Source organism: Colossoma macropomum, unplaced genomic scaffold, assembly GCF_904425465.1.
Source record: "Colossoma macropomum unplaced genomic scaffold, Colossoma_macropomum, whole genome shotgun sequence".
Classification (NCBI taxonomy): Eukaryota; Metazoa; Chordata; class Actinopteri; order Characiformes; family Serrasalmidae; genus Colossoma; species Colossoma macropomum.
In genome coordinates, this window is record NW_023494786.1 from 8,091,580 (window position 1) to 8,376,819 (window position 285,240).

General features: G+C 39.6%; 10 protein-coding genes and 1 non-coding gene across 17 annotated transcripts; 4 read left to right on the forward strand and 7 right to left on the reverse strand.

Moving 5' to 3' along the window:
* Window positions 1-10,666: 10,666 nt before the first annotated feature.
* tyw1 (tRNA-yW synthesizing protein 1 homolog (S. cerevisiae)) lies at window positions 10,667-107,534 on the reverse strand. 2 transcript variants are annotated; one of them, XM_036559614.1, is made up of 16 exons: window positions 107,334-107,534; window positions 105,828-105,958; window positions 103,818-103,949; window positions 102,664-102,765; window positions 99,159-99,353; window positions 98,501-98,779; window positions 95,457-95,573; window positions 80,592-80,721; window positions 64,621-64,673; window positions 64,397-64,515; window positions 57,177-57,286; window positions 46,797-46,974; window positions 43,647-43,782; window positions 33,090-33,200; window positions 20,806-20,973; window positions 10,667-12,271 (listed from the first exon to the last, which is right to left on the reverse strand). In XM_036559614.1, the coding sequence occupies exons 1-16, from the start codon at window positions 107,338-107,340 to the stop codon at window positions 12,050-12,052; spliced, it is 2,190 nt and encodes a 729-aa protein (XP_036415507.1). In that variant the 5' UTR covers window positions 107,341-107,534; the 3' UTR covers window positions 10,667-12,049. The 2 variants fall into 2 exon arrangements, with proteins under 2 accessions (XP_036415507.1, XP_036415498.1); XM_036559605.1 differs by having other exon boundaries at window positions 103,818-103,952; window positions 107,334-107,533.
* A 1,414-nt stretch (window positions 107,535-108,948) lies between these two features.
* zgc:103681 (uncharacterized protein LOC449773 homolog) lies at window positions 108,949-120,737 on the reverse strand. The gene is made up of 12 exons (XM_036559625.1): window positions 120,473-120,737; window positions 118,908-119,026; window positions 117,862-117,978; window positions 117,719-117,778; window positions 115,047-115,142; window positions 114,856-114,945; window positions 113,102-113,167; window positions 111,570-111,631; window positions 111,382-111,474; window positions 110,155-110,219; window positions 109,546-109,614; window positions 108,949-109,295 (listed from the first exon to the last, which is right to left on the reverse strand). The coding sequence occupies exons 1-12, from the start codon at window positions 120,539-120,541 to the stop codon at window positions 109,179-109,181; spliced, it is 1,023 nt and encodes a 340-aa protein (XP_036415518.1). The 5' UTR covers window positions 120,542-120,737; the 3' UTR covers window positions 108,949-109,178.
* Window positions 120,031-129,307, forward strand: gdpd1 (glycerophosphodiester phosphodiesterase domain containing 1). 2 transcript variants are annotated; one of them, XM_036559645.1, is made up of 10 exons: window positions 120,031-120,354; window positions 124,803-124,845; window positions 125,026-125,161; window positions 125,375-125,420; window positions 126,681-126,802; window positions 126,891-126,980; window positions 127,118-127,251; window positions 128,342-128,401; window positions 128,577-128,628; window positions 128,775-129,307. In XM_036559645.1, the coding sequence occupies exons 2-10, from the start codon at window positions 124,829-124,831 to the stop codon at window positions 128,907-128,909; spliced, it is 792 nt and encodes a 263-aa protein (XP_036415538.1). In that variant the 5' UTR covers window positions 120,031-120,354; window positions 124,803-124,828; the 3' UTR covers window positions 128,910-129,307. The 2 variants fall into 2 exon arrangements, with proteins under 2 accessions (XP_036415538.1, XP_036415530.1); XM_036559637.1 differs by lacking the exon at window positions 120,031-120,354 and adding an exon at window positions 122,739-123,234.
* Window positions 129,308-143,052: 13,745 nt separating this feature from the next.
* Window positions 143,053-148,363, forward strand: ypel2b (yippee-like 2b). The gene is made up of 4 exons (XM_036559656.1): window positions 143,053-143,236; window positions 143,823-143,866; window positions 143,961-144,069; window positions 146,212-148,363. The coding sequence occupies exons 1-4, from the start codon at window positions 143,120-143,122 to the stop codon at window positions 146,299-146,301; spliced, it is 360 nt and encodes a 119-aa protein (XP_036415549.1). The 5' UTR covers window positions 143,053-143,119; the 3' UTR covers window positions 146,302-148,363.
* An 8,165-nt stretch (window positions 148,364-156,528) lies between these two features.
* hip1 (huntingtin interacting protein 1) lies at window positions 156,529-203,543 on the reverse strand. Of its 2 annotated transcripts, none has more exons than XM_036559668.1 (31): window positions 203,175-203,543; window positions 183,882-183,945; window positions 183,197-183,339; window positions 181,073-181,129; window positions 179,949-180,029; window positions 179,659-179,735; window positions 179,410-179,471; window positions 177,544-177,684; window positions 176,068-176,125; window positions 175,759-175,834; window positions 175,440-175,583; window positions 174,296-174,393; window positions 173,794-173,866; window positions 173,438-173,621; window positions 171,090-171,178; window positions 170,613-170,729; window positions 170,108-170,209; window positions 168,438-168,632; window positions 168,175-168,322; window positions 167,111-167,197; window positions 165,308-165,415; window positions 164,481-164,617; window positions 163,748-163,858; window positions 163,423-163,481; window positions 163,053-163,146; window positions 162,337-162,437; window positions 162,139-162,244; window positions 161,891-162,014; window positions 160,803-160,864; window positions 160,569-160,686; window positions 156,529-159,058 (listed from the first exon to the last, which is right to left on the reverse strand). In XM_036559668.1, the coding sequence occupies exons 1-31, from the start codon at window positions 203,292-203,294 to the stop codon at window positions 159,048-159,050; spliced, it is 3,147 nt and encodes a 1,048-aa protein (XP_036415561.1). In that variant the 5' UTR covers window positions 203,295-203,543; the 3' UTR covers window positions 156,529-159,047. The 2 variants fall into 2 exon arrangements, with proteins under 2 accessions (XP_036415561.1, XP_036415567.1); XM_036559674.1 differs by lacking the exon at window positions 203,175-203,543 and adding an exon at window positions 191,800-192,218.
* Window positions 203,544-210,539: 6,996 nt separating this feature from the next.
* Window positions 210,540-223,629, forward strand: clptm1 (CLPTM1 regulator of GABA type A receptor forward trafficking). The gene is made up of 14 exons (XM_036559686.1): window positions 210,540-210,629; window positions 214,619-214,758; window positions 215,543-215,666; window positions 216,022-216,180; window positions 216,351-216,468; window positions 216,577-216,662; window positions 218,041-218,161; window positions 218,323-218,567; window positions 218,832-218,925; window positions 219,653-219,843; window positions 219,950-220,045; window positions 220,138-220,273; window positions 221,067-221,234; window positions 222,065-223,629. Exons 1-14 carry the CDS (start codon window positions 210,576-210,578, stop codon window positions 222,253-222,255), a joined length of 1,923 nt encoding a protein of 640 aa, XP_036415579.1. The 5' UTR covers window positions 210,540-210,575; the 3' UTR covers window positions 222,256-223,629.
* Window positions 223,630-228,197: 4,568 nt separating this feature from the next.
* On the reverse strand, window positions 228,198-229,434 carry mos (v-mos Moloney murine sarcoma viral oncogene homolog). Its single transcript, XM_036559698.1, has one exon. It carries the CDS (start codon window positions 229,361-229,363, stop codon window positions 228,338-228,340), a length of 1,026 nt encoding a protein of 341 aa, XP_036415591.1. The 5' UTR covers window positions 229,364-229,434; the 3' UTR covers window positions 228,198-228,337.
* An 8,487-nt stretch (window positions 229,435-237,921) lies between these two features.
* relb (v-rel avian reticuloendotheliosis viral oncogene homolog B) lies at window positions 237,922-251,777 on the forward strand. 3 transcript variants are annotated; one of them, XM_036559712.1, is made up of 11 exons: window positions 237,922-238,293; window positions 238,987-238,998; window positions 239,823-239,968; window positions 243,109-243,411; window positions 245,623-245,783; window positions 246,009-246,100; window positions 246,217-246,348; window positions 246,467-246,571; window positions 247,661-247,876; window positions 248,886-248,960; window positions 249,906-251,777. In XM_036559712.1, the coding sequence occupies exons 1-11, from the start codon at window positions 238,254-238,256 to the stop codon at window positions 250,391-250,393; spliced, it is 1,770 nt and encodes a 589-aa protein (XP_036415605.1). In that variant the 5' UTR covers window positions 237,922-238,253; the 3' UTR covers window positions 250,394-251,777. The 3 variants fall into 3 exon arrangements, with proteins under 3 accessions (XP_036415605.1, XP_036415624.1, XP_036415614.1); XM_036559731.1 differs by lacking the exons at window positions 237,922-238,293; window positions 238,987-238,998; window positions 239,823-239,968 and adding an exon at window positions 242,414-242,494; XM_036559721.1 differs by lacking the exons at window positions 237,922-238,293; window positions 238,987-238,998; window positions 239,823-239,968 and adding an exon at window positions 242,577-242,709.
* Window positions 251,778-258,035: 6,258 nt separating this feature from the next.
* Window positions 258,036-263,475, reverse strand: mrpl28 (mitochondrial ribosomal protein L28). 2 transcript variants are annotated; one of them, XM_036559749.1, is made up of 7 exons: window positions 263,328-263,475; window positions 262,098-262,411; window positions 261,598-261,750; window positions 261,332-261,466; window positions 261,093-261,179; window positions 258,805-258,919; window positions 258,036-258,629 (listed from the first exon to the last, which is right to left on the reverse strand). In XM_036559749.1, exons 2-6 carry the CDS (start codon window positions 262,383-262,385, stop codon window positions 258,821-258,823), a joined length of 762 nt encoding a protein of 253 aa, XP_036415642.1. In that variant the 5' UTR covers window positions 262,386-262,411; window positions 263,328-263,475; the 3' UTR covers window positions 258,036-258,629; window positions 258,805-258,820. The 2 variants fall into 2 exon arrangements, with proteins under 2 accessions (XP_036415642.1, XP_036415635.1); XM_036559742.1 differs by having other exon boundaries at window positions 258,789-258,919.
* Window positions 263,476-264,045: 570 nt separating this feature from the next.
* trnastop-uca lies at window positions 264,046-264,132 on the reverse strand. The gene has a single exon. It is a non-coding gene; the product is annotated as a tRNA-Sec (tRNA).
* Window positions 264,133-269,535: 5,403 nt separating this feature from the next.
* cul5a (cullin 5a) lies at window positions 269,536-281,856 on the reverse strand. The gene is made up of 19 exons (XM_036559758.1): window positions 281,733-281,856; window positions 280,106-280,215; window positions 279,897-279,996; window positions 279,543-279,719; window positions 279,278-279,419; window positions 278,889-279,034; window positions 278,235-278,315; window positions 277,944-278,037; window positions 277,713-277,843; window positions 277,312-277,419; window positions 277,011-277,075; window positions 275,789-275,921; window positions 275,567-275,698; window positions 275,279-275,402; window positions 275,007-275,182; window positions 274,729-274,890; window positions 274,027-274,145; window positions 273,769-273,892; window positions 269,536-273,667 (listed from the first exon to the last, which is right to left on the reverse strand). Exons 1-19 carry the CDS (start codon window positions 281,754-281,756, stop codon window positions 273,473-273,475), a joined length of 2,343 nt encoding a protein of 780 aa, XP_036415651.1. The 5' UTR covers window positions 281,757-281,856; the 3' UTR covers window positions 269,536-273,472.
* Window positions 281,857-285,240: the final 3,384 nt, after the last annotated feature.

The following is a 285,240-nucleotide window of genomic DNA, read 5'->3' on the forward strand; positions in this document are numbered from 1 at the left end:
ATTTTGACTTCATTCTTTTGGACTTTTTTTGGGGGGCCTGAAAAGGTTTCCAAAAGGTATCAGGGCCTCAGAGATATCAGCTTGGGTAAAAGACAAAAATAGAAAAAAACAAATGAGAAAAAACCTTAAAGCTGCATTATGTAAGATTCTTTGTTTAAACTGAAAGAGAAAAAACACACTAAACTGATGAGCATGTGCTGCTGCAAGTTAATAATTTAAACGTCAGAGGTGTTGGGTCAGATTACAGAGTTTTTTGGATCATGTCATACGTCTTCATGTATTAACATCACACACAGAGACTCAAAAGAAGACCCAGCTCAATGTTTAGCTCTCAATTGCAAAATCAACATCGTATTGATGAAAATATGATGAAGAAAACACATCCTTCACCAAGTTTTGAGTTCTCTTCAAATACTCGTTCAAAGTGCTTGCAATCATCAGATTCATCCACTCAGGGGGGTTTGAAGCACAACTGATGTTACAACATGTTCCTCTATGAATTGCATGTGGTTACACCAGAGGTCTCCAAATCTTACATAGTGTAACTTTTAGTTTACTTCTAAAAAGTACAAATGTGAGTGCAGGCACTTCATGATGTGTTTCTGTATCATTCACTGGCATGCTGGTCTTTCAGGCAGAGTTGCCAGGTTCATGGTTTTCCTGCCAAATTGGGCCAGTCTTAAAATGCAGTCGTGAGTGAAAATGATAAAATCACAGGCTGCGTTTTTGGGCTATTTTCAAAATTTACCAAGACCACCAAAAAGATTTGATTGCAGACAGCAGAAATAACTGCAAAGCTGTAAAGCTAAGGACAGATACCTTAGGCCCACGGTTTCCGACACACTCCAGCTCATAAGCTAATTATCAAGCTCTTTATGATCTAGTACACTTGTGCTGGAACAGGGTATAGTTGAAACTATGCAGGGCAGTGGGTCACCAGGACTGGAGCTGAAAACGTCCGCTGCAGGCAACATATGAGAGAGAGGAGAGCGGGTGCATGGCGCATTTGATATCATGTTACTGGTATATCCACATCCAGACAATTATAAGTTTAAATGTAGATGAATGTTTATATAATGTCACAAAAAAAGATTTCATTATTGCAGCATTTGTTGTGGCCTAGAATTCTTCTAAAACCAACTTGAGGAGAAGTGCTAATGCAGCAGCTCAAAAACCTACTTAAAGCAGCACTAGATTTTTTTTTTGTTAAATGAGAAAGTAGTAGCATTACTGAGTCAGGAGAAAAAAGAACATGCTAAAATATGGTGCGTGTGTACGCTGCTGCGAGTCGCCCTGTAAAGCCTGAAATAATAGTTCATACATCAGAATAGTTGGTCGGATTTTTGGGGTCCTTTTCTGGACCACCTTATATGTCTTTATGTATTACCGTCACACGCACAGACTGAATAAGAAGGTCAATTATAGTGATGAAGATATGATGAAAATATTAGATAATTCACTCTCATCATCAGAAGACACGTTCTTCTCCAAGTTTTGACTAAGTTCTCTTTGAATACTCTTCCAACTAACTCGCAATCATCAGATTCATCTAGTTGGGGAAGGCGTCTCAAGCACAACTCCCATTACAAAACATTCTTCTGCATGTTGCCTGCAATTACACATTTCCAAATCCCCAAAAGTTACATAGTGCAGCTTGAAGTATGGAGTAACTTAGGCCTTGTCCAGACAGGCCTCTCTCTCTCTCACACACACAACACACACACACACACACACACACACACATTTCCTAAGCCACTTATCCTTCTGGGTCCTGGGGGGCAGACAAGCCTAATTTTTTGTTATATCTGATTTGAGCAGGACAGATTTTCTGCGGTCTGAATGGTGAAAAAAGACACGAAATCAAACTTTTCGGATTTCTAGGTATGTGACCATGTTTGACCATTTAGATCTGATTTTTATGTGTTTTTGTCATCATATGGGGTGCAGCAATTCATGACTTCAGAATGTGTGACAAAAAAGTCAGTAGTGCAAATTCATATGTTACAGCTTAAACATGGAGAGCAGAAGGATTTAACCAACACTCAGCTAACAAATCTTTACTTTATAGGTTGTAGTTTGCAGTGACTGCTTTATTAAAAGATCTAAACTTAAACCTGGCTCTGAATATCACTGCTACAGCCTATAGCTTGTTAGGAGTCTGTTGAGCAGGTAGCCTACATTGTCATTTTCTCATGATATAATTAATAAAAAAGTGAAACACTCTGGTGAAATACAATGTGACAATTCTATTAGCTTACATTAGCTTATTCTCATCATTAGGTTTGCTAGTTTTATTCCTCACCTGGTCAGCATATGTGGACGTGTTTTCTTACTATGGCAACCAGTGTGCAAGCATATGTGAATACAGTCTGAACACATAAAGCAGATTTGGTCACCTGTAATTTGAAATCTGAACAGTCAAGTTAAAAGTTAGTTACAATGAACAAATCCGATTTGCCCTGCAGTGCGAACAAAGCCTCATAGAACTGCAGTGACATTTCTCAGTACATCCAGCATCTATCAGTATAGGAACTCAAGTTTGTTATGCTCTATCCTTTTCTTCTCTTCTCTAAAATAAATGAAAAATAACATGAAAATAAAGCTTAAAAAAGAACACTGAAGCCGTACAGATACTGTCAATGAAATAATGAATTGACCAGAGAAAAGGACCAGTTACTAAATGATATCAGCTACGATATAACTGAGTAAAAGGGGAGTTTAAATAGTAAAATATTCAATCAGAAAATACTGACTGGCCTGGCACTCTAATCAGCAACTGATTGAGAACTAAGGCTTTTTGAGCTAGCAGACATTTAGCAAAAGAGCCCAGGGCTTCCTCCATTTTAGCATTTCCTGTTTTGTTTGTGGGTATTAAAACGGATTATCTACCATTTGCAGGGCTTATTGTGATTCATAGCGAGTCATTAGTGTTTGAAGTTCATTATTTCATTAAAAATGTAAATCTCCTGCAAAAAAAAAAGAAACAAATATCATATGCCGGGGCTAGCTCGTTTTCTGATAATTGACTCATGTCATGGCTGCCACCAACTTAGACTGTTGACACAGCAGCGAAACATTTGGGCACTAAATTATTACAAAAATTACCTGCTTTTTTCCTTGAGTCACAGCGCCTCCGAGTTACATTTATGACATTCAGTCCTAAAATGTGCAATGCTAAGATGTCTTTGAGAAAAAAAAACCATAAAAACATTAATTCTTTCCTTGCCTTAACAATACAGACTAGGGCTATGTGCATATCACAGTCTTGGAGTACCACAAATCCAATTTTTGGGCTAAAATGTCCTGATGTCTTTCAGAGCTGTGTGAACACAAAATCTTTTTATTTTAGATTTATAACACTTTAATATGTGCTCTTAAAACTGTTGTAGACTGGATCTAATTTCATGTACAATGCAACCATCATCCACCGTATCAGCTTATTTAATGTGCACATGTGCATCCTTTAAGTTAGTAGTCCTCAAACTGGTCAAACATGTGTAAACATGAACTCTGACCTGACCAGTACAAATGCAGTGTAAAGATGAACTCTGATTTGGGAAACCAGCTCAAATGCAACGTACAGGTGAACTCTTGACTAGGAGGCCAGTGTAAAGATGAACTCTGAATTGGGAGACCAGTACAAATGCAGTGCAAAGATGAACTCTGAACTGGGAGACCAGTACAAATGCAGTGCAAAGATGAACTCTGAACTGGGAGACCAGTACAAATGTAGTGCAAAGATGAACTCTGATTTGGGAGACCAGTACAAATGCAAGGTAAAGATTAATTATCTTGGGAGACAAGTACAAATGCAGTGTATTGATGAAATCTGACTTGGGAGACCAGTACAAATGCAGTATAATGATGAACTATGACCTGGAGCTCCCATGCCCCTAGCCTCTGTAGGATGAAAGCAAAAGCTAGCACAGTCTGTTATGATCTGCACTGCTGTGGCTGTTCAGACTTGCATCAAGCAGGGCTTTCTGGGACTGCTACTGTCATTTGCAGCGATTTCCTATTTGGCAGCCGGCTGCTATCACTTTGGCACCACTTGCGTTGAAATCTGTTGGTTTGACAAAAAGCCCAGTTCCCTCTCTCCCTTTCTTCCCCGCTCTCACAAACAGAACCACCACAGGCTCCTGCCTGTCTCATGTGTTCACACAGCTGAGCGGTGAAAATGGCTGGAGATGGGCGAAAGCCTCTACCCTTGGCCTGTAACCTTAACAGTGGAATTAATGCGCAACCATGCTGAAGTGCTGAGCAGATGGAGAGCACCAGCTGAAGACTCTGGAGACTGGAATGCTGTCTGAACATGCCCTTCCTGAATGCCCAGAAACAGATTTGCCCAGTTTTTAACACTCTTTTTAAGCATCATTAGACATGACGCCCAGGGAAACATCTTCACACACTTATCAGCTTGTGTGAGGTGCATGGTTATTGCCAAAGCAAGCTGGTACCATGGAGGTATTACAGAACCTGGAGAGAGTCATTAGAATTAGGGCTAACTTGTTTCAACGGGATTTGCTCATGAACTGTTGTACCCTTAAAGGTATGGTTGTGAGTTAACATCTGTCTGGCCCATGGGTCGGTTGTGCCACATAGGTTTTGGTTTCCACTCCATTTATAAGTGGCACATGATCTGGCATATGCCTCTTTTGCGAGCCGGCAGCTCTTGCTCAGTTGGTGAAGTTGTGTCATATCATAATAAATGCCACACAGAAGATAATGGGAGAATTAAAATGTACTTTCTGAATCCACATGATGCCTACAACCGTCTCTAGTGACATTTTTATTTTCATTTTGGATGGGCTACGCAACAATTTAGGTAAGAGCTGGTGCTACTTTGCCTAAATGTCCTATAAATAGCTCCATACATAAAAATTTAGGAAGGATATTTTAATAGTCTGAATTACCTTTTTAGAAGGTCAATGTTAACAATATTAGTAACAATATTAAACTGTTGCTGTATAATACACTTGAAGTAAGGCTGAATTTCCTTCCAAAAAAACTGTTGTTCTAGTGCTGGTTTAGCATCCAAAACATCCAAAACGCAACATATGCTGGTTTTGCTGGTGGTTAGCATATCAGCGTCCATTGCTGCTGACCTGCACAACACAATCTAAAACACAACATGTGCTGCTTTTGCTGGTGACAAGCTATGTTGGACTATGCTGGTTTTTCAAGCAAGGTTATTATTAAATACAAAATAAAACCTTGCGAAGTAGAACTGCTCAGTGGGTAGGACAAATTGTCAACACTATTTAAATGAGTTTCTCTGCCCTTGTTGCTACAAAAAAGTGGCAAGCCAGCACAGGTAAATGGAGCACACCTATTGTGTCCTGTAGTATACAAAACATAAAACTGATGGTAGAGTCTTCGGTTAGAGAAAGCCTGATGAATTCCAACCAGACTGCACTAAGGGGACTGTAAAACACAGGGGTAGAAAGGTCAATGCCTGGGGCCATTTTTTAAGAGTGCCGTCAGTGAGCTTACATTCTCTGATCACGATCATGAACGCGGAAGCGTACAAAGACATTTTGGATGCAAACTTCAACAAATCTGCAACGAAACTGCCTAAAACACACCAACAGCATTTTAAATGGTCTTAGCAAAGTCTATTTAAAAGATGCCTCTTGGTTTGTTTTTTTGTTTTCTAACATCATGTGCATATGGCACAACTGTCCAAATACGTTTTAGGACCACTGTATATCGTTTGGCCACTAGGACTAATGGTCATGCTCAACCACTCAAAACCTGCTCCTCTGGTTTGTATTTAACTGATTCTTCTTTGTAGCTACAATGTAAACAGACCTCTTCATGAGCAAAGTGGGCCTGAAGATGGATGAAAATGGTTGAAATTGCCAACAAGTAATCGGAATGAGTTGGTTATTTTTCTGAAGGACGCCAGTCAAAAAAAATAAATTAAAAAAAAAAAAAGAAAAAAAAGTGATCTTAATTTTTTTCCCCTGTACATTTGGAACCAGAAAGCCATGGAACAGTTGGTCCAGACCTCCTTCCTATTTCTGTTTGCGCTCAATCTGAAGAGACACTACCATCCATCCATATGTTTTGAGGCTTCTCCTTGAGCGGCGAGGCTTAGATGTGGATTTCTCTGTTGTTCAGCAGGCACAGAGTGGATCAGGATCAGAACTGGAACTCAGACAAAAGCTAATGAGACTGGAGGCTCTTGCTGTCCCAGTGCAGTCTGCCTCCTGTCACCAGCGCTGACTGAAGCCTGGGCAAGGCGCTGAACTCTGTCAGGATACAGCCATTGGGGCACTCAGAAGACTGTGTTCTTTTGGACTAAAACAGTATTACAGTACCTCAGCCACAGACACGCATTTTCAACAAAACATCATTCTAAATACGACTGCTGGTTTTTACTGTTTGGACTAAATAAATGAACACAAGAGCACATATGTAATTACAAACATGCACTATACATATTCATTGCTAGCCAGAGGAACCATCGCTAGCTATGTTCCACCTAAAACTATATATTTTATTAGACTATTTATATATATATATATATATATATATATATATATATATATATATATATATATATATTTCATTGTGCAAGTCAAACACTGCCCTTTCATTTACTTAATTTTCAGTCATTATAGCCAATAAGTGCAAGTTATTTCTTTTTGAGTGTCATAAAAATTGAATATACCTGTAGTATTTAATTTGTCCTACTCTCAATTCAACGCTTCAGTTCTTCCAGTCTCAGAACCAATGGGTTACAGCTGTGTCCTCCCACCAAAAAATGTCCCCAATGGTGTCACTGACATGTTACACTTCAGAGACACCAACATTCACACAAGCAGATGCCTTGCGAATTTCTCTCACGTTTGTCTAAAATGGCTAAAGAAAAAAATTCTGAGGAGATTAGATACAAGATAATCCACTTGCGAAAGGAAGACAAAGGAAAATCCATTAATAAATACAGCAAAAATGAGAATCCAGACAACTGTGCAAGACCTGATACACCACCAAAACTTTCCCCATCAGATAAACAGTACGAAAAATTTTAATCTTTGAGAGAGAGGAGAAAATCAAGCTCCACTCTTGCCTCAGATCTGAAAAATCCACAGGTGCTTCTGTCCTTCCTTCCACTGTGAGAAGACAACTCAACACTATGAGGATGTGTAGCTGAGATGTGGAGTAAGGTTTTATGCACTGATGAGTCTAAATTCTTAATTGTGATTGGATCGAGAGAAGCAGAACAGTGTTTATGTTAACCACTGGTGAACTTTAATGAAGTTAAATTTTAAGACAGAACTTTGGAGGTATGAAAAAATATCTCTGCAGATTTCTTTGATTTCTCTGACTTTTGTGCAGTAATACATTTAATTAAACCTATTACATTTTTATATTATAGCTAACTGTATTTTCTGCCTTTCCAAAAGCACTTCCTTGTATGATAATGCACTTGCCTAAAAAAACGATTCTGATAAAATGATTCACAACATGCTAGCAATGTCAAGTTAAAACCATTTACTCCAGTGCAATTCCCTTTTCTACTTATACGCCAATCAGCCATAACATTAAAACTACCTCTTTGTTTCTACACTTTGTCCATTCTATCAGCTCCACTTACTATATAGGTGCACTCTGTAGTTATACAAATACAGTCTGTAGTCAATCTGTTTCTCTGCATACTGTTATCCCCCTTGTACCCTGTTCTCCAATGGTCAGGACCCCCGTAGAGCAGGCAATATTTGGGTGGTGGATCTTTCTCAGTACGGCAGTGACACCGATGTGGTGGTGGGTTCTGTTAATGCAGGTATATCAAACTGGGGACTTCCCAAAGAGAATTTTTTAATGGCCCCAAAATGTTTATAATGCACTTTTAGAGTAGCAGCAGCCAGAAAATGTCAAGTATATCAGCCTTATTAAGTATAAGCATTTGGTCAAATTGGACACAGTAGATCTGTGTCTTTATGGTTTATGTTAGGCACAGAGCGAGTATAGCAAACACTATATCCATCCACTTACAACTGGCACAGATCAAGCAAAGGTACGGAAGTCAGCTACACTAGCAAAGCTATCTCCTCTCTCTTTTAGTTCAGCTGCAAGGTCCTAAATATATTATTCAAACACAGAGATTATAGATAATTTCAGTCTCAGTTGGTGCAATCAGAAAAAGTGATTTTGCTCTGTAGGCATGTTTAATAAACTGGTGACATAATTTCATAGTCATTGTGACAAATATTACATTTTCTCATTTAAGTTAAATTAAACTCATTATTAATTTTAAACTAAAGCTTATACAACTCTCCCTCGCTTACTTCATCACTAACCTCCATCAGGTCTGCTCCTTCAGCCCCGTCAGTCTCCTTCACCTTCTTTCTCTCCCTCTCCTCCTGTGTTTAGTAATACATTATTTTATTAAACTCAGATTTACAAGAACTCAAGCAAATAATGAGATTAATTTGTTTTGTTTTAACTGGTAAATATTAACCTGCTGTCAACAGTGTATGGAAAAGGCTGGTGTCATTGTTTTTAAATGCTTTAGAAAAAATAAAAAAAATAAACAACAAAAACAATATAAAGGGCTGTCAATAACGTTATTTTTATCCCTCTTGGTCGTTCACACTCTCACACTCACTATGAAGTGAGGTTAAACTAGTTGTCTCGTCAGCTAGTTAGTTAGCTAATGTCAGTGTTAGCCTAACCGCTTTTCTTTACCTCACTTAAACCCAAAGTTAACTAAAGCCTAGCTAGAGTTAAGCAACAAAGTAAAACAGACATCCAGCTATACTGACCATAATTTGCCACAAATCCATATTTTAAGTCGATATATTCACACTAACACTATTTCACTCTGTATATTATATATTTTCAATAAGGTCAAATGTTTACTTTACTGAGCTTTTAGCCAAAATCCCGCCTTCAGCTCGGTTACCGATGACTCTGACGGTTATTAACAGCCCCTCCCCTAGGTCTGATATGATTGGCTTACGACGTATGAGCTCTGATATGATTGGCTGAACGGTACGTTAGTCAATCTCTGGCAGTGCAGCAGAGGCAGCGCTGCATTAGAGCCCCCCTCAGTCGTGTCCTGCTATTACATTGAGAATGAAAATAAATATAGCTGATTTGGACTAGTAATGTACACTGACTTAGGAAGGGAGGGCTAAATAACTTTTGGTGGGTCTAGCAACGCCCATGCTGATCGGTGCACACTAAAATGATTTTTACTGCTCATCGTTAAATGCGTTTTAAAGTTTTACACAGAAAAAAGGGTGATTGTAAGGGAGGTAGGTCATCACGCTTAAACTGTGAAACAATAAAAATTACAATAAAAGAATATGGGCCTCTGTTGTACATGAGACGTGTAAATTCAGAGGAATGGACTTGCCTATGCAGCGCCCAGCAAGAGCTGAGAGGGCAAAAGAGGACTGGAAGTATTAGTCTAACGTGAGCCTATAACCTCTTCCCTCAGGCCCAGCCATGTAAGACGAATGTGCAGAGCTTCTACCGCTAGACGTGCCTCAGCCGGCTCTCTCATACCGCAGAGCCATCAGGAGCCGAAACCAACACAACAGATTTGCCTATCTGCCGTTTCAATGGCGGTTTTGATGAAGCAATATACAGTCTGAGAGGAAATAACCCAATCAGAGTGAAAAGCCTTTACGGGGAGTATGAGGACAGCGTATTTTGGGCGGAGAGCTCCCTGCGGTGCCGGAATCGACCGCAAAACAGAGAGGCGCATTAGCCCAGATGCGTTCAGAGAACCCGAGCAGATAGGCACCTTTTCACCCAGGCGAGAGCGCCATGTCAAATCAATAGCTTTTCTGTCAGTTGTCGTGGAGCATGATGTTATTCTGCTTTCTGTCACTTGATAAACAAGCCTATCTGTCCCCTGTGTGTCGTTGTGTGTCCCAAGGACTCGGGAAGACTGAAGAGGATCAGAAAAGTGAGAGCACAAAGGAGCTCCATCAATAGGTGCGAGAGGCTTTGAAGAGGAAGCAGCTGTATTTTCCGCTGGCTGGAATATAACTCATGTGTGGGTAAATATCAGTTTTAAGTCTGCAGCCTCTCTCGTTAAGTGTGAGTCATAAAAGACAATAGCCCGGCTCTGTTGTCAAAGCGTATGAATCAGGGCCTGAGGTGTGGAGAGCATTACACCAAACAGATTTCGATACAAAGAGAATGAATGTGCTGCTTGAAAACTAGCAATACTAGGTATACATAATACAGTGGAGTCTGAAACCACATTAAAATCTGGTATTTTTTTATTTTAAACCTGGAAATAAACAGTTTTCAAATCTTGAAACATTTAAAACTTAAGTTAAAAAAGTTATGACAATTGAAATGAAGAAACTACTGTCCCTACTCAAAGCAAATTTGCGAAATTGATCATTGAACATTTGTACAAAAAGGTCAATTTTTAGTCATATTCCTTCCAGTGAAGGTCATGTTCTGAAATTAAAAGTATTTCAGGGACTCTACTTTTCACTCAAACTGTTGACTTTTGGACTCCACCGTACCTACAGAAGGCACATATTAGAATATTCTAGAGGTGACCCCAGTCTGACTCCAGGTATCAGTATAAGGTCAATAACAGACATTCTGGATAGAATGTCAGAGAGGAAAAAATGAATTATTACTTTTAATGATTCAATAAGCTAAAATTAATGCGATCTCAAGAGAACCATCAGTGGAACTTGCTGTTTATTTGAACGAGAGGGCCACAGACACTGACCTTTAGATGTTCATCCTAACTGAAATGCTTCAATTAAAGCACATTTTAAAGCTTAGTAGATTTCAAAGAAAAGCAGGTAGAACTGTCCAAGATTCAAAGTTTCAATATTGACATTGGAAAAGAAAAAGTGGTATTGTCCTATTTCTAGAATATGCATAAATAACAGAATAGCAGAGTTACTATGAGGTAGACAGTGCATTAATGACTTCTAACCTTTGTATGCTATATGTCCACTTAGCTAGTTTAACCTTGTTGCTCTATAGAGGAAAACACATTTAGCCCCATTCAGCAGCAGCCTCAGACAAACAGTAGTGACAAAATTTATTCAGCATCCAAAGAGGCACTACGTTCACTCCGAAGACCTTCTTTTACAAATAGTTAAAATGTGGTTTCCATTTCACACAATTTCAGTAATCTAAAAACAGAGCCTTATGGAATTGCAGCAGTAGTAATCTCAAACCGAAGTGTTTATGTCCTGCACAAATGATGAAACCAAAGCAACCTTCTAATTAGAGCAAAAAACAAAAAACAAAAATAAAAACACTAAAAAACATGAAGCTGCTCTTGCTTTCACAGTAGTAATTCAGCAATGTGGACTGTGCTAAAACCACATCAGAACTCACTCTGATCTGCAGGGAGCAAGATTTCTTAATGTACTTTATCTAGAACATTCCTAAAGCCATATGACACGCTTACCCTTAATTTTACACAGAAGAAATAGCCAGTGTTTGAAGCTACATTCTAATTAAATATGAGATATGATTTTTTTTTTCTTCGAAGCTCCCACCAGACTAAAGCTAGACCTTCTGTGTGTGTGTGTGTGTGTGCGTGTGCGCGTGCGTGAATGAAGCTGTAGGCCGACTGCTCTGAGGGTCTGCGGGTGACTGCTGAGTATAATAAGGATCCGGATCAGCAGTATAAGGGCAGAGGTGGGAGTGAGAGATGGTGAAGTTGAATTGGTGCGGGTTACTGCAGAGCATGTCCACTCCTCGGTGCATTCAGCCGGCACAGCTGTGAGTGTACCGTGACCAGGTTTAAAAATCAAACAGCTGACATTTCTGAGAAGAGCGTAAATAGGAAATCTTGAGCAGCTGTGCGGGCCATGTGTACAGAGGACATGCCTGGAGAAGAATTTATGATATGCCAGACTGATTGATCCCCTGAGGTGGACTTAGAGAGGAAACAATTGAACCAACAAAACAAACAAAACCAACAAAAATAAAACAAAGATCTATTCAGACATGCCTTTAAATCCAGAGATTTTATAAAGTCTATATAAAGTAGACTTCTAATACAGATGCTAAAAACAGTGGGACAATGCATGAGTGTTGTCCCTCAGCACCCTGAGATATCTTTGGTCTTGTTTTTCCTTTGGAAGCGTGTGTCTGAAGGGTCGAACCCTCTCTCTCTTGCTCCAAACACAGCCCAGTCTGGCGTCTTGGCCACATAGTCTAGAGCCGAGAAGGTCATGGTGCCGCCGCTCTCCTCGTACTGTTGGATGAGCTCCTGGAAGCGCTCGTAGTCGATCCACGTCCACCACTCTCCATCCACCTTGAACTGCACAGGGACGAGCCAAAGAAAGAGAGAGAAAAAGTCAGTGATAAATTGCACACACTAACAAACATGCAGGTGAGCCCTGCTGGAGTCTCGCTGCTTGACAGAAGTCATCTTTGACTAATGAGGCCTGATGTTTCTCCAAACCCTGCCAGCTTGCCTGAGCTGCCTCTGCAATCAAGTGGTGCACAGAGGCATTTATGGGAAGAGGAGCTTTCTAGAAGGGCTCTCAGACCTGGTAAACCTTTAACACGATGACATGGCTTGAAGAAAAAAAGCTTAAACCAATAGCAAAAAATCAAATATTACAAAATTTACCCCTTACCCCAAATGCAATCACATTCTCAAAGTGTTAAATTATTAATCTCAAATGGACTTGCCCATGGGTCTGAAAATGTATGACACGCTGTCAAAATGGATAAATATACTCCATAGTAGGGGTGGGAATCTCTAGGCACCTCACGATTCGATTACGATTCGGAGGGCTGTGATGTAATTATAAAACGATTATCGATGCATCTCGATGCATCTTTTTTTTCTATATAGCATTTATATTTTCTCACTGTGTTTCGAGTTCAAGTTTCAAGTTTATTTGTCATTTGCACAACATGTCAGGACATTTATGCATTGAAATGCTTGTGGTGAGGCTCAGCTAATCACTCTACAGAAAGTAAATAAATAAAATACAAGAAAAACCCACAGAAATATATTAAATATACACAAAATATACACAAAACATACACAGAATATAGAGACAATATACATTTTAAAGTGACTAAGTAACTCAGTGTTATTTAAAGTGACTTGGTACTTTTAAAGCAAAGTATTTGTAATGACCCATCATGAATTTACTTCCAATATCTTTTTTAATAAATCAAATGGAAGTGATGTGGTAAGTGAACTAGAAGGCTCTCATTCAGTGCTCTTGTTTGGAGCACGAGAAGCTGCTGCCACTCATCTGCGATAAAATGCGCAGTTACGGTGAAATAAGATCCAGTGGTGATGGATGTCCACGCAGCACATGTTACAGCTATTCTACCCGTTTTCTTCAGTGATTTTATAACTTCGGTTTTGGTCTCGTTGTAGAGACAGGGGGGGTTGCTGTGTCAGTAAAATGTCTTCGAGACGGGTCGTGTGCAACATAGCGCGAAAGCCCTGTTTCGCAACGACTGAGAACCGGCGTGCAGACTGCAGGTCACCCAACAACGATGCGTTATTCGCATTTGTAAGCAGCGCAGTTGGTTTCCTGGTACGTTAAATCTTCAACGAGAGACTGTCAAACACTAAAAAGTGGCGAAGATGAAGTCGCTTCTCTTTCGAATTCTCCCATTCCACCTTAAATGGTGCCGCATTTACAGTCGGCGCCTCAGTTAGAATTTAAGGTGGAACGGGTAAATTCGAACAAGAAGCTGGAGAATAAGAAGCGACTTCAGCCTCGTAAAACAGTCAAACGTTGAGAGACACTGAACTGATCTACTTCTGAGGAAAAGTTTTCTGGCGGAAATGGGAGGAAAGCGGCTGTAGCTAAAGCTTAAAGCAGAGTAAAGTAAATCTGCGCTCTCGTTTATATTGTTCAGTCTATACTAGGACATTATCACATACTGAGACATACTGGACATTAAATGTTGTGGCTCCCGAGGTGGTTTGATTTTTGTTGAAAGGTCACAATGTTAACATTTGTGTTGTGATTCTTGATCTAACCTGGCTTTTAATGCAGAGGTTGCCGGTCGGATTTCTCACTCTTCCACTTGTGTTTTTGCTATGTGCCGCCACAGACTGTCCGGGCGCTGCACTTCCATACTTCCAAGTTCCGCCTTTTGCGTTCCGTCAACATTACGTTATAAATTAAATATTTAGAAAATCGATTTCTGACATTTGTGAATCGATTCAGAATCGTTCACGTCCGCATCGCGATGCTTCTAAGAATCGATTTTTCCCCCGCACCCCTACTCCATAGCTATAACTAGTAAAAGCAGCCATTTGAATTAGTCTATTTTGTCCTTTATCTTTTTTATTCATTGTTACCCAAAGCCTGAAGGATGAGAGTTAGCAGGGCTTCATCCAAAACACATGAAGCCAGCCAATGCATCTTTTCGAACTGCCTATAATGCAATGTCATTGGGCAGCTCAACATGCTTGGAGAAAAATGCTAATTGCTAGTTCTGTTACATCAGCCAACAGTTGGCTAGAATTACACCGAGTGATGAGGGGAGACAGAGGACCATCCTTACCCACAGAGAGTGAGGCCAATTATGCTCTACTGGACTTGCGGCCCAGGTGGCTGTGGCATCGCAGGAGATTGATCTCCTGATGATAGAGCCAGTGCTTAGACGTTTATGCCACACAGGAGCCCCAATTTTAATAGATGGATGTAAAATTACAGAAGCAAACTTGTCTTGGCTGACACCAAACATATCCTGGGGAATAGACTATACTGTAGACTAAGGAAAAACCTTTGTACATTTGTTTTTTCATGAAACTGATTTTCTAGTCATACATCAATACACAGCAGTGTCTTTCCCTGTTTTGAAATAAGACGTGTACAATTCATGTCACTACTTCATAAATGAATTGAGGAGAAAAAATGAGCTGAAGATGAACATGGAATTGTTTCAAGGATCGAACAGTGCTTGGCAAGGCATCTTTTAAGATGAGCCTCCAATGTATATGATGATCCAGAACAAGAAATTTACACTCAATCCTCAAATGCTTGAACAAATTTAAGTCATTTGTATTTGGTATTTGTGAGTAAAGAGGTCCTGAAGGGTGTAAAGGGTTGAGCACAGCTTGGTTTGCTATTCTGACACATCTAAATCAAGTTGCACTCATGCATCAGAGCAGCTCCCCTGAGCTTTGCTATGCAGCTGAACTGATTGCATTTCACACCAAAGAGAAGCAAATCAGTAACCCATTCCAAGCATTATGAGCTGATTTGTAGCTCTGATTCTGTGGCAGCAACAATGGTGCACGCAGCTTAAATTCCGCAAAAAATACGGAACTCATGGCAGTCAAGACTACCTACACCATGTTGTTTCTGAGACTGCTGTACTTCCTTACCACGGTGGTTTCTTGTACAAGTTGTGTGGCAGGTGGCCGAGAGGCACGCTCAACTGGGTGCTTAAGCTCCAAGAGAGTTGCTTAGGCGACTGCTTGAGGGTACAGCGGACTGCTTTGGTTCCACACTTGAAAAGAAGTTTTGCTTCTCTGTGCACTGAGAGAGAACAATATTTCAGTGATCTTTTCCACAGACAAAGGATCCCCACGGACAACTAGTGAGGCTGATGCCAAAAACATCCTTTACTGGTGCACAGGGGGGACTTGTACCCTTAAGAGTAAACAAACAATGCAACTGCTCGCCTAATTAACGACATCCAAGTACAGTCAGGAGCAGAAGTCTTAATCCACAGGGCTAAGGACAGCCTGGAACCATTCCATTACTGAGATACTTACTCCACATTAGCCAACCCTGTCGCTGTTAGTACCGAAGGGACAGCCACAGTGCAGCTAATGAAGCCTTTAAAAGGGAAAGCAAGCAGCCCAGCTTGGCTTTTACTGTCTGCATAAAGACAAGTGCTGTCTGAGTTTCTGAAAGCAGCCTCCTGTCTCACACTGACAGCCTGGAACAGAGCAGACGGCACAGCGTCAAATCCCATTGTGTTCATTCTCCGTTCCGCAGGCCACCTCTCCCCCGTTAGCGGCACGCTAAGCCCCAGAGGTTTGTCTTGCTGCCAACGTTATCTCTTCCTCCACGTTCACCTGCAGCTTGCAGGAGAGAGTCGTGAACGCTATCTCCGCAGTCAGTCAGCGAAAGCCTCAAGATATAAGGTCTCTGGGGACCGGGGCCTCCTAAGCCCTGTGTTTTCATTACAGAGTAATTTGCTAGAGTGAAGCGCTTGGGTGAGCTCCCTAGGGTTCAGTGAACCCCCTCCCTCAGATAAACAGCAGTCAGTAGATGAGCGCTCCCGTGAGGCCGGATTCCTCTCTGCTGGAGGGTCCTGAATCCATCTCAAATCCAAAGGAAGTCCCTCCTGTGATCTCACCATCTCCTCTGCTTTCCTCAACACTATCGCAGCAAGCTGAGAGCTACTTACACTTACTTAACTGCTGATTTGGATGCTTTTGTGGTGTAGATGAGGAGAGAGGCAAAACAGAGGCCCTATTTGAATAGGAAAAAGCCCAGCCTTTACTTTCTGGGATGTTGCAGCATCCTTGTTATCCCAACAGATGGCCATGCCAGAGTAGTCAAGCCCCTCCTCCCCACACCTTTAAATGTACAACTGGCTCGGTTACAGGAACGGTAAAGGGAATAGTGATTCTAACAGAGGTTTTGATGAACTATAAAAATGATGGAAGAGAATAATTTTTGTAGCTTATTTCATGTAAGTGACAAAAGCATGATGGCTAATCATACAGTACAATCCTCAAAGCCCCTGTGTACCTTGGCAATACAGCTATGTTGCTGCAACTTGTAATTTCTTCTTAAAATGGTACTAACTGGGAAGAACAGTTCTGGCAAGAAATAACTACTATAAGGATAGAAGCAAACTAACTATGGCCCAGCAGAAGACAGCATTTATCAAATATTTAAATGAATCTTAAGAAAAAGCAAATGTAGGTAATAATGAAAGGAACCTAGTTAGGAACATGTAAACGAATAAATAAATCCCATTAACTTTCAGTCATTGTTGCAGGGAAAAGCAGTATGCAAATGCCATTACAGAGGCAATCATCTACCATATGAATGTCTTGAATGACTTGAAACCCAAGCGCATGCAAAATAAAAAGCCATTATTTCAATATGGATGATTAGGAAGTTGGGAATCACAGGAGGTCCTCTATTAGTAAAAACATGGGCAGCCAGGCTAGACTTGCTAACTAGCCATCAGCAAAGGCTGTAGTGAAAGTATATCCTTATCTGCAGAGTCTGCAGGGCTGGTGAAGAGCTCTTTTTTATGAATAATTGAGTAATCAAAAGCACATGGTGGGGCATCATTGGATATATCGTGCTTCATCAGTAAATCATTTATTTCATTACAGAGGTGTTAAAACAGCAGCGTCCTCTTAGAATTAATTACTTGTTTGCTCCGGCTTTCAAGGGCCTGGCAGCCCTGCAGTAAAAGGAACTGCTGAATGTGACCAAGCCACATCAGTCTCCTGGAAACTGTAACAGTATCAGCTTGACTGTGCATCTGTGGAAAGCAGAGGAGAACAAAACCTGATAACAGTACAAGTCCCTCCAGACTGTACAAACCGAAGTGTAAATTGAAGAATCATATCTGGCACCACGCACACCATGTTTTAAGTTATTGGATGGGAGTGGAGAGAAAAAATACAGCAAAAATAAAATCAAGGCTTTGAGTTACTGACCGTGGCCTTGTGGAGCTTGATGTGAAAAATTGCTCCATATTAAAGGAACAATGGCTTTTCAAGCACCCACATGAGTCACAGCTGTGGTAGGTAGAGGCGTGAAGTAATGCAGTTGGACCCGATTTTCAGACCGAATTCAATGCCACCTTTTTCGGTCTTCTGTCATGTACTTTTGACATGCATGAGGCAGGAACAAAACTACTAGTGCTGGTGCAGCCCTCCTCTGCCTGAGTAACATTCGGCTGCGGAGGCAGTTCGCTTTGTCAGGGGTTAATTTGAATTGTCGCAGAAACAGGTCAGTCTGGACCGGTGTGAAGGCGTGAATATGTGTGAGCTACATGCAGACAATACTGATTCAAACACTCAAAGTGACAGTCTGTCACCGCTTTTTGTCAGACAGAGAGCGAAATTTCAAATGTATAAACACAAGCAGAAGCATGCTGTTGTACTATAAACCCACAGCCACACGTCCACTCACAGATGACAGATGGGTATAATGTATCTAGCAGCATGCATGCATATAGAGTTTGTGAAATTACTACAATGTACCTCCTCAAAAGATGTTAAATGTGTACTTGGAATCACTAAGACATTGCTTTGTATATACTGTATTTAAGGCTATATAAGATACAGCTTTCTAAAGGGAATGGTTTAGCAAAAAACCTAATTTTCATCATTTTGCACTTAACCCAGTTGTAGCCGATCAGCCAAAAACTGTTTGGGGTCCAAATTGTACTTCTTTAGCTTAAAACTGGAGTTTTGAGGCTAACATAACAAAACTAAAAGTCAATAATCAGTACATCAACAATCAATAATTTGGTTTTAGACAGTAACTACAATTAATACTGGGACTACCATGAAAAAAGGTCTGGAAATGGTTAAATGAACACAGCATGTAAAATCGCTGCTTATTGTATTAAGATTACTTATTACGATTCAGCTTTTTTTTTTTAAATATAACTTCTTCAGGTGCCTGAATTAGAGCTTACATCTTGCATGAGGTGAGCGTATATCTTACATGACTTGGTGGTTTCAGCAGTGAAGCAAATGAATGAGTAAATATATAAATCAGCAACCATACTTTTTACCCTTGTTCTATTTTTCTTAACCTAACACAGGGGGTTCTGCAGCAGGTCATGACCACAGCTTCTTTTAGCCTGTGTATATTTTGTATGTAGCAGTCAGAGATGTGGCCTAGTGCAATTTTTCTCAACTTCAGTCCTGAGGACATACTCAGCTTTAAAATACACCCAAACTAAATCAGAAAGAGCTTGTTTCCTTTAGCCAAGTCAGGGGTTTGGTGTTGGTAAATAGAATACTTGTAGAGTGCAAAGGCACCAGTGGAGTTGAACGGAAGTGTGAAATGGAATGGCGAGGGAGTGGTCAGACAGAATGGCCATATATTAAAAGGTTGATTCTGCACAACTGTTTCTCATTCTCTTGTTACCTATTCAATTTCCCAACCTGCAGTAGGTTTTTGGAGACCATCCTGAACTAGTCTGTTTTGACTACGAAGACAAAGACATGCAACTGACTATAATGAGCTTGGCCCATATTCAAAAAGTGCTGATCTATGACTTGTTCCTGTCAGTAAAGTTATGGTAAATATAAGACTAGATCAGCACACCTACTCTGAGAAGCTTTGTGAATATGGATTCTAGACTTCATGAATTTGTTTCTGCTTTTCTCTCATGTCCAAAGTGGGCAAAAATAACAGTATTTCAGTTTCCCTCATCCCTCTTTCTAACTGTGTCTTTCTTGATTCCCAACCTTGTCACTCTGTCCTTCTTTAAAATGAAGAATAAATAACACATTTTCACGCTCTTGGATTTTCTGGAGTTTTGTTCTGTTCTAGAGTTAAGAAAGGGCTTTTCCTCTTAGAATCCTCAGGCCTGCTGAGAGATTTATTAGAGTTTTCTTTCTCTCTCACTTACAATTTAATTGGCTCTAAATATGGCACCCATGTCACCAACCTGTCTTGCCACTGCCCCCTGTAGGACACACAAACCTCAGGTTCCCTACACTCTTCCCACATACATTCAAGAGCCCTGCTACCATGCTTCCAAGTGGCAGTCTCACAGACCAGGAGCACTCAGATTCTCTGTGTGGGTTGGATTAGCGATTGGTCTGGGCTAGCACATCGACTCTCATTGACTCGCGGTCTAATTTGGAGTTACTATCTTTGTAGCTTCGAATACAGTACGAGAGGTAAGGGAAATGAAAGTGCTGTAATTACACTTTTGACTGGCTCTGTAGAAAGAAAACTCCAAGAGCTGAGGCTGAGAAATGAGGTTGAATAAACAAGCTGAGTAGAGATGATTAATATGAAGGGCACATCAAACACAAGAGTAAAATGCCCCCCAAAAAGAGGAAACTCTCAAAATGGCCTGCCATTCCCAGACTCTTTTTGCAAGATTTAAAAGCTGCATCTTTTACAGTAATACAGCACAAAACACCTTGAGAAATAAGAACTTGAGTGGTGGAATTTGAAGATGTAATCTAGGATGAAATCAGTCATCATTTTTATATATTTGGCAGAGATCTATTTTCACAATGTTAAAGTAAATAAGCTGGAAGCAGGGGCAATAGTTCAGAGGTGCTTTCAGTGCTTGTATAACAATGGAAAAATGCAGAAAAACAACACTAATGGCAGGAGACTATAATGAGGCCTGAAGTTCTGCATTCTCTGCCTTGAAAACACTGTTAAAAAGACTCAACAGAATCACAAAGATGGGTATTACTGTGTAAATAGCAAAATAAAAGAGTATAAAAATGTGCATGGAAATGCCCACAAACAACAGCACATAAATGTGTGTTTATTTGTTAGATACAACTTCAGAAAAAAGGCTTTCAGCCCACACAAACGATTAGAAAAGTGATCAGAAGAAAAGACTAAGGAATAGAACAGATTTAGAGGGGATCTGTAACGATAACAGATTTCTGTTTCAGAAAGCAAACAAGAGTAGCCTGGCGCCAAGAGGCTGCAGAAAACATGAGCAAGGAGATTTGTCCCTCCTCCTTGCATTTGAGCTAATGTTAGAGCTGAAGAACACCTTGACATTTACAGAAATGCTAGAAGCATCTTAACAACTGCAGCAATTTACATGCAGAAGGGGTTTGTTATTTTCCAAGAGCACCAAATGAAGAGCGCAGGAGGTGTGGAGCATTACCTTGTGGTGGGCGAGTAACAGGCAGTTGGAGTGCTCGTGTTCACAGGCAATCTCATAGTCTGGCAGCAGGTTGGCCAGCTGCTGCACAAAGTGGACGACCTCCTCGTGCCAGGGCACATTGGCCATGGTCAGACTGCTGGCTGAACTTTCACCACAGTAGGTCACTCCCTAAGAGAGGTGAGAAAAGACGTTGAAATATTGAAGAAATGAATTCTACAGAAGTGTTATATGGCTGGTTGGCCAAGCCTAGCATTAAACTGTGCTCAAGCTGGATTACCTTTACCTGTTGATGTAGTGATTTCTGTGGTTATTGACAAGATCTGTGCTTTTAAACCAGTACAAAATAACAACGCCTGTAGTTTTTTGAAGCCTGAGAGTAATAATTCAGGTGTGAAAGGCCTTCTGTGACCTAGATATCCTTAAGTAAACTGACTTCAGAGTAATTCAATAAAATCTATTGACAATCATGTTTATGCACTGTGTTTTTAATGCTATTGCTAAACAATGTGATGCCTTTTTTACGCTGATGTGAATATCTGGGCTATGATGTTTCTGAGTAATCTGTGGTGAAATTACATAGGTATGTTATCCTACATGTGCTGATCAATCATATTTTTTACAAATCACATTACAGGAGCTCTTCCGGTAAAAGTAATCAACTCTGAACGGTTCTTTGGAGTAATGGGAATATTTAAAAGGCCTTAATGCCAACATCTTTATATGCTTTTATATGTAATGTTGATGACGGCACAGTAAAAGCAAGCAAGACTGCATTTCCAAGTTTAATTTCAGCAAATCGTTACTGTAAATGTACAATAATAATATTCAAAGCACAGTAATGTGGACAAAAAATACTGCAAGAAAACACTCCAAATTTTAAGAGTTTAAATTAAGCTGTGAACTGTGGTTCCCTAGAAAATTCCTTATTTTTAGTGGTGAGGTTTTGCTGTGAAGGCTGCTTCACTCAGAAAGTTACGAACACGCTGTGAATCATATCAGCGCACACACACAGCCCAAGGACAGCGGCGCGTGGAGGCTGATTTGGTTTTGTATAGATGATGGAGCCTGAGAGAGCCAGATCATTTCATCCAACTCCCACGCGCACATACACACTCAAATGCACAAGACGGGACAGCATTCAGTTCACACCTCACAGACGTTGCTGCGATCAGGAAAAATGGGCTGTGGAGCCCTGCGAGGAACAGACCACATGCAGCGACAGCATATTCAGTTTATTCAGCAGTCATAGGAACCACATTTAATACCTATTAGCCTATGGCGATGCTACACGCTTACAAATTTGTGACTGATACATTCTTCATCAATCCGGTATGCATCAAGTCTCTATATTAGGTCCTGTGCAACTGTGTCTATGTTCCACAAATGAGCAACAGAGTATTTGTCGAAAGTAAGCCTTGTAGGTGGTGTGTGTGGCTGTCCTTCACAATCATTCCACTGACACCGTGCGGGTGTGGCTTTATGTGGGAGTCACAATAACATTACTCATGCTGCACCATGACAAACGCAGATATTCAGTGGGGTACCACCCAGTTTCATGTCTATCACTCACAGCCATTTAGGTGCCGTTAGGCAGGAAAATCAATAGGATTTTATACAAGCCGTGAGCCGTCGAATCGTCACTGAAGAGCGAAACAAATTATGATGGAAGTTTTATTAAAGCTTTTGAAACTTCAGGGCTGAAGCCTGTCCCACACTCAACAGCTGTAAACAAAGTCATGTGGGCTCAAACAGAGTGGAAATGAACAACAGACATAGCACAGTCTCTGAAGGTTAAAAAAAAGCCAGATAAACAACAGTGAGGTAGGGGAACAATCAATGTCTAGTTTAGGTCTTTGGAAACTCATTTAATTCAGGATCACTCCATTTAAAATGTTACTGACTACAGGACAAAGGTAAATATTCCTGAAATGCCTTGCCAACATCAAAAGATCACAATCATATCTATATAGTTATGTTAAGGTGCATTCATGCAGAGCACACCAGTGTGCAGTAGTCAAATCCACGCAAAAAGACAGACTTCTATTCGAAAGGGGAAGTGCTTCAAGATAAGAGAAACTTTATTCAATCCCAAAGGAAAACTCAATTGCTCTAGAGTAGCAGTGCATAGAGTACAGTGCACACGCAGAACAATAAAATAAAAAGCCTAGAGACAAGACGGGGTGTGTGGAGTCAATACAACTTAGAAAATATAATTTCAATGGATTATAGCACAGTTATGTACCCTGACTAAAGGAACTGAGGGATACTTTTCAGGGTACCACTCCAGAGAGGTACTGCCCCAGTAACAGTTTCATACTTTTTTCCTGAGGAAAAAAAACATGACTTGTGTATTGTGAAATTTCTTTAAGTATCGCAATATTATATTTTTGCCATATCACCCACCTCTATTATTTAGTTATAAACTTAGAAAGGTCAATTATTGCACTTAAGATATAACAGTAATATTACACTTGCAAGCATGACATAAAGCAGTGTCCGAAAGATCACTGTCAATAGTAACTTCTTACATCATGTCCACCTTTCATGTTGAGGAAATACCTTACCTTGATCCAGCTCCTAAAACTGTGTGAAGAACCACTATGTAAATATCTGCCTTTAAGTCTTATTACAGTTTCCAGTGACTGCTGAAATAATTGCTTCAGTGCTGAGCTTGCTTTTTCTTGGTCTTTGTTCAGAAGTGAATTAACAACAGTTGTTCACTGTCTGGTATATCTTTGTCAGTCAACATCACAGATCAATTTCTTTTTCCGTGCCAAAAATGTTTTTGCTGTCTCTGAGGACACCACCACTTAAACAATAATCAGGGGAAGAGGCTTCACACCTTTCCAATCTCCGTCTTCTGGGCCGAGGCTGATTTCCAAGGCCGATATTGCAGGCGTGGGGCAAGATTGACGAGCCCCAGTTCTTATCACTCTGCGCCGAATAATGATCACATCCAAAGCAGCACAGATAAATCAAACAGGGAGAGAGTGAAGGCTGCTCTGTGAATGTGCCCTTGCCAACTCAAAATATTACAGCTCCACTACCCCTGTAATGGAATTTATCAACTCTGCTTCAAGGCCCAGCAGAGACTCCTGCTATTCATCTCTGTGAATAAAACGTCTGCTGAGGTTCAGCTACATTTCAGTAGAGCCTGCGTCACCAGCAATGCCTTCTAATCACTAGTTAATTAAAGCTCAAAACACTGTAATGAGCTAACTTGAGGCACATGGTGGAAATCAGAGTATGATGATGGATGGAAGGAGGTAGCCATAAAAGTGCAGGCCTAATCCATTCAGCTGCACTGTGAACATGAATCTGTGCTCAAGAAACTGTTGACTAGTGACAGTTTGAGAGCACACAAAACATTCCCATGACGAGAATGACTAACTTTCTAAAGAGACTGATGCTTCAAGAGGCATGTCTAGAATAAGACAGGCTTTGTTTACACTTGGCATTAACGTCTGATTACCCTGATCTGATCACGTTGTTCACCACCATATACACACCACCAATTCCGTAAAACGTTTTTATGTTTTAACAGGACTAAAAATATGAAAGTTTTACTGAAATATTGAAAGCTGTGGTTGGAGCTCACATAATTGTAGACAAGCTGCCCAAACTGTGAACAACCAGATCCAAACACATTCTGATCACAAACACAGTCTCACTTGTCTTTTAAACATTTAGAAAGACAATATCCAGAAAAGAGAAACATTTAAATATGGCACTCTGAGCCCTAACTTCAGATTGTGAAACAAGCTTTCACTCACCTACGGAGCTTAAAGCCACAGTCACATTGGACATTTGCAGAATCTGTTGCCTTGTGAAATGAGCATGAGCAAGGCTGGTCCAGAAGACTGGCATTAAAAAATAAAAAATAAAAAATCTTCCTTTTCTGTGCAGTTACAAAGCTAGCTAAACTGCTAATCATAAAGTTGTATGCAAACATTTGAACACCCTCTGTGGAATTTGCATTGCATGTTCTGTTGATTTTAATAAAATGAAGTCTTGAACTTTGTGACTGGAAGCTGCAGAATCTTCCTGCCAGCAGAGAGAGAGAAATGAGTATGTGCTTCACCGATCATTTAAAGAATCAAACCATTACTCTTCTCCTTCTACTTGGAACCAGCAAATTAAACATTCACCTTGAGCTACAGGCTCTAAGAACGTCATTATAAATGACTACTATTCCCCTCACAGGACTAGGTACACATAAATTTTTCTACTGTCATTAAGCTGGAACTATACTTCAAACCATGTTTTCCAGCAAAAGAACATCTTTTTGGCCTAAAACGTCAGTCGTTTGCGTTTAATTTGTGTATTGTGTGCCCCACAAAACTGCTAATCACATAGATGTTTGTTCTGAGACCTCCCAAAAAAATGGAGATGGGTCATTCTACAGAAACGTCCGCTTTTTTATCTATCCATAGGAGTCACTGGTGTAACGGACAGTAACACCAGTGACATTTCTAATGAAAAATGTATTTTACAAAATGGCCGCTACAGAACATCAAACTACATGTTGTCAATCATGGAATATCCACTAAAAAATGTAATTTAATCCATTTGTGTTCTATTTTTTCCACGATTACCTAACAATAAAGTGGGTCACACCAGTGACTTCAACTAAAAGCTTCATATGAAATCATGAGCTAAATGAGAAAATTTCTGATAACTGAAAAGACACAGTGGAGGCACCATGTGCCTTTCTTCATACATCTTCAGAAAATAGGTAAAAGAAGGTCAAGTGATGTCATCAGCGTGATTTTTATTTCAAAATAAGAGATTTTTTGTTATGCAGTAATACAAGTGACATAACTCCTGAGGACCACAACATTCATTATATATTTTATAATATTTATTTGTCATTTGTTTTCTTTATGTCATGTATAAATTACAGATTATTGCAGTTAAAATTACAGAAAAACATGTTTTTTTTTGTTTTTTTTTACCTCAAAATATGACACTCGACCTTTACACATGGCTGTGAGGACAAGCGCTTCTGTGGTGCTTGGAATTCTATATAATCAATTCAAAAACCAATATTGCTAAATTAATGGCTCAAGAAGGTGTAATTGTTAAAATAACATTGTTTTATTTTGAAATATAAATAAATTGTAACCCTAACATGTTTTTCAAGTGTAATATATCTGTAAACACTAGGGACAGAAAAAAGGACATTTCCATAGAATGACTCCGATACGAGGTTTTGTTCCGACAGCAGTGATATAAATTTAATAATGTACATGTATTAGCAGTGGTATATATGTACATGAAAAGCTTAAGATATTGCCATCAGCCAACAGTTACTACACCCTTACCAATCAGCTGTGAAGGGAAAAAGGAAGAGAAACAATCAAAAGTGTAAGAGCTGGATGTGACATTTGCACATAAATTCAGAGACGATGGCCTATTAAAAAGAAAGCCCAGTAACAGCGAAACGCTCAAACGGCCAGCCGGCACGCAGCTATATTCAGCAGAATTTCTCGCATTCTTTCATGGCCTTTATTTTCTCTCGGAGAAGCGGGCACACAAATCCTCGCCTCCCGCGGCCCTTCAAAGAGGCTCAATTATTGTTGCTAGGTAACAGTGTGTCACAGTTGAAGTCTGCTTGGCTTTGGAGAGCTTTCACTTTGAATGTGGAAAGCGCTGAGCTGGCTGCCTGATTGGCCGCTGGCCGGTAAACAAGATTACAAGCGGTGTCACTTCCGTCCTGGGTGACGTCTCCCTCATCTCATTAATAGCCAATAAACGGCGCAGGATAAGAGAAGTGCAGGGCAGGGACCAAAGCACCTGGAGGAATTAATGTAGGCACCAATTACAGGCAGCTGAATAGAGAGACAGAAAGGAGAAAGGCTGGGATGAATCAGAGCGCAAGCAGATGCAGGAGATCGTTCCACCTCCACGGGGCTCGAAGAGGAATGTTTTTCACGACCAAACCTTTAATTACAGACTAAGCTTAGACTCCATTTTATAACTGCTATAGCTGCTGAAGCAAATGAATGCTTGTATCTGTTCGATCACTCAACTGCTTCATGATGTATTCACTGGGAGTGGGTCGTAGGAGTTCAACTCTTAACTGTAATCAGAGTATCGATATACAATGCAATGATGCAATAATCATCTTCAAACTGTCAGAGAAATTGCAGAGCTGTCGACTAAGTCTACTCTACCCGTTACTCAGCACTCATACATACAAACTCATCTATTTTACGCAAGAAATGTTTTTGGTTAAATGAGAAACACGACACTTTTTGATTTAATGTTTCTAGGAAATATGTCAGTATGTATCAAGGCACGATACCTCCTCAGTAAGGATGCCTGTGTTTATCAGAATGTATGGACATCTGAACACATCTTAGCATCTGTTTATTTAATCAGGTATTCCAGTAAGGTAAGGTGTAGTTTGGAAATTATAAACTGAATTAAATCACATAAGTCTCATGCATCGTTATTTTCACGACATGTTTTTGACTGCATATGAAACACAGAACTACAGAGAAAACCGGAACACAAGCAGCTGATATTACAGCTAACATTAAAGGAGCACTCTGGTCAAAATGAAAAATGTAAACGTCGCATCATCTGCTGTAAACATGCCTACTTGCCTCCTACAGTGGTGTCACAATCCTGGGAGAGAAATTTTTGGGTTAAAAACTAGGAAACGCCTCCATTAGATGTATCTTAAAGGTATGAGGAATCTTTAAAAAACTGCAAGTTGGCAAATGTGGTACGACGCCAGACAGCTGGTATTATTGCTAAGAAGCTGAATATCACATCTGTCTTTATTAGCCTCTATAACAGGGCATTTCTTTATCGTTTCCAAAGGCTGTATAATGTATTCACTCAACACACGCTGGGTATTGTAGTGAGAGAGTGAGAGTTAATACCATAAAGTATTAGACTAAGGGTTGAACGATACTCACATTTTCAGGTTTAATATGATTTTAGATTCTGAGATCAAGATTCACTTTGATTATTAATATTTAATGTCTTAATAATGCTTTGGTCCTACAAAGATGTAATTATTTACTATATAGTCTGATTGTGCTGTGCCAGCTTTTTTTAAAAAAAAAACAAAACAAAAAAAAAACCAAAAAAACAAAAAGCATCTCTTAGAACTTCTAAGCGATTTTAGAAACAAAAGCCCAGTCATTTGTGCATGGGTTTGTGTCCCTCCCCCTTCCCACTCACTTTTCTTTGATAGGATGCACCCAGACGTCTAGTGTGGAGCACTGATTATTCCCACAAAAGAAAGTAAACGAGAGATGCTTGGAAGAGACTAAATGAAATGTCTATTATAGTTTTATGATACACTGTTTCCATGTTCACTTTTTGTGTCATTTTTCAATACTGTAATGCAATCTTTCACCTTGAACCATAAGTTGATGCCCCAGCTGGATATTGAACCTGAAAATGTATCGTTACACCCCTAGTCTAGTACTTTTTGGTATTAACTCTTTTCTGCGCTGCTATTTTTTATCTTAACGCCTCAGATCAAATGTCCACTAAAGTAATATGTTTAGTAACTGGGGAGGATGAGAGGAGATTGGGGGACTCATTGCTGGGACAGAGTGATTGAGTGTGAAGTTCTGTGTCAGTTCTGCCACTGGCTGATTCTAGGGTGTAATTAAAAAGCCATTCATGTCACTCACTCAGCATATTTCAAAGCCACGGTCTCAATATTTCACAAGAGATTAGAACTTTCATCTCAGACTTCAGCTTAGAGAAAAAGGGGGTTGATAGCGAAAGTGTTTATTCTTTTTGGTGTGTAATACATAATTCACCACTAAAGGGGCTTAATCACTATGTATTTGGAAAGAATCAACTTACATGCCTAACATACGCTGGTATAAGATCATATTACAGACCATAAGTGACTATGTACTTGTAACAGAGACACCACAGATACAATGAAGTTTCTGGTCCAACCTTCAGGAAGTAAGTAAGGAGGGTTTTGTGGTGAATCTTCATAGCTAATCATGGTGCCTGCTGGTGTAATCACTCATACCTTTTTAACAGTGTTAAAAACAATGGTGCATCACAAAAATGACTCACAGAGCCTGTACTAAGAATGCTTCATGCCAAGAAGAGACTGAGGTGCTTGTAAGCAAGGTGCCAAAAAGCATAACAAAATTACATAGACACCTGTTACAATGTTGTATGTTTAAATACACTAAAAGTCTGTTATGGGACCAGCGAGCGGAAATACTGGACGAGGGGTTTAATAAAACAAAAAACAAAAGCAAATTTGAAAACAAGAAGGCCTTGATGTGATCTATCAAAGTATCAAAACAACATAAACTAGAAGCTTAAAGCTTTGTTGATGACCAGTAAGCTATAAAACTATAGCCAGCTGTGGTGACAAGAATGAAGCTCTAAATGTTCTCTAGATGTTCCTCAATCTAAAGAGAGACAAACTGTAGAACATTGACAATGGAGTAATAATATAATAAACATTTAGATTACATTCAGAATATCTTATATTTGAAAAGTGAAATTCTTGAGGCAGATTATCAAGTAAATTACAGTAAGTGGATCACTTAGTGGCTTAAAACCTACTGTTCTTCATTTTCTCTTTATTATTCTGCAGTCTAAAATTTGCAGTGCTCCTCTTATAATCCTTGAGTTAGTACCATGAAAAAAATCGAATCAACCACCAAGGATACCCCAGTAACGGCCTAGCAACACTTCTGCAACCTGCTGCGATAGCACAGCAACCTTGTAGTAACACCATAGCAGCCACCTGAAATGATTATACATACCCAATTAAGTAATCAAAAACAACAGTGTTCTGCAACTGCCCTTACTTTGGAAGCATTACAAGCTGGCTTTGTCAAGCCAACTCAAAAGTTCATTCAAACATTCCCTTTCTAGTTTCAGGATATTATTTGTGATTTAATACCTTCCTGATGTTCCCAAAGCTTGAAACACTGAACAAAGTGCCCTCTGGTGTCTAGCTTCTAGTATTTTAAGCCACACTGATGAGTTATTATTGAATAAAATAACAACAATAATTAGTATGAAAAGAGATTCCAAAGTTTTAAACAATAGTGTTTTCTCTATAAACACCAAATTGCAAATGATCCTCAGGGTTCTTATGACAGTGATTTCATTTTGACAAAAATAACACTGAATTTGTCTTGTGCTGCCTCATTTACATGGAGCTTCAATTTTGTTGCTTGAACCCCCCCCAAACCTTTGCAGAATGCAAAGTGTGCAGAGCATGAAATTCATAATATGAAGTCTTTTAGATTTTGGGTGCACTGTGAGTCGCTATATCACTCTAAAATAAACCTAACAAACACACTGTGCATGTTGGAGAGCTTGTTGTTTATAGCCACTAGGTATAAAGATTCTCATATGAAGAAATAATCTTATAAAGTGAACCATTGCCCCATAGTTCTAGATGCCTATACATCGTAGCAGTGCAATCGACAGTCTTTGAACACAGCAATGAAACATTATGCTACTATGCAAAAGTCTAAGGCACCCCAGCAAATTGTTTAAAAATCTATCTAGAGAATACGTGTGCCTTTAAAACACTACATAATATCAGGATACACACAAAAAAGAATGTAGTAACAAGTAACAAGAATTTCCTCTTTTTTAAAAAGGAGCTGATACCTTTTGAGCTGGTCAGGATTGGTTCCAGAAATCTCCTTAATATGCCCATCTGTTGCATTTTGTTCAAATTCACCACCAGCACATCTGATATAATGTACCGAAGCATCTCCAAACCAAGTATTGGATGATGACTACAAATAATACTGGGCTTCCACAAGTTGGGTTTCCATGGTTAAGTAAACACACTAACATATTTAAAATCTACTACTCAAATACTGTTAATGTCATTTGTATTAATTAAATGTTAATTGTATTTGCATTTATTCTAATATTTTTTTCCTGAGCGAATACACAATTACTGCCCTTTTTATATAACTTTTTACACCTAATTTTCTCAGGTGTGTTAAACTTTTGCACAGTACTGTATACGTTTTTGGGTCTGCTCAGATACTCATTAGGGTAGTATGATTCTTCAAGTTCATCATAATCATAATAGCTATGACTTCTCCATTGATCCGCTCAGTGCTAATAGATTTTAGAATGGCCTCTGTTCTTCTGGAATTGATTTTGGTCTTGATTTTCTTCCTTCCCCTGGAAGACCTATTTTAGTGATGTGCATAAAATGAATTAGTTCTTATAACTACAAAAGTCACAATACGATACAATCACCCAACTAAGTCTGACAAGGACTCGCATGCTTAACAGATGTTCTTAAAATATTTATGTCTTAAAGAATCCTCAGAAACATTAATTACAGTGCCATGTTTACAAGGTCAATGCAAAATGCTTTGAGCTAAAGCATCAACTTCTCGATCGTTCCCAAAACTCACTTAATTAATCTTACAAGAGATTAAATCAATTTACTGAAGTTCTCGCTTCATTTGTTTTCCATTTTACCATGTAGAGAAAATTTAATGAGGCCAGTCATTATCTGGTTCTCCCGCTAATAAACTGGAGGGCAAAGTGTGAGACTCTGATGTAACCTTGAGCCCTGTCTCTGAGTGAAAAGAAAGGCGTACGAACACAAATGAGAACCAGATACACTAGTTAGAATAACAGAGCGAGGAGCACTGATGGGAAGTTCAATTAAAAACCAACAAGACTGTTGCATATATTTGTATATGCCACTCATTTTTTTTAAAATACTGGACTACATAAAGAGCAAATAAGACTGTGTAGACCAAGAAAAATGTATAGTACTGAATACAGCAAGCACAGGTTCTGTTTGTGCTGAAAAGCGATTGTGTGATTCTACTTAAAAGCTAAACAACGACTAATCCTAAAAATACATCCTTGCATGTCAACAGGTAATATTTAACTGGTCCTTATGCCATCTTATTGTAACTGGAGATTCTTAACAAGATAACGGGCTGCCCAGATAACTTACCTAACAGGCTACTAGAACAATAATCACAAGCAAGTATTGAGCTCAATTCTTTACTGAAGGAGTAAACTGCACTGTAAAACTGCAGGAGTAAAAATGTAGTTAATCGAACATCTATTACAGACTTTAAATTTACATGGCTCAGCTCGAACTGCCCAAAAAATATTATTGTGCACGGAAATTAGTGTTAGCATAGTAGTGGTAATCAGACAAACCAATGCTACTTACAGTCATTTGGATGTCCCTGGTCAAATTACATGTTTTGTAGATTTTTTAAGTGAAAATTTGTGAGCACAACCTCTACAGAGAACACACTTCTGCACAATTGTGCAGAAATGAACAACCAAAAAAAATAAACAATTACTACTTGCTGAATTCAACACATTGGGAAAAAATTAAGCATAAAGTGTGGCCTGAGCCAAAGTTTATATTGTATTTTTTTACAGTGTGTTACAGTCAGCAAATAAACAGAAAATGTGCACTTTTTTCAGAAACGCCATACTAACATTTGTTGGATGTGTTAATTTCTTTTCACTTAAAATCAACAAAACATGTATATATTTAAACTTTTGCATATGACTGTAAAAAGCAAATAAAAAAACATTATGCAGTAAACACCGCAATGTTAACACATTTATGACTTGACCATACCTAGTTTTGTTACTAGTTTTAAGCTTTCACTGTTAATAAAATATAAAAATTTATGAAACAGTTGATATACCCCATGTTTTATTTTGTTTTATATATTATAATTCTTTTATACAGCTATTTAAGTCCGTTCTCTAAGCTAGGTTTTACAGACTTGAGCCTTTAACAAGGCACTTCCAGGAGTGAATATAGGCATGAGAAACATAATGTGTAAGTCTACGTGTTGAATTAAGCTGAACCTAATCATATTTGACCAGACCTAAATCGAACCACTGCACAGCTGTAGAGAATCATATTGGATCAACAGTGAATCAAAGTACAATGAATTATAACTTTTTGTCTGAAAGAGGAAGACACAGACCACTATTCACTAATGGAATCAGGCCCATCTCTCTGCACTGGCCCAGCATGCTCAAAGCATATACACAAATAAACAAAGTGGTTCTTTTTTATTTTACAGCGTGGTATTCTATGTTGCGATTCTACACTGGAAGATTAAATTGCGAGATTATTATCTGAATTTTATAAATGAGGGTATAACACAGGATGCAAATACTGTACAAATGCTACAAAAATGTTCAATTCAGTTGGACCTGTCCATCAGTTGAAAAGATTTCCTAAAAAAAAGTTGAAAAGAACAGTTCGTTCATGAGTCAGCCATCTCCACCGAGAAGTAGCTTACCTTGATCTCTATGAAGTCAGGCTGGCCCAAGGCTATAAGCTCGGCATAGGCCTTCAGTTCATCTACATTCCACGCCTTCACCAGGGTCAGCCGATACACTGTGCGCTGTTGCTGTAAGACACAAGTACAGGTAATGCAATCAAAACACCAGTCGTCAAACAAATTAATTAATTAATTGCGATAAATTGTGATTTTTCAGTAAAACAAAAAAAAAGAAAGACCTGAAACATTTACACATACATATATTATTCCCAAATGGAGTAATCGTTATTCTAAAGATGGAAAGGGTGTATTCAGAGTAAAATTAAGGCACGATGTGACCTTAGAATTATGAGCACCTTCTCCAGAGTGTCAAGTAAGTCGCTGAATTCACCAATTAGAAGCAGTGTCTGGATACTGAAGGACAGTGTTTCAATGCCTTGAAAACACTTCAATGAACCCTTGATGTGAAGTGGTCAAAGATTTTGGTGGAGATATTTTGATTTATCCAAGTATCCAAACAACAACTGTGACTGACCAGGAGGCTCACAGAACACCAGGCATTCAGTGAGGCTCATCTGCATATCGCAGCCTTCCGCAGTACTTCCTGTCAGTACTGTACAGGCCGAAAACACAACAACAATTAAGAAACAATACACAACCCTCAGTAAAATATCATGTTTTGTTGATTTTCTGAGTGAAAATAAGTTAACACATCCTCTATAAGGAACACACTATATATTTGCTGCGTTTACCAAAAAAAAATTATACATAATATAAAATTTGCTATCAATTTTGCACAGACCAAAGTTTGTTTCATTTTTTTCAAATTTGTTAAATTCAGCAAATAAGTACAGTAATTGTGTATTAAAATGTGCAGAAAAGTGTTCTCTGAAGAGGATGTGTTCACTTCTTTTCATTAATAAAATCAACAAAACAAAACATGTCATTTGCATATAAGCGTATTGTGCAGCCCTAACGTTTATCAACAGCATAATGAAATTCTGCCATACTGTTAAGCAATTCTCCAGAAGACACTCGATTAAGGCCAAAAAAGAAGCCCATCAAGAGGCCAGGTAAACAGTTCATCAGCTCTTTTTACTACCTCCAACTTCTCTGACACAATGCTCTGATCTCTGCACTACGCTCAATAACTGTAAGCAAAAAGAAAAGGTAACAAGACAGACAGAAACATTTTCCAGATGAATATATGGAGCTCTGCAAATTTTTAAAATCAACGCTAGTACAATCCCGCTGACGACTTTTGATTTTAACAGCGACTAGACAGGCTGTCAATTAAATTCAATGGAGAAAGGCAAGAACTTTTTAATAGGAGAGTCGTTCCTTGTCTCAGACTGCCTAGAGTGATGTCGGTCAAGCGATCAGAGAAGATTTAAAATTCAGTTCTACTCATGTCGTTACCCAGACTGCAATAGCTGAGCGGCCCTAGGGGGAAGACTTCACCAATGCATTTGGGCGATAATGGCTACTCATCGCTTGGATGGCTATTATTTCACCCTGTCAATCATGTCCTCTTGAGAATTTCTGCCACTCTCTGGTGTTTCTAAGAATAACCGACCTACTCTGAGCTCTTTCACTGTCTCTGTCCACGAGTTCACATCTCAGCACAGTCAGCATTGTGCTACACTCCTGTTCAAACAGAGAGAGAGAGAGAGAGAGAGGAGAGAGAGAGAGAGAGAGAGAGAGAGAGAGACACTAAAGAAAGATAAAATATAGAGCAATAAACAAAAAGCAAAAAAGAAAAACAGGAAGGGCAAGAAAGCAAGCAAGGAAGGAACAAAGAAAAGTCAAAATACATCATTTGTCGAAAACGGAAAAATGCTGCTATACTCAGACCCTTCAAATTTGTACTTTGTAGAACCACTTTGCCACAGCTTTTAGTCTGTTTGGGAGCCATTTTTCACTCATTCTTCCTGACAGATTTACTCCAAATCGTTCAGGTTGGTAGGATGATGATATTGGATCGCAATTTTCAAACAGTGCCACAGATTCTCAATTGGATTGCTCTAGCCTTGTGCTTGGGATCTGGACTTAGACTTGGCCATTCATCTTTTAGTTCTTCAACCACTCCTGTGTTGCTTTGGCCTTGGGATCATAGTCCCACTGAAAGGTGAAGTTTCTCCCAAGCTTTAATTTTTTAAGCAGACGGAACCAGACTGTCTTGAAGTATCTCCCTGTATTTTGCACCATCCATCCATCTTTCAGTTTTAACAAGATGCCCAGTCCCCGCTGAAGAAAAGCATCCCCACAACATAATGCTCCCACTGCAATACCTCACTGTTTGGATATATGGGGGTGGGAGTATTTTGAATTTTGGCCAAAAAAGCTCAATTATGTCTCATCTGACCACAACACCTTATCCCACATTTTACCTGGTCTACTCTGATGCTTCCTGGCAAACTCCAGACATGCTTTGATGATCTGTGTTTTCGTCAGTAATGGCTTCTTTCTAGCCACCCTCCCATACAGTCCAGTATGCAGAGCTCTTGATATTGCTGACTGGTGCACCTTCATTCAAGTCTCAGTGTCTGAACTCCAGATCCTTCAAAGTGATTGTTGGCCTCTTTGCGGCTTCCCTCACAAGCCCCACTTCTTGCTCTGACACTGAGTTTTGAGGGATGGCCTTGTCTAGGCAGTGCCTTGATGGTATGAAAGCAGCTCCCATTTCTTTACATTTAATTTAACAGTGCTCAATGGGACATCCAAACATTTGGGTATTATTTTGTAGCCTTTTCCCATCTAGTGCATGTCTATAACTTCATCTCTAATTTCCTTGTAACACAGGCTCCTAACCCTGGTTCAAGAGTACACACTTGCCTGCAAAGGGAGCTTCCACAGCACAGAGGCCGAACACTTACGCAAAACAGTATTTTCTTAGCGAGAACTTATGGCCACAGAATATGTTCTTACATAAAACAATGTTGCTTTAAATGAATTATTTTAGGGTCAGTCTTTTAAAGCAGACTATGACAACACAAAATATCAAAGTGTCACATGTAATACAGATGAATGTGATGACTTTTAAGGGGGTTGAATACTTTTGCAAGACACTGTACATAAAGAAAAAGCAACAAGAAATAGTAGACAAGAAAAAACAAAGAAAAAGCAAGCAAACAAGAAAGCCAGAAAGCCAGAAAGCCAGAAAGAAAGAAAGAAAAGAGAGACTGAATAAGAACTGGAACTGCAGCAGAACACCACACATTCAGCTCTGAACACCAGAGAACCACGCAGCTCTAAACCACATCAGAAGAATCTTACTTGCATTGATTTCACAATAAGCCAGTTAAATACAATGCATACTTCAGTGCTCTGTAACTGTGGTACAGACTGCAGATCACAACGCAAGAATTTCCTTTTGAAGATGAAGAAGGAGGCGGCAAAAAAGGATCTGAAGTCATATATCTGGCGGGACTCATTCCCCAGCTCAATGAACATGGCTCATTCAAGCAGAAAACAAGATAAGCCAAGGACACACTTAGTATGGAAGTAAAGCTCCCACGTATGTGAACTTAACCCAAACAGCCCCACCACACGCACACACGCACAAACGCACACACACACACACAATAAACACTCATGCCACTCAAGCATGCAAGACAAAGCAGAGCGGTAGGAACATCGATCACCTGGACTGAATGTCAATGGCTTTTTTTCTAAGATGCCTTTAATTTTGTAACAGAGCATTGCTTATTTAGTTTCTAACACTAGGCTGGAGGAAGCAGAGCTCTTTCTCCTGCCAAAACACTGCAGATTAGTAGGGGGTGGTATGACCAAAAACATCTATATACACCTTTTTAAAATATTATATTTACATAATTTTTACATGTGTATATTTTATATACTATATTTGTATTTATAATTGTATATACATTACATTTTAGATGCCTCAGTAAATCTTTTTTTTTAGGTTAATTTTTCTAGGACATCCCTTCATTTTTAAGAAGAACAATTAACAACTGAAGTAAATTTTATATTTTTATTGTGCAAAACAGTATAAACAAAGCTGAACAATATCTAAATAAACCTATGGTGTGCACACATAAGCAAACAGCGAGTTCCCTGGTGATAAACCCTTTTTTATGTCAGAATTTCTCAGAATTTTTACTAAATTTGGTAAATATTAGTCATTCACAGCATTAAAAGCAGTTGTTAAGCCGCATATGCATGGCTTAACCAGGCCCCAAGAGAGCATCGCTGTCTGATGTAGCTGACCGATGGAGGTGATGCTGAAGTAGGTGCAAGAAGAAATAGAAGCACAGGAACTGGGCTAAAGGCTAAGGTTTTTTTTTGTTTTTTTTTTTAACTAAAAATTCCTGTTCCCATTTAAACGAAATGGGCCATTAACCACTCACCTAAAAGTACTAACCTTAGCAAGTGTTGCTGTGTAATCTTGTTTGTGGTACATACGTTACCAGCATAAACATCATGACATAACCTCTAAAGGAATTTCTATCAATATATCACCCACTACTACTGCAGACATGTTTAAGAATGTCTTACAATGTACAACTGTGCAAACTGCATGCCTAAATCACACACTTGCCTGAAAATATACTGAGTAATCTCAAACAGACTTCTGTGCTTTCTGACACTGTATGGCATAAAATGGACAAAAGTTAATTGCCTAGCTAAAAACAGTACTAGGGACCATCTTGAAGCTTGATCTGTACTAGTTTTGTGTTGGCTGATTGTTTGGGATAATCGTGTAATTTTGTGTAATTTGATTTTTGGCTAATACTATTGCTTTACCTATTTTTCTGGATGGTCTGTGAATTTGCAGTGGGTGTAGCTTGAGACCAACTGCCGTGGCTAATCTGCCCACAAACCGAACTCAGCGGCCTGTGCCCTATCCTCTTAGAGCTACCTCTCTCCGCTGCCCACCCCCCACTCCCTGCTGCACAGGACTTCATTAATCTATAGTGCAAAAGCTGGGAATTATTAGCTGGATTTCATTAGCAAAGCAGTGCATGTTGACGCGTCTCTGTTTTATGACCCATTCATTTTAAGCAATTAGGCCTGTTCATAAACGCCTGATATGGTAGATTACATTTGCACTTTGTTGTACTGCTGCTTTGGTTTTCAGTGTCATGCCCATTTCGGAAACAGCAGCATCACAAACAGATGCTCGGAGACGGAAGCTGAAGGGAGTTTATTTGGTCATTACCCACAGGCATCTCCTGTCAAAGTTGCTGTCACTTTGTGTTCAAACAGTGTTCAAAAACAGCCAGGCAAAATAAGGACACCGTCAAGCCGCCTGCTGTCACCACTTTCTATGGAGCATCGGTTACTTACATAATCTTAAAAGATAAAAATGTAATTTAAACAATTTTTTGCTTTCTCTTAAATGTATTTGGTCAGTCAAGATGTTTCTTGTTACTAACGTTTTCTATCTGAAACGTGCTTCTTTAGTTTTGCAAGTGAAGCTTATGTAAGCAATTGTGAGCAAATGAACCAATAAGCAATAGTTAACATTACTTTTTAGCTACACCAGCCTCATAGTAAACATGAAAACCAAACACATGGGCTGATACAGGGTAAGTAAACTGGATTTTTACTGCTTTAATGTAGGTGGCGTGAGCCCCAGGATGTGGTTGGTACTACTGGTTGAAAGGAGGATGGATGGATACTGGTATTCATGTTTTACAATTTGCTAAAAAAAGCAACAAGGAAGGTGCAGTGTTTCAGAGTTGAGCTGGGAGAGCACCTCCAAATGCAACGTGTATCTGGGTTACTTTCTGTTTTTCTGCTTTTCTATACAGTGAACTGTGCAAAAGTCCATCATTCAGTTGCTCATTTTTTTAGAAGATTTCTGAGGAAGGGGAAAGTCACAGAAAAAACAGAAGTTTCCAAACTGCAATTCAAAAAATTACTAGACGTTACACAGAACATGGGATTGCTAACAACTGTGCAAAACTGTCACCATCAGATAAACACTAGTCAAAGCTTTCATCTTTGAGAGAGAGAGAGGAGAAAATCAAGCTCCACTCTTACTTCAGATCTGAAAAATCCACAGGTGTTTCTGTCCATCCTTCCACTGTGAAAAGACAACCCAACACTGAGTCTGAAAGGATGTATAGCTGTCAAGAAGTCATTACTGACCAAAAAATAGACAAAAAAGAAGAAAACCTGCAAATTAAAGAAGCTGCTGAAATTCTCATAACAATAGATTGTCCACTCCAGAGTCCAGACCTCAAAATCACTGAATGCGTTTGGTATCAGTTGGATTTTGAGAAGCAGAAAATACAACCAACTTCTAAGACTGAAGTTTGGAGGTGTGGAAAAATATCCCTGCAGATTTTTCAGAAAAACTGAAAGCAGGTCTACTGAAAAGAATGAAAGCTACAATAAAGGCAAAGGGGACACACACACACAACAAAAACTCATTCAGCTTTTGACGTGTCTGTGGAATCTTCTGTTTGATATATGTTTTCTGGTCTTTTTTCCTGAGGCTGCAAAATTAATTAATTAATTATTAATTATTATTTTGATTAAAATTGAAATAAATGAATGGTGGTCTGGCTGGATGTCTGACTTTTGCACAGTACTTTATACTCTGTATGTGCGTGTGTCTGAGAACACACTCACTCACTGCTAAAAAGCAGCAATGAGCTCTCATCCAAGAGACAAATAATGCACCAAATACTCTAATGGGCAATACAAAACTCTCAGCAACATATCACATCAAAAGAAAAACATGAGGCAATCTTTACTACTGTGTACAAATTACAAATAAGACAAAACAATCCTCCACGTGTGTCTCCATACATCTTCTGACAAGTTGCAGCACTTTCTTTCGCTCAAATATATTAAAGGTTTCAGAGCCCAAGAGAGAAAAGTATGGAAAAGAATAGAAAAATGTAAACATTTCTGAGACTAGACCAATACATCTTTGAGGGCTCAGCAGGGTATCCAAATGAGATGAGCCATCCCAGAAGAGTACAAGAATAAAGACATATCTCTGTCATATATCCACTGGGAACACTATGCCCACATCACTTCAGTCTATGCTCTAACCATATGCGTATTTAAGAATCCTGTACCTACACAGAGAACAGTCAAGAAACTGATAAAGATAAGCTCAGCACTGGCCATTCTAGTGATACACATAAATACAACAGTAATATTAGTTAATATTCTGAGCACAGACGTGAGGTAACTGGTCTAACACACATCCTGTTGTCGCATTGGAGGCGCAGATTATTGGTGTTAAGAGTTCCCTCCCACTGGTTTTACAGCCAGGCTCTTTTTCAAGGCCATTAAGCCTGATGAGGAAAGTGGTTCGCGCTGGCTGGACGCTTTCGAGGAACGTGCTAATAAAGGTAATTGAATTAGCCAACGAGAGATAAGGCTGGCCGCATTATTCCAATAGAGAAGCTTTGAGGTGCGGCCAGGCAAAACCGCAGACTGCCTCATCCCAGTGCTTCAGAAACCTGGATGTGGGTCACTCCCACTCTCTCACAGTGAAGATTCCTCAGACAGAAACATGAGCTGAGGCCTCGATCACAGCAAGCTTGGACTCAGTTCTGCAGTCAATTACATTCTAGCAAAAGATAAGAGCTATCTAAAGCACAACACAAGAGCAATATAATTGTGCGGTGAGGACTAGTGCGCTTTGTTTGTGAACCATTCTTTATTTAATTTCCAGTCAAAAGAGCCATTAAGTACAACTTAATCATTCTTCAAGAGATATTTCTGAGGATATATAAGACAATTCAATTGCATAACGAAGGGCAAAGTCAAAGGAAAACTTAGGAACTCCTAACAACCAAAGGGACTCCTAACAACCATGCAAGACCTGGTAGACCACCAAAACTGTCACCATTAGATAAACAGTACTTAAAGCTTTCATCTTTGAGAGAGAGGAGAAAATCTACACGTGTTTCTGTTTATTGTTCCACTGTGACAAATCAGCGTTACGGCTTTAAAAGGATGTGCAGCTGACAAGCTGTTACTAAAACAAGGAAATTTGCTAATGAAATAAAGAAGCTGCAGGTGTTCTCAGAACAATGGAACAATCACTGAACATGCTTAGGATTAATTGGATTGTGAGAAGAAGAAAATGCAACCAACTTCTAAGACTGAACTTTTGTATAAGTCTGAAATTATTGTTTTTTTCTGCTGTTTTTTCTCTAAAATAGGTTTAAAAAAGCCTTTCTAGCTATCAGAAATAGGCAGGCATGGCTGGTCCAGTTTAAGGATCTTGAAAGGTGATGAGTAAAATTGAACAGGGGCAAATTCACTGAAATGAAAGTAAGTAATGTACAGACTGATTGGTTGCCTGCTGAGGCTACACCAGTCCCTCCTAATATCACCTGAGCTTTCTATGCCCCGAGTGACCTTCTGCTGTTGTAGATGGGCTTTAGGCAGCACCAAGCCCTTAGTCACTAATAATAGCTGCTACTTGAACTTCCTCCCAGCAGAGAACCACGGTTACTGTGATTTCAACCCAAGCCTTCAGAAGAGGACCGGTGGAAGTCATTTTCCGGACTGCGGGAGGAGATCTGCTGTTCCTACAGCTTCACTCTCTTTGTGGTTTTTTCACAGGCACTTACATACACACTCCTGCTCAATTGCATCTTCAGATGAGCCATTATAAGCCACAGAAACCATATGGCAGATTGCAAGCAGGAAGAAACCATTCAGAATCACAGTCTTTATTAAAAAAAATTCCACAGGCTTGTCAAGGCCCTCAGAGAACAAAACACTTCTAAGAATTCTTCTCACTGAACACTGAGCCTTAGTAAGAGCAGACAACAGTCAGCCTGCTTTCAGAATGGAGGCAGGTACAGCTCCCTCTCAACTCTACAGTATAAAAGTGAAGTACGGCTGAACGATATTGGAGAAAACTCAAATTGCAATATTTTATGGTTTTGTAATAAAGGCTGCAATATTTAGAAAACAAAAATCGAGCCAAAATCTACCCAGATGAACCATTATCTATTGTCTACATTGACTATTTTTGGGACAAAAAGGCCAATAAATTTTGATATTTTCTTTAACATTAACATTTCACTTAAACCATGAGTATTCTACAGTAACATCAGTATACAGCCATATGCAAAAGTTTGGGCACCTGTGGTCAAATTACCTGTTCTGTTAATTTTCTAAATGAAACTAAATTAACACATCCTCTACAAAGAACAAACATCCGCACATTTTAATGCACAATTAGTGTTTATTTGTTGAATTTAACATATTAGCGAAATAAATATTAAATGGGCCCTGTGCAATGTTATGGCACATTTTATACTTTTATTTATTTTCCAATATGCTAAACTGCACTAAAATTTGCAGGAAAAATGTCTAAGTTTATTGCCTGTAGAGGACATTTTAATTATTTTTACTGTGAAACTTTGAAAGGGGGATACAAATCCAAATCCTTTCCACACAGAGTCTGAGATTTACAGAAAAAAGTGAAAACATACACATTAACACTAGTGCTGCCTTTCACATCATAGTTCATAAATTCTTGTGTGGTTTGTACCAGCGAAGAAGAGAACCATCAGTCATTTCACAGTTTGGTAACAACTTAAATCAAGACCAGGGCTACAATTCCCTCTTTACAGTCACTTTCCCATGGCCTGATGTGAATTATAGGAAAAAGTACTGAGTTTCAGTGCAGCAGGGGAAATACCTGACCATATTCTGAGGTCCAGTCATTGAGAGCTGAGCCTCTGACCTTATGAAAAACTTTATAAAAGAACACTGCGATGTAGAGCATAAAAAATAAAATGTGAGAAAATGGCACTGATGCAGATGCTTTACACATTTGAAACAGTCTGCACTTAGAGTCCTCATCTATTATTTATAACGCATGTCCAGTCTTGAACAAATCCCAAATAATATCAATAACCTTACAAAAGGTTTGCGCTTGGCTGTTTTTCATACTGAGAGTTAGCCTCTAGAAAGGCAATAAGATGTGAAATGTGAAAATACTGTCTATTACACTTACTTCAGGCTACTTAACCAAATGCCATCACAGAAGTTGGCCTTATATTTTTTTCCTCACCATCCACATTGACTTTGGCTGCATATAATGAAACCACTAACTTTTAATTTCACAAACAGAGAAATGATAGTTTCTGCAGGAGATAATAGATATTAATAGAGAACCGTACAACAGTCAGAGACCAGATTTCCAGTCAAAATAAATGAAGGGTGGTCTCTGACTTTTGTACAGTATGTTTATTAACACAGAATAAAAAGGTTTCAATGTCTGCAGCCATTAAAACACAACTGGTTCTTAATTTGTTTTTCTCCTGGTGATTATCCTGCACAGCTATAAACATATCCATTTAATTCTTACATTCAGATGCTCCTGCAGTCTTGGTGAATTAAATCAGGTGCGTTAAATTAGCTTTGTCCTATGCAAGGACCTGTTATCAACAAAGGTAGTGAAGTCTTCTCTCATAGAATACGCTAGGGTAAGACTACATGACTACAAACAAATGGAATACTTTCTTAAAACTTCCAGGGTTAAACTTGATGTCAATAAAAACATTATGTTGTCTGTTGGCAAATTGACCTCTCAGTGTTGGTGAACCACTGGGTGCTCACCTTTTCTCCGAGGGCTCTAAGGCTGTCCAGGAAGCGCTGCCAGAAATCTTTGAAGAGGGGACGGTCGATCCGCTTCAGACTGTCTTTAGTGCTGGCATCTACACTGACGTACAGCTGGGTAACTGGCACCAGGCTCCTGTGGAGAGATGGGAAAAAAAAAAACACAAAAGTTAGGGTAAAAGAGATATTACACTTGAGAACTGACTGAGTCAGTTCTTGCTCATCTGAAAAAAGCGTCTGGGTGTCTGCCAACAGCTTTTCTCTGAAACCTTTTAACAAGAATTTTCTGAAGGGCTGAAAGCGTGTCCATATTAGCCAGTAACTGCACATGATCAAATCAGACAAAATTGTGACCCATCATTTTACAAAAGCACTTTAAAAAGAAGCAACATCTTCCACTGAGCTAGCCTCCAAATTCCAAAGAGACTTTTTTGCTGCTTGTTTTGTCATATTTGCTCCGAATAATGTGGCAAGAGTCAAAGAGGTGCATGACATCTATTAACCAAACAAAAACTGGGATCTGACAAAGACTGAAAAGAACATTTAACTCTCTTTGCAAAATCACAACAAATGAGCTTGTGCACTTATGTTAAATTTAAAAACTAAACATTAATTGCGCATTAAAAAGTGATCTATGAAGAGGAAGTGTTAACTTGGAACAAGTTTACACCTTGCATTTACATGTGTCTGGATCATATCTGGATAAACTTTGCCCAGATTCCCCTTAATTTTTACTAAAAATGTCTTCACTTAAAAAAACAAAATCTGAACATGATCTGATCATGCGCCCAAACTGTATCTAAATTAAATAAAAATAAAAACTTCAGGCCACAAAAAGCACACTCGGAAATTTGCTATGCTCAAAATATTATTATTATTATTATTATTATTATTATTATTATGTCCTCTTGTTTTTTTTCATTATTGTTTTTAGCAGAAATCTGGGGGTGCCGCAGTCCTCTCAGCACCACTGCTTCCCACGTCCCTGATGAACAGGTTTGAAAATAACAGCACTGTCCTTAATTCGTGGGCTGAAATGTGCAGCCTGTTTTAGAGAAAGCCACGGTGCTTATTAAAATACAAATCGCAACTCGTATCCTTTCCGTGAATAGATGAAATGCTTGTGTGACGGTTTATCCCTAAATGGCAACATAAGTAAAATATGAGGGCTGCATTATTGAAATGAATAATGCAGTCCGACTTGTCTCTCGTCATCATGCTCAATGGAACAGCAGCTTCCCTTTTTTCCACCTACCAGCTCCAGGGATGTTAAGACACTCTGGAAACAGGAGTGCCTCTGTCCTGAGATGCTGAATTAACATTGTTCTGTTTCTTCTACTAGATCCTGTTCTGACTAAGCCACAACAGAAACCTGTCCCAGTATGTCGCATACAGGAGCAGCTACCCAAAATGCCCACAATCAGCATGAATGGATAGGAGTTTGCTCGTCACTGACTGAGCTTTCACACGGAGTGAGAGGTGATGTCTTGGCTGACGTGTGAACTGAGGAGAGGATGTATTTTTCATTAAGCTGCAGGAGGAGAGAGCACACCGATAGACTGGGGAAAGTGTGCACACAAACATGAGCTGGAGGAGGAACAGGCTAGAGGCGGGGCAGTGATTTGCAATTCTGTGGCCGATTACTGCTTATCAGTGGCGTCCCAGGCCGAGTGAAGCTTCAAAAGAGCGAGTGAGGCTGCACTGGGATGTAAAGTGGGAAGACTTGATGTAGCTCCAGTAAACTCCGATACACAAAGTACTAACAGAGCTGCAGACTGCGGGAGGTGTTCTGTAGGCACCGTGTCAAAATGACTAGTACAGCCTGAGAGAGCACAGATAGAGAAGTCAGACCCAGCAGTGACAGGGCTGTCAGTCACATATAATAATGAGACTGTCTGGATTTCAAACAGGAATAGCTCCTAACATATGATCCATGCTATATCCAAACCATAATAATAAAGAGCCAGGAGAATTTTCTGAATGCTAATGATATTGTTTTTTTTAATAATAAAAAAAATAATAATGATGATGTCTCTCACTTTGAATACATTCTTTTCAACCATTATATCTCCTGCTTGGTGTATATTCAAGTGGGTGACTGTGGATGCAACACAGCTCGTTACCACACCACGAATCAACACTTTGATTGGACGTCACTCAGAAGGGTGTGCATCAACGTTTTGATGTGTCAGTTATATGTGTATATCGTCATCTACGCCACATCATGACACGGTCTGTTTGATGTAAATTATCAAAAAATTCAAATAATAAAAAAGGCAAATCATTTTGTATGATGTCACCGTTCATGTCACACATATACAGCTTAAAATATCAGCACCCCCAGCTGCATCCCTGATTGTGTCCAATAGACAGTGTTTTAGGCTTGAGTCTTCATTAGTTTCTGAGGTACAAAACCTTTAAAAAGTGGGCCTTTGCCTTACAATGAACTACGGAAAAAGGCACACACTTTGTAATTATTTGTGAAAAAATGATTCTGTATATGAAAGTTTGATTTAAAAGGCCCACAGGAAAAAAAAAGGTTTAAAAGGCCAAAGGGAATTTTTTTTTTTACATATATCAGTCTTGAAGGCACAGTAACAAAAATAGCCTGTTTACCTGTAAGGGATAAAGAGATGATGGAAAAAGGTACATGCAAAAATGAATGATGGCTGCTTTTAGTACACAAATCACAGACTTTGTGATGAGAAATAAAATTCGAGAAGATTTTAGGCCCATTAAGATGTGTTTAATTATCTAAACAGAGCATACAAAGATGTGTGTTTGCCATTTTATGACTAACTGAAAGCCTAGGAAAAGAAATGTGGCCAACTTCGGCATATTCCAGTACTCTAGTTACACTTGGGTACGATATATAGGGTTGGCAAATTAACGCAACGCAACTACAATACCAACATAAACTGTGGGGGCAGTATATCACAATGTGACATGATGTCAGCTGCAGACTGAATTAACGACGACAACCCGTTTCTGCTGTTTTCACACAATAAATAATAGTATAGTTTCCTCTGTGGTTGTCATGCTCATTGTTGACCTTAATCAGAAGAAGTAATCATGGAAGGCTTTCTTGTACTGGCAGGGGATGTTTCGGCACTGATTTGAGCCAAGTATACCCAGTGTACTCAAACCCACCTGATCTCCTCAGGAAACTGGGCGTTGGTGACGAGGAAACTGGAGATGTGGCGCTGGTGGAGAAGGCGCAGAAAGGAGTTGATCTCTGGGTACATGATGGGCTCACCCACCAGAGACAGAGCACAGTGCTTCACGGTTAAGCCCTCCTCAAAACGTTCAGGCCGTACACCAGGGACACCTGCCACAGTCCAAAACACAACTCGTCAAAAATAACAGCAAGACAAATATTTGACAAGAATGCTTCTGACAGCCAGCAAAAAAGCAATAACATGAAATTGGTATAAAATTGAACCACCCTCAACAGAACAGTGGGTGGAAAGTGTAAAAAATAAATAAATAAATAAATAAATAAATAAATAACAGCAAGACAGGCAATTTTATTTGCATAGCACATCTTACAACAGACACTTTGAGACTCAAATGTAGAAGTCGTCTATCTCAGCACAGGAAGGTGAAGTTACAAGCGAGGGAGATCTGGACAAAAATTACAAAAACACTGGCTAAGGACATGAAGCGGCTGACGTGGTAGACAGAGTGCAGCAGCCCGCACAGACATCAGAAAAGAAGACAACAGAGAATTCTAAAGTGAAATCAAAATCGACATGGCATTTGTCTTGAAAAGCGGTATGAATTTTTTATGCGGAGCTGGTACATTCTCCTCCTGCTCTTTTGCTTTCTTTCGCTCTCACCCTGTCTCCAGACTCAGGAGGGACCTGGCACTAATACGGGGGCAACGTACCATCAGCACAGTGGGCTTCTTGGCCTGTTAGTATGTTTGCGTACAAGGCCCTGTGTCATCACTAGGTATGAGGGCATTTTAGCCATTTTTGCTAATAGAATACCCTCACTTTAAAAACAAACAAAAAAAAACAGTATTTGAAGACTTTTTTACATTTATTAATAAGATACATAAATATGAATGGGTTAACAGTTGTTTATGGCATGCAGCTAGAATAATAGGTAATCTGTAAGCAGACTTGGGTAATAATGGAATACTTGTTATGGTGTTATGTAATCAGCATCCAAAAACACTTCTTCATATAGTTGTATGCAAAAGTCTGCATACCCCTGATCAAAATACGTTTGGCTTTAAATAAACTCTTAGGGGAAGAAGGAGAAAGAGGAACAAGAATTGGATCCATCGAGCAGAAACGATGACAAAGTTATCGTTTTTCTTTTAGCCAGCGCAACTTAAAGATGCAGACACTGGGTTACGATTATCACTGACTTACAGAGGAGCTGAAGCTCTGCAGTAGTGCTGTGTATGTGATAGAGTTTGAGGAGCTGCTTCAGCTCAGGAGTGAACAAACCACAGGAGAAATTATTAACAGTGATGTGAGAGACAGCACTAGTGTTAATGTGTACTTTTTTCCCAGTAAAACTCTATTTCGACCCTTTATGTAAAGGCCTCGGGTTAGGCACCCCCTCTGGTATAACTGGAAACTGCTGTATGCAAATGTTTGAACAGCCCTGCCCAAATGACATGTTTTGTTGATTTTCTAATAATGTAAAAATAAAACATATTAAACCTGCCATAACTTTTGCACAGCCCACATTTTATACCCCTCCCAACACACACACTGTTTCATCCAGCAAATAAGCAGTAATTGTGCATTAAAGTGTGCAGAAGTGTGTATAATGCACATTTACTAGGCTCCGGTTTGAGTCAGTCCTCATCTAGGAGCTTATACTTTCCCTGCCTCAGTTACACTGAAACTGGTTTCTCAGCAAAAAAGATTGATTGCTTTGCCATTGTTTACCAGCAATGGCCTTTCAATACAGGCCTTGTCATTATAGCACTAAAGCCTGGATCTCAAATCAAGAAGAAGTGTGACTACCAGCAGAGCAGAGAAAATGCAGCATAAACTAGCAGCTTTGATGGGTATTTACTGTTCAACTGCAGTGGCCTTGTCATGCTGTGAAATAATACATGGGGCTTAATTAGTTCAAAGCTCAATAAAACCACTTGGATGGACCTACTACAGTGAACACTGAGTAATTAAAGTGATTCTCAAACCACAATAATATTTACATTTAATAATTAAACATATTTAGGTGTATTCATTACTTCGGCTCAAAATATATTAAGTAGGCAGAAATAATGTTTTAATAATATATACTAGTGCAATTTAAATGGAATTAACCATCCAGTTCATCAAGAACAAAAACCTGCTGCATTATTACATCAAATAATTAATGTGCATTCAGTTCGATATCTGAGTATCTGTCCATGAACAGATATCTGGTTAACTGCAAGGAAGGGGAAAAAAAATTATACATAAATAAAGTGGTGCTGTAGGCTTACCTTTTTAGGTGACAGCGCTAGTGTTGCACAAAACCATAGCAGCATGGAGAGGAATATGTTTTATTATTCTAAAACATCCAGAGGTTTCTGTGTTGGATGAGTAACGGAGGCTGCCTCTTTAGATGAGCTAATGAGTTAACAGAGCTAACAAGTCTCACACTGGATGCTGATAAGGACTCTGTTGTGTTCTACACAAGGCGTTTATCCTCAGTGGATGATGCGCCAACATGTTATTTGTCAGAGAAATAGATTTTCAATGTTTCTGAACCTGGCTAACATCAGCTAGATTAGCTGTGCTATCTCTGCTTTCTCAGCCAAACGCTCAACAACGTTTCCGTGTCCGTGTGACAACAGATTCATATTTAGGCACTGATGTTTCAGAGTAGTAAAGTGTAACTTAGATGCAAATACAAGCAAAGCTATCACATTTCACTGAATTGCTGCCTGTATATTTTCTTTTTCCTGTAATGAAACGAACACTCAAACAGTTCTCAACATTCAAACACTGGGACTTACCAAGTACTCTAGTACCTGGACACTTTTAGTGTGTACATTAAGTATTGTGTAATGTTTCAAATGAGCCTCATTTTAAAACCCAAACTATGTGTTCTATAGTTACTGATTCAGGCTCAAAAAGAGAGGATAATTAAATAAATAAACGTACTGAGTTAAAACAACATACCAAAAAAAGTCTTTAGAAATGGTACGACGATATATTCATTGTTTGGTCTATTTCAAACGATGGTATATTTCGCAACAGTTCATTTTAAAAGGAGAGCGAGACCCACGTCCTCAACCACCAGGTGGTTGAGGACATACCAGCGCTCTCAACACATGAACAGAGCAACTGCACCAGGGCTTGTTTTAATCAAACTAAACTTGTCAAGTGTGAACACACTTTAAATTGACATATTTGAGATGATTCTTATGATGCCCCCCTGGTAAACCAACCTTTATTGCAAATTTTGCACTCGGAATTTTCTTATAATCTGAAAATTAAAATATTGTTATGATCTGATAATTCATGTTCCCACACTTTCAATTTCGTAGGCATGTTCGCTCTTTTAGTGTCAATAGCCACGTGGAAAGAGGTGCAGTTTTTCACACTTCAACATGAGGTGGCATTGGTGCCTGGCATGAATTCAGCTAAACTAGATATAGATAGTTTATTTATTATTATTAACATTTTCCAAAAATTAACAATAACTTTTATCTAAAGGCCTCTGCTGATTAAATTTATTGCAGTTTTGGCTAAAATGTTTATCTAAATAAAATGAATAACATTTGATCATTCTAATTATTTGGCCAGACCTAGCAAACTGCATGTTTATATGCCTTCGACGGGTCTGCACTATTAAGTATTCTCAAACAGACTTGCTTAAGGGGTCTTTGACAGTTTATGATACACTGTTATCTATAAAAACTGAAAGTCCCATAGTTAAATATAGTAGTAACAGCCACACTGAAACCTGAATTTTGTCAGTACTTTTGTGCATTTTTATAGATAACAGTAAGGCAGTGTCAAAAGCCACATAAGCAAGCCTATTTGAATTTGTGGCAAGTGTGTGATGATTTAGGCATGCAGTTTGCACAATGAGGGCGATATTCAAGGCTTTGAAACAGATCCACACTTCAAAACAGTCTTGAAGTCTGCTTTAGCATACAGCCTCCATCTTGACCAAGACTATGCCACTGTATTTACTGCTACACCAAGCCCATACAGTCAGAGAGCCAGACTGTTTATGCTTTTCTGCCCAAGTCAGCCTGTTCTTCTGTCTGAAACTGATGGAAAGAACAAAGAAATGCTAAAAGTCAATGTCTTTGATTCTGCTGAACTCAAAACCAAAACCAGCAATGCCAAAGGATCCGTTCCAACACCAAGAGGAAACAGTGAGGCAGTAAATTCACTCCAAAGGGTCCATGAGTCACTTCCATCAGAGCCATCTGGTGCGCCCTACAGTTTGAAGGTAGTCGTGCCCCCGTCAACACCGACCAGAGCTGAGACTCTTTCTCTCTTTCTCATCAGGATACTGAAAGCATGAACTGGAACTGAGTTTCGTAAAACTTAGAGCTGGGACAGGATGTATGATGGTTCTGAACTGACAATACAAAAAACAAGATAATTCAAAAGGGACCCAACCAGTATACTGATTTGCTGGTAATGTCGGCCGATTTTGAAGTCCCACGGATTTAGCAGTATCAGCAAAATTCTCTCCAATAAAGCACCAGTATTTTGTGGCTTTTTTAAAGTAGTAACTAGGGTGACCACACGCCCTCTTTTCCCAGCACGTCCTCTTTTTGGGCCCTTAAAACATGTCCGAACAGGGTTGTCTCAAAAGTTCAGGATTTAGCTTCGCTTTCACGTTGACATTTACTTTCTATAGACAGCCCCACACCACCCTACTGTACCCAGTGTCCTCCTTATTCTTAAACTAAACTATGATCACCCTAAAGTGTAATTAACTGTAAGGAAAAGGGGAGAAAAACAAAATAAAAAAATAAAAACACCCTCACACCACAGTATTTATATTATTTAAGCCTGAATTTCTGCTGTTTGAGTTTAAGTCATGTTAACACTGAGAACTGACCATATGTAACCACTCACAGTTGACGATTCACAACCAAATCACTGTTTAACAAACAATTGAAGTTATGCTATGTTCACGTGTGTTGAGAAAACAGTCATTCCGTGTCTCATAGCAGTACATGACAGATGGCAGCATGAAGCCACGCAAATGCTGGAATGATGACATTACCAGCAGAGAAGAGCTTTAGCGGTGTAGACTTTTATGTATTTTATTGTAGTGTAGATGTTTATTTGTCAGGAGAACAATCTCTATTCTTTTATTTTATACGCAATATAAAAAAATGAATAAAAGAATTCTTTTATTTATTCTTTTATATTGGGTTCATCTGGAATTCCACAAGACATGTGGCAACCATGGCTCAAAAAAAAAAATAATAATAATAAAAACGCAGACGCAGTCGATATCAAAAGTTGGAAAAACTGAACTCTTGCAGTCTGAAGAATATTGTCACTGGCAGTGGTAGAATACTCTGTCACAGCTTCATTAAAAACAACAGAATATCCAGTTTACCATTGGCCAACACATGAACAGAGCATTAAAGCCGGACTGAACAGCATTTTGCAGTCTTTACAGGCTTGTTTTCAAAATCACCCTTAAAACAATAATATCTGAAGCGTTTTTAGTCGTCTGTCTGACGGAACAGATATGTTTCCGTTTCAATCAGTGGTTTAATCCACATCAATGCGACTAGATGCATGTCTTTAATCACATACTCTTACTTTCTAAAGCATTCAAACTAAGTTACTAAAATGGGATGATCATGTTGGTGTGGTAGGAGTGAGTGGAGGAGACTGTTCTCTTATACAGCTATAAAAACTTGTGACAGTGAAATAGTCTGAACAAACAGATCTGTTTGTGCTGTAAAGTTTTAAATCTGTTGTAAAACTGTTTAATTGCAAAAGAAAGGCAAGGGCTACCGAGTGGCGCAACCGTCAAAGCGCTGGCCCTGTCATCAGGAGATTGCGAGTTCAATTCCTGGTGATGCTACAGCCATCCGTGGCCGGGAGTCCAAGAGAGCACAATTGGCCTCGCTCTCTCTGGGTGGGTAGGATGGCCCCTCCTTCTCCCCTCAATCACTCAATGTGATGCTAGTCAGCGCAGGTGTCTATTACAGTAACAGAACTGGCGGTTGGCACTTTCCTCCAAGCACGTTCGGCTGTCCAATGACGTTGCATTAGCGGCTAGTAGCTGGCTTTACAGATCTCGGAGGAAGCCCGTGTTAGCCTTCGCCCTCCTAGTGCTGGTAGTATCGTGTGATTGGGGAAGTCCTAACTAGTGGGTGGAAATGGAGACAAACATTGCATATAATGACCTTGTCGTGTCTCCACGGTATAGCATCGTCTTATTACAAATTTTTTCTAATTTATCTAAATCTTTGTAGATGAAATTTTTGAGGTTACAATTTTTGTGGCCTAAAAAAGTTTCCAAATTCTAAACAGAGATAAGAATACTCAAATACTTAGACGTATTCAGGCCAGCCTTAACTGGAGTTTGATCACATGAAACTATATTGACAAAATCAGCTGGCAGAATTTTTATCTTCTTAAATGAGTATCAGTCACAAAATTTTTCAGTCAGGTGCTAGTTTCCAATAGTCAAATTAAGAGAGTAAATACATGAAAAACTACAGAGCCCTTATGAAATTATCTGAACACAACAGGACTCAGGAATCACAAGGCAATTTTTCTTCTAAACTTCAGTTTTTATGCTCAACGTGGAAACCATTAAGCAAATCACTGGGGATGCTTTTCACACTTCTTGACCGTAAATATTAAACTATTTTCCTTATCAGACAGACCACCATGCCGAACAACTTCCAGGTCTGTAAGTCATCAGTGCTAAGAATCATGTCCTAAGAAACAGACATTAACTGAGAACATTATTACTGACTAGATTTTTCTCTCATAAAGATTAATCTATATTTGTTGCTGTGTTTGTCTACTTTCATCATCAGCTCAGTTTTGACACCAGTGGGGATGATATGTACTGATCAACTGCAGCAGCAAAGCACCCTAATTACAGCTCTATTGTTGTGTTCTGCCTATGAAAGAAGTCTGAGAAATAAGCTCTACATTCAGTTTCAGACCATCAAATGTGATTCCATCACAGAGTAAATCCCCCTGTTAATCTGTTAAAGGTGATGGGTGTAACAGCAATCTGAAGCTTACAACTGCAAAGGAAGTGACACGGCACGAATGAATAAATTAGGCCCATTTTCACACACTGGTACTCGCGACACTGCCGAATGTGAACCCTGTTCACAGCCAAATATCTCTCAGTGTCTGAGACAGACATTGGCTTCTTTATGGGAGTATATGGATATTCAGAACTGATCTCAGTATTAAATAATCTAGCATTCAAATAAGCCAGAAAATATATATATATATATATATAAAAATATATAAAAAGAATGAAATTGTGCAACCTTTAAATATGTTCTTGACTGAGTCTGCAATGTAGAACTGCAGAGAATGCTGGCACATAAGCAGCTGATACTGTATACAATATAGAAACACCTAAGCCAAAATAATGGTGTATTTGCACAGTGTTGTGAGTTATCATTCAGGTGTCCACATGTGCTGATATCCAATAAAAAGGTAAACTGCAATATTTAACATGCACACTACTTTGAAAGCACTGTCCCTGCATTTTAGTCAAACAAGCTGTAGATGTTTTTTTAGATACACAGAATAGCTCTGGTTGCACAAAGGTCCCCTACACTGTCACACTGTGATGTCAAGCTTTATCTAATGTTTGTACAGCAGTTTTACTGAGTTGTGGGTCTGAGCAAGTAGTGGGTGATATACCAGATTGTCCAGTCTACTGGTCAAAACTATGCTGAAGGTACGAGGTTTGTCATAACCTTTACACTGCTGTGCTACAAATAAGCACAGATGATGCAACATAAAAACACAGCAAAATACCTTCAGTTTAACCTTTTTAGCTGAATGAGTCATGGATGTTTCACCTGCATTTCAGTGAAAATTAACTCTTATTACCCAAAGGTAATACTGCATTTTTTTATTTTGTTCAGATAATCACATATGCCATTTGTTATTTTTAGGAGACTCTGTGCAACGCAGATATGTCATAGCAAACGCTTACAGAATTTTGATGTCTATAGTTCAGCCAGTTTTACAAAATGCACACACCACTTCCTGTTTTTTAATTTGTTTTAACACACACACACACACACACACACACACACATACACATACACATATACATATATATATATATATATATATATATATATATATATATATAATTATAAAAGTAAAAATTATTTCAAAAGTGTCGCTCAGCTTTGAGAAGAGCATGCCATGGCCTGCCTTGCTGGTGTGTGTATATATAAAGGGTGCGGGAAAAACTCGATTCTTGGATGCATTGCGATGCGGACATGAACGATTCTGAATCGATTCACAAATGTCAAAAATCGATTTTCTATATATTTAATTTATAACGTAATGTTGACGGAACGCAAAAGGCGGAACTGGAAGTGGGTAAGTGCAGCGCCCAGACAGTCTCTGGTGGCACATAACAAAAACACAACTGGATGAGCGAGAAATCCGACCAGCTCCCTCTGCATTAAAAGCCAGGTTAGGTCAGGAGTCACAACACAAATGATAAGAAGAGCCATTTTGACCTTTCAACAAAGTCAAACCACCTTGGGAGCCGCAACATTTTATGTCCAGTATGTCTAAGTATGTGATAATGTCCTAGTATGGGCTAAAAATATAAATGAGAGCGCAGATTTACTTTACTCTGCTTTAAGCTTTAGCTATAGCCGCTTTCCTCCCATCTCCGCCAGAAAACTTTTCTTCAAAACTAGAAGAGTTTCTTGTAAAATGTCTCAGCGTTCGACTGTTTTACGAGGCTGAAGTCGCTTCTCATTCGCCAGCTTCTCGTTCTAATTTTCCCGTTCCACCTTAAATTCTGCCTTAGCCACCGAATATAACTGCTACACCATTTAAGGTGGAACGGGAAAATTAGAAAGAAAAGCGACTTCATTTTCGCAACGTTTTAGAAAAAGACAGTCTCTCATTGTAGATTTAACCAACCGCGCTGCTTATAAATGCGAATAAGTCCTCCAAATGTTCGTCTTAATCTCTGTTTTTTCATTCGCTACTGGCGAGGCCAGACTTCGGTGCTATGTGACCTGCTGTCTGCTGTCATACAACACACACATATACACATATTATATATATATATACACATATATATATATATATAAAAATACACACACACATACACACCAGCAAGGCAGGCCGTGGCATGCTCTTCTCAGAGCTCAGCGACACTTTTGAAATAATTTTTATTTTTTTAATTCTTGAAGTGAATGGAAATTGAAAGATAAAGCTGAATATTATTGTTTATGTATTACTATTATCATTGTTATTATTATTGTTATTATTATTGTCATCACCATCATCATCATTTTGTCTGGATGCATTTTAGTTTCTGATCGCTTTCACTCAGAGTTGAAGATGCTGAATTAAAACAGACCCTGTCTTAAAAGAGACCACCTTTACCTAACTCCCGCCCCTCCACCTCTTTCAGAGATAAACATATCCAGGTATGGAGTGGATTACTTGCTGATACTTTTCTGCTCAATGAAACCACTCTGGTTAGAGAGGGTAAGTCCTGCAAATTTTTAAGATATGTATATAATTTCTAGGTTAGCCAATTCTTGACTTATTGTATCTCTGATTTTAGGCTTCAGGTTAAAGAGTGGATTTTGGTTCGTTTTTGGGTCGGACTACTCGATCATGCTTTCTTGCACCTCAACGACCCACTATGGTGAGAAAAGGTAGGTTTTGCTCACTGACCGACCATCAGAGAGATACATGGGGGGGGACGGCTGATCTCTTGGGGTTAGCCTTTAGCCTAGCATGGACACCAGCCTGCTTGCCACACTGGTTTCCTCTCGCACTGCCTGCCAGTTCATACACTGTTCAGTTCTTTTTTTCTATTTTGTGGAATTTAAAATAATTAAAATGTACTTATTAAAAGCAGAATAGTCTATGATTAACCGGCAGTGGTTTACTGTTATTGTGAGGATCTAAAATGGTTTTATTTAAAATATGTATGCCATATTTTTTATTTCAAGCATTTAAATGCCATACCACCCGTACACCCACATTCACAGCTGATGGTAAACTTGCAATTTACCATCCCTTCATCCTACTTGATTTTTTTTTCTATAATATCAAGGGTCTACCACACAACCCAAAAAAATCTAGGGAAATAAAGCCCATTAAGACAATCAAAAAAATGAAAAAAAGAATTAATGAAGGTGGCTATGGCATTATACAAAGAAGTGTAAAAGAGTATAACCACCAACACATTACTGCCATCCAGACACTACGTGTATATACATACCTAGTTCTATAGGTCAAACAGTAAATTCAATAAATCTCACATGATTTACAATGAAGCCAGGATGAATAAAAAGTGCCAGCGAGATAGGCTACTGCCTGTTGTTACCTCTGAACTGGCGGATCATGTTCTGGTGGTTCTCCACCGCCTCCTGTAGGATCTTCTCGGCTGGGTCCATCTTCCAGCGCCACTCAGTACCCACTGGGTTGGTGTGGTGTCTACGGTGAAGGAACACGAGAGGACAGCTGCTGTGAGCAAGGTGCCACGTCTGAGTAAAACTCCCCTGCAGGCTCACCCTTACCTGCCCCCACAGCACCCCACAAATTAGCTTCCCATGACCCTTTCAGTACCATTCACATCAGCCGAAAGGGCACTTGCGTCAGAAAACGTGGCTCCTGTTGCCCTTCTGCTCCTCAAAGGAGAGTCATGTGGAGACTAAAGGAAGAGTGTGGTGAAAAGTCTAATTTACACAGTTTACTCCAAATGTAGTCCAATTAACTAAGACATGTTGGATGAAGTTTTATGTAGTTTTAACTGGAGCTACAAGGTTAATATATCTAACAAGTAAGGGGAACAATCCGCACACATTTTTGCATCAATTTGTTCTGAATTGATAAATGATAATTCCACTAATATTACAAAATTTCTGCATAATTAAATGGTTAAGATGTAAACAGAGTGGTTTGGTATGAAAAGCTCAATTTTAGAGAAACTTACCAAGTCAGAACCGCTCACAGAGGTAGTGATGGAAACTTGACGTCTGAAGAGTTTAATGCCGCTAAAAGCTCCCTCACAGAAAGTTACTAGACAAAGTGGCTAAGAATACTCTTGTGATAGTCTTGAGATGAGGTTTTGGCCTAAAACATTTTTCAAATTTAAAATTCATGGTGGAGAGGTACGCGCAGGGCGCTGTAAGACAAAACAGTCCCCAAAGAAAACTTCTTCAGATTTACAACCATTTTACCATTATCAACATTACATATAAAAAATCTGAAGTCCAGTGTGGGTTCACTGGTGCTTCTGGATAAAAAATTTAATTGGCTATATTTATGTCAAGACATTATGTTACATTATTAATGTTGTATACATGGTGACCCCTGTTTCCTATCACCACCACTGCAAATAAACCCAAGCAGGTCAGTTTTTCCACAAGGAACCATTTTACATCAAACCAGTCTGAATGACTTTTACATTTCAATCACTGAATTATGAGGAAATGTTGAAATATTGTGGAATTTTTCTTTAGGTAAACTCAAATAGATTTGCATATTTAGTTTCTTACACTGAATGACATACTGCTTTCGTATAAAATAGACAAAAGTAGGTCACATAGGACACAACAGTAGCAGCCATTGAAGCCATAATTCTGTCAAATTCACAGGTGTGTATTTATGTTCTGAGAGCCCTATGTTCCCCCTGCTCTTTATATCATAACCAGCCGTGAGTGATCATTATCACGACAAATTATACTGCTTTGCATCACATGTCAGAAAAGCATATCGAGGATACTGTCAGTAGTTGAAGATCACTCACCAACTTTTTGATCCATTGCAAAGAGCAGAATTAGTCCAGTATGCTGGATTTAGAGCACTGCAGCATATGAATTAAATAATCACTGCATTCTTATTTTTGAAGCAAGTATTTTTTGAAAAGTGGCACTCATGGTTATTTTTTGTCTGGTCCAGTTTATCAAAATTCAGAAAAAATAAATATTGTGATGCATATAGTGTATTGTGAAAATGGCATTTTATTGTTGCCATATCGTCCACCCTTAATCTGATGCCTTATGATAACCTAAGAAAGGGTTTCTAAGGTCATGGTTAGGGTCCAGGAGTCACCAAAGCTCACAAGTGGCCAACAAGGAGCAGATTGTTTAATATAAATGCATTAGTCTTTAGCTAGGCTAGCATCGGTGAGCTAATTAACTAGCCAAAAAAACAACAAAAAAAAACTTTGTAATGTACACCATTTTTTTGAGAAGTCACGTGTCACACAAAAACTTAGTGAACAGAGTATCAAAATGTAAATGTTTTAAATACACCAAAGGTATAGATGTTGAGTCTTATTTTTCATGAAAATATTGAAATATGAAAAATATTGATTACGGTAAGATGGGGCCATGAAAACAGAGTTGCTTCCTAGAAAATTATAACGAGAGAACATAGGTCACTGAAAACATGGGGTTGTTTGCTAGAAATTTTCAGTGAGCAAATAAAGGGCTCTGGGAACACAGGAATGTTCAAAGTATGTCATACAGATACATTTTGATGTAAACTGTGTAAAAGTGAACACTGTACATATTTAACCAAAGTTTTCCTTGAAAAAGCAAACTATTTTAACCCATATACACATCCACAACTCATCCAGCCACCACTGGACTAAGGGTGTCAAGCAGCACATATTCAGCATGAGCATTTCTTAATTATTTGTTGTAATTACAGATTTGAACAGCATTTTGTCAAAATGTTACTTTCGAAGTGAAAATTATCCTGATAACGCTCTTTAACACCAGCAATAGCATGAAACATTTAAGTGCTTTAATAATTAGACTTTTCCTGACCTACAGTGAATCCACTCCACGCCTCCCGCTGGCTTCATATCAGCCATAATCATTATTCTTCACTGCAACAGCTTCCAAAGTTGTAGAGCTGCTGTTTGCCTGCAGGCTTAAAAGCTTTCCCTCTAATTCCTCCCCACTGCTCCCATTTACTCTAAAAAGGAGCAGGAGAGGCAGCGCAGTCTCAAATACACTTCACAAGAGCTCTCATCACATTCATTTTCTCAAGTATCCCTCTCAACCGAATTAACCTTCCAGAACAGAGTTCAACATTTCCCCTCCTTTTTCCCCCTCAGAAACAAGGACCAAAGCATGAGCACATTTAGGAAATGTCCCGAGCATGTTCACGTTTTATTTTAGTGACAGCTACGAGGGCATGTAAGGATAGGCACAGCGCGCAGTGATGAACCAAATGAAAAGTAGATTAGCCGGCTGCGGCAACCGAGTCACTATGGCCGCGAGAGAAAAATCGGCTCGACACGCTTATGACAGGATCCAATAGCCTGCTGCCTTTCAGAAAAAGCCATGAAAATAGAACTGCTTTGAAGCATTAAAAACACTCTCTTTTATAATGTCCATAAGCCATAAAATTGCTGATTGGTTGATAGGGAATATTTAATGAAAATTGGCAGACATTCTCAAAAGCAGAAGCTATACGGCCTCAAAGCCTCAACTGTGGTCTCCTGAACTGCTACAGTCTTTAAACTAGGGCCCTACCACTATAACGCTTGGCCAATAATATCAATGTCCTGTGGATATTTCAGTACTGTTTACCCCCTTACACAACAGAAAGGAGTAAGGAGACGAGGAGCACAACAAAATAAAAGGTAAAGTAAATTAGCTACCTAGCTAGTTAGATACCCCAGTTTGGTTCAAACATTTCCAGGGAGACAAGAATGGAAGGGAACTGAACCCTGATCTCCTCTGTGGGATGCAATGGTAATATCCACTAGGCTAAATAGCTGAGTTGGCTTTAGCATCATGGATGGGGGAGTAGCTAAGTAGTGAGCTACTTTTTGTAGCTAACTACAAATGTTTGTAGCTAATAGTTGTAGCCACTACAGTTTTATTAAATGTAGCTAATAACCGTAGCGGCTATACATTTTTTTATAGCTACAGTGATCATTTACGGAACAATTTCGCTACAGTCTTCAGGCAATCTACACCAAATCTGAACTACAGAGCGCGGTCATTAACTGGGCTGGTGGCAATTGTGCAATCCTGACTGAGCTGCGGACAGTTCGAGCAAACCGTCAGTCGCTGACCCCACGCGCTCATCACCCCTTACTAGCAGGCTTAACTCAGGGTCAGCAACTGAAATGTTAAGAAGAACCATTTTGTCCTTTCAACAAAAATGAGACCACCTTGGGAGCCACAACATTTTATGTCCGTTTTACCATCTTGGCTGTAAATAACTCTCAGTATGTGCTAATGTGCTAGTACAGGATAAAATTTTTTTTAATAGAAAAAAAGAAAAAAAAACTACTAGCGTCAATTTCATTTTTTTCACCTTCTTAACTTGCGTTGTCTGTTATGAGTTATCAGAATTTTTAGCTGTTTAAAACTGGTACGCATCATGACAATTTCATATTGGTCAGGGCATCAGACACTGCACTAGACAGAGTAAGAAGTGTGGCCACCTTTTCTATATGCCCCACGTTTGTTTACAGACATGTGCACATTTAGGTGTGCTTTCCCTCACTGGTCAAAACCGGCCTGAGCACCGTCTGCAATACACCATCATAGGATAACTCAACATCTGCGTGGCGGAAGGTAGTCATCCTAGATTGAGCCTTCAGAGGAGATTTGTAGATTATACGTGACAGTCCTCCTCCAAGGCCTGCTCTGACAGAGACCTTTTAAAAAAAGAAAGCCCTGCTCCTTCACTCCCATTAGAAAGAAACTTGCGTGCTAACTCATGTCTTATCCACTGATGCCAACGTGAATCAGTGTTGCTGCATCTACCTTCGCACTTCCATTTAGCCGAGCGATTCGCTGCGGCTGTTTGCAGGAAGCTTAGAGTCCGTCTGTGGCCAGCGGCAGCATCAGTCACAGCCAGTGTCACCGATAACGACACAGAGGAGTGCTTCATGTCCCCAGGGCCAGGAAAGTGTATTGATTCGACTCCGGAATGCATGAAAGGTGAGGTTCCGCACTGAGATTCCAACAAGAGCTGCATAACTAAAACTGCATTACAATCTTGCCTTAATCACAAACTGTGGTAAGGCAGTTAACCTCATTCAATATGTACCAAACTCAGCCAGTCAAACTTTGGAGACGCCACTCTGCAAAGAGTTTGTTAACATTTTTGGATCATTCTACCAAATTGGTGCAAAGTCAGAACTGAAAACAAATTTCAGACTTTTAACTGATCTGACTTTTGGATTAAAATCGGAAATTGGATTAAAACACAACATAAGCCTTAATTATGATTCTTTTATTTCATTAAATGATTAAACATTCCATTGTCCATTTGTTGCTATTAAAACAGTCATAACACTAATAAAACTTTACCAAATGTTTTGGTAGTGACTGTTTCAGTACTGACAATTTTAGCTAATTTTGAGCGGAACTCAAAAACACTAGCTAGTACATGACTAGCAAACAGCTTTAAACAACTGTATACACATGAAATCATGGAATGTTTCATAAAAGCACAAAAAAGTTACTTAATTACAGAAAATGTGTGTTTCAGTAGTGAGTGTTCTTAATGTTATGCACTGAGTCTCAGACTTTGGGACACATTTTCTTTAAAACAAAGATCTAACTGCTCACCATGTGGCCATGAGGGACAGGGATGCAGTCTCACTTACTGGTCTTAAAATGCAGGGGTGTGGCTAAAATAAGGCTCCGCCTATGGACTAAATCTCTGTTTCTGTAGTGATGTGAAAATGTGGGACAGCATGTTTTAAAGTTTTTTTAAGTTTTGAAGTTTTGAAGTTTTGAAGTTTTGTTTTTAATTTAAAAATTAAACTTTTGATAAACCTAAATCTATCAAATTCTCGTTAAAAGAAATTAAATAGACATTTAAGAATCATTGAAAAAAGGCAAAATAAATGTAAATTTTATTTTCACAAATTCTTCAATTTCACAAATTCAGCAATTAGGGCTTGGACAGTTACCTCCCAATTTAAAGTGCCCTATAAATTATGAGCTTGTCTATATTTAACTTCTTACTCTCTCAATTAATGCTTTGGGTTTAAAGAGATCATAACAATCTTGTAAATCTTTATGGTCTAAATACTTTTTTTAATATATATATTTTTTTGTTGTGGCACCACAGTTTCAGCTAATTCAGTAGAATTAGGCATAAAATACATAAAAACCTATAAAACTTCATGTTCATCAAAATGTGTTCATTGGTGTGAAGAGGTTTTTCCTAAGTAATAAATTAAAGGAGTTTTCTTTTCCAAACTGTTGTTAAAAACACAAATCAAACTGAAAGCAGGTTTAAACAGCTCAAAGGTTTGAGTGCTAATGAATGACATCACAGCAAGGGGGATAAAATACATGGGACATTATTCCCAAATGATTGGATTACATGCGATTCTGGAAGTGATCTCCGTTTTCTAACAGACACATTTCGACGCGGCGCTCCATGTTTCTGAACTTATCGGCAAGCATTAGGGAGGTTAAATGTCGCAACGGCTGTCCGGCGCCTACCTCATTGATCTGACGCAGGGGCATCCCGGCTTGTTCGAAGCCCCATACAGTGAGGAGCACATTGAACGTTGTTTCACTCAGATTGCTTCGTCCTAGAGAGAGTTATTACAGAATATTCGGGGTCTCTTTCGAGTTACTCTCCCTGTAGCACTGTCACAAGTATTAACATGTGAGTTTGTTTTCCCTAAAGCCCAAAGCGGACTGTGTGATAACAGTGATATTGTATGTTTATTGCACTGCATGAAATGCTGCAAATAAAGTCTTGGCCAAATTCCGTGGCAGACTGTGAGACTTCAGGCTTGCTGAAGGTCAGACTATATGATGAAGATTTATTGGTGAAAATGGCAACATTGCCATTTCAAGACAGATCACCGCACATGCGAGTTGAACGCTGGGCCAGGCTAGCAAATGAAAGCTAATATATAACTCGTGAGTAACAAAGTTTTTACCTTAATGTATCATCTCTATCTCTCTGTCATAGCAGAAGTCATGTTGCCAGATTTTGGATACTAACAACTTTATCTTAGGCTGTATTTGGTTACAAAGCTGGCTACTGTTGAGCATGTCATAATAAACGTTCAAAGACCACCAATTTTAACTCACCATCAAATCATTCTTTCACGATTTGCAATTTTTGTCTGTGACAAGCAGAAGCTCACCTCATGTAACTAACCAAATGTTTGAAAACTGAGATCAACTGATCAAATAAGAGGAATCAGATGTGCTTCTGCTTCACTAGAATAAAAACTGCAGCCACTCTGGCCCTCTGTGGTTAAGATTGTTGACTTCTGCTTTAATGCATATATCACTGTTGTTGGAAAAAAACCTTGTATCTCCATTTTTGATGTTTTTCAGTTTTTGACATAATTTCAAAATACTTGTTGCCATTTCCATTGTATGTAAATTTTATGATGAATGGACTAAAAGAAAATGACCCAAAATGACAAAATGAAAAAAGTCTGGTTCCATTGACTTACATTAAAAGTAAAGCAGGTTTATTCTATCTCCTGTACCATTTTGGAGATACAACGTTTTCTTCCGACAGCGAGATGTTGTAAACATAACATGTTAAGTGATTGCAACCTGTCAGAACAAAGACTCGGCTTACCTCCAGCAAAAAACACACTTGTTGGCACAGGCCAAACTTGGAGTGGTCTCCATACAGCGATGAGATTCTATCCCATAGAAAGTATGCTTATAGCACCCTCCTCTGCCTCTCAGCATTGACTGGAAAAAGACAAGTTATTTCACTCCCTTCACTGTGTAAATAAAGTCTTGTAAGCTTAAACAAGCAAAAGTATATCATATAACAAAATGAAAAGAAGTGTCTACCTTGGTCCACCGACAAAGCTTCACTCCAGAGTGACTTCCTATGAGTTTATATCCTACACAAAAGACAAGAAAAGAAATGAACACTGAGCCAATTAAGCACCAGCATATCTAGACAATAGTGCAATCCATAAACAGTCTGGCAGTACAGTAATGAGTCAGAATTTATGCATTTCCACTGGAATGTATGCTACAGAATGTAAATCAGCTATTATTCTTCCACTCAGAACACGGCAGTGACAGTGACCTGAATAATTATGTTTGCCCACTTTAAAGATGTACAGCTGTGAGAAAATGTTGTTCTTCAAAACATAATTCTTTTCAAATGCATTACAGTCTGATCAAATGAGATTTCAGAGGACCCTCACAGAAAACTTGTTGAGGCTCATAAAACTGGAAAGAGTTATAAAAGGATTTCTGAAGACGTGGGCCTGCATCAGTGCACAGACAGGCAGACAACAAATCGAAGAAATTCAGCACTGGTGCTACTCTCCTTAGGAGTGAGTGCTCTACAAAAATCAGAGCCTGCAACATTCTGTCGACAGACAAGACAAGAATTTAACTTTTTGGTAAATGAACATATTGCATGTTTGAAATAGGGCTGTTGAGTGAAAAAATAAGTTAACTGCGAATTTTGACCCTGAAGAAAGATTTGTTCTATTTAAAAAACAGTGCAGTTTGTAATACATACACTAGTAATAAAATAAACTTCATCAGAATGTATTTATCAGTAATTCAGTAACATCAATAATAACATTTTTATCATGTAAACACAGAGGTCATTTGAACCTGAAACATGAACCTGAACATGCGATTTCCACAGGAAGCACACAGTTTCCATTTTTCATCATGTTCATTTCATGTCCAGGAAGAACAACAGTGGCTGCATGTACCAATGAGTATAAGTGCGTGCGTATATAAATTAAATCATATATGGACCATTCTATCGATTTACACAGTATACAGACCTTAGATATTTGCAAGGATTATATTATGATCTATTTAAACCCAAAGCACTAACTGAGACAGTCATAAGTTACACACATACATCATTATTTATAGGGTATGTTTTCCTGAGAGGTGGCTGTGCCAAACCCTAATCCTTTAAACTACTGTGACAGCAGGAAAGCAAATCCGAGACTAAACCACAGAACTCACATTTCATGTTGTTGAAGTCTTTTTGGCTGGTTGAGCTGCAGCGGCTCTGTCTACGGACATTTTCAAATAAAGCTTTTTTTATTCAAATAGCTCACTACAGCAGCTCAGCTAACCACACTGCGCACTGAAATATACATGGTAGGACAAAACAGTCTCTCTACAGCCTATTTTACGAAACAATTAAAAATAAAAAAAAATAAAAAAAATCACTATATTAACATTAATACCTTGTGATTGTATGCAGTCAGAGTAAAGTTGGCATACATAGACTTTGTAGCAAATGCTTTTTTTTTGCCGTTTTTCTAGCCTGTGTGTATGAGTACGAGTCAATGATCACAGTATTGGGCCCTATACCAGTATCGGTATCTATGCATACTTAATAAAATAGAAAGCCTGGAGACAGTGTGTGTGTGGAGTCAATACAACTATTAATAATACAAATAATAAATCCAGTGGAATATGGTACAATTATGTTCCCTAACTAAAGGAACTGAAGACCCCAGGGACAAGAGGGATACCACCCCAGTGATAGTTTAGCACGTTTTTCCTAAAAGTGTACAGAAAGGCCATTGTCAATAAAAGAGATTCACCAATTACTAAATACAAGCGTTCACATCCTTTTACTAAAGGCCTTGACAGTTTAAAACAAACTACAGTTTAAATATTTATTGTTATCACTTGAATGAAGATCAAACCACAAATGAAAAGTGATTCAGGCAAGAATTTCAAAGCGTTCACAAACTTTCTCAGAACTGTCTCAGGACACTTTATAATTAATTATTTGTGATCATGCTTATTCTGTAATTATGACTTAGTCACAGGAACAATCGTAAGTGCAGATCATGACGAATTCACCCAACTCATTTTCACTTTTATGTTTTCTGTTATTTTTGGCACTGTTTATAAAAAGAAGAGAAAAACAGTTGTTGACCAAATACTTCAGCACATGGGTACCAAGAGGCATGGAAGAGACATCATGCTCTACCAGACAGCTTTCACACAACTTTAGAAAGAATTACAGATTGTACCTATTTACTAGATTGTTTCACTTCATTAGCACAATTCACTTTTAACAGGACATTTCGTCTAAGCTTTGCACAACTACCAACTCTCTTCTTTAAATATAATTGGCTTGTAGTAATGTTTGTAGGAATGTATTACCGCATTCAATGAAAAAATTATCCAGCAATATGGCTAATGCAGCTAACCTGAAAAAACAGCACTAGTAAATAAACATTTTATGTTTTCATGTATTAGTAGCATAATTTTCAACACCTACTAGGCTTTAAGAACAAATTTTAAAGAACAATTTCATCACAGACTGCAGACAGTGTGTCAATTATCCATGAAGCAGAACGTCGTGATCAACACAGCCCCAGTACTGAGTACAGATGTCGCTGAACTGATGACAAGTGGCTTCTTCAAGACTAAGCAAGCCCCCTGCTGCAAATGCACAGGCCTTGATCAAGGCCGACTGACATAAACTCTGCCTGGAGAACTTGACTCTCCATCTAGCAGACCTCTCTGATGTCAGCACATCAAACAGCATACTTTTATTGGACTCCTTTAATCATCCATCATTACTGACAAGCCCTGCACTTCAAATCAAAGTGCATGCAGAATTTTTAAACCACGCTTAATGTACATACTGGAACAATATCTAGAAGCACAGAGAACTATGCCATTCTGTTACAAAGAGGCAAAAGAAAGATCTACAGTTCTTAATTTAAAGTTAAATAAAACAATATGACATACAAGAAGAACTAACAAAGTCTGAGAAGGGTTCTGTTTTTGTTTCACAAAAAAACACTTTATATTTATATTTAGGGTTCAAGTAAACATTTGCAAAGGAGAAAACATTTACCGACCCTCAATTTTACCCCTCATTTAATGTTGGGACATTCATGCAAATGCAGACATGGCAAGTTCAAACCAGAGATGCCCAAATGCTTCTCCTGAAACGTCACCACCCAGCACACCCAACTCATTCAATTTCATTCTAAAAGCTTTCCAACTGACGACAAAGCTTGAGCTCAAATAAACCATCATTACTCGCTGCTACTTTTATTGACACGTCATAATAAATGTGTTTTCTGCTTTCTTTTATTTACATTCATTTGCCTCAACCCAATGCATACACACGCAATCAATTTACATTCTGTTTGCTGAGATGTGAACATATGATTGTGAAAACTAACAACTTGCGGTCAGCTAAAATAACTGCGGTCAAATGTTTTACCATTTATGTTTGAGTACTTTCACTTGCTTTGCTTAAGTTTTACAAAGAATTACTGGGATCATTTTAAGTTTCAGTATTTATTTTTGATAGATATGAAAATAAGTTAACACATTCTCAACTGTAAACAAACTTAAATATGACATTTACTTGCAAATTTTAATGCACAATTTCTACTTACTTGCTGAGTTTAACGAACTGCGGAGGAGTAACATATTTAATGTACCTTAAGTTTCACACAGGCTTTCACACAGTGTTTTTTTTTTTTAATATGTTCACAAAACAGGCCATTACCAGGGATGTTCAAACTTTGTCAGACAACTATATGCACGCCTGCAGGGGTTAAAGCCCACAACTTACTGCAACCAGTCTGAGACTAGTAAGACTTCTTCGTGAAAAGTAGCATGGACAAAAGTTCAGCCTTCAGGACGGCAGCGACTGGCGCCTTTATCAATGTGATGCAATGTTGTCCATTTTCACAGATAACAGTGTGTCACACAGTATCAAAAAACTCTACTTGAGATTACGTAACAACTTGACATAGAGACCAGTGTGTGAAGAGTTAAGTATGCAGTACGGAGAATGCTAATTGGTAGTGAATAAGCTTCTACTACTTGTTAGCTTCATAAGCCTCATGACTCCAGCGCAAAACCAACAATGCAGACTTCAGGTAGTGTGTGTGTTACTGCAGCAGAGTCTATGCTGCAGTTGCAGTACTTCAAAGTTCAAGAGTAAACTGTAATGGCTTAGGAATCTGGTAGGTTCATAAACAGTGTACTGGAGAGCCAATCAGCCTTGAGTTGAACCCAATGTAAATTTATTCATCTGAACTCTATGCAACCTCAAGCAGAACCCAAAAGTAGCACAAAATTAACTTGCTAATCCATGAACTCAAATTAATGATATACCCCATTAAGATGAACTTAAAGAAGAGAGATTCAGATTCACTGTTCAGTGAGTGACCACAGCTACAAAACTTAACTACAGTCTAATGAAAAGAAGTCCAATTACAACACTTGAGCCACAAGAATGTCAAAAAATAAATAAAACACTGCTGTATCTTTTACACACTATTACTGAAACAATACTGTTCTGTTGAATAATGGAAACAATAATATTATTAATATGTGAATAATGAAGGCTGCTGTTTACTTTTATGTACATGAAGGCTACTTTAAGCTACTGTGCCATTAAGCTATTGTGAGATCTGTAGTTATTAGGACTGCATGATGAAATATCTGTGGCTGATATATTTACTTGTTGATAAATAGGAAAACTTTATTATGATTGGTTCCCAAAGTACAACTGATAACTTGGCACCCCATTGCCTGCCCACACACTGACCAACATATGCTCTGATGCCGCATACTGAAAGTGCCAGCCGTGCAGAATTTTTTCCCCCTAGATACAGCAGAATAAATAACCGAATTACAGAAACCAGACTAAAAACTTTCTATACCAAATTTTTAGCTACTATATATATATATATATATATATATATACATACATACATACACACACACACACACACACACACCACTATAATGACAGAAAGCAACAATTTTTTTAAAATGTGTAAAACATGTAGATGTGGCTTTGTAACTGACATCTAGCAGTCTGAAGCTTCACCAGGTATAAACATACTAGTCACTAATGTTTGTCGTTTACAGAAGAAACCACTATGGATGCCAGAAACGCAACCAACGCACGTGTTTGCAGTAGCAACTTGCGAAGAAGAAGAAATTTCTTCATAAAACCCGCTTTATGCAGTTTTCACGAAGCTTCTGTCATTCATTAAATGTTTTCTTATTTGGAATTTGTTCTTAGGTAAAACAAAATCTACACACACGCAAGAGCAAAAAGGTTGAGCAGTTCTGCGCTTTAGGAACACGTCATGAATCTGACGCAGACTTTTTCTTAGGACCTTTCTCAAGAGCACATGTAAGAAAAAAACTTTCTCGGAAGATATTGGAGAATGAGGCCCAATGTTCAATAGCTTGCTGCTTCAGGAAAGAACTCAAACGAGGACACAGCAAGGAACCTTCTCTGGTAAATTAGCCTGGGTGAGTGCAGTGAGCCGCCTGCGAGGAAGCTGTGCACTAATCATCTTAATCTGGAGTCTCTCTCTTCGTGTTCATTAGGTGAACTCTACATTTAAAAGTCTCCAGACAGCTGGGTGAGAGTGAAATAGTGTGAGAGGTGATGGTGTTTCACAGAGTCACTGAGCAGGGAGAAGTACTGAAAAGCTCTGTGGGAAGGCTCAATATTTGAGCAGCTCAGACAAAACTGTGACTGAGGGTTACATTCTGTGTAACTGGATCTCCAAGCAGGAATCTGACAAATAGATTCTGTAGTAGTCTGTACTGGTGTTGAACAAAGTTGAATACTGAAACAACACATAAAATGCATAGATATTACTCAAATGCAGATCTAGGGCTGCAACGATTAGTCAACAAAAGTTGCTTAGTCATCGATGATGATTATGGAACAAAAGCAAGTGTATTGTTTACTTAAAAACAAATGTGGCAAATTGTAATACACTAGAGGAAGCATAGGGGGCGATATTGCTTCCACTCTTTCACTGCACCAACAACTCTCGTTGCACTGACATAACCAAAAATGACAGAAGCACTATGAGGTGGCAGTGTGAGGGGAAATCACAGAAGATATATTGGTTTTTATGATGACCACCCAAAGATGCCAAGAAGTGATGTTAGATGTCAGACAAGGAAGCAGAGGAGTCTGGGTGCTTCTTCACTTACCCAGACAGCAGCCACAATACAGAAGATCAGAACATAAATCTTTTAAAATCTTTGTTTAGCGATGTGTTTCAAAGTCATTTCAGCTGAATAGATAACCAAGTTCCATTACTAACTTCGTGGTGCATGTTCAGTTCCATCACAAGTGAAATTAAATTCAAACCAGTCTCATTCAGGATTGAGGATTTGGCCAGTTATTTCAATGTTTTATACTGAACTGTTTGTTTTTTTATCTCTGCTTTTCTTTGTTCTTTATTTGTAGTAATGGTTAGTCTTTATTCTGTTTGTCCATGCTGCAGTATGAATGCTGATGTATATGCATTGTATATATGTACTACTGCTATGTATATAAACATGCGCAAGTTCTAGACAGACTGAGATTGCAGATGACAGTGCACTGTTCGAACACAGACTGGAGTGTTGCATGATGACAGACTGAGACTGGAGACTGAGACAGAGAGACTGGGTTGCTGTCAAGATGGACTCTTTGAATAAAGACTGGGCTGTTGCAGACTCATAGACAGCACACTCTCCACAAAAGAACATCAGTGCATCCCACATCTCCTGACTTTTTTTGTTGGCACAGAAAACATTTACTACAAGATTTACAGCCATTCATAACTTAAAGGAATCAGTTTAAATTAGCTAGCCAGCTATCTCTGTTTGTCTTAGTCTTTCAGCTCTGCCGCAGGTAAGCATGAATGAAGACGCGTTCAACTTCTTCACCTGAATGTCACTCAACTGTCAAAACCACAGTCAAACAAATTAAGCAGTTATTAGCAATTTCTCTTTATTAAAACATTGCTTGCTGTTTTTATATCTTTCAGTATCACCTGAAAGTCCGGACAAAGGTCCAAACCAAGCTTCATGTTTTTGTTACATTGTATACTTTTTGATCCGGTTAGTTTTGGTTCATATTGCAATTTATCAAGCGCACTAAAGAACTTTGTCTGACATACCTACACGGGCTGCGTCTCCCCATGTTAGACACTGAGTGGTGTGTACAGGAGCGAGCGTCTGACATTGACGTGTTGTCAATTCGGTAGGTAGGAGAAAAATAAATACCCCCTCTCTCGTCCTCTCAGAAAATAAGGTATCAGTTTTGGCATTTAAGGCGTTTTTCAAGTTGACTTTATTGTTGGACCACATTATAATTACATATTTAATCTTCTCTTCTTCCCATGTACTACCGCAGCTAATTTTAACTTCTCTCATGGTTCTTTTTCTGCTTCTGATGAAGGCTAATGGCTGATGATAGTCTGCCTCAACTTCCTATAATTGGTCCGAAAATCCAAACCATCCAAAAAATTGTTTTTTTACACTGCAAATGAACTGAACCATAGTTCTGAGTCACCTCTTTTGGTTGGACCCAATTTTGGGTCTTTTGGTCTGTGCCGTGGTCCGAGGCACCTTTCACGCCTGCTATTTCAGTTCAGACCAAACTGAAAAGTTCAAATGTCTAGAGCGAATAAGGCAGGTGTGAACTTACTTTTTTAAAGAAAAGACATGACAATGTGAAATTATGGGTGTGGAGGATTTGGGGGATGTGGATGTATTTCAGTTTTAACTAACGTTATCTGGGTACGACATGATTTTATTAATTTTGGTTATACCTGTCAAGTATTATTTAAAATTTCTCAGTTTTTTTTGATAAAATATTCAGTTTAAAACAGTGATAATTAAGCCTCTATCTGTAAATTTGTCAGGAATCCACAAGAGTGTTCTGGAATTCTGTTGAGGTCTAAAAGGTTAACAAAAGCTTCTGAACACTAAGTAAGGAAACAAATATCAACACAGCAAATAAATACTTCAGTTTTCAAGTCATTTGGGCCAGCCCTGTAAAACACTACAACAGACAGCCCTGTCTGTAGGGAGAATAAACATTGTATCATGGTGACTCTATTATCACAATATTTGACCAATAATACAACACTATTGCTATTTCAAATATTTGTGGAATACGAAGTATTGTGATATGAAAACCAAATAATATTATTCTAACTGGAAACTGCGCCTTCATAAGAAAACTGTTTTATTACAGCTTTATTGATCTCACTTCAGTCTTCTGTAATTATTTAATTATACAAAGAATTGTCTTTTGAATACATACTAATTTGACAAAACACTGATAAATGGTCTTCATGTACTGATGCAAGTTTTATACTTCAAGTACCAGATTAGGTTGTATCGATTTTGTCTCCCAGCCCTTACTTGCACATCCAGAGAGCAAAGACGGGACAAACGCGACTTGAGCAATGGCCGGGATCAAACGCCTGAAGAGGTGACCTCCATCTTCTACCAAAGGGGTTTATTTGCCATGGTAAGGAGAAGTAAACAAAGCCAAGAAGCGAAGTCTCTCAATCTCAAGCCCGAAGGAACAACGTGACCAGCACTGATGGACAGCAGAGAGCTATCAGTGTCTCCAGACACTTGCTGCACAGCTCCACATTCCACAGCTGTCTCCACTTCACACTTCACATACTCGCTCACCATCCTCACTAGTGCTGATGTTATTCTGTAGCTTCATTAACCAGCTGCACAAAAGATCTCCTCTAAACATTTTCATATTCTATATTCCTCATTCTTTTTAATTATGCAAGCTATAAGGAGCAGCACTCAAAGCAGCAGTGCACTGTTCTATCAGCTACAGAGCAAGCACATAACTACTGCTCTCAGTTCAGACTCAAGCCCTTTTCGAGTTGGATTAGTTTCACCTGGAGAGATGCTGTGATTTAAGTCATTTGCAATCCAAGAATTTAAATCAGTAAGAATCAGTGATGTCTAATTTGAATAACTTCTCTAATTTTCGAGAAGTAATAATTACCTACTCAGAACTCCTTGAGTAATACAAGTCTAGTTAAAACTGACCACATGATAACATAAGCTACACCTGGTAATAAACACAGTGGTCTGTCGCGTAACGTTTCATAATGTTCCAGGCTATCAGTGGGAAATTGAGGCCTGTCTGAGTTGGATTAGTTCTACCTGGGGATGTGCTGCAAATTAAGTGATTATCTTGAAAAATTAATCCAGTATGAATCTACAATATCTGTAATTTTCATATGTCTGTCAAGTAATAATTCCAGAGTGAATTACCTTCTATAACCCTGTTCAAGCTGGGGAGGTGCTGTAAGCTGACTGGTTATCGACAAACTGATCTCTCAATGATGTAACCTGGTGACAGACAACGGCATCTCTGCTTTTCACAGACCAGGAGACCAGAAAGGCAAGAATGAGAATGGAAATTAAATCTTAAAAGTAAATCTTAAAACTATCTGGGGTAATCTGGGGAGGAGGTTCTGTGACATAAACTGGATGGGATTTGACTGGCCAGTTCATACTGAATAAAAATGTGTCCTTTTCTCAATTCACAGTTGACAGCCCAGGTTAAAATATTACGGCATGGATGCAAAGAGCAGCATTTTGCAACACGTGTGCTAACAACATGGTGCATAGCTGTGTCTAATAGCACGTTTTATAGTTACATTACTGTGAGACTGGCTCAAGGCTGACTAAGGGAATGCCATTCAGTGAAATACACAAAGCTGTTCACTGCAATTACTACTGTCAGACTTGTAAAAACTACAAATGCTACAGATTCATACTGGAAAAACTAAAGACTAAAATCTTAGATCTTGTCGGTAATAACTTAAATAATGGTATCTTCAAATGGTTGCATTGACTAGTCGATACTGTGGGCAGCAGAGGACTGGTTCATGACAGTGCCTGAAAAACATCAGTAAAGAGGCTGGAGGAGAGAACCAAAGTCAGTTTTTTCTGATAATTTAAAAGTTAAAAGTACTTTATTATGGTGGAAATACTACACAAAATAAAACCAATTCCACGGCAAGCTGTGTATGACCATACGAAAGAGGCATCTGACTGACATGCGAAACATCCAAACAGACCATTCAGTGCAACAAAAAAACTTTCTATCAAATAAAGTGAAGTACCAGCTGGTAAACAGACAAGAAAATCTCCTTTACTTGCTGTTTCATACACAATTCAGGAATAACTGAAAATGGGATCGCATAAACGTTTCCCGGTTCAGCAACTACATCTGGTTCTGAAAGGCTTATTTATATAGATGCAACTGCTTGTTGCTGGCATTTAGCTTGATAAACTATAGTGCTGGACTGTACAGCCAGTACATGAACGCATGGACAGCCAGAGCCAGTTTAAATTCTACATGAGAGGTAAGTTTCTGAGAGCTGTAGTGATTTTAGCATGCAATTTACATCAGACACTCTGGTACTTCTGTATGCAGAGTGCCTGAGGCTGAAACGTACTGAAATACAAGAAAGAAAAGGCAAAAGCAAACAAACAAACAAACAAACAAACAAACAAAAAAAAAATCCAAAACTCTTCTGCAGTGCACATCTCATAGCTCAAACTGCAGCATCTGCTGCCCAAGCCCCTGTTAGCCCACTACTAACAAAATAATTTTCACAGACGCCTGGAGCACTCACATTTTTTTCTTTTAATGTGGTAACGATGACTAATTACTCGGATTAGTCAAACAGTAAAAAATAGTAGTAGTGTAAGTACTAGTAACCCCTAGTAACTAATCCAGCTCCAATAGCCCTCAACAGTTTGTGGGGTGTCGCTCCACTCGTTTTTGCAAAATACTGCTTCACTTAAAAATAGAACACATGAAAGTTGATCTCAATGAACGATCCACAAAAATGAGTCACAAAAGCCACTCCAACCTTACCACAGCTATTTAAGCTAAACCATTTGCTTCATATGAAATCCACACTCCACTTTCTCAGTTCTGATCTGACTCCAAATTAGAGTGATCACTTTCACATCATTATTTTCAATGTAATTTGAAGTCTCAGTATGCCTCCCTTCTCTCTCTCATCTAACTTCAACATCTTAAGCTAATGATGCCTGCAGGGATCGTTTGTGTTAAACTTTAAAGCACAAAACAGAGGAAAATTAGAGGGACAGGAAGACGCCAGCAAAGCTCTCCTCTCTCTCTCTTTTGTTAAAACAGTTATGTAATCTCACATCACGACCTCCTGACTCTCGGCTTGCTCAGTAAAAACCCAGGAGATACAAGCTAAACTAGATATTTGTTTATGTAAACAAATATAATATGTGTGCGTGTGTTTTAAAATGCAAAACCAGCCTATTTTAAAATCAGCATAATTTCTATGGTGCTATATAGACAGATCTGCATTAACCCATTCAGGTCTAACAATTAATTTACTATGATAAATAAAAAGATCACAGAACCTGTTCTGACTGGTCTAGAATTATGAAAATGAACAGTTACATTGGGTAAACATTTAACAGCATCTGATTACATTCTTTTTCATACTTTTATTCTAAAATAATTGTGATTTTCTGATATTTTACTGACAGACATGACTGACTATGATAAATGTTGAAAACTCACTTTTTTTTTTAGACATATGGTTTGATCAACTGAGAGGGGAAAAAGATTTATGCTCAGGCAACCTCAGTGAACATATAGCTCAATTTAAATAATTCAAATATGTACATTAACAACTACACTGAAAAAGCCAGCATGTGAGACAAGCAGGATTGTCACTGTACTGAAGAATCCGCTTTAATCATTAAGAGTCACTGCAGGCAATAAATGTCATTTTACATTTAAATTACATTAATTCTCAAACATTTTGTCATGTTTGTAATTTTTGTTGACACAGGAAAAAAACTCTGAAGCGCAGAGTCAAATCTGTCGATACAGAATGGAAATCAAATGTAAATGCAATTGACTGCATAAATATTAACATTATGTAATTGCGTTATATACTTATATAAATGTGTAGAAGAACAACAACATTAGCAACTCTACATTCAGCTAAATTAGTGGGTTAAATCCTCTGAATGAACACTACTACTTTGGTCCTAAACCCAATCAGTGATTTCATTTAAATTAATCACATTTCTCATGATCAATATCATTCATGAGGCCACTGCAAGAGCTAGGTCAAGTGAATAAACCAGACAAATACTGTACTGTGCAAATGTCGTAAGCACCCGAGTACAGTATTTAAAACCACTTACATTGGCAATAAGTGTGTTTGTGCTTGTAAAAACACCAAAAATTCTTAGAATAAATGGAAACAAATAGAAATTCAATAAAAAGTAACAAGAATTGCTTGTTTTCAAAAAAATCTCTCATATCTTGAGAGCTAGTTTGAAGTTTGGTTTCAGATTTCTCCTGGATGCCCACAGCCATCACATGAATTTGTTACATTTCATCACAAGCACATTTGATTTAACATAATGAAGTATTGATCAGCCACCAGGTATTCAATAATGACTACGAATAATACTTGGCTGCCACAAGCAGAGGTTTGGAAATGGTTATTCAAACACACGGACACATAAAATCACTAATTATTGTATCAGTGTTATTTGTATTTATTATAATAGTGTTTTTCTGAGCAAATAAATGCTTACTGACCAACTAAAAACTTCTGAAATCAAATTTTGCCAGGTGCCTTAAACTTTTGCACAGCACTGTAGTGTCATATAGACGTACTTTGTGCGCTTACACTTCAGCCTTCCCTACACTATAAACCCAACTTCAGCTGCACATTTTCTCACTGTAGGTTCACATTAGCAGGCAACAAGTTGATATGTTGCCTGAAGTTTGTCTCTTAATGTCATGTACACTGCCTAACTTCTCACAAGAAAATGTAAAAAAGTATATGTACTAGTATTCCTGTTTTGGAATACATTCCAACTGCAGTCCTAAGTTTAACAGTTTATATGTTTCTCTTACATTCTTTGCTACTTAAAATAGGAACAAAAACATGTTACGACCAAAAAGCTCAGAGAGCAAACATCAGGGACTATGGACCACCATGTGTACCACTGGCCCAAGGAATTACTTTGAGTCAATCATTTAGACTGTTGCTTCACCACATCATAGTTCATTTGCATAAAGCTGAGAAAATATCAACTCGATTTGTCGCTTGCTGTGTGTGAATGTACAGTTAGTCAGCCTCCAATCCGTCCATCAGTAGAAAAGAACTGAACACAGCAGCACCTCTGACCAGATATTCGGGTGGTGGACCATCATGGCACTGCAAAGGTAGCTTGTGGGAATGAGTGTACTGGGCACAACACTGTTGCTGGGGCTATGAAACCCCTCAGTGTCACTGCTAGATTGAGAATAGTGCACCAAACAAAACTATCCAGCCAAATAAGGCCCAGGGTCAGAAACTGACCACCGATGAAGGGCTAGAAGATGACTATCACAAACTGTGTTTAGAAAGAGATGATCTACAATCTCTAACTATACATTTACAAGGTGTACCAACATATTATGTCTAATAAAGTGTCCACTCCCATACAGTCCCATTTAAAATCCAAGTATTATTTATATGCTGCATCCCGGGTATGTGTGTGAGTGTGCACGCGTAGGAGGCAGGCAGTGCTAATGAAAGGTGTAGAGGTGGACACTCAGGGGAGCTCCAGGAGGAGAGGGGTAATTGGGTTTTGCTGCATCATTAAGCACTGTTGCGAACAGTCACTAGCACTGGTTCCATCAGGCTGTGCCACTGCATGAGGGAGGAGGTAGAGTTTTAACCTAGAGCACAGAGCTGTGGTCAGTGCATAGATATCTGCATCAGAAACAGGACACAAAATTAGAAAAGGTGTCTACAGTGTGAAAATTAAACCAAACTGAAACTTAAGTGTACTGTAAGGGTGCAATAATCAGCTGGCAGAGAAAGCCTGCATAATTATTTTCAGACACCCAGCATCTGGAGGTTGGAGAGAAGGGGAAAAACACCATCAATCCATGCAATTAATGCCACAGGAGGAACTGGAAATAACTGTCAATCATGGAAGAAATGGCCCACAGTGAAACAAGTATAGAGAATGTGACTAATTTGTGTCGATCTGCTGCACATTTCAGCGGAACTAATAACAAAAACATGTGACAAAGGAATAAACAAAAAGTGTCTCCTCAGTGACAAACCTCTTACATCAGGACGGCAAAAAAATTACAGCAGAATGAGTTTGTTTCTAAAGGGCTGTACCTTCAATGAACCCAGTTTGCATGGTCATATGATCACAGAAAACTAAAAGTTAATTATACTGTAAATATACAACACTTCATTGCTGTGTCTGCCGCTTAATCGCCACTTTAATCAGCCTGCGGGATGTCACTTTTCTGACTGACTCTTTCTTTCTCCTTGTGCTAATGCTATCTTGGCGTAAAGCGCATGGAGATAAAGTCCTACCACCCACATCGACTGCATGGTTGGGAGACTTCGTGATTTATGAAGTGTTTAACATCGATATGCATGCTAGGAGACTACATACGGCGAGGTGACATTTGGAAAAATACAGTGTGCATCTGACTGGGCCTAACAAGATCAAAGCACCACTAAGTTTGGTGAACAGCAGGTTAATCAGTCTGTAACATTCTAGTAGAAAGGATAGCTGCCAGAACAGCTTCAGTTCCATCAACATCACAAACGAGTGGCTCCAGCATTACAGATTGAAGCATTAAACAGAAAACTGGAGAGGACAAAACAGAGGACAGTTTAGTAAAAGAATGTTTATATTTAATTTGTTGGGCCAAAAATATACACAGATGAGCCAAAACATAATGACTATTTGCCTAATATGCCGCCGGTCCTCTGCGTGCCGCCAAAACCACTCCGACCGCTGAGGCATGGACTCTGCAAGATCTCCGAAGGTGCCCTGTGGTATCAGGCAACAAGATATTAGCAGCAGATCCTTTAAGTTTTGAGGTGGAGCTGCCGGGGAACAGATTTCTTGCTCCAGCACATTCGACACAGATGCCTGATTGGATTGAGATCTAGGGAATTTGGTAACCTCTGTCACTGTACTCACCACTGCTGACCAGAAGTATTCCACAAGCCTTTACGTTTCAAAGACGTTCCAACCTAGTCGTCTGGATATAACGACTCGGCCTTTGTCAAAGTCACTCAGGTCTTCACTTCTGGCCATTTCTCCCATATCCAACATGATGACTAAGGGAACTAACTACTACCGCCTAATAAAGCCCAGACCTTGACATGCACTGTTATGAGACAATCAACGTTATTCACTTCATCTGTGCCTTGGTACATTTTTGTATTTAATATGTTCTGGGTAAAGAAAGAGTTTCAAGACTAAACAAATGAAGGCTTACATCCTGATATATCAGCACCGCACAGCGTGAGAACAACGCATTATAGAAATATTTTCCGATCTAAAGAATATTTGGAATGTTGCTACAAGGGCAGTGAGACAAAGGAAGCAACTGCAGGTCCATTTTAACTAAACTAAGTAACTGGAGAATTTGTAGCCTGAACAACTGATCAGTGTTCACACAGGGATATTCAGCAAACAAATAATCAGTCAAGCTTGCAAAACATGGTCGTGTGGCCTAGAAAGCAAGACAATCAACTCCCTCATCTAGACCTGCTGACAAACTCTCTTTCCCTCTATCAAAGCCAGAAGAACAGTCCCAGTGAACCTGGACAACATCTGGGCATAGACTACGTAATCAAGTTTGTGAAGTTTAATGTGTGATGTGCTTTTCTTTTACTAACACACAATCGGAATATTTCAGTATTATTGCACATTAGTTTTATAAGCTGAGTTTCATTCTCAGCGCATGCCTCGTTCTCCATTCGAAACAGGCAGCATTCTTTGTGTAATCGCTAAAGAACAAAGATGGTAACACTCCTCGGCCTTTTATGTAATAATGTGACTTAACAGAATTTATTTTCTGAAAACCTTTAAACTCACTTCTTGTTTCCAAACTTTTGGCCTGTGCTGTACATAGAGAGGGTGATCAAAGATGCAGAAGTCTGTACCTTGTTTAGTGAGCGCTTCTCTCAGAGCAGGCGTGATCATCTCTCTCCTCTCCTCCTCTACTTCAGTCTTCATCACTCCATTCAGTCTGGACAGTTTCCCTCGATGTAGGGGTTCCTCCTCACCCTGTTTCTGCAGGAGAACACAGTCACACAACCCAGATCACGACAGTGAAACGCAGGCAAAGCATGCAGTCTACAGCACAATGCAGAGAAAATATGACTCTAAATGTGAACAGATTTTATTCGAGCATCACAGACTCCTTTACGTCATTCTGGGAACATGTTTCACATGAAATATTTCTCTTTTCAATACAGCGCCAGGCTATAACATTTATGAAGCTGGAATAATAATGAACAATAATTTACAATAATAATGAAGCACAGGTTTTGTTTAATGCTGATAATGAGCAGTTTTAACCTCTTAAATTACCAGGTTTATTACATTCTAAAGTGTATTATTTAGTAACTTTATGGAAACCAATGCAAATTGCCAGTTATTCTTACGTTACAGGAGCAAGGACCGGAAGCTGGGCCCCACTGGTGGGCCCAATCGGTTAAAATGTATTTTATGACATTATTAACTTATGAAGTGACACTTATTTGAATTTTTTAATTCATTATTAACTGCACAATCTTTACTGCAAAAGAGTAGATTTTGCTGTCTAAATGTTTAGTGCATCAATTTGTAAAAACGTACGAAATTATATCACCAATGACCATGTAAAGCATTTAAATTACACTCAGTTTTACTTTCTCAACATGGAAAGCATAAAACCTGTTGGAGCAGACAGTTGTTTACCTCCACAATTTATTACATTATCTAAAAAACAGTTCGCTCTACTACTGGGAGACTTAATACCTGTAGTTCACTGGAGTTGTCACTTCCTACTCTCGAAAAACACAAGAAAACACAAGTAATTCTAAAACAATAAAAAAGCTTAAAGAACAACAGATATGAGAAATGAGAGCTTTAATATTTAATTACAGGAAAAATAATACTAGAAAAAGGTCAAATAAACTCCTGGAGCAACAAAACAGCAGAGAACTATCATCATTAAATCATTTGCTCATCTAAAGCTTTTCTGTTCTCAGTGTGTCTCAGACTGTGGTACAGGTTTTATACCCAAGAGAAGTCCATGAACTTGCTCTGCCAGCTGACATCAGCTAAACATCTGAAAGTAAGGCATGACTTGATTTTAATGATGCAAAACTTTGTGTGCTGCTCCATTGCTGAATGTTATTAATCATTTTGATTGATCATTATTACACTGATCACAGAGGGCAACAAAGCAGTACATTTTACAAAAAGTAATTAGACAACATGACAAGTAATTAATGTCAATAATGACTAATGTTTGAAATCTAACATCTTATAAGAGCTCAATTTAACTGAAAGGTCTAAAAGGCTCAGCTCTGCTAGGAAATCCACATAATTCTCCTGAGTGCGGTTTGAAGGTTAGGCTACCTGACAGGACAAAAACAGAAAGGTAAAGCCGAGGGGGTACAACTTCCAACCAAGGATACATTGCTCCCGTGCCCCCTGTGGCGCTGGGCCTAGAACACTTCCAACCCGAACCATAAGTGGTCGACCGCTACTTTGGCTGGCCAATATTCTGATCTTTTTGAGCATTGGCGACCGCCAATTAGTGTGCCCACATCGCCGATACCTAGTTAGATAGCTCAACACAGCAACCAACAGTGCTATCTTATGGCAAGAACAATGTTAGAGTGGACCAGCTCGGCACAGTGAACCACAGAACCCTCACCGGCACATCCAAGTGGCTTGATTGTTTTTATGCTTTCCTAATTAAAACACTGAACCACAGCAATGCATTTCACTCCATGTGAAATGTAGCCACACTGTTTAAACATATTCAAAATAAGTGTAAAAATAAAAGTAGCAGCTTCAGAAATGTCAAATAAATGTCACACTTTGTACATACAATGAAATGATTTTAGTGTAGCATTTTAAAGTAATTAGCAGCCCAGCATGTCTTAGCTAAACTGGACTGATGTTAAGGCAAAGACAATGTGCAATTTGGAATAAGTAGTAAATTGGGACAAATATATTGCTACATTTTGCCATTTTTATCATTTAAATTGGGCAATATGACAAAAATTCAATATCACGATGCTTAAATGTTATCATGATACACAATAAATATAATGACAGCAGGTTTTTGATAAGTGGAAAAGATCAGTTTGATAAGATAGAACAGCTACAAAAAGCCCCAGTGGTACCACATTAAAAAATACTGTCATAAACTATGAATATGATGATAGTACAATGGCTCACGAACCGCTTGCAAGGACGCACACGCAGACGCTTTGAGCTTTGCAGAGCTTCGCATTCAAAAATGTGTCACGATGCCAACGCAAGCACAACCTGCATTCTAAGCATTACAGCAAGGGGCACTATAGCGAAAGTCAAGCCTGTCCAAGCTGTTTTGTTACACCAGTGTGCTTTTTCAACTGTCATAGCAGACAAGCAGTTAAGTCTCATGGAAAAATAGTTCAGTTACATAAACAACAATATATATATATATATATATATATATATATATATATATATATATATATATATATATTTTACATTATCACCTTTTAATTCTAACAGAACAAGGTTAAGGATTGCACTCCTCTACTGTCCACATTTAGCTGTTAAGGAAGTAGGAATAACAATAAATCCCACTCGAATTTGTCCTCTGTCACCCCCTTGAGCACTGACTGTTTTAACCGTCACTGTAACGAAAGAATGCACACAGAGTTTGTGCAGGAGGGCAGCATGTTTGCAATGCGTTGGCCAAGTGTTGTCATTTGTGTTAAGTATGTTTCAGGCCTTATTCAAATGTTTCACATACTGTACAGCACTAAATCAAATTAAACAGGACTAATCATGCTCTCTCTGTAATGGTACAAGTTGGGCAGTGTTTTTTATGTACTGACAATATCCACAATACGCTCATTGATTAAATTGATAAATAGTATCACAATAACGATAACAATTCGTCATACTGCCCACCCCTGAGCATTATTTTTATTTCTTAAAATAGTCTGTACTGAAGAGTATTTCACCTGTCCAGCATTTAGTTGGTCATCGACTACGCTGCTCTCTAAATACCGGTATCGGTACAGGCTCCTGAACCCATTTCAGTCAACTGCTACTAATCACTCACACTTGCTCCAAAAAAAAAATAAAAAAAAATCAATATTTCCTTTATGCTGGATAAAGTGTGTTCAAGATTTCAGACTTTTGGGTTTGAGCGGAGCTTGACAGAAAGGTAAATCTCCAAGAGGGTTAGTAATCACTGTAATATTATACAAACAAAAAAATGGCCCTTGGCTGGTACTCTGGTGTTAAACAAAGAGTGACTCACACAGGTACACATCTTCTGAAGGACAGAAAAGCAGTGGCGTGTCTCCTCAGGTGTCTGGCGTCCGCCCTATAAGCCAGAGGCTCATCCCTACTTATCGACCATACACTACTTGGTCTATGAAGGATGTCTGTGCCTCCAAGCTATCCTCTATCTGCTCTCTCCAGACAGGCTGGCCGGGGTGACAGCAGGCACGCAGACACATGGTTTACTTGCAAGCCAGTTCTGAAAAACCATAGGTGTGCTATGGGATAAATAAGCTCCTGCTCTGAACTGAAACCTCCAAATCCAAAAGTAGCCGGAACGGATTGCTTTAAATCTCGAACTCATGCAAAAGCCACATTATTTATCACTAAAGAGAACTCATGAGGCTGAGGACGTGCTTCACAGACATGCTCTGCTGACTGATATACACTGTGTTCCAAATTATTATGCAAGTGATATATCAGTAGGATTTCAGTAGCATTTAGATTTTAGATTTCACATAAAGTGTTTGTTTTTTTTCTCATATCTTTTTAGACAACTAGTATCAATCTTAGACAGGTTTGTTAATTAGTTTGGCAGGTAGGTAAAGAGACTGTTCCACATAATTAAGCAAGTCACAGTTCTCAGGCAATACGGGGAGAAAGATCGATGTTTCTGAAGATGAAAGGCGTAAAATAGTGCAATGCAAAAGGCATAAAACCAATTGATATTTCTCGAAGACTGAAGAGAGATCATCAAACTGTGAAAAGATAGAGAAATTCAGAACCCAGGCAGAAACAGCCAGATAAAGGCTTATTAAGGAAAGTTCCTGTCAGACAAGTTAATTGCATTAAAAGAGCAGCTATGAAAACACCACTTTCGAGCAGCACATGTATTTGAAGCTTCTGTAACACAAGCTCTCCTGTCCTTCCTCATGCCACACCAATTATCTCCCAGACTACACTATCTCCCTTGAGGAAACAGAAAAGGGATGGGGTTGGGGGACTATATTGGCAAAGCAATGTCCCATATCCTCTCCCTGTGAACCGCCATGTAACACAGACATAGAACATATAGCTGACTAAGCTGCTTCTCAGCCAGAATCCACCCTGCTCTCTCCACGCTTTCAACCAAGCCCACCCTTCCCTCCAGTGTTTTGAGTGATGGCCCACTCTGCAGGCTGATGGGAGCGACTCTGCTCTGCCGGAGATGCTCCAGTTCCCCCCAAAGCCGTCCATGAGAGTGACAATGGTGATGAGGGCAGTGGCCCACAAGAGGCCGGCCTTGCCGCTGAAACATTCAGACTGACAGGAGGCCTGTCGACGGCGAGGTGTTCCAGCTGCTGCCTGTCCCACTCACACTCAAGGACCGCCTTAACAGCACGAGAGGACACACTTTCCACTGGGTCACTTTAATTCACAGCAGTGTCGCTAAAAGGGATATGTCAATCTAATCTTAAACATCAGCATTCAGAGGCAGTCAACAAATATTTTTAATGGATCAGTAACGGCTATATCAACCAAACGAAGGCTTCCTAAGGCTACGTGAGCCCACTGTGTTGTATTTACCTTATTATCGTACATGTGACCTCAATAGATATTATCTATAATTTGCCGCAATATAAGATAACTAACGCTTATGAAGTTAAAGTAATTTAAATGTCTGCAATGTGTAATTATTTTAAAGCGAAAAATGAAAATAGCCAATAGCATTTCAACTGGGGCTAAACTACTTTTCTTTCATCAAGACATTGTTAAATCATAAAATGCAATTTTCTTACATTTAAATTAAATTAAACCTCACTCTACTTAACGTAACTAACGCAATGTCACTAAACAACAAAACACTACTGATTCGAGATCTCATTGAAGAACATAAGCTAGATTTTATGTTAGTCAGAAACGTGGCTTAGTGATAATGGCACAGCAACTCCACTTGAAGCTGCTTCTGAAAACTACAGATTTATGCGTACAGTAGGACTGGGCAGACGAGGAGGAGGAGTGGCATGCATTTATAATAGTGACTTTAACTGCAAACGTACTACTATTGGTGAATTCATGTCTTTTGACTATGTTGCAATCAACTTTTTTAGTGATACTCCTGTGTAACTAATTGTAATATATGAATCTCCAAAGCAAAACAGTAATTTTTTGTCAGAAATTACGGGAGTATTACCAGTTGTGTCCACAAAATACAATAAGATTCTTCTCTTTGGGGACTTTAACTTACATATTGATAATCCATCAGATAGTAGTGCATTAGAATTCATTAGACTTGTAGAGACATTTGAGTTGAAGCAGTACATGGGCAGCTCTACCCACAAGCTTAGTCACATCCAGGATCTGGTGATCACTAAAGGTTTAAACACAAACGTGTCCCAAATCTTTGATGTTTTCATATCAGATCATTTCCGTATTTTCTTTCAAATCAATTTAGAAGAACCTGAAAGTTACTTCACTAAGAGCAGATCTCAGTCTATAATAATCCTGTGAAATTATCTAGACAGTCATAAACCTTTAGTGTAATTAATAGACACAAAGAAAAAATAAAAATCCTTTTTTCCACCATAGACCAACTAATTAACCTCAGCTTTTCTGCTCATGGTGATTTATTTTCTAAAATTTGAGAAGAGTTCGCAATTCATTTTCAAAATAAAATAGACCTGATAAGACAGGGTATAGCTCAGCCAGCTAAATCAAGCTCCTATAATGTTCCTGATAAGCCACCTACATCAACAATGACATTTTTCTCTGTTATCAATTATCAGAAGTTTACAACTGTTGTAAACAAACTAAATTCATCCACATGTGATCTTGACCCTGTTCGTACATCATTCCTTAAGATGGTTTTTGACTGTTCACAATGATGTTTTAACTATTGTAAATTGTTCTCTGTCAACAGGTGCTTTTCCAGACACTTTTAAAAATGCCTTGGTGACGCCTCTGCTAAGAAAGAGTAGCATGGATCCTTCCATACTAAATAATTTTAGACCAATTTCAAACCTACCTTTAAGTCTTAGAAAAAGTTGTTTTTAAACAACAAAATACATTTCTAATATCAAACAAGTTATATGAGAAGTTTCAGTCAGGTTTTCGTTCTAACCATAAGACAGAGACAGCGTTGATTCGGGTTATGAATGACCTCAGGCTCAGCGCTGATGCACAAAATCTTTCTACTTTGATTTTATTAGATCTTAGTGCAGCTTTTGATACAGATTTTAATACAGCGTCTTGAATGCTGGGTCGGCATCTCGGGCACAGTTATAGAATGGTTTAAATCATATTTAGGTAATAGACAATTCATGGTTTCACTTGGAAATCATTCATCAAAAAGATCTGGCATTTCTTGTGGAGTCCCTCAAGATTCAGTTTTAGGGCCTTTGCTTTTCTCTTTGTACATGCTACATCTAGGTGATGTCATTTGGAAGCATACTATAAATTTTCATAGCTATGCTGATGACACAATTATACATTTCCATTCCTTCTGAAAATCAAGACTGTTGACAGGCTCACCAGCTGTGTCAGATTTTTCTCAGTGCATGTCACAAAATTTTCTACAATTAAACCACAAATAAAAGTGAAATACTGATCATGATCATTGATCATGTAAACATAGTCACTAAAGTAGCTTTTTATCATTTGAGAAATATCACTAAAGTTCAGCCTTTTCTATCTCAGAGCGACGTAGAGAAATTTGTTCATGCATTTGTTACAAGCAGACTTGATTACTGTAATGCTCTTCTTACTGGACTTCCTAAGAAAACAATACATCCCTTACAACTCGTACAAAATGCAGCAGCACAAATCCTAACAAAAACAAAAAGAGAGAGATCATATCGCTCCCATTTTAAAAGAACTGCACTGGCTACGTATATAGTTCAGGATGGATTTTAAAGTTCTTCTACTAGTTTTAAAGCTCAAAATGACCTTAAAGCACCTGCTTACATCACAGAGTGTCTGTCTGTTAATGTTTTGGCACGTGATCTTAGACCTGTAGATGATGGCCTTCTGCAAATGCCTTCTGTAAAATACAGAAAACACGGAGAGGCCTCATTCAGTTGTTATGCTTCTAAACTGTGTAACTTAATTCCACCTTTTATTAGACAGTTAAGCTCCGTGCTCACATTTAAGAAGCATCTAAAAACGCATCTCTTTAACTGGGCATTTAATTAAAACTCTACGTCTCATGGTATTTATCTTTTAATTTGATCTGTGCCGTTTTCTTATGATTCTAAATTAATATTTATAATTTCTTGTATAAATGTTTATCTCACCTGTCTATAAAGCACTCTGAGCTGCCACCGGCATGAAAAGTGCTATATAAATAAAAATTATTATTATTATTATTATTATTATTATTATTACTACTACTACTGCTGCATATAATCATATACCCTGGTGGTGCACTCACGTATTTTCAGACCTTTTATTTATATAAAAAAAAAATTGCATTTTTTAATAATCTGATTTGAAAAAATTATATATAATCAGGAACTAAAACAAACACTGTAGCAGTAATGCTCTAAAGAAAGTCTTGTTATTGACATTTGTACGTAACAAACATACCTACAGTGTTTGTAATTGTTAAGTACATATTTGTTTGTTCAACAGTGCAAACACTGCAAAGAAATGTGTTATTTGTGTGACTGTGGTAGCTACACCCCCCCTTATGCCTCAGCACCAAAGTATTTTCCAAATGTAAGTAAAAAAACAAAACGTATCAGAGTGTCAACGTGCACGTACTAAAATGAACTGACTTTAGTGTAGCATTTTAAAGTAAGTGGCATCCTAGAACTGGATTGTCTTACTAACTTCACTGTACTTCAAGTGTAAGCTGTGTGGCCATTATCATCTACAAAAATACTATAATAATGCACCATACACTGGGATCATACCCGGGATCGGGTATGAGCAAATACTTCATTCTGATTTGGATCAAGATTGGAAATTTAAAAAAATAAAAAAAAATAAATAAAAAAAAATAAAAAAAAATCCCTAGACACCATGTTCAAAGTTCAACTCCTGGGTGAATCGAAATAAATAAAAATGAAATTCACTTCATATATGGTTTCTTATTGGGCACACAAGCCATGCACAAAATCAGCGGTTTTAAATGAGTACACAGAGTTTCATGTTTCAGGCTGCCCATTGCTACAAATGGTCCACAGGACTGACAACTTGATTAATTGGTGTTTTAAGGTACTGAGGCAATGTCCTTATCTGCTGTCCGCTGTGGGTGTGAAAGACCTCCCAGCACCCTAAATGGGCTTAAGCTCTGATTAATCGATGGCAGATGAGAAGTGGAGAGGAGCCAGCAGTGGACTGTGATCTTATTGACCTCACTACAGCAGTAGGAGGCAGAAGTGAAGCCAACCGAAAAGCATAACCAGGGGACAAGGCCATGAAAACGCTATTAGTCCTCTCTGCCTCTCGCGCAGCATTACAAATAATAGCTCAAATCCAGACTTGTCTTAATATAACCAGGACAAAAGAATGGCCAATATTTATCAAATGTGTGAGGTCAGATGTAATATCAGCTTCCCCTTGACTGTGTACGTAAGAACTCAAAAAGGAAAAAGTAAACTGAGGTAAGCACCCTGACTTTGCCAAGTCAAACAAATGGATATTGGATAGAGTGGAGACACTTTCATGCATTCAAAAAGATTACTGTGGCAATCAGAGGTCAAAACGGATCGACTATCCTATGTATAATTTAACAATGTACAAACACAATTACAAACTACACAAGAACACTTTGCATCTTCAAACATTGCGGTTTATCTTTCCTTTCCATTTCCTTTCTATATAAAGGGAAAATTTTAAAACAGCTAAGCTTCCTACACACAGACATAAGCAAACATTTGAATATCCCCCCAGGTCAAACTGCATGTTTGTGAAAACAAGTTAATGCATCCTTTGTATGTATATGTACTTGCCAACATTAACATCTTGGATTTTTTTTTTCCACAACATGTTAAATTTAGCAAATAAACAGTTGTGTGTTAAAATTTGCAAGTGTTCTCTATAGAAGATGTCTTCATATATTTTCACCTAGGAAATCAACAAAACGTGTAATTGACCAGAGGCACATAAACTTTTGTATGCCATTGTATCCACTTATTGTTGTTGGAATTTTCAGAGAAAAATGTTCATTTCTGTCATGTACTCTGAATAAGATCTACTTAACAGAAGATGCAATATCTTCATATAGATTTAAAAAATCGTTTTAAAAATCCTTCTGAAAGCTTTTTCATCCAACAGTATCTGGCTACCTACATGTGCCACATCATTTTCACAGCAGATGAACACAATCAAAAAACCATCTTGGTACAAAAATGGGAAGATTAATCATAATGTTCTGACATGTAAATTCAATTTGTGGATCATTACATTTGTGCCCTATTGAAAATAGCAGCCATGAAAATGCAGATAATAAGATGTATTCACTATCTAGTTTGTGAAGCTTGGTTTAACAGATGTTGATCTCAACAGCTGAAAAATAAAGACAGCAGAGATCAAATCAACACAGCAGAAGCAGGTTTCGCAACAAGTACAGCCAAAAAACTGTATATCTGATGCCCTCTGCAGCCAACAATGAGTAATTCTAGACCAGCATATGAAACACCACACTTAAAATACATTTCATAAATAACTAACTTTCAGCAAGAATACCTATAAATTAATTAGATTTCTCCAATGAAGTGTCATGCCTTAGCTAACTCCAGAGCTCCTCTGGTTATGTAACAATTCCAGCAATCAACAACTAGTGTAAGAACTGTTTAAGAATTCTTCAGACTCAGAAATCACCCACATTAACAACAGATGGTGTCTGGACTGGGAATAACTATCAAAATAAATGAATAAATCACATCTTGATGAACAGCTATTGCAGCTTAACAACAAAGGCTGGTAAACACTTATGACTAAAGTTATAATCAGTAAAGTTTTGCAGACTGTAAACTGGACACTAGACAGTGTCTTCCTGCACATGATAAAACTGGAGACCTACGGAAATTCCTTAGTGACTAGGAATTACATTTCCTGGGACTAAATTTTTTATTTTATTTTGTTCATTGCTCCCTTCATGTCCTCTGTGGAAACAAAAAACAATATAAAATCGGTCTGAAAAACAACATAGTGACACATCCACTATGAGAAACATGAGACTGATCATTGTCAATGGAGACTTGAATAGCATTATTCCTATCACTGTCAACATATTCAAGTAAAAAGATAAATCCTTGTTCTGAAAGGCAATAAACAGGCAGGCCTTGTGTACACCTCTTACATAACTCAAAGCAGAGCTAAGCACACATAAGACAGAGACTGCTGGGTGACACCTGCAGTTAAAATTGTACTGCTGCTGTCATGGGGAGAAAAAAAAGTTGTTAAAAAATTTACTTCAACCTGTAGTGATTAGCTGGCAGTCTGCATGAAAGTAATGCATATTTTAAACTCTCCCACTGCTGTCTCTTGAAGTAAGAAACTTGATTATTATTAAAGCTGCACTAAGATTTTTTTTGTTAAAACTGAAAGAAGTAGCATTACTGAGTCAGGAGAGAAAACAAACAAACAAAAAACACAGAGTGTGTGCACGCAGCTGCGAGTCGCCCTGTAAAGCCTGAAATAGTAATCCAAAAGTCAGAGGTGTCAGGTCAGATTTCGTGGACGTTTTTCAGGCCACGTCATACATCTTTACGTATTAACATCACACACACAGGCTCAAAAAGGTCCAGCTAGACTCTAGGTGTCTCCAACACAGAATCAACGTTATATTGATGAAGACATGATGAAAACAGTGAATAGTTCACTTGCATCCTCCTTCTCCATGTTTTGACTTCGTTCTCTTTTAATTCTCTTTCAACACACTCGCAATCATTAGATTTATCCGCTCAGGGATGGCGTCCGAAGCACAACCCACGTTACTAAATGTTTAGCACGTTCCGTGCAATTACACATTTCTACCAGAGAGGTCTCCAAATCCCCACATTTTACACAGTGTAGCTTTAAATGCCATAAAGTCACTCCTGGTGTCTATACAAATAGTGTTTGTCCAGAATATCCTGTCTTCGGTTTCAAGCGCAAATGTCTTTCCAGTATTCTCTCAATATGTCCTAAATAAGAGTTGGGTTATCTGGGCTTTGAGTGAGAGGTGAGGCTGGATTTGGCCATTTGTTTGTTTTTATTTTGTTTTTGTTTTTGCTTTCCATGATAATCTCAAAAATCCTCACCAGCACCAAACTTCAAAAGCATCAATATTTTTTTTCTGTCCCACTTTTTATTGTCCAGCTTTCACATCAATGAAGAATCACTGAAAATACCATCTCCTGGATAACTCTGATCACTGTTTGTGTCTTCTCAAGCTCCTTCATCCTAGTTCTGCCGAGTGCCAAACTGTGTCATACTTTTTGACTGCAGGATCCTAATAACTGAGTAATAACTAATCCAACGAGGCTAATAGCCTACAGTCTATATCTGCACCCGAGGTAAAGCTTGATGTCTTTACCATAAGATGGACATTATTATGTCATATCATATTTTTGCCACGTAAAGCTTTTTTATGAGATATTAAGATATTTAAAAAGAAAACACAGAAAAACTATGCAGACTCAAATGCATTACTTGATTTGTTGTCAAAATAATTAGTAGACTGCTAGATTATAAACACAGTCAACTAGGGTTGTTAGCGGAATTTTTACTTTATACCGCTACTGAGTGTAATATCACAGAGCCTTATATTAAAATGATTTAAAAATAAACAAACACATTTGAACACGACAGGATGTTTATAAGATGGAACACAGAAGATTTATATTCTTACAGCTTAATTAACCAACATTTCTAGATTTCAAATTCTCTATCAATACCAAATTCTCTAAATGTTAAAATAGCCTGCCAGTCTGAGTCAAACTAGGCATACACTGCCTATAGGAAGAATACAATGTCAACACAGCTTTAGCTTCTTTAAACAATGTATCAAAAGTTTGAATATTGCATTGTTTACGAGGTTGTAGTTGGGGGGGGGCACTGAACATTTAATGCACTGTGCAAGACTACAACTGACAATGAAAGACCTAAATTCTATTAAGGTGTAATGCAATGCAATAAGTACCTTTATTAACACTCACATGTAAAAGCCCTATGATTTTTGGCCAGGGGATGTGTTAAGTGGGGTCAGAGGGGGGAAAAAAAATAAAAAATCATAATGCAAGCAAGAAACATGCTTACATGTGGATGCAAGTAACACCAACCTAACAAATTAATTTAAGAGAAAGGGACAGGATTACATCTATAAAGAAAATATTTTATTGTAAATCTTCCAAAGAAAGCGTTTTGGTGAGGTTTTCAGTTTTATTACAATCAATGACAACATTGTTACTGCCTTGAGTGTTATTGCACATTGTGCAAATTGTTTAGTTGAAATGAGCCACGACACAAACAATTACAGCAGCACCAGCTCCAGATCAATAAGTTGTTCAATAGCTCAATACCGAAATCCTCTAAAAGACATGCAGGAACTGGACTAAGGTGAGAGAACTTTCAGTATTTCAATATCGCAAATTGAAATGTTATACTAAAAGTTATTGTTTCTCCTAACAACTTTTCCACTAACCCTGTCTTTACACTGCTGACACAAATTACAAGGTTGTTTTTGATCAGTGGATGTGGACCTCTCTCTCTTTCTCTCTCTCACCATCACTTTATGCAGTTTGTCCATTGTGCCCCTGTGCTGTAGATCAAACCTTCATTCTGAATAGAAAAAGAGATACTTGAAGTTCTGTCTGTCAGTGTATGTGTGCGTGTAGAGGGAGATCTCTCTCTGCTCTCTCTCATGAATCACTCCTCCACACAGGCCTGCAGAGTGGGCGTCAGTGATCACAGTTCACAGTTACGTAAATCCTCCCAGCGCCTGCTGGAGCTGCTGTCTACTGTAGCAAACCATCTGCCACTCAGTCTCCTTCAATGGAGACGCTCACTCTCTCTGGCCATCCCTCTCTCCCTCTAGAGTCACTAATGCTGAGGACTGGATGGGCCAAAAGGCCATTTTCAGCAGAGGACAAGCTACCAAGTCAACTCAATTAAAATGACTGGGGTAAAAAAGGGCCGCCACCAGACCAGCTACGATCATGAAATTTTAGCTGATGATTAACTGCCATGTAAAGAATTGCAATTAACAATTTAACTGTCTAAGGAGGTTTTCAGAACAAGGATACACAAGTGCATACTACATTGTGATCATTTTTTCTACAGTTTCTCAACCTACATGGAAAGCAGAGGAAATCATGGAACGACATATTTTCTCACTTAATTTGCTGTAAGAGTTCGGTATTGTTCGGAACCCCCCCGAAAACAATCCAAGCAAATCCATTTGTACCAAAAACAGTTACATTTATTTTCATACAACCATTTTTCCAACCTCTCTTTATCCCTGATAGAATTGAACAGGCTGATTTTGTTACTGTGCCTCGACATATGAACCTGAGCTCTGTTTTGATTGGCTTCCCTTTATTGTGCCTAAAAAAGCTAACACACTCATATTAACGCCAATAAGAATGGATGTGCTAAACTAATGTATGTGTGAATGAGTTGGTTTTGTGAGATAACAAAAACAATACATTTGCAAATTTTGCTGCCATATACGATCATGTAGGCTGTGAAGTGAAAGGTACAATTTGAAATTTTAACATTTCCATTCCACAGCAAAAACTTTTACTAAAAAAAGGGAGAAAATTTAATTTTTTGCCATTATATTGGCCATTTATGCCCAGTACCAGGTTAAGAAGGTGACAACAGAGAGAAAGACATCTAATATGGTAAACACGTTTAGTGTTGATTTCGCCATCCTTGTATCTTTTCCCCATGTCTTCAGAGAGCAGAGAGAAGAGAGAAGAGAGAGAGAGAGAAACAACAACTGCAAGTGTAACGGTTCAGTGTGAGTATTTATCTCAGAACTTCTCCCACTCTTTCTTTCTTTTTGAACGACAATTCTGTAGTTCAGTTCTCTGACAAAAATAGCTGGAATTACAATAGCAAAGGACCTCCTAATTACAAACACCTGAATTCAATTCTCAAACCATCACGGCTGTTTGTGAAAGTCTAGATTCATAGCAGACTAGCACACTAAACTTTTTCTAACATACAATCCAGGCTAATAACTGCAATCCATAATATGTCCAACACATTTGAAGAAACTGTCAAAACTATAATTATTCAGAAACATGCTAGTGTGTTAAGTACACCAACACATCTCACAGAGATATAAATACACCGCAACATGGCATCAGGGAGGCAGGAACCAGTATTTGGCTCTCCACAATTCCAGACAGCGAATTTGTCCCAGATCCAGAACTTGCAGAATGCATGACAACTGGGACTTGTCATCATAGCACTCTGCCTTTTTTCTTTTTACTACCACCAAGTGTCACTTACATGAGGAGTGGCTGTTCCTTATCGAGAAAGGCTTCAGACTGCATTGGATGTAATGCTCTGCCTGATACTGGTGCTGAAAACCAAACAGAACATCTTACCTTGGCTTTTTTAATGTGGTTCATGACGTTCCCAAGATCCTCCATGTCAATGACAGAGCCATGTTCCTTCTCCTCCTCAGCTGCAGACTCTGAATCACTGCTGGACTCAAACAACTCCTGCAACACCAAAACGCAACACCCACATTTACCTGACAGCTCCTCCTTTATTGATAACACTTGAGTTCGTTTTTCCATAGCACAAAGTACCGGAACCTTTGGCACCAGAAAAGCAGAACTGTGCTTTTTCCACTGGCTATCAGTCCAGTACCAAAGATCTTTGTTTTATGGTTTTTGGTACCGAGGCCTGGGCGATACCTAAAAAATATGCAAGATATTTACTAAAAATCACAATTATCAGTAATATCACCCCCGCCCCTGCCGATTTTACATGTAATGACAACAAATACATTTACAAATATATGAGAGTATATATATTGTTTTAGTCTTTATGTTTTTTTTTAATATTTACTGCTTTAATGAAAATCTTTGATAAAACTCACATATTAAATAATATGATACTGAGTAACTCAATATTCCAAAGCTGTGCTCATGACCTTTCCACGCTAAAACCAAGGAGTTTACAGTGGCGTTTTCATAACTCAGCTAACCACCGGGACACTTAATCTGTACAGAAAATACTGCACACTGTAAATGAGGATCAGAGGAACTCTTTCTTCAGGTTAGAGTTAACTTAGCTGCTCAACTTTCAGTCACTTTAGCTCATAGCGAGTCACTTTGGGGTGAGCTGAAGTTCCAAAGCATGTCGACATTTATTTTCGATTCTATTCTTTTACAAATGTCAACCCCAGTTTGCCAACATATTTTTCAAGCCATTTCACTGTAAATTAGTCCTCTCTAATTCTCTCTCAGTTCTTTTACCAAAATGGTGATTATCGTTTTACACATGGAACAGAGATCGGGTTACTGGTCCATCATCGACGATATCTGATCACATCGGCCTATCGCCCAGGCCTACTGGTACCTGCTCAAGATATCTAAAAAATAGAATCATGTGTAGAATCAAACAAAGCTTTTAAACAAACAAATATTTTTCTATGATGACTGAGAAAATATGAACAAAAATACTTCTTCTTAGGTCGCTAGCATAATAGTAATAGCATTAGCATTACTTCCCTAACTAGCTTATGTTAGTGCACTCTTTACAAAGCAATAAATCTTAAAAAATCTACACAACACACCTTTCGAGCTTACATTCTTGTGCTTACTGGTCATGTTATTGTGCTTAGTGATTTTGTCTTCATCTGGAAGAGTAAAGAATTCACAAAATTGCCTTTAGTCTCTGCTGCAAGCGTTACTAAAAAGAGAGGAGATCATCCTTGAGAACCATTAGGTCATCAGTCTTGAGCAGGCACCAAAAATCATATTGGAACCGGTACTGGGCCAACAGCCAACAGAAAAAGCACAGTTCCAGTTTTCTGGTGCCAAAGGTTTTGGTACTTTGAGGGGAAAAAATGCGTAATGAAGAGAAGCAGGAATTGTTAAGCAAGTAGGGCTCTCTCAATTATTTTCCACAGTGATTTTATATTTGTTCACATTGGAACAAATTGAAAGTGAATGCTTTTTTCATGGATTAAATTGAGGCAAACAGTATAAATAAATAATTGTTCAAAAGCATAAAATATTACATAAAACATATACTACTTATTAAAACAAAGAAATATCCAACAGGTGCACTGACATGTTTAGAGGGCAGTGCTGAGTAGGAGTAGTAGTGGATTTGAGCTTGAGCTGTGTCTGCCGTCAGTTGGAAGTTCTTTGACCGTTAGCCAATAGACGATTACACTCATTCTTTACTCTTACAGGTGAGGATAAAGTCACCAAGCACAACAAATATGACCAAAAAGAGCATCAAAATATTAACTAGCATGGTATGTTGATGTGATGATTGCTATTTTTAGATCAGTCACTATGTAAAGAGCTTGCTAAGTTGATGTTGGCTAGTTACGTAGCTAATGCTAACATAACATTTAGCAGTTCCTTTTTCATACAGTCACCATCACCAGCCGTCTCTCGAGGAGGGTGAAAATTAACTAGAAGTAAAACCTCAGGTTCATTGGTTTCTGTTTGTGTCAGTTCTCGTTTTTGAATGTGCTGTGGAAAAACGTCCTTAGTTATGTGATTTGTTGTAAGCCACACTCCCAGATAAAATCAGTTCTATTTGGCACTAATTAAATGAATCCATTATAATACCAATTGAGTTGCACATCATTACACAAATATAATTTATCAGTTACAAGAACAATAATTAATAGTATTAAATGCAGTGGTAGTATTATTAGACACATATTTTGAGTCACTAGTGACCTCTGAATTCCTTTCTCTACTTCGTCGGTTTCAATTACGACCCCATGTAGTATTTCTCAACCTTTTTCTTTTTGATTATTTTACCAATAATGAACCATAAACTATGATAGTATACACATATTGCTAAATGCTCTATGCTTTGTGTTTTTTAGCGTGCTTGCTGGGTCACTAACAATCTTGTAGAAAGGGTTTGCGAAACACTCTAGCACTATAAACCATCTCCATATCAGTCTGGATCAGGGGTGTCAAACTGAAGGCCAGGCTAATTAGCTGACAAGTTGAATCAGGTGTGTTTAATGACGCAGAACGCTAAAATCTGCAGCGCTGTGGTCTGAAAGAAACCCAGGGTGACTGTTCTAGATCATCTATCATCATCCATTAATAATGGGTGTTACCTCTAGGTGCGTTATTCTATTACATAAGAAAGCAAGCATACGAGGGAGAAAAAGAATAAACAGCAGACCTGACACGACAAAATGTCTTTCGATTTGTCTTAATTAAAAGATACAGCAGAATTAAAAGGCATGGTAGAAACATGAGTGCAGTGAGTGCCTTAAAACTGGCTCAAGCACTGAAATGTCACCCCTAGTGTTCCAAACAATTTACTCGAGAGAGCCATGGACAGCAGGGAAACAAGGCAATACTCAAGCCGTGCAATGACAGTGCTGTTACCATGACTACGCATGTTAAAAGAGATGCCTGAGACAGGCCCGGCTTGCCTCTGAGCTGTGCTTCTCCAGAGACGGGTGGCCTTCCTCTGTTTCCTGCTGGTGCTTCTTCTTATTCTTGCAGGAGCCTTTCTTGCACTTTCCGCTGCACGCCTTCTTTTCTCCCCGGGCCAAGGCCTGCAAGCGGCTCATGAACTTGGTCTTCCAAGCCTGGAAGTCAGCCTGCACACTGCCGTTGCGGCTATTCACCACGTTGCAGTCGCCCTCCCCTCTGCCCATGACCCGCGAAGCACTGAGTGCCCACAGCCACTTGTCCACGTTTTTGCCCACCTGCCCGAAGACAACAGCAATTCAATTAAATTTGTCTGAATACAGCTTTTCACAGAAGAGATGCAGGGTCACAGTGTTAAAGGAACAGTATCGCAAAAAGTTATACAGTTTTCTCGTTAACCCAAAAGCAGTTAATCAGCCAATGTTGGTCGTATAGTGCCAGAAACCACATAAGCAAGTGTAATTGAGAGTACATAAAAATTCATTGTGGTTTGTGGCAGTGTGATGATATGGGCGATGATACAGTTTTCAAAGAGCTAATTGGTGGAGTATAAACCTTTATCATTTCCATCTCAACAAATGATTGTAAAAATTGGTGGGATTCCCCTTTAACATAGATACAAGCATATACTTGGTTGAATAGAGGGACAGCTCTTACCGTGTTGTAATGGCCGACATACTCAGAGTTCCCCAGCCCAAAGACTGCATATCTCATTCCTTTTAGGTAAGTTTTGCCATATCGGAAGTCAGTGGAAGCTTCTTCTAGCCATTTACAGAACCACTCCGCGTTCTCTGTAGGCTTTCCGTCAGTGTACGTGGCCACGAGGAACACACAGATCATTTTGCTAGTGCACTGGAGAGACAAGAAACACAGAGTCTGACATGGCACCTGATTTGGTAACTATAACAATATCCTCTCAGCTAACTCGGTATTTACTAGGGGTGCGGGAAAAAATTGATTCTTAGATGCATCGCGATGCGGACGTGGACGATTCTGAATCGATTGACAAATGTCAAAAATCTATTTTCTAAATATTTAATTTATAATGTAATGTTGACAGAACACAAAAGGCGGAACTTGGAAGTGTGGAAGTGCAGAAGTGCAGCACCCGGACAGTCTGTGGCGGCACATAACAAAAACACTGCTGGAAGAACGAGAACTCCGACCGGCTCCCTCTGCGTTAAAGCCAGGTTAGATCAGGAGTCACAACACAAATGATAAGAAGAGCCATTTTGACCTTTCAACAAAAATCAGGTACCAGGAAACCAACTGCGCTGCTTACAAATGTGAATAACGCATCGCTGCTATGTGACCTGCAGTTTGCACGCCGGTTCTCAGTCGTTGCGAAACAGGGCTTTCGCGCTATGTTGCACACGACCCGTCTCAAAGATACTTTACTGACACAGCGATCCCCCCCGTCTCTACAACGAGACCAAAACTGAAGTTATAAAATCACTGAAGAAAATGGGTAGAATAGCTGTAACGTGCTGCGTGGACATCCATCACCACTGGATCTTATTTCACCGTAGCAGCAGCGTCTCATGTGCTCTAAACAAAAGCAGTGAATGAGAGCCTTCTAGTTCACTTACCACATCACTTCCATTTGTTTTATTAAAAAAGATATTGGAAGTAAATTCATTATGGATCATTACAAATACTTTGGTTTAAAAGTACCAAGTCACTTTTTAATAACAACACTGAGTCACTTAGTCACTTTAAAATGTATATTGTCTCTATATTCTGTGTATATTTTGTGTATATTTAATATATTTCAGTTGGTTTTTCTTGGACTGCAGAGACAAACTCTAATTCACCATTTAGTAAAACATCAGGAGAAATGTGGAACAGAGGGAGCAACTAGCTGAACTTGATTTAATAGCCAGTAGGCTGACAGACGTAAGTCCAGGCAAAGCTTTTGCATTCTGCTCAGAGTACTTTGAATGACTGTAAGCGCTAAGAATCAATACGCTACGCGTTAAGTATTAGAAGCCCATGGCCATCCTTCAAAGATTCCCATCATGAATCCACAGCAAATCCTGTAGAATAAATGCTAATTTCCACATTTGCTGCTGTACTAGCAAGCTATTTCCCAGCTGACAGTAAGTAGCATTTTACACCAGGAATGAGTTTGAAAATGATTGATTACTCAGGCCGGAGAGAAATATAAAAAAGTCATGAGTAGAATAATGATTCACAAGCACAAACGGTATCTTTCAAAATCTTATCTAAAAGCTCTTGAACACCAGGCCAATAGGAATACAGCTCAATGCTGCACTCCATAGATTTTTGATGTACTTCTCAACTTTTACAAAACTTCATCTAGCAGACTAGATGTGATATTTAATAATAAGGCATACTGCAGTATTTATTACACACTATATATGTGGACACTTTGAAATAGTCCCCACATTTCACTCAAACAATTTATAGCTCCAACAGAGATTTTTTAAGATATAAAGAGTAGCTCTGTTTCACAAGCTCCTACTACACAGACACATTGTGATCTCATGCTTTACTTAATGTTTGTATAGTTTTAGCGTGTTATTAGTCTGACCACCTTCAAAGCTCACAGTAAAAGCTGCAGTGCTACTTTTTTCATACTCAGTGTGCTGTCTAGGTCACCAAGGGTCTACCACCCAACCTGGGGGGAAAAAAATCTAGGAGAAATCAGAGACACAATGTCCATTAATACTAGAATAAAAATTTGATTCCAAAAATTAATGAAGATTCTTAGGTCATTATACAAAGTAACATAAGAGAACGTTTTTCAAAGACAAAAAAAACAAAAACAAAATGTAGGACCACCAACACCAACTTGTAGATGAACCAACCTAAAAACACACAAACATCACATGTAGGGCTGGTATCAAAATTTTAATTTTGGATCAACTGAAAATTCAATCAAAAAACTTACTGGTACTGACCAGATTCCTTATGTTCTTGTATCAAAAAGGAAAAAAAATCAATCGAAAACTGTCACTAAATATCAAATTTCAACAGCCAAGACATTTTACCAGCATCCGCGAGCCAACAAGCATGCCTGCTCCAAAATCTAGACTGCTGATTAGCCATCTCATTTACATTCAGCATGCATGTTATTAATGTCAGCACTTCCTGATCAGTCTGTTACATTTCTGGCTTAAGCTAAAACCAACATAGGTTTCTTTTTTAAAGCTGTTCTGTTGAAGGTATCAAATTTGGAATTAGATTATATATTTTCAATCAATCAAAATCAATAAAATTGCTAAGGTAAAATATAAATCTCTTCTGTGCTGTTTTCAATTAAATACCTGTGAAAGATGCTGCTTTCTGTTCTATTTGCATTTTATCTACTGTCTCAACTTTTTTGGAACTAAGTTTTAGATAATACGCTTACATCCTCAGAAGACGTGTCCTTCACCAAGTTTTGAGATCTCTTTGAATAAAGTTTCAATGTGCTCGCAAACATCAGACTTATCCAATCAGACAAGGTGTCTCCAAATATTACACAGGATGGCTTTAAAAGAAAGTATCATAATGGCTCTCTCATAACAAAATGTCAACTGCAAAAGAAACATGGAGGTACAACTGCTTTAAAATTTACATATCCGGATTAGAGTTGTTACACACTACTAGTTTAGCTCTCTTACTGTCAATTATATTAGTAGGTGACTGGCCAGAAACTAGATCAGAAAGCAAAACTTCCCCAAAATCTGCAGATAAACATTAGTACACGCTAACATCACTCAGGCTAATGTGAATCATTGCTATAACCAGGTATTGTAACTCTGGCTTTAGGCAAAGATTAAAACCAGCATTCGTTGTGGCGCAAACTACTCTGAGACAACAAATGGACTTTCTATTGGAGAGTTTGTGTGCCCCTTTTTCCAGTGTGGAATACCAGAGAGGTACCAGACTCAAGTGATTTTGCATTCTTCAGGCATGAATACTGAATCAAAAAGGAAGCAGCACACTTAAAACAGTCTTTAACACAGAAGTGCTGTGCCCTTACAGACTGTCGTCAGATCAGTAGAAGCTCTAAGACAACCAAAGTTAGTGAAATGTTAAATTCATAAAAGAATCTTAAAAAAAAAGAAAAAGGTCACTATGACTACTAGCTCACATTCATACAAAGTAGACAGAGTGAAAGTAGAGAATCTTAAAAAGAAACATGAAGACTCACCTCATCTGACAGTCTGTCATCTGGATCATAATCTTTCATGTCAGTCACCTCAGACTGGAAGCCAGCAGCACGGACATCTTCAGCAAGCTCTCTGGCAAACCCCTGAGAAGAATTATTCAAGTCTGTTACACCTGTCGCTGCTGTGAATTTGTCTTAAATGAGCAGTAGGTGCAGCAGAACACGCAACCAACTTCTAAGACTGAACTTTGGAGGTGTGGAAAAACATCCCTACAGATTTCTTTGCAAAACTAAAAGCAAGTCTCCTGAAAAGAATGGAAGCTGTACTAAAGCACTAACTACTGAAAAAAGTATATTATATTTAGTTGTTGAGGCTTCTGTGTAATTTTCTTTGAAATATATGTTCACTGCTTTTTTCCTCAGATGCGAAAAAATAAAAAAAATGTAACCTAAAGACCATTTTGACTAGAAATGAAATACATTAAGGATGACTTTTGCACCGTACTGTATAAACTGTAATGTTTTAGCTTTCTGATGTTTTGCTTACCTACCCACGTAAAGCACCTGTAGATTTTGTAACTAAAATATAAGTATTATTATTATCATCATCATCATCATCATCATCTTCCCATCAGGAACAGAAACTACCAGGGCACCAGAGCCACTTCTCTAGATACCCATCCTAACTTCTCACTGCTGTGAATTTCATCTTCATCACTTATAATTAATAGTTCTTTTTAATAGTTTCTTCAGTGAAACTTCAGATGTGTGCTTAAGACAGAGGTCTCTTAAAGATGTTCCAGAGGGCTAAATGCATAGTGGCACTAACACTTCTGATTAAACTCATGAAGGGTTTGGTAACTTGCTGTGCACTTGAACCAAAGCAGGTGAAACTATTCAACTGTGCTTTGTGCTTCCATAGGACTAGAGTTTGATGCCTAAAGTAATACCACTGCAATAATGTAAGACTATCATATACTGCACACCAGAGATCCACTTATTGCAAATATAAGAAGGAAAGGCTACATAGCTGCATCCTTAATATCACAATGAAGCAGTACAATGAACTGCAGTCTCCAGCCACCTGCTGTCAGCCTATGGTAGCACGTCTGACAGCTTCACTCAGAATGCTTTATATTACTTTATACTGATCCGTTGGCGAAGTTGTGGTTGTAATCATTACCATTAATACAAACCTTTGCAGTTCCAGTCTGTGAGCCATAGAAGATCCTCACACCTACAACATGGACAACTTTCTCTTTTTCAGGCAGCTGTTCTTTCTTTTCCTTAGATTTGTCAAGTCTGTTGCTTTCTGGGCCGTCCAGCTTCTTCTGTGTAAAAAAAGGCTCAAATTTGTACACATATCTGTCACATTTGTCAGGGTTACAACATGCTACATAGAGGCAACATATCTGTATTATGCTAAAATGTGGAAACGTAGCTGATAGTATCAGGCTTTACCATACTTGCACTTAATTAATGATCTAAGTTCCCAGTCAGGCCAAAGATCTGGACCCCACACACATTTAACTTAGTAAGGGTTTCTGAAGTTTCAGCTTCACAAAACCTAACTAATCCAACCGTGCATAACTCACACTACAATATTCGTTTCTTCCTCCAATAACCCTAACCCTATATCTAACTATGATAGAGCTCAAACTATGATTAATCTTTGTGTGCCTGAGTGACGTTTATGACGAACATCCCATCACGTGAAACACGAGAAGTCAAGCAGCTTACTTACTGAATACGCACAAAGTAAAGTATTTATGGCCATAAAAAGCAATTCAGTCACCATATCAGTGCTTATTGGAGTAATTATATTAGGGCTGGGTAATATGACAATAATTAATAAATAGATCATATATGATAAATTACCTCACAGTGTGTCACAATATGCTTTTCTGAGCATATCATGGACATTGTCAGTGCTTAAAAAAAAACACCTTCCCAACTGCATATTTTGATTACAAAGAACGTAGAATTAGTCCTGTTTGGACTTAGTGCAGTGCAGTCTGGGAAATGTTGAATACAAATCATTGTATTCATAGTGTTTTTAAGTATTTTTTTTAAATATATTGAAAGTAGTGATTTTACTTAATTTTATATCAATGTGCTTGTTTAACCATTTTCAAATCTCTCCTCATGGCGGCCCAGTGTTATCTGGACATATCCAATATCACTTCATAAAGTTAAAATAAGAGTGTATGTGATCTAATTTTTAAATCCATGAGATGTCTCGGGGCACTGAGGAGAAATCTGGATCAAAACCTCTAACTAGCTCACAAAATCTCAACGACTTTTTAAAAACAAGAAATTTTTTAACCGCACCAATGTTTATTCACAGTCATTCAAGCACAGAACACATGTATGGCCAGGATAAATGGTTTTAGCTAATGTGCTTAGGTGCCTTCTGCACAGTACTGTATACTGACTTATCAATATTCTGGATATCTATGTAGTATGATGTGTTTCCTGCGCTGAAAAGCAATCAGTTCTCCACATAACTCATTCCACAAATATCACAAAGGGGAAAAAAAAAAAAAGATATGAAAAGGACCAGAGGGGTTGACCCTCATCAGACAGCTCGGCTTGATTGGTCCAAAAGCTGTTTATGATCTAAAATCCTGAACCTGACCTGGCCTGAATCAGGTCGGGCACACAGCATGAGTTACCATGGTGATGTATCCCCGTAAAAAATTATCTACCATTGTGAGAAAGAAAATCTAGGGTTAGATTAAACTAAGCTTAAAGTGGACTAAGAGACAACCACCTGAGGGCCCCCCTACCGGCCAAAACACTTCAGGTGCTGCTCTCTTTTTCATCATTGTCACACGTGGCCCAAGTTATAAATGAACACAATCAGTCAAGAGGATCAGGGAGTGATCAGTCATGGGACGAAACTTCATTTGACAAATTTATCTTAAATATTGTCTTATTAGACACAATGCTGTACTGTGCCTGTTTGGAGATTAACAGAATTACAAAAATCCCTTTCCGTTTGGATTATGTGAAAACATTTTGAAGCCAAGCGCCATCAAGTAAATCTTTTCTTCTTGAAAATGAATAAGGCTCTGTCCGGCTTCTTGCACCAACACATGCTGATAAAGGGGCAAACCTGTTAATAGTGTCAAAGCTGATGACAATAATGACACAATGACACTGTGATATAGAACATATGAATATTATATAAAGGACATTTATACCTTTTTCAATGCCATGTTCACTGTAAACCATAATCCAACAAGAACTGCTGCAGCAGTGTACACATACAGCCGGTTCTGCCATGCAGCTAAAAGCCAGGCTTCGGTGTAAGTCCAAGCGCTATCCAATGTCCCTGCAACATAATATTCGCACAATAAGGTACACAGGTAATCATAGCGTACATTGATTGATTAGCTGGCTCTCACTACAGTGGATTTTCTTATTTCTCAAAGTGTTCCCAAGAACCAAACGAAATGTAAACATGTTACATCACTGGGTATCAGGTAAATACGTCTGGTAAATACTCCTTAAATTATTTAGAGACTTTTCACTCATGAATGAAGAATTGAGTTCAATATTTAGTACAAACAGACACTTTTTAGGTCAGCACCTGAAAGAGAACCATCCAGAATTATTGCCATCTTTAGTAAATATGAGACAAACAAACCAACATTGAACAGATGAGTTAAACATTCACTAACTTAGTCGGGTGAGGGGTTTTAAATGTAGATACTACCTACATGTCATGCTTAAATGGTTCTTTGCATGGTGAAGTGTTCTTCAGATCGATGGAGAATGTGTTCTATATGGTTCTAGATAGCACCAAAAAGGGTTCTTCTAGTTATATAGATATATAGATGAACCCTTTTTGGTGCTACATCGAACCATTTTCAAAAAGGTTCTACATAGAACCATACACAACACAGTCTCCATCAATCTGAAGAACCATTTCACCATGCAAACAACCATTTAAGCATGATGTATTTGTTTGTCTTCAGTAAAGAACCCTTGAAGAACCATCTTTTTTAAGAATGTAACATCATACATTAATAATTCATATGTAAAGAACAGTGATTCATCATATTTTGTTTACTGAAATTTGCTGCAATAAAAAATAAAGAATAAATAAAATAAACAACAGAAGGCAGACAAAATGAACAATAATCAAATAACACATTAAAGAAGCGTTTAATTTTGAATCTTCAAATTTCGGACGCTGAGTAAAGGGAGATTTAGCGCCTAGAGCTCAGGGTGATCAGTGTGAGGTGTACGTTGATACTGACGTTACTGCTAAATTAATAGCTAACTTACTAAACGTTTTTAGTCGTTCATTTATCTCTTTAAAAATGCGTTTTCAGTCAGCTGAGCACTTCACTAAAACAACATCAGTGAAGCCTGAAAGTTACGTTAGTAATGGAAATGCCTCACAGGGTTTCTACACAACAGGAACCTGAGCTGTAGCTACTGGTGACCGACGAAGTTAGAGACGTCAGCCAGCGCCGGTACGAGCTCCTACTTCTTTACTACTGTAGTTAATACACTTTAATACTTAACAGCCTTTACTGAAGACACGCGACACTGCGATATAAACATCTCCTCAGCTTTAACACAGCAGCGTAGCGGTCTGCTGTTTGGAGCAGTGTGACGGATCTAACTACCTTACTGCTAGATCTGTTAGCACACGAGCTAACAGCACAATGTGTACCAACTCTGAACACTCAACTCACCTGACATTTCGGCGGCTAATGTGAGGGATTTCCAACGCGTTAACAGGATAAAGCAGCGCTGTTAGAGGTCTCTCATCACACCGAAGAGTTTAGTAAACTGTTTACGGTGAGTTAAGTTGCAGAAAACTCACACAAGTTCACAAATACACACTGAAGGACGCTGCCATGTTGTTTGTGATGGTGGGAGAAGGCGCCGTCCCAGCTTAAGCATCTTCACTTCCCCTTGGCACTTCCCCTAACAAGTGCACATTGAAGTTGCTCCCTTTTTAGAGTACCCTTCTTTAACTATGATCCCGTCCTTGTTTGTAATGTGTCTTTTTACTTTATCACTGCTTTAAAATCGTATTCTTAACCTCTATTTCGAGGTGGATCGGAGTCTGAGTAATAGAGATATCTTATTTGAAACTGTGTATTTCACAGCTTGCAGTTTCATCTACCATTTCTTTCTTATTTCGAATAAATGCAAGCCACAAAGCTTACTGGTAGGGCTGAATGATTTGGGGAAAATGTCTAATTATGATTTTTCTTATTAATATTGTGACTATGATTCTAATCTGTGAATATTTTCTGTAAATGAGAAAATACATATTTTCTGTCTGTTGTTTTGGCCAAGAAGACCGGAGTATCCACTTTTTCTGGCATGAGGCTTGAACCCTGGACGTAACGTGCCAGACTGCCAAATAGTTATGGTTGTGATGTCACAACACATGTAGATTTGGTTGCCTCTGATTGGTCTAACTCATCTACAAGCAGTTCATAAGCTTTGTGCTATTAGGTTAAATTTCCTCTCTTAAAATTCTCTCATGTTGCAATTTCAATATAAAAACAATTATATAATGGAAGAAAAAATTTTGCTCCCCTGGTCAGATGACATTTTTGTTGATTTTCTAAGTGAAAATAAGTAAACACAGTATCTACAGAAAACACATTTCTGCACATTTAATACACATTTAATGTTTATTTGCTGAATTTAACAAAATGGAAAAACATAAAATGGAAAATGTGACCTGTGCAAAGGTAATGGCACATTTCATGCTTTATTTTTTCCAATAAGTTAAACACCGTAAATAAATAGAATCCTAGAGGATTCACTGCTTTTAATTTAAAAAATCAATACAACATGTAATTTGACTGAGTGCGTTCAAACTTTTGCAAACAACTGTATATAAATTACACAAATTAATTAAATTAAGAAATGAAGTAAAAATAAAAAAACAAAATCTTACAAATTTAACTCAATGTATTGCCATTTATTTCATTCAAGCGTGCAGCGTTCCAATAGAGACTTCAGGGGTTTTTTATATGTAATGTATCATTAAGCCTTTTTTACCCCCTTTACTTGTAAATAAAAATTTCAATGAAAAGTTATTTTTATTTACAGCCACCTTTATTATTAATTAATTGTAATTCATTTTAATGTTTTATTTTTAATTAATTGGTTTGCTCATTGTTTCCCTGAAAGAAGGGAACAGATGATGAACTGTAAAAACATTTGGACCATGCTGCTTTCTGGAGAACATTATACTATTGTTAAACCTGCTTATTGTAGATTAGTCCATTTCTACAAGCACAAACACATTTCCTTCATCTCAGAAAGGTTATATTTTGAATTTATTTATGGTTCATCATCAAGAGCATTGAAGCAAGATTTTAACACAACAAAATTGCTTCCATTGATTTTTCCTGAAGCCTCTTTTATCTCTGCAGTTTAGACAGAGTAACACATCAACAGAAGTCAGAGTCAGAATATTACTATTTGTTACAAACTAGTTTAAAGCAGGACATAAAAATAAACTGTGAACTCCACATTATGCATTACAGACAGTAAATTAGCAGCTCATTGGTTCACAGGCTCTTGCTCTTTCCCTGATTCTTGGTTTTCCTCTTGTGACGGACCACTGCAAGCGTAGTGAGAAAGTTACCAGCGAATAAAACCAGGAAGGAAAACCCACATATGAAAACCTGGCAGAGAAGAGAAAAGATTTGTTCATTAAAAATATATCTAATTCAATAAATGTGTTTGAAGTGTCTTTTGATTCTTTTCAGTAATAATGATCAAAGACATTGTGCTGTTTTTCAGTTCTCTGTTGGCCTATTGGCCTGATTTAGCACTGTGGGTTCAGTGTATTAAACATTATATGCAGCAGAAGCTATAATATGTCAAAGTCATGTGGTGGACACAGTCTAGAAAGCTGTATGGTGCAGCACTGACCTGCCACTCTTTACACTGGGGAAGCTTGGCCATTCTGAACAGGGTGACGCTGTTAAAAAGCTGCCAGAACTGAAAGAAAGACCACAATGAGAGAGTCATGGATGATAGAAAAATCAGCTTGATCAATGTAAAGTCCTAGATTTTTTGTGAATTTTGTGTATTTTAGGTCTGCTGATGATATCTGCATGGGTTTATGTATCAAAAACAGTCCAAATTCATTTTAAACAGAATTAAACAAGCTGTTATTGTTACTGTGCCTTTAAGACTGATTTATGTAAATGAGATCTGTTTTGACTGGCGGCCCAGTATTGAGGCCAATTTTAAAAAAGCGTTCTGGGCTGAAACAGTCCTTATGTTTCAGTGTGAATGGGCAAAAAACAATTCCAAACAGGGTTAGTTTCCAGATATGTTGTGTATAGACTGAAAACTTTACCAATGTTTACATACCACATCAAAGACTTTTTTTTTAAAGCAGGTTTTCCTTTATATGAGCCTTTTAAGAAGAGTTTGTCTCCAATTCAAAACAATGTTATTTAATTCAACCATCAGGCTCTTCTTGACAAACTGCACTCGATGTGGTCGGTGCCAGGGACATAGAAATGTACTCACATGACCAAAGAACAGAAACGGCAGCAGAAATGTCAGCCCTCGCCACATCCATGACTGAAATCCCTCTGCAGAGGAAAGAATTTATCACAGCTCAGGAAACTAAAGGCCTGATTCTCTCTTATCTATGAAGGCTTCTATAAGGGCAAATGGTGAAATGGTAGATGGAGGAAGGAAACAGAAGCAGTAGTTTGACAAAAAATGTACATAATGTTCCACTTTCTCTTAATGTAGTCAATCAGCCAAGATAGGTTTTGTGTCTGAATTGATGGGGTATAAGCTTCCATTACTTGTTAGCTGCATTAGCCACAAAGCTCTAGCACAAAACAAACCAAACACAACACCAAAGATGTGTCGTGGTTGATTGTAGGCCTGCAACAGTCATAGCAATACTGCAATTGTAATATGACAACCACAGTAGAGGGTATTTGTTCGCTATAAACACATACATTTCAGAAACTTTTTTTTTTTTGCTTTGTTTTTCCAGGAGAGTATAGCTAAGTAAACTTTAAGCAGAAACAACTGTGTTTCCACAGCGCAATAACTGTGTTAGGCAGTGTAGCCTTTTATACCAAACCCATGCAGCAAGCATCGGTCATGATGCATGATGTGCAATTAAGCTGCAAGTCTATTTTTTACTGCTTGCTCTGAATGTCACACTCCTTAAAGCATGTACAAAATACTCCTGCAACGTTCTTTACTCACAAACATTCAGACATGTTGTGCAGCGTCACTTCTGGCATAAATGTAGCCTAATTTCTGATGTTGATATTTTATGTTCAGTAAGCAAAACAAAGTTACATTAAGGCAACGACATAGACATATTTTTTTTCCATATTGAAGTACTCAATAGTTTTAAAGTAAGTTGTAAATTAGTCCCACCCCCATCAGGTTTCAGATGGTAATGCACCCCAACATCACAGGGGTGAAAATCTGCCACTGCAACACTTGTTAAACCACAGGATCAAAACTGTGTAAATTTGATTTTTACAGAATTAGTCTGGAGTTTAAGTCAGGAACGTTAAACTGGGTTCCTTACAGGTCACAGCACTGCAGAGTTTATGTTCTGACCCATAAAACAAACTTGATTCAACTCATCAGCTTGTTAAAAAGGTCTTCATTAGTTTATCTTGGAATGTTAAAAGGGGAAAAAACATTCTTTGCAGAGCTGTGACCTGGAAGGAAGCCAATCTGACCTCCCTGCTTTGTGATATTGATACTTCTCCTTACCCACTGTCAAGTCCAGGTTGTGTCTTTCCCCGAGGGCTTTGAGTCTGTAAAGGCATCCACTTTGATAGTAATACTGAAGGCACTGTACAAAGCCTGCAGGAACAAAAAGTAAACAGCATTTCTCAATATTTTAAGTAGTATCAAAGGACTGCTAAAAAGATGCTGCAGTGCATTTCCTTACGACTTACCTTGATACAAACAGTAGGTCAGAAACTGGCTCCTGAACATCTGGTACAGTTCGCCTTCAGGCCTGAGGAGGAATGTTAAACATCACACAGCATGAGGAGCTTTCGAGCAATGCAGCATAATAAAGCTAAAATACAGAGAGTAACGTATAAATTGGAGAAATACTGTAGCTTCCAAACCCATTATACTGGCAACGTGCTGAGTTATGGATCATTTGGCAAAAGAAATAGATGCCCCCTGTCTATTGTGGTGTGCAGTTAGAGACTGTATCTCATCTCATAATGTACAGTTTGTGTCAGTCTTCCTCTAGTCCTCCATCAGTGGTCAGTTTCTGACCAGAGAACTGCTCTTGGCTGGATTTTTTTGGGTAGATACCAGCTCAACACACACTACCATGCTAATGTCACTGCTGTATTTATAATAGTCCACCACTCACATAATATCTGGTCAATAGCGGCTCTGTCAGAAATTAATCATGATGAACTGGGGTAGAGGCCAGCTGCCAAAGTATAATTGTAGACCTAAATAATGGACCTGTATACACCGATGGGTGGTTCAGGTCGAAAAGAAAACATTCTCCCCAGGATTTTGTTCCAACTGAATTAGAATTATTCTGTCTATAAGGTATGTGAATATAGAGAGGAATTTGTGCCACATTGAAAAGCAATTATTACAGTACACTGCACACGTGACATTACTTTTCAATAGGTACATGCAGGACACATGCTATAATGAGAAACAAAACCGTTTTCACTTGACCTCTTTACTGAAAACAACACATGAGGATTAGTATTTAAAAAATAAAATGTTGAATTTGTGTCAGAATTGAACACAATCCACCTTCATTAATGTAATGAAGGCACAGCTGTATTGCTTTGCACTGTGCAGTACTTTAAATGGATTTGCCTCATTCAAATGCAGTCATAACAATGAAAACGAAATGAAAACAAGTCACTTGACCTCCTTTTCGTACTTCAAACATATTGAAATACAACCAAAACAGTGAAATGTGATGCATACACGAGATTGTGTTTAAACAGCAACATGCGAAGAACATCACAGAATTAAAAGTTAAAGATCCATTTCACGGATTTAACATTGTTTTAAGTACAGTGGAAAGCAATATAGCTGTGCCTTCATTGCATTTCAAGGGGGATTGTATTTAATTCTGGTACGAATTCAGCACTTTGTTCTTAAAACGCAAATCCTCTTGTGTTGTTTTTCTGTAAAGAGGTCAAGCGACATGAAAACAGTGTAATAAAGGTTTTGTTTTTCATTTTGGCACATATTCTGCATGTCACTGTTGAAAAGTAATGTCATGCTCGCATTGCATTTCACATTTTTGCAGAGTACTATACTGTTGCTTTTCAATATGGCAGAAATTCCACTACACAGGTGAAGGTCATAAAGTGAATGGAAGTACAATCTAGGTGCTATAAGAGGTGTTGTCAGGTGTAAGACACAGCTTTGTGTGTGAAGCATAAGAACATGTCGACTGTTTATTGAAAAGGTTTTTTTTTTTTTTATTGCTTACCAGGTGAGCATGACCCCTGACAGGAAGGTGGAGATGTAGTGATGGAACACCCACCAGCCTTTAATCCTGAAACAGACAGGGCATTACGTTATATACAACACCCAGCCTATGATCATGTAAACTTCATAATAGTTATTGAACAATTCCTTTTAGTTACTGTATACGCCTCAAAGGGGCATTCCAGCCTTGAAATGTTATTTGTCATGTTATGTCACATTCTGTAGTGCAGCACTGCAACCCTCAGCCTCATCGTTGTGACAGAATTCATGATTTTGGATCCATTTTGTGTTTTCTTCCATCTCTCATCACAACACCCAGTATGCATTGCACAAATACATCATACAATCTTTGGGAATCCCACCGCAGTGATAAAGAAGTCCTGACTGCTAGCATAGCCAATGACAGTGGTTTTAGCCTTAAAAAGTGAAAAAATCCTCTGATAACAGGTGAATTCCTCTGATTTTCCAAAATGTTCCAAAAATAGTGTCTGCATAATTCAATCCTTGAGATGTGAAAAAAAAATCATTGGGAGCAGTTTGATGTGAAACGGTACATTGTGGATAAACTTACCAGATCAGTTCTTCTATTTACTATACAAAATGACCAGTGAACCTGCATGTGTGTTTGTATTTTTTCAAATGTAATGCTAATAATGGTAAAATAGCAGTAAATCCAAAAAATCTATTTCTTGGTACAGCCTGCATGTACCTCTCTGCTATGAATGTTTCATCTTTGGCGTATCAGTTTGATCGAACTCACATCCAGTTGGGCTGTTTGTAAATTTAAGCATAGTAGTTTAACAACCTGAAAAAACAGCTTGATTTTTGGTTAACTAACCAAAACTATTATCAATATAAATCTATACATCATCTATAACACCAATAACACTACTAATTTATGCACCTGGCAATCCAGTACAAAAGTGGATGTTCATATTTCACATGCATATTGGTGTGAACAAATGCTACAAACCCTCCATGTTTCATTTAAAGACCTATTACACTGTGCCTTTGTTTTATACTACTGACACCACTCAAAATATGAAAACTATAAAACACAGCTAGGGCAGAAGCATCTCACACTGTAACAGTGTTTAAATATGTTACTTTATGAAAATAATCTCACTACACAATCACATTATTCTACTGTCTTAAATAAACCTAAGGCATTTTGTTCATTTCACATTTTTTTTGGTTTTGTTTGTCGTTGTAATTTTAACACTATAAAGTTTGGTCAGTGGGGGGAACAGTACACTCACAGTCATTTGCTCATGAGCTACTGAATGCTGTTGTTTTATTGGCTCCCTGCCAAAACATCTACATGAATTAGGGCATGCTTCATGTAAATTATATGTAAATGAGTAGCTTGTGGGTTGCACTTGATTTCACACGCGGAAGCTGATTTTTCATTTGTGCTGAAATCTCTGCTTGTTTTTACGTTGTATGAATGTTTCATGAATTAGATGCAGAATAGCTTTCCCGTCATTAAAGGCCATCAAACCTGCACTCGACCCAATTAGCGGCATTAAATGCTTCAGACGTCTGGTTCCTATCACTGCTTTTGTAAACGATTATGATTATGGTTTCACTAGAATGGACATTTTGAATAATCAATAGAATCCCTCTTTAAAGTATAATAATACACCTAGGTTTCTAGCTTCTTCTATGCCCATAACCTAAGGCTGAAGTGTAGAACCATCAACAATAAGTGACCTGCCAAGTGTCAGCTGAACTCGACCACCAGCACTAACTGACCTGGAGCCGTTACTGATGAGAATGCTCTCACGGATTGTTAAGGTGCAGTAGTACCAGACCAGAAGGAAGTTCAGGAGTGCGTCCACAAACCTACATGACACAAACCAAAAAAAAAGAAGGATGGTTCTGATGCCAGCTGTGTTTAAACCAAATAAGGTTTGTCCAAGAACGTTTTAAGAGCTCTGCCTTACCTGTAGGTGACTAAAAACTGACAAATGAAGGCCAGCAGGAGCAGAATCACAGTCACACCCAGCTTAAATTTCTCATATTCATCTTTGTAGGCAGCCCTGTAGTAAAATGACAACGAAAGACAGATGATAGTTAATCATGCAGCTCTATGAATTAAATGTTTATGAGTTTTTCTCTTCTGAGTTCATTACACAAATCCACAGGACGCTAGATTTGAATTTCATAGATCTGCAATTTCACTCAAACATGTAGTCCAGTTGAGAAGGAATATACTGCCACCTCGTGGGAAGACATGTAATTCAGAACTCTTATTGCACAGCTTATGTTGTCCTGCTCTGACACATCTTATTCTGCTCATACAGGACTATCTTTAGCTAGTGATATGACTCAGTTGAAGTGATAACACAAACATGTGCAGGTTGTGTGGACTACAGGACTGAAGCTGCGAAAAACTGGCAATATTTGTCAGTCCTCATTCTGGAGTATCCTGTTCTGTAAAGTTTATTGGTTTCCTTGACACATTTTGCTCCTAATTGAGCCATTTGTGAGATGATTTACGTTTTATTACAGTAAAGAGGCACTAAGCTGTGCGGTGTAGACATACGCCAGGACCAAAAAATCACCTAGTGGTATCACATTAATAAACACATTCACCATCCACTGCAATATCCAGCAGTCAAGAAATTCATCACAGATTGGCACTTGGCAGAAAAAGGACAACAGTTTGTCTCTACAAACAAAGATCAGAATTGTCCAGGCCATGGTCATCTCTGTGGTTCTTTATGGATGTGAAAGCTGCACAATAAAAAAGCAGGACAGGAAAACTGCTGATGCCTTTGAACTTTGATGCTGGTGAAGACTTGGACGGCAAAGAAAACAAACAAATGGGTCCTTGACCGAATCAAAGCTTGGGACTTGGGACAGACTAGTGCACTGCCCAGGCTATACATATACTGTCCCCAGAGAGGTTCTGTTATCGGTAATACACGCTTATTTAAATGAGATCATTTACTTATATACAGTAGCTGAATGTAGATTACAAGCATAACGATAAAAAGGTAAATTAATAAACACATGCATTTTATCTCACATCTGAATAACTTCTTCTCTGAAATGTTGGTCAGAGAAACCCTGTGACTCTGCCCAGTCCTAGACATATTCCTCTCGTGGTATGTATCTCAAGCCTGCATTAAAGGAAAATTCCAACATTTATTTTTTCATTTCTGCATAATTCAGCCCTTGAGATGTAAACAAAGTTGCTTAGAACGGTTTGATGTGAAACGGTTCGTTGTAGAGAAACTTACTGACTCATATTTCTTTACAGTGGTGGTGATAGGAACCAGGGGTCACAATGTCTACGGCACAGATATATTTTTTTACTACCCAAAACCACCTACATGTGTCTTCATATCTATATATATATCTGTATAAAACATAGGTGATGGTAAAATAGCGGTAAATCCTAAAAAAATGTTTTCTTTGGGGTCATTTTGCCTTATCTCAAAACTATCATATTTATCAGGCAACATGCTATTTCTTGTAAAAGCTATTAGAGAGATTAAACGCTTTAGTTGTCTGTTTCCTATATGTGAGAAATTCTGATTCTATGTTTCTCTAGAATGGTACACATTACAACAAAATACAGGCTGTGTTTACTTTTCTGAATGACTGAATTATGTAGAAATCAGTGGAATTAACATATAAGGGTACACAGATCTATGAATGCCAAAATAAAAATTGGGACACAATATGGCCTTGCAGGCAGCTGCAAATGAGTACTGCAGGACCACTAGTGAGCCAAATGGGACAGGGCTTACATCATTTTAGATGCATTGTGTTTATCCCTGGTCTCGGTGATCAGTTGCCTTGTGCGGATTAATTCTAACTCTAGTCTAACACACCTGACGAGTTAATGAAAGCCTTCAGGAGCACCTAAACATTGTAGCATGTTTGAGAAATGTTCTGCATGTTTATTCTGGGTATTGTTACTGCAGTTATTCTCTGGGTTTATTCTGACAGAGATCAGAATAATGAGAAGGTGGGGCTAGTTTGCCTTTGGGTGGATATGTGTCAGAGCAGACCGGAGCTGGGGGGGAGTCGAGAGCTGGAAGCAAGAGAGTGCATACATGAGCTGACTTTAGTGTGAGCTGTTAGCCTAAAGTCTTGCTTACTGTACAGCATGGCAGTGGCCAACTACAATGCCTTGTGCATAAGCTGTGTCTCCTTTCATTGCAGTAAATGCTACAACATTAACACCAGCTGTGATGGGACTAAACTCTCTAAGGTGCTAGATCACCAGAACAAAGGTTGGGCACACCTTCTTGTATATTCAACATTGTTCAGATTCCAACCCCGGGACTGCTGTTGACCAGGTATTGTTTGGATGGTGGAACATTCCAAACACACAGTGACACATCAGGCAGAGCAGTGTCACCGCTGGGTTTAGAGTGGTCCGCCACCCAAAAATATCCAGCCAAGAGCAGCTCTGTGGCCAGAAACTGACCACTGATGTAGGACTAAAGGATGACTAGCACAGACTGTGCATCAACAGATAGGCTTCAGTCTCTAACTGTACACTAGCTACGTGGAGCTGCAGTGTAAAGTGTACAGTGGATGGTGAGTGTATATGGGTGGTTATCTATACACAAGAATGAACGTTCACGTCATTTCTTACTTTGACTGCTTACTTAGAAGGTTGACATTCACACTCCCAAGGACAAGACTGAGATATATCCTATAGGAGAGAAAAAAAAGACAATGAATATTGAGAGCACAGAGCACCCGAAACCACATCATTAGCTGGTGTTCCTGCATTACCCATTTTCTTTGGGAAGAAATGACTCCATCTGTGAGAAAATGTTGGGCCTCTCCTGGATGTGCCTCTTTATATCCTCCACCTGCTTTGCATTCTGTCCTGTAAGTCCTTTACTGCATCTGTAATTGAAGTGTTGATACTACTTCATTCTGATGGTTCACTGTAGATGCTCACCTTGTCTTTAAATTACAAAAGCATCCAGACAGCACTTCTAATTAGGGTGTTTGTACAACCTCTAAACCTCTACTTCAGGGCTGGAACAGAAGTACGCTATATGTTCAAAGGTTTGTAGAAACCCCTTTATTTAGTGAATGTACCTACTTTAAGATGCACCCATTGCTGACATTCAGCTGCACATAAACAGCCTGTTTAATCTCAATAGAAAAACGCTGTCAATAGAATGGGGCATTCTGGAGCAGCCACACATCAGCCAAAGGTTACCATGCCCAGAGGTGTATGAAGCTAATGGAGCCCCGTTGAGTACCTCTGGGATAAATCGGGAGTGGACTTTGTGCAACAAAAACCACATATGGTCATCACCCATCAGTTCCTAGCCTCTCTAAAGCTTTTGTGGCTGAATGCAATCAAATCCTCACAGCAATGTTCCAACATCTAGTGTAAAGCTTTCTCAGATGAACAGAAACTGTTACAGCAGCAAAGTGGGGACAAACACCCTATTACTACCCTTTATTTCAGAAGAAACATTAAATGAGCATGTGTCTACAAACTTTTGGACTTATAATGCAGTCTGTTTTCACAATTTTGCCATTTGTAGCTGTAAGAGAATAAAAATTGGACTGTTTTTTAATTGTGTTTTCCAGAAGTTACAGAATTTGTGTGAAATAGTGCGTGTGAACAACAGAAATAGTGAGAATAGAGTGAGAGAGAAAGAAACTCAGAAACAGCATAAAAGAGAGCCCCCCACTGAGATGCCTTGAGGCCTGAGGCTTGCAGAGGCACCAGCCAGCATGGGTAGCATTTCAACATGGATGGAAGCACAGACATTACACAGGCAAAAGTGAAGTTTTGAGACTTATTCATTCCTCACTTGTTTAGCGACTGAGACAAGTCCTTTAAATACTTCCTGTGTCGAGTGATGGAGGCAGTAAAGTTGTTCTGCATCTTGGAGACTTCATCCAGCTTCTGCAGGTAAAGCCGATGACTCTCCTAAGAACCACAGAATGACAAGTTTACACATTAAAATGTACGACGTTACTTGAGGCCTGAGGCTTGCAGAGGCACCAGCCAGCATGGGTAGCATTTCAACATAGATGGAAGCACAGACATTACACAGACATTTAAATGCTTATTGTGATGCTATGTAAACATCAGCTGCATGCAGTTCTGAAATGAGGCCTCTATTTCATTACATTCACTGATATGTACATACACCGAGCTGTACACCTATCTTGTGCCTACACTTTTTGGCTATTTTATCAGAAACACCTACCTTATGAAGTATGCACAAAAGTCAGAGACTTCATTTAATTAATTTTCAGTGAAAATGGCTATTAAGTATTTAATAAAATATTACACAGAAGCATAAACAATTCAATATAACTATTTTTCAGTATTCAGTGCGTTTACCCTTTGTCTTTATTACTGCTTCCATTTAAGAGACTTGCTTTCCAAACTTAGAAGTTGGTTGCATTTTCTGCTTCTCACCATCCAAGTAATCCCAAACACATTGAGTGATGTTGTGGTCTGGACTCTAGGGTGGTCTCAAAATGTTGAGCTGTCTTCTCATGGTGGCAGAATGGACAGAAACACGTGGATTTCTTCAGATCTGAAGTAAGAGTGGAGCTTGATTTTCTCCTCTCTCTCAAAGATGAAAACTTTAGGTGCTGTTGATCTGATGGGGACAGTTTTGGTGGTCTACCAGGCCTTGCATGGTTGTTAGGAGTCCCATTTTCACTATATCTTTTGATAATCTTTCTACATCCAGTTTTGGAAACTCCTGTTTCTTCACTTATTCTCTTCTGACTTTCCCTTTCATTATGCAAGTGAATAATCTTATATCTAATCTCCTCAGCTATATCTTCTGGAAAATCAATAACTTGTATAAATAAAGGAAAGGTGGTCTCTGACCTTTGCACTGTACTATAGGTTCACAATAAGTGACTGTAGCTCATTTGTTGCTGAATTTATCAGCCTTCTTCTATGTCATCCATCAATGGAAAGAGACCAGCATAGGACCACCACATGACCAGCTATTATCTGGGTGGTGTACTGCTCTCACAACCCAGCAGATACTGACATGGCAATGTGTGTAGTGCTGGTATGAGTGTATTAGGCACAGTGTTGCTGCAGGTATTTTTAAATAACTCAATGTCTCAATGTCAGGTTGAGCATAATCTGCAAAATACAAACACCCAACAGTGATCCAGTGGCCAGAAACTGACTACTGATGGACTAGAGGATGATTAGCACAAATTATTCTTGGTAAAAGATGTGCTATGACTTCTCACTGTACATCTTTAAGGCATAACAAGAAGGTAGGTGTTTCTAATACAGTGGCTAGTAAGTATATTTAACTTTTCTAGAAACTGAGGGTCAGCACATAAGTGAAATTTATGAATGTATGTTCTGTGTGAAAAACGTTTGAAATCTTACCTGAATCTGCTGAAACTCTTTCTCCAAACGCTCCCATTCTTGGAGAGCCTCTGTTAGTTGAGATGACATTTGGATCTTCCTCAAAATGAACCACAGATGGAGATGCAGAAAATGTCACGAGGGGAATTCAGAAGATGCTTTTCAATGGATTTTCAATTTAAAACAATTTCCCAGGGGCTGTTTTTTTCCGAAGAAGCCCCGTCTCAAACAGCGTCTATGAACGCAATTGATTTGTATGGACTTTGTTTATAACTTGCAGTGAACTTTGACTGTTGCAACTTTGCTGACCTTTGGCACATTTGTGTCTGGGATATATTACATGTTACACTGATAAGAGTCTTACAAGTGTGATGTTACATTACGACATTCAAAGCAAAACACTGTGAGGCCAAAAGGCAGCGGTTTTAACCACATCTGCTAAATTCTCTCTGATCAAGCTGTGGATGTTAAGATATTATGTCTACTTTGCATTTTCTCTGTGTGAGGCTACATGGAACTATATCTTAGTTGCACAATATAATAAGTGATGATGCTATCAATTGTGTAAAAGAACAACTATAAAATAAGGGCAAGACTGATGAAGCAACAAGACAATTCACTTCTATAATAGTGCAGAGTCACATTTCAAAGAATTCTTCATTGAATGTCTAAACGTAAAAAAGAAAATAAGATCTTGGCTAATTTCACATCAATTATGTATAGACTATAATAAAAACAATAAATATGTAATTTATTGTTTGTATTTAATTCAATTATTGCACAAAAACCTGGGCTTGTCTAGCATAGCAATCAAGATAAGCAAAGTGAAAAGCTTCAGAGGTGGTTGCACAGGCTGTAGTTCAAAGCCATAAAACAAGCTCTGAACAATTGTTAACTTCTGACACATTAGGGTACAAAGGGGACCACAGCTGCTTCGAGAAGCAATGGTGATGAACATCTGAATAAGATGTATGACATGGGGTTTCTGTCACTTTTAAGCACGGATGGGGGAGGTATTGCAGACAGAGGAAAGGACATGGCAGTATTTGTATCAGGCAACTGTGATATGGGCCTTGTGCCATGGGATGAGAGTATGAGTTCATTCAGAGTAATGTATATAAATTATATGGCCAAAAGTATGTAGACACCCCTCCTAATTACAGACGTTTCAGCCACACTCATTGCTAATAGGTGGATAAAATTAAGCACATAGCCATGCAATCTCCATTGACAAACACTTGTAGTAGAATGGGTCCATAAAGACACAGCTTGGTCAGTTTGGTGTGGATGAACAGTGGTCTGCTCAGAGCCCTGACCTCAACCCCACTGAACACCTTTGGGATTAAGGGGAATATTGATTGAGAGTCAGGCCTTCTTGTACAAAATCAGTGTCTGACCTCATAAATGATCTCTTGACTGAATGGTCCGAAATTAATGGTAACCCTTTTGCTTGGGATGTAAGTATCAAGGGCTAAGAATCATTTGAACTTCCTCTTCTTTCAGTCTATGTTGACACTAAACAAGTTCTCTAACCTCATTTGCCATCATAAACCTGGCCAGCCTCTGGAACAGACATTTCAAACAGCTTCTCACAAAAGAGTGGGATGCTTTGAGCAGAGAGCAGTATCCTGCCACAGGCAAGGCAGCAAGAAACAGTCATAAACAGGCCATCAGGAATGTTTAGAGTGTCCCATGCAAACTGCTGCAGCCCTCATTACATGCAAACTTGTCAAAGTGCACCTTGATAATGATAGCACTGCCTGCTGAGATAGGAGCACTGCCTCCAGGACACACCCAAGAAGGCCAGTTCGAAGATAATAATGTCAAACCAAGCTGGAGAACTGCTGTGGATTCTCAGAACAGTTTAAGGAATCGGTGCTATGGGTTCTGGTACCTCCATCCCCTTAAAAGGAAAGACACAACCTCCACAGCCAGACAATGAGAGAACTGAAAGTGGATATCTAAGTTAAAAGCAAGGAATCGAGCTCTCAACATGCACAGTAACGTGGATAGGTGGTAGGCCAAAGCCCACCACCTCTGGCCTCAAAGGCAACCTATAACACTCTTTTAGAAAAATGATTAACCAACGTACGTTCCATCATATTTCCAAACTTCCCAAGGAACAATACAACAACGAAAAAGATACACAGCGGCTTTTAAATGGCGGACTCTGCTCTGATTGGCTACTGCTTGGTGGAATTTTTCAGCCAATCAGCGATGAGTCTGTCATTCCCGCGCAGCCAATCAGAAAGCTTATGACACAAAACAACTCTGACTGCGTCGAGCGCACGGATGTGCTAACATGACAGATCAGAGCGAGCTGCGGCTGGCCGTGGATGGAAAATCAGGAATCGCAGACAGCGGTTCAGCTATGACAGAGCGCAGTCTGGCTGACAATTAAGAGATTGCTTCGAAACTTGCATTTACACTGATCTGTTTACTGAAGGACCGATATTCAGTAGGCAGCTGTCTGTCTGTCTGGTTTACAAAGCCGGCCGGTACGCTTCTTATGCTCGCCCCGCTGTAGCACACAGGCTAACGCTCCTGCAGTAGATGTTAGCTGGTGAAGAGTCTGCTAGCCGCTAGCTACATCGCACTGTCATATTTTGGCTGCTTACTGTAAACCTGTGAGACAGGAATTGTAGGCATGAGTGCCGCAGTGTATGTGTTATCCACGGTTACGGGTTACGTCCTCACCTCGGCGTTATTACTGAAATGTCCGTCCCTGCTGCACCGGAGGAAGAGAGAGACGTTTCGCAGCAGACACATATCACATCGCGGTGGTGAGTGAAACCATCATAAGCGGCTTATTTGACATTCCCATTTTTCCAGTTGAAACGCATTGCACACTTTTTAGCCTGTCTGAATGGCTTTCCTGGAAGTTATCTGTGATAACTCAGTTATAGGTGGCTGTGGAGAATTAGTGACCAACTTTCGGCTACGTTTAACCGTTTATAAGTGTGAGGAATATCTTGAAGTAAATCTGCAGCCGCCTGTTACAGTTATGTAAAACATGCTAACGTTGTCTTAAAGGGAAATTCCATACATTTTTCAAAATGTTTGAATAATTCAGCCCTTCAGATGTGAACAAAGTCATTTGTGTTTTGATGTGAAATGCTTCAGACTACGTTTTCTTTACAGTGGTGGTGATAGGAACCAGGGGTCACAATGTCTACAGCACAACTATAACCAAATTTATTTACTATCCAAAACCACCAGTGAACCTACACATGCCTTCTGAGTTTTCATATGTAATGCCGATGATGGTAAAAGGTGGTAAATCTGAAAAAAAAAAAAGTTCTTTTTGGGGACGGTTTTGCCTTACAACTCCCTGCATGTATCCCTCCGCTAAGAATGAATTAAAATAAGTGGCCTAAAATACATCTTAAGCCAAAACCCTATCATGAAACTATCATAAAACAATGTGTCAGACTTCAGGCGGCATACATCTAACCATTTCATGTAATAACTTTCTGTGAGGGAGTTTTCAGAGGAATTAAACTTTTCATTTGGTTCCTATCACCACCACTGTGATCAATTCTGACTCGTCACGTTTCTCTAGAACGGAGCATCTCACGCCAAACCACTCTGAATCACTTTGTTTACATCTTATCCATTCAATCATGTAGAATTTTAGAAAAATCAGTGGAGTTCCCCATTAATGTCCCACCTAGTCACACCCTTACTGGTAACCTGGTTCAACTCTGCCAATTTTAAAGAGGAATTCCATCATTTTTTCCAAATTTCTGTTTAATTAAATGGTTAAGCTGTAAACAAAGTCATTCAGAGTGATTTGCTGTGAAATGCACTGTTGTAGAATCTGAATCAGAATTGTTCACTGTGGTGGGGACAGGAACCAAATGTCCAAAGAGTTTAATGCCTTTAAGAGCTCCTTCACAGAAAGTCATTATATGAAATGGTGATGAATACGTTGCCTCATGCCTAAGACTATGTTTTATGGTAGTTTTGAGAAGCTTTTGGCCTAAAACGTATTCAAAATCCATTCATGTTGGAGAGATACATTAAGGGCCTTTTCAGGGCAAGTTTCTCTACAGTGCTCCATTTCACAGCAACTTTGACTCTGAATGGCTTTTGGTCTCAACAACTGAATTCTGAAGAAATTTTGAACACTGGTGGAAAATTAACGTTTAAACCTAATGCCCTGTTGGACCCTGTGCTTTGGCCTGAGTTTCAGCAATAACATATGGATTATCAAAGGGTCATAAGGTCTTGACCCACTTTAACTGCTGAAACAGCTGAGACAGTGTGACTGCATTGACACTGATGGTACACTGCTGATAAATCTTTTATTTATTTATTTATTTATTTTTTAATCTTTCCCTGCCTATAGGTGCAGGTGAGAACCTAGAGAACACAATGGCAGCCTTCAGGCAGTACGTTTTCCTCATCACTTGCCACATTTTATTCATTGCATACTTATTCAATAAGTCAATTCACATGCAGTTAACTGTTCTTCAGTGCTGCTGTGTGTTTGTAGTGCCTCCCTTCTCTGATTAGCTGAACTGTGCACTCCCCTGTCCCCTCTTTTCCATCCCCATTCCCTCCCCCCACAGTGCTGTACAACTTGGCACAGATATGCTGGAGCTGGATTGTCACTTGACCAAGGACGAGCAGGTGGTGGTGCTGCATGATTCCAACCTGAAGAGGTCGACTGGTGTTAGCGCCAACATTTCAGATGTGGCGTATGCTGTGAGTGGGAGCAGAAACAGGGGCAATTTGATCCATCTCATATTCACACTTACTGTGGTTCTTTGACATTTGCACTCTATGTACATTAGTATACTGGCAAGCATTGAGCTCTGTATAGAGTGTATAGATGTGCAAAATTGAAAGTTGATACATATATCAACAAGCTGTGGTCCTAAAGAAAGATATGTGTGTTTGTGTGTTTTTCCATCCTAGGATCTTCCACCTTACTTGTGTAAGCTTGGGGTGACTTTCAAGCGAGGTGAGTGGTCCAGTATTGAGCTGTGGTTTAAATCCTCCTGAGGTCACAGCTGAGTGAAATATGTAACAGTCCACTTATTGTTCCAGACCTGGGTGTCAGTGTGAGTTGCTGAAATGTGTGCACAGCCAGATAAGCTGCACAGGGTGCATTTTAAACTGTTCTTGCACTAAGACCATCATGATTTAGTGGCCTGAGGGGAAACATATTGTTAAGTCAAACATTTCCAGGATGTCCATTTAAATATTTGACCATTCAAATATCCTCATTTAAAATAGTATTGCATTGTGGGTGGGTGTATCAAATTGTGGGTTGGCTGAAGTTGAATTTCATTCCTGATAGCCTGCAAAAAATAACAATATAAAGAAATAAAATCAAGGGGGATGGTGTTCCATTAACATTAATCCAGAAGTGAACTTAAAGTAGAAGAAGTATAACCATAACTAAGACCTTTGCTAAGTATCGTTCTGATAATGCAGTAGGAGACACCAGCCTGCTTGACAACCAGAACACACAAAACTCTAGTTCATAATAAAAAAAAAAAAACTTGCTTAGGAAGTCTTGCTTTGCACACAGGAGCAAAAATGACCAGCGATTAGTGCCAATTATGTCTTCAAATATAAATGAGCAGGTTGATGATTAACCCTCATTGAGATTTAGACTGTAGTTACTTTGTTTATCCAATCCTCTCATCCTTGAAACAAGCCACATTCATGCACTTTCTACTTTATATTGTCATGTGTAAATGACAATATACATGGTGAAGAAGAACATTTTGTAACGTCCATTAACGAGCTGGACTTTCTTCTTATGCCTGCGTGTGTGACGTTAATAAATATAGATGTATGATGTGGTCCGGAAAACTCCCGTGAAGTCAGACCTGATGCCTCTGACTTTTAAATTGTTATTTCAGACTTTACAGGCAACTCCCAGCACGTACACCATATTTTAGTGCGTTTTTTATTTGTCTTCTGATTCAATAATGTTGTTTCTTTCTGTTTTAACAGAAACATTGTACTTTGTGCAGCTTTACACTACTCGTCCCTTGTTTGAGTACCTGATTAAGTAAATGAATGCAAAGATAAGCTCATATAACCATATATTTAAATGACACCCATCCCTAAACTGTATTGACTTACCTTGTTAAGCCAATCATTATCCTTTTTGCTTGTTTAAAATATCATCTCCAGCTTAGGTTCACGGAGTGTTATTGCAGGACAGGTTCTCAGGTTAATTATGTAAAAGTCTGTCTTCTTTCTCTAGAGTGTTTTGTTGAAGGTGGCAACGACAAGCACATTCCCCTGCTGAGAGATGTCTTCGAGGCCTTCCCAAACATGCCCATTAACATTGACATCAAAGTCAATGACGACACACTTATTAAGAAGGTTCGAACTCAATCAACACTCATTGTATTCATTGGTTGATGTAATGGGGAGCTCATCTTGGCTTTATATGGTTTTATGTTCCCTGAAGGTCTCTGAGCTGGTTGTAAAATATGACAGGGAGCATCTGACTGTATGGGGTAACTCCAGCAACCAGATAGTTCAGAAATGTTACAAAGAGGTGAGCGCGATGTCTGTGTGTTAGTTTTCATTGTTGTATGTTAAATTCTGTGCCATTACATACTGCGCTATTCTCCTGTTTCAGTTTTAGAGTGGTTACAGTCTTGACCGTGGTTGTTGTTCATTTTTGTCTGCTAGAACCCCCTGATCCCAGTGCTGTTCAGTTTGCCCAGAGTGCTGCTGTTGGTGGGGCTTTTCTACACAGGCCTTTTGCCCTTTGTGCCCCTCAAAGAACAGTTCTTGGAGATCCCTATGCCTTCCATTACTACCAAGTAAGGAACATATCAAAAAGACCCCTTTTTTATATTTCATACATATACACTGATCAGCCATAACATTAAAACCACCTCCTTGTATCTACAGTCATTGTCCATCTTATCAGCTCCACTTACTATATAGGTGCACTTTGTAGTTGTACAATTACAGACTGTAGTCCATCTGTTTCTCTGCATACTTTGTTAGCCCCCTTTTATCCTGTTCTTCAGTGGTCAGGATCCCTACAGAAACCACAGAGCAGGTACTATTTGGGTGGTGGATCATTCTCAGCACTGCAGTGGTGGTGGTGTGTTAGTGTGTGTTGTGCTGGTACAAGAGGATCAGACACAGCAGTGTTGCTGGAGTTTTTAAAGACCTCAGTGCCACTGCTGGACTGAGAATAGTCCACCAACCAAAAATATTTAGCCAACAGCGTCCTGTGGGCAGTGTCCTGTGACCACTGATGACGGACTAGAGGATGACCAACATAAACTAAGCTGTCATCTGTGACTTTACATCTACAAGGTGGACCAACGAGATGGTTGTCTCTAATAGAGTGGGCACAGTTTTAAAAAAAATGGTCCAGGTGTAGCAGCAGCATTCAAATACAACACGAGTACACCTGCCTGCTTTGCAATATTCACATCATAATATTGCTACACAGATCTGCCATAATAAAAATACTATTAAATATTTAAAATAATTCAGTGCATGCTCAAATTTCATATTTCACAATAATTTGATGGGATTAGATTAGTTTGGTATTATGGTAATCAGTATATTAAAAAAAATGAATACACTGAATACAAAATTATGACTGGAGCAAAGTATATGTAGCAGAAACACTGATTAAACACTGCATTAATGCATTTTCACACCACTACTTACTAAAATGCAAATAAATCAAAGATGAGGTCCTACTCTTCTGCTTTTTTAGTACACAGTCTATTGTTTTATTATAAACTACTGAATAAGGGAAGCACATGACAGATCTGTATCTCAAATCTAAATGCCAGGAGTAGAGTGCAGCACAGTGACAGTCACGTGCAGGATTTTTAGTTAAATAAACTTTACTGGATTCCTGTTAATGCCTGTGTTTCCCTTTAGACTCAGAGACCCCAGGCGGATGACACGGGCCGAGCGGTTCATCACTTGGTTGGCAGACACGTAAGTTCAGGCCAAAATATTTGCTATTGCTATTTATGCCAAAATATTGACCATTCCTTCATGTTACAGTAGGTTATTGGCTCATAGGTCACTTTAGCTGCTCACCCTGTCCTTCTGTTGTGTAATAGTTGTGTGCAGAAAGTAATTATGCATGCCCTTTGGTTTTTCTTCACAGCCTCCTCATGAGAAAAGCTCTTTTTGACCATCTAACAGCTAGGGGAATACAGGTGGGCATTGTGCTCTCAGCAGTTATATCATTAATACAGCAGACTGTGCTTACTTCTCAATTAAGTGTGTACAAAGGTATGTTTATGTAGAAAATAACTGAACCTGTTTATGTCGAAAGTAACTGAATCTTTGTTTTTGACTGCAGGTGTATGTGTGGGTGCTGAATGACGAGGAGGACTTTAAACGTGCCTTTGACCTCGGAGCCACAGGTGTGATGACGGACTATCCCACCAAGCTGAAAGAGTTCATGGAGAAGAACGGCCTCCCTAAATCCAAGTGACCTGCCAGCGGAGAGATTGGCCCTGTTTTTTGTCCACTGCCCTTTTCCCCACCGTTCCACTTGGTCTAGTTGGAGTATCCTGCTCTATTGTTTTTGCACATCTGCATTCACTTGTGTGAGGTAACAGAAGAGGCAGCTACGAGCGTGATGACCACTTTTTAATACGATTACTTGTCAGAAACCCACAGTAGCTGTCTCTAATCATCCAGTAGTGCAATAATAATCAATGTTCATAGCAAATGCTGGAGAGTTTTCATTTAGCAGTGGAGATTTATGGTGGAAATACAATTGGTGTGTAGTCTATTTCAGATCCTCTTTTATTGCAGTATTATTGTTGATGTGCTCCTTTCAGATACAATAAGTAGATTTTTTTTTTTATTGAAGCTTTAAGAGAAAAATAATATTACATAATTCAAATGTTACATTGTGACAACACTCTACAGCTTTTTTTTCTAGAGATACTGACAATGATGAAGGTTTTAATGTCATGGGTAGCCATGTAACCAGAAGTGGGCCTCTTGTGTTATGTATGTCCTAGATGCAACCAGTAACACAGTACAAAACTTGGGAGCTACAAATGACTAAGTAGCGTGCCTCTTAAGTTTACAAGCGAAAGCTTTTATCTGTGAGCATTTGTACCGTACATCAGTGGCTGACAATACATTGTTTTATTACTGTAGAATTATCTCAAACAACATAGTGTATTTCTTATCACTTCTGCTGTATCTCATTAGCTTTTAAAAATATTTGCCTGAATAAAATGAGTTGCAGCATTTTCACAGGCAATAAAAACTGCCTATAGATTGTAAAAGAAGGCTGGAGTGGAGAGGTAAAGGGCATTACTGTTTTATTATATGTTGTGCTTTGATTTGCGATGTTCTATTATGACAGAATGCCTTAATGTACACTTACTGGCCACTGTATTAGAAACACCAACCTTGTAGGGCCTCCTTGCTGGTGTACAGTTAGAAGCTAAAGCCCATCCTCTAGCCCTTCATCACTGGTCAGTTTCTGACCACAGAGCCCCTCCCCACCAGTGTCAGTGTCACTGTTGTGTTGAATGCTTCACCACACTAATAATATCCGCTCAACAGCAGTGTTGTGATCTCTGTGATGAAACAGTGATGAATGAGGTTGTGGGTGGCTGACATATTGTGCATGACAACAGATGGGCTACAGTCTGTACACCTACAGTACTGTGCATAAGTCACAGACCTCCTTTCATTCATTTCATTTTCAGTCAAAACAGCCATCAAGTACAAGTTATTCATTTAACAGAAGCTAAATAATTAAATATAGTATCACATTTTTCAATCTGCAGTGATGTTGACGTCTGGACTTCCTTCTTAATAGCTGCACATCCTTTCAGACTCATAGTGTCGAGTTGTCTCACAGTGGAAGGATGGACAGAAACACCTGTGGATTTTTTTTAGATCTGAAGCAAGAGTGGAGCTTGATTTTTTTCTGATCTTTCTGAAGCTTTAAGTATTGTTTATCTGATGATGACCGTTTTGGTGGTCTACCAGGTCTTATACAGGTGTTAGGCGTCCCATTTTCTTTATCTTATAAATTTTTGAATTCAAATTTATTTTGAACTTTTTCACTTTTTTCCACAAGTGAATGATCTTATATCTAATCTTGAATAACTTAATGTCCATTTTGTCCGGACATGAAATGAATGAAGGATTGTCTCTGACATTTGCACAGGTTGTAGAAGGTTGTAAATTGGCTTGTATATGGAAGTACAAGCTCGATGTTTCTAATGAAATGGAGGGTGAGTGTATGTAAGACTTAAAGCACATAATGAAAAAGATAAGATGTGTTAACAGTGACTGTGTACCTCGCTTTATTGGTTCAATTACGTCCCTAGAAACAGCTATATTGCCTCAATGAGCCAGTATCAAGCCAGCATCACCAATAAACAAGAAAAGCCATGCATGATTATAGTGGTAACTGTACATGTTCCTACTTGGTATAAAGCACATGCCAGCTGTTCAGAGATTTTTTGCACAGAGAATGCAAGAAGGAGAACTGATGATAATGTTGTGTGGTCCTGTATTAAGTCTTTGAATATAGTATGCTATGCATTTACGGGAAAGAAGATTAGAGATTCTGCATCACTAAGCAGCTTCATACATCCATCCTAAACCTCCTTCCATTTGTTTTATTCTGTCTGAGAGCAGTTTTGCTTTTTGTCTATATTAGTCAGCATCCTCTGACTGACTATGAGAACTGACACCGCTAGGCTTGCTCAGTGCTAAAAGTCTGTACAACCATGGTTACTGATTTATTGAATTAGTAGAATACAATAAATTTTGCTTAGTGCTCATTGGCAAAGACAGTGTGCCCAAACAACACTTGTACCATTGCAAAAAGGACCTTGGCAAATGAAAACATTTAAAATTTGGTTGATATGTGTAATATTTCTTGTAATAAGAAGTTGTAATAATAATGTGAGATCATTTAATGTCTTTCTAGACATTTTGTTTTCCTCTTTTTTTCCACTGTTTTACTTTCAAATATTGCTTCAAAATAACTTTTTAAAAGTTTAAGGCTTTGTCTTATTCTGTTGGCAAATAATTTGCATTTTCTCTTGAAACAAGCAAAGATATCTACCAATATAAGAAGACAATTTCACTATATAAACTTGCTTACAATGAATAAAAAATGTCTAGATATTATTTACATCATCTGATAATATTCTTACAACAAACTCATTCTGAGAGATAATAGATATTAATAGATATTTTCACCTTGCAAGATACTTTTTTTTGCAGAGTAATTAAAAAATAAAATGAAAAGAAAGAAAAAAAGTGAGATGTTGCATTAAGTCTGCAAGTACATGATGGCACATAACCCAGTTAAGAAGCTGTGGCCTCATGTGTGATGTGTCTTTGGTTCTCAGAAAGTTGAACATTCCAAATCATAATCAAAGTATGTGATGCTTCTGAATGAATACTGCGGATCGCTGCTCATTTTACTGAGTTTTTGGAGGTTGATTTCAGGTGTAGTTGCCCTTTTTCCATGTTACTGCAAAAGGTTACTGTGTCAGTTTTCTGCTTCGTCTGTTTCCCCGTACAGATTATAAGATGTTTTGTATCTTAGGGGTATAGTGGGTAGAATCGCTGAACCCCAGCTGACTTATAAACATTAGTACGATCATAAACTTTGTGTTATGACAGTATACTTATGAATGTGATGAGATACCTTGCCGCTTTGGCAATTATGATAACAACTGTAGTGAGTCCGAATTAATTACGAGCTCTTAATTATTTCTAAACATGAAAACAGTCTCCCTGCAGCTTTATATGTATATTAGTGATGGAAATTCAAAGTGGAGGAATATTAAGCATAAGCGTGCTGAATATCTTTCACAAAGAAAGTCAGTTTTAAACTGTGTGACCTTTTTTCAGTTAGTTTTTTGTGAACTGCTGTTTTTGTGCATCTTCTGTAACACTGTATGTATGTACTGTGATCATTTGATCGTGAGTTTAGTTTTTTTTCCACATTACTGTGTTTGTTGTTTAAGTTTCTTGAGCACATTTGCACAGTGCCTGAATGTGTTTGAACACTTCATTTCATTCCAAGTTCAAAAGTTGAGTCGCTATATTGGTTTGAATGCTGCAGTGATTTGTAAATACTTTGTCATTGAAAATATTTTGAATAAAGTCTCATTTTGTCTCATTTTTGTCTCATTTTAGTTTAATGTTGATATTTTGTCATGAAATGTCTTTAACATTGTGTAGGTGGTTAAAGTGAGGCCTGCTGGATAATACTGACCACACGAGGGCACTCTGGGTACATCACTTTCAGCGCCTGTGCTTGTTTTTGTTGGTCATTCATTGCTGATCTCGGACCTGTTTCACTGGCAAATATCTGTGAAATAAAACCATCCTAGATTAGACTGTTTATGAATACAGAGTCAGCCTGAATCGTTTTTCTTTTTATAACTAAAACAACATTTTCCATTTTGTAACAGTCCCTGTAGACTCTGTAGACACTGTCAGATTTAATGGGCTCTTTTTTTAAAACAAAAACAACACTTTCCATTTTGTAATAGTCTCTGCAGGCCTTTCTGTAAGGTTTAGTGACAGGATATAGCCTGTTCTTAGCCAGAGCTTCCCAAAGTCTGGTGAAACAACAGCAATGCAGACTAAACCAAATCTCACTGTTTAGTTTTATTACTGAAGTTCTGAGTAAACTTTTATCCAGACTAAACAGAAAGTATACCAAGCATATATAATATATAATAGGTCTATCTATCTATCTATCTATCTATCTATCTATCTATCTATCTATTTATCTATCTATCTATCTATCTATCTATCCACCTACGTACCTAAAATACACAATATGGACAAAAGTATTGGGACACCTACATATTACACCTACAGGAGCTTTTGCAGCTATGTACCTTTGCAGCTATAACAGTTTCCACTCTTCTGGGAAGCTTTTTACAAGATTGTGGAGTGTGTCTGTGGGAATATGCTGGAACAGAAAAGGCTCTTCCCCAAACTGTTCCCACAATGTAGGAAGCATATAATTGATTGAAATGTCTTGGTCTGCTGAAACATTAAGATTTCCCTTCACTGGAACTAAGGGGCCTAGGCCAACCCCTGAAAACAACCCCATATCATTACCCCTCCTCCACCAAAGTTTACACCTGGCACAACGAAGTTAGGCGGGTTACGTTCTCCTGGCATTCGCCAAACCCAGACTCATCCATCAGACTCATCCAGTGATTTGTCCGTCCACTCCACTCCTCTGGCAGAGAAGGTTTGGAACTTAGTGTTGGTGTCTTTTGTGTACTATTTGCCTCTGCACTCAGTGACCTGTTCTGTAACTTCACGTGCTTTGACACTTCGTGGCTGAGTTGCTGTGGTTCCTAAATGCTTCCACTTTTCAAAAATACTCCTCACAGTTGATCATGGAAAATCTAGGAGGGAAGAAATTTTGCAAACTGACTTGTTGCATCAGTGGCATCCTATTACAGTACCACACTCGAATTCAGCTCTTTAGAACAACCCATTCTTTTACAAATGTTTATAAAGGCAGACTGCATGACTATGTGCTTGATTTTATACACCTGTGGCAATGGGACTGAATATAACTTCTGAATTCAATGATTAAGAGGTGTGTCCCAGTACTTTTGTCCATATAGTGTACGCCCTGGAAAACCTGGAAAGTCAGAGACTAGTTTTCCAACATGGAAAACACCTGGACAAACAGAAAGTTAATGTCCTGGAAATATTAGTGAAGTCCTGGAAAAGTGAAAAGTTAGGCGACACTGCATTCTCTAGCATGTTTTAGCTATTAATGGCTAGTTTGAGTGTCCATTGTAGTTGTAGTTTGTAATGCTACAGTGTCCCATGTGGGCAGATGCAAATATAGCTGTTTTACTGACAGTCCAAAACGACCAGTGAACCTATATGTGACTTTTGATTTCTTTGCAATGTTGATAATGGTAAAACAGTAGTACAGCTGAAAATATAAGTTTTATTTTGCTGCACAATATTGTGCTTGTATCTTTCCACCAGCCAGGAATGGATTTTAAAAACAAATTTTAGTCCACAATCTATCGTAAAAGTTTGTCCCAGGCATTAGGCAGCATATTCACAACTATTTCATGTAACATTAATGCCAGTAAAAGTAGGTTTTGCTGGCATTAAACATCTGGTTAAACAGCTGGTTCCAATTAGCAACACTGAACAATTCTGATTCTGTAAGTTTCTCTAGAATTAAGCGTTTCACATCAATCCACTCTTAAAAACTTTGCTTACATCTTCAATATTTGCTTAGGCAGAAATTTAGAAAATATGGTGGAGTTCCCCTTTAAATTGACCTCTGGTTAAATTAAAGATTAGATGCTGTATACTGTAGTCAAATATTCACGCCAGCATTGGATAAAGTAAACTATAAAGTAAATCTATCTATCTATCTATCTATCTATCTATCTATCTATCTTTTTCGTGCTTTTAAAATTGATCTGTGGTTGAATGAGGGATGACAAACCTGTTCTCGTTTCTGCTTCTGAACATCACTGACCTTTGATTTATATAAAACCCAACAGTACTTGGCCGTGGTCATCTCCTCTCAGCAGTGCTGTGGTCATCTAACCCCTTACAAAGTGGACAAGTGGAAGCTGCAGGTAAGAGGCAGATAACAGTTCAGATCATCCTTGTGTTTTAATTCACTCTTCGACCAATCAGGGCGAGGTTGCTACGCGACTCTTCTCTCTGATTGGCGGAGCGGTTGTCAGTTAACTGAAGCGCAGTGTGATTCTGCTCAACTGCATCAAACTTAGTTCACGCGTCGCGCCTCCAAAACACAACGGCCGGAGACACGACGGAGGAAAACACGGTCTGGGAAAGGACCACGAACGGAGCTCTTAACTCCCCCAAAACACTGGCTTTCCCTCACAGGACGCGACATCGTGCCTCCTAGGGTCGTTTCCCACTTTTTCAAAGGTAAAACCAGCGTGACTTTCCAATTCATTCGTGCTGACAAAACGTGAAAGTTCAGCAACGCTGACGTTGTCAGTTAACGTTCCTGTCGGAGGCTGATACGGTGGTGTTTATCACTGTGGTGATGAGTTTGGACGTTTTGGACGTTGTGTTCTCCTGGAAGGGGGATGGCGGAGACCGCAGTGGTGCTGTGAAGCTGGAATGTGCTTCTTATTTGATTTGTCCGTTCCACCTTAAATGCCGCAGCAGTTCCACTCCGGAGTCTGTACCGTTCTGGAGCCGCTGTGCCATTTAAGGTGGAACGGAAGATTCGAATGAGAGGCACATTCGAGCTTCGCAGTGGTGCTGCGGATAAACACGTCTTTGCAAATAACGGTCATTTCCAGCGCTTTATGCTGAATGTCAGTGCTGTCAGTCCAAAAATGAAGCCACAGTTAGTGAGTGAGGAGGAGGTGAGAGCTGGTAGAGCTTATTGAGCTTATTTATTTGACTCCAGCTCAACCTGCGTCATTTCAGTGTTGTTATGGAGCAAAGCTAGAAAACGTACAGCACATAAAGCGTCCGTCGTTTACCACAACTTCTGGTGTAACTGATGTCTCAGCAGTCTGTTAGCCGTTTTGTTGACAGAACTTGGCTCGCGTGTGCTCTGCAGTACAGATGGATGGAGGATGGAGCCCAGTCGAGCCACAGAGCGTCACGTTTCAAGTCTCCTTTTCCACCCCTGAACCCCTATCCGGATCTGCTCTGCGTGTGTGTGTGTGTGCTGGGTCGATGGTGAATGTGTGTGTAGCCTGGGTTTGATTCTGTGTGTGGCATTGCTGAGACAGCAGAGCCATCTGTGCGATGTGTTGGCTGAAACGCTGTCCTACATACAGACAGTCACTGCCAAGTGACCTGGATCACGCAGCTGATAAGTTTTTCAGTCGCCACAAGCGTGGAGATAAACGAGACACAGGAGTGAGTGGCTGTCTGATGGGGACGAAGTCTCCATTAACTTCTGTGTTACAGAAGCTGAATAAGGCTAGAGCTACACCTCAGGAAACCTCATATATGTATACGTAAAAGCTGCATTTCTGTTTCTGACCAGTCAAAATACCCTCATATAGTCAGTGTTTATTTTCCATCATCTTGAGGCCTTTTTGTTCTACCTAACAGAGATGGGCAAAATGACAAGAATGTAACATCACGATACTTAACGATATTTTCACAATGATATGGCATCCTGATATATCGTTGTTCAGAAGTTTGTTGTGTTGAAACTGACAAAAAATAACCAGTCGTGCCACATTTAAAAAAAATTAGATCTAAAACTATTATTTCACACACTGCATTGCATTAAATCCATTTAAACAGGACTAATTATGCCCTTTGTGTAATGAAATATACAGTTGGTCAGTGTTCTTTAAGTATCGATGATATGATGATATCATCATATTGTCCCCCCACTACAAAATGGCCAAACACGAACTCACAAATGTGTTTTCCTGTCTTCGTAGGGATTTTCCATTAACTGCTAAATTATTAAAGCTAAATATTGCTGTAGCTTCACCGCAGTTCCCCAGTAACCAAAAGACTGCTTTAACTCTTACTTTTCTCCTACTTTTTGCCCCCACAGTCTCAAAAACGTAATGTTTATTATCATCCTGGGGACATCCTGTCCCCACAAAGTGTTAAGTGCATGTCCACACATACACACACAGAACAACCCATTGCACATCCAGTGGCAAAACCAACACTGTGGGTGTTTGTCTGCTGACTGTTAATTTCTAAGCACTCTCACTTCTAACCCTCTGCCTATTCAATGTGTAACGTTATCAGAATGGCTACAATGTTTCAGTCAGCTTTAAAATGACCTTTACAACCTGTTCTTGATCTCATCCAGTATCCAACATCCTAACCAGGTCCAGCTTGTTCCATCTAGAATAGAAGGTTAAGGGTCATAAAAAGATGAGGAAATCCATTTTTCGCAAACCAAGACGACACATTTGAATCCTTCTGCTGTTTGGTGGATGACGTCATTACAGTGCTTCCTCTAACACATACAAATCATTTTTTAGCACTGGGGAGATGAGGAGGGGAAATAAAGCATGAACTCATGACAGAACATCAGCAGCATTGATTTTGCCTCGAAGCAGTGACGTTGAGTGCATGCAGCACCTCCTTCCCTCTGTCACGGAACATAAAGGATGCAGTGGGCTTTTTCAGTCTGCCAGGCTTCAGGGGCTGCTTCACTTTCCCAGCTGTAAAGGGTAAAACACGAGGACAGCCGCACGCTCCGCTTTCCTCTCTCTCTCTTTGCTGTTTTTCCTATCAGCAGCGCCGCTCCGGTTACGTAAGGAAGGTTGTTGTGGCACACAGGCCTTGGAATGGGTCTGTCACCCTCCATGCATCGACCGCTGCAGGAGACGTGCAGAGAGAGAGAAAGGGGGAGGCTGAGGGATTTAAGGACAACGCTGCCACTTACGTCTTCTGTTTGGTCTCATACAGAAATGACTCATGACTGCGCTAAACTAGACCTCGGTGACAAAACAATAACTAGTAATAACTGATGACTGCCAAAATCTTTTTTATGTTAATAACACACATGTTAGGTATTTGTAAATGAAGATACTGTACTGTCACTCAATCTGGAGTTAGCAGTAAAGGCTTTAACTTTGAACATTTAATACTTAAGTGCACTAAGTGCTGATGTGTAGCTTTTACTCTTTAGAGAGGGAGGCAGAAGAAATCTAACCATTCACTCAAAACAACACAAACCAGCCCTGCATTAGTGATGCACCACTCTTGTGTTATTTCAACTCCACTTGAATTTAGCCAAAATAGGGGCAGAACCAGTAGTTTAAAGATACAGCAGGTTCTGATTAACCTATCTTTTCGTTTTTTGAGTAGCTTCAGAGTGATATGAAAATTCATAATTATACAAAGTAATGTTAGGTAGCTCGTCAAATGATTATGGCTCACTAATGTTTGAACACATCTTACAATCAGATAGCATTTCACATAATAAGGCTGCTGAACAGAGCCGAAGCTTGAGCAGGCTACAGGAAAATCAGAGTGATGTACTGAGAAAATCAGTACTGTAGTCACAATTCACAAACGAACCATTATTAACCAGTTAACCAGAACAGTTAATCAGTAATTTTTAATTCCTGTAAGCTTTAATTCCAGAGCAGTTAAATGTTATCTTGTACTTCTTTTCTGTTTTCCTCAATGTTCTGTGAAAAATATTCACTTTTATTTTGATTCATTCCTTGTACCTTTTCTAATCCTCGATTATTGCAACCCTAATCACCAAGACAATGAAGAGTTTGGTTTTCTTGAGTTAGGGTGCAATTGCAGCAGCAGACATGTCAAAAATGAGTTTGTGCTTTCGAGCGGCTGGTGAGCAGTAAAGCCTCGTAATTAAACAACTCATGCTACTCAAACTCAGCCTCTTTCCTGCGTTACAGACAGTCACAGTTACTGGGCCAAAAATCTATAAACCTCTATTCTGAAAGGTCTTGGAGTCAATTCTTTTCGAATCAACTCCCCATCACTAGCTCTGATTTTGGAAAAGAAAGCCATTCCCAGACATCTCCTCCACACTTGCCTTGAGGGGAATCATTCTGATTCTTAAAAGAATTGAGAGAAGGCTGCTGGCAGCCATTCAGTTTGAGTTTTACAGTAACTCTACAGTCCTACATCCAGAGATGAATTTCAATTTTTCACTATAATTCTATGGCAAAGAGCTGCTTTATCAACACTTTCAGCTATATTGAACAGCCACATGTGACTATTTTATTACTGCATACAAGTTTCAAATGATTATAGTAAAGCTTAAGCTCTTGAAATTAGCGTAAGCATTAGCTCACTTTAGCGTACCTTACCCCAATACAAAACGATTTGCTAGTTTGCTCACCATAGTCTGAATGTTATCAGCATAAACGTAGCCAGATGTTAGTTAGCTTGTTCTATATTTGCTTATCATATTTGCTTCATTCATCAAGTGAGTACTTGTTACATACGTGTAAAAGAGATACAGAGTGTGGGAGAGTAGAGAGGGTGTCAACAAGAAGAATGAATTGGGGCGGATATGACACTTAGAAAGAAATAGCCAGCTAACTTTTTTAGTGCTTGATTAAGAAGCGTTAATAGGGCTACATGTTTGAAGAAAACATCTTGGAACGAGGAAGACCCATACTTTTTCTGCAATGTAAAACTGGGCCGTTTTTCTCTAATAATATGTAATGCCAAACAACATTGTTTCTGTAGTTTGACAGTGGTGTGCAGCTACCAACTCAGACAACACCACCAGCAATTAGGAAAGGTAATTAACAATTATCGCTATTGAATGATACTCAAAAATATATTGTGATTACGTTTTGGTTATTATCACTCAGCTTTACTCTTTATGCCATGTTGTTTTGTGTTTTAGGTAGAGGGGAGGGATGGGTTGTTGGTGTTTGTGCTCAGGCAGGGTGGTGGAGATGCTGTTCTGTCGAGTGCTCTGTTGTCTCCAGAGGGAAGAGAGGCAGGCTCCCCTGTTGTGCGTCATTGTTTTTGATCAGCCCAAATGAAGCACGCCAGAGAGACGAGACCTTGTGTCAAAGCACAGGCCAATTGTCTTAGTGCATTGTTTTGTTCTCGTGCTTGTTTGCTCAGCTACACATGAAGCAGCTTCAAACAAAGAACATGCTTGTACTAATTGTCATACAAGCTCTATGCTTTCAGTAAGGATCAGCTGTCATGTTATGACAACATTGAACTTTTGTTAATAAGCTCAGCTTGTATAAAACCAAAACAGCAATTTGTCCAGCTGTGTCTCATCCACTGACACAGTACCTATATTGCATTTGTCCAGGTTCGACTGGTACCATAAGACCAAAAGTACTGGCCTAGTGAATACTCAGCCTGGAGGCTTTACAGGTGACATTTTTATCTGTAGAAACAAAGCCGCAGCTATAGAATCCTCATGAGGAGGTGGAACGTGATTCAGCTGCTAAGTTATTGTGTTCATGAAGTGAGTGAAATTACCTTAGAAACGTAATACGGCAGGATTTACTGCTTTCCTCATTGTGCTTTATGCAATCAGTCAGTTTTGGCTCTCCTCAATTTTTCAGGGAAATGGTACCATAACCAGATGTCATTGCAGAACTCATGATGGGAATAATGAAAGCCAAACACAGGTTGAGAGTTTGTTTCTGGAGATGCAGCCAGTGTCCTTTTGGACTCTGTTGCACACTATTGTGTTCACAACATGTGGTAGTTAAACTACATTGGCTGCTGGCATTAGCTGAGAAATGGATAGTGCTGTGGGCCTGTTTATTGCTTTCTCGCTCTCTTTCCAATCGTTAATGACTGTTGTTGTGGAAATGCAAACTATGTAAGGACACAGAAATGTAGCAAAAGTAACTCAATGACAGTCTGTAAATGAAACTGTCATCCTAAATCCAAAAGATCATCTCCAGAAGTACCAGAAGGTGAAAAGCATGGGAATTCCCAGACTATTCTTATATTTTAAACCCAAGTCATAATTCACATTTCGATGGTAGACGATGGTCCATTTTCTTGTCATTGTAGCTCTGATGGTGAAATGGAATTTGATTAAATTGATTGGAGAGAAATTAGGAAGTCTGCCCATCCTCATTACCCACACCACATTTTCCTTCTAATCTCATTTCATGGTTCTGCACCAGCAGATCTTTGCGTCGGTGGAGGGCCGCTTGGGATGATGCTTCGGTTTATGTGGCCTAGGCAACATTATGAATGCATTATGAATTTGCCCCCATTCAAAAATTGATTTTTCCCTATGAAGATGGTCTTCATTTTCCCTATAATTACAGTATGATGCTGGGAGGGGTGTTGTGTTGTAGCAAATAACATTTGGAGATTGTTTGTGTGTGTGCGCCTGTGTTCCCGTCTTGCCTGAGAGCTCATCCATTAGGCAGTTAACATTTCACTGTCATACAATTCATCTTCTTTTTGACAGTAAACTGTAATGATACACCCTGGGCTGTTTTAAAGCATTGCGTCCTGGGCAAACTGTAGAACGGGCTGAGTCCTGAAATACCCTGGTGTTGCTCAGCTCAGGGCGTGGATATGGGGCGTACCGGGGTGACAGCGGGTCGTCTGTATGTGAGTATGTTTGTTTGTGGTGTCAGTTTGTGTGACTGTATGTGGGAGTCCGCTCTGTGTGTGTGTGTGTGTAAGAGCTCTCTCAGTGGTCTCTTTATGCCCCGGCCCCACGCTTTTGGCTGTGAAACAATACAAAGAACACAAGAGCCGCTATTCCACTCGGAGCCCACAGCCGCGTTGATTCCTGGCCTCAGCACACCCCTCCTACTGCAGAGATCACTGCAGCATCCACACAGCAGCCTTCCACAATCACTTAGCACAGCTCAGTCTGTCTCCTGCAGATATACTCTTTTCAAACAGCGTACATACTCCTGTTACCGTCACTACATGGTGTTAGTTCGGCGATGTATTATATTTGCAGTTTTCCTCTTAGCCCAAATGTAGATGATAATGCAAGACATTTGGTGTCTGAAATTAGTTTGTTTAGTTTTGTACTGGAGATACCAGGCTAAAGGAGCTAACAAGTAATAGAAGCTTATTAGCATTGTCTGCATGCCTAAATCATCACACATGTACCTCACACAAAGTTTTAGGTAATCTCTATAAGGCTTGCTTATGTGGTCTCTGACAGTGCTGTCCAAAAATGGTAGGGCTGTCAAACATTTAACATATTTATAATATTAATAATTGCATTATTTTATGAAGTCAGTTGTGCTTAATTGCAGTTGTCTTGTTTACTCAAATCTGACCCTAAAGAAAGAATTTTTCAATTTAAAAAGCAGCATGTTGTTGTATATATATATATGAGGGGGAAAATATAATAAATACTATGTTTTAAAAAGCTTCAAAACATAGTATTTATTACTTTAAATAATTCATTGGTGTGAACACACGAAAATCATGTGATTTCTATAGGGTAAATTTTCATTACCGACATCCAGTGAGAGCAACAGTGGTTGCATGTTCCAACCAAGGAGTATATATATCATATCCTACTCCGTTGAGATTGTAGCCTCTCACTCTTCATACAGCTTGTGGATGCTTGTTACAGTGGAGGCTCTCGAGGGGAACTGTAGCCTTCCACTTTGCTGTTGTTTTTGTTAGTCTGCTGTTTATAGATTTTTCCATAGGTATCCCACAAGCACTGTCCAGCACAGTCTGTTGACGGTGCTGCATGTTGCTTTAAAAGTCATTTAAAAGCTGGACTACTGTGGATGTTTCATAGAGTAAAACTAGGAAAGCAGGGAAAAAAAATTGTGCTATTAATAATTTATTGCATTACCATGTTATTAATGCGTTAACCTTGGCAGCCCTAAAAAAGGAAACAGCAACCATCTTGCCAATTGCCGTGGTATAAGAATCTATTTCTTGTTAGCTACATTGGCCTTGTCCCCCAGTGCAAAACGAAGCAAGCTTCGGACACCAAACATCTTGGATGATTTACTACATTTTGTGTAGAGGAAAACTGTGGTAATGAGACCTCTTGCCAAATGTTGCATTTATGCAGTTAGATGCCTGCAACAGCCCTCCTATCTGTGTTGTTTACAATTAACATATAGATGCGCTGTTCTCCATAGGTGTGTGTCCCCCACTCCGCGCCCCACCACGGCCCTCACCTGTGTGTTGCGGTGCTTCCCCTGCGAGCCGTCCTGGGCCGGCAGCCCCTTTCTGCACCGCCCGGCCACCCCGCCCATGGTCACCATGACGCGCTCCAAAACCTTCCAGGCCTACTTGCCCAGCTGCCACCGCACCTACAGCTGCATCCACTGCCGCGCACATCTGGCAAACCACGACGAGCTCATCTCCAAGGTGATCAGCGGGATGTCGACATGGGAGTGGGAGTCACCACTGCTCAGTTTGGTGAACAGTCTGGGAAATCTACAAAAGCATCACCTCTCAGAAGGGCCTTCAAAACAGACAGTGGCTGCTTTTTTAAAATTCAATCAAATAGTTTTTCAGTAACCAACAGTATAGCATCATCAATCTCAAGAGCTTCAGCCATTGTTGTGGTTTCTTCTAAGATTTTCAGAAACCAAAATAGTAGCACGTCTGAACACATTGACTGGTTTGGGTAAAATGTGGCCGAGCAAACTGATTAATCAGCCAATCAGACTAATTCCAGATTGATACATTGCCTTAGTCATGTATTGCCAATGCCAGATACATGGAAGAAAACTTGCGAGACTCTGGATCTTGTTTCACAGTGTTAAATGGAAGTAGCAGTCAGGAACAAACATGGCTGAAGCAAGGCAGCTTGGGTGGCAGTTTGGGGTCAGGTCAGCAGATGCTGCACAGCTTGGCATTATCATTTAACGCTGTACAGGGTCAAAAGATGGTTTAGACAGAAAAATCTGTTGTTTGAAGCTCATAAGTTTTTTTTTGCTTTTCTCTTAAGTCTTTTCAAGGAAGTCAAGGCAGAGCCTATCTCTTCAACTCTGTGTAAGTATAGAGTACATGATGAAGAGTTTAGGCCCCACTCTTATCCTCATATTAACTTTCTCATAATAATCTTTCTCTCTCTGTCGCCCTGTAGGGTGAATGTGGGTTGTGGTCCAGCAGAGGAGCGAGTGCTACTCACCGGCCTGCATGCAGTAGCAGACATCTACTGTGAGAACTGCAAAACCACGCTGGGATGGAAATATGTGAGTGAACAGTGACAGATATGCAGTCATGTTTAGACTACTGAAATACTCTACAAGCCACACACATATTTGTGTAGAAAAACATCTGACCCTTTTCCTTATTTGCCTACTGCTATGTTCAGGAATTCATTAGGGCACCTTTTTCAAATTCACAACACTCAAGGTCACATGTTAGCTGGTCAAGGACACCAAAACAGATAATCCTTTGCTATTACATGTAGCTATGCAAAGCCATCCACGCGCTTAAAGTCCAGCTTACATTCTCTGCATGGTGTCCGTTTTCGCCCAGCAGCTGCGCCACATTCTGTTATTTGCATGTATTGGCGGTCCTGGATTTCCGCTCAAGCCTGACATCCAAGTTATTAGTTGTCTTGTGGGTGTGCGCAAATAAAGGCACCCGCACACAAGTAGCGGAGAAGTGCAAGCAATCCAGCTGGTATACACACCCTACGTTGGCCCGGTTATTTATAAGCGGGTCAGATATTAATATGCCCTGTGGGGGCATTCAGATGCCACAGTGTCAAAATGGCAGACTGACCTACTGAACTGCTATGCCGTGAAATTTGAGGACACTGCCCGCTCCCATCTGTTTCGGAAAGAGCTGGACAAACAACATGTTTGAGGACTGTAGTGAGGCATAGTGTGACAGAACCAGCATCTGATGTTTTCCAAAGCATGATCATTCTGAGCTTGACATTTTGGAGGGCGACTTTTCAACAGAAGGGGAAGATGAAAGTACATGATCGGGAGATATAAACAATAAAATAATTTCCAACTGTGTTTCAGATCCTTCATCTGAGGAATTTTGATGATGTAGAATGGTGCAGAAAATAGAAATATCAAATAGTATTTTACAAATAGCAATAAATATTTTCCGTTTGACTTCAATAGAGAAATTGTTCGACCCTTAAAATGTTGCAAAAAAAACTACTCCAGAAATGTTTTAACAGGAAAAACAGTCCAGGTATGCATAAACACAAGAAGAGAACCTTTCTAATTCTTTTTCATTCTAGAAAATAATGTTATTTTATAATAATAATATATTTGCTGTAAATAACATCTATAAGAGACACATCAGAAAAAAAATGGAACCTAATTTCAGGGTATGTGTAAAAAATCTGTAAAAAAAAAAATCGATATACTTGAAATTCTTGATGAAAACATTCAACACAACTTTGTCAATCAAAGTTTTTGCATGAATGGTTTGCATGAAGTTGATGGATACTGACAACTTGATCAGTTGGATGATCACTCTCTTGTTCTTCATTCCTTAAAGTCAACCTGAAATGAAACTTTTTTTTACCTTGATAGTTCAGGGCCTTTGCCACTAGTCAGTTCATCATATTTCACTTAAAAGACAGAATTCTTGTTTCTCCATAATCTTTGACTTTTGCCCACCTCTAAATACTTTCCGATGTTTGTCACCATGCACCAGCAGTCAGGGACAAATGATGTTAACCAATAAAATTATAGCATGCCCCCCCTTCCCCTGCATCATTCCAATTAATGGTAGACTAGCGCTGGGGTCTGATGTTTGTTTTAGAGCACTGAATTTTCATGATCCAATCAAATCCCAAAGGATAAAATCATACCCTGCCCTTCCTTAACTTTCTGCCTGAATTATCCTGTGTTTCTCAGAAAAAAGTGTTCTGATTTCCAATTCACGTTGACTTTAAGGCTGATTTATACATCTGCTTATGCCTGTCTGCAAACATGTGCGGGTGTTGTGTACAGATGTTCACATAGGTTTCTGCCAACATACTTTTAACATGAACATGTACGGTAGGGGGCAGTGTCCAAAACAGAGTGTACAGTAAGTAAAGATGAAAGTCTTGTGTTTTTCCGAATCTTTTTCCAAGACTTTGGAAATATTGAATTCACTGTTTTGATCAGACAAACGTTTGTAACCTCGCATCTCTTCTGCAGCTGATCCTCAGACTGCTCCATTTGAACGCTACCAGCTGGCCAATCGGATCATTTGCTTAACGCATAGCTCTGCAGTTGAGATTTTGGAGTCGTGCTTGTTGTGGCCTCTGCAAGCTACACTCATCTGTGAACCCCTTGAGTTACTTTTACGTGCATCTTCCCAGAAGTATAAATCATCCTTCACTCTGCTCTCTCTCTCTGTCCTGTTTCCCTCAGGAGCACGCCTTTGAGAGCAGCCAGAAGTATAAGGAGGGGAAGTTTATCATCGAGCTGGCCCACATGATAAAGGACAACGGCTGGGATTGAGCTGAGCTAGCTGAGAGGGAGTGGCCTCATGAGAAGCGAGGGCGGAGTACGGATGAAGCCGGTTCAGGCAGTGCTTGTGTGGGTGAATGAGTGACGCTGGTTTGATGTTGCCTTTCCTCCAATGTTCTACCCAACATCCTGCCCACACACACACACACACACAGTCCTGGTCCCTGGGGTCGGGGCGGGTGGGGATGGGGGCACTCTGCTGGGCCAGATGTAAAGGAGAGGCAGCCCCAGAACAGTGCGTGTGTGCGTGCGTGTGTGTGTCTGGCTGAAGAGATGGACACAAACGCATCCAGTAACAGGTGTACAGACATGTACAGTGAAATCTGCACACGCATCGATAAACACCTTTCTAGACACTTGCATGTCTCTCCCATCCTAGCCTGAGTGCTTCAGACAGCCCTTTGTGCGTGTGTGCGTGTGCATGTCCGAGTGGCACACTGCGCTTGGCAGGACCATGGCCGCAGGGTCACGGAGTTGAAGGGTCTTTCTCCACACTGGGTGAATAGAAGGCTAAGATGATTACCGCAAAATCCAGCCGAGTGTGGCTACTGCCAGCTAGGCCAGTGAGGATAGGTCTCTGAATGGGCCTCTGATGAACCGACCAATGAAGGAGGCCCATATGAGGGGCTAAACCAGTCCAAGATGGCAGAGAGAGCTTTTAAACTAGATCGCCCTGCCTTGCCATTGACATGACACTAACATCTCTCCTCCATTCTGAATAGCACTCCTTTTGTCCCTGCATACTAAAATGAACGTTAACCTGTCTATGTAGCCAGTTACATGGTATTGTACCTGGGCCTCCCCTATAGTCTGTGTTCAGTGTTAGCCGTCTGTGCTGCTCCCGCTTTCACTGTAATCATACCGTCTTTAGCTTACATCAAATTAATACTCCAGTGTTTTTTAATCTTGTCTCCATCTGCTGCATTTCTGGCATATGGTTGTTTACCATAGGTAATCATTTTAACATGTTAACTTAATAGAACAACAGAAAACTCTATGACTTGAAGTGCAGCCAGAAGGCACTTGTTTCAGTGCGTTGTGAATCAATTTTCTGCTCTTTCCTAAATACAGGGAAATTACTGTCTGTGGTAATTAACCATACGCTACAGATGCAGCAAATATAGGTTAAAAAAACTGTTGGCGTATTTCTTTAACGTTTCGGGGAGAGTGAGTATGTCCTGATGATGATGCTTTTAGATAAAAGTTCTAGGCATGAGGACGAGGTTTTCAGAGCAAAATCTCACTGTAGGATTACTTAAGAAACAGTATACTGCCACCTAAGAAAACATCATTCCAGAAAACTGGAATAATCCAGAATTCTTTGAAACAAACGAAAGCTAATTCATGAGCCCTAATCCCAAGGCTAGAGATCACCAGTGAAGATGCCTTTTTGGCGTCCACCAACCAACCAAAGAACCTATCAATTTACAAATAGCTAACCAAACAGAGGATAGCCAGAGAGTAGTGATCTAAGGTGTTAGGAATAGCTGAAAGCCAAGCTTGATAGCTTTTATCTCTGTGAAATGCGTTATTTCTTTATTGTAAATGACAGATATTAATATATATGAACATATACATTTATATTAATGAAAGGCATCGCTGTTTCTGTTGATCTGTGCATTTCAGACTGTAAATAGTCATGTGTAAGGTTTGTTATTTATGACTATGAACATCATTTTAGCATCTACCATGCTTTCTGTCTGAAGCCCTAACCGGGTGTACAATATTTGCTACTTTTTTACTCTTGGAAAATGTTTAGATTTTAGTGTCTTTTATAAAAGGATGAGGAGATGGTGACTACTACTGGAGCTTCATCTAAATGAAAATAAAAACCTAAAACATCATCTTATTTGATTGTTGTGGTTTTGTTGGGCCTCATTGTAACAGCTAATTGTTTTTACTCAGTAAGAAATACATTATGTAAACTGTGGTTTCAGTTACAGTAGGCCTTAATGCTTACACATCCTCACTGATGACGGAAACAAAACGAATGTACAGATGTGGACTTCAGCAGACTGCAGGCTGCATTATTTCATAATGGAAAGGCTTAAAAGATGGTGTCTGTATTCCTCTCGCCTGCTCTGCTTTTGCAGGGAGTCTGCCAGGCTCTGAGCTGCCCCACCATCTCCTGTTTACAGCGGCAGATGGCTCTGTGTTTGAGCTGCACTGGAGACCAGGTCTCCTAGCAACTGGGTTTCTCTTTCCTCGAGTTGCGGAGGAGGCTGAGTGTGTGTATGTGTGTGTGAAGGGTTGGTGTCATTCAGTGTCTGGGCCCAGCGTTTAACACACATACATGGCTCAGCGGGCGAGGGTTGTCTAAGGTCTTTGAGAAGTGGGTGCGTGGGCCAATAATGTGTTCTATAGTCTCTAATGCTGTCTCTGCTGGGTGAGGGGCAGTGGCATTGAAGGAGGGACGTAAAGGCACAGGTTCAAAGCCAGAACAAGTAAACCGGTGAGTCTTTCATCTGCAGACAAGACTCTCCAATAAGTTAGAAGCCTCAGCTGACCCCTGAAGTCACGCCAGTTCAGACTTCCATCGCCCAGTCCCATTTATCTCTCTGTGGGAAGCCGCAAATAGGGCACAAGAATCTATGGAGGTTAAAGGAAAACAGCTTTTTTCAGCCTAATCTGGTCTGCTGTGGTACAGTTCATAAAGAAGGTCACTGCTGTGTACTTATTCCGTGTACTTAGAAATGAAGCAAAACTTGGATACACTTATAATAGAAGCCAATGGACAGGTGCAGAATTCCATCACTAAACGTTAAAGGTACTTGTAAACTAGGCTGTAAACCTGTACCATTCATACTTTCAGATATGAGTTTACCAGAGTAAAGAACTTTAGTAGGCCAAGTTTTCACTGCTCATGCATGGAATACTGGAAAACTTTATGGAAAGCAGGAGTAATTGGAATAGCTACTGTTTTGCTTTTTTACAATGTCAAGATTAGATACTGTATTGCTTTTTTTTACGATGCCTAAAAGTTAGCCAAGAGCATGTTTGGACATTGTCATGTTTGCATCAAAAAGCTTGTATTATTAGAATGAAGCCTGCTTTTTTTTTGGCAGATGACCTCATAACATATGATGGAGCTGAGAGGCAAAAGAAAACATGAATGTAAAGAAACCTGATGGTTTATGTCTAAAAGTTAAAACTATAAGAACATGTTTGGTAGACATTCTCATGTTTGCCTTATCAAAAGACTTGTATTGTTCATATGTAATGGTTAGTAGTTTTGAAATTGTGCTATATAGTAACATTTCAGTTTCAGTAACATATTTCTAATGGCCTCCATTAGAAATGTGTTTAGAATAAATTGATAGGTTTTCTGTTCATTTCTAAGTACATGGAAATGCACTAAAGTTTTTTTCCCTGTCAAGTAACTGGTATGATTAGAATGTGCCAGATGCCTGTAAGGATACAGTAAGTAAACTCACTAATTATTGATTGAGTTCAGGTAATTCACTCACCCTCATTGCTAACAGGTGTATAAAATCAAGCACATAGCCATGCAATGTCCATAGACAAACACTGATAGTAGAATGAGTGATACTGAAGAGCCACTTTAAACTTGGAAATGTTTACAGAGTTTTCTTGCTTGGTAGAAGACAAATGGACTTTATTACCCGCTACAGTCTCCTCCACAATTATTGGAACCCCTGGTATAGATGACTAAAACGGTTATAAGAAATTCACTTTTTTTCTCAAAAAATGATAAGAATCCAACCTTTAATTGAAGTAAATTAATTCTGAGAAGAAAAGATCCCTCATCAAGAAATAAATATCTGTAACAAAACCACATGTGCCACAATTGGCACCCCTGCACTCAATACTTTGTATAAACCCCCTTTGCCAATAAAACAGCACTTAGTGTTCTCCTATAACATCTTATAAGGTTGGAGAATACAGAGCAGGGCATTTGAGACCATCCAGATCGTCCAGCATCTTAGGTCCTTTCTTATGCCCTCTCCTCTTTAGCTCACCCCACAGGTTTTCTATAGGGTTTAGATCAGGGGACTGAGATGGCCATGGCAGAAGCTTGATTTTGTGTTGAGTAAGCCATGTTTGTATTGATCTAGACATATGTTTTGGATCATTGTCCAGCTGGAAAATCCAATAACGACCCATTTTTAGTGTCTTGGCAGAGGCAGACAGATTTTGATTTAAAATGTCCTAGTATTTCATGGAGTGCATGATGCAATGTACCCTAATGAGGTTCCCAGGGCTTTTGGAGGAAAAACAGCCCCACAACATCACGGAGCCTCCACCATACTCAACAGTGGCCATCAGGTTCTTTTCACTGTGGTCATCCTTCCTTTTACACCACACCTACCTTTAGTGTTGTTGCCAAAAAGCTCAATTTTCCTTTCATCTGACCAGAGAACACGGCTCCAGTCAAAGTCCCAGTGGTGTTCAGAAAACTCCAGGCACGTACGTTTGTGGTTAGATGACAGGAAAGGCTTTTTCCTGGCAAGCATGCCGAATAATCTGTTGGCATGGAGGTGGTGTCTGATGGTAGTTTTGGAGACTTGGTGACCCCAGAATGCTACTTTTTTCAGTAACTCTCCAACAGTGATACTATGGGATTTTTTTGCCTCTCACCATCCTCATCACTGTGTGTGGGGGGGCAAAATAAACTTGGGTCCTCATCCAAGCGAGTTTGTCACAGTTCCAGTCGACTGGAACTTCTTAATTTTTGCTCTAACTGTAGATATGGGCATATTCAAACCAGTAGTTATTTTTATAGCCGTTCCCCAAGTTATGAAGGTCAACACACTTTCCCCTTATTGGAACTGAATGTTCTCTTGTCTTTCCCGTGATGGAGAATGACTAAAGCTGCGTTCAAAACCGCATACTACTGTAATATACACACTAAATTAATGAATGTTCTTCTAATGGTGGCATACTATTTAGTGGGGTGGAATGTGATTTTGGACAAAGCATAAGGGAATCTGACCTCCGTGTCACCTCATATATACATGCCAGTTAAACAGGAAGTCACGGATTACTGCTTGAAAGTTTCTAGACTCTCTGATTAGCTTTAAAAAAAGTAAAATATAAATCTAAAATCTAAAATTCTTCAGTTACCTTTTGTTTCTAAGAGTTTTTAGAGGTACAAATATCTGTGCCATATATGGTTTTGTTAAGAATAAAAATCCTTCATCAAGATAAAATTTTGTCCCAGGATAAATTTAAGATTGGATTTTTCTCATTTTTTCAGTGTGAGACTGAGCTGATTCATCCAAAGGTGAATTTCCTACACCCCTTTTCACTCACCCTCACCAGGAGTGCAATGCTTGTGAAGGGGACCATATAATCAGATCAATTAAAGATCAGTTAAGCACTTATAGCAATCAGTATCGATCTATAGGTTCAGATATGCTTCTTGCAGCTCACCAACAACTTAGGGTGATCACTGTTATTTTGCCTTTTAAATGAATAGAGTCAAGTGGATCTTTAAAAATGAGTCACTATGAATTAATATAACTTTTTACACTGTCACTGTTGCTCCATCATGCAACAATCAACACTATCAAAATACTGTCCTCCTAAACACATGAGTCTCCATAATTTACATAAAGTTCAAGCTAGTGTACTTTTATGCTCTGGACTACAGAATTAAAAACCCCTCAAAGCTCTTAGAGAAAAGGCAGGCGGAGATGCAGTTTGCCACTGCAGGCTGATCTCTCTGGGGAAGAGGTGAGTCAGCTGAAAACCAAAACGCTCGACGAATAGCACAAAGCACAGAGGGCGAAGTGCTCTCATGTTCGAGAGACAGCGAGCTGTGGGCAGGAGAGACGGCAGCCGATACGGATCAGATTGTGCTTGTACACTGCCAGAAGGGCGAGCCTCAGGGGAGAAGCCTGCTTTTTTTGGCAGATGACCTCATATCTGCATCTGCCTCCGCTTTTGGGAAGTGCTACGGAGCTGAGAGGCAAAAGAAAACATCTTAAGTACAGGAGACCTCGATGTAAAGAAACTTGATGGTTTATAGTTCAAAACTGAACACCTTCACTAAGGATAAGGATGGGCAGTATTCCAAGTATACGTATTGTAACAGTCTTGGAAAAACAAGTAGTTGGTATTGGAATACTGTCAGAGCTGTTAGCAGCAGAGACCTGTTAACATCAAGGACATGCTGGCACCACAGACCTGTTACAGCCATAATCAGTGCCATATCTCTCTTGGAGCTACGGATGCAAATTTTGGCAAATTCTTTTGAACAATAACTGACAGTCATTAGTCTGAAATTAATCATTAACTGGCATATTGAGATATTAAGAAGTGTTCCTTGTGGAACCAGGCATAAGCACGCATATGGACTAAAGGGCCTGAAACTGTATTAAACATACCCTACATAAACACCTGGTTTGTATAAAATGGGGGGCTGTCAACTATAGTATGTTCAGGTTCCGAAAGAAAACCAAATGAAAAGTTAATGAAATAACTGGATGGCCTTGGCTAAATGTACTTCAGTAGATCTTGAAAGCCATCGCTATAAACCATGTCCTTATTCATAATTTTGCACACCCATGTGTGATTTCCTCACACTGCTGTTTATCACTCTTTCTATTGAAGAACATGGACAAACCAGTTGTCTGTTTTATTGCTTTTGGATGTTTGCTTTCAATACAGTTCATCGTTTTTGTTGAGCTACTGTTCTCTCTCTCAAAAAAAAAAAAACTCTTCAACATTACTTTTAGATACACTGTGTAAGATCTGGGGATTTGGAGACCCCTCTGGTGGAAATGTGTAATTGCATGTAACATGCAGAAGAACATTTACTAACATCACTTTTGCTTCGGACCCCTTCCCCGAGTGGATGAATCTGATGACTGCAAGTGCGTTAAAAAAAAAAGTCATCTAAACTGGTAAGTAGGGGCTTCCAAGGAGGACTTGAAGAAAATCATAGACCTGTTAGCACCACAGCAATATGAGAGCTAGATCGGCCAACTACAGACACCCATTAGTGCCATTGGCCTGTTTGAGCCACAGACCGCCACCATGCAGCTATTAGCACAACAGACCTATTAGTGCGCTCTCTTGGAGAATTAATGGACAGCAAGATTGGAATGTCAATCCAATATATTACAAAAGCTGATAACACTGGATATCACAAGCTGCATGCTAGTAGCAGGTAAAGCTACAATGGAAGGCCTACATCCTATGCTTTTCTTCATTCTTTATATTATATTATTATTATTATTATTATTATATCAAAAACAATCATCATTCTTTTTTTCATTTACCAATTTCTCTTTATCCCTTAGAATCAAACTTTTTTATTTTTACAGCATAGTTTCCATTTATGGACTGCATGAACTGCAGAGTGAGTGGTACATTTTGAAACTAACAGTGTTCACACACTACATCATGCTCTTACTATAAAAAAATAGTTCATTGTTTATTGTTCTTGGCTGTGGTATTTCTGAGGTTATTTTGTATTTTGTGTTAAACACATTTAAGTATTTTTGCCCATCTCTGGCCTTCGCACAGCACTATACCCGGAGCACTGCGCTGATGCTGTAAGAGCTCCTTAATTGTCTGGTAAGTATTCAGCTCTAGTGCTGTGCAGAGGCACAAATCACAAAGATCTGCTTGCGCTTTAGCTTCAGGGGCCAAAAACATACAGCAGTGCAGCATGATGAGCAACTCAGCGAGTGACTCAACTCTCTCTACTGTTAGTTCACCACCAGACTTTACGATAAGATCCAAAACAGACGTGGGCAAAATGCAAAATACATGATGTAAACGAACGTGTTAATGTGGCCACGAACGACGAAGAAGGATTCTGCACATCAGCACAGGAAACTGAATTTGCTGTGCTAGTGAAACAGGATCAAACTCCAGATAAAGAATAAACAAGACATCTCAATAGAGTTAGGATACATACACTGAGCCAGTAAAAGAACTGATGGCCCATAGTCGTATTTTCTCCCTGGATTAGTGTTAATCCCTGCATTTGTTTCAGATTATACAGATTGATTTACTCCCATAGCTATATTTAGACAATGGATAGATGTGTGAGCGTATGCACGTAAGGAGGCTGTTACACAAGTGTGCGTCTCTGAGCACTCAACTTGGTGAACTATACTGGATTAGCTTCTCAATCTGTCTCTTTTGTCTTCATTCATGGGAAGCAGGTCTGGGACCCACATTTAGTGCCATTAAATAGAAAGATACTTGGTCAACATTAAGCCGTTATCACACACCATTGGTCACATCAAAACCTCCCAAATCCTTTTTGCTTTAATATTTGAAAATGGCAGATGCCTTTTACATTGTGTCCATTTCATGAATGAGCTGATCCACTGGTACAAAATTACTTAAAACATCGCAATCAGTGCTACATTCACATACAATCAATTCAAGAATGCTTCTTCCTTCTTCTTAAAGTTACCATTTCTGACATACAAGGTGCTGTTATGACAGCGACGATGTAATATGTATCAAATGTCACTAGCATTCAGTAAAACTGAAGGACAGGCTGGGAGTCCCTGATCCATCAAACAGCCCATCGGTCCTTACAGTCAATATGATGTCACTGTTGTAATTCTAGCAAGCTCAGGGCAGGCCTGGTTCCATCATGCACTGCACCCTCGGTTTAAATTTCTGCGCCTCAGCTGAGCTTTAGAAATCAATGCAAAATGTTAAGTAGCCTATAACGGTGAGATAAAGACTATAAGTTACATACGCAAATACATCTGAAATGCCTCAAACGTTTGTGTTTTCTGTGAACAGAGCTCATCGTTTGTTTATGCGAATACAGTGTGCATGTGCGTCTGCCACTCTGTCCTAATAAATCATACTGTCTCACTTAATCATTCATGAGTTTCCCCATTTTTCTCACCACTTTTATGATAATGAGCAGAACAACCACCAAAATGCCAGATTTGTCATTCTTTGCCTCTTAGTGCAAATATGCATGTGGAATAATATGACAAAAAAACACTTCACCAGTGTCCATTTTCACCACTTGTTCTGGTTTAGAGGTCTCTCCTCTTAGAAACAAATAGGAGACTGACTGGTCAGGGCTGGGTTCGGAATTACAAGCACCCGATGGCCTTGCTGATGGGGAGCATGTCTAGATAAATATGCAAGTCATTCATATAATGGGCTAAAGTGTTTCTTGTGCAGCTCCTGGTTTTAAAACTCAGAGTGGCTTTAAATTCACAGGGAAATGATGCTATAAAAACCAGGAAGGTTCAATCTGCATCATCCTGTGGTACAAAGGTGTGTTAAAACTGCTCCTGCAATATGGGTTGGTTGGTGTAGAGACATATCTCCATAAAGTACACTGTGCCAATGCATGCACCCCCATTTGTTTCCAGTGCACCCTGACTTTGGTCGACGCAGGGACAGGGATTACGTTCAGATGTTTAACGCTGTATTTATAATCAAAATATGAAATTTCACCATTTTAGCAGAATCTCTCATCACCGCAAGAGGTGATGTGATCATACACAATATATTTGCATATATTATGATATTTTTGGTGAAAAGAATTGTGATGAAAACTTCAATCCTACTTCAATCCTAGTCCAACCAATCCTAGTCTCATGTAACACTTATCAATGTAATATATTCATTGAACATTTTTAAAATATCACACCTCCAAATATTGGTTTTTGTTTCAGGACTAATATGCATTTTCAGATCAGAAATGTTCCACTGGCATAAACCTCTTCTCATTTCAGCTGTTCAAAAACAGCCCGGCTCTGTTTTGAGTGGTAGTTGGTGCCCCCTGGTGGTCACAGGGCCTTTCTTGATTTGAGGAATTAAAGCAGCCTCAGCTTGTTCTAGAAAATACTCCCTCTAGCAGCCGTTAAATAAGTATTGTTCTAGACAAAGCAGACTTGCATAACAGAGCTGCACTTGATCTGACATTGTAAAATAATTACTTAACATTACATCGTAATCTTTCTCTGTCTGCACACCCTCAAAACCCATTTCGATACACAGAAACAACAAACCCCCCAGTGTTGCTAGTACTGTATGAAAATCTAATAGGGACCAATTATGCAACTGTGATTATACTGAATGGTTTCCCCACTAGCTTTGATCCATGGTCAGCCATTTTTTGGATGATGTATTGCTGGGGTTTCGTAATGCTCTTCGTATTAGTTTCGTAAGGGCACTGAATGTACCCAACAATTAGAGAAATGAGGAAAGACTAAGGGGAGGGGGTAAATGGAAAAAAAGCTGAAGAACTAATAATAGTAATGCGTTGAAATATTTATTGAAAAAAAGAAAAATAAAAACAAACCCCACATGTAGTTTTAGTACATCATACAAAGATAGTTTCCAAAATGTTATTGAGTATTCGTATCTCTTTCTGACTGGCTAAAGTGAGAGGCAGTTGGAAGGCTGGTAGAAGACTACAGATACAAATCCGAAGCGGAGAGGGAAGACGTTCAAAATAAAAATAAACACAACAAGAGATGGGAGGTGATGACACACCAATTAAATTAAATACCCAGTGTCACAACTTTACGGAACAGCCAAAGCAGTGCAACAAGAGAGGGTGAAGGTGGTAAGACATGGGAACACATATTGGGCCTTCTCACTCAAAAACCTCAAACATACTCAGCTATTTCAGACACGATATTAGAACTAATAGAAAGCTTTCTCTCACACACACTCACACAAGCACACACACACGCAAAAACTCATGGTATACCCACCTCAGGCTAATGGCGTCGCACCTGATCATCTATTCTGTCTGATCTTCTGTTAATTTCATAGGAGCTCGGGTGGTCTGACTGCTCGCTTTGCCTTGCAGGGGAGCTGAGGTAACCATGGTTTCGTAGTTAAGTGAAGACTGCAACTTCCTGTGCCTGGGTCAAGCTTATGTGTTTCAGGGCCCTATAATGGGCTGTGCTGACAAGACAGTGGCGGTCTACAAGGCTATCTGGTCTAGATTGCTTTAGCGTCTCTTCACAAGCCTCCTCTGAATCTTTCACTATTGTCTCTCTGTCTCTTTCCTGTGTATTCTCTATCTGGATACAGCTGGAGAGCGTTGTGTTGGAAGCTCTAAGATGCATCGCAATTCACAATCGGCAATATAATCCAACGTGACTGTTCACTTTCCCTGTCCTTAAGGTACTCTTCATCAGATTTCACTAAAACAGGCTACAGAGCTCTTAAAAAAAAAAGAAAAAAAAAGAAAAAAGAAAACAAAATCAAGTCTGCAAGCATTAAAGGTTTACTGAGGGAATGTGAACTCTGACCCTTTTCCCTTTGGAAGGCACGGATATCTCTCCTCACCCGTGTGCTGATGACTGAGTGGATGTGGAACCGGAAGTAGAAACAAGGAGTCAACAGACACACCGGTGGAATTAACAGCACTTGACAAGAGTGTGAACTTCAGGCTGCCAATGTTGGTCTGGGAAAACACTCCTCTTGATGAACCCAAGCCTGACCCCACTGGTTACTGCAACCACTTTCACACCACTTATTAAAATTTCACTTCACTACCATCATCTGAGGGTGCCGGAGCTAACCAGGTATCCAAGGGGAGTGTTACCTAGCACAACAGAGATTGGTGTCCTAGGTGCTCTTATCATAAAGTTCTCCTTTTGCAGAAAGGAGGTCACAAAAACAGTCAGTCGATTTTCTGTCATGGACTTAAAATCAGATAAAACGAGTCATGGCCGACAGATCACGTGTACACATGAAACCAGGGAATTCATTTGATTCCCTTAGTCAAAACATGACCTGCATATTAAAAAAAAAAGTTATAAACAGCTAAAAGTCCATGGTTTACAACTAATCAGGTTTTCTTTCCTTTATGAAACTACCGCTTAGGATGCATAATTAAAAAAAAAACTAGTTAAAAAAAGCAGAGGAAAAAGAAAAAAGCACACAAACCAGACAAGGTACACAGAAAGTTAAGCGAGCGAAAGAGAGCATGAGTTTAGTTCAGTTCTCAGACAGTTGCTAGTGTTTTTGAAATGTTAGTCCACAACGGGCCATCATCTTGTGGGCCTACAACTCTCTCTACTAGCCCAGAGTCCAGAGCAAGGCCACTGCTGGGGCGAGAGGACGAAGGGGCGGTGGTGTGGAAACAGTCTGGAAAAGGATGGGCCCAGGCCAGGAGTCTCTGGCGGTGCGGGTCTGTGGGGGTCAGTGGAGCCCTCAACCTGGAGGTGTCCACAGACTAAGGAATGAGTTCTGGAAGAGGAGGTGAAAATTCACACACTGCTGCTGCTTGAAGGTCCGGAAGGTCACGGCACAGTGTCAATAACAACTCCCACGGGCGTGGCGGCTAGCCCTTGTGCGACGCATCCCAGGATGGGTTGTCTCAGAATTGTGCTAAATTGTGGTGGGGCGAGCGGCCAATATGAATGGAGAAGGAGGAAGTAGAGTGGAATAAATCTCAAATAAAGAAACATCCAGGTCAGCGAGCCTGCAGTTCTCTCTCTGTCCACTGGGGCACGTGCCAAACCTTGCAAACTGCTTTAGAGGCTCTGTTTGCTTCCCCCTAAGCGGTCATCTCCTCTTTTGGCCCTCCTGGAAGTCTCCTCTCTCCACAGGCAGGAGAAGAAGCAAGATAAAAAAAAAGCACCTTTTCATTTGGCTTTTCATTTTACGGTCAAAGACAGAAGAGAGAGTTGAAGAGTAGGATGAAGAGGGAAGAGGGAGAGGCGTTGGGCGAGTAGGGTGAGTGAGAGTAGAGTAACTGCTGGAGAGCAGGAACGAGCCTGGGCCAGGCTGCTGCGCACACACCGGGACGGGCCTCAGCCAGTTCCTATGGAGACAGACAGAAGGGGGGGGGTGTACTTTAACATGTGTATGCATGCATAAATACACTCACACACCCACACCTTTAATTACTTTTCTCTCCCTGCGGCACTCTCCAAGGACCTAGTCATTCAGTGGACTGGAATCTGAAGGTAAATGTGATTTATGTACATGTAAATGTGACAGTTGAGGACTAGCATTAGAATGAACACCTGACAGAATAAACTTGATCTGATCTTATATCTGTCAGTGTTGCTGACACATTTCCAAATCTCTCCTTAAGGAGGCCCAGTATTTACAGTTACCATTCAATACCAGAGTTAGCTAGTCTAAATTTTATTAGAATTAAATCAGATCTGCTCCTGGTGGAGGAACTAAAAGAGGAACTAAACCTGTGCTTTTCTAATCAGTTCACAATTTTTTTTTTTCATTCTTGTTACGTTTTACTGTATCAGTGCTTTTTTTGCCCCGAAATTTTGACCACCAAAACATTTCACCCAAATTTAGTCAAAACCCACATTTTCAGTTTTCTGCCCAAAAGTTGTGAATTTTCTTCCCTTTGCTCTTAGACAAAGGTCAGGACAGACACTCTCAAACAGTTAAACAGTTAAAGCAGCAGAAGATAAACAGTGGGGGGGGCAGGGAATGTGAAACTATGTCACAGTTTCTACAAGCGTAATTAGACAAGTGATTTAAGATCTCATCTTCATCTTGAATATCGAGTGTCGGTATAACACACAAGAACTTCTCCGCTACAGAAAGAAAAGGTTCTTCTAGTACACTGATGCCATCTACAGCCACAGTTTTTGACATGACAAATTTAAATAGCTGAATTCACAGACGACAACCATTTTCTGTTGTCAAGCACGTTGGATTTTATAGGCACATTCTTTAGCCTGTACACTATAACTAAGTTCATGTTAAAGTGTTGTTGTCAGTTTACTTCTGTCCTATGGCAAACTATTATTGTCCTATCATTACCTTATAGTTTTTATACAGCACGTTTATTCAACAGCATAAACAAAAAGGCTAAAAAAAACAAAACAAAAAAACAAACAAAACAAAAACAAAAACAAAAAAAAACAAAACAAAAACCTTTCTTTCAGTTTTTGTTGTGGTGTGTCTTGAATTTGGTTTTGGCCAAGAACTTTGATTTCAGTGCATCACTAGTATTTTTACAAGCAAAGTCAATTACAGCCCAGATGAATGCAGAGCAAGTCAAAACTCAAACCACCAAAAATCTGTAAGACTCTTAATAGCGTGTTCAAGACGGCGGTAATATACATCATAGGTATACCCACCGGTCTATTACATAATGATGAGGTCAACTCTACATTGAGCACATCTTTGGGAGGTCCCTGACTTTTGACACCCTGTTATAAACTACACTCATGGCAGGACTTGCACAGTACTATATGTATACAATTGTGTGCTGAAATGATATGATGTACAATCACTTTACAACTGAGTGATTAAGTGGTGATTAAGTTAGAGTGGGAGCAGAATGAAGGCCTCACCCTCGTCCTCCTGGCCCCAGCCTTCGGCCACGCCAGCCAGCTCATAATGCTTCTTCCTCAGCTCACCCAGACGCTCCCTTTCTTTCTGCAGCCGTGTCTCTAGCTCCAGTACACGCACCTGCAGGATATATAAGAAGGTTAGGCCTGCCTGCACAGGCACAGACACAACACAGAGAGACAGACAGAGACAAAGACAGACACTTTTTACTATTATTATTATATACATTTTTTTACCTGAGAGTCCATCTCTTGCCTCTTGATCTGGGTAAGTGTCATACTGGAGAAGTCCATGGTGTCTGAAATGGCAAAAGAGAGGAATAACATAAGCAGCTGTATAATCATCATAGTAAAGAAACGAAAATGAACACTCAGCAGGAATCCACACTGTGAAACAACACATGACTGCTTAGCCCAGATAAGACAATACAGACAGCATTCTTTGGTCACGTGCTCAGCATAAACTGCTGTTTTGTATACAAAGCTATGATGCTTATTCTACAGATGCACTGATACAAAAATGTTCTGCTTTTGAGTGAATATGAGCTGGTTAGTGAGGAACGACTGTTAGCACAGGTAAGCTAACAAGCCACTATTGTATAATTAGCATATTTCAAATTGTTAAATATTTCAAGAGTGTTTTAGGTCACATACTGACTAAATGTGCAACATTAATCTATTATCCATAAATAATAACTATGAAAATCATGCTGTATTTATGAAAAAGGGAAAACTAACTGTTGTTCAATTCATGTACAGTAAAATAAAAGGAGTGGGAAGCATACATGTTTATGCACCACCAATTAGCATTGGTTTTATGGCTGAAAAAGAAAGAAAATGACTTTCAGCACTAACTTGTGGGCCATTTCAAAAGTCTATATGTTTAAAAAAGATGGAACAAAGGGAAGAAGTGACAAACAGTTGTCAGTGATGTAAAGTGATGAAATATAGGGTGTGTTTAAGTATCAATACTTGAGAATCACTACTGGTTCCGTTTTAGTTTTAAACAAAGTACTTATACTGACATTTATACTAACTTTGCTCTTGTGTTTGCATGTACGTTTGTTAGAGCGAGTGTGTGTAAGCATGTGTGAGAGAAAAAGAGAGAGAGTTTTCTTCCTCATGTCTCTAGAGGATATGCTAAACCAGTTTCCATGACTGTGGTTAAATGTGGAACAGGGACGAAGTAACTGTGGAGGTCAGCGGGAGCCCAAATGTAGTCTTTCCACCCACTGTCAGTCTCAAATAAGCTCAAGCATATAAACAGAGAGGGGCAAAGAAAGGAAAAACAAAAAAAAAAACTGTATGTGTTCACACACACTCACCGGTCTCTTCGATCTGGGACTTGCCCGACTTGGTTGAAGCAACAACCCCTGCAGTTGCCTGGGTGACTCCTCTAGAGGCCTGCTGCAGGCGAGCGAGATTTGCACTGTCCTTGTCAGCCTTCACCTGCATGACAGAGAGGGAACAGACCGAAACAAACACTCGTTATATCAGCTTTGTACTTGTCTGAGAGATTCTAAAATCAGTTCTGTAAGCAGGACAGGCTGAGAGTTCAATAGCACGCTTGTACCTTTGATGCTGCAACGAGCTGGGCTGTGCTGGCTGCAATTTCGTGTGAACACACCATCAGTTCCTCAAATTTGCCTTTACCCTGCACCACCAGATCAGCTGCATCGCTGAAGGAGACACGCATGCACACAAACTTTAGAAGTCTGGTGATGTCAGGAAAAAAAAAATCATGCAGGTCGAACTCAAAACTCACACTTACACCATCACAGTGGCGCCCCAGCCGACAGCCTTGGAAGCTGAGATGAGGCCTTCGGTCCAGCGGGAATTCTTGGCATAGAACTCTTTTATAGATGCGGCCCCCTGAACATCAGTGGAAGTTTTATAATTAGAACTTATTAAAGTACCCCTGAAGTCATCATTCAAACCATAAAAAAATCTACAATGAATAATAAATTGTTTAATATTAACATTATGTATTATTGTTTAACTAAATTTATATATAATAAATTATTTTTATAAGCAACTACTAAAAATGTCACTGGAGTGTCCTTAAACCACTCATTAAGAATACCAATATTTATGAATATGCACGACAATGCAAGTGTAAGTACCTCTGCTTTCCAAATCTGCTGGTGGGGGGGGCCAATTTAGTTATTTACTAAGCAATTTCATAATTTCCATACGAGCAGTGCAATATAAATGTCACATACTTTTTGTATGGAAACCTAGTCTTTCTCTGTTTCAGGTTCAGACTGTGATACATTAGGTCAAAATAATGACTTGTTTTATTGAGATTTTCAAAATAATAACTAAGTCAATAAATTACTTTTGGGTGCAGGGGGTCTTTAAAACACATACCTCAGTAATAATCTTACTTCATCTGACCAGAATGTTAAATCTGCCCTGTTTTGCACTATACTACTCATACGCTTCATCTGCAGTGTTAATCACAGACAGCCGAAGCCTCATTCTCACCCTGCCGCTCTCGACAATGTCCCGCTGCAGGTCTTTAGAGGCCAGTACCAGCACTTTGATGGCCTGCATGAGCTCTGTGCAAGAGGCCAGAATCCTACAGGGGGCGACAGAGAGCACTCAGTTTAATTCCTCCACTGCTCCACACATTCTCTCAGATCCTCTCCACTTCTCAGAAGGACAGAGAGCCATGCCTTTAGCTCCAAAGACACTTAACTAATCTGGGTTTATGTTAAGCTTCAAATCATCAAAGTATTTGTGAGAAAATCCCTCAGTAAAGACGGTGTTTGAGACATGTTTATCTCTGAAGACAGGCAGGAAAAAAAAAATAGTACGTTTAAATCTTCTGGTTCATGTCAGTGTGTTGGGTTACCTTTCATTCACTTCCATTTTAAGTCCAGTGTCCACTGCTCGGGACTTGTTAAGCATTTCCTGTTAAGATAGGAAATAAAATAAATTTAATCGCATTCAAAATTCAATCCAATTCTGTGTTGTCTACAAAAAGGCTTTCTGCTACTTTGGCAGTGCAATAAAATACATTTTCAAGAAATACCATCAAAACTACTAGAAATAAGACTCGAAGCATAAACAGGTGGGGTAACATACACAGGCACAGAGGAACGGAATAAATTAAGGTTGTTAAGATTTTATTATACGTGTGTTATGATCTGTCAGTGACTAAAATCTCGCTTGTTTACCTCTATTCTGGTGGCAGCGGACTCCACAGCTGCTGAGGTGGCAGCCATCTCCTGCTCCACCAGATCTCCCAGTTCTCCTTGCTGCAGCTCCAAACCTTGTGGACGCAGCTTCTGCTCTCAGATGGAGGTAGGAGGGAAAGAGAGAAACAGAGAGAGAGAGAGAGAGAGAGAGAGAGAGAGAGAGAGAGAGAGAGAGAGAAATATAAATGTAATAATAAGTTTTTAGTTTTAGCTATGCCACATACTTCTGTCGGTTTTCATAATGGTTAATTATACAGCATTAAAATCATATACAGTGTTAGAAACCATGTAGCAACTCCAAGCAGTTCGAGGCACGTGTATTATTTACACATACAGTTTGCACAATTCTAACCCTAAACCCTAGCCCCTGACACCATCCTCTACACATTTCTGTATATTGTTATGCACAACTGCTGTTTATTTGCTGAATTTAATAAACTGGAAAAAATAAAAGTGTGGCCTATACAAAAGTTGTGTAATATTTTAGATTTTATACATTAAATCTATATTATTTTTTGATATGTTGAACTAAGGGCTAAACGTTGAAGAAGAAGGCCTTACTTAAGTGTGTTTGCTGTAATGGATGTGTGTTAACTTATTTTCACTTAGAAAATCAACGTAATTTGACAGGGGATGGCATTTCATCCAACTATATATAACCCCTTTTAGTAGCCATAAGTGGCCATGTTTGTGGCCTGCAGGGCGTTCTCACCTCCGCTGTTGCCAGCACTCCCTCAAGGGCTGTCTTCAGCCTGCTGCTCTCTGTCGTGCCCAGAGTGCCCTGCTCCTTCAGCTGACTGAGCAAGGCCATGGCCTCAGTGCCACACGCCTTCACACTGGAGGTCAGTGCTACACACACAGATAAAAATGTCTGTTAACTTACTCTTTAATACGTTGTGCAAAGTGTGGTTATTTGTATGTTGGGAAACTAATTGTTAAATGTGCTGCTGCCCATCTTGGCCAGTACACTCTTGTAAATTAGATTTTAAAATCTCAACAAGAGTTTCCTGTTTAAATAATTAAAAAATGAATAAAAGAAAAGAACTGCACATTGAGAAAGAAAGCGACAGAGCAGTCAGACAGGCCATCTGTCTCCTTATACAGACACGTATCCAGACAACACAGATTTCTTGTTCATCTGTGTTTGTTTACAATTGTAATTTTTTTGCCACCGGCAAAACAGTGAGTTTTGTAAGCCTCATTCGTTGTTTATATTTTCGTATCATTAACAATTTATAATGGTTTGGTAGGTAGTTTGTTTGTGGGACTGAGCCACAGGGCAACTCTGATTACCAACTGTAAATCATTCCTGACTTATCCAATTAACAACTGAGTCACACAAATACAGTAGCCCTTGATATGTGTGCTGCCTATTGGAAGAATGAATGAATTTCAAATCCAATTTTATTGTGAGGTTTTTGAATATAATCTGTCACTTATTGCTTTCTGGAGATTTTTTACAGAAAATAGGTCAAACTAATTTAGACGTGAAAACAGACTTGAGTTAAAAAAATACTACACTATTAATGTTACACTCACCGTCAGCCTGATCCACCGGCACCATGTGGGCAGTGGCGCTGCCCTGTACAATGGTATCACCCACCAGGTGGGCAAACTGAGCCACTGCCCGCACCAGCTCTGACACATCTGTCACAAAAACATAACACAGTCAATGATCAACATAAACATACGTGTCCATTTTATTCTGTTCATTTAATTCTAAAAGGCTGAGGTGCTGGATATCTACTGCTGAGGTACACTACACATTCACCAAGCACTTTATTAGGATACTATACTAATTCTAGGTAGGGCCTCCTTCTGCTTTCAACACAGCCTCAACTATTTGTGGCACAGATTCCACAAAATGTTGGAAACATTCCTTGGAGATTCTGGTCTATGTCGATATGACTGCATCATGCAATTCATGAAGATTTATGAGGAGCACTTTCATGCTGAAAATCTCCCATTCTATCACACTTTCTAAAGGTGTTCTATTGGATTCAGACCTGGTGACTGGGAAGACCATTGAAGAACAATGAACTCAAATGAACTCACTATCATTTCATGAAACCAGTTTGAGATGTCTTTTGCTTTGTGACATGCTGCACTATCATGCTGGAAGAAACCACTAAAAGATGGGCAAACTGAGGCCATGAAGGGATGCACATGGTCAGCAACAATACTCAAATAGGTTCTGTCATTCAAGCAATGATTGGTATTAACTGGCCCTCAGTGTGCCATGAAAACGTTCCTCACACATTACACCACCAGCCTGGACTACTGACACAAGGCAGATTGGTTCCATGGATTTGTGCTGTTGGCACCAAATTATGACCCTACCCTCTGTGTGAATCAACAGAAATACAGATTAATCAGACCAGGCTACGTCTTCAACTGTGTAATTTTGGTGAGCCTGTGCCCACTGCAGCCTCAGTTTTCTGTTCTTCGTTGACAGAAGTGGAACCCAACATGGTCTTCTGCTGTTGTAGCCCATCCGCCTCAAGATTCAACGTGTTCTGCTCCCCATTATTGTATAGAATGGTTATTTGAGTTATAGTAGTCTTTCTGTTAGATTAAATCAATCAATCTTAAATTTAAATCAGTCTCCTTTGATCTTTCTCCTCAACACAGAACTTCCCTCCATAGAACTGCAACTCACTGGATGTTTTTTATTTTATTGCACCCTTCTGAGTTAAGTCTAGAGACTGCTGTGCATTAAAATCCCAGGAGATCAGCAGTTATAAAATACTCAAACTAGCTCATCTGGCACCAACAAATATGCCATGGTCAAAATCAGAGATCGTGTTTCCCCCCCCCCATTCTGATGGTTGATGTGAACATTTCATGAAGTTTCTGGCCTGTATCTGCATAATTTTAAGCACTGCACTGCTGCCACATGATGGCTGGTTAGATAATTGCATGAATAAGTAGGTGTACAGGAGTTCCTAATAAAGTGCTCAGTGAGTGTAAATCCAAATGTTGTAGCACTGACTCATCCATTTCTTGTAAAACAAAGGGTATTAATAGGGCATTTGTCCCCCCTTTGCTTCAGTAACAGCCTCTACTTCTGAAAAGGTTTTACATTAGTTGCTGGAACACTGCTGTGAGGACTGTCACAAAAATGGAGCTCCATCATTCCACAGAATGTAGCTTCACTGCTCCACAGCTCAAAATTACACCCCTCTATCTGACACTTGGCATTAATCTGCGGAAACTATACAAGCTACGTGAGTTCCTTTGTCAGCCATGAGCGTACCTTAAAATAACTGAACTCACTAATTAGAAGGGGTGTCTTGACACTTTTGGACATGTAGTGTATGTAGGTAGGTTAGCATAACTCACCGGCATTGTTGGACACAAAGTTGTCCCTGGCGAACTGTAATCTGTCAACACAGTCTAGAGCAGCCTGACATCTAGACATAAGGTAATCTAGACAGAGAAAAACAGTGAGTTAATGAAAGTGAAAGCAGCAGAGAGATAAAGTGAGCAGTCCAGCAGGCCATCTGTTTTCTCTCAGAGACTGTCTCTACTCATGCCCAGTCAGAGAACAGATTTCCTGCACTTGTATATTTTTCAAGCAAGAAAAGGAGCGTACTGAAAAAGGAAAGAAGAGGACGGGTGATAGTTATAAGGGAACAAATAAGACTTATGATTCAATCATTTTTTGACTTGTTTTGTCTTTTGATTTCATGTGATGATCTGCTTGGATTTTTTGAGTTTTATTTCAAACACTTTTTACTAAGGAAATGACTATTATTGAACAACATAGTGAACAATAACATTAACTGTAGCAGTAAATTCTAATATTTGGTATTTATTACCACCCAATCTCCAGGTTGGTGATCCAAGGCTAACAACATCCCTACTGCACATGTTATTTCTTGGACAGGCATGGAACTTGCCAAAAAAAGCTGTCTGTGTATGTTTGATCACCAGTCTCCTTGTGTTTCATCAATAATTATCTGGCCATGATGCTGCATATGCTAACTGTGCAACAATTTTGTCATTTTAGTGACAGAGAAAATAATTTTTTCAGATCTGTTGTCATGTTGTTGGACACACCAACGTTGTTGGACACGAAGTTATCCCTGGCCAAGCATTCTCTACAGCTGGGCCAAAACAATGAGCCCAATTTTAACTTGGATCTTTAGTCTTCCTATCTAGCTCTGAAGTGATCGGAGGCCCAACGATACCATAAACGTTTCTACTTCAGTTTGTTAGCAGTAAAATTAGACCGTCCTTAACTGAGAAAAAAAGGGCAGGAGTGCAGTCGAATACGGATGTTCCAATCAATTTTCAACTGCTGTCAAAAATGTACACCTAGTCTAAATGGCTTAATGCAAATGTTTTTTTCTGGTTTGGCGTCAGGGCATGATTAGGTTTGGAGGGGTCTGTTGGGCTCTGACCGGCTGAGCTGGTACAGCTGATGTGTGCAGGCTCGTCCAGCTGAGCCAGACTGTCCTGGACAATCCTCTCAGCCTCTTCCAGAGCCGCCCGCAGCGCAGCCCAGCGCATGGCCTCCAGCTCGCTCTCTAATGCCTGCTCACGGCTCTCCTACACATACAAACCGAGAAAAATAGTTTCCCATGAAAACAACAACCAAAACTGGACTCAACATAAATGGACTTTGTTCAATCCCACACATTCTTCTAAGCACATACACACATACCTTCTCATTGAGTTGGTTCTGTAGTGCTTCGGCAGCCTTCCTGCCACTTTCTCTCTCAGTGGCTAAACTGCTCTGCAAACGTTCAAGCTCCTCCCCTAGGCCTGCGAGCTCCACCTCCTTCTGAGAAACTCTCTCCACAAGCCCCACCTTCTCCAGCCCCAGAGCATCAACCTGAGCACTGAGCTCCTCACTTGACTGGAGAAAAAAGAAGCCAAGGTGAGACACAAAAGGAGAAATTAAACCTAAGAGACAAAAGCTATGTCATAATGACAATTAGCCACGGAAGTAAACAACAGAAATGAGCCAGAGAAGGCAGCAACATGAATCAGATGTGGGTGAGACAGAAGAGTATGTGCTGGAGAGCTTTCAGAGAGAGGCAGTGGAACATAGCCCTCATCTCAGTGACTACTCAGTTCCTACACAGACAGAGCTGTGCCAATAATGCAATTTGCATACTCAGTTAACTGTCTATAAAATAGCTGCAGTTTAAGGTTAAATGGGGGAGTTGTGGAATTAGAGGTTGGGAATGGCAGCGCTGGAGGAATATTTTCTTACAGGGACTTCTTGTCTTTTCTACAGTGTCATGTATCTGCACTTAATGTGGTCCTGTGTAATGTGCTGCTGTTGTGTGTTGCACCATGGGGCCTGAAGGAGGACATTTCGTTCCAATGTATACAAGTTATATTGAGGAAAGACAATAAAGACCACTTGACTTGAGGTTCTGTTTTGACTGTGTCTGCTGACTTTTCTGTACTGCATTTCTCCTGTCGGTGAGGCCACTGACTTGGACATGCTCTGCAGCCCAAGACAACAGTCATGTGTCTACGACAGCTATCATCTACTCTCTTACAGTATAACAAATATTGGTTAAAGACATGGATCAGACAAAAATCAAATGTACATAATTTTCCGTCTGTATCAAATGTAGCTGATCAGCCAAGACATACTTGGTGTCTGAATTATGCTCTTTATATTTTTTCACTAGAGTAACAAGGTTAATGAAGCTAACAAGTAACAGAAGCGTACAGCCACCAATTAGCACTGTGTAAACTGCAGGTCTACATTATCACACTGAACTCAACTGTGTTCAGAAGTTGAGTAATCTTAGATTGACTTCATTTTATGGTTTCTGATCCTGTAAAACATACCATTATCTATAAAATTGAACAAAAGTTCAGATAAAATTCAAGCTTCCACTGTTAGCTACTTTAGCTTTTTTTTACTATTGCTCTAAAAGCTGCTTTAAAAAGCTGTTTTGTTTTGCATGGGCACAGTGTACTATACTAGTATGCTAGTATTACAGTACACCATTCTCATGCATAAACTAATAGAGCAGTAACAGAGCTCGTCCATCACAAAAGCATAAAAATGCAGTTATTCAGTTTACCCACATCAGTCACCGGCCTATACACACCACACACCCCTCAGGTAATTCAGCAGTGTGTGCTACCGGCGAGGATTCCGCCGATAATCCCCTCAGACGAAAGAGAGGGCGTAAGTGTCAGCGCCTATTACTGCTGCTGTCTTAGAGAGCGGGGGAGGCTCAACGAGAGCACTATTATGAGTGGAGAGCTAAACGGGACTCAGAGAGCTTAGAGGAAGAGTACAGAGGAAGAGAGAGTCTGGTGAAAGGAAATGATAGAGGGATGTGAGAGGAGGGGTGGTACCACCTTTTGGGAGGAGGCCATGCTGGCTTTAAGGGTCTCTAGTTCTGTCCTGCTGGTCGCAAGGTCAGCCTGCAGGGCTTGGAGCTGTTCTGCTTGGATTCTTTCCTAAACACACACACACACACACACACACACACAGGGGTCGTGTAAGACATACAGTACTGTGCAAAAGTCAGAGACCAGCCTTTGTCCATCCTTTGCCTTTATTACAGCTTCCATTCTTTTTAAGACATGTTCAGTTTTTCAAAGAAATCTGCAGGGATTTTATCCACATGTTCAAAGTTCAGTCTTAGAAGTTTCTCACGATCCAAGTAATCCCAAACATATTCAGTGATTTTGAAGTCTGGTATGTACTTAATAGCCGTTTTGACTGGAAATTAAACAAAAGAAGGTCGGTTTCTGACTTTTGTACAGGACTGTACATGCATACAAGGATACTATGGACAGACAAAGGGAGTGGACATGCTGGGTAAAGCAGAGATTGTGTGAGTGTGCGTGCAAGTGGAACCTGTTGGTTGGTGGCCTCCTGCACTGCCTTCAGTTTCTCCTGCATCTCCCTCTTCACATTCTCTACCTCATCCTGGGCTGCACGGGCCACTGTCATTTGCCGAGTCACTTCTGCATTCTGCAACACACACACACACACACAAAAAAAAACAAACACAAATTAGCTCCTCATACAGAAGATACTTGGCTGGTCTGACCTAGATCCACTCCCAAGTACAGTTCTTCACTGTTTGTTTGTGAGAGAGAGAGACAGGCCAGAAGTGTGGCAGAAAAGAAGGGTCTGCCAGCTTTCAACTGTCAGAGAAATGGAGCCGTTTCAGTCGGCTGGAAGGGGAAGAGCAAAGATGTGCATTCTAACTCAGTTCAGTTACCTGCACCAACCTCTTCTGAGGAGCCAGTAAAGTCTGAGTAAAGTACGCTGGAACAGCATGTGGTAGGTATATCAGCCCTATGTGGAAGAGTATCCATAGCTGCTTACCTTCCTCAGCAGGTCAGCATGGCTCTGGACCAGCTCAGTGTACTTCTCCTTTAGCTTAGTGTAGCGCTGCTCGTTGGCCTGGGCCTTCCCTGCACACACAAAATATCTTCATAAATATGTTTTTTGTGCCAAACCATTTGAAACTAACCCGCAATGACAGCAAACTGGTGCCAAACTATTACCACAGTGAACAGAAATGACAGGGTGCAAAAGGCCAGTGGAACGAGACAGTGCTTGCATGTCTGAAGAAATTACAGTGCGAGAAATGGATTGTTTTAGCACTTACTCTCTCTCCAACACAGACATGGTAAGTGCAAAAAATATGGAGTAGTCTCAAACAATCAACTACAGAGTAGATCTCAGTTTGTGTGAGGAAATTTTGCAGTCATTCATAGAGGGCATGAATGACGATATCAGAATAATACCCATATCAGCAAATAATTGCCAGAAAAAAAAAGATACTTGGTGATTTTGTTCAAAAGAGCAGGTGATTTGAGTCCAAATTTCTACATTTTATAAATGTATCAGCATTGGCAGATGTAAATATGAATGTAGACACTGGACCATGGTTCCTATATTGGTGCATCCCTAATTAATGCAGTTTACAGGAATTAGTGACCAGTAACAGTATGACAGATTAGTGACTAGTGCTAAGCCATTGAGAAAGCAGGGAGGCAGGGCAATGACTCCCCATCTAAATTTTAGAGAGCTACACAAAGACTTTCCATCACTTCTAAAGGTACACACGGAGGGTTCAGTTTATAGAAAAAATGAAAGCTTTGAGAGGGAACCTGTTGATGTAGCATGCTAACAAAGACACATAGTGTAACTGATGCAAAACATTGCTCTTAGGCTGTGTTCAGACAGGGGAGCATGTTACACTGCTATTATATCGAATGGCACGATGTGGAGTCCTCAGGCTCCATTCATTCCACCACAAAACATGTTTTTTTCTGCCACAGATCTTCAGGGATCAAGCTGAAAAATGTTCAGCTTCAGAGGAAAAGCTGTGCTAGTTTCTTTAGTCTATCCATTTATTGTGATGTGGTGTTGAACTTCCCGCCCACGAATATCTGCTCTGCCGTCTGAATGTAGCTTTGTGAAGCACCAAAAGCATTTTGAGTGCTAATTGCTCCCCCTTGTAAATACAAATGACTGAGTTACAAGCTACTCACTCATATCTAAAAAGAAGGACAGAAGCCTTACTTTTAGTGGTGCATTATATATTGGTGGCCCCTATACTTTGTCAATGAATGAAAAACTTGCTAAAATCAGCTCGATTAAAGGGGGATTTGAAGAGAGGTCAACAAAAACTGACAAAAGCCCCCCTTATCATTTCTTTGTGGTGTCACTTAAAACGTCCAGTATGGATATTTTCCATTCTATCTATATGTCAAATACACCTAGTTCAATGTATGGACAAATAAATTAAGCTTGGGGCAATGTACGCATGCACTGAAAGAAGAGGAAATGTAGAATGACTAGCTTTTCACTGGTAATGAAAATGACAACCAGTGAAAGATAAAACTGAAACTTTGAGCTTATGAACTTAACATGAACAAATAATAGGCAAAAAAATAATATAATTAACAAGCAACTGCAAGCTCATTTCCAGAATAACACCTGCTAAACTTAGTGACATGTTGCTGCCAGCAGTGTTGCTACTGCGACAATAGTGTAACATCATGCCACCTGGTTAATAAACAGTTGCAATGTGGCAATAAATTATGTAGCATTGCGTATGGAGAGTAACACTGAATAGTTCATGCACTACACCTTTCTTGCAGATGGAAGAAGGCTGTATTGGATAGCTTTGCATTTCTCCAAAAAACACAAAATGACTCAGAAGCTGAAAAGGGACACGACTGACCCTGATGCTAAGCGATGATAGTGGAGCTAATGATATTGGTTAGATTTGATATCCAAGACTGAAACATTGTGCATGCGCCAAATGTATACATTTAAAAGATACACTACGTAAGATTTGGGGATATGGAGACCTCTCTGGTGGAAATGTATAACTGCATGCAATGTGCAGAAAAACATTTTGTAACATCAACCCTCCACAAGCGGATGAAACTTAAACATGAGTGTGCTGAGAGTACTCAAAGGAGAAATCAGTCAAAACTTGGTGAAGGCTGGAAACACACTGAAGTCTTCAGTACCACTAATCTATTAGTTATCTGTAAACAAATAATCTATAAAAAGAAAAATAATGCAGTTAGCATGAGCAAGAAAATTAAAAGCAATACCAAATACAAACGTTATTATTCTATGTTTAATTTATGGCTTAATTGTATGGGTAAGGCATAGGTCCAGAAATTCTATAACAGTGCATCCTTTCTTACTTTCAATCTCGGTCAGGCTGCGCTGCTCCTTTTCCGTGTCCTCCTTCACCCTGCGCAGGTCATCCAACTCCGCCTTCAGGAACTCACTTTCACCCAGAGCCTGCTGCTTCAGGTGACTCTGCTCAGCTAGCTCCGCCTCCAACTCACTGACACGCCCCCGCAGCGCCTGACACAGACGGCCGCTCTGAGGCAGCCGGGACAGACCAGTGGTGAGTAACAGGTCTTTTGAAATCCACTAATGAATCTCCTTCCCACACATTGTACCATACGAGATCGTCCAGACTTCCAAATGCACCCACTCATGTCTTTCACACCACTCTCTCCTCTACATTTATTTCTCTCACTCGCTCTCTCACCTCCAGTCTGAAAGACTCCAACTCTTCTTTCAGGGCCTGGAGCTCTGCAGTCAGCTGCTCTATAAGCCGGTCTCTGAGGAAACAGAAAGATATAAGGTGGCATTCAGTGCTGAGGCCAAGTAACCACACCGCTTGTCCGAATACATAAGCTGGTCCACGCTCAAAATAGTTGAAGAGAAACAATGATATTGATTGTACACATGGACGCGGTTTCCCCATACACAGACACAGCCTGGTGCTGGGTTAAATCAGGGATTTCCCAACACATTCAGCCCACAATCTCACAGTGATGGCAAGAAAAACCCCCCTTAATACTAAAGCACCTCTTAAAAATATTATTTTCTGAAAAGTTTACTATTAAGAAGCCTTTCCACTGCTGAAGTTACCCAACCCTAACTAGGGTCATTGACCTCCAGGCCAATTACACAATCAATATTTTAAAAAATGCCTCTTACACTATGACTAGGGTCCAGCATCCCACTTCTACAGCCTAATGTCTTACTTGTCATCCTTACGCATGCCGTTCTGACTGTTAAAGTTGAAAGGGTCAGTTGCAGCTGACGTGCCAAAGAGGTCATCAAACCTGCTCTCCACCGCACTCTACATCAACAGAATCAAACCAAAAACAGCAATCATTCATAATAATAATAATAATAATAGCAACACTTCATTACAGTAAGTTTGCAACAATCCCTAATTCTGAGGCAGAAACTGGAGCAAATAAAGTGGTTGTATGTGATCTGAAGCTTAATCTTTGTCAAATAGAACATAAAAAAACAGTTCAATTAAAGTTGTGGCTGTCATTTGCTGTCAATTTTAATTTGGCTGTAATTAATATAGTAACAAAGAATGGAAATGTGTATGTGACACAAACTTTACTGCGTAAGGCCTAATCTGTCTGATGCTGTGGGGTCTGTTGCCGCTCAGTATGATGCCTTGTCGTCTATGGCCATGTCACCTGATGTCAAGTTGTACAAGAGCTCAGACATGGCTGTTCTTCTCGACACCTGAACCTGTTTTTTCTGATGTCTGAAAACTGTTGCTGTAATCTTAGGATTTTTGTACAGGCATAATATCTGCCTGCCACAAAAGTACACAGTACCCTGCCTCCCTGAGCTCGTTCAACCAGCGCAGCTCAACAGCCAATCAAGCACCATCTCATCTATGCTTGATACAATAAATGCAGTTTTAGAATACAACTGGTATTCAGTTATACTCACATATGGAAATCTTAGTGTCGTGCTATGCAAGAACTAAATCAATAAATGAATGAAGGTAAATGAGATTTTACTGTCACTGCGTGCTGTTACTGTGGTAACTCTGTGGTTAATCATCTCAGGACACAGGCATATTTTAATTTTTTTTCCCCATTTTTACAGATAACAGTACGTCATATAGTGTCAAAAACCACATAAGCAAGTCTATTTCAGATCACGTCATAACTACCTCACTAAGCAAACCTGTTCCAGAACCACTGCATTTTATGTACTGCTGCAACTTCATATAGGAGCTTGTGAGATCTTCATGGGGCCAAATTACATGAACTGAGGAAATTCATAACAAACAGTTACAGCATGGACCTGGCAAATGCTGACCCAGATTCAGAACAAAGTGTATGTATATGTGTGTATGTGCACGTGTGGTACCGGCAGGGGCGGGACGTCTGTATCTACGAGGTCATCCGTCTCCACCACATGCTCGCTCTCAGGGGACGATGCCTCGGCCGGGATCACCACCACTGGACTGATGTGCTCTGACAGAGCTGACGCCCTCAGGAAGTTTGGGGGGTTCTGGACAGGGGGACGAGGCACCAGACAAAGAAGACAGATAGAAGCTACAGAACTGGTTCAATCTCCCCAAAGATACCATCATAAAGAAAATCAGGGCTGCAGGTATTTGTCAGGATTACATAACTTCTTTCCACAGGAGGAGTTTCAGTGATCTGCTTGGCAAACAGTGGCTTACCTCTGGAAGTTGCGGGATCTGAATCAGCCTTTTGAAATACTGCAGGTTACTGGAACGGTAGAATAGACTCTTCAGCCTATAGCAAGGGTTGGGGGGAGGGTAGGAGAGTTGGAGACACAAAAAAAAAACAAAACAAAAAAAAAGCATGAAGCAGCATGCCTTATGTAATTGTGCCTGCTCAAGAGCAGCTCCCACTAGTATCACTCATGCATAAGATCAGGGCAGTGTTAACACATCTGTCTGATCGTATCTACCAGGACGGTGTACAGAGCTGATAGATTCAGCAATGTTCTGAAGAAGTGGACTCACTTTTTAAATTGCTCCTGGAAGCGATCCCTGTGCCCCTGCAGTGTGTCTGCTGGAAGACCTGGAGAAGCCAGAAAGAGAGAGAGAGTGTGAGAGGATAGGCACAGGCCTGTTTTCATGCATGTGTGTACTTTCAAACCTCTTCTCTGGACTTAAACTTGTCCTAGACAATAAAAATAACAAAAAATGTTGAGGTTAAGGGAATTGTTCACTTATTTGTATTTACATGTTTTTAACACAATATGCAGTCTTTGTACAACGAGAAATGGAAAACTAAGGAATTAAAAAGATAATGAGTTACTGAGGTTAAAGATAGGTTATATTTGTACCAGGGCTGTAAATGTAATGTGTTAGTAGTTACTGTGACAAATAATTAACGGCTGTACGTTTTTAACTCTGCTAATGCATTTACCTAGTTTGACATTTCAAACCATTTGTAGCTCCAGTCTGAAGCCCAGCTGCTCACACACTGCAGCCATGACTCTGCCTCTAGCCCTCTCATTCAAATGGACTTTAAATGGCAAGAAGTTCAACCAAAAATATCTCCAGCTACTGTACCGCCATGAGTTTGTTTACCTCTAATGTATGCTGAGTTCGAAGTATCAATTACAAGCAAAACACATTGCTGATGCCAGCAGTACCAGTAATGTCTGTAATGTTAGCGTTGGAGCAGGCCTTAGGCAAGCTATGCTGGACAATGCTCATGGGAAAACTATGGATAAATCAACAACTCGCAAACTAACAGCACAGCAAAGTGGAAAGCTCCAGTTCTCCTCGAAACAAGACATGAGGTAGCGAAAGTAAGAGTGCTATAACTGCAGAGGAGTTGGAACATGCTGCTACCTGACATTGGTGATAAAAACTGAAAGTTGTGTTCAGCTTATTTTAATGTTCACCCTGAATTCATGTGACAGTTCAACTCTTCAAGGTAATTAGTACATTTTCATCAAACTTATTGTATCCACTCGTATACAGTCATATGCAAAGGTTTGGGTGCCTCAGGTCAAATAATGTCTTGTTGATTTTCTACATGAAAATACGTTGACCATCCATGAAGAACACACTTGTGCACAATTGCTGTTGATTTGCTGAATTTAACTTATTGGTAAAAAACAAACCATAAAATGTGGCCTGTACAAAGCTGCGTCACGTTTTGTATTTTTTTTCCAATATGTTAAATTCAGCAAATCAAACAGAATTTGTCCACTGAACTTTGCAGAACATATCATAAGTGTCTTCTCTGTAGACAATGTGTTACTTATATTCACCACGAAAATCAACAAAACAATCTTTTGCAGACAACTGTAACTATGGAAAAAAAATTCTTTTGGTCGAGCTAGTGCAAGAAAAATTAACATGATTAATCGTGATTAACAGTATAAAACAATAATACAATAACAGTAATTTAAAAGGGTATGCTTGTGAGGGAGTATGTGTGAGAGAGACTGTGCTGGGTGGACAGCAGGGGGCCTCACTCACAGGAATGCAATTTGAAGAGCAGTTTGACTGTGTAGTCGTACAGATGACTGCAGTCCAGGATGACTTGGATCAGAGGGGCCAGACGACACTGACCCGCAGCCGTCACCGACACTGACCGGGACATGTCCAACGAGCTAAACACTGACGACACAAAGACACACACACACACACACACAAAAGGGGAACAAGGCCTCGTATTTAAATGCATGACTCAAAAAGACTACATAGCTTCTCTTAAAAACAGTAACTAGAAGTTTGTTGTGTTTACTAATCTGAATGTTTCTGTGCATCACTGCTTCTTTTTCCACCCATCCATAAGATTCCACGGTCCCTCATTCATATTCATCACCATATATCATTCCCTTTCCCTCCCTCACTCCTTCGTTCTCTCCCTCTCTCCCCTCCCTGATGCAGGTCCTATGAGACTCTGTTCTCTCAGCGTGCAGAGGTGTGGTTTCCTGTGCCAGGGAGCAGCGTTTTAGCCAAACGCACACACAAAGACGCTCACACTCACAGACACATTTAGCTCTCTTTCTCCCGCCACTACAGACACATTCATCTCTCCGTCTGGCACACTACACACACACGCACACACGCGCGCACACACACACACACACACACACACGCACACTCTAACACAGTCTCCTCATAGTGCACACACAATCAACACTGAGGCCTCAGTCTACACAAACTTGTTTTTATACAATGTCAGAACGTGGAGTCATACATACAGTGCTGTGCAAAAGACAGAGACCACATTTCCTTTTGCAGTAAAAATGGCCATTAAGATTAAGTCATTCATTTCTCAGGACAGATTTCTGAGGAGATTAGATGTGAGATAGACCACTTGCATGTGGAAGAAGAAAGCACTTTCCAAAAACAGAGCTCAAAAAATCAAGAGATAGGAATGAAAATGGGACTCCTAACAACCATGCAAGAGCTGGCAGGCCACCAAAACTGTCACCACAAGATAAACAGAACTTCAAGCTTTCATCTTTGACAGAGGAGAAAATCAAGCTCCACTCTTACCTCAGATCTAAAAAACCCACAGCTGTTTCTGTCCATCCTTCCACTGTGGGTAGACAAATCAACACTATGGCTCTGAATGGATGTGCAACTGTCAATAAGCCATTACTGAGAAAAGTAAATAGATGAAAAGGGGAAACATCTGCAAATCAAACAAAGAAGCTGCCGTGTTCTCAGAACAACGGACTGACCCCCCCCCAGAGTCAAGACCTCAACATCACTGAATGTGTTTGTGATTACTTGGATCATGAAAAGCAAGAAATGCAACTTCTAAAACTGAACTTTGGAGGAGTGGAAAAACATCCCTATAGATTTCTCTAAAAAACTGGAAACAAGTCTACCAAAAAAAGAGGAAGCTGTAATAAAGGCATAAGAAATACTGGAAGATCTGATACTATATTTAGTTATTCTGGCATCTGTGTCATTTTCTGTTAAATGTGTTTCCAGCATTTTTTATCTGATGTTGAAAAATGAAGAACTTGTACGTAATGACCATTTTGACTAGAAACTAACCCCCTTCTGCAGGCCATTCCAAAACAGCCTGAAATTCTATTATATGGCTACTCTGAGGGGTATTTAAGAGATTAATTAAATGAAAGATAGTCTCACACAGCACAGTACTGTATGTAATACATATATATTCAACCTCAGAAACAGATTTGCACTTGAATTTCAAGAAACAAAAGCACTTTACAAAATCACTGTGTTAGATTTGTTTTTCTCTGGTTTTCCTACAAGGTGCTGACAATGTATAAAACACACACACAACCACCTTATCGATGTACAAATATTAATATGATTTGATCTCTGAGCTGCAATAAGCATGGGGCAAAAACTCACCACCAAGAAACAGATTCAGCTCACACTCCAGGTAATCAAACATCTCCACAGTCAGCTGGAAGCTATAATTGTTGGGAAGAGAGGAAAGTGTAAAAGAGGTGTAAGCCAGCATAACCTGACACTCAATGAATAAAGACATCAAGCCCATGAGGATATGAAGCTCTATTAAAAGGCAAAATAGAGAAGTCTGAAGAATTCCAGGTCAAATCATTATGCTCACGTGTGCACCGTGCAAAACACACAACTCACAAGTTATTGACGTCATTCTCGCCTGCCTCTTCGAGCTGTCTGTTTGACATCTGAAGGTTGCCAGGGAAACGAGGATTCTAGGGTAGGAGATGGGAAAATGTGGTGTTCGTGCCAAGTTGGAAAACATTAAGGTTGTATAGTACAATTCAGCCCACCATTTCCACTACTAAAGTAGTCAACGACTCAAAATATCATATGGCCAGAGTTGGAGGCTGAAATAGATAAAGGTCCGTTTGACAGTAAGAGAAAAGATGACACGAAGATGTCCTCAGTGGACCTGCCACACTCACTTTGATGTGAAACTCCATTTTGGTGATGAGCAGTTTGAGGTAGATGCTACACAGCTTCCCATAGCCTTCGCTCAGATGGCCCTGGGCCACGTAAGGGTGGAGAGAGACAGAGGGAAAAGAAAAAAAAAAAGATATCAAAGTCAAATATAACATCAAAGAGCTGCCAACACACTCTTATGGTTAAAATCCAGTGTGTGTGCGTGGGTGTGTGAAAGAGAGACAGAGGCACAGAGAGAGAGAGAGACAAAGAGAGAGAGAGAGAGAGAGACAATTTATGATATAAGGCTGATAGACTTGAGGGTAGCTGGAGTGGACAGAGTGAGCGCGGGTGTGCATACATGCAAAAAAGGGGCCTAACAAAAGTCAAAAAGTTTTTGAGTTATTTTCATCATCCCTCAGCTCATAGCTGTGACATCATAACAGGAAGGGCATTACCCAGTTCACAGGAAACGTTTCTCCTGACTCGATTCTTTAACATCACCATCAGCAAATAACTACAGGGAAATGACAAGAGCATCCCTCATAAAAAAAACTGACTGTTCAGCATGTACCCTCCATCTATCCATCCTCTAGGCTGGTGGAGCAAGGCCAGTCCTCATATACCCTAACTGTAATAAGAACCAGCACCGCTACAGAAAAACAAATCAATAACATTAAGAGACAACATTATGAAAAACTAACTGTTACGCTCACTAAAAGCAGGTCAGACTAACGCTCTACTAAAGCAAAAAAAAGCTCAATCCATGTCATCGTTTGCTAATTAAAGCTTGTACGCCATCAGCTGAGGTTAGAAGGGCTGACACACACACATACACACAGCCCCGTCACGGAGCTGTCAGTCATCACCTATCAACCGGCCCACTGACTGTCACTGACTGCAAATACAATGACACACGCACCCTAGAGAGCTCCACAAAAGCCACATTCAACACGTACTGGAGTGATTAGCAGGAGCAAAACTAACAGCAGCCTTTTCTAATCCAAAACAAAAAACTTGATCATGTTCATCATAATGAGAGATCCTGACATTTGCACTGTGCAAAGTCTATTAACGCCTACTATGATTCAAAATGGGAAAAAAAAAAAAAATGAAAATGACAGCAACACTCTGGTTATGCCCTTACCCACATCCTGCTCATGTCGTTCAGGTCAGCCTTGTTTCGCACGGAGTCTTTAATAACCTGAGGAGAAGACACAGGGCTGGAGACATCACAGTGTATTGACAGACTTTGGGACCTTTGATGGCCAGTATATGTTTTACATCAGTGGTCACCACCCCTGGTCCTGGTGATCTACATTGCTGAGGAGTCTCGTTTCAACCACAATCTGTCAGACCTGTGAAAGAAATTTGTGTTCTGTCTACCTTTTAAAATTCATTATGCTACTCATCTATCGTTTCTTGGTATATGCAACCATTGATCTGCTGTGATTAGCTCCATTTAGGATCATTTGTGAGCTTAAGACTAGTTTATACAAAGTATTATGAAAAGAATGCTAAAAATGCCTCGAATCACCACTTGGTATGTGCATTGTTTGCAAAGGCTTTTGACCTGTGTGCTAAGGATAGCTGGGGGGACCATCAATCCAGGGTTCCTCTCTCTCTCTGTCACTGTAGTAAATTACAGGTCATGCGAGGCCTGAACGTTAATCAGCTGTACAAGGGGACACCACATATTATGTCTGACGTCCAGAAATATCTAGTTTACACGTTTGTCAGGATTAACAAAACACTTCAAGGTGATTGGGTAAAGCTCTCAGACAATATCCAAGGGACTTGGTTGAAAAAAGGGGTTAATAGAGCTAGTAGGCAGCCAGGTCAGGGGACTGGGCTGTGAAGGTCAATCTGTAGCTGGTGGTTAGCATGACAGATGCAGGTTGGAACCAAACTCTGCAGAAAAGGAGATCTCCAGAAGGAGAGTTGGCGGCTACTGTTCTACATGCACTACATCCACAGTTTATTTAGTGCTGCTACCTCATATATACATTTACTGGCCATTTTATCACAGGATGTTAGTGTGAGTTGGGCTTTGGTTGCTGTGGTTTCCTCAGATTGACTGATAATAGTACACCAACATCCAGCCAACTGTGTGTTTATGAAAAAGGACAAGCAACAGTCTCTAATCATACACTTACAAGATGAACCAACAAGTTAGCTGGCTCTAATGAAGTGGTCAGTAAGTTACACAGTGTTTAAAATCCCCAACAATGCTAACATGTCACTACCTACTATATCAGGGTCTCTGTTGCACTGAGAATGGTCCACCACCACCACTATCTGGTTAGTGATGGTCCTATGGTGGTCCCGTTCCACTAGATGGAAACGCTCCAGGCCAACAGAGCAGGCATAATAATTTCTGAGAACTAGAAATAATTATTTTTATTATTTCACAGAATAATTTTTGTTGCACATACCTCCTGTGCAAGCACTGCTGCTCTTATTTCATTGTTAGGTTTTAGTTGGAAACAAAATCTCCAAACACCATATAAAACATTGTCGAATCAATATTTTTTTTTCTTGGCAGATACAGCCAAGTAACGTCTCCAACTGGTTAGGACATCAGAAGTTCCACAGAACAGTGAAATCAATCACATTTTGATTTCCATCGGGTGGACCACAGTCGCTAGAAATGAAAAACAACAGAAGTGCTCTTCCAGGGCTCTTAACTGAAGGAGTCACTGTAAAACTGCTACATCCAAGTTAAAATATATGTTAATGCCTGCTATAAGCTTTTAATAAAACAATGCAATACCTTTTATAAGCTTTGGATGTCTATGTTTAGTCTAGAACAGACAAATATCCTTATTTTTTAAATCTATATTTCAACATCTGAGGTCTGAACTGATGGCACGGTTCACCACTGCTGTGCACTGATGGATGTGGTAAACGGTCCTAAACTATGTCAACCGCAAATGGGCTACAGTGCATAACTGATATGTAGCTAATATGGTAGGTGTTTATGATAAATTGACTAATTAGTTTATGTACCAGATAAGTGCATCTAATAAACTGACAACTCAGTATAAAGAAGAAAATCAATCCAGCTCAGCATGATCAGACCATTTACTGAAGGAATTTCAGGCTGTGCTTTTGTATGTTGATGTACAACTACACGGTGTACATGTGACTACTACATGTGATAACATATTTTCAGTAACTGTGTTAGACACACCATCAGCTGAGCCTGACTATATAAAAGAGCATATATGCACACCGTATGCTGTTCCCCTAAGTCAGAAGATCTACTCACATTTGGGTGGCCGTCCCTCAGCAGTTTGTGGAAGACGTGGCAGAACTTCCAGCAGAGCACAGCGTTGCTGGAGAGTGGCAGGCGGTTGACAGCTGCCCAGAACGTGTGAGCCCCCTTCTCATGGTGAGTGCCCAGGATGCAGGGTGGGAACATGGTTAAGGATGACTCAGGAGATTAGAACCAGCAGCCTGCACCAAACCTAAGCTCAAAGCTGTTAATCTTGGCCAGCTCCACAGGTAGCACTGGCGAACTCGCTAGGAATGACTAACAAAGCCCCAAAGAGGGGAAAGTGGATTAACTGGTCCTCCAGGAAAACCATGTACTGAATTAGTGAAGGCTGATTATTTAAGAAACAAATTAGTGCTACAAGAGTGTCCAAGCTCTGGTCTTGCAGTTCCTGAGACCTGGAGATTTCCCAGCTCAAACGGCACCATTAATCACCAAACAGTGCTGGACTCCAGGACCAGAACTGAACATCCCTGCTGTGACATGAGGGGGAATTCTACAAGACTACTACACTTGCAAGACAACTGAAGAATTTCATTTTCATGCCAAAAATGAAAACACCCTAATGACTATATTAACATGTTGACTAGCAAGTAAATTTTTATCAGTATGCCCCCACCCCAGTCCCCTTCTTTCATTCACGCTAACTCTCCACTCTTTAGCACAAACAAAAGGATATTCCTGGCATGCTTCTCTTTGACGGCGACCTCCTGTGTGTTGATCGCCTTGTTGATGCTCACAGCCTGTGCAGGAGGAGGAAGAAAGAGGTTTAAGCATCATGTATTTCCTCCTCACAGACGAGTAAAACATTAACAAACAGGTCAGGAGTACTAACAGAGACGGTGCCGCTTCGCCTCGCTGTGAAGGCCTTGCTGAGCAAAATTCTACCGCTGTGAGAGAGCCACAGAATACAAATTACTCTCAGCCCCAACAGTCTGTGACAGGTAGTGTTGCTTAAAGCTCTCATAGCTCCTAAGAAATGGTTTTATGGCCTGGTAATACAATATGTTTCATCTGAGCACCAACACACACACAAGGAGGGTCATTGTCAGGAGCTCTGAAGCTGAACAAACTAAAAGGAGACATTTAGAGAGCCATCAACCATCTGTTGCCTCCACATATGCTCCTTTAGTCCCTGCTCTCTCTCCAATGCTGAACACCAGCTCAGGGAAAAGCCCTCAGTGCACTTTCACAAGATGTAGACTTTCATTCCCATCTGAGAGTAAGAACCATTAAAACAATTCAAAAACTTTCAGTCAGTTTAATTTCACTTTTTTACATGCTATGTTGGTGGTTTTAGCTGGATGTGAAACCTCAAGCTCATTGACACTGTCGTCACCGCCCATCTCTGCTACAACATATGCTTGCTTAAGAGGATGAAGTCACAGAAGGTCAGGTGCATTTCTCAATCTCACTTCCTGCAGATGTAGCTGCACTCTTTAGCAACATCAGAGACTCACTGCTGAATCCCTGTGACCTCCAGTTTGCAGAATCGATGGTGAAAAACATTTTAACCATGAGTGTGTTAAGGGCTATCACACTGAATTCCGTTAGGTCTGCTCGTAGACAGACAGTTGCCTGGTAAAAATGTTCTTCAGTCTTGAGAGGTTTCATTTTGATTTCCAAAAATGAAGCTACTTCCTTGGCAACTGTTGTAATATGGAACACCTAGCTTGATCTACTGACTACAGGGTTGGTTCAGTCAATGCTAAAACTTGTATCAGAGTACAGAGACACAGAAAAAGTAACCCTGACCATGGTCAAAGGCTTTAAGATTGGTGTTCATGCCCCAATATTATCATGACTTACAGTAGAGCTGAAAATATTTGCTTTGCAAATTTTTCTTAGCGGAGATGATGTTTTTGATTTTGTTCGGATTATCAACTTGGTGACTTGCAACATCCATGTAACCAAAAGTATGTTGTTTAGATGATGCCAGACTAGATCCAAAAAGTGTAATGAAACAGAGCTCACGAGATTCAGGATTGTTTTTTTTAATGATGCTATAGGGACAGTGGAGCTCGGCTCTAGAAAAACCAGAAGAGACTCAGCTCTGTTTTCCGATCCTCTGCCTCAGCCCTCGCTGCCAGACTCCCCCGCTAAAGGTGACAAGGCTTGGCTTTGTCTGGGCAAGATGGATTTGAGGGATAAGTGTCTCATTAAGTCGCAGCTGGGCTCTGGGAATTGGGGAAGAAGAGGACGTGGAGGGATGAAGAATAAGGGTGTTGGCCCATGCTCCTGAACAAACAACTCTTGCATATTTGAGCTGCAGCAATTGTAGTTCCAGGCCTCAGCGATAAACTGACCTCACCAGTTCACGATCAAGCTCAAAACAGGCTCTACATCTGACTGAATAGCAGACCCTGTTTATTTTCCTATCAGACCATAACCTAAGCATGTTCATGTACCCTTTACAAGCACAACTCACCCATGAAGGGCAGATAAAGCTTGAAACAAAAGTGGCGGATGAAGAACGATTAGTGCTGTAAAACGTTTTTTTTTATCACAACATACGCTTTAAGCTTCGCAATGAGGAAGGCAAAACATAGACAGGGCTGGAACTCATTGCAATGGCTAATCGTCCCATAAAACAGTCAAAGACTTTGGTACTGTTGGATGGCTCCCTGTGCCAAAGGCAAGTGATTCCCACACAAGTGCTGCTCAATTTGTCCGAACTAAGACTTTGTCACCCATGTGAATAAGAGCACTAGCTGCCAAAGGCTTCTGGCTTTCACTCATTGGCCGCCAGGACCCATTATTGCTTCACACACTGGGTAGCTGAGGAGCCAAGACGATGGCTGATTAAGGAAATTAAGTTTGAAGGAGGAGAGAGAACTAAGAAGTATGGTTGATGAATTGCAGTGCAACATTGTGACAATGTTCAGTGTGGAGATGGACCATATTAGCTGCATTGTACTTATTATGCCATCTAATGCCATTAAACTGTTTGTATACCAAAGGTTGTAACTTCAAACACACCAGCACAATCAAGGTCATCTGCACAGCTCTAGTCTTGTTAGTATGTTGTAACGACACAGACATTGTAATCTTTCTTCTTCATTCAAATCTTGTTCACTATTCTATTCATATATACAAAAACAGTTTGAGAGTTTGAGTTTGCTTGCCTTATGAGCTCAAGTGTAATGAAGGGAGTTCGCCTCAGATCTCAGGTATACTCTTCCGTGCAAAAACCTGGAAATCTTTCAGGACTGATTACATCTTTTTAATTCTAATTTACACTATACTTGTCATTATATGTATTGTATACTTGTCTTTTTCCTTTCTTTTCTCCCATGTTCTGAGCTTAGGTTTATTCTCTGTCTCTTATAACTATGCACAATATGCAAAAATATGATGGGTTTGGTGGGAGGGGGGTGTAAAAAATTGTATCTGTTTCTCTGAATTGTTTAAATATATTATATATATATATATATATATATATATATATTTTTTTTTTTTTACAAATGCCAACAAACTGAATATTTAAAGAAATCATAACCCCAATACCACCCATAGAAGAGAATCATGAGCTAAGTGCATCGTTTTCCCATGAAGCTATGAAGTCATACATAACACCCTGAAACCGTTTTACTTAAATATGTAAAATGGTTTCAGAAGGCTGTGCGTGATGACCTGCAACAACTTGATCATTGAGATGATCTCAAAAGGAAAATGACTCAGCTAAAAACCTCACAGTTCATTTTTCCACCAACAGACTATTCAGTGAATAACTCTTAATGCTATCAGTGATAACAGTGTGTCATGCTATGGCTGGTTTATCGAAGCTTTTCCCCCTCAAGCCATATCAGCCAATTAGATCTTTAATAGCGATGACACTGGAGCTTTTTATATGAAGCAGGAGAAAAGCAACTATGAGTGATGATCCACAAACATCTGCGCTTAGAAATGGCTCCCTCATGTAACACAGCCAAACGCACGCTATGAATCAAATCAATGAGATCAGACACAAGAGCGCTCGTCTCATGTATACGAAGCGCAGCTGTCCCTGGATGACCCATATGCCTGGAAAGGAGAATGTAAGAAGTCTTCTCAGAGCAGGTTTTCTGTTTTAACTAACACAGCTCTTAATAGTAGTTTTAAAATAACTTAAGAAATAAAGATATCTATATAAAACAGCTACGGAAATGACATTTTAAATGATCTGTTTAATAGTTACACATGTTAATTGTATAGAGTAATGTGTGCGCCTGCCACAATTCTCATCTGGATTAAAAAGCTTAAAGGGGAAAAAATACACATAGGCTCCCACTAATACACAGTTTAAGTCAGACTGACGAATTAAACACTATAATCATTACTGCGAAGACTGACTCTGGTATATGGCGCCATTTGTAAAAGACAGTGAACACTGTTGTTGTTTTGAATCCAGCACACTGGATCTGAAATTAAACGAGATTCAAAGTGCAGAATGTCAATATTATTTCAAAGGTTTTTACATCAATACTGAGTGAACCATACAGCCCTTTTCATATACTGTCAGAAGTATATTTTGCAAGAACAGCTGCTCAGTTCTGTGGTTATTCTGTGGTTACTGCATCATTAGTTCATGCAAAACAGAGCAAATGAAACTTACAGAATTGAGGTGAGCAATTTGGTTATAAATCTATTATTAAATACTTTTTCTGCCTTTTGGCAATAAGTGATATTTTAATATTCATGCATTCTATCTGAAATGCCTTAGAAGAGTGATTTTATAGGCAGAAACACTATAATTTGGACTAAATAGTCTTTATTAAATGACATATGGGAATAAACAAGTTGGTGCCAAGTATTTTCAAACTGCAAAAAGAACTAATACAATGACAAAAAAACTATTTAGAAATGAACAGTATACAATCATCATCCCTTTGCACTGCAGGGAGTTCTTTAAGAGGCTGTGATAAAATCTTTACTCTTCCTGTCTATCTGTACATTACGTTTTTTTTTTACTGACACTCTAATCATGAGTAGGTTACAAAGGTAGACAAATGCAGCATTAGGAATCTTTTCTGTATGCCTGCCTGAATGCCCTTTTGTAAGCAGAATGGTGGCGCTGTCCAAAGTATAGCTGTTTTACTCTGTTATCAATTAGGATTTCTGTTTTGCTCATGATGTTTAGTACGCTTACACTCATAAGACAAGAGTTTGCATGTCTGCCATGCTCTTCAAGAAACTTCAAGAGAAACACATACATCACACAAACGCATTTATGTAGTTTTTTCTTAGGTCACTGTGATGATGACGTAAACAAAATAATCTCGAATACATCATGAATAGTCAGTACATCGCACAGCCCTGGTCCAGAGGTTCAAGATGTGCAACTGGCATTTGGGGTCTCCTGTCTCTCAACAAGACGGACAGAAGGTTAATGTTACTAGAACAGACCACTGTGAGGCTGAAAAAGCAGAACAAAGCAGATACAGGCAAAACAGTTGTGTTAAAATTGCTCCCGTTGACGTAAATCACAGTTATGTAGGATGTTTTGTGTAAATGTAATTCAGTAGACTTCCTGGGACCTATCTTAAGCATCCTTCTTAAAATGGATCCAGTGCGATAAAAACACTGAACTGGTCAGCAACAGGAAGTGTAATGACTGAGGGCCACTCTCAGCTTCCTGTCTTGGCACACCCAATCCTGCCAATTTCCTGTTGGCTAAAGAATGCCTGGCTGTACCCATGCTCCTACACTGGAGTGGCACAGCCAATCCAAACAATCCACTCTCATCCAGCTCTCCTTCTGAGAACTCTTACCCCCCCACCCCTTCAAGGTGGCCTGAAGGGTCAGCTTCCATCCAGCTGAAAAATACAGAGACAGTGCAGATAATGAGTGAGGAGTGAGGTAGCTGTCTGAGACTTTGGCTCTCAAGCTCATGCGTAGGTGCAGTATTGAAAGACCTAAAAATAACCCCACACTTCCTGAAACTCCCCTCAATTCATACATAACGTCAGCCTAGCTCTGCAAGCCTGCGTTCTGCACAAACAAAACCCACAACATTAAAATAATAACAACATTAACTCACTCCTGATAAACACACACTTCTGCTTTGCCAGACACACAGCTTTATTGAGCTGCGGGCTCGGACTGCAAGTGAGCCATTAGTCTTTTTTTTCTTCTTTAAAGTTTATTTTAGCCAGTACTCTCTCCAGCTACTACTCCACCCCTTGCAAAAAAGGTCACTTCTCTGAAAGGCAGCTGCTGTGTTGCTAAGCTACTCTCCCCTTTTTAAAGAGCATTTTACAACTTACTCACATCTGACTCAAACATCCGCTCGCATGGAACACTCAGTCAACACCTCATTAGGCTTCTGGAGTGGAAACATACTATGGACCATCCGTACAGGTCGAGTCAGATGCTTCCACTGGTATTATAAATGTGAATGCGTCTGTGATGCCAGGCCGGGAAGCTCTGGAATATGGATCGCTTGGTCCAAATGCAGGGAACCTGAGCTACTGCAAGAGCTTTAAAATGCCTCATTAGTCTACCAAACAAATGTGAACATGTGTATGTATTGAACACTGGACAATTCACACAGCCTTTTCAGGGAGGTTTGATAGAAGGAATAACAGGCACCTGAGGAGTCTGCCTGATTAGGTTATATGGCCTGGAGGATAAAGTCAGAGGAGCCAGAACATAATAATAGTGCCATAATGGATAATAAACCATGTGGGTCACTTTTACGAGCTTGCAAAGCAGGAGGCTCTCTAAAGTGCAGGGGTGAGGGGCTATTCTTTAAACCAGATCCTTTCTGTATGGCAGGAGGAGTTTCTAAAGACGCAACCCCTCTGGCAAGTCCTAAAAAGATCTACACAAGTGACATCTGGGTCAAATGCAATGATCTACTAAAGAAGTACTTAATACACATCAGTGAAGAAAAAAGAGAATTGACAGAAAACAAGATATTAGTGGTGTCATGTTGTCCAACATTGGTCCTGAATGCATTCTGAAACAATCAGGATGTGGCCACACATAGCAAACATTCCTTTAAGACTTGCCTGCAGCTTCAGACATGGTTTTAGACATGGAGGCTGGTCATTGCTGGCACTGTAGGTCCAATTCTACACAGATTCAGTCTCACTGTTTGAGTTCAAAGCCACATATCAATCCAAGGGCACTTCAGACAAGCTACTTAAAAACAGAGGGGCAAGATCTGCTGGGCCTGAATCTTCAGCACTAGGGAGACGTATATAATTCTTCAAGATCTTCAAGATCTGACTCAGTTACACAGAAAGCATGTCCAGTGGGGATCTCGCACCTGCCAGGGCCTGTCTTCATACCACTGTCAAGCAACGTGTGACAGAAGTAACTGCAAGGAGCAACAGAACGGACAGAAAAGTGAACAGCCTTGAGTGAGAGATGCTGCAAACTGAGTCAAAACAAGCCCTTTGTTACAAAAAACATGACTTAGCACAGTCTACCGCTCCAGAGACACTGTGCACCCCCACCCAAATCAGCGATTCACAAAAGCCAGGGTGGATCATAGAAGTGCAATAGCTGCTCTGAGGGCTCCACACAGCATCGGCGGACAGGCAAACCAGTGTGCATCCTAAATTCCCTCCGTGAAAGGCCTGGAAGGCACAGCGTTGGCATGCTAAGACTATTGGTGCAAGGCACGAGGGTGGGGTGAGGTGGGGTGGGGGGCTAAAGCTCACACAGAATGGGGAACTAGGTTAGTCTCTCACTGCACCTGCTCTGGAACTTCATAGACTAGCAATGGACCACAGAGGGGTAAAAAAACATAATGATATGTGAAATTCACAGTGTTCATTTGTAGGCTGTGTTTATAACACAGTGATCTCAGGCTTTTGTGCAGTAACCCAAACAGGACTTCAACCGTTATAATTCACTGGACACATAGAAGTGCACTGCCTGTAGGACTTTGGGTGTCACTTCTACACACACACACACACACACACTACACCAGCTTACAGAAAGGCAAAAAGAGGACAAGTCTGGACGCTGCAAAGAACAAAAACAGATTAAAAACCCACGAAAGGGAATCTAGACCGATAATTCCAGTGGGGTACCAGATTATCAAAAGCAAGACACAACACTCCCCTGCAGACAAGAGCCCAGTGAGGAACTTTCATTAGCAGGCGAGTGGGTCGTTTAGGTGGCGAGTTTCTCTTCACAAAGGAGCAGTTTTCCGTGAAGGCTGCTCATAAACACTGCCGCATCCACACTACACCGGACAACACATGCTCCAAACACCTCCACACTGCATGAACAAGCCTGCGGCTCACTAAAAGCCCCCATTCATGGCGAGGGAAGCGAGGAGAAAGACGCTGAGCCAAACCGTACAGACGCGGGCTAATGAGCTAGCAACCGAGCTCAGCAACAGCTCGACTACGAGCAGACCTAACGGTCCAGGCGGCAGCGGTGAACGACTGAGGAGTCTGAACCACAAAACATGCCGGGAGACACAGTTACTCTACAGAGACAGTGTGAAAGTCGAAAGGAAATTTGCCCCACAGGACTGTTTACCCCCGTCCAAAAACAGAAAAACACACGAAGCCACTAAGCCTCTACCTACCGCTGCCTCAAAGCTGAGGAGCAAGCGCTGGCTAGCAAAGCTAAGTTACATTTACCCAGCAACCTACCATTTTACTCAAGTCCATAGTTCAACAGGAGAGAGGTGATGGAAGCCAAAGCGAGCGGCCGGGCTGATCGGAGAGAGCGTAAACGAGGGAGAGAGAAAGAGAGAGGGTGAGAAAGAGAGAGGCCGATCCGCTATGGGAAAGCGGTAGGGGGAGGCTCCGTTAACTCAACATGTGTCCCGATTTGGTAGCAAGCTTTTGCCTTCTCGTTCCCTCCGCGTCTCTTTTCCCTCCTTTCCCTCCCCTCTTCCTCCTCCTCCTCCTCCTTCTTCTTTCCCTCCTCTTCCTCTTTCTTTCTCTCCCTTCCTTCCTCCTCCTCCTCTTCCTCCTCTTCCGAGGAGCCGGTAGGCAGCGCGGCTACTCCTCCGCCGTCCCGACCAGCACAGATGTAGTAAGAAATACTTGCAGACAGACGGAGCTGTGGAGAAAAGCTCTGAGCACAGAAACATCTCCCGGTTTCATAACCTTCAACACAGCTCTCAGATCATCTGCTGATAGCCTACGTGTTTTGCCAGTACGAGGGAAAAACACAACTGTAGCAACTTCTAAACAACACTGAAGGGGAATTCCACCAATTTTTCAAAATTTCTGGATACTTCAGCCTTTGAGGTGCACACAGAGTCATTCAGAGTGGTTAGACGCGAAGTGGTTCATCGTAGAGAAACTTACAAACTGCAAATCATGATTTCTTTACAGTGGTGGTGATAGAAACCAGGAGACACAATGTCTACTACACATTACAGTCATCTTATTTACTATCCAAAACCACCAATGAACCTGTCCTCTTCTGAGTTTTTATATGGGATGTTGGTAATAGTGAAATATTTCTAAATCTGAAAAAAAAGTAAGTTTTCTTTGGGGACTATTTTGCCTTACAACACCCTGCATGTGTGTCAGACAATAGGCAGCATATATCTCACCATTACATGTAATAACTTTCTGTTAGGAAGATTTCAGAGGTATTAAAGTCTTCAGACGTCTGGTTCCTATCACCACCACTGAGAACTGTTCTGACTCAGCAAGTTTCTCTAGAATGGAGCACTTCACACCAAACCACTCTGAATGACTTGGTTTACATCTCAACCATTTATGTATGTTGAATTTTTGACAAATCATTGGAGGTTCTCTTTAATCCTGAACAGCAACCTTTATGATTTGAGGTGTAGTAATTCCTTAACATTACATTTGCTCAGTTTCATTTATTTAAGAGTCATTTTGGTCGATGTTTACTTTCCTGATCAAGTAGGGCTGGGTGATGGGGTCCCAAAAACGACATTACAATACTTCAAGACATTTTCACAGTACACTGTACACCATATTTAGTTTTTCTGAGGTTTAATAAGTTGAAAGAGACAAAAAAAACAGTAGTGGCATAAAAAGCACAGGTCTGATTCTGCACTTTTTGTAATGAAACATGCAGTTGGTCAGTGTTGTTGAGGTCCTGACAATATCTGATATATTCAGAAAAACATAGTGATGCAATTTATACAATAATGATACGTTATGTCGTATTGCCTCCCTATAAAACTATTTACTACTCATTCACATTATAGTTATTAACATATAGTTACTAATTCCTTTTTTGGGTTTAATTTAATCATGGTACATTGGTGAATGCATCTGTACTGCTCTCACTTTTGAGTTTCACTATTTTTTTAGCCCAAAAGAACCCAGTAGAGACAAAAATATTGCAAGAACATAACACAGCCTTCATCAAACTTCAGTTCCTATGCTGATACTGACTGGACGTCCTAAGAAGCTCCACTGCAGTTCTCTAAGTTACTGAATACTTCAGTTGTTGTTTGACCTGCTACTTTTGTACCGAAGTTGTTTTTAGAAAGCTACTTTTACTTGAGTCATTTTACTGAAGTAACAATAATTTTCTTGAGTATTGGTTTAAGCTACTCTGCCCACGTTTGCTTATGGAGCAGTAAAATACAGTCATTCTAATCTTCTGGCAAGTGTTCTGGCTATACAGAGTTAATTATCACGGGCCTACAGTGAACCTCTTCCTCATGAACCCAATTTTACAGGCTCCATGTTTACACTGGGGGGAAAGAAAACCCTGTATCCACGAAATAGTGTTTCAGTTTCAGAATTTAGGTGGATGGCGCCCTCCTGTGGCTACTTTTAGAGGTCTTATGTGTTCCAAGTCTACCCTCATGTATTATTTAATCAAGCAGGTGCTCAGGTAAGGAGATCTCTAGAGACAAAAAAACCCTGAATGGCTTAAAGAAATGTGCACATAATCCATTATAGCTCTCTGGTTAACAGGCAAACAATTACCACATAAGTGGGTGTGATTAGGTGATCATTTCAATGCTGACTATTGGCTACTACTACACCTATTTCTATTAATTATTTGAATCTAGCTGGAGTCATTCATTATTTATTGACTTTGTCCATTAATCCACTCTAGAGCAGGTTGTTACGATATTCATACTGATTTTTTTCTATACAGGCTGGGGAGACAATCACTGTGAACCAAAGACACTTAGATTTTATGCTATAAAATATACAGAGTTTGTGATGTCAGGCATGCTGGCATAAACTGTAAAGGTGTCCACTGTTCTATTGAAAAAACTCCATGATATACACAAAAAAAAAAAAAACCTCACCTACACAGGAGACAAACCCATGTGTTTACATGTATTTGTTTTCTACTGAAGTAACTTCTTTGTCTTAATCATGTTTTCATCAGTTGCTGCAGCTTGTTTTGGCAATTGAACAAACAAAATAATAAATGAATGAATGAATGAATGCAAAATGAAAGCTGCCATTTCTTTACTTTTGTATCCAAATTTTATTGTATAATGGTGCAAAAAATTACTCTGGTTTCTCAATTCTTCAAATTCTTAAAAGTACATTGCATCAAATATAGCCAGTCATGATAATCACATTTTAGTTGACCAATAATTGGCATATAAATAATTAATAAATTGTGTTTTCTTGTTCATTGTTTGCAACTATTAAGATGCAAGCTTGAAGTGGCCAGATTGGCTGATTATCCATTTTACTTGCTAGCCATGTTCACCTAGTAGCTAACATTGGTTCTACTGTCAAATCAATACACACTTCCACATGTTTACAGTTACAGAGAATTATGTAAAGTTAAGCAAAACTACATGTTCATGAGTGAAAATATAAGTAAAAAAAAAAACAAAAAACTCATTCTTCCCTGCATACATGCCAAAAACATTAGCTACTTAACTAACAAATAAACAAACATTACTCAGCACTGCCCTGTAAAACTTACAGCACCATGTTAGAAGTCAGATCTTTTTGTTTTCTAAGCCCCACGACGTCTAAATGAATGCATTTACTGTCTTCTTTTATTCATGTCTGCCTCAATCCAACTGACATTGTGTTGCATGCAATGTGACAAGCCTAGCAATGATATTGGAATCATAGCGGTATTGGCAGCTAACTGCTTGGAAAACGTTGGGATCAGACGTTCACATTTGACCGGTATTTGATGCTTTTGATATTTACTGTACTCCAGAAGGGCAGAATGTTTAGGCAACACCAGGCAGCTGTGTAATCCGTCCTATATGTGTTTATGTATCAACATCAGTTTCAGCAGATACGTACATGAAGATTATCAGATATCAGTATCGGCCCACGATTCCTATATTGGTGCATCCAAAGGAAAAAACAAATGCAAGATGAAGAAAGACTGAAATAAATGTGGTTAGAATAGCAAGAGAGAAAAGGGAAAAGAAGCAGCCTTTGCAAAACAAAGCAGGCTCTTCAGTGGCCTGTCACTTCTCTTGCTGGTACGGTGTGGAGGGCCCGCTGGGGCTTTTTCCACACAGACGCTACATCTGTCACATACATAGTCTGTCACTTTAAGCACGGTGCAGTGTCAATGACTCACTCTGTACACACACACACACAAAAACACACACACACACACACACACACGCGCCTGCAGACACACCAGACGAGTCACAACAAAAAAGAGCAGCAAGAGAACACAAGGTGACAAACAACCTGAAACACACACACACACACACACACACACACACCTCTGTACTGTAAGCACTGAAAGAGTTCATCAGTCTCTGTGTGAAGAGCAGTAATTACATCATGGTACAGATGATGGCCTTGAGCAGGACAGATAAACACTGAAAACCACACAAACGATCCCGAGACGAGCCAAACTAAACCTTTGCACTGCTCTCTTTTACACTGAATATCATGTAACGGTGCACCGCCTAATATCTTCACTCCATTAGTTTAGCTTTTCCATCTACCCAACGTTTCAGCTTATATAAAAGCAGCCCACACCCTCCAAACAAAGTGTTACAGACAAAGTCTCCAGCTGTTCAAACTCGCACGTCTTTTCTTTTCAACTTTTACAGTCCAAAACTAAAAGTTCAACAACATTATCCAAGATCAAGGAACTTTGTCATGTGCAGCCAAAAAGACAAAACAATGCATAAATAAAAAAGATAAGCAGAATTCAAATTGGTACTACAATACTTCAAAAATAGGACTTAAAAAGAAAAAAATAATAATTTAGAGAATGTAACAAAGTTACAGTGGTGCCCAAAAGTCTGAGACCACTTTGAAAATCTGGTATAATAATAATTAAAAAAAGGAAAAGTTACAACAATTAAAATGAAGATGAAATATTCAAGATTCTGCACTATTTCTAAGTCACTATTCAAACTGAAGTAATTAGTGATTTGTGAAGTCAGATTCCTTTCATTACAACACGTATTCAGACAACTCTCAGATGGATCTGATCTACTGATCAGACGCTTTTGCACAACCTTATGGAGTCCATGCCAGCTTGCGCACATGCTGTCATTAAAGCAAAAGGGGGACATACCACATACTAAGAAATTCTGAAATTTATGTAAATATTTAAATATTCTCCTATCCACACAAATTGCTATGCTGGTAATATCATTTGTAAGGAAAAACATTGTATTAAATTTGAAAGGAATGCAAAGTAGTGGTCTCAAACTTTTGGACCCCACTGTATATACAGGATAAAAATAATCTTTCACAGTGGATGAGGGGGTGGGGTTAGGGTAACTTTCCCGTGGGTCAAATCAAACATCCTCACAGGCTGCGTATTAGGCAGTCCTCTCCTAGACAGTGTCAAAAAAAACAAAAAAAAACCCCAAATCTACACAATTTTCCCCTATCCCTATATGTAGTCTATCAACCAAGACACTTTCGGTGTCCAGAGTTAGCTTCTTTTTCGCTGCATTGTACCAGAGCTATGATTCTAATGTAGCTGACAATTAACGGAAGCTTAGTCACTTATGAGCCCTGTGCAAACTGCATATCTAAGTCATCACACGCTTACCTGCATCACATTGTTAAGAAATCTCAAATAGACACCGTTTCTGACACTTGCATAGCTAAACACAGTAGAGGCCTGAATTTTGTTTGATCGTTTTTATAGAAAGCAGTAGGTCATACAGTCAGTCATTCAGTCAAGGGATGTTATGGGGGTGGGCAACATGGCAAAGATATTATATTGCAATACTTCAGGACAATTTCACGATACACTATATGCACAATTTTTCATTTTTCTGAGATTTAATAAGTTGGAACACAAAATAGAACCTGTTGTGCCACATATAAATATACTATAATAACAACAACGATTTTATTCAATGTTTTACAAACTGCACAGCACTAAATCCAATTAAACAGGACTAATTATGCTCACTCTGTAAAGAAACAGAGCTAGTCCGTGTTCTTTAAGCACTGATGATATTCACAATATGCTCAGAAAAGCGTATTGTGACATAATTTATCACAATAATGAAACAATTTCATCATATTTTTCACTCCTAGGGTGCCAGCTTCCATTACTCGTTAGCTACATTAGCCTCCAGCGCAAAACAAGCAAACTTCAACACCAAACACGGCAAACTTAGCTGATCAATTAGGGACGAGGGAAAAGTGTCCACACTTGATATTTTGCTGTAGTATCACTTTAATAGAAAACTGGAACTAGTGTCCTTGTTATGTGCTGAAAACTCTAAATCAGTCTATGAAGCAAAACATTAGGCACAAGGCCTTTGTTAAGTCTACAGTAGCCGTATTCGATAGTGGTTTTGATCTGGGTGTGGCGCTGCAGTGCACGCAGTTGGCTACCACCCATGCACAGGATTTTTAATCCACTGCCGGAGTATTGAGGCCACAGGCCAGGGCCTGCACTTTCTGCTGTATCAGGACTTTGTGTGCATTCTCTCCCTCTTTCTCTACCCCCGACAAATGCCCTCTCTACCCCCTGCAGCACGGTAGTACAGTGGGACAGGAATTAGAGTAAGAACACAGGAAACAACAACAATACTCTTAGAATGACCAGAAGACAATGGACAGCAAAATACCAAATGTCAGGGAAGAAAGAATACAGGAAGAGAGTGGGTCGCGTGTTAAGAATGGCTGGATGTGACGAGGGGGCACGCACAGACCACTATTCAGAATCAATCTAAATGTTCTCAGATTAGGGCTGCAACAATTAAATAGTTTAAAAAACTATTTAATCTCTAGAATGCTCCAAAATGTTTATAAGATTAGGGGTGAGCAATGTAAAATTATACAACAGTTAGTTCCGGCCACGTAAGCTGATTGGTTGAGAAGTCTTCTAACCGCGCTGTTATTTCGCCATAACATCACGGGTTTTCACAAACACTGTATCACTCCACTAACACGCCGTTGCTAAGTAACGACTTTGACAGCTGTAGGAGACGCTCAAGCCATTTGAACATTTTTGCTTCTTACTTTGCCACAAACAGAAAATGGATACTTTTAAGATCACATTTGACCGACAGCCGATTTGGTCAGACTCTGAAGATGAGACTACACTAAATTCCCAAACTGTCATCACCACTGAGCAGCTTTTCAGTCGGCAGCTGTGACAGAAGAACAGCTAAACAACCTGAAATCAGCCAGAAATAAACCTAATACCATTCGCCTACTATTACATTTATTTATTTCTTACTTTATTTATTTAACTGTTGTATAAAAGCAATAGAACACTCGAGGTCGTGTGTTATCGCGAATAACCTCATGGCTGTGATGATCTACGGCCAATTCACAGCCATGATGTTATTTCGCGATTACACATCACAATAAACTGCATCATAATATGCTTTTCTGAGTATCAGTAGTACATCTAGAACACTAAACAACTACACGTATCACAAAAAGCTTGATTCATGTATTTTAAAAAACCTTAAAAACACTGATGCTCCGAAATGAAAATCCAGAACTAAAGTTTAGGACACACTGGGCTGATTACTGGAACTGACAACCAAGAATGACTGCTTAGTACATAATTTGCATTTTAATTTATGCTTTTGAATGAACTTAATAATGCTGACCTTGCTTCATTTATGATTTTGTTCTATCATAAAAGAAAAAAAGTGAATCATCAAGGACAGAACTGTGAATGATATTAGTGCAGTGTCAGAGCAAAAAGAAAGGAAACCACAGAAGCAATTAGTCAATTAACTGAATAGAAGTAATCACTAAGAAGTTACAGAAATAAGGTTTGCACAATACATCATTTGTTAATTGTTACTACAACGTTCTTGATAATGACAGTGTAGAAGGATAGAACATCTGAATGAGCCTTCTAACCAATCAGAATGTTCTTTACTGTGTGCAGTGAACATCCTGAGCAAATCACAGTTACAGATGAATGTTTCTGTGAGTGTTTTGATGAATCGAAGTATTTATGTAACCCAACAGAAGCAAATTATTTTGGTCAAAATAGTGACAGCTAATCAACTATATCACAATACTGATTCAATAATGTAAAATACTGCAATATAATCATAATACTAGTTTTTACTAGCAGCCCTAGATCTATTCATTAGCTGCAGTCCTAACTCACACTATAAGAGACTGGGGCACAGCACAGATACAGGCCGAGGTTCTGGGACGGGGACATGGGAACACGGCCTCTGAGGATAAGCTAAAAGAGAGGGAGTACAGCGAGATACGGGTGTACTTGAGCGTAGAAATAGAACGGCCTAAATTAGCCTGGTGGTGTTTTGTACGAAACCTCTTGCAGCCAAATGAAAGTTGAACTGATGAGTAGGTTAGGCTGGTAAACATTCTGCTGAGGACTGAACTGCAGTACACAATGCAACCAATTCGCAAGCCACTTCTATTTTGAACTGCGGCAGCGGAGCGGGAGAAGTTCCTTCCGTCCACGAGGAATCCAAGGACTGTGAAGTTCGGCTGGCCGGATGCCGCTTTACTCGACCAAGGCCACAACAAAGATCCCCTGCCTGAAGCTCTTTCCCATAAACCCTGTGTTAAGCAGATGCTAGTTTTCTAACACCCAGCCCACAGGGCCAACCACACTCATCTCATTACAGAGTACTTGGCCAACACCCTCTCATTTGACTAACATCACACCACAGAGGGCCCAGCAATGCACACATGGAGAGAAAGGAACAGAGATGCTACAGGAACAGGAGGAGACATTTTCCTTGAACTAAGCCAAGCGATAACACTTGCCCACGATAACATTTCTTGTGAAATGTGATCGGTCACTGTAGACTAGACTAGCGGCATGCCATGAACATATGGATATGTTCCAGAAAAACAAATGTACTTTATTAACTGTACTGATTCTGTATGCTAAACAACGTCAAACACTAGTATAGAGATGCACAATATAGTGACTGTTAATCGTTATTGCAATATCAGCCTTCACAACACTGATATCGCAGAAGAAATTTGCAAATGAGGCTCTAATTTTATTACATTTTTCTTGCATGCAGTGAGAATCACTCTTAGCACTTCGCATTCACAACATATTTTGCCCACGAGTATACATAGCATAGCCCTACAACTAGCTGCAAATGAAATCTGTAGGAACACAGCAGTAAATTCACATAATGCTGCATTCTCATTTTCCAAATCATCTGACTGAGCAGACGTCAAAAAGCCGGGCTCCGCTGGCCTGAGCCATGGCATTGTAGCGGACGGTGCTGACCAGGCCCGGTGACTGACAGAGCTTTCTTCTCACAGCCTGACCCAGTGACCGGCCCCAGCAAAACACAACTGCGCATGCGTTGCATCAGACCAGCGGTGCTAATCCATGCCACTGTCCTAGTTGTATGCAGGGGGAGTTGCATATGTTTGTGTGTGTCTAGGCCACTGCTGGCACAGCAAAGAAAACAAGCACAAATTCCACCGTTGTACACCTAATAATATGCAGAAAGGGGGGAGAAAACCAAGAGCAAGGCATTCAGCTGCAGTGTTTAAAATACTACTATGAGCCCACCAGCAGGGCAGTGTAATGCAGCTTGCTTTGCCTGACCTACTTTTCGCTGGCTGTCTCGGGATGGGGAGGGGGCGGAGGACCCCCAGAGTGGTGGGAAGCTTGCATGCACAATGAGAAAGCTTCTTTTCTTCAGACTTTTGAATACGCTGTGTGGTTTGGCTATCTAGATATGAAACTCAGAATGAATGATTAACAAGCAGCGATGAGACTTTTGCTTTTTGCAAATGCTGCTTGGAGCAAAAGATAGCACTCATGGCTTCACAGCATGTGTCTGTCTCACTCTCACCACTGCTTTCAATCCTCTAGGCAAACAGCACTCAGCACAATCTATAGGCATCCGAGACATGAGCCATTAGGTTTTAATGCTACAGCTCAGTCTCTTAAAACCTGCTTCTTGTGCCAGCCTGATACATGCACATCTGTAGGGAATAAAAACAGGAAACAAGCAACGGTCCTTGCTCATCATCTGTTTACTCCTTTAGAGTTCATGGTGTGATGTGTATCAACAAGTTCAGATAGCCTGGCACCAAGAGATGGCACCAATCCAAGACCTGGTATCAGAATTGGGCTGATTTCAGCAGGAAATGCTGGACTGAATATCAGAGGGGGCAAAAAAACGAAACTGATTCAATCATTTCTTTGGTGGTACTTTTAAACTGGATGCATGCATGGAAATGCATACTGCCAACCAGCAGAAGCTTATGAGACCTTTGGCCATTTCTGTCAACTGGTGTCACTAAATAAGACCTGACAGCTACTGATAAAATCAGGGAGTGTTTGTGTGTGGGTGCCTGTGTTTGGTCGACCTCATGGAAGTCAGTGACCAAAGGTTTGCCACATACACATTCAGCAGGAAGAATTCAGGTCCTTTTTCTCCAGAATAATTCCCTCCTCACAGATAAAAAAGAAGAATGACATAATACTGAGTCAAGCTGACTGCCACATCTACACCCAAGGGCCTTGCTATAATTATACCCTAAAGGGGAATTGCACAGATTTTTCAAAATTTTTGCATAATATAGTATGTAAAACCCATTCACATTGGTTTAATGTGAAACAGTTCATTTGTATAGAAACTTATTGGCTCCTACTCCCTTACCGTGGTGGTGATAGGAACCAGGAGTCCTGATGTCCACAATGCAAATACAGCCACTTTATCTACAATTCAAACCACCAGTGAAACTACACGTGTCTTCTTAGTTTATTCCTGTAATGCTAGGGACGGTAAAATAATGGTCAATCTGGAAAAATAATTTTTCTTTGGGTACTATTTTGCCTTAGAACACCCTTCATGTATCCCTCCACCATGAATGGATTAATATAAATTGATTAAAATACGTTTCAGTTCAAAACTTTATTACAAAACCATCATAAAACAATGTCTCAAACGTCAGGCAATGTTTTCATAACCACTTCATCTAACTGTCTGTGAGGCAGCTTTCAATGGCGTTAAACTCTCCAGACGCCTCTGTGAGTAATTCTGACTCAGTAAGTTTCTCTTCGGCGGGGTATTTCACACCAAATCACTCTGAATGACTTTGTTGATGTGTCGACCATTTCATTATGCAGAAATTTTGCAAAATTAGTTGGGTTGCCCTTTAAAGGACTTTCTAAATCCGCTTTAAACACCGTTATTAAAGCGTGTGGACTGTTAGGACGGACCTCAGCTTCAGCCTGTTTTTATGAGTTTGGTCAGTGAGGGTTCCGTGGAGAGGGGAACTCAAGACAATGCCTGGAAACTGAAACAGTTTGGTCTCGGGATTTCGACATAAATCCCTGCATAAAAAAATCCCTGGGCTGCTTTGTTGTTGAACAGTTTTTCCGTTTTCCCGCGGGGGGTGAAAATCAGCTAAAGTGCCTCACTGCACGAAACTACTGACCACATTAACGGAGGCTAACTAACGTTAGCGGTCGCGCTCGGCTCTTCACACATGACGCCGTTAGTCAACTCACATTAAGTTACATTAAAACTTCAGTGCCTTAGCTCTTAGGATTTGGCTCCTATTTCGTTGGAATTACTCATTTTGTTCCGTTTAGTGTGGAAAAGCGAGGCTAAACGTGCACATTAACATTAACTCGCCCACCGTGCCTCCCACCCCGGTACCTGGCTGCGCTCGAAGTTCTCCTTTTCCACTTCCAGGCTGTTCGCCCCTCCAGCGCGGCGACTCAGGACTTTGGGGATCGGGTTGGGGACTTGCTGGATGGAGCTCTTCACTCGGTCCATTTCGCAAACAAGCAATAACAATAATCCAAAAAAAATCTGCTGGGCAACCAGCTCGAACAGTAATATTACCACACGCAAAAAAGTGCGAGCGCGAAGTTTCCCGAGCTCTCGACGTCGCCGCAGGAGGTCATTTTCTGCGTCCGCCGCTCAAACTATCGCCCCATCGCGGTCCGCTGTGTGTGGAAGTAACGTTATAGGAGTCCGCACATATTTTCACTGATCGCTAAATCACACCCACTGCTGCCTGAACAAAAACACAGCAGCGCGTTTCTCAGCGCGGCGGGTGGGCAGTTCTACAGCCAGCGACACTCACAGGCTCCGCCCACCGCTGCTAGCCATTCGTTGAAAGTCACTTGTCCCCGCCCACCGGGATCTGTCTAAGCGCTTGATTGGTCGGAGCGTGTTCCGATTTGTCCGCTCTTACAAGCACTTGAACAGACGGCAGCTGCAAATGTGTAACTGCATCCAAAACCGCATGCAACTATACTAACCCACTTACTATACACACCTAAAAAAGATTTGTTGTCTTTTTAGAAATGGTTCTATTTAGCACCTAAAGAGTTCTTCTATTATTACAGGCTTGACATTGTAACAATAGCAAAACGCTTTTTGCTGCTATGTAGAACAATTTTCAAAAATGTTCTGTACAGAACCATACACAACACATTCTCCATCACATTCTGAATCAATTGGAGAAAGTGCTTTTTATTAAACACAGCGAGAAAGGAACCAACCGCTGACCAACCCTCAACGTAAAACTCACAGTCCCTGACACTAAATAACACAGTAAACACATGCACGTAACTTCTCTGGGTGCCAGTGCCAGCCAGTAGCAGGATGCCACACAGCCCCCCCTTCAAAGGTCATCAGGTCCCCAGCGATGTTCCAGCTCGAGCCAAGTCCTTGGGTGTGCACACAGTCCCGCCAGAACAAATGCCACGGGGCACTCTCTACAATAGATTAATATACATAATATAGTAGAGTATATTTGGATACAGCCTATGCGTCTCATTCAGATCTGTTCGGCTCCAATCATGCGGCCTCTGACTTTGGCACAGTCCTTTACAAACATACATCACATGTTTAATGTTTTATGCTTATTTCATACAAAAAACTCACAACCTTTTAATAGTCTTTTATAATTTTTAAACACCCTTTTCTAATCTGTATTCAAAAGTGGAATGAGAAAGAAAGGCAGCAGTGCTGAAGGTGATTCAGCAGTGCACATAGAGCTGTGATTAAATTTCCATGCATTGCAAAATTCATTGCATGATACAGTTAGGGTGAGGTTACAAAGACTGGGTGGAGAGGTAGTTTGAGGTGACAGGCATATTTAGCCTAATGTTTACAGCTATTCAGCACAAATGTATACATTTATTAGCACAGCCTACACAAAATTGCAGCTTTTGAAATTAAAAAAGTAACTGGATTAACTTTTGAAATGAATATGATTAGTTATGTTGTATATAACAATTTGCAAATAATAAGTTAACAAATGTAAAACACAAATTATTCGTCTGTTAACTTAATATAAGTTCAATGAACTCAAAATTTCAAGTTAACCTGGTTATTTTTTTTAATTGAAAACCTGTATAATTTCTAGAGTGTGAATAATAGGTAAACAAAGGGAATAATCGTCAAACAATATTAACATATTAAATTATTTTATTGTTTCTTACTCTAGGTCCCATACATAATCACCAACTGTTAATATAATGAGACAAAATAAACAAATAAAAAATAAATCCACGTTCAACAGTTATTGCAACACAACAAATCCTCTCCTGCATTACGAATGCAGCTCCCCCTGGTGGCAAAATAAGCGAGGTACTGTTCAGCTGGTGAACGGTGCTGCCTCAAAAGGGAAACGGTCACTTTGGCTATTTTCTAGTAACGGAAAGGCCTCCTTCATTCTGGAAATTATTCTTTGGAGTTCCAACCAATCCAGAGAAAACAACTGGGAAAACAACAGACCAATAATACCACTCGTGCTGCTCTTGCTAGAAAACCCAGCACAAACCAGCATGGCTGCTCACCAGCAAAACCAGCATTTGTTGTGTTTTGGATGCTGGTATGCTGGTCAACTAACATGACCATACTGAGTGACCAGCTAAACCAGCACCAGACCAGGATAAACCAGCACAGGTCAGGTTAGACCAGCATGAAATTCATTTTTTTCAGCAGTCCTATAAAGCCACACTTCTTCTAAACCAAAGGAGGGTAAAAATTCTGGGACATGTAGGATAACACACAGTAGCGTTGGATAAAATGAGTTCGGTATTAGTAAAACTATACTGTGATATTTTTTTTGGACGTTTGTTTAGTGAATTCAGCAACTAACTGGTTCCCCTGAAATCTACTTTTTTACCTTGTTAGGCTAATTCATGGTGTGGTCATACCATTTAAACACAAATACCTTGTTTTCCATAACCTTCCATCAAAATGCCCTGATTTTCGCCTGCCTCCAAAATGTCTTCTGAGTTTTGATTACATCTTCATGTGAAAATCATCGAGGGAAAACGTTCCGTTATCTCAGAGAGCCTCTCTGATCCCAGGCTTCTCTCTGCAGTGATGAGATCTGCCATTCTGTAATTAGACTACAGAGGGCGTAAAACTGTCATTTGTAAATGGTTCATTCTTTTTATGAAAAAACTGAATTCATTTCTCAACACATAAAATAATTTAGCACTGCTGTTATAGTATTGAGCACCTTCCAAATAAATCCAGTTATAAGACCTTTAACAGCACCTTTGGTGCTTTCATGACGCCGATGAGCTGATCAGCTCGCCAGCCAATCAGCACTCAGGAGCTGTAAGGTTAAAGGAGAGTTTCACTGATTTCCAGTAGTCATTCTGAGTGGTTTGGTGTGAAATGGTTTAGAGAGACTCTGACTTCCTAACAGTGATGTGAAAGGAACCAAGGGGTACTTCTGTCCAATAAGAATGTCAATCGGCTCTTCTCCTGTTGGACAGGCTGTACCAGAGACGCTATGATGAGGAGACCGACCCCTGGTTGAAATATGAACGTGAAAGTTCGTAACACTCAACACGGCGTCTGTTTACTGAGAAAGTCCCGCCCTTCACGACAAGGAGCCAATCAGTTTGCTGGTTACGCCGCCAGCGGGGAACGCCCCCCTCTTGTGGAGATCTGCGCAAGCGCAGTAGCCAGAACAAACCGAAATAAGGTTTTTGTGCGTTACTGAGCCAAACGGTACAATCTTCTTGAGGTTTTTGTCAGATTTTATTAGTGATTTCACATATGTCTCCGTTCAGTGAGACAGGAGTCTGGTCTTGTATGGCTTTAATAACTGCCCGACGGCGTTGCAAAGATGGGCACCGAGTGAACAGACTTTCCTAAAAGGACTTTCGCTTTACTTTGGGCTTAAATTATCAGGCTAAACTGAAAAATCCTGCTTTGTTAAATACCCTCCAGGGGTCGCCAAGTCTACAACACAATAATAGGCATTTTATTTAAGTTACTATCCAAAATCACCGGTGGACCTACCCTCGTCATCTGTGTTTTTATATGTAATGTAGGTGATGGTAAAATAGTTATAAATCTGAAAAAGAAAAAGTTTTCTTTGGGGACTTCTTTGGGGTTTTTTTCTCAAGACTATCGTAAAACAATCAAACGTAAATAAATCAATAAAAAGACACCAGGCAGCGTATTTATAACTACTTCATGTGGTAACTTTCTCTAAGGGAGCTTTTAGAGGCGGACGTCTGGGTCCTGTCACCACCACTGTGAACAATTCTGACTTGGTAAGATTGATGGCTTTGTTTACATCTTAAGCATTTCATTAGAAAGAGTTCCCCTTTACCGTCCTACTGCCCAAACCCTCTTTCCTATAGAAAACCTGTAAATACTGGTATTTTCCAAAATTGAAATAAAATCCTTCATGAAATACTCAGAAAATATTTGGCATTTTAGCTGAGTTCTGTTCAAATCTATTCACTGAAACTCACTTGTGTGCCCTCTAGTGTTCTGCAACAATGTTTTTTGGTATTATGGGAGGAATAGGAAGTGACCATGCTCTCCTTAAATTAGACCCAAAAGATCTGTCCCAAGTGTCACATTTGCGGTCCTACGGTCCTCATTTGTGCATGCCTGAGAGGGTGTAGGGTGTCCCGTTTCTCATTTTAGAGTTTAGAGGGGTGTACACAAACGCCCTTAGTGCGGCCTCTGGCGAGGACCGCATTGATGCGGATTCAGCAGTGGCCTATTAACCAAAATGTCTTAAGCTACATGTTTGGATTCAGAGGTTTCAGGTCAAAGGGGTTTGTTTACAGCTGCCTTACCACAGTGGCAGAAAAGAAGATATTAAGGTATAAGTTTGTTCATTAATTTAACTTTGAGCTGTGTGATGCTGCTCGTAACCTGGATTGAGTCACTGTGGATATCCAAATTAGGTCATATCAAAAATTAGAACGTGCTTAGTCTCTACATCTCACAAGTCTGTCCCAAATGTACGCTTTTCAATCTAGCACCCCTTAGGGCTCTTGCCCTATGCATCAGCATGTTGTTGATGTGACAAGGAGGACCGCAGGGCTTAGGACATTTTTGAGACAGGCCTAAACAATACTGAATACAGCAGCATATATCTTCTTACAGTGTTGAAGGGATATACATTATCTCCCCTAATCAAATCTGTCCAAAAATGTCCCAAATTGTGTTGAGAGGGGTAGGGCGAAGTGTTAGGGCTACATGGCCCTCCAAACGGAGGTTTTTTAGAGGCTCACTCCAAACAGAGTGTTATGAGAAAAAAGGAAAAACCAGCAAGATTGCGGAACGAGCAACAAGCAATTAAAACATTACGATAGCCATTGTATTATCTATGTTTAATATTATTTCAATGTATTATGGTCCTTTTCTTTATAACAAGCATAAAAATTGCTAGTGGTATGCTGATGTCTTGGTAGCTAGCTAACTAAATTTCTCGTTCCACCTTAAATGGTGCAGCAGTTACATTCTGGTACCATTCAAGGTGGAACGGGAAAATTCAAATTCATATTTTCATATCACTGATGAATTAGGGGTGCGTGATAATAAATAATTGCCCCTCCCCCCTAAATTTAACTAAAGACCAGCAGTGAGGTTGCTGAACTTTACCTTCCTCTACTATCACTGCAGACTGGCAGGGTTGCCTACAGAGCTAGTAGTCTGTTAACGAAAGTAATGTTCTTTTTTATTTGAGGGCTGGCCCATTTTGTAGGGGAAGATTTCAACCACTAGAACTTGTAATTCAGCCCCTTGCAAGTGACACTCGAAAACAAGGGGTATGGGTAAAAATAAGAAATGGGACTGGGCCCTTGTGTGATCACAAATCTGAAGGACCTTTTTGAAAAAACCGAACTGATCAAGCTGTATAGCTAAAATGTGAATTTTTATCAATTAATTGAACATATTTGGAAAGAGCAGTAATGGCTGAATACTGAATACACTGTCCTAAATATATTCGGCAACGTATTCCATTACAATACATAAAGTAGTAACATATTCAGAATACATCTTGGAAAGACACATGGGAAAACTTTTTTATACTTAATTCACACTGTTCCTCGCAAACATTGACTTGGTTTACAGTTTTCTGCATCTGATAAAGAAAATTCTTTACTTTTTTCTCATCACCTGCTTTAGTCCATTGCTGCTCCCAAAATCCCCCCAAGCAGGAGTCCAGTACAACACTGATAGCTAGCTTTAACAGAGCTCTGTAACACTGAGATAAATAACTGGCTCATCACCTTGATTTATCAGTCTACTCAGTCTTTAGTAGGAACTTAAGTGTAAAAAAGCAGTTAATTGAGATCATTCCTAGAATTTGTCTAACAAGCATGTTTGCTACATGCTGTGCATAGATTTCACAATCGTTAATTAAAAAAAGCATTGATGGTGTTTCTTTTGAAAATTGTATGTTTTATTTATTGGGTAGGTATTCTGAAATGATTGTCCTAAAATGTAAAAGGTACCTGTATTCTGAATACTGCCTTTATACTGCCTTTACTAAATGTAACTTGGACTGAATAAAGATACTTAATTTGACTTCATTTCAGTTTGTGTCTATATCGTTGTCGGTGGAGCTTCTAGCCAATGAGTATTAGGCACTGCTGTCATTAAGGCGTCTCTCAGCTCATGTAGCCTTGAAGTTACAATGCCATAGTTCATTGTGGCACAAATCTAACTGACATGCCTTGTTCTGAGCCATGCAGTGATTGGCCTAGTGCCACATAAAGTTTAACAAGACAACACTGAAGTTATAAAGAATGTTTCAGCCCAGTGTGATGAAAACAGTCGACAATGTCAAAAGTCAATGTACATATGACTAAACTTGCATAAAAAGTTGACACTTACCTGTGTAGTGGTACAGCTAAACATGCTATCTATAGGCTGGAGTTGAATAGCTTGTCCTATGGAAAGAATTTAGCATCTATCGAGTAACTGGATACTGCACATTCTGAATAGCAAGTCTGAGAATTACTGTGAGTTTACCTTGTCAGTCATCTATATAACCGGAAACAAATTCAGAAGCACAAATGAAGCAGACAGGGGAGTAAATTTACAAACATTACCAATTTTTGAATTAAGCAAACTGCCTTGATAATTTAACAAAGGGAAATCTTTGGTTTAAATCACAACCCAGTCAGTTTAATATTAGATGAGAAGCAGTCGTCATTTAGAGTGGTTTGATTTATGACTATTTCAACACTCTCAACATTACATATAAAAACTCAAAAGACTTGTGTAGGTTCACTGGTGGTTTTGGTTAGGAAACTAAATGGTTATATTTGTGTTGTGTTATGTGTTGTGCGACCCCTGGTTCCTATCACTACCACTATAAAGTATAACTTGTGTTTCGTAGTAACGTTAACAAAGTACACTATAGACCTACAGACCTCTCATTGGCCATTTTAGGTACTAAAGACTGACAGGTTGCTGTAACGTTTTACTATAACATTTAATATGTACAATTTAACATGTGAAGAGATGACAAGAATTGAAAATCTCGCGTCAGCTTTTTTTTCAAAAAAATTTTTGCACGGCTTTTTTGTAATGTAACAATAAATTATGATTGTGACTGTACTTAAATCCACACACATGGACCTCGTGGAGAAAAAAAGGATTTGGATCCTTTAGATCTTCGGTCCCATTGATTTTTTTACAAAAACATCCTCCCGTTCCCCGTTTCAGATCACGCGAGATTCAATGTTGTACGTTTGCAAATCACGCGAGATTTCCCACTCCTCCGATAACGCCGCATTACAGTGTGCGACAGAGGCAGGTAAGATGGCGGCGCAGGAGACCGAAGCAACACAGCAATCGACCGTGAGCAACGGCGAGGTAAGAGAGACAGAAACGGAGACAGCGGGGGCGACATAACACGCGGGTCGTGCTGCTATAGGCAACTCTTTGTCCTCGTTCTGTAGGACCATCTAGTAAATCCTCCAGCGGCTCTGCTGTTGCTGTGGTTCAGTCTAAAGTAAAGCCGGTCAGCAGCCTCGACCCCCGGCGCTCCAGCACTCACTCACTTAGTGGGCACTACGAGGCTGGAAGTTGGCTGCCCATTCGGCAGCTTCTTGTTCGAATTTTCCCGTTCCACCTTAAAACAGTGCAGCAGTTACGTTATGGCGCCTCCTGGATGTTTCCCCATCGCACCATTTAAGGTGGAACGGGAAGATTCGAACAAGAAGCTCCCTTCAGCTTCGTTTGTTCGCTGGTGGAGCTAAACGCTAACGAAGAGGAACTAACGTTAACATCAGCCACGCTGTGAGCTCTTATAGCGTAGTATACCTAGCACCCCGTCCCTGTTCGCTGAATGATAAAAAGCTACACACGTTCACGGCTGTTTTCCTTCACGTCGTCGTCTTAATGTCAACATTTTATTCGACTTGACGGCGTTTACGGTTCGGCCCACCGCTAGCTTAGCTGGCTAATAGACCCCGTCATCCTACATGCCTGGTGGCTAGCACTGAGGAGGAATGATAGTCAGCACATTACCGACCTCTTCGACCAAAACTCCCCACTTTGATGCCCGAGCTTTGTCAGTATTCCGTGTCAGTTTTGTGGTGTGGTTGGTAGCGTGTAGCATTTACGAGCTGGTTAGTAAACGACGTTAGTTTGGAGGGCCAGATGCTTAGCAAGCTAGTTTAGCTCACTAACAAATAGGTTAATCTACCCGGTCACAGCCAATCATTAACGTCAGGGCTTGATGGATTACTTCTCACTGTTTGTCTTTTCTTCGCCTTGTGTGACCTAACGTTGCCCATAGCTGGGTGATCTTACTTTTTATGTAACACGTGAACGTTGTCTTTTCTCTGATGAATGAGGGTTTAAATTCAGGGATTCAGGTGGCCTGTGTCTCACACAGTCATGCATGCAGTCATGTCGTGGCCTTCGCTGTGTCACTCAGCTCGAGATCGCACTGTTTGGTTAAAATAAAGAAATATGAATCTGGTCTGTTTGCTGGTCAGTACTCTTGGCCACTCCACTCTTGTGTTTGATCGTTCACTCTAATAATTTGAACACGAGCCCTGAAGCAACACGTGTTTAATCATTAATCCTCAGTTGGTGTTCAGAGTCGACTTCCTTATTATTGTTTGTCTGAAAGGCCGGCATAATGGGGTATGATGAGTTTGCATGTTTGAAGATACCAACAGGTTTAGTGTTTTTAGGAGTTACTTCATATAAGTTCTGCTGCCCTTCCTTTCTCTCCCTTTTTTGCTTAACACATTTACATGGTGTAAAGCCGGGGAGAGGTTAAATGTTAATCCCGTTGTGTGAAGATATAAACTGATATGGACTGACTTTTGCCCCACAGCAGCTCTTCTCATTCAGCATGGCACTGAACCACAAGAATATCAGCTCTGTCATATTTAAATGCTTAAGAATGTTTAAGCTTATTTTCTTCTTTCATACCTGTTTGATAATTAGGCTTGATTTTATCGCACTGTTTTGATCTCTTTCTCTTTGTGTTGATATTCAGGGTACTAAAGGATAAGATGATAAGCATATGTAGCTGATGTATATGTCTTTCTTGGTAATTAAACTAGATCATCACAGAAGATTCACATTGCTTATTAGGGGATGCTGAGTTCTTTTAACATTTGACCGCTTTAACCACTCAATGGCTAGAAGCTGCTGGCGAATCCCAACTTCTATTAGTGTTATCATTGAAGAATTACTCAGCTAGTTTGCAGTGTAGACCATGTAGTTACTGACTGATAAGCCGTAGGATGTTATAAGCCTGAGGTTTTAAGGGGTTAATTGGACTGTAAAGTTTAGCGTCTTTTCCAGCTGAATAGTGAATATTTACACAACAATCACATTTCCTCATAATCGCTACCAATGATGTAGCTTCTGGTTTATCCCGTCATGGCTTGGTTTGGCACATATACTTTTGTTTTCACAAGTACTATTTTATCATCATCTCACTGTGGTTCACATTGAGGTGAACTGATGGAGCTTCCGCTCCCACATGATATGCCAGTCTTCAAACCTTTTCAGGATTCACATGTACGAACCACCAAATGGGCCGCAGTCTGATTTTGCCATCTGAGAGCTTCAAAGTTGATTGCTGTTTACTTTGTTTGTTGGTCAGTGATGTTTAAATATTGAGCAGATTTGAAAGATGTCCCAGATTGTGGGGCGCTAGAGGAGGCCACATGTCTGGTTTTCATCTGGTGAAGTAGACTTATGACTCAAATATCGATGTGCAGAGCATGAAAATCGAATTGCGGGCAAGACTGATGCTTTATACGGATGCTACGTTATCATTGTGTATCAGGGGATTTTTTCTGGATGCGTTTTTTTAAAGACCAGCTCTCTGATGAGTCTCCAAAACCAGCAATGCTAATCTAGCCTTAGGTGGAACTACCTGTGTTGTACAGTCCTAGCATAGAGAGCTTATTTCAGTCCTGCATAGAAAAAGTCATTAAAAAACCTCAGAGAAGTTACATCATTTAAAGTATGCTGGTCGTAAATATTTAGTTACATTTAAGCACGTTATGTTTCCTACATCTTTTAAATTTCATATATTTTAGTGCTATTCCTATAGTGCTATTATGTGTACCAGAGATAACATTGATCTAATATGCAGGATTTCTTGTTTGGCCAGCTAATTTTAAGCTTAGATATAATCCAAGGAAGGTTAAATTTGGGACCTCAGATCGTGAACACCTCTTGGACCAATTAGAGCCAAGCCTCTGACCAGTCAGAGACAGCCTTTTGACAAAGGTGGTCCACTCTGGTCCTTTTTGAGTAATTTTTTTTGTGATGTGCAATGAGGCATGTGAAAAATATCACTTTACAGTGGCTGAGAAATAGATAAAGAATGTAAAGCAGAAGCAGTATCATACTGTCATGTATCATACAAGGATTAATCACAGCCTGAGTATCTAAACGTGACATTACCGTAGGGCTGAAAAGATGAATCATTTTTGTATCGAAATCACAATTTGAAAGAAGGCAGTTTCCAAATCACAGGATCAGCGGTTGTAATTATAGGCCACATTATCAACACTGTTGCTTTTAATAAGTTTAAGGTGGGGACATTTAACCTAATAACACAGAGCTTGTGAATCACCTGCAGATGAGTTAGACCAGTCAGCCAACAAAACAGCCAGGTGTTGTGTACATAAGTCACAACTAACTGGCACTGTGATGCACTACTTTCAGTGTTGAAGCCTCAAACCAAAAAAAGTGGATATGCTGGTCTTCTTGGCCAAAAGGACAGGCGTTTAATGTTAAGGAAATTAAGATAAGTTTAATTTTATAGAAAATAATCACAATTTAATTCGCATTTGCATTATTGGTCAGAAAAATAACAATTAGATAGTTTCACCATCGTAAAACTGGTTACCAAATTACATTTGTTAGATTTTGTATTTATGTAGTCTGAGTTTGTTAGTGTACTTTTAGACGCTCATCATATGTGAAGCTCTTCGATTAAAAAAACAGCTAATTTTAAAGTTTTGTAGTTAAAAAAAAAGATCTATATCAGCTGATATCCAAGGCTTCTATATTGATATTGAAACCTTGAGTAAAAAAGGGATATTGTTCCATCTTTAATATGTGTGTGATTTGCACAGTGTTTTGTTGCTGCTGTAATGCTGCAGTTTATTTTGCTATTAATAAAGTATCTGTCCATCCATCCTTCATGTGTCCAGTTAAGAGAATATGGCAGTGGTGGAAGTGGAAGGCTATAAACGCTAAGGGATAGCTCTGGATCTGCTTCCTTCCTTCTTCTTGTCATCTTTTTACATTGTTGTTTGTAACAGAAATGCAACATTTTAAATTATCATTAATTAGTAGATGTGATGTGGTTTGTGCAGGTGAGCAGTAATGGCGCTGCAGCTTCTAGCCAGGTTGCACAGACTGGTGCGACCGCACAGGACCCCCAGCAGCAGCAGCAGCAACAGCCGCAGCAGCAACAGCCTAATGCCTGGCAAGTCATCAAAGGTGTCCTCTTCAGGTCGGTGCAGTAAGCTTATGTTTAACCAGTGAACATTTGACACCTATGTTTCATATTAGGGGAAGAGACATTGTCTTTTTTTGGTGCAGGTTTGGCATTCAGATCCCAAGTTCTGTCTGTTATCCTGGATGCTACATGACATGCTGGCATTGTAGTCCCTTTGAATTAGTCATAACTCCCTCAGTTCTGTTCTTAACCACAGTGCTAACACTGTGGACTGTCATTTTCAATTGTGGTCTCATGAGTGGAGGCTGACTAGAAATGACTAGTCAGTGATCTCAAGAGGCACTTTTAGGAGCAGTAATTGTACTGGTTGGAACATTCTGTGATACTTTGAATATTGAAGGAATAATATAACTGTATAATAATCTGTTTACATCTTCTAATATGCTTGCTGGGCATTAATTGGTTAAGTGGTGCCTGAAGTTCATAGATTTGTTAAGTGTTGAGATGCTTGCAGATCACGAAGTGCCTTCCAAGGCTTTTCCACGTCAGAGGAAAATGGTGACATAACCTGTGGATTCCAGCTGTGTTGTTTAATTGCAGTCATTGCATATAAGGGAGAGTAGGTTTTATTCATTGTCTTATTTCCAAGCTATGTAAACTGCAGAGTCAGAGTGTGGCCTTATTCAGAATGTTGTTAATATTTAAGCCATTATTTACAGATTTACAGAACATGGCTTAATGCATAATTAAATCCAAACTCTGAAGGTGATATTTGTAATACTTACAATGCGACAAATCAGTGAAAATCTAACCTGAAGTTTGCTTCTGCCTTACCCAGGATCTTCATAATATGGGCCATCAGCAGCTGGTTCCGCAGAGGCCCATCGACCCCCGACCCCAACACCCCTGCAGGCGCTCCCCGAGTCCCCAGCCGCAACCTTTTCCCCAAGGACACCCTTATGGTATTTAATGCTGGAAGTTGTATAAATGATAGATTCCCAGTCCTGAGCTCTAATAGAAAGTCCACATTTTTGTTATGCTTTCGCTTATAATAAACTCAAATCAGATAGCCAGTCTTCCATTGTGCTTGATTACCATACTGTAGTATTTGATTACTGTGTTGAAAACTAGAGTAGAACAAGAATGTGGAATCTGTTAAGAATGAAATTGCATACACTGTTCTATCTCTGGCCTTTGTTTCATGTTGCCTTGTTTACTAAAACCTCTGGTGGACAGTAGCCTGAGTTGTGTTTATGAAACAGACAGATGTTTTATAATGACACAACTAACGTTGGCGTTCTTCCTCTTTGTTTCTAGGATTTTTATGTGTATATCTCTGAGAATGAGATATTTTCAGATTTCAACAACACAGAAGCCCTCTTCTGGTTCCAGAGGGATCTGGTCTATGGAGACTGGACCACAGGAGAGGCAGGGGATGGCTGCTATGAGCATTACCAGGAACTGGACACCCCTGAGGTAAAATTTAGGCAGTAATTGGCACTCAGTGACTAGCTAAGATGATATGTCTGCGAGTCCTATAAAAACAGCTGGCTAACATCATCTAACTCTGCTTTCTGTAAAGCATAAAGTGGTTTCGGCCATCAAATATGCAGTCAGATCTTAATTTCTGTGGGTTTCTGTTTCAGAGTGTACAGCACAACAGCTCTCTGTACATCCATGTGTACTTCACCAAGAGCGGCTTCCACCCAGACCCTAAACGCAAGGGCCAGTATCGCAGGCTGGCCACCGTCCACACCACTCGAAGTAAGTCAACTCATCCAGGGATCATGCTTCATTTTGGTTGTGGCATGTGAATAAGTTGAGGGATGAGGCTGTTGTGATACTCACTATTTTTGTAAACATCCATGACAGTGCTGAACAAGTTTAAACGCAGGAAGTTTCTCAAGACTAAGAACCTGCTGACAGGAGAGACAGAAGCTGATCCTGAGATGATTAAGGTTGGTCCTTTTTACTACTACAACAGTTTGGCATTGGGGATGTAAATGGTTAACTGATTAACTATTATCCGACAAATAAACACCAATGCATTCAGTTAAAAAAAGTTAATTATTTTATTTCCAGTAAATAGCAGTTCCTATTTGAGTAAGGAATAGAAAAATTGTTTAAAATTGAAGTTAAAGAATGTTTTTGAATTGGTCTGGATTTGGTTTCATTAGATAGGCCTACTAAAAACATCTGAAAGTGGTACGGCAGACAACTATTTGTCTGTGCTCTCCGAGAGATGGTGTGAGAAAACACACATGGGAAGTTATAGAGAAGAACTTGGTTTACGTCAACAAGAGATAAAATTATAAATTGGAATTTATGTTCATTTTCACCTGGACTACTAATAAGTGGCAAGTAATTTTAGAATATAGAAGCACCAGTAGTCGATCATCGTCTATTCTAGTGATGCATCAATACCATGTTTTTCAGACTGAATACAAGTACAAGGACTTTTTTTTTTGTGCTTGCCAATACAGATAGAGAAACCATAATGAGTAGTCTACTTAGAAGTAATTGTTAGTGTAAATGAGAGCAATGTACTGTAACAGGTGAATAATTAAAATCTAGCTGATTATAAATTTTGTGCATTAGCTAGCTATGCTGACATTAATTACCTTGGATCGAGTAGAACTGTAGTGGAGAAGAGTGGGTTTTGTTCCATGTCAGAAAATTGCTTTTTATAGCTGTAAGCAAAGTAGGTTTCATAAGTTTGATCTCTCAACAGCAGGAATCACATCCGAGGTCAAGGCATACAAGAATCTCACTTATTGCGTTTTACATCTTGTCTGAGTCTTTTGTTAGGCTGGTTAAGCTGTAGTTGAACGTCTGCTAAAGTCAGGCATTCACTGAGCATTTTTAGAAATCTTGTTCTTTGGTGACTCACACTGTATGTTTGAGTAGCCCATTGTGTACAGACAAAGCCTATTAGTTATACAGTCACGCTGTTCGAAAATGCTCAGCCTGATTGACATTCTGCGTGAAACTTGTAACCCTGTGCACTGAGACTAAAAGCAGACTGTCAGCTTAAGTTGTTTGTTCTTTAGTGCAGCAGCGTACACTAGGCATACATCGCATGGCAGAAGTTGGAATCGGAGCCTTTTTACAAGCAAATGAGCACAATATCGGTATCAGTGCATCCCTAGTCTATTTCAGTTTTTTGTTTTACATAATCATGAACATATAGTTGTCAGCCTTTTGGGTTCCACAGAACCCACCAAAGCCTATGCTGCTTTTTGTTTTCCTCAAATTACATTGTAGGCAAAACTATGGAAAAAAAACAGAATGAAATTTTATATTCAGTGTTCCTTTTGCGTATGTGTGTTTTCATAGCGGGCAGAGAGTCACGGCCCAGTGGAGATCATTTCACACTGGCATCCCAACCTAACCATCAATATGGTGGATGATCACACAGCTTGGGTGAAAGGCTCAGTTCCCCCACCCCTGGACCAGCGTGAGTGCCAGAGTCCTGGAGTATTTGTCATTTTTGCTGTGCTTTATTATATTAATGCCTTTTGAGTAATAAGCTAAACATACTATAGTGGCTATTTGTAATTTCATACAGTACAATTCGTCTTTGTGTAAGTGTGTATTCTCTACCCATTTCTGTCTCAGATGTGAAGTTTGATGCAGTGAGTGGCGATTACTACCCTATCGTGTACTTCAATGATTACTGGAACCTGCAGAAAGATTACTACCCCATAAATGAGACTCTGAAGAAGCTCCCTCTGCGACTCACCTACTGCCCCCTTTCTCTCTGGCGCTGGCAGCTGTATGCTGCCCAGAACGCCCGCTCTCCCTGGAACTTCCTGGGCGAGGACACATACGAGCAGTCTGATGAAGATCAGGACTCTGTTAAGGTCTTGCCTCTCGTCTGTGATTCCAGTCTGTAACATCTGCTGTGGTTTTGATTGCTGATTCAGCACTTATTAATATTTTTTTTCCTATCTGCTTAACAGAGATCATTAGCAGGCCTGACACATTCTAAACTTTTGGTTATGCATAATTCTTTTCCGCTGTATCTATTTCTTTTCTCATTTAACTAACATTTTGTAAGCATAGTGCCTTATGTTCTATGCGGCAAACCTGCTGGATGAATTAATGAAAAACGTCTTTTTCAATAGGTGGCATTGCTGGAGACCAACCCCTACTTGCTGGGTCTGACCATTGTTGTCTCGATTGTCCATAGCATCTTTGAGTTCTTGGCTTTCAAGAATGGTGAGTTTAGTGTGCTGTCTTCAGGACATGCATATATGTACACTATATGGCCAAACATATGTGGACTCCTATATGAGTTCAGGTATTTCAGCTACACTCATTGCTTACAGGTGTATAAAATCAAGCCAGGCATTTTCCATAGACAAACAATGGCAGAAGAATGGGTCATAATGAAGAGCTTAGTGACTTGGTCTTGTCATAGGAGCAGCCTGCAAAGAACCCTGACATCTACCCCATTGAACACCTCTGGGATGATCTGGAATATCTATTGTGAGCCAGGCCTTAATGATTATTTTACTGAATAGGCACAAATTCCGATCCACTCACTCCAAAATCTTGTGAAAAAGCTTTCCTGGAAGAGTGGAGGCTGTTATAGCTGCAAAGGTGGGCCAACTCCCTGTTAATAGGAAAGGTTTTGGAATGGGATTTCCAACAAACTCATAGGTGTGATGTTCAGGTGTCCTTATTCTTTTGGTCATGTAGTGTTGTAATGTTGGACATGGTTAATATGCTTATATCTGAAGTATTACAATACTCTTTTATTTCATTTTATCCAAGTACTATATGTTAGCTCCTTTGTGTTTATATAATTGTGTTGCCATTTAGTTGTTGATTATTTTTCTCCTTTCTTTCTTGAATTGTTTTTGATCTGCTTTGATCTGTTTTTCAACATGCTTCATAAACTTGAATTCCATTCTGGTATCTCTTCTCTGATATCTCTTCTCAGATATCCAGTTCTGGAACAGTCGTCAGTCTCTAGAGGGACTCTCTGTGCGCTCCATCATATTCGGGGTGTTCCAGTCCCTGGTGGTGCTTCTCTACATTTTGGACAATGAGACTAACTTTGTGGTGCAGGTCAGCGTTTTCATCGGGCTGCTCATCGACTTCTGGAAGATCACCAAAGTCATGGACGTCAGGGTGAGGAGCAACAGCCGGTGGACCGGCACTCATTTTAAAATCACATTTCGGACCATGATTAGAATTGCTTTAACCCTGTTCTTTGAATTTTTCTTTATCTTTTCAGCTGGACAGAGAGAATAAAATTGCAGGAATATTCCCACGATTGATATTCAAAGACAAGTCCACATACGTTGAATCTTCAACCAAAATCTATGATGATGTGAGTATGCTCACAAGTGGAGTAATTTTAAGGTGTTGTGTGAAAAACGTGGGCCATTTGAGAAGACTCATTTCTGTCTGCTTTTTATCTAGATGGCATTTAAGTACCTGTCCTGGCTGCTGTACCCACTGTTTGGGTGCTACGCTGTTTACAGCTTAATCTATGTAGAGCACAAAGGCTGGTACTCATGGGTGCTCAGCATGCTCTATGGGTTTTTGTTAACCTTTGGTGAGTGCAGATTTACTTCTTATTCAGAGCTTGCTTGTGTCTTTATAACTTCTGTGCTTAACAAATGTCACAGTTAGATGTGTGTAGACAGTTTTAAAAATCTGTCCCATTAAGAAGTTGATGTAAGCTTCGTAGGTAGTTGCTGGTAACATTTTAACCGTAAAGGAACCTTTGCTGGTTTGTATTGAGGATATTGTCAGATGTCTGCCTGTCAACTTTGTTTACTCGCACTCTCACATTAACAAATGCTAACTATATAAACAGTCCAACATCAGCTAGTTAGCTAGGGTCTAACATCTAAAAACATTATTTCATTTGATATGATACAGTGCTGTCTTGATTCAGTACATTTTATAAGGATTTTCATTAAACATTAATGTAATGTAACAGTAATATTTGAAACAAAAGCTGTAGTTTCCTAATTTTAGCACTTTAGCTATAAGCTTAGCCCTGAATTAATGTACTAGCTACAAGCTAACATGCTAGTCATTATGCAGTGATACAATGAATGTTGTAGTGTTAAATCCCTACTAATTTTGTTTGTCTGCTGGTTGGAAAAAATGTTACACAGCAACAAACATTTTTATGACGCACCGAATATAAAATAATGTTTGTCCATTTTTTACAATGTTTTGAAACTCCTCTTAAATGAGAGAGGTACATTCAAGGGAGCCTTTTAACTAGGCTGCTATCTCTCAGATAGAACACAGTCATGAAAAGCAGTATGTGTATGTGACTAGACTTTGTTTGTGTACACTGCATTGTTCATTTAAAATGGCTGTTCTTTCTGCAGGTTTTATCACTATGACGCCACAGCTCTTCATCAACTACAAGATGAAATCAGTGGCACATCTTCCATGGAGAATGCTCACCTATAAGGCACTAAACACATTCATAGATGACCTATTTGCCTTTGTGATCAGAATGCCCATGATGTACAGAATAGGCTGTCTCCGAGATGGTGAGTATGGACTCTTCTTGCACGCTCAGTGAATTCATGTAGCCTAATCATGATTTGTCTTTAAAGCCTTCACTACACTTTTAAAAGTTTTCAAGGTTTTAAATGTAAAGGTTCTTGGAAGAACTTTGTTGTGTAGTGGTTAATACTACTGCTGTCCACACAGCACACTGGGGTTAGATTTGGGCAAGCTCACCATGCTACAGTAGCAAAAGTCCTAATAATACATTCACCTTTCTCTGTGCCATCACAAAATTGTAAGTCTGCCTGGATAACAGCGTCTGCGAAATCCATAAATGAATAGTACCTTGACATAAGTTCTTTAAATGGCTCTTCAGACACTCAAATCTTTTTTTTTGAAGATGGCTCATTAGAGAACCAGAAGAGGTTCCTTTATGGTGTCACTTAGTAGTGGGTGGTGTGGCCAAAAATTTATATCGCAGTATCATTTAAAATTTCCAGCAGTTTCTGTATGTATTACCACATACATAAAATGTCAAATCAAACCCATCTAGATGCTTAAGTAAACATACTTTTATAAGTTAAGTAGCTTATTATTCAACAATTATGACAAAACTCATACCTTGGGAAGAATTTCATCCATCATACTGGATGAACAGGTGTACCGCCCACTGCTAGCATCATTTTATATAGGGTAAATAATAATAATACTGCACACTATAATGATTATATGGAATGTTTTTCTTGCTGGAATGATTGTTTCTCAGGCTCAGAAAACATTTTCAACAATCTGTCAAGTTCTCCTCCTTTACTGTACAAGTGTTGGTTTTCTGTTTGTTTTTTCACTAAAGCCTGATTTCATTCCTCAACAGATGTGGTGTTCTTCATTTACCTGTACCAGAGGTGGATCTACAGAGTGGATCCCAACCGCGTCAACGAGTTTGGCACAAGCGGAGTAGACCACAGTACGGAAAACTCGGCCCAGGCAGCAGTGGGAGACACAGCCGCCACCGCCGCTGCCGCCATCACAGATAAACCAGAGGGGGAGAAGAAAAATGATTAACCCCATTTTACGACCTCCCCCCCTACCCTCTTGTCTGCGGAAGGTGTTTTCGCACATCTTCAAGGCTGAGTTTGTGTCTAATTGTCAGGGAAGGGAACTGGAAAAATGGTATTCTGTAAAGGACACTGCGAGAAAATTTCAGTTCATCTTTCCTCTTTTTTTTTTGTATGGGATCTGCAGAAACAAAAAAAAAAATCTCATTTAATGTAGACGTAATATTTTTCAATCTCCCATATTTTGCGGTCAAGGTGAAGTAAAAAAATGTGATGTACTGTATTGTATATTTTTGGGTTTGGTTAACACTACTACTTTGAAGGGTTAGGTAATGAGTAAGCAAGCAAGCAAGTCCCATTAGTATGAATGGGCTGTTGCAGTACATATCTCCATATTCTTACGTTCAAGAGGGAGGCAAAAAAAAGAAGCCAAGTGCAAGCTTGCTTGTTCTCTGTGGATTCCTTGTCCTTTTATTTTCATTCCATGCGTGAACCAGAAAGTGGGTGAGTAGTGTGAGAGGAAGCAGCACGACGCCCAGAAAGAGAGGACGCTGTTGAACCTTTGCTAGCACTACTCACAGGAGACTGACTTCCCAATAATTTTTTTTTTTTTATTTTTAAATGGTTGATGTTCCAAACTTGAACAACAAAAAACAGCCTTGTAGGTATTAATATAATGATATATTAATATAATTAATAATGGTAATTATGATCATACAATTTGTTTTTCAGCCTCAATTTTTTTTCCCTTTATTATGTCCTAAAACTGTACAGTCTCAGCTTGTAAAATCTAATTGTGCTGATGTCAACCTGTCTAGCAATAGCTAAAATGCCAGTCTTCTGGCCAAGGACTTTGGATTTTCATCTTTGTTCCCCCCTTGCCATGGTTGCATTCACACTCCAAAGCAGGACCATTATCTCATGTTGAATACAGCTGCAGGGTCTGTTGTATGCAAGACTTAGGTAGAGTAGTCCAAGTGTCCATGGGATGAAAGGCCTAGTGTCTTGCTCCCTGACTTGATTTGGCTTTTATTTTGGTACATTAAAATTTGATCACTCATGTTTATAGTAAAATGTAAGTGCAGTTTAAATATTTAATGCAGAGCTTGTTTTATTTGACTGTGTCACTGGTTCTGCTTTTTTGCGTTTAGTTTTGGTTCTTGGAAATTAAAAGTGAACCTTCAATAAGCTACACCTCACAACATGAAAACATTAGTAAGATGAGGCATGGAAGTGGCCAACAAGTGGAAAGGATGGACTGCCAATACAAGATGAAATTAGCAGAGCCAGTTGAGGGGTGCCTGGCATTCTGTTTCATCTCATTATATCAGATGCAAAACACTAGAGGGCGCACGAGACTCAATAAATGGGAGCAAATGGAGTTAAGCGGCCTAATTCAATATTTTTGTCTTTCACGCAGGAACTTTTATTTTGGAAGACTAGACGGATATGTGACAAAAATCAGTGACGCCTAACATTAATGCTACTGAGTGCTTTTTGGTTGACGAGGCTTATTTGCTTTCGACAAATTTTCGACATTAATTAAATCGTTGAGATGTAAACAGTCGTTTAGAGGGGTCTGATATGTAGTGGTCCACTGTAGAGAGAGCAGGGGTCGCGATGCCTGCAGCACAAATATGGCCGTTTTATCTACTTTCCAAAATGACCAGTCAGCCTGTTTGTGGTACATATATAGTGTGTCATGATGATTCAGTGATAAATCTGAAAAAAAAAAGTTCCGGCTTACGGCACCTCAGCTGTGAATGAGGTTCTAAAAATAAATTTTAGACCAAAATCCCAGAAGTATCGTAAAACAGTGGCGAATCTCAGTTGGCTCCCTACTCCCTATGCAGTGCACTATCTAGGATATTAAATAGCGGCTTCTAGACTCGACCAGTGTATTGTGTGTTTAATAGGAAACCATTTGGGATTCAGCCATATACTGCACGACTCTATGTAATATTTCAGTGCACTAGTTTGTTTGCAGAAGGCACATTTTCGCAGTGACTTACGTTGTGCACTTTAAAGGGAGTAGGGAGCTGTAAGTCTCTGTGGGACAGATATTTCACCCTAAACCACTCTGAATGTTCACATCCTAACGTGGAATTTCCTTATTAATAATCACAGCCGTGTTCAGGGCTGTACAAACCACTGATAACAACGTCACATGATGCATGAAGGTACGAAAACTTTGTTGTGAGAAAAATAGCTGACATGGTATGGATAGATTTGGTGTTTTATGAGGTAGCAAGAGTGAATACGTTTTTAGATTTCGGGCCAGTCAGACAATTCGCACGTCTTCAGTTTGTGTCTGTTTGTCAGGGAAGTATGGAAGCCACTCTTCGCTACTGGAGAAAAAATATATAGCTATTTGACAGAGTCTCATAATTATGACTTGCTATTTTATAATAATGAGATTCTCTCTCATGACGTAGTATCTCATAACCTTTTCATTATTTTGAGACACTTTTATAAATATGAGAAAGTAAGTTATAATTACGAGGTTGAATCTCAATATTATGAGAAACAAAGTCGCAATTATGAGATATTAAGTCAATTACTAGATTGAATATCATTATTATGAGATGTTATGTTTTTCAATTCTGAAAAACTCATATCTTACTCATAAAATCATCATTATAACTTACTATTTTTTTTCTCAACAAGCTTCCATAGGGAAGGGAACTCGGATAAAGATTTTCTGTGAGGAAAGTTTCCTTATTGGCATGGGATCTCCAGAAACAGACAGTAAAAAAAAAACTTAAGAAATTTACACTTGCATATTAAAAAAAACCTTTTGCAACAGAATAAGCAGGTCTGTTCTGAAAAACATTCATCATGCATCATAGTTCTAGAAAGAGCAAATGTGGGATGAGGATCCTCTTTTTTGTTTGTATGTTTAACATACAGTTTGACTGAGGAAGTAGACATTTGTTCTATTTAAGTAACAATGAGCCCACATTTTTCCCCGAGGAGTATTATAAACAAGTTGAGTCCAGTAAGAGACAGAAAAGAGATTAGTTAACCTAACTAGACTTACTTTAAGAGCAAGTAGAACTTGAAAAAGTAGAGCATAGCCAGTTCGGTGGACACCATAATGATTGGGCTGCTTGAGTAAAGCTTACTTACTGCAGAAGTGTGGATCACTGAAAAGTAGAAAGTAACTATAACTCAGATACAACGTTATTTAAGCTTTCAGCCTGTTAAGTAACTTAATGTTTAAGAAGCAATAAGTTTACATGCCTTTTATCAGCTAATTAAAGTTTACAGTGAACTATATGTACTTTATTATATACATGCCAGTTATGCACTGTTGAACTGAATGACCTCCCGTAAGTGACGTAGCAGCGTTCTACTCCCATTAACGCTGCCATGGAAACCAGCATCTTAAAGCAAGCAATCATGTTTAAATGTAAACCTCCATTGTGACACAGCTGAAATGGAACCCAAGCCGTGACCTAAAACAGTAAGAAAAGAACGCGGGGCCTCGGTCGTTTACTGACATCAATAGCGAACAGCTGCTTTGATGTGTTTTCCACTAATATAATTTTCTTTGGAATATGAACACCCCCGTGGCCGGCAAGAAGATAAGGTGGCGCCCCCTAATGTTCATGGCTGGTGCCGCGGCCGGCACTGCTGTAGCCTAGTGTGTCTACATTCACACAAATTGGAGACCGCACACAAAGGCAAATAAATTAGCCTGACATACAATATAAAGAAATATATTTTTTAAAACACACACACACATTAGATTGAAATATACAGTATCTTAATTAAAATATATATATATATATATATAAAAATACACACACTACTACATACACACATATATATATATATATACACACACACACAGATCAGGCCTAACATTATGACCACCTCCTTGTTTCTACGCTCATTGTCCATTTTATCAGTTCCACTTACTATACAGGTGCACTTTGTAGTTCTGCAATTACAGACTGTAGTCCATCTGTTTCTCTACATACTTTGTTAGCCTTCTTTTCCCCTGTTCTTCAGTGGTCAGGACCCTCACAGAGCAGGTACTATTTGGGTGGAGAATCATTCTCACCACCGCAGTAACACTGACATGGTGGTGGTGTGTTAGTGTGTGTTGTGCTGGTGCGAGTGGATCAGTGCTGCTGGAGTTTTTAAACACTCACTGTCCACTCTATTAGACACACCTACCTTGTCAGTCCACCTTGTAGATGTAAAGTCAGAGACGATAGCTCATCTGCTGCTGCACAGTTTGTCTTGGTCATCCTCTAGTCCTTCATCAGTGGTCACAAGACACTGCCCACAGGACGCTGTTGGCCAGACAATTTTTGTTGGTGGACAATTCTCAGTCCAGCAGTGACAGTGAGGTGTCAGACCAGCACAATAGACCTTCGCGACCAGCACAACACACACTAACACACCACCACCACATCAGTGTTACTGCAGTGCTGAGAATGATCCACCACCTGTTCTTCAGTGGTCAGGACCCCCATGGACCCTCACAGGAGGTGGTCATAATGTTATACCTGATCAGTGTATATACACAACTTGATTTAAAATGCCTGCTAAATCCAGTCTAAAACACTCATAATAGACAAACAACAAAAATAGTCACTTCATTTATGTCTCCAAAGTCGTAGCCTGAACTACAATAAATTTCTCCAGCAAAGCTCCTCAGATAGAACATTGATAATATGAAACAATTAAAATATAAATCAATTAGAGCTGCACACTTCTCCAGCTAGTAGGGTTAACTCACACAGTCCACTCACTATGAAGGGTGTCCATTAAGCTGACAGTGCGCTACTGTTTCAAGTTCTACTTAGTCTTGAGTTGGTTTGGTAGTCTTATATATTGCATTGGCATCATTTAAACAAACTCCATTACATTAAATGGACTGTTCTGTACAGTGCTGAAGAAACAGCTTAAGACTAGAATGACCCATTTCTGAGGATACCTTCATGCATGTTTGCCACACTGTTAGCATCCACTGGCGACAGGCTGAACAGACAAACACCATCATGGTGAGAAAAGTTTGAATGCATTTTACATGTATGAGAATAGCCTAGAAAGCAAAAATAACACTTTGCAAAGAAAATTATATTCAGAAATTATAAAACAGAAAGCAACAAAACCGCTGGGAACTGGACACAGGACTCCAGTCTGTACTCACTAAAAAGTGATGTTTTAAATAACACTGACATCCGTTATCCATTTTAACACTGTTTCCTATTGTTTCCTGAAAATTAAACCCAAAGTGTTGTCATTACTGCATGTAGAAATACGTTAAAATAACAAAATGTGCTGTCGCCAACTGAACACACTGAAGGGTCACGTTAGACAAAATGTCTAACACATCTGTTGTAAAAGTGTGGGGCTTATCCACATGAACTGATCTTAACTAGACTCACACAGGTAACGTAGGACTATACAATAAATAGTAACTACTACTAGATTTGTATGAGCAATTTTCATAAACGAGTAAACTAAACAACAAAGAGTTAGTATGACCATGTTTTACAGTGGTCAGTCGCCCATATGGTAGATCCGCTGTTCTGACGAATTGTACTACCTTGTCGAGATGTACTACTGTACCGCATTCAGGTAGCGCTCTACACAAAACTGTAGGCAGCATATTTTGATGGTCTAAATGACGCCATCAGAAAATGCTACCAGCATTGAAATCTATAGGAAGAATAATTTAAGCCTAAATGTCATCAGAAAACATTACCAGCATTAAAAAAAAAAGTAATAAGGATATTTACATCGCCTAAATCACCTTAAGGGAGTAATATTACTGTCTGTACTGAATAAACATTAAAAACAAAATAAAACGTTGAAACATTAGATTACGATGCTATAGTAATGAAATGCGCATGCTCAGTAGGACCACTGGATGGGTTAGGACAAATTATTAGAACACCGGCCGTGAAGAAGACCATTAAGAGACCACCGTTCACACGTAGTAATAGTTTTAATCAAATCCATTTGAAACCGTAAAAAACATGTATTTACAACTCATTTTTAGACATCCTTACATTATATATATTTACAGAAGTTACAGCAACCAACACGAAGACGAGTCCACCCTAAGATCATCCTTTAAAACCGAGTTCAGAGATCGTGCTGAGTTCTGGGAGAAGCTCTTCGGCGCTCGGCCTCCGGTTCGGTTCTGCGCTCCAGCAGCGGCTCAGCAGCTCTGAGCAGGCGCGCCCCGCGGCGGAGCGGCGGAAAACCTCCCTGTCGAGCTCCGGCCGCAGAGCGTAGGCGACCACGGCGTAGATCACGTGCTGCCGCTCTCCGCCGTAGGGCGGCTCGCGCGTGAGCAGCTGCCACAGCGTGACTCCGAACGAGTAGATGTCCGCCTGCACAGTCACGCGCTCGCCCTTGAGCAGTTCGGGCGCGCGGTGCGTGTACGTGCCGCCGATCTCGCGGGCGCGCGCCTCGCGGTCTTGCCCAAGTTGCAGCGAGCAGCCGAAGTCGGCAAGCTTGCACACGCCGGCGCGCGACACCAGCACGTTGGCCGGCTTCAGGTCCAGGTGCACGACGCTGTGCACGTGCAGGTGGTGAAGCGCGCGCGCGATGTCCGCGGCGTAGCGCACACAGAGCTCGGAGGGTAGCGGCTCAACGCTGCCGTAGATCACCTGCTGCAAGTTGAGGTCTCCCGCGAACTCCATCAGGATCGTGCCCACGTGCCCTTCCTCGTCCTCGCGCTCCTCCGCCAGCGCACGTGTCGTCGTCATGGTCATCGTGGTGGCCGCGATCACGCGCACCAGGTTGTCGTGGCGCAGGTGCGCCGCGTTCAGCTCCGCCCAGAAGCTCTGGCGCGAGGCCAGCTTGTTCCTCGCGTGCCGCACGTGCTTCACAGCCACCGTCTCGCCGAAGTACGTGCCTTTGAACACCGAGCCGAAGCCGCCCGAGCCGATGGGCTCCAGCCCGCGCAGCTCGCGCCACTGGACCACGGACGACCAGAGTCTGCGCGCGAGCTTCTCGTGAGAGGCGTTGGTGGGCACGCGCAGGGTTGAGGCGCCTGCGTGTCTGCTCAGCGGGCTGCTGAGGGCGCCGATCCTGAGGCTGAAATCCCGCGGCAGGAGCCGAGTGACGGGGACCGGAGACGGCATGACAGCGGAGAAGAGCGGACAACCTGCGCGGATTCACGCATTTCGGATTTGCCTCGTTCAGATGACGTCACGTGATACCTTTTGTAGCGGTCATATGACCTTTCACTACTGAGGTGCCGGGGCAAAACCGTGGCTGTGTCTCTAAGCAAGCCCTATTCCCTAGAACAGTGTTCCTCAACCCCGGTCCTGGACCCCCACTGTCCTGCACGGTTTAGTGTTTTCTCTGCTCCCAGCACACTTAATCTTGCTAATCAGCTCATTAACAACACTCTGCTGAGTTGAAGTGGTTGCATTAAAGCAGGGAAAGCACTGAAATGTGCAGAGCAGTGGTCTCCAAACAACCCTGGTTTTGGAGAGCTACCTTCATGTGGACTGTAGTTCAAACCACAGTTTACCACACCTGCTCCAGCTAATTAACTTCTTCAGAAGTTCTTTATTGGCTGGATGAGATGCATGAGTAGGTATGGAGAGGGGGCAGCATGTTATGCTGCCTTCAAGTCCTCTTAGAAAATATTGGATTTACGAGATAAATGCATGAACGCCACCACAATGTTGTATTTAATGTTGATTTTTCAATGAGCCCTGGGTTTTTGAGTTGGAGGCATGTTGACAAAAAAAGTAATGATGGCCACTAATAAACTGGCTGTATCTTAACACTGCAGGCTAAAACCATCCACACATGGAAATACAGATATAAGCAGGTTTGTACTAAACTCTGTGCAGGAAAGTAAATCTCTAGAGAGTTGGTGACTGCTAGACTATACAGGTGCATCTTATAAAGTTACAGTATCATGAAAAAGTTCATTTTTGTTCATAATTTAATACAAAAAGGCAGTTTGATCAGTATGGCTTACGGCTCATGAAACTCAGAAATCCAGTATCTCAAATTATTAGAATATTTAATTTCAAATGTAAGTAAATTACTATTCAAAGAGTATAAATACCATGTATTTCTCGGTCAAGCTCAGCACATGCAACCACAATCATGTACTGCTGACTTGACAGTTGTCCAGAAGAAGATCATTGACACCCTCCACAAGGAGGATAAGCCACAGAAGGTCACTGCTGTAAAGGCTGGCTGTTCGCAGAGTGTAGTATCAAAGCATATTAATGGAAAGTTGACTGAAAGGGGAAAATGTGGTAGGAAAAGGTACACATGCAACAGAGCTGACAGCAGCCTTGAGACGACTGTCAAGAAAAGTCAATTCAAGAACTTGGGAGAGCTTCACAAGGAGTGGACTGAGGATAGTGTCAGTGCATCAAGAACCACCATGCACAAATGTCTCCAGGAAAGGGGCTACAACTACTGCATTCCTGATATCAAGCCACTCCTGAATCAGAGACAACGTCAGAAGCATCTTAGCTGGTCTAAGGAGAAAAAGAACTGGACTGTTGCTCAGTGGTCCGAAGACCTCTTTCATATGAAAGTAAATTTCATTTGGAAATCAAGGTCGTAGAGTCTGGAGGAAAAGTAGAGCGGCATAGAATCCAAGGTGTTTGAAGTCCTATGTGAAGTTTCCACAGTCTGTGATGGTTTGGGTGCCATGTCATCTGCTGGTGTTGGTCGACTGCATTTTATCCAAAGTCCAAAGTCAACGCAGCCGTCTACCAGGAGATCTTAGAGCACTTCATGCTTCCATCTGCTGACCAGCTTTATGGAGATGAGGATTTCCTTTTCCAACAGGACTTGACACCTGCCCTTTTTCATTAAATTATGAACAAAGAAGTAATTTTTTGAGATGCACCTGTACAGCAGTGGTTGCCAGTTCCAGTCCTGGCGAATCCTCATGCTCTGCATATTCTTTTGTCTTTTCCCAATCAAAAGAAGCTTAGTAATTTGCTAATGAGTTGAATCAATTGTGCTAACTAAGACAAAGCACGAAAATGTGCATAGTGAGGGGCTCCCAGGACTGGGATAAGGAGCCCATGATAGCACCAGGGGCTGTTTTTCAAACCTTTTAATCATCATCCAAATTGTCAGGTTAATCATATTCCCCTTTTTCCTCTCAAGGATCAGTGTAACCTCTCCAATTTTGTCCCAGTTTTTCAAAACATTTTCAGACTGGATAAAGTTGCTACAGATACTGCAGGACACGATTCCTAGATGTGCATTTTCTGTGCTTTTAACACTCCTCTATGTGGCCATCTGCTGGACAAATGATGTAGCGTTTTTGTTAAGGAAGAAGAGATATAAGTAATGAACCACTTTAAGAGAGAAAATACTTCGTTCTTCATCTGCACTCATAAGAATTACAGTCCATCTTTGGAGGCATTGTAAACATGTCACATTTGGGGGAGAAAGGGTTCATTTTTCAATGATCGTTTGAGAAATAAAAATTCAACACAGCATTATTCATTGCCTGTCCAGCTGGTCCTTCAGGCTGCAGTGACGGTGGTGGCAAGTCAAAGCTCCCATCTTGGGGCTAAGGAGGAGCCCACTGTTCACCATTGTAGAGAGGGGTCTTTGTGTGTTTGTGCCATATTGTGAAGAGCAGTGCAGGCACAGATGATGTTGCGTGCTTGTTTTGGGTCAACAGGTAGGAAGTTCAAGCGTCTCTATAAGATTCCATTTAACCACTCAGTTGTTCCTCTTGCTGTTGCACGGGCTCTGTTAAAACTCTGTATCTGTGTTAACTGTTGCAAAAGCGTCATTAACCACAGTCAGAGTGGGTAACCACTGTCACCAAGTATGATGCCATCTTTGGGGTTTTTTTTCTGGGACCTTGCTCTCCTTAAGGATTCATGCAGTGATCCAGGTCATCTCACAACACAGTCTGTAAAGTTAACGTCAGCGAATCTCAAACTGAAACTCCCATTTTCACTTATGTGGCTCCTGGATATAGACATGGGTACAGTCTACCACAGTCTGTGCTCTGGATTTTCAGGAAGAGCAACAAACTGGTTCAGAGGGCTGGTCAAGGCAGATGAGACTCTTAATGACTGTACATACAGTGGATTTTGGGGACACACATCTCCAAAAATTGATAAAAAAGTAGGTTAACAGGAATATTAGTTTATATTCTGTTAACTTATTTGAATATCAATTTATTATTTTAAGGCAGCCTGGACACTAATTTTAAGTTGAAACACCATTTTCTTTACATTGTAAGATTAAATTCTGATTTTAAAAGTATGAGTATTTGAATCAGTTTTAGGGAGCACAGGTTTATTTTCAAGTCATTTGTGTACAAAGTGTGTCCATGACATTTTATCAACCCAACTTAATTCCACCTCTCAAGATGGGATAAAAATGATTGTTATTTGGTATTAAATGTATCCAAGATTTCTGCTTCAGGTTTTGAAATACCCAGTTGTGGCATTTAACCCTGCATGAAGGTTGGATTATGAAATCCAGATCCAAATCTTCAGGATCAAAAACCTTCTGAGATCTGATCAGGAATCAGTCATCTAACATAGGACTGCTTTGTGAAGACCAGTCCAGTTTAACGAGCCTTGGTCCTGGAGTACACCAAGCTCTGCACACCTAAAGCTACGGTCACATTATTGGCCTCATTGCTCAATTACGATTGTTTTGCTGATATCCGACGGTTCACACTCAAATCGGTCACTGATGTGAACGATCCTGCGTCCTCAAACGCATGCGCACATCCTGATCTGTAACGTCACACGAATGAACCATGTTCACTGTTGTTTGAACAGCAAATAAACTCGCCCGCAGAGCCTTTATCACAGAGATAATCAGCCCTGAACACGATCAGCTGTTCATTACTAGAAAGAGACGAAGGCGAAAAGGGTCATATGTGTGCGTTGCGTTTCCACCGTTTAGTGGCTCTAACTTCAGGATAGAGCTTGAAACGCTGCCAAAGCAACTGATCCGTTTTCAGCTTCGTCTCGCTCTGATAATGAACAGCTGAGAGCTGTTTCCAGTAAACCATCTTCAGTGAAGGCTTGTTTGGCAACGCTGTGACTCCCTAAAGCGTCGCTGAGCAACCACCGTGGTAGCCGAGGAGAGACAGTGTTCAATATGATAGTCTCTCTGTCATTTAACTATAGTAGTTGCTCAACGACGCTTTCGGGAAGCGCACCCCTGGTTAGTTAGTTGTCATGGGCAAGTTATTCAGCCCTCCCTTCCATCTATAATTTATTCTCATTCATTCTTTGTTATTAAACTGTGCTGTCGCTTCTCCAACTTCTCAATATACTGTAATAGCAGGGAGCGACCTGGAGGAGGCGCTGCTGCTGCGCTACCAGAGATTAAGTAACGTAACGTGAAAAGTGGAACCCTCGGCTCAGCCAATCATATCAGACTACGTAAATTGTAAGCCAGTCATATCAGACCTGGGGGAGGGTCTCTAGCTTCAGTCTGTCTGCAAAGTCACGTTGGTCGGCAACCGCTGAAGTTGTGACAGGATTTTGGCTAGAAGTTCACTGAAATAAACAATTGACCTTATTCAAAAACTAAATACACAGAGTGAAACAGTGAGTAGTTACAGAGTGAAGATACTCACCTACAATATGGATTTGAGGGAAATTATGGTCAGTATAGCTGGATATCAGGTTTTTGCTCCAGTGCTTGTTGGCTAACTGGGTTTACGTGAGGCGAAGAAAAGGCTAACACTAACACTAGCTAGCTAGCAGAGAAGCCAACTAGTTTAACTTCACTTCATAGAGAGAGCGTGAAAGTGTGTATGAACAAGAGAGATAGAAATAACATTATTGACAGCTCTTTATATTCTTTGTTTTTATATTTCTCTTAAGTATTTGAAAACCGTGACACCAGTATGTGTCATATATTGTTTAAAGTAAGTTAATCTCAGTAAAAAGGTCATAGTGTTTTTATATCCCACACACACTTTTATATCCATCAATTCCTCAACCTGTATTTGGGAATTAAGGGGCAGCAGCTCAAAGGAGAAGATTTTTAACGTTACCAGTTTAAAAAATAGATCTGTCTTTATTTCACAATGTATTACTAAACACAGGAGAAGAAGGTTGTTTTAATTGAAAGCTTAATAAAGTAATACTGAAATTACTGAACTTAACTGAGAAAATATTCAACACTCTGACCATGGAATTCTGTCACCTAGCTTATTAAACATGCCTACAGAGCAAAATCACACTCTTTCTGACTGCGCTGACTGAGACCAAATTGACCTTTCATCTGTGCATTTAAATAAAATATTTACAACCCTGCAGCTTAACTAAGAGAGATGAGATAGCTTTGTTTGTCTTCAGTTCCTTTGCTTGATCTGTGTCTAATGTTTGGATATAGTATTTAAGCCATACTGGCTCTGTGCTTAATACAAAAAGATATAAGATAATACAAAGAAACAAATCTCCTGTGTGCCAATTTGACCAAATAGTCATCTTTTTGTATTCAGTCATTAAAATTAATCTTTTAATATTTAGGGCTTTGTGAGTAGAGCAGCGTTCGCCATTAAGTTTGTGAACAGTCTTTACTTTGGTGGTCACCAGCCATTTTCACATTTCACTTTATGATCAAATCTGTGCATACAAATATTTTATAAATGGGTTTCTCAGGGTTGAGAACTACTGAACTACAGAAATGGGGCTAAAAGTTCTCCCAGAGCCCACAGCTAGTGTTCGCTTAGTTAAGACTTACTGAAGACTGATAAAGAAATCAGCATTTAACTTTTTGTCAGATTGCTGTGTTTTTGTCTTGGCTTCTCTATTTGTTCTGTTTTACCTCTTTCATTGGTGAAATCTAGTTTGTGAGGCACAACCCATTTTCATTTCATCTCATTCACTAGACTGTTGTAGATTGAATTAGACTCAGTTACTGTCTACAGAATGAATGACTGGAGTTACTGGTACTGGAAACTTGTGACATCACACATAACCAAAGTACACAAAGTAACTTTGATAATGACTGCCAAATGCTAACTGACTGGAAAACAGCCTGGTAACTGACAAAAGGCTGACAGAGGTCTGCGCGGACCCATTTTTAGTCCTGCTCCCACAGAAAATCTGCACTGTTTCTCCTGCTTCCGCCCACAACCTAGGTTTATATGCGATGCTATGTAACAAAAATGATGCAATCACGATGCCTCTGACCCTACCACACACTGCAATTCATTCAAATTGCAGCAGACTTTTTTTATCTCAAAACAAGTTTCTCAGTATTTTAATTATGTTGAAATAATGTCTTATTTTCTCAAAATATTGATTGATGATGTTACAATAGTGGCTTATTTCAGAAAGATTTTGACTAATTGGTATGATTATATCAAAATAATGTCTTATTTGCAACAGAGCACTTCATGCTAAAATCAATAAATGTAGCACTGGTCTTAATCATTACAGCCCTATATCATTAAATGCAGTTTTTAAATTTGTTTGTTTTTGTTCCTGTTTGTTTTTGTCTTTACCAGCAACAAGGTTCAAAGGCATCAATATTTTTACTGTCGTGCTTTTTATTATCCAGCTTTCACATCCATGAAAAAACACAGAAAAGACCATCCTGGACAATCCTGATCTTTGTTTGTGGAGGTACATCATCACACTTGTTTGTGCCAATCTGTCTTGTATTTCTTGACTGCTAGATTCTTTGTTGTTAATAACTTATCTAAAAGGGTGAGTAAAAACCGTTCACCACTACTATATTTTCACAATCACTGGTAAAATTAATGGCCTTTCATGCTCTGGTATACTGATTTTCCTGAGGGCATTCCATAATTTTATGTGGTTGACAGAGTCAGAAACTTTGCTGTAGTTAGTGAAACACACGTTGACTTCCTTCTTGAATTCCTTGCCATTTTTCGATAATCCAGTCTACATTAGCAATGGAATGCCTTTCCTGAATCCTGCTTGCACATTTGACAGTCCTCTTTCTAGTCTGCACTGAATAAACTTGAGCATAAGTTTACTGGTGTGTGATAAGAAAAGTTTGCACATTCTCACCTCCTTTCTTTGGAATTGCAATATAAACTGACCTCTTTCAATTTGTTGGCTGTGGAGTGCTTCTCCAAATTTCCTGATGTAATTGGTCAGAATCGAATCTTCTTCAGAATCTTGAACGATTTCTGTTGCAGTGTTATCGATTCCCATGGCTTTCTTCTTTGGCAGTGATCTCAGGGCCTTTCTGACTTCATCTTCTAGCACTGAAGGTTCTTCTGTGCAGTCATCAACAAAACTGTCTTGGAAATTGATGTCCTCTTGTAGAGGTCTTTTGGGTATTTCTTTTATCTCTGTTTGACTCTTCTTTATTTGTTACGCCTTGACCATCAAATTCTCTTAGCATACCCACTTGAGACTGAAATGTATTCTGGATCTCATGTATCTCCTGGAAAACAGTCTGTATTATTCCAAGTCCGCTTCTAGTTCCAGCATCTTTACAGATGTTGTTGTAGTATTGGTCCTGGTCGTTCCTGGCAGCTCTCTGTAATTTGCAGTGTATTTCTTTTTTTTTAATTATTTTTTCTTAATTTTGGCTTCTGTTCTCTTTTTTTTTTGCTATTTCCACTGTATCATCTGTCATCTACTTTGATTTCCTTCTCCTTTTCATTCTTCCCAAGTTTTTCACTGATTCATCTATCATGGCCTCTTTGAGTTACATCCACGGCTCTTCTGGCAGGTTCTGTCCGTTGTGTCCAGCGTTTGAAATCGGTTCTTGATGTTTTATTTGAAGACAGGTGGTGTGTTATAGGTCATAGTTTGTTTTGATATTTTTTGTCTAAACTTCAGCTGAAGTTTGTGATCCACAATCACCTCCAGACCATGTTTTTTCCATGAAATGGAGCTCTTCTGTCTCTTGGTGGAATGTAGTCTCCAACTTGTCCAGGTGTACAGATGTCGCTTTGGTTGCTTGAAGAATGAATTAGTAATGGAAAAGTCATTCTACTTTTTTTTTATATTTGCGTTTTATATAATTCTTTTTATTTACAGCCAGTTCTTCATAGAGCATTGGGAGCACATTGGATGCAGCAAAAGAAGTATGTTCAATCAGAAAAACTCAGCAATCAGTTATGAAAACAAAGTATAAAAATCCTGTTTTTAAATGAGGCAAATATAAGAGAATCTGCATTTATCTTGTCTGTATTATTATTAGAGAATAGTTAAATATTCTTGTTTACCAGAAAAAAAGCATATTTGAAGTCACTGTATTTCACTGATAACCTGTTCTAAAGATCTCCCATTATGACCAATTACATGGGAAATAGAGTTACAGTTGGGTGTAAAAATATTTGTTGATACCTAAAGACATTTTTTTTTTTGTCAATAAGCTATTAAAATAATGAAGACAACTTGCTGCATTTATACGAATGCTATATTACAGTAGAGTGTAACGCTGTGTTCATTGTTACAGAAAGCTACATTACACTAACTGTAGTGTAACTGCCTGTTAGAAGAGAACAGGTGAAGTCAGTTGTACACAGAGTGCAATTTGAAAGGCCTGGAAACAGTTAAAAGGTGTAAATAAAGAAGGTGCTTTCCTCACGAAAACGCATCTACCTCGACTCATCCGAGACTTGGCCATTTAGGGAGATGTTGCCATATCTTGTTGTCAATAGCATGCGCGCGCCTTCTAGAGCTCACCTGTTGCTAGCGCGTTGTCATGGCGACGGGTTGGGGGGGGGGTTTCCCAGCGGTGACGTAGGGGGATTTCCACCCAGCCTGAGCTAAAGTCGCACAAAGTGAAACGAATTAGGCAGAAAACGTGAGATATTTTTATGGCACGAGCCGAAGCAGAAGCAGAAGCAGCAAAGCGCGGCAGTGAACGACCCTCAACACGACGACGACGCCTAAAAACAAACCTCTGCGGACAGACGAGCGCCCGGAAATGAGCCCATAGCGCGGGCGCGACGCCGACAGACAGAGGACTTTCGGAGCTCGGAGACTGAGATTGAGAGACGTTAGCGAGGAGCAGCGGCGAAGTGGCCGTTTTCTTCTTCTTCTGCTCTTACTTGCCATGAGAATCATGAACGGATCTGTTCACAACGGTACAGGAGGTGAGTGAAAACGCTCAGCTGCGCTGTTTAAACTGTTTAAACTCGCCATCTCGGGCGGACTGTGGGTGAATTTTAATGGCCGAGGCCTCGTGAACGCGCATCATGCACAGGCGACGTTAGGCGAAGCAGTCAGTCATGGAGGCAGCAGTTTTTTCTTAGTTTCAGGGTAACAAACAGCTTTAATCGAGTGTCAGCTCAGTCTGCAGACGTCGTTATCAGGGCTGTGCTGTCATTGTGCTCATTGTGAGTATTTCTGTATTTCTGTCACACCGGCCGTCACTGACGAACCTGAAGTTGGCCTCTCCTTCTTCGCCAGCTTCTGGTTCGACGTTACCCGTTCCACCTTAAATGGTGCAGCAGTCACGTTTTGGTTCCTTAATGGAACTGCTGCACCATTTAAGGTGGAACAGGAGAAGACGAACAAGGAGAGAATAGGAGGCCAACTTCGGCCTTCCTCGTCCACTGTGTACACAGAGCTGGTGAAGACGTGTAAAACCCCGCAATACTAAGTACTTAATGTGTTTTATGCTTTATTAAACGCCACTATGGATTGAACCTCTTTCCCATGTTTGGAAATCATACTGAGGTGTAGTCTATTCTGTGGGCACTGCCATAGCAAAAAAAAAGACTTTCGGTTTCACTTTCCTTGTGAATGTCGCACCGATGTCACTGATGTTGTTCTTCTCTTCACAGATTTCGACCTCGGTGAGTAACCTGTTCTCGTCTCATCCCTCTGGACATTACAGCTCATCACCACCTCTCTCTCTTTAATTGAAGTACAACATTATTTTTCCATCTTCATGGTGCTGTCACATTGTGCCTCATAGGGTACACACATCTTAAAGGGGAATTCCACTGATTTTTCAAACTGTCTGCATAATTCAAACGATAATATGTAAACAAAGTCATTCAGTTCGGTTTGATATGCAGTGCGTCATTCTAGAGAAACCTTGGTACCAACTCAGAAAATAAACGGTGGTGATGGGAACCAGACATCTGAAGACCTAGTGCCTTTCGAAGCTCCCTCAGAGAAACACACTGCCTGATGACTAAGGCAGTGTTTTAGGATAGTTTTGAAATAAGGTTTTGGCCTAAAATGTAGTTTTAAAAAAAGAATATGTTAATGGCGGAGAGGTTTACGCAGAGTGCTGTAAGGCAGTATAGTACCCTAAACAAACTATATATTTTTTTCGTAATTACCAGAATCAACATCACTTATAAAGACTCAGAAGACACATGTAGGTGCACAGGTTGTTTTGAATAGTCAATAAAATGGCTATGTATGCACTGTAAACGCTGTGACTCCTGATTCCCATCTCTACCATTTTTTACCAAGTTTCTCTGTAACGCACCATTTCACATCGGACCGCTCTGATTGACTTTTTTACATCTCAGTGGTTAAAATATGCAGACATTTTGAAATATGGGCAGAATTCCCCTTTGTTTATGAAATACGAGGAGCAGTCGTCTTGCACTTGATAACACGGCATCTAAATATCATTTATGTTGTTGTTGTTGTTGTTTTGTAGACATTATCAGTGAGTATCTTGTGGAGAAAGGACTCCCAGGACCTCCTCCTCCTCCTGTCGACTTGGAGGTCCAGGTCTGTGCCCCACCAGCTGGGGGCAGACGCAGTACTCCAGTGCTTCTTTCTAGATGCACTGACCCCCCCAAGGTCAGCACCGCCACTTCTGTACATATCACCAGAAAATGAAGCGTAGCTTCTTATCAGTTTCAGTTAACACCTGGTAAAGTCAGGTTGCTGTGTACCAATCTCCCAGCTGATACGGTGAGCCCCAGTGACATGTTGCATGTGTATTCAAATTGAAGTTGAGTTGAAGACTCAAAGTCAGGTGTCAGTCAGTTGTGTGCAACTTAAGCCATTTTCTTCATGTGCCACAGTTGTTTCACAAGTTTTTAGTGTTTATTAGTCCTTTAAAATAAAAAAAAAAACTGGTAAAACTATTCTGATGAAAGTCTAATTTTATGTTTACAGTTCATTTTAATTTTACGCTCAAATAGTTTTAGTTAAACAGTGCACTACTGACTGATGATTGTCGGTTCTCAGTTTAAGCAGTGTGACAACTGACATTTAACTTGAATATTGGAAACACATAGCACTGGGGATAAAGACGCCTAGGGCTGTAATCGTAAGAGCTGTATTTTAAATTGTAGTCTATATTATCAAAAACACTGTCTTTTTAAGTGGAGGAATTTATCTAATCTAATGAGATGGAGCTTGTGAACCACCTGTAGGTGAATCAGATCATTTAAAAGCAACCAAACACCCCTGTGCAGTCTAGATGACAACACAACCACAACTAACTGGCAGTCGCACCATGTTCTCTTCCTCCTATCGACTCCGACATCCAGCTCTGTGCCCCAGCAGCTGGGGGCAGATGTGGTACTCCAGTGCTTCTCTCTAGATGCACTGACTTCCCCCAGGCCTCAAGCAAGAAAGAAATTGGTATATTTTATTAGATTTATAAGGTATTTCACCAAAATAACAGGCCTGTGGTCACACGCATAAAACATCTTAAGGGAAGTTTGGTGTAATTTTTTCCCCTTTACCTTAAATGATGTTGCTGAAAATGTCTTCAGTGAATTTGAAAATGGAAAGTGAGTGAAGTCCATAATTTGAAATGTCAGCACTTACCTTTTTTGACATTTGCAGAATTTAACTGTACAGGTTTAAATAAATCCCTTAAGCATTTACCTTAAGATAAAAACCCTGGACTCTGGACTGTAATGATCAAAATGTAAATCACACATTTCAAGTCACAATGTTAGTGAGAAGTATTCACAAGTAGATATTTAGAGCTAGATATTTAGAGTAATTCTGTGTGGTTTATGTTTCTATTTATTACCCCCTATGTTTCCTATTTTCATTAGTTTTCTACACTTAAGGCCTGGATAAATTTTACATGGTTTTGTAATGCTAAAATTGGTGTTTTTTGTTCAGTTTGCCAGTTTAGCGTGGATATCTGTCATATATATTTAAACAACGAGTGTCTCATGTTGGGTTCTCCAGTGGGGCACCTGTCTCAGGTCTTGCCCTTCCATTGATCATGAGTTGAATCTCTGTTATTCCGCAGTCAAAAAGTAGCTAATTATGGTTGATATTTGTCACAGTTTTTTCGTGTTCATGTTGCCGTCTTTACATAAGCGATATGAACTCATTTATATTACAGTATTTCTTGATATAATCTGCAGACAATTACCATGTAAAATCATGATATACAAAAAACAAAATAAGAGGAATAATAATAATAATAATAATAATAATAAAATAAACAGCTCAGGTTTGTGTTGAATTTGTTGCAGTTTTGCCATTTTTGGGCTTCTCACAATATTCACAAAGTGGTAACATCCATGTCATGTGACAACAGCATACTGGTTATCAGTTGCAGTATAATAAGGACCTTAACCTCATAAATTCTAGGGGTCAATTTCCCAGACTCAGATTAAGCATGAGCCTAGACTGAGACAACAATTTAGTCCAAGACTAGGCTTCATCTACGTCTGGGAAGCCATCCTTGGTTGTCTGTTTCCTGGACATGGATTAAGCATAATCTTGGACTAAAACTAAGCGTCAATGTTGAAATACTACTAGCAATTCTCTTTAATCTAGGCTTAGACTTAAACTGGCCCTGGGAACCGGCCCTAGGGATATTATACGAGAGTGAGCATCCACTGATGGGTAACTTGAGGTTAAAAGTTTTTAAGAAGTTAGGACGGTAGAAATGTGCGATTAGATCTTGGTGCTGGTATTGGTCACAGTTTGAGATGTGGTGGTAGATCAGAAAGGCTTGTCTAATGCATCAAATACCACACAGTGACCGGTACATTTTTACAGAGAGAGGTTTTTAGGAGACATAGTTTAAGGTTGAAATCTGATGCCTACTTTCAGTTGGTGATCTCTTCCTCCTACGAGCCTCTGCCGGCAGAAAGCAGCAGCCCCTCCCCTCTCCATGCTCATTGGCTGACATTCCTTCTCTGTTAGTTTCCCGTTTCTTCACCATGCTCTTTTTGCCTCTTGTTAGCTGCTCTTTGTGCAGGCGAACTGAGGCCTTCCTCAGGCATGTCCAGGCGCTCTCTTTCTCTCTCGCTTCACTGCTGCTCTCCCAGCTTCCCTGCGGCTGACCAACTGTTGCTTTTGTCTTTTTACTTCCGCATTTCATCTTCTATTGCTGACTGATCTGTGAGTACAGAGCACTAGCCGAACGGGCCGTTAGCTAACCTGTTTGTTTTCTTTTTCTGCTCCTCTCTCTCTTCCCCTCCACCCTCTGTGCTTGTTTCTCTCTCTCTCTCTTTCTCTCTGTTCTTTCTCTTTCTCTTTTGTTGCAGACCACAGGGTTTGACATTAAAGCATCCTTTGTTTCTGTTTAGCTAACAGCACTACAAGAAGCCTGTTAGGTATGTGAGGGCCTGATGAAGAGCAGTACTTAGACATTAGACTTAGTTATGTTGAACACAGATGTTAAAATGTTAAGTCAGATGACTGGTTTTGATTATTGAAGAATCATCTAAAAGTGCTGTTGCTGTGATCAAGATATTTGCAGTTGGGTCCTGGGAGCAGGGTTTTTGTTTGTGCCGTGTTTCATCTTGGCCATATGGAGATCTAGCTCACTAAACTGCTAACTACAATAATGAAGCAAATGTATAAACTACTACAGCTACAAACTGCTAAAGTTCAATTTACATTAAAAGATTTGACATTGGACTTTGCCTTTGTATTGATCTAAAGTTGTTTTTGAAAGGCCAGCATTGCTCTGAATTCTCTCTCACTGTCTTTTCTTCTCTTTTCCTTTCCAGCGTACTAATCTATTCACTCAAGTCACCGCTACTGGACCCAGAAACATGTCAGCGATGCCTTCGTCCCGTGGCCCCAAACCTCAAGGACAGCGTCGCGGGACAGCTTCTGCAGGCCGGTGCGGGCGCTCTCAGCAGACGGGCATGGAGCAGCTGGAGAGCCTGCTGGACAAACCTCAGCTAGTGGTGGTGGAGCAGCCCAAAGAGCGCGGCATGAGGTTCCGTTACGAGTGTGAAGGCCGCTCAGCCGGCAGCATCCTGGGAGCCTCCAGCACCGATGTTAACAAAACGCTACCTGCCATTGAGGTGAGTCTGGAAAAATGCCTTAGATGCCAGTGCTTGCCAGTGTTGTCCTGTCCTGGTCCTGGAGGACCCCTGGAGTTACACATTTTGATGCTCTCACAGTGGTTCTCAAACTGGTCCTTAGGCCCCCTCAGACAGTCCACATTTTAGCTGTATCTCACAACACTTGGGAAAAGAGCAAGAAGATGGATGGTCTGGAGGTCCTGAAGACTGGTTTGAGAGCTACTGCTCTAACAACACTCTGGATTTAAGGAATATTCCAGCATTTTTAACCTAATTGCTATCTGTTGAATTTGTAGCATGCAATTATTAGAGACAAATTAATGTTTTGTTGATTTTCTAAGTTAAAATAAGTTAACACATACTCTACAGGGAACATATTTGTAACATTTTATACAAATTTTAGTGTACAATTTCTATTTATCTGTTGAGTTTAACTTATGGTAAAAAATGGTACAAGCCACAAATAGTTATTTTTTTCCCCAGTATATTAAATTCAGCAAATAAATAGTTATTGTGCATTCAAATGTGTAGAATGTTGTTCTTTGTAGAGGACGTGTTAATTTATGTTCACTTAGAATATCAACAAAACATGCTGTTTTACCAGGGGCACCTAACATTTTGCATACAACTGTAAGTTCTGAGTGAAGTTTTCTGTTCTGTTTTGAGTACAGGGTGACTATTGTTCCTGGTAATCAATCATATCATTGCAAAAAAACCCATGTGTCTCAAAAATAGTATCTTTACAGGAGAAGGCAAAAACATTCTTAATTTTTAATGCAGTTAATTAGCAATATAAAGAGATTTTATTCAAGGCACTTTTGGAGCATTTCTGTGGGTACATTCACCATGAAGCATTCAGACAACAGATAAAAGTTTAAGATATGAGAAGCCCTTGCTAAGTAGAAACAGGTGTTTAAGCAGGGAAAACAGTAAATTATGCAGGACAGGGGGTATGGCAGAACCAGGATTGGGAGCCGTTGGAGTATAATACAGATATTTGTGTTTGTGTGAACATGTGCATGTGCATCCTTCACTCATATGACTTATGGAATATGACCTAATCTTTGATCTCATGTGCCCATATTTTGTGAGTAAGCATCCTGCTTTTGTGATTCGGGTTGTTTTTAACATGGCCTGATTGATGCAATGTCAGCTCTTTGCCTACAAATGTATTTCAAGGGACCATATCCTACATTTTTCTACTACTTCTTCTTCCTGAGTTACCCTTATGATATTTCTATGTCTTTATTTACCAAAAATAGTTAGAATTCACTTTTACTTTTACCATTTCTTCAAGCTCTCTTTGTCCCTTAGAATTTAACAGGCTGTTTTTGTTACTGTGCCTGTAAGACTGATATATGTAAATCGTTTTTGTTCTGACAGGCTGTTCTGTATTGTGCCTCAAAAAGCAGTTCAGGGAGAAACACTCCTTATAATTTTAACATGAATAGATGGAGCTAAATAAGCAGATATACATGAATGTGTTAGTTTTCATGACATCACAGAAACAAGGACCCCAAAACAAGCTGTTTTTGCAGCTTAGTTTCCATATATAGACTGTATGGACTGGAGCATATACAGTATGTTTTGAAATTTTAGCAATGCTTACCTCAAACACTTTTATTTCAGAAAAGTGAGAAAATACAAGTGGTATATATTCATTGCCATGCTAACGTAGTTGCTTGGAATATGTCAGAGTGGGTTCAACACAACACTAAAAGACCGCAGTTTTGATTGAGGCTGTTGTTCCTTGTTGCTTTGTATGCCATTGGCTCTATACTTTAAATGTGGCTGGCAAAAGTTGTGGGACCTTTTGCTGTTTGAATAAGTGCATGCATTTGAATTTTACACTACTGATTAGCTTGTGATGAAAATGCTAAATGTTGTTGAGGCCGTTTCTAGAGCCGCTTCTGGAATGTACCGGCTACTCCAACTTAAAGGGGGTTCCCCTGTTATGGTCTAAGTGAATGGTGTTGCTGTAGAAGTGACAAAGTCAGAGTACACTAACGAAAGCTAACGCCCAACATGAAAGGTGTGTCTTTGGTGTGGTCTGAAAGAGGGAATTACCATTCACAAACAAACACAACTCACAGTTTCCAATGAGAAACTCACTGTTTTCCCATATATGGCTCAGAGTATTATGTCATCACTTTGAATAGTCTTACTTGGGACAAAACCATTTAAAAGCATTTCCTCTATTTCTGTAAATAGCTCCAAGGACCAGTCGAAGGGATTAAAAATGTGACAGTGACCGTGTCTCTGGTGACTAAGGACATCCCTCACCGCCCACACCCGCACTGCTTGGTTGGAAAAGACTGTGCAGACGGTATTTGTATCATCTGCATCAACCCCCAGACAACCCGATGCCACAGGTATAGTCCACAAATATTGCATATTGCTAATATTGCTGAAAATGTTTATACTGCACTCCACACATCTCTTACTAGTAGAGCCCTTAACATTTCTGTTGATGATTAATCACTACATTGTGAAAAGGCTGTATGAAATATGAATGCAATATAATAGAGAATTTAGCTCTTTTACCAAGGCCTCAAACAGCAGCATACATTGAAATGTTATTGTTGCTGTTGTTTCAGTTTTGTAAATTTAGGCATCCAGTGTGTTCGGAGGAAGGAATTAGATGTCTCACTGATGAAGAGGAAGAATAAAAATATTGATCCGTTCAACAGTAAGTTGATAACTTACACTAGCACTTTGTAAGAGGAAAACAAAGAAACAAAGAAGAAATCCTAAGAGATTTTGTGACGTGTTTGCTCAGTTTCATCTTTTTTTTTTCTCTGACAGCTGGGCAGTCAAAGAGCATTGAAGATATTGATATGAACGTGGTGAGGCTATGTTTCCAGTGTGAGCTGGAGAGAGAGGATGGGGACAGGATCCATCTCAGTCCTGTGGTGTCCAACCCCATCTACGACAAGAGTAAGAGTCAACAGTGTTGTTGTAAAACCAAACTCAAAGCTTAGAATATCCTCTGATGAGGAATTAATACTAATGTAGTAACATACGAAAATACTAATTATTTGTGTATCCTGAGCAGAAGCTACCACGACAGCAGAGCTGAAAATTAACAGACTGAATGTTGTCAGGGGTCCCTGTACAGGAAAAACTGAGATCTACATGCTGTGCGACAAAGTGCAAAAAGGTAAGCAAAACACCCACACAATACCAGGAACCACATGAATAAATAACTCGGAGGAAATCAATCTTGATGTTTTGTATTGTGCCATCATGGCAGTTTAAATATAAGCAGCTCTTACTATTCTGTTGCTTTGATTACAGTTCTTACATCCTGGTCTAAGATGAGAGCTACAAGAGTTAGGAAGAAACCTAACATTGACACATTTAAAAAGTGCAAGAATTAAACAATGCAGTAAGCCTTACGCTATGTTTAAAAAACAAGGGATTACTAGAGTTACATTCAGTGTTTAAAAAGGCAAAGGGCACTAGATTGGTGGGATTTTCAGACAGCACCCCCACAACACAGCATTAAGTTGTAAATTAATGGAAAAGACAACAGAAGAACCATCATTGTGGCAGCATTATGAGTGGTACTGTTATAGCCTAATGTATGGCTTTTTTAAATAGCAGAAGTAAATCAAGCTATATTCTTGTAAACTAATAAATGACCATTAAACAGTAAATCCAGTGTTTGAGGTCAGAGGTTTGGTTCTGTAGTTTTGTGTTACAAGGCTAATGTAGTAAACAAGTAATGGAAGCTTATAATCCGTCAATTCGCATCACGCAAATGGACACTGTATGACTGACTCTGACTCTGATACTCTGACATACATTGCTACAAACTATAGCAGCTTCTTGAAACCTGAATTTTATCTGTAGTTGTGTCCATTTTATAGATAAGTGTATCATGCTATGTCAGAAATGGCATAACAAAATGGCATATTTGCTTTTTCTAGTTTGAGGACTGAACGGCAAATGTAGTGCACTAGACTGCCTGTTAGTTTGTGATTGTTATGTCACAGCACATGGTTGTTTGGTTGCAGGCATTTCTTAATTATTTTGTCAGATTTCCCCTCTTAAAATGTGTTAAAACGACATTGTTGATAATGTAGGATGTAACTAAAATTTAATCTCTTGCAATTTGAAAATTGCACTCTTTCAAATTGCGCATTTTATTAGTCTTTCAGTCCTAGTAAGCAGTAACGTTAAACAGAAGTATGATAAAATGTTTGTCTGTTTGTTTTCTGTCTAACTGCTCAATCCACAAACTTAGACGACATTGAGATCGTCTTCAGTTTGGACGATTGGGAGGCCAAGGCGGAATTTGCGCAGACTGACGTTCATCGGCAGATCGCTATTGTCTTCAAGTCGCCGCCATATCAGGAGCAGGACATTAGTGAGGAAGTGGAGGTCAACGTGTCTCTGCGCCGCATTTCGGACCGCATGTACAGCGACCCGGTCAAGTTCACCTATCTTCCTTGCAACACAGGTCAGTGGCAGCACACAGCACGCTCAGCACATGCAGTGCAGGGCGGAGCAGCAGCATGTTGTTATTTGAATGATGAAACCAGTGGGTACTTTCTGCTCTGGTAGTAGTGGTTATTAGGCGTAATGATAGAAGCATTGTTCATACCCGATGGGCTTGTATATAAAATCCCCAATTAAACCTGACCTAGAAACAAATACTACTTTCACTTTTAGGTTATCTATTTATATGTAATATGGCTTTAAATTCACTTTCACTTAATGAATTGACTGTTGAAAATGTGGAAACCAAATATGCTTATGTTGTAGTAGAGAATAGTGAACAGACTGCATACAAAATTTGAATTTAGTGAAGTATTAGTAAAGGCATGCTTATCTTGGAGCAACAGTCATGAAGCCCTGAAACTGAAAGTGACTAAGAAGAAATGTTTTTCATCGCTTCAGTGGGTGATTTAAGGCTCAGCACGGGTACTTCTCTACAACTCTTTCTTAGTAACTCTAGTTTAGAAGTGAAACTGCCATATTAAGTCTGAAGCAACAGTTCCATTCAAGTGGTCTGACTGCTCCTACACAATAATTGAAATGGGTAGAGTGGGCGATGAGGCTTGTTGAGGCTTCACTTAATCATAGCAACGTTTTCTCTCTTAATGTTTCAGTCGTTTTCATCCAGTTAATGGCACTCTTTTTTTTCTGTAAAAGCATCATAAGTGAAAAACAGGTGGGGTGCATTCTGTCTGCTGATCAAAGCAAGGCTTCCTGTGCAGCTTTCAGTTCAGAAACACTGCCAAAAACAATACTTAAGTTACATGTATCTTCAGAACCACCCCTGTCTGAAATGAATAACCCGCCAGCCAAAAGCTTTGCTGAGTTTCCTGGCCAGTCATATTCATGGCTGCAATGCTTGACGGTTACAGACCGTTACTGCTGAAGCAGAGTGTGCTGGCGGCAGTCTGACTCTCAAGTGATTTTATATTGAAGAGGGGTTTTTTTTGCCTTTCCTGTTTGATCTGCAGATCCATATGAAGTAAACCGCAAGAGGAAAATAAAATCAGACATCAAGTTCAACGAGGACTGTCGTGTCCTCCCAGGTAGGGGATTTCAGCCATTGATCAAACACACAATGAAGTCATTCTTTAATCTTTTTTTTTATTAATATATGATGTTAAAAAAAGGAAAAAGATTTCTTCATTCATCCTCATTACATACACACACACATACATATATATATATATCTTCCACAGCGTTGGACTGTGGAGCTGTGGAACTGTGTTGTCTGTACCATTAAAGCAACACTGAATATTATTATTATTATTATTAGAGTAGCCTGCTAGCCTTGTTAGCTAGCTATCGGCCAAGCTGTTCATCCTAGATCAACTATTTCAACAAAACTGTTTTAACTGGAATATATTTAATCTGTCTTCAGTCGTTTACTTATTTTACACGCAATTTGTAACTGCAGAATGTATATGCATTAGTAAGATGCTACTAATGTGTTTATTTTCTTCTGTTTCAATGATACACACAAAAGATACTTGAGTGCTACTAGCTCCCCATTGTGGGCAGAATCATTAGCCTTAGTGAGTTACAAGCAAGTTTTCTGAGGTGCTTTATATGTATAGTTTTCCTTACAGAGTTTTTGTAAATTTAAACCACCTAATTTGGAAGTTTCAGTTTAATCCCTGAATGAAGTTTAACTTTGATTTTAAAATAATAATGCAGGATTAAATTAAATTTAGATTTACTTTAAAAGTAATTTAGGTTTAAAACGACAGTTTAAAAGTAACACTAATTATTTTTAAACTACGTTTAAAGTTTAGTGCAACAGGAGTAATTGATGAACCTTGATTTAATCCAAGTTTAAGCTTAATCCTTGTTGGTGCAACCCACCCACAGTGTATAATATTGCCCACCCCTATTTAGAGTGTTTGTTTTATTGATTAACATGAATTATTAATCAATCAGTAATTGATTTTGGTTTTATTGATTAATGTGAATATCCAAAAAATCCAATTTTTATTTCATTGTTTTTTCAGCTACAGACATGATGGTGAATAAACCGGCTCCATCTCACCAGTTTGATCCATTCTGTTTCGCCACCTTGGACTGTGGCATTCCGTCGGCAACTCCTGCCCAGGAAGAGAGCCAGCCTTTAATGGCTCAGATACTGGAGGACAACCCTTATGTAGAAGATGATCTCAAACAAGAGGATGGCTGTGTGAGTTTGGATCTAGACACCATGAGCAACATCTTCTTTAGCATTAGTGAGTGCCTTGGTCATCAAAATGTTCTCCAGCTTTTAAATAACCAAGATCCCAACTCCAACTTCATGTTTGATGGTACAGATCCAAACTTCAGTTCAACCAGCCAGCCTCCAATGAACATGACCTCCTACTACGACGCACATTTCAACCAGATGGTAAGTGCGGGCCAGAGCCACGGCATAGATCACGACTCCCTGCCGCAAGACTTGCTGGGCATTTCCTTAAATCAAGTAAAGACTGAAAACGAAGAAGACTCTTAAAAGTCCTCTCTAGTTGCTTAGAAAAGAGGCAACCTTCATTTTTCTATTGTGGAACCTATGACACTGATGTGTTCATATATGTTTTGATCCATGCCAGATACCATACACTGTCCTTTGAAGGGCTCTCAAAATGAACATGAACCAGGAAGGGGCAGATCTGTATGGTCAAACTGAGCCCATTCTGTTGGACCTCTTGACAAGTGATGGCTGTGTGTTTTCATGCAGAAAGTGTCCCCTCAGGGCCAGGCCCAGGCCTTTCTCCATTTGTTTTGGAGTGTGAGAGGAAACAGTGGATTCTGAGCTTGGTACCCACCAGAAAAAAAGGCAGTATTCCTGCTGTGATAATGTAGAACATGCTTGCTGCAGATTATCTGGGAGAAGCAGGTAGCCATTTGGTAGTCGTGCACTAAAGAAAGGGAAAATGACAGTTATTGCTCAAAATAAAATAGGAGATTCGTTAGCTAATTGTACAGGCTTCACAGCATTCCCACTAACCAGTCTGTCAGAATTTAGTTGGATCAAATCCCACATTCATCCACCTAACCTGTGGTTGACAGTAGTCAGTTGTATGTGATGGAGAATATTTACATCTGTTTGAATCTGTTTTACATTAACGTTTCTGTTGGAACCGCTTTATCTTAGAAGAATGTCAAGTAATAGCATTAAATAATATGCATTTAAAGCAGGCATTTAAGTAGAGCTTACTTATGTACTTGACTACATGAAGTAAATATTGAGCAGCAGAGGTGGGTAGAGTAGCCTGAACTCCTACTGAAGTAAAAGTACCTTGTGAGAAAACAAGCAGAAGAATAGGTCAAAAACTAGTTAAGTACTCAGTAACTTATAGAACTCCAGTCTTTTACTATTCTTATCTGTTTGATGCATAAAATAAAATGATAAAACTCGAACGTGAGAGTTGTGACCAATCATAAAGCAGTACAGGTGCTATGACCAATGTAACTTAACAAAGTTAAACCCCAAAAAAAGATTAGTAACTAAATGTTAATGATTAAAATGTAACTGAGTAGAAAGTAGATTCCTTTCTTCACATATATACTTGAGTGGTAGTAAAAGTATAGTATTATGAATTGAAAATACTCAGGAAAGTACAGATCCATCATAAGTTTACTTGAGTACAAGTAACCAAGTAAATGTGACTAGTTACTACCCACCTCTGCCTCAAGATTCCCGCACTGGCATCTATCTAAAGTGTGCATTTTGAAAGAGAGACGTAGCAGATTAAACAGTGAAGATCTTTGTTGTTCTACACCTAAATATGTAATTATGCTTGTAGAATATGCTGTTGTAAGCTGAGTGAAATGAGCTGTTTCTCCTATATCGGAAAACTGCTTATTTTGTGTCTTATTAAAAGCTTGGTTTGAAACCTTTTGTTTTGAATCTAAATGACATTTCCATATTGGCTTTTGCTAAATTTGGGGTAGGCTTGCAGTTGTGAAATCTCATTATCTTTAGAAGTATTTAGATCTTGTGATTTTGACTACATTTAGGTTCATAAATGAGTCAGTGAGTTTTGTGGGAGTTGTCAGCTTTGGCTTTTGTGTGTGTTTTTTCCCACCCACAGATTCTTGACAACTTGAGGCAGAATAACAAGCAACTTCCTCATTGCCTAATTTTTTTGTCTTCAGCTTTGTTTGGGCCTCAGTGGCTCTATTAATAGAACGTCTGAACACGTACTTTCACTAACTAGCCAGTTAAACCAGACACCAGATGGACTGGGTCAGTTTAGGCATGAGTTTCAAAGAAGGATGATTTCATATACACGACACAACTAGTTATTTATTTTCTGTCAGTATATATCCTGTCTTTTGTCACACATATAATGATTGATACATGTGTAATCGTTTTGATGCAAGGAGGCTCGTTTCAGATATTACTCCTTTACATGTAAATACATCTTACATGTATAATGGTGGTAAAATATGTGATGTGAGTCACATGGATGGGAAACATCAGTCATGCGCCCAAGGTTGAATGCCCTTCCCCTTTCCTCTGCATTCTTACTGGTGGATGGAAAGATTATTGTGGCTACAATTTGACTTCATGGTTTGATGGGTAAAAACAAAGAAGAGGGCTTTCTTGAGCTTGTGAGTTTACCTTGGGTATACCTCAAGGTTAACGGGATCAGTGCTGAGGCTAAATATTTAACCAGCTCATGTACTGCAGCAGCTCCATTCCACACTTGAACTTTTTAAGGGCAGCTAATACTATGGTTTAGCTCAAAGTGAGAAAAATCTGGTTCTCAATCAACAAAATCCAAACATCATATATATATCTCCAAAAGAGTAATTGAAAAAAATATTTTGTCAGTAAAAAAAAAATGATGACAAACTTTAAGCTGTTTTGTTCTACTTGACTGCCTATGTGTGGTGCTTCATTCAAAAAGCAGTTCAGGCTGAAACACTCCTTACAATTTAAACGTGAAGGGGTGGAGCTAAACTGCAGAAGGCTAAAGAAGGAAGGTACATGTAAATGTGTTGGTTTTCCTGACATCACAAATACAATGAATTCAAAACCGGTTGTTATTGCAACTCAGTTTCCATAGACTGTATGGACTGGGGAGTGAATGGTACTTTTTGAAGCTTCACGAACTGCGTCAGGTACTGTTTCATTTCAAAATAGCGAGCAAATTTCAATTTTTCATGAGACAGGGATTCTTTAACTGTGTCAACAGAGCAAATGTAGCTAGCTGTTTAAAAGGCCTTAAGGTAAATCAAGATACAGAATAAGGTGCTCAAGCAGCAAAACATGACACGTACAGACATGGAGCTGGGAAACACCAGTCTATTTAGGCTTACATTACACAAATTTATCTCGATTTGGCCCTTTTGACAAATTTTCGCAATCTGAACCCAGTTAGCATCTCAGTCAGCATCAATGAGCTACCAGCCCAGTTGGGGCCCACAAAGGCAGGGCCGAACAGTTCTAAGTGCAGAGAGTAACCATTCCAGTGGCATTTTCACATGAACATGGTTTGACACAGAACTTTCTGTGATATTACTGTGATATTTTAAGTGGCTCCAACCCATTTGCACTGTGTAATTGACAACAGGCATCACTTTTGTATCGCAACATAATACAGAATGCCAAGTCTGTGTACTTTCATACTGTGAATTCGTTTATTAATTAAAGGCAATGTGATATAATACAAAATACTGTTTTACAAAACAAATATAGCTTCATAGTGTGCAGTGTCCTCTGCATCACATTATAAAAAAGGAAAAAAGAGAAAATGTTATTTTACTTTAAAGAGCAATGCAGTACGTTACCACAATACTTTAAGCAAGATATCTGCAAGTATCGCCATATGAAATGTAAGATCTTTTTATGCCACATTTAAAGTGGACTAAATGCCTTAGATCCAGTAATTTCATTAGGGTTTTTTTTTATGTACAACAGCCTTGGGGACGATATTGCAGATTTCCACAAACAGCCCAGTGTTGCAGTGTTCTGTTGGCGCCATAGTAAACAGAAGTTTGCAGTCACTGCACACTGGGTTTAATGCTACTCATGACAATTCTAGCTTTAAAATATATTTAAAGCTTGTAAAACACATTCAAGTAAAATAATTTTCCTTCGTATGTTGTAATTTTCAATGAATCACTCAGTAAAGCCCTCAACTTAAAGCTTAACTGAATATTATTGAACAAGCTTGTTACCCTGTTAGCTAGTTATCTGCAAAACTGCCTTTATATAGCATATAACATACACGTTTGTACCAGAACCTAAACTGAACTAGATTTTATAAGTCCTTAATCAACAAGATAAAATGTTTTGAATAGTCTGTATAGATAAGGACTATCAAAAATAAAGTCAGATGGATATTTGAAAGCGGTTTACCTAGCCACATGGCTAACTGGCTTTTTGCAAATGTTTACGGTTCACTGGCTTACAGGCTCAACTTTCAGTCTTTTGGAATAATATCTTTTCAACAAAATATTCCATTTTAGTTGCAATAGCAGTGGAACTGTACTAAATATCACTTTCTTACCTCCGTAATTCTGTTAATTCTCAGCAGTGGAAGTTTAGTTTTATCAGTCAGTTTGAAAATCTTTAGCATTTTGAACCAGTCTCACCAGCAATGTGGAAAAGCAAAGACATTTACAGTCTATGTCTTATACTCATGTTAAGTGGGCTGAGGCATATTAATAGAAAATAAATGCAAGAAATTATTTCAAAACAACTTCTAGGACTCACACATGAATGAACACCTTGACTTAGTGATGCATGACTCCAGGTTTTCTGGAGTCCACTCTGACTCTCGACTCCTGCCGCTGGAACTGACTGAGTCGGCTCCTCGACTCTACTCAGTTTTAGCCAAGACAGCACTACAACCAGCAATAAAGGGATACAGCAGGTATTAAACCAGCCTAATCTTATTACTCATTTTTTGTGATATATCATTATATCATTACAGTGATATGATCAGAATTTGTAAAGTATACCAAGTAAAATCAGGTAGCTTGACAAATCTTCTTACTCCAGAATTTACATAATTTAACTTGTTTCACATAGTTAATGAGCATTCTCAAACAAACTCAAGCTTTGATGGGAAACTCAGTGATGTGCTGAGAAAATCATTACTTTAGTCACAATTCTATGAAAAAGAAACTATTATTAGCCAATTTTACAGATTTATAGTAAAGTTTTCACTCCAGAGCATTTAGTTTCTTATTCCAATTTTCCAGAGATGATGGATGGATGGATGGATGGATGGATGGATGGATCATGGTCACTATATTGATCCCAGAGGGAAATTCTTCTATTGCAGCAGAACAAAGTACAGTAAAGAGCAAAATAAAACAGGGGCAAAGTATTGCTGTACTCTATTTACAGATGCATAAATAGAAAGTAAAGATACATAATAAAATATACTAAAACAGCAATAAAAATAAATGGGCAGTGCAAAAATAATTAAATTGCATAAATAATATGCTGTTGACAGTGCAGTGGTGCATGTCCCCTCCAGTGAATGAACCAGTGACTATGTACTGTTAATGATAGCATGTGTTAACAGTTGTGCAATATGACATTTATGGACGCAAGGCTGCAGAGAGACAGACGTATCATTTTTGGCAGCTACAGGTGAACAGCACTGGCATTTCATAAGCTGATAAACAAACTCATGTTACTGAAACTCAACAAGCCTCCATCAAAATGCCCCTAGAGCCAAATACAATGAAAAATAGTCAAAGAGTAGTGAAAGAGTCGACTCCAAGCTCTTCAACTCACAGAGTCTTTGGTAAAGACTCGATCCTGACTCCCATATGAGTTGTATTTAAAGAATCTACTCTTTTGGAATCGACTCCACATCACTAGCATGATCGGGGCCCACAACAGTAACCCAACCGGGGCCCATGAGCGTAGCCTAATTTGGGCCACGACTATAACCCAGTTGGGGCTCACACAAAGCCCATGGCCAGGTAAGACCCACAAATCCCAGGCAAAACCCACATGGGGCCTACATGGACATGTTAGCTGGGAAGCGATTTTCGGAAGCTTGATCTGAAGCGAATGGCAGAGCAGATGATCTGTAGTGTGAGAGGAAAAACGAGTGACTCTTTAGCCTTCCAGCTCCACAGTGATCCGGGTTCTTCTGATAATATCAATTCAGCTTGTACAGAGAAACTGCTTGAGTTCAGTTTCAGAGTAAATAATCACACTCTTTACAGTTTAAAGTCTGCAGCCAGTTCATAGTAGCATCCAGCTCTGACCATGATATCTGCGTTTCAGCCTCATATTCATCCCCACTTTGCGTTTTTTGTGTTTGCTGTTGTCTTAAAAAAAAAAACAATCAGATAGGTAGGTAGGTAGGTGGGTAGTTAGGTAGGTAGGTGGGTTTGCGGATAGGTAGGTAGGTAGGTAAGTAGGTTGGTAGGTAGGTAAGTAGGTTGGTGGGTGGGTGGGTAGGTAGATAGGTAGGTGGGTGGGTGGATAGTTCGGTAGGTAGGTAAGCTAGCTAGCACAAACGGTCCGGTTCAGTGCAGCCTAGCGCAGCCAGAGAACTTGTTTACGTCACGTGATGACGCGGGGAGATCTGGTATTCTGAGTGCTTTTCGGAACCGAAACTCGTCCCCCAAAATCATCTATTTGTTGTACCAGAGACGTTATAAAGTACCCTCTTTTTTACCTTATCGTCTAGTGAGCGGGTCCTCACCACAAAACAACAGGAAATCCTGTTAAATTCAGTTAAAGGCGGATATTAAGTGTCTGTTAGGATTTTAAGCCCAGGCAGCATGAAGCTGAACACATCGCACTATCAGCCAGATTTAACGGTCGCCTTCAGTGTGCACTGCGCATGCTCAGAGTCTTTCTGGGAATGTTTGGCTTGCTGAATTTAGCTTTCGTCAGGAAAACCTCCTAAATTGGCCAAAAGTGGTTCACCCCACAGCTCTGACACGACACTTGGCCCAGAGCCAGAGGGAAACTCCGCCATTAAGTCAACTGCTCTCTGTGCTGACTTCTGTATTGGTTGGCAAACACATCGCTTTCCTCTCTAATGGTTACGCCATCGGAATATGAAGTGATGTGCTTGGTCGGCTGTAGAAGAAGACAGACAGCCTTCATCTTCTCTGGAAATTCCCTGAACAGTTCCTGAGAGTCTTCAAGTATTCATTTGAGTTGTAAACATATGTGAGCTTTGTATATAAGCTTTTATAGACAAGCAGCTGATGATTTATTCAGATATTCATGGTCTTAACATGAGTTTGAAGGAGAGCAGTTTACAAGCTGCGAGTCAACTGCCTTACAAACCTTGACTGAATGTAACGTTACAGTAGGGTATCCTCTTATTTAACCCTCCTGTTATCCTCAAATTCACTAACATCTTTTATACTTTCTTTTTTTTTTGGTAAACAGTTTAAACCTCTGGGAAATATTAATGTTCTGGTGGGAATTTTGTTTTCCCCTCCACCATGTAGTGTGAACTATAAGTGGTTCTCGCACTACAGCAGGTTTATTTATGTTAGGTCAGGGCCCTGAAGCAGAGGGAACGTTCTGAAGATGATAAATGTGCATTTTATCCAAATATCCAAAACAAATGTGTGTAAAATGTTGATATTTCTTGTTTTACACAGCATAAATAGCCTGGGGCCAAACTGATCCTAAAGAACAGTGATACGAACAATATGTGTACAGGACGTTGACAACATATCATGTTAATTTTATGTGCACCCACGTATCCCCATTAAATTAGGAAAAGTCATTAAATATGAAGAAAAAAAAAATGATGTCAGTCATTTGTTTAGAGACGTTAAAAATTGAGTGACCTCAGAGATAATAGGAGGGTTAGCTACATTTTAAATACTCCAGCAGACTAGAGCGTTTATGTAGGGGTCGAAAAAGTACAAAGAAATTTGTCAAATTCTGCCAGTTTTTCAAAATTTCTGCATAATTCAATCATTGAGATGTAAAGTAAGTCAAGGTGGTTTGATATGATTGACATGTTGTTCCTGTCACCACCACTGTGAACAATTCTGACCTCAATGGACAATTTTATATCAAGCCACTCCGAATGACTTTGTTTACATCTTAATCATTTTATTATGCAGACACTCCAGTGGGTTTCCTCTATAAGTGAAAGTGTGGTTACAGTGTCAAAATCTTACACAATGAAAAGTGAAAGTATGGAGACAAAATTTACTTTAGTGCAAGTAATAACCTATTTACATTTAAACGTATGTAAGTATATAAAAGTAAAATGTAAATGTTGTAACAGGTAAGTCAGGACATTTTACTTTTCATCAAGTAACCAGCCTTTTTTCTTTTTAACAAACTCTGGATGTTGTGACTAATGCACACCACATAAACATAATGGATGGGAACTAGACTGATGAGAAAAAAAGAAAAACAGAAAAATCTCCTGGTGTTTGAGATTTGAAATGAGTACTCTGAAGGCCTAAATGAAAATGTAAGGAGTGAAAAGTATGTTTAAAAGTAAAGGTACAAGTATTCAGCTTAAATAATACTTAAGTACAATAACAAAGTACAATCACTTAAGTATTTTCCACTACTTCCATTATAACACAAGAAAGGACTCGTGGTAGACGAGACGTTGTGGTGTTTGGATCAATAACAGGCCCAGGATGACAAAGCAGCTTCACTCAGATGTGACGTCATACACAGAAATCCATGCCATCTACTGGAGTGAAGGAGAATGGACAGTGAAGCATCCAACCAACCAAGCAGTAATCGTTGGTCACAATTTGTGTCCATATGACTGTAATCAGACAAACAAAAGAATATTTCATCTGACAAATCTGAGGATGATTTTATTGTTTGAGCAGTTGTTAAGATATTTACAGAAAAGTGACAAACTGTAACTGCCATCAATACAAAAGTGAAAGGCAAACACAAATAAATACAATTTTATTTATACGGTCAAAGGATGTTACTGCATTGATCCCATCGTCAGTCTTTCTTTCCCACAATCTGGGGATCTGACAGTTTCTGTATGGCGAGCTCCTTCACAAGTTTGTCCACGCAGCTCCTGTACAGCGGCTCAGGGTCCTGGGACAGAATAAAAGAAAAGACAGGTTGAGTAAAGGATGTGGGGATCTACACTGGATGTTACGTCTGTATATTTTAATCATTGTGTAAAGCCTCGGACTTGGTTTCAACTCGCATCCATCAAAGCGTGACCCTGTCTTGTTCTTTTAAATGTACTACGTCTATTTTTTCCACACCATGCGCATACATGAGAAGTGGAAAAACTCAAAAAGGAAACATAAGGTCTGCTTTCTATGTGGGTTTCAACATTTAGTAAAACATTTTCACGAGGCATTAAAATCACACTAGTCATGAGCATAAGAGAGCGAGTTTCCTGTTTCTAAAGAAAAAAAAAATCAAAAAACAACAACAACAAAAAAAAAAATTAGCAATGGTGAACAAGCTGTTAGCTTATCCAGCTAGCTGGTTTGGCAGATTTGTTAGCAAGACAACAGCTCGCTTTGTTTACTTTGCTTCCAACTGCAAACTGTTTATGAGCAACCTACTGTTCTGGTATTAGAGGCACTGCGCTCCTTCTCTATTAGAGTCAAAGGTGCTAAACTTATATTGAAAAGCAATTCTGTTACATGCTCATGCAGTTCTGTACACAAAAAGTTATGTGAACTTATTCGTGTCATTTGCAAACAAGTCAGCTCTTTGGGCCAACTCTTTTAAATGAACACAGAACCGACACTGAAGAGTTGAATTTTATTTATTTTTTTTTTGGTAATTTAAGACAAAACAAATGGGTAGATATTTTAAAGGCTATAGCTGACCACCCCTCTGAATCTCCTTGGAACCCCCTTCTAAACCCCCTCAGTATCCCCAAATCTGTTGCTTGTTGTGCCAGTCTCTGGTTTTGTTCTTGCTGTTTTAATGTAAATCTTATCCATGTTTCCAAGCATGCCCCATTAGTTCTTCTGATTCTTGACTCTTATCTGCCTTTATTGGATGATGACTGGTTGATGGATTTGCCTGTGTTTTGCCCATCTGCCTATCTTGATACCTCTGAAATCAATCCAGTTAGGGCTACTTATGAGTTAATGCATTTTTTTAATAACAGACATGATGCCATTTTTATTTTATTAAAAATTAAATGAATTATAACCAAAAATCGATGTTACTACAGAACGAAGAGCCGTTTTGGAGCCGAAAGAGAGAGGTGAACTGAGCTGACTGATCTGACTCACTGGAATGTCCATTACTAAGTTGAATAAAAGGTGGAGGAACAAATGCTTAAGTCTGCTTCCCTCTTATTAACGTAGCTCCATTGTTCAGGCATGTAAGGCCACAGAGCTGATACGTAACAGTCCTCCAGAGGATGGTAAAACTGACTCAGTGCGTCACTGGGTGCCCAATCACACTCAACTCTAACACCTTTAAGGTCAACATGAATCAGAAATTCTAATGCATTTTCCTTTTGCACCATGACACATTTATGAGTGTAGCCTGTTATCAGGGAGGGTCCCTGAGCTAGTCAACTGATCGTTTCACTTGATAATGGTGAGCGGGTGAGGTGAAACACTATCTTATTGGTTAACACTTTTTTTCTTGGGCTGCTGGTGCACGTGGATGTAATCAAAACAGGGAAATAAGATTTTGATGTGTTATGATGAATCATGTGCTTGACCAGAGACATGAAAAAAGTAAAAGTCAATTTTGGTTTCAGGTCTGGTGTACTTTTTTTCTGGTTTACTGAAATGAAGAGTGGAAGGCAGGTACTTTAGGAACATTAGTCTGTTTCATGTTTTTGAGCTCAGCGAATTAGTTTCTCCATGTTTTACATACAGCAAGGCAGTCAGTCGTAAGGCAACACAATTCATGGAGATACTGTTTATTGGAGCATCCAGTATCAGGAACTTCTACCTCCAGGTCAGGCTTTCTTATGAATTCATAACAAACCCTTCCTACTCACTTTAACAGTATTTTGTCCTTCCACAAGAAATGTGCACTGCTAATATCTACAGCACTTTAATGCTTAACGTCTGTTTACAGTGTTCAATGTCCAATGTCTCAGTATTAACCTTAATTATTAAACTAAATAAATTACATATTTACGTTTTCTGTACTTTGTTGTTGGTGCAGATACTGGGACAGTATAAACTCTTAGGGATCTGATGTTTACAGATATAGGCCTTGTGTAGATTCCCAAAGTGCAAGGTCTCCCATGCTAATGAACAGTGTATAATATCACCTTATGTTCCAGAAGTCTCTGCTTCTCCACAGCCTCTTCCAGACTCAGTCCTACCCACTCCGCCTCCTCAGCTGGAATCTCAAACTGCTGCTTTGCCGCAATGCAGAGGCCAAGGGGGGAAAAGGACAAATATAAAGGAAAGCATTTAATATCCAACCACATTACACACTCAAAATAAATGATACAATGAGTACTTTTACCAACCAGAAAGCATCACAGTTTTCATGAATTCAGTGTACCTTATACTTGTTGTAGATCTTCTCCCTTTGAACGGGATCATCTGGGTAGAGCTCTGTGTCTTTCCGTGCTAGCCGGAGAAGCATTGCACGTTTGAGGTCCATCCCAAACTTGGAGTTTAAATCCTGCTTTGGTGTCTGAGCAAACACAAAAATACAGAAAAAACCTTCTTCAGCAAGTAAATTACAGTTATCAATCCTAAGAGACTTTTTTTGATTGTTCCTCTGATTAGCTTACTAAATCACAATATATTAGAGATGCACATTACCTTCAGAATGTAGAAGTCAAAGCCATAAGCAGCATCAATAAGATCCAGCGTATGAGCCGTGACTGTGATGGTGAACTTTTGGTTGAGGATTTCACTGTACAGCTCCTTCTTGAAGAGTTGAGGCTTCCAGATCTTCTTCACCTTAGCAGAGAGCTGCAAATAAACAGTATTTAACGTTATTCCTGAACGTACCTATAGAAAATGCTGATTTTTCAGGGAAATGTACTGATGTAGGCAGTTTAATTCTTCCATATGTTAAAGCAGAAATGTCAGGTTCCAGTCATGAAAGGCCTTAATACTATACTGCTTCCCTAATTTACCACACCTGATTCAACCAGTCGAACAAACTTCTGAAAACTGAAGTTCTTCATAAAGCATATTAGAAAAGAGTGTTAGAAAAGAGACTACAATCAGTGCATTCATGTGACCCTCTAAGTCTTGAGGTTGCCAATCCTGCAATTTAACCTCAAAATCATAACACACCCTTTACAACAGCTCACCTTGTCATTATTGGCATATCTGTATCCTGTTATCCAGCCCTCTCCACCCCAAAGGCCATCCTGGGACTCTGGTGGGTAATAAATCGGGATGGGGATGTCCTGCACCCGCTCCCGCTGGCCTGTTTTGGGGTTAACCCTGTATTTTACCCCTAGAGGTTTCCAGTGCACAGGGGTAGGAGGGGTTGTGTCCTGCAGAGCTTTGAGATAGTGCTGCGGCAGACGAGCGTAGATGCCCTTCTTTAACTTCATGGCTTCCCATAGTCGTGGAGGGTACTTATGTAAAGGCATCTTCTTTCAGTTGGTGGTCACAAAGACTGATAAAGAAAGCAGTTTAGTGGGTCAGAAGGTGTACTCGTTAATGATATGCAATGACACCTATTGTAGTAGCTAATTTTTCCCTATTTGATCTGTAGCTAGTTTCAGGTTGCTGCTGTGTAGTAGTTCACCAGAGATAGGAACTTCTAAAGTGTTAGCCTCAACAGAATGACAGAATTCATGATTTTGCATCATGTTGTGTTGTCCATAAGTGTCCTCTCACTACAACACCCAGCATGCATTAAGCAAATATGTCGTACAACACCTGGGAATACAACCAACGGTGATCGCATAGTTCTGACTGCTAATATAGCCACTGAAGTAGAGGCAAGAAAATCTATAGCTACTTGGTTTTTTCTGAATTAGCTAGCTACTTCCAAGCACCTGTTCTCATCTGTCTATCCCATAGTGCTTGAAGTTATTCAAAAGTTGCTCTCCCCTTCAAGATACGGGGTTCTAGTTTTTAAACTGTAAAAAAACTCACCCTAGAGATAATTGTAAGCGTTAAAACATACACGTTCAGAACGGATGTAGCAAGGGTTATATTTTCACTTTAGCTGGAGTGTCTCTTTACGTTCAAAAGATTTTGCAAAATGAAACAAGGCATCCAGAACGACATCAGGGCAACTACACTGATGTAACTTAGCTACAATGCTCATATGATCTGGATGAATATTTGAACCAAACCACAAACCCTTGTCCTCCAGTAAGATGAACTCAAACAGTTCTCCTGTCTTCACATAAGACTTTATTTTACTGTCTAAACAGGACTGTTACTGTCTGTAAACAACTTCTGTTGCAGCTGCTGTCCAAGCAGTTAGCATGGTGCTAACTCCGGTCTATTCCTGCAGCATGGCCGATTGAAGGGGCTGTTCCCCCGAGGAAAGTACTGCAGCTAAAACCACCAACACGTACCTGAGGAAACGCGGACGAAGTTTATTTTGAGCGTGTCTGGCCTGGTTAACTAGCCACCTGCATTACTCATTTCAAACAGCCGAACTCGCACCACTGTCAGCTCACATGCTAGTCAAGGGCACGTTCGGCCACTGCCGATGACGTTGAGGTAGAAGGACCATTGTGATTGGCTGTGAGAAATGTCTAAAACGGCTATTGGTCCGTTTCCCCACTTCTCAAGCCAGGAGGTGAATTCGTGGCAGAGTCTCGAAGTGTTTTTAGAAAAATAATTTCTCCGTGAAAGTGTTGCGCCTCGTGCGTGTACATCAGACGTCATTTAGTCATGACAGCCGCAAGACACTGTGAGAACGAGAGAGAGGCAGTCATGGTTTAGTGGGTCATAAAGGCGCCATAATGCTGTAAATCGACGACATTTCAGTCGCTCTTAAGGAGTCAGCTTCTTATTCGAATTGATCCGTTCCACCTTAAATAGTGCAGCAGTCACATTCTGAGAGGTCGGAATGTACCTGCAGTGCCGTTTTGGTTGGAGAGGGAAAGTCGAATAGTTAGCTGACTTCAGCCTCGGCGCCTTTTGTATAAGCGCGCCACCCGATTCCTCCTCCGGCCGCTTTCGGTGGGGGTGGTTGGATATGGCAACTCATGGTGCACGTTCTAGCATTTCGGTGGTACAAGCCGCCTCTCTTCTCACTCAAAACGCAGCTCTTGCGGACTTCTCCAACGCCCGAAAGGTGGAATTGAACCACTCTGCCGCTAAGCAGCTACAGGTTTGAAGCCTGCACCCCGGACCACCGAGGTTCATCCGGGCATTTAAAGCTGACCCTGACGTAACTATATATACCTCGCCATTGTACTAGATGTTGCGTCCATGGTTGGGTAAAAATATCTTCTTTTCATCATATATTATATTATATAATACATAGCTCATATTATGACATATTTAGCTATTTTTTACGAAAGAATACAATATGCGAGATGACAAACAAGAATCAGAAAGTAGCGTCGCAAGGCATTATTGGCCATTGAATGCAAATGAGCTGTACGCCGGCTCGTTGTGGGCGGAGTGTGTTTGGGCAGTGAGGGGAATGATTAGTCTGCTTTGTTTCGGACAGATCAATCATGAAACTCCCTCTGGACCAATGATAACCCACATTACATGGAATTAGGTACCAGATCAAATGGATTCAGATTACTTCAGTTCAGACATCGCACCTTTAGTGATGAAGACCCTTCAGTGTTAAATTGTTCATGTCAGTGATTATATGTGTGTCTTTACGCAGAGAATATGTGTTTTCATTTCAGTCTGGCGCTTAGCACAGACTACACAGTATATGAATACTCTTTTCCTGTAAGTCCAGGAATAAACAGCAGTGGGCGTTACGGGTGGCATAAACTGGAATTCTGATTCATCCCGAACTCTGCCGTTTGCCTTTCATATCTGGAAACCAAAAGACCGCAGGACTTCCCTCTCTTTTTTCTACATTGTACGAAGATTGTAAAAAAAAAACTAATGATGTTGCATTCTTTAGCAATAATTCTTTGCGTTCTCTTGCAAATGTTTTGCTTTCCTTTGCAATAATTGTGTATTTACTCGCGCTGATTGTGCATTCTGTTGCAAATGCAATGGATTTTGAAAGGGAATGCAAAACCTTTATGAGAGAATGCAAAACATTTCCAAGGGAAGGCAAAATCATTGCAAGTGAATACAAAATTATTGCAAGGTAATGCAATGCCATTGCAATTTTTTTTTTCCCACAGTGGCCTCCTCTAATGAAGGCATTTGACTGGGCAGACTCTTAACTACAACACAGATAACTAAATCTAATAATAAATAAACTATAACTAAATCTTCATTGAGAGACAGGGGGGAGTATATATATATATATATATATATATATATATATATCTATATATATATATATATATATATATATATTGACCTATAATGTATATAGGGGGGAGTATATATATATATATATATTGACCTATAATGTTCCTGCTTAAATAATGTATTTTAATTCAATAACTGAGAAAAGGTTATTAGACCTGTTTGGTAAAGTGTCTTTTTTGTCAGCTTTGTAAGGACTTTTCTTCTTTAATGTTGTTTACACTAAGAACCAGGTAGACATAAAAGATAGAGAATTGAATCAATAAAAATGCTGTTTGAAAGCATAAAAGTAATTTATATTCATAATAATAATAATTTATGCTGTTTATATTAGGTGTAGTTGAAGTGTTGCTTGAATATATGACACTATCTGCTAAAGTCTTCTGGCAACCTGATTTTGTTAAGTACCATTATCAAATGTATTTTAATTCAGTGCATTAACAAGTGTACAAAATACAAAAAAAACCTATAAAAATATATAAAAGGACCCATATCCTGCACAATTCATGTACTTTATATTTCCCCTTTAAGTCCACTTATTACATTTATTTCATTTTATATACCAGACAAGATCTTAGTTCTTTTTATGTCTATTTTCCAGCCTGTCTTTATCCCTTGAAACAGGCTGCTTTTGTTTCTGTCCCTTTAAGACTGATACATGTAAATGAGCTCTGTTCTCGCATGGACCACCGAATGTACTGATGAAGGAAGAACCCGTTTCTGTTTAAACTGAGGGGCTGGCGACTTACATCCTTAACTAGAACCAGGGTGGTCAGCTAGCTAACAGGCGAAAACATAGCCAACAGCCTAAACAAGCCCATCATTAATATCACAGCCTTTGAATTAAAGTACTTACCACATGATTCACTGTAAAACTGCAGTGTAAAAGTGTAAAGAATGTCACCTGAATGGATCACACGCTTCAGATGTCCGTGTTTCAGTCAGAAGTAGCGTCAAACCCAGGCTGAATCCCAAACGACTCCATACTCCCTAATTAGTGTGCTAGCTATATAGGTTTAGAATGGATGCGGCTGAATCCCTTTTAGCTATATTATGCATTGTTGGGGTGCAGGATCTAGTAGTCAATTTCCTCCGTAGTTAGCGTACTATGTAGGGAGCAGGGAGCTATTCGAGTTTCGGCCCCAGCGTGAGAAGAGGGGCGCGGCCAGATTGGCGCTAAGACTCTCGGTGGTAATTTTGTGACCAAAAAGTATTTATAAAGCGAACGTTTTTGCCTTAAACAGTGCTGTGTTATCATAAGTTCACTGTTACAGGACAAAAAGGTAAAAGGTTAATGAAAGGACTGCAGTATACACTGATGGGCGACTAAACGTTCTTCTCCTGCAGGTCCATAGTTGCTTGGCAACGATACCAAAGGAACTACATTTGTCGGCGGAATACTTGTTTATGTCGTTTCCGCTTCGCGTCCTACCTAAGAACAGCCGTCCCCGTAATAAAATCGTAGTAAGGCCCGGCTTCTCTTGGCTTGTTGCTTCATCATACTGCAAAATGGTTTCCATATGTGGACTATATGTACCTGGTAGTGAACGGTATGTTTTGAAACTTTGACAATATATATTGTCATTTAACTCCTTTATTCAAAAAAAGTGATGGAAATTTGTTTTTCCATGATATGGGCCCTGTAATACAGACCAAACACCCCTAGCCACCCCTACCGTGGTTGTTCAGTCTCTACTCGCTAGGCTACTTCTGTCACTTTGGTGACACGTTCTTCCACAAATGTTGTCAGTACTAGTGAAAAATACAACATGCTGTTTATTTCATATTTGCTATCTATGAGGTAGCTGGCTAAAATAATCCAGCTTGAATAAAGAATCTAAACTGCATTCTAGCTAGTTTGCTAGCTAAACATAGGCCTGAGGGCAGATATCTGTTTTGTGAGAAACAAAGCTCCACATTATGGTGCATTCTTACGATTAATATTCATTTCAAACTGAAATAATACACCACAACCACAGCGTACTTTTCCCAACAAATATACTGTGAGTTCATTTGGAGGTGAGCAGCAAAAGAACAAACACTGAAAGACATGTAGACGTTGTATTACGTGTAAGCAAATACACCAGCCGGCCACTTCATTAAGTATATCTCCTTGTTTTTACACTCATTGCCCATTTTATCAGCTCCACTTACCATATAGGTAAACTTCTACCGTGTACTGTAGTCCATCTGTTTCTCTGCATACTTTGTCAGCCCCCTTTTACCCTGTTATTCAATGGTCCCAGGACCCCCCACAGAGCAGTTATTATTTAGGTGGTGGGTCATTCTCAGAACTGCAGTGACACTAATGGTGGTGGTGGTGTGTTAGTGTGCGGTGCTGCTGGAGCTTTTAAGCTCCTCAGTGTCAGTGCTGGACTTAGAATAGTCCACCAACCAAAAATATCCAGCCAACAGCTTCCTGTGACCACTGATGAAGAACTACAGGATGACCAGCACAAACTGTGCAGCAACAGATGAGCTATCATCTCTGACAAGGTGTAAAAAACAAGGTAGGAGTGTCTAATAGAGTGGACAGTGAGTCAACACAGTGGTTAAAAACTCCTGCAGCACTGCTGTGTCTGATCCACTCATACCAGCACAACACACACTAATACACCGCCACCACGTTAGTGTCACTGCAATGCTGAAAATGACTCACCACCTATATAATACTAATAGTGAAAAACAGGGTAAAGAGGGGCTAACAAGTATGCAGAGATACAGATAAACTACAGTCTGTAATTGTAGAACTACAAAAGTGCACCTATGTGGTAAATGGAGCTGATAAAATGGACAATGAGTGCAGATACGAAGTAGAATTAAAAAAAAAAAACGAAGTAGTATTTAATGATGTGGTCTGTTGGTGTATATGTGACTTCAGTTATATGTTTCTGCACATATGTTCTGGAGAGTTTACTAACTGTAATGCCTTAATGCTGCTCTGGTGTAAAACAGAGGGAAGTGAGACAGCTGGTTACCATATTGGAGAGGAACAAGTCAGGTGGATGTCACTTCAGTGTCATTTGATTAGGAGGTAAGCAGGATAGGAGCAAACACTGATAGTAAGGATGACACAGCACCATCACTCCTTTTATCCTTAAATAAACGTATATCATGACCACTGAATGCTTTCCAAACAGACGTCATTATAGACAGCAAAAACGTAAATAAGCAAGAAAATTGAATGCGTCGGACTTCAGTTCACCGAAGCACCCTGCTTTATATTATGTAGTAAGGATCCCTGTATAATCACTGTGGGGGGGAAAGCTGCCTCCCCCACTAAAGTACCACTGTATGTTTCACAATCTTTATTATGAAATATAATCAGTAACAAGCAGTTACACATTTACAGGCCAGTACACAGGCCAGACTAGGACTGCAGCCTGTTCTGCCTTTTCAGTGCTAAAGACTCTTTTTTACTGATGTACCACCATCTACTGGACAAACAGTATTTTACACACAGAAGGTTGTCAGCTGGAAACTTAAAAGACCGAAAAATCAAATCTCCCCCAGTCTACACCACATGTAGTTGATCAGCCAAGACATATTTACTGTCTGAAGTTTGCTTCTATAGTTTTGCACTAAACTTTGACACTTATGTACCTGATTAGCAATAGAAGCTTATAGCCAGCCAACTAACATTGTGTAAAAAATACACCTTAATCAACCAATCATTTCAAACTGCACTGTGTTGTTAAACAATCTAAAAAAACTTGCTTATGTGGTTTCTCACACTGTATGATGTACTGTTATCTATTAAGACTGACAAAAGTACAGATGAAATTTAGGTTTGGGATCAATTTAGGCTGCTATTTTAGCAATGAAAAAAAAGTATTTGGAGCCAAAAAATGACAAAAAAACTGCAGAAAATATCTCCTAATTTGGTCAAGATTATTTGGAAGTTATGTTGGACGCCAGCTAATCTACTGCAACAGTTAATCCATAATGGAATAATTTGTATTTTTATGCTGTCAGAAAATGAAACCAGCATGAAAATGTTTAAATTCTTTCAAATTTGAGCTTTTTTCCCCCCTGAGCATTTTATCTTTCGTCTGATGTTGATCCCTTTTAAATCTCACATATCATATACTGTTCTTTCACCGCCCGTTTGTTGTCTTGTCTGACATAGTTGCACAATCTAAACCTGTATTATTATTTAATAGAAATGACTGGGTCTTTAGATGTTCACATGACTTGCATGTGCTGTCTTACATTCAGATTATGCAAATGGTGAGGGAAGAAAAAAATACTATTCGTCCCTTTACTCAAATGAGTGACGTCCAGAGATACAGTGCACTGAAAGACCGACACCTGAAGTCAAAGCCATATCAGTCTCCTTAAAAGACATCTTTATTTTGCAAGGAAATAAATTATACAACTTAAAAAAAAAAAGAAACTCATTCAAAGAAAAATAAATGAATGGAGTACACCAAAACAGTTCACCCAGACTGCAAGATAAACGTCCACTCGGGCACTCCGCGGCTCCAAACCCTCACTGCAGCTAGCGGCACACATTCGCTTGATATATTCAGTATAGGATTCGAAAACCCAACTCTTCAAGTTTACAGATCTGCACATCCTAAAAAGTATATTTAGACAATCCTAGGCAGAGTAAATGCACGTTTAATAATTAAATTAATATTTTTTTATTGTCACAGAGGTGGCATCCCACACTAAGCATACTCAATATCTTGCTTTCATTTTCCTGGAGGAAAAAAAAATGCTGAGTGCAGAAACTTAGTCACTTACTTAGAAATTAACACTGAAAATCATTCCGACAACTCTATTCAACCTTTTGCGACGCCTGTCGATACAAAAACAATTAAGATGACAAATACTGATTATATGCCTCACTGCAGCATATAGGCTATGTCTGGATAAAGTAACAGTAGAAAGTATGTGAAAAGTGGGCAGAAGAATGAACACACACAGACTCCCACACTTCTTTACAGATTTTGAAAACCAGTGTCAAGTTTGGATAACGATCCGTTTTGCAAAATAACTGTAAAACTGCAAGGACAGTGGAAGCAGATGAAGGAAAAGAGATGCATGCGCTTTGTAACTTTGTGTGAGATAAAAGTGGGGCAGCCAATGCTGGAAATGAGTGCAAATTCTCATGCAACACTCCTATTCCACTTCAGTACAAGCCTCAATGTTACAAACACAACATGACATCCTCTTATCTACGTATAATGGCAGAACTCCCCATGTCCTACTGCCTTTCACTTAAAGCGATACTAAAAGCACTGCAAAAGGGAAATTCTAGGCAGTCATGATCAGGGCTCAGATGTATCCAGAACAAATTCTGCCAGCTTTCTTCAAGTGTTTAATGCTTGCCTGATTATTGCTCATTCTGGTTTTGTGTGAATGTATTTCTATTAGGACATGCATCTGTTAGTATGCCTGAAATAGGCTTGCAAAAATGATTCAAAATGCTTAATATACTATGCCTTCATTCGGAAGTTAATACAAATTTCCAATCTCATCATTCTCTCTTTAAAGGCCTAACATTCAAACCACCTGTTGCCAGAAATCAACAAAAAAATCCCTACCAAAGTGTTTAACTTCACAAGCAATACAGGCCAGTCAGAGGAAAGGGAAGAATAAACCCTCTCCACAAATTGTAAATTAAGCAATGAATCATGTAGAAACAGAACTTCACTGTGTCTCACTGATCAGTGGCTCCCAATTACCCAATGCACACATACACATCCGTTCCCACACCCCCACTCACATTATAATTCTGAATAAATAAAGTGAACAACATTATATTATCATTTTACTGGCTTTCTGCTGCTCTGAAGGAATTGTATGTAAGATTACACAGGCAACAAGGCTTTTGATTTCCTAAAAGCTCAGAATTAAACACCCAAGCTTGCAACAGTCTTTCCTGTCTGGTCTGTGAACCTGCACTATTTGTCACATTCTCATTAACGTGGCATGAATTTCCAGCTGATTACAACACATTACAGTGACCACTGTGCTATGCTGATTAATCAAGTTCATCATTCATGTCTGAGGCCAATTTATAAGGATTTTAAGGGAATCTTAATGACCATTAAATAAAATTAGATAAATTAGAAAACTTTTATGTAGCCCACTTAAACCTGAACAAAAAGCTCAGGCTATTTTGGCATTATCCATACGAACATCTTAAATTTCATCAAGACTTATAACATGCTACACAGACAGGGAAGATAATTGGAAAAACATAACAACACTGAATTGCTACTGCATCAGGGAAGAAAAATGGTTGTCTTTTAGAAAGGCAGCTGTGTAAAACTGTTAGAAATATTATGGACGGGTTGTTTTAGGAAACAAATTATGTCCCAAAAATTGAACTATTCCATGTATACACTTTGCTTTTGGTTAACACAAGTTCTTCTGTGTAATATTTAATGACTTTTACATTATAATCACATGCCAAATGATGCCAGGTATGAGACAAGCTAAAAAAAAATAAACGATCTCAGATCACTTGCTACTCCCGGTAAGGAGACAAATGTCTCAACTAATGACTGGTGTGAAACATTTTAGATAGGTTGAAGACACATTAGCAGCTACACTTTTAAACGAATCTCATCACATAACGCAATATCACTAAGTTCACAGGTCTGGCTAGTGATTACAATGTGTCAAATATTACATAATAAAGCTCAGAGTGTGTCAGTGCACCAAACAACTCTCTTAACCTGCTTATTGGCTTTTCTGTTCAAGGGTGTAGCATCAAAAGCAAGTACTACATAACCTGATATAACAGCAGAGCTGAAAAGGCCCAACTATAGCAAATTGCTCCAATTTGTTAATACATGATGTGGCTGTTTTGCAGGAAATTCAAAAAAGTGACAAGATAATTAAGACACAGTCATTAAGTCTGTCGGACAGAACCAATCCAAAACGAGGGGGGTAAAAAGGACATACTACAAAATATTTTTCTATATCATTCCTGTGTAATATTAATATTAACCCCTCCATGTTTTACTTTGGCAATGTGCAATTAGTAAGGGAGTAAGCAAACCAGTACTGTGAGCTGCTTCAAGCACAGAAAACATTCCAACAACATCTGCTTGAAATAACTTGGCTGCCCCACTGTGCCTGAGGTTTACAGAGTAAAGATTAGACGGACATAACTTGGACCTAACCTTTTTTTTAAACTCAAATATCCACTTATGTGCTTCATAAGCTTGAAGGTCAAAGTTGGAGTGAACAAACTCTCCTGGACAAATCTGAATGGAGAGATACTATTTCATGTGAGGTTTTTCATCTGCCTCCACTCGAGAGAAAAACACACAAAAATAAAAGTTCAGTGACCTTACTGGCTTGTAATACCTCAATAACAACAATAACTAACAACAGCAACCACCTGTTAACACCTACTAAACATCCATATCATCCTCCTCCTAAAGGAGGAGTAGAGGCAGATGATGCTTGATGCAGTGTAGGCCAGGGAAAGGAAATGAAGGTTTTTTTGTGACATCTGGATGGACATCCTGCAGCATAAACACACTGTGTCAATCAGCTATCTTGAGTTCAAAAGTGATCTCGCAAGAAGAAAGAAAACAAAGAAAAATACACCCACGCATACACACACACACACACAATAGATGAAAGAAAGAAAGCCATGCTGACATAGTGTGGCAGAGTGTGTAAAGTGCTAACGCTCAAGTCCTCCATCCTGGTGAGGGCTCCTGTGTGGCTGCAGTGGGAGCTGTAGGAACCTGTAAGAATGGCCAATGTCCACTGGAGGATGGTGACAGCAGCAGGCGCAGTGTGAGCTGTGGGCCAGGGGAGGAGGAGAAGAGTGGACACAGTCTGGCCCAGACGGATGGCTGGGAGAGAGAGGGGGGCACACAAACACAGCACACACAAACAGGTCCTTGGATGACTAAGACATTCCCACTGACGGCATGCTGTTGGAGATGTAGACACTCACGAAAAAAAAAAAAGGCAAACCACCCACCATGCATACTGACTACCAGTTGGCAAAAATAGAGTCAATTTTGTCTTTTTTTCCTCTGAAATCTCCCATCCTCAACTCATGTTTCTTTACTGTAAGGTAAGGCAGGGATTTTCTTTAAATGAGCTATTCTGGTGTGTGACTGTCGGTCATTAAAAACAAGCCCGTCGCTCCACGAGAAGATCAGCAGCCAGTGTGGTTTCTCCACGGCTTCAGCACCCCTCTCCCACTGCTGACCTCCTGCAGGTTTCACCATCTTCACCTTGATCAGAACAATAAGCATCTCCAGCGTAAACCTCAGCGCTACGCCATGTAAATGAAGGTGTTAATGTCCGACTCATCTCGCTTTATGTACTTGTGCTCGATAAGCCACTCGATCTGCTCCTTGATCATCTTCTTTTGGGGAAGAAACATGTTCTTCAGGATCTCCACCAGCTCTGTCTGCAGCTGGGCGTTGGTGATCTTCTTCCGCATCTTCATGATCTGGATGATAGCCTCCTAAAAGATCAAAAAGGAAAGGGGGGAAAAATGAAGAAAGAAAATGCTTTTGCATGTTATGTTAAAAATAAAATGGCAATTTTCCCCCAATGATCACATACCTGTGTTCTTAATATCCTAAGTTGAACAATGCCTTCATTTTCCTCTTCCCTCATTCGTTCTGTAGTCAACTGTAGGCGGCCAATCAAGTTAATCTTTCCCCTCTTCTGCACCTTTGAGTTTTTTCTGGAGAGCAAAAGAAAAAAAAACAGTGTAGCACTAAGAGTTTATTGACACCACTTACTCATAAATCAAGAAACATGGGACTAAAAAACTCAGAACTGCAAATCCATTTAAATGACCCAAGAATAGATACGTACATCAAGGAGAACTCCTGATTAACAAAGAACAATGTACTGTCTGTGAAATCTTTGGGAGAGCTCACTTGAGGTTCATACGACAAGACCTGTCGTTTGAGTTTTGGAAAGGCAACAAGCGACTAAAGGGAAAGAGAAACAGAAAGTCAGAATGGCATATGTAATCAGGACTTGAATTACTCAACTTCAAAGTCAAGCACACATGCAAGAAAACCTGGACATCTGAGAACCTGACCAGGGAAACTAAGCCACTTCCTTCTCCATCTACGTAATTTAGCCTGGAAAGGCCAACACTAGGCTACACTATCATCATCCTGTTGGATATTATATTTTTGTGCAAAGTTAGTATTTGGTCACTTATTGAAGTGGTCAGACTCAGATACAACCAACCATTATCTGAGCGTTTGTGAAAAGGACATGAGAATTTGAGATTGAAGGAATGCATAAACAATCATGACATTCACTGCAAATGAAATGTTTTGTTTTCAGACAGTGGAGAAAGTGTTTGTTTTAAATTTTTTCTTTTTTCAGACAGTGGGAACCATGAAAAATATTCAATGCTTTTGTGTTGCCAAATTATAAAATTCAGAATATAAATCTGAATTAAACTAGCCGAATTACATATTTTTTTACAGATATTTATAAAAAAATTAAAACAATCACTCAACCCTAGCCTACACTATGCTTTGACACTTGATCTCTTACCCAGAGCGTGCGTCTCAGCTCGGCGTCAGGTAGCTCCGTGGCAAGCTTGAGGTTCTCAAAGCTAATCTTTTCCCTGGGTCTTTGGTTCCAGGCAAAGAGAACGGCCAGCTGGAAAGTAGTGACCTCCAAGTCATACTGGCCCACTTCGTTTTTAAATGTGATCTATGGGAAAGACAGAAAGATGCTGTACTAATCTACAGGTGCTGCTTTATATTGATCGCTATCAGAATTTACCATCAGGTGGAAGGAAAAATAACTGAATCAGAATTCCAACTCACAATGCCATTGGACATAAGGTGGTGCCAATGGAGCTTTCTGCCACTGTGATTCTTCTTGTAGAAGTCTTCTACTTCAGGAATAAGGTCCTCCAGCTCAGTGGGCAGCGACACAAAGACCTTCTCCGAGCTGCGAGACCATGCTCCAGCATTCAAGATCTTGATGTTGACTGAATCCGCTGCACCAGAGAACAATTAAGATAACAAAAACTGATTGAATACAAATACTAATGCCTTGAATGGGTTCAGACATGAACATTGTGCAGTGACGTCACCTGGTAAAGCAAGCTTGTTGTGTTTGTGCATCTCCTTGAAGACCTGGTTTAGATCCTCCGAGACTTTAATGTCCTGGAACATTCTAGCCAACTTGTTGACATAATCAGCAGGCATACCAACTTCCTGCAAAATGCAAAGGAAAAACTAAACATTTTTGGGAAAAAAGCAGTAATAATGAAAATTGATGACAAGAAAAAGAACTGTTCATTTCTCCCACCTATTCCATCACATCCATTCTCTATCACCTAAATAAAAAGTTAATCACATCATCCTAGTACAATACTTACCCTCAACCACTCAACCATGTTCTCCTCTATCTCGCTATCAGCTGAAATGTCCAGGATCAGCCTCCTTGTCAGGTGAGCTTTATGGTATCTCATGAACACATCCTTATTCTGGACGTATTTCAGCACCAGTAACTACAACACAACTTAAATTAGTAAATCAGGCATTCTCAGGAAAAGGATGTTTTTGTTGTATAGACTGTTTAATAAATGTTAGAACCATACCACTTCTTTTAATTTCAGCTCGATCTCCTCAGACGTAAGCTTCTTGCTAAGTGGGGTCTTTCTTAGCAGCATGTCACAGTAGTTGGCTAGCAGCTCTGGACACTTAGACTCAGGTTGTGTTTTGAGGCCCACTCTGCATGTAAGCATAGGTCCACAGAGTCAATTTAACAAAGAGAGGCGCACATTTATATAAAAATCATATAGATATTGGTAGAATATTGCTTAAAAATGTGTACATTTGAGTGGTATTTGATGATGTATTTATTGAACTGTGGAAGTGCAGAAAACCTAGGCAATGCTGTATTAATAAAATGTCTGCATTTTTATTAATTTTACTGCGTTTCTAACCGGGATAGACACTGTCTATTTTCCGGTGACCCTGGCCACAATATTTCATATTTTGGGCACTTCAATTGCACAGCCTGTGGCCGGAGTGGCCAGTTACTTTGGAGATTTGTTTTGCATTTATTAACGTAACCACCACGTTAGTCAAAGTGGCAGTGTATTGACTGTGGTGGTCCCTCCAGCTGAGCTAGTTCATCTGGCATCACAGACAAAAGACAAAAGTTTGCTAATTTAACTCTGTGAAATTAGGTCTTTTTTCAAATGAGGTTAAAAAATTTGTTAAATAAGCTGGCATTTCACAGAAGCTGTCACTGCAGTAGCTAAACAGTACCTAATGACCACAACGGCAATATTCTTATTAATGTAAAGCTTTTAAATAAATATTTCTGCTTTCAAAGCAACACGACAGGCTTTTGGTACTGAAGCAGACTTGTTAATTGTAAATGCAATGTACACACAATAAACATTTTTCTGCTATTCTGGCCACAAATTCGTCAGTTTGCCTATAAGATAAATTGGCTTGGTGGCCTGTATAGCCAGTGCAATATTTTTTATTTATTTATTTTTTTAAAACATCTGACTAGCCCTGTTTGTGACTCTACAAAAATAAATGTTATATTTCTCTGTAATGCTATTCAAGGTAGATGACCCAATTTATACATTTTATAAATGCTAATACATTTAGCTTTATCAGTGTATCGCTATTAGCAAACAAACATTAAAAAATAGGCAACGGCTAACAAGACAAAAAGAGAAGCAGATAAAAGTGTACAGTCTCTAAAAATGGAGTGAATAAGGAACCAACAACTTAACAATGCATGAAGTTTCTGAGTAAATGGCATATGAAAGTCTGAACAACACAGCTGCATTTACTCACCCTTTCTGCTTCATTGGCAGCTCCAGCTTAAATATTGTGGCATCATTTACAACTGCTTTGTATGCCTAAGACATGCAAGCACATTGTAAGCTCATCTGTTCCAAAATGTGTTTCAAAAATGCATGTATGCATATGTGTCCTTTAGACTTGGATTAATTGAGATTTTGATTAGCATTTTGATAAATGATCATCATGGTTACTGTAAAAGACTGCAGTCATGAATCTAACAATGCCCAGTAAATCACAGTGAGCATTTAAGAGCCTTTGCATCAACACAAAACAGACGCAGCAGCATACTCACTTTATCTCTGGCTGTGAGGAATCGAGGATCATCCTGGAACGCTTCCTTCACAAGTTTACTAAAGCGGTTGAAGAGAGTAAGAAGCTGCTCCACATACTTCTCCGAGTCCTGAATAGAGGCATATTAGTTGCTAGTTTATGTGTGTCTGTGGCAACATGTTCTATCCCAATATGCAATTTCAACAGACCTACTCTGGGGGTATTGAGCCAGACACCCTAAGTCAAAAGTCAACTCTGTCTAATAGGAGAGGATACTGGTGACAGTCCTCACTGTGGGCTTAAATTATCCTGCTTTACAGCAATAATGTACTTTAAATATCCTCCTGGAGTGCCATTAAGAAGACACAAGTTCCACAAACATCAAATATGGTAACTGTCTTTATAGTTTTGTTCTCCACTCACAGTTGTGATGGTCTCAGCAGCAGCAACCATGTCGGCCAGCCCAGCACTAATTATGTGTTCCTCCAGGTCCTTTAGCATAGGCTCAATTCCACTGGGAACTTTATCCATCAGGGAGAACATCAGATGCAGCTCTGCACAGATGTGTAGAACAATTTACATATCAGCAAACTATTACCCAATTTAAAAAAACATACATAAATGTGTCGTAAGCTCAGCTGAACCAGTGCTTACTGTCAGTCTCGTTGCGTTTGATCATGCCAGGACATTCTGCCAAGATGGTTTCTTTGAATGACGTCACCAGTGCATTTACACAACATTCCATAAGCTAGAACAAAAGTCCAATGTCATTCAGTAATTCTTAATAGAAAAATATGGCACAATATTGTATATGATACAGAGGGAAAAAAGAAATAAGCTTAAGATGTGAATAGGAACAGAGAAACAAATTTTCCAAGACTAAGATTTTCGACATGGGGGTGGGGGGGGATGAAAATTGGTAATGGACGCAAGCTAAATACTCACTGCTTGAACAGAATTACATTCACGTCGGGTCTCTAAATACCGTAGTGCGCGTTTTTCCTCCTCCCTTAACTTAGCGTCTGCCTGCAGTTAACAAACACGAAACCAAACAAAGAGACAAAATGATTATTTAAGTCCAGGTATTACAGTACTTGTCCACTTGCAACCTCACCTTGCCGCATCCTATTCATTTAAATGGAGAGCGAAATCTTACCACAGCAAAGTTTACATGGTTCGAGCGATAAAGTAAAGTTTAAATCATACAGGACTCGTAGGTTACTTGCTAAGGTAGCTAGCTAGCATGTTAGGGAGATTGAGCAAGCGAACATTCTAGCTTGTGTGGATGATCGATGCATTCTGAAAATTATTTAGTGCCCCAGATATGTTCAGTATGGTTTCTTCATTTCCATAATGACACAGAAACGCCTACCAGTAGCAAGCAGAGATCTGGTGCAGTGAAATGCGGTGAGAAAAAGTGCAAGTGGACACGTACAGTTACAAGAAGTAAACTGAAGTTGAAGACCAGTATGTCTATTTAGTTTTCTTCTCACAAACCAACTTGTCATGAACTAGATATGTCATTAACAGTGAAATTCCCTATAACAAAATATCAGAGAATCATAACTTGACATACTGAGCAAAATGTAAAACACATACATATTTCATGTAGTTTTGTACTCCATTCTGCTGCAGGTAGGAGGGTGCCTGTGTTCTATAGAACCTCTCAGTGGAGTCAAGGTAGGCTTTCTCAAAGTTATCCCTGTAGATTTGCAGCTTATCATCAGGGTTGGAACACAGGTTCACTGTTAAAAAAAAGGTATATTAGGAATCTTCTATTGGACTATACATATACAGCCACACCCCATATCATGTCTCTGCAGTCAAAGTATACCAACAGTAGGCTGCAGCTTCTCCCAAAGAAAAGGTTATATTCTTGTAAAATACATATTTTCCTATACCACCCCCCCACACATGTATATAACACCTCCAACATTAAACACTACATGGTATAACAATAACATAATTTTCTAATATTTCTCTCTCACCATAGGACTCGCGCACCCCAATGACCAATTGAGAGTCAAAAGCTTCTCCAAGCCTTTCGGCATGAACCAACTTCATTGCACTATCCTGCAACCTATTCTTAATGTTGGAAAAGATGGATTCGTTCCAAGTGTCTAACATCAGCTACGAATAGACAAAAACAGAGAGGAGAGAGGACAAAGGTCAAACTGAATGTATTGCTTGCTCAGGCCACAAATCCTGCTAAACAAAGCGCTAACAACACCAGTCCTTTTTGTCCCTGCTCACCTTCCGCACTATGCTGTCCTCCACATTGGATTTCTTGTTGCTACCTTGCTTGCCCATCAAGGTGATCTCAAGCTGGCAAAATGGCTTAGGCAGAATGTCACACTGCGTGAAGAACTTCCTCCACTCCACGATGTAAGCCTTGAGGAGAGCAGTGTCATCTTGGTGACTGAGCACCCTCTGAAAACCAGAGAGTTGGACAAACAGAAGAACAGGTGCAAGCTGGCGTCAGTGTCAGCGAGAATCACTCAAACTGCTAACTATTTGAATCACAACCTAAGTGTTTCTGAGTGAACAATTCAGCTATTAAAAGGAAGCCTTGTGAGGAACCTCAGTATAACCCTTAGCATTCCTTACCGCCTGGGCTTGCTTAATAAAATCTAGGATGTCCTCCTTAAGAGCCTGGTGGATCTTTGCAGGGCCTTTGTCATCCCATAAGCAGACTGCATGAACATCTCTGTGGCAGAGAAGAAAATGACAAAGCAATGACACCGATGCCAAGGTAAAACTATAAGGAAAGGGCTAAAAAAATTATAAAAAAAAAAAAACAGAATTCGTCATCTTACGAGAATAGATCGAACCACTGCTGCTTAGTTACGGACTCCTGGCGAAGCAACTTAAGGACAATTGGGCGCATCTGATCCCACTTGTCCTCAAACTGGAGGGACCCTTTGTTCTGAGGGAGGGATTGAGAAAGATCAAAGAAGGCTTGATAAGCTACTTAGCCTATATTCCACACTACAGGAGAAAATGAGGATTGAGAGAGAGAGAGAGAGAGAGAGAGAAAACAGAAAAGCAGACTGTGACTGTGCTCAAATACTTCTTCTTATAGGACCCCCACTTAGAACAGTCAGAACGTTTTGGTTAAAAGATTTGTCTCAAAACGTAATTGTCTTGCACTGCCATTAGACAGATCTTCTTTCATGTAAATCCCAAAGCGATTAGCGCACCAGCTATACAATTCTAGAAAACTGCAGATACGTTACCTACCTAATTATAAAACCCATGCTAAACTAGACACCCTTGGGTAACAAACTGACAAGTAATGGGGTTAACGTCCTTGCTAAAAAAAAATAATAATAAAAACCATTAACAGTTTCTCTTGGTTCCTGTTGGTGTCCAATAGCCACTAATGGTATTTTGGCTTTTCCTGATGGGTTGATTTCACAGTGTACATGATTCTAATGGTTTAACAGGTGTTCTGTGACTGATTCCAGATCCATTTGATGGTTTCCTAACGGGATCTAAAGGTGTCCTACAGGAAACTAGTAGTTTGTAATAGTAACCAAGCTAACTCCCATTAAAAAGCAAAACCATCAGGCCTTAATCCTAATGTTATGGTCTTTTTTCAGCATCGGTTACCCACTGATGAGCGTGTAAAATAGGGTTCAGTGACAGCTGCCTACAGGTAACTGTACCTTAACCTGGGTAATTTAAGCAGCCATTCTTACGTATTCTTTACCGAGCTGGTGAGATAACGGAGGATTCAGAGGGGCTAGTGACAGAACCATAGATAATCTCCGTCATGGTTTAACTTTCTAAGGCTCTCTGTAAACGTAGAAACATGCAACGACGTTAGTAGCTCCCTGAATATTGCCGTCAGCTTACGTTAGCGAGAAAGCTAACCTAGCTACCTTAAAATTCATATCGCAAACACCAATAACTCGACTTTAAAATGTCGACAGAGTTAGTGGTGCACGGCCTTTCCGTCTGAGCCAGGAAAATATAATCTAACGTGAGATATCAGGTAAATGGCTACTAGCCGGTGACTATCCGCAGGTATCTGCTTACTGAGCAGCCTAGCCAGTTCGCTAACTGTCCATCTCGGATTCACTCAGACTTATTTTCGAAACTATGCCGCTGTAGAACAGCAGCAAATTAGAGGACGGACGAAAAAAATGCCCAGACATAAATCACAATCTTACTGTGTGTGCTACTAAGCTAACTGCCCCCCTACTATGCCACCATTAGCACAGGCTAAGCTAGCTAGCCTAGCATTATGAGCTTTAGCCTGACTAGCAAAAACAGCCTGCTAGCAAGTCTCATAAAGTGGCTTTGCAAGAAGGCGCCCGAGCAAACTGTCATGGATAATGTCCGAGAGACAGTCGTCTGCTGCGTTCAAAGCATTATTTATGCACAGAGCCTCAGTTCAGTACGCGTAATTTGAATGCAGTAAGCTGTAGTCTCTCTTACCTTTAACAAATTAGACATCGCCATGTTTCCTTAACTTACTCTCCCTCGTTTGATCTCGCGAGTCTTGGCTTGGCATAAGAATGGAGTCTGGACAGGGGGGCTAGGTAGGCCAGTGTAGCTCAGCTAGCCCACCATTTGGCTGTGACACTGTCAAAAATGGAAATACTAAACTGTCAGGACAATGACAGACCACAGCTGAGACATTTTAAACGCATTACTCGGTCTGTGGCATCTGTAATAACAGTAGCTGGGCAAATTTAATTCTAAACTTATTACAAAAAAACTTCAACCGCATACAAGGAGGACATCACTGTGTTTAACAAAGGAGAAAAACTTTTTTATGTCAGTCAAAATGACCATTTAAGTTATTAATTACCCAACATCAGAAAAAAACACAGAAATACAACAGCTAAACACTATATCAACTTTTTCAGCATTTAATGTGTCCTTGCCTTTATTTGAGCTTCCATTCTTTTTTGAAAGACTTGCTTTCAGTTTTTCAAAGAAATCTGCAAAGACATTTTCCTCTAAATTTCAGTCTTAAAAGGTTGGATTTTCTGCTTCTCACAATACAAGTAATCCCAAACACATTGAATGATGTGGGTGATCTGGGGTGGTCAGTCCATTGCTCTGAAAACACCAGCAGCGTCTTTGCTTAGCAAATTTTTTTGTCATTTTCTCAGTAACAGCTTCTTGACAGCTAACAGCTCGTACGTTTGTTAGGAGTCTTATTTTCTCTGTAGTTTCTAATCATTTCACTTTTGGAAACTCCTGTTCTTTTGGTTTTTTTACTTATTTGCCTTTTACTTTCCACTTCCTTATGCAAGTGAATTGTCTTCCTAATCTCAGAAATATCTCCTGAAAAGTAAATAATTTACACTTTTTGCACAGTTCTGTATTCCAAATATACACTTACTGAGCACTTTTATTGGGTGTACCTACTTTGTATCTACATTTTTTGTCCATTTTATCAGCTCCATTTACCATATAGGTGCATTTTGTAGTTCTACAATTACAGACTGTAGTTCATCTGTTTCTTTGCAGAATTTGTTATCCTGCCTTTACCCCATTCATCAATGGTCAGGCCCCCACAGGACACTACAGAGCAGGTATGATTTGGGTGGTGGATCATTCTCAGCTTGTGGTGGTGTGTTAGTGTGTGTTGTGCTGGTACGAGAGGATCAGACACAGCAGTGCTGCTGGAATGTGTGTATATATGAGACACACACATGAGACACAGTTTGACAATATTTTATACATATGTTCTTTAGGCTTGAGCACATTGGATTTGAAATTAACCATTGACTGTGAGGTTAAAATGCAGAAATACTGAGCGAAGCAGTATTTCTGCATTATACTTGGCTGCATAACTGTTTCTTATCTAGCTATACAATGTATTATATTATTAGTTATTGCTTAACAGAGCAAAGAGTGTTGAGCTCATCCTGTCTGTCACTGATGTCTCTCAAAAGGAAGACCAGATAAGTGTCAGTGCCAGTAAAGCAGACCATCATGAGACTTACAAACATATTAATCAAGAACAGCCAAACCATGAGCTGTGCTAAAATCAGCTCTTTAGTGCATTTTAATAGAACCATCATCTACATTTTCTATATAAATATTGTCTTTTTTTTATTCTAAAACGTTGTAGATCCATTTGTACCAATTTTGGTTTTAACGGCTGACATAATAAAAAATACATTTTTATTTCTTTGATAAGGATTGTGGGATTAATCACAATATAGTAATAATATTTCTTATATGTGTAAAGGTCACTTCAAAAAAAAACAAACAAAAAAAAACGAAAATTCTTGGAAGTGGCCTATAATGCATTTTGGAGCAAAACCCTTCAATTAATTTTTACCTGTCTATTTTCCAAACTCATGTGATCCCAATTGTGAGTGAGAATAGTGGTTCTCAACTCCAGTCCTGGTGACCCTCTTCCATGCACATTTTCGAGTAATCCCTGCCCCAACACTCCCTGATGCAGCTCATATTAGGGCTTGATAATCAATTAATGAGCTCAGTCAGATGTTTTGGGGAAAGCAATAGCTTGAGGTAGTTGATAGCTTCAGATAGCTGGGATTAAGAACCACTGCATAACAGGTGTCAGACTTTAGTCCTGGAGGGAAATAGCACTCCAGAGTTTGGCATCCTACCTCATTTACCACACCTCATCAGCTCATCATAAAGGCCTTAATGAGTTGAATCCAGAGTGTTGGAGACTGATACATTGTAAATTACCTCTATTGTTATTTGTCGAAATGATGCATACAGTGTTCAAAACAAATCTGGTTGGAAATGTATGAAACAAACAAAGTCCTCAGGGACATCAGAAAATATAAACTTCAGTCACTCCTTCTGGATATCTAGATCCTTTTGGAAGGCTGTGTAATGATACATTTTCTTTTTGTTGGCCAGAAATATTACAACACCCCATCATCTTCCTCTCCACCAATTCAGTTATTGACTGTCCGCATTAACAACACTCCTTATCACCTCAGTGTGAATGGGTGGACTAAACTGCAGTAGGCCGCTTGGGTGGTCATGTGTTAACACGCTTATGGTTGTAAAAATACACAGATAGGTCAAAAACTACCAAAATGAAAATACACTAGAATGCCTCAGGGGGTTTACCATAATGTGCAAACTACTGGTAAGCCTTAAAAACAAAAAGATTATATTATAGTTTGCTATAAAAAAGGAAATAATAAAAAAGCACCTTAACTGATTGGATCAAAACTCACTGGACAGTGCTTCACCTTGTAGCAGGGCAGTGACCCCAAACGCACTAATTAGTAAGTATTTAAGTATAAGTATTTCTGAGCCTAAAAGAGGAATGTTCTTGACTGGCCAAGTCAGTCACCCAACCTGAATCCCGCTGAGAATGCATGTTAATTACTGAATGGAACACTACAGGCCAAAAGCCAAAAAAACACAGTCTTCAGCCAGTCCAGTGGTCATTGAAAAAAAATACTCTTCAGGACAATTTTATTAGTTTATTAAGTCAATCACATGTGGTTCAATGAAATTTACAAATGATTAATTAAATGTAGAAATGTGTATTTGTAAAAAATAAAATGGATATATCTCAAAGTAAAACTGGCATTCTGCACCTTACCCTCATAGTCATTCTTACTCATCCACTGTGCTGGAGGGACTTGTCACTGTCCACTATATTGCACTATGCATTATGTTCATTACCTTGCATTATTGTTTTGCATGCTGGGTGCTGGCTTGCATGCTGGTCTGGGCTGAGTTCTTATTCAGACTGGCAGGGGGTTCCCTTACATCTGAAAGACCTGTGATTTTGAAGCTCTATTGAAGTTCTATCAGTTTCATCCATATTTTCACACAATAAATCTGATGCTTAATTAGTTGTTCCTGGCAACATGTAATCAGGTCCACTTGCTGATTCATTGTTTAAGAGCCCTATCTGATTAATTCTCAATCACACAAATTCTGTCACTCTCTGGGCTTTGGTTAAATCTCTATTCTAATCCATCTG

Excerpts from the sequence above, each read along its gene's own strand:
- tyw1 (XM_036559605.1), bottom strand. Across the intron at positions 95,574-98,500 it reads TGGAGAAGCACAGCTCAGAG|GAGTTGTTTGAGTCCAGCAG; the intron begins GCAAGCCGGGCC and ends TTGGTGTTGCAG. Across the intron at positions 64,516-64,620 it reads AGCTTTGTCGGTGGACCAAG|TCAATGCTGAGAGGCAGAGG; the intron begins GTAGACACTTCT and ends GTCTTTTTCCAG.
- zgc:103681 (XM_036559625.1), bottom strand. The coding sequence starts at position 120,541 with ATGTCATCTCAACTAACAGAGGCTCTCCAAGAATGGGAGCGTTTGGAG. Across the intron at positions 114,946-115,046 it reads CAGTTTTTAGTCACCTACAG|GTTTGTGGACGCACTCCTGA; the intron begins GTAAGGCAGAGC and ends TGTGTCATGTAG. Across the intron at positions 111,632-113,101 it reads TCAGGGGTCATGCTCACCTG|GCCTGAAGGCGAACTGTACC; the intron begins GTAAGCAATAAA and ends ATTCCTCCTCAG.
- gdpd1 (XM_036559637.1), top strand. The coding sequence starts at position 123,099 with ATGAGTGCCGCAGTGTATGTGTTATCCACGGTTACGGGTTACGTCCTC. Across the intron at positions 127,252-128,341 it reads ATGCCTTCCATTACTACCAA|ACTCAGAGACCCCAGGCGGA; the intron begins GTAAGGAACATA and ends GTTTCCCTTTAG. Across the intron at positions 128,402-128,576 it reads ATCACTTGGTTGGCAGACAC|CCTCCTCATGAGAAAAGCTC; the intron begins GTAAGTTCAGGC and ends TTTTCTTCACAG.
- ypel2b (XM_036559656.1), top strand. The coding sequence starts at position 143,120 with ATGGTCACCATGACGCGCTCCAAAACCTTCCAGGCCTACTTGCCCAGC. Across the intron at positions 143,237-143,822 it reads ACGACGAGCTCATCTCCAAG|TCTTTTCAAGGAAGTCAAGG; the intron begins GTGATCAGCGGG and ends TTTTCTCTTAAG. Across the intron at positions 143,867-143,960 it reads GCCTATCTCTTCAACTCTGT|GGTGAATGTGGGTTGTGGTC; the intron begins GTAAGTATAGAG and ends GTCGCCCTGTAG.
- hip1 (XM_036559668.1), bottom strand. The coding sequence starts at position 203,294 with ATGGACCGAGTGAAGAGCTCCATCCAGCAAGTCCCCAACCCGATCCCC. Across the intron at positions 183,946-203,174 it reads AGAACTTCGAGCGCAGCCAG|GCTGTGAGCATCAACAAGGC; the intron begins GTACCGGGGTGG and ends CCTCCTGCACAG. Across the intron at positions 163,482-163,747 it reads CCGCTGCCACCAGAATAGAG|GAAATGCTTAACAAGTCCCG; the intron begins GTAAACAAGCGA and ends CTATCTTAACAG.
- clptm1 (XM_036559686.1), top strand. The coding sequence starts at position 210,576 with ATGGCGGCGCAGGAGACCGAAGCAACACAGCAATCGACCGTGAGCAAC. Across the intron at positions 218,926-219,652 it reads GTTCTTGGCTTTCAAGAATG|ATATCCAGTTCTGGAACAGT; the intron begins GTGAGTTTAGTG and ends ATCTCTTCTCAG. Across the intron at positions 221,235-222,064 it reads AATAGGCTGTCTCCGAGATG|ATGTGGTGTTCTTCATTTAC; the intron begins GTGAGTATGGAC and ends ATTCCTCAACAG.
- mos (XM_036559698.1), bottom strand. The coding sequence starts at position 229,363 with ATGCCGTCTCCGGTCCCCGTCACTCGGCTCCTGCCGCGGGATTTCAGC.
- relb (XM_036559712.1), top strand. The coding sequence starts at position 238,254 with ATGAGAATCATGAACGGATCTGTTCACAACGGTACAGGAG. Across the intron at positions 245,784-246,008 it reads CAGACAACCCGATGCCACAG|TTTTGTAAATTTAGGCATCC; the intron begins GTATAGTCCACA and ends CTGTTGTTTCAG. Across the intron at positions 246,572-247,660 it reads GTGCGACAAAGTGCAAAAAG|ACGACATTGAGATCGTCTTC; the intron begins GTAAGCAAAACA and ends CCACAAACTTAG.
- mrpl28 (XM_036559749.1), bottom strand. The coding sequence starts at position 262,385 with ATGCCTTTACATAAGTACCCTCCACGACTATGGGAAGCCATGAAGTTA. Across the intron at positions 261,467-261,597 it reads TTGACTTCTACATTCTGAAG|ACACCAAAGCAGGATTTAAA; the intron begins GTAATGTGCATC and ends GTGTTTGCTCAG. Across the intron at positions 258,920-261,092 it reads AGAGACTTCTGGAACATAAG|GACCCTGAGCCGCTGTACAG; the intron begins GTGATATTATAC and ends ATTCTGTCCCAG.
- cul5a (XM_036559758.1), bottom strand. The coding sequence starts at position 281,756 with ATGGCGATGTCTAATTTGTTAAAG. Across the intron at positions 275,183-275,278 it reads CAACAAGCTTGCTTTACCAG|CGGATTCAGTCAACATCAAG; the intron begins GTGACGTCACTG and ends TCTCTGGTGCAG. Across the intron at positions 273,893-274,026 it reads AATCAGGAGTTCTCCTTGAT|AAAAAACTCAAAGGTGCAGA; the intron begins GTACGTATCTAT and ends TTTGCTCTCCAG.